Here is a 243,793-nt window from a genome sequence, read left to right as displayed (position 1 = left end):
TTCAATACAAATATTCCTTGCCAGCTACTGTGGTTTTTATATGTTATTATTTTTGGGTAATAATCTAGGTCTTTTAGTGCTGCCAAATAATCTTTCCTTCTGCCATGTGGTGCAGCATGCGGGGACAGCGAAGCATTCCCATAGCAGCCAGCTATGCGTTACAAGTGTGCTCTGAGACACAGGGGGACTCAGCTGCTCAAAGGTCAGAGACATGATGATCCAACGCATTCAGATTTTAATTAAATACCTTTCAAAGCTCCTGCAGCCAAAGGAGAAAAACGCACCAAGTGTCTAGATTATTTGCACACTGTCAATCTTTAATTAAGATACTTGAGATAAAGATTACCCTTACTGGACAAGACAGCAGCATGGGCACCTTGTGAATAAAGAGCTGTGTGAGAGCAAAGGGCACCTGGGCTCTCAAAAGTACAATTCAGCACTAGAGGTTTCACTTCAACCTCAGGACAGCTGGAGGAGAGCAATGCTTTGGGCTGCTTCTGTTCCTGGGCTATTAGTTGCATTGTTATTACTTGCTGGATTGAGCTGTGAATCAAACCACTATGAAAAAAAGAGGCAGAAAAGAAACATTTATGATGAACAGTAAGTACCATTGCTATTATCAATTGCAAATGGATTTATTCATATGGTGGGGTTTAAGTGCCAGTAATGGGAACAGAATGACTTTACTGCATACATTTTCTACCTACTTTCTGGCAGATATGTGTAACTAAATGATCTTTTTTTTTTTTTTTTTTTTTTTTTTTCCCGTAATACAACAGGCCTCGTTTGTCCTCAGAACAGGGTAATCTAGTGTTCCACGCTGGCTCCAGCAAAAATATCGAATTTAGAACTGGACCACTGGGGAAAATAAAGCTTAATGAAGAAGATCTTGCAGAACTTTTTAGTCAGGTGATATAGTTACTTCTCCTTAATGTGTCTTCATTTCCAGTTTTGTACATTAGTACATTTCTTCAGAATTTTTCTTAGCAAATGTTTGATGTGTTTTGTATGATTGTTATTTTACATTTTTTTCTCTTAGCACTCTAATATGAATGCGAGCTATTGAGGACCTGTAAAGTAATCAATTTGTTACATAAAGTAATTAAAAGATTAAATTGTGCATGGAACAGACCTCTCTGTATTTAAAGAGACTTTATAATAGTAATGTTAAGCAAGAATAAAACTTTCCTAAGCTTTTAAAAAATCAAAGCTTGTTTTACATTTACCCTTTTTAAAAAAAATTAGGTGAGAGAAAGTAACGCAGAGATTCAAGAACTTAAGAAAGCCAGTGGTGTCTCTCAGAACGTGTCGCACCAGGTTTCTCTGCTGGCTTCCAAGGTGAGCTGCACCCTCGTGTATTCCACCAGCATTCTGTATTTTCCATTCCCCAGATTAACAGAGATACCTGATGCATTTCAGTATTTCTCGGCTTCGATTCAGGGAGCTGGGGCAGAGTCCATATTTAACATCAGCTCAGAGTCTGTTTAACATCAGAGATACTGAACCGGTATCTCTGGAGACAATGGAAATAGTCCTGTAATTCCCATAATTTCCAACGACCAGGATTCTTTTTCTGTTCACTGTCTCCATGGACTATGTCCTCTAACATTTATGGAAGTGAAATCTCACTAAGTTGAGGCTATGGACCAAATATGTTCTTATACATGTTACCTAGATATTCCACTGCATGGGTGAAATGGGATGTAGAGATTTACAGAGGAAAGAAAATACTGGCAAGGAACTTTTCCCAGATACTAAAGACTTTTCTCCAACAGAAGATGGAAATCCTTTAAGTGACTTCATTTAGGTGTCTTTTGTTAGAGTGCAGACATCATTTCATTATAGGAAAATATTTTATAGCCTGAGACCTCCAAGGGAAATTGTCCTAACATGTGTCTATGGTATTCCCTGATTCACCTTCTGCTTGCTATTTGTGGATCTAACCAACTGAGATATGTTGAAACCTTTCCTGGGCTTTCGGTGTATGCACTTCAGTCCTCAGTCCTTCAGATGGCTCATGAGCACCTGAGCAGTCCTGTTGGAATATTCATGTTCTTAAACACCCTAATGCATCTTCACAAGACTGTTTTTCTTTCTGTAGGCAAAACTGGACATATTCTTTTCATAAGCAGTGATTTTCTGAACTGCCTAAAGGACTTAAATCCCAGTGAATGGGACCTGATTTGAACCTGACTGTCACCTGGTTTCACACACAAGCTATACTCCAAAGAAAGCACTTTGTTAGCTTACTGGCATCCAGCATGCCAGCCCTGAGACCAACATGTACCTCTGCAGTGGCTCTCATGACAAGGACAACTTAATTTGCATTTCTCTTGCAGATCACAGATCTTGACAACAAACTTCAAAGCTTAGAGCAGGTGAGTAAATGGGAAAGAAAATGAAGATCAAAAAAGAAACATCTGACCCCAAGTAAGTAAGATAAGGTTACAATGATTAAATAGCTAAATGATTTCTTTCCTCTCACACACTGCTCAGGAAAACCTTTTCTGGTAACAGGAGGTTTAAAAAAAGCCAAGGTTTGTAAAGGAGGTGAAATACCCTCTTACAAAACATAAACTGTGTAGGAGCCTGCATTCCTTAAAGGAAAAACAATTGTAGACTGAAGAATAACAACTAGATACCAAGGAAAAATAAACTCTTCCTTCACTTATCTGTCAAGCCAAAGACTGAAGAATTTAAACGGGAGTTTGTGTTGTGCTGGAAATAGCTTATTTTCAACCATCAGCTGCTTCTCCATGAGCGTGTGACAAGCCACAGCTACTCCTGCCAGTAAAAGCAGTTGTCCGATGAGTCACCCATGAAATCAGGAAGATAAGATAACCAACTCTCCATCTAGACTCACTAACAGCCTGCCATTGAAGAACAGTTTCTATTAATATTTACATCTTACAGAGCTTCGCTCATCCTAGTGCTTGCAGCCAGTCATCCTGTGTAAGATCAATCATACTAAGTCATATTTTTGTACAGATGTGAATGAAAGAGCTCAAAAGTTTTGCAAATTAACCTTACTGAAAAAGATGAGAGGGAAAGAATGAAAAAAAAAAAACCTACAACTTTGTCTTGAAAATAAATGCTGATGAAAAACTAAATAAAAGGAAGCTAATTGCCTGCTCTCTTGCTGGGTTTCAGTCTCTCCAGAGGAAAGCCTGCAGCAGCAACCCCTGTGAGAACTCAGGGACCTGCGTGAACTCATTGGATGGTTTCTTTTGCCTCTGTCCCAGCAACTGGCAGGTGAGTCTATAGACTCCCTGAATGTGTGATGTGTGTTGTAACTGCAAGGATGTACCTGGCTAGTGCAATTGTGACAAAGCACACCATTTTAAAATTGTTCCGAATGGAGTAAGATATACTGAACAGCAAAACAACCACAACAGAGTCATCACTTAGTTTAAGTGCAACACATTTGCTTCTCAACAACACTGACATACACCAAGAAAATTGAAGCCCCAACCAGTGGGTCAGACCCTGCACTGCTATATGTGGGTGATGCCCCATGGAGTCAGTGATGCTTGGCAGTTTCCACAGCAGAGAATTAGTCTTTGCTTTTTGTTGAGCAGCGTGAACTGAACTGCATACCTTGCTGTTGAGCTTATGCAAGGGTATAGAGAGAATGAAGGAAGGGAATGGTGTTTATTGAAGTCCAAAGTAAAACAAATGGGGGTGTAAGTAACCAATCTCATTCTGGGTTTTTGAAATCCAAAGACCTTCTTGGCAAAGGCTTTAATGGTGTTGTTACATACATTTAAAGATGGAAAATTCCACCTTTTTCACAAAAACTCTCAGCCTGAAAATTGTCCCAGTGAGACTTGTGTCAAAATTGATGTAGTTTCAGTCCTAACAAAACAGCATCTCCTGATAAGAACAGTTCGAAAGAAAATTTTCGGAGCCTTTTGCTAGGGAGTTGGAAAGTAGTGGGACTGACAGTACTAAGCTGTCCATATGCTTTCTGCAGACATCTGAAATATTTTTCCCTCATCTGACTGATAGCCAGGGTCACAGAAACACAGCTGAACAATAGAGTGTTGTTATAATGTTTCATAAGAGAAGCTGTGTTGATAGCAGCCCGTGGTTTGTGTATGTTTGGAAACTATATTAAACATTGGCTCCATGGTTTGCTTCATTTCTCTGTTATTTGGAAAATAAACTGGTTTTCCATTTCATCTTAGGGCCTCCTCTGTTCAGTGGATGTTAATGAATGCCAGATTTATGCTGGAACGGCACTGGGCTGCCAGAATGGAGCCACTTGTGTGAACACACCCGGCAGCTACAGGTAACTTTTCAAAACTATACACAAAAATGCTGTATAAAACACTGCTATGTCTGTGCCATCTGCAGCACAAGTTCTAGTAACAAGTCTATGTAGTATCTATGCACTATATATCACCTCCTTTCAGTCTGAGAGGCCACAAAATCATTAGTACACTGTATAGATGAGCCCTCCGCAGGCACAGATGCCCTCCAAAGCCATCGCTTGCTTCAGCACAGGAGCAGAGCTTTTCCCCAGCAAACTCTTTGAGATGTTGGAAACTTCCTAAGCATGTGGACACCAGTGTTCAGTGGCACCCCCAGCATGCTGCATAACTCTTGGAAATGCCTTCACCTACTCCAGAAATACCAGCAGCACTGAGACTGGAGCAGCACAAGCAACACACAGTGCTGTCAGATAGAAAGGGAGGAGAAATGCTGCCTGCAGCAGACTGGCCAGAAGGGTGCTTGGGCACCACAGACACGAGATTCTTGGGGCTCACCCTTCTCCAGCTGTGCCCAGTCAGAGGGCAGTCCTTGTTCAGCTCCTTAAGAAACATGCTCCCGTTTACAAGGCAAGCCAGCCTGAACATCCTGAGTCTTATTTTCCATAGTGGCAAATAATCTGGTAAATAAATAACTTTCAGATATAATACAAAGCTCTCCCTGTGCAGTGGGAACAAGCAGGCTGGATAGCATGCCACAGCTTTCTTCAAAGCATCTTGTCTCCTGCTTCAGCATGAAAGCCTTAGCCCCCACAAATATTTGCTTGGTGTAACACTGCCTTACAGTGCTTTGTCAGTTCTTGGAGGAACTTCACAAAAGGGAAATTCTCATGCAGTGCTCCTCACACTTCAGCAGGAACACAGAACCTGTTGAGATGTTACTGTGTGTGTAAGGCTGCCTGACAGCTTTTCTTTGATTTTAAAGATCTTTATAGCTTGCTTGCAGCTGTCCTCAATGCAAGACATTCATCAAGGAAACACCATACAAAGCAGCCTGCCTTTACTTATTGTTTCTTACTGTGCTCTGCTATGTGGCATACAGGTGTGTGACTAAATTAAGGTTTGAGGGAACAAACCCTCTGCCTTTTTCTCAGCTACTTTCATTGTGTTTCTATGGTCATGATTCCTGAAGTTTGTTCCCCAGTGTAATTTTTACAAATTACACAATTACTTCAAAGAAACTAGAACCTCTTTGTAAGTCACAAACATTGTGATACTACTGCTTTTGCATTATGCCCTCAGGATTATAGTTCAGTCCTTTCCCCAACTCCATTATACTGTCTTCGCAGACTCCTTTCACATAATGTCCTACTTATTTCTGAGCACTCCCTGGATGCTAAATCCATCCCTAAACAGGGTGACATGGCTCTTTTCAGCAGCTGTAAGAACGTTGCTGCTGGTTTTTCTGGGGCCCAGCACCCCTTGTCACCCCAGTCCTGCTCTGGTGCAGTTACATACACCAGTGGGGACTGTGGGTAAAGAAAGTGGTGATATTTAACTTCCTATAGGCCTCAGGGATAACACCAGGTGAAGAGCAGTGCTCTATCAGGTACTGTCAAGTGGAAGGTAATGCCTTCTTCACTCCTTGTTCAGTTTCTTTACTTGCAAGCTTCAAGCTCTAATTCAGGAAAGCACAGAGGTATGAGGAAAAAGCAGGTAATCTAGAAATGCTTTCCTGATTCAGCACCTCAAAAGGACATGGCATCATTTGGACAAAAGGTCATGGGAATCCCCATGTCTATCAGACATTTGCATCGCAATCAGCATAATGGGGGCCTCACCAGGACAGTGCAGGTAGCAATGGGAGAGGACCAGGGCAGTGCCACGCCGCACTGCTTTGCAGTTTGGCCAAAGCTCCTTGCAGCGTGGCCGACTTCTCAAAGCTGAGCAATTTCAACTGGGTAATGGATTAATCTTTTCCAGACTAGGCAGGAGACAGTGTCATTTTCTTTCTCCTTTGGAGCCTCTCCGATTGCCTTGCTGTGTCCTTTGGAGCTGAATGTGAGGCTCTGCATGTACTTTGAACGTTTGGGGGTGTTCTGCTTCCCTGTCCTGCCGACTTTCTGCTTGCCCAGCTTGAGCGACTGCACTTGCAAGACGATGTCGGTGTATTTGCTGTCTCTTACATTAATAAACATGCAGTTTTACAGTACTGCGACTGCAGTTTTGAAGCCTGAGTTCACCTGGGTCACTTGTCCTGGGTGCAGAGTTTAGTTATCTGCAATTGGCTTATCAAACACTTTTTCAGCTGATCACGTCGCCATGGCAAGGATAGCATGGCTTACTAGTAAATTGCTCCAAGGTCCAGATCAGCTGCACCGGAATATCTGATTCAAACTGTGTAGGTAAATGCTTGTACGGAGGTGTTTTTATATGGTATATATTTATTTATTTATTTTTATTAGCCAGCTTAAAAGCAAGTGAACAGGGCCAAGTGAGTGCTATATGTCTCTGTGGGGATCAGACATCTCAGCACATTACCTGCATCGAAATAAGTGTCTCACCTTCATTTTATTAAAAGTTAGCTAATTAATGGGAGTCTTTCTGCAGTTTTAATCCCATTCAGTTAGTTGTATTTCAGACTCAGTTTTTGTCCGTGTGGAAATAAAGGGCCAGAGGAAAGAGAACCATCACCTGATAGCCTAGAAGCTCCTGATTTCAGTTCCACTGTGTTTGTGCAATGCTGTGACTAAGGTGTGCGCTGCGGGATGCATCCCTTCAGCCTGCAGCTTTGTTCCTCCTACCTCAGCAAACACTTGTGCTCCCACTGTCACTCCACAGGGTATGAGGCTGCCCCACTCCCTGTGATGGGCTGGGTGTGGGATAGGAGGGAATGGCCTCGGCTGGGCCACCTCCCAGGTGAGTGCTCAGCAGCAGGGAAGCTGCTGTAGGGTGAAGAGCTAACACCACCATCTCCTGCAGTGGTGGAGGTTTAAAAAACAAACAAACAAAACCAATAACAACAACAACAACAAGAAACTGCAGTGCCAGCTGTAGCTTATACATCTCTGCTTTGGGAGGGAGTGCAGGGACTGATGTCTGGACTGCTCTGGGGAGGTGAGTGGGGCTGCTCCTTGTGTACAGACATAGACAGGAGATAAGCACCAAGCCTCTTGACGGCAAAGCATTTTTGTGTATTGCTAGAGGTAGAGCTTTAGGTACCCAGCAACATATGAAGGTGAAAAGCAAAGCTAAGGTGCTCTCTGGCTGAAATGGGGATTTCCAGGCACATATTCTGCTGAAGTCTCACTTTAAATGTTTCCTTTTTCTTGGATTTGTGATTGTAAGAAAAATCTGTGGATACTCCTGTGGGCCTGGACAGTCACGGATATAAGCAAATCCCACATGGCTCTTCAGTCTCTGCTAGACAGGAGCCTTGCCTCTGGCTGCAGGATTATTAATGGGATTGTCAGTACTGCTAAATACACAGGGGCTTCATGAGGAACACCGTATAAATAAACACTGCAGAATATTATCTTACTACAGTAACACATGATCTTTAAGTGCTATATAGAAATAACATATTGATTTTTCTGTCTGCTTTCACCATTAGCTGCTCCTGTACTCCAGAAACCTATGGGTCTCACTGTGCCTCGAAGTTTGATGACTGCCAGGGAGGATCTGAGACGCTCTGTGAGCATGGCATCTGCGTAGATGCAGAAAGGGATCAGCCCAACAAAGTAAGGAACAATGTATAAGTCTCATTATGCAAGGCAGCATGAACATGCAATAGATTATGCTGAGTACCACAAAACTGTGTAGCACTGAAAAGACATCAAGAAATGCCACTGCACAAAGAAATGCCATATAACCTCTCTAATGTCTCAAGGACAGCAGCAAGAACTGGAAATGCTTTGTGTCTTGTTAAAGAAACTTGTGAAAGTATTAGATCTACAATTACATCCATTGGGAGCTTGGGAATAGTCTTTCAACAGTCAAAGTCTCATTTGAAATATCATATTCTTACCATTCATTACTTGGGGAGTTCAGGACTCAGTTGCTGGAATATTTTATTACTTAAACGATTCGGAAGGACAAATATCGTTTTTGTTTTCCCTGGGAAAAGCAATACCTATGGAACACTGACTGCTGGCCTGGTGGCTGCTGCCTGTGTTTGGTGCTCTGTACCATCCGTTTGACTCCATCACTGACTCCAGGCCTCAGCTGTCCAAGTGCCTGTACTGGGTGGATGCTAGCATGTACTCGAATGGCCTTCTGCAACAAACCAGATAATTGTTTTTGGGACAAAATCCGGGTACAGGGTGTTCACTCCAAAGGCATGGATGGAAGATGCCAACTTTGGCTCTTTCCACTCAGAGCAACCCTCCAAAACTACCCTGGCAGGCTTCTGTTCCTCAGTGTTCCTATACACCCATGCACCATTCCAGCCACACCACATCTTCTTTGTGCTAAAATGATTTTTACTCAATTTGTAGAAATTTCCACAACTCATCACTTGTTTTCTACCTATTTTTGTGGAGAAATCTTTTTCAAGAGGATTCAGTGTTGGCTTAACAGCATCTGCTCCTGTGTCAGTCAACAATACTGTTCCCATTAGCTTTAATTGTACCAAAGCTAGATAAATATTGAGTCTGGCCATTAGTAAAGTTTAGAAGAGAGAAAATTGTTGTTAATGAAAATGTATATTTGCAACTTAATGTCATCTCTTCATGTTACATAGGTTACTGAACAGTTTGCATACAGCCAAGCTGACTTCCGGTTGCTTACACTGATCTCTCTTGTATAGTTTAGAAGACATTTTATAAGATGAACTCTTGCCCTTTTCTTGGCTCTTCTTCTAACTGTCTTAAATGTGTAATGTGGTGTTTGCTGTGGCAGCCCAAGTACCGCTGTATCTGTGACATTGGCTGGATGTCCCCTCCTGGCAGCCCTGCCTGCAGCGCTGATATAGATGAATGCAGCCTCCCCAGTCCCCCATGTTCACAGAACCCGCCTGTGCAGTGCCACAACACACTCGGCTCCTACTCGTGTGGCCCCTGCCCCACAGGTACCGTGTCCTTGCTTGCTTTTATGTTGGGAGGGGGTGGCAGCAGGTAGTACTGTCAGTGTGTCATAAACAGACTGGGGATCCATATGGGAATGACTCCATGAAATGCTGCAGTCTGTATCCTACAGAATAAATGCCTACAGGTTATGGCTTATCTACATAACACATAGATAATTTTACATAGTGGAGTCTAATGCATGATTTATCCCATCCTAAACAGGTCAGATCTAAATAGGTCAGATGAATAGCATTCTTGAAGTACCTATTTCTTTCCAGTGATTTTACTGGGAGCCCAGAACAACTAGATTGGGATGGGTAAGACAAATCCTTCCCAGTGTGTGTAGGGTTAGCTTCATGTCAGTATGCCCATTGTCCCAAGGTAATATAAAAATCTAATTGTTCCTTCAAGCCATAAAACCTATGAGCCATCTTCCTGAGTAGGGTATGTTGTATGTATAGGAAGTGTGCATGAGGAGCATTTGAAGATTTAAGCAGAGTTATAATAAAACCTTGCTGCAAATTTTGCACGTTCACTAGATCAGAATTGTCTCCTCTTTGGATTAAACTGTGTTTGATTGTGACATATCCACAATACAGTTAAAATAAAGCATTCTTATACAAACACCTTCACCTTGTTGTGTTTGTAACTGGTTTGCAGACCAGTATTAATTATCATCAGTTATCAGGAGGACAGGTCTTCTCTTGTGTTATTGAGAGGAAATTCAAAAGGCATATTTTTCTGCTTTAGGCGAAGCTCTGGTCAAAGCAGAAGATGAAAAAGTCAAGTGTTTTATATTTTAATGTCTCTCCTGTGCTTCTTTTTAGGCTGGCAGGGAAATGGCCACAGCTGCCAAGACATTAATGAATGTGAAAGTAATAATGGAGGCTGCTCAATAGCACCAATGGTTCCATGTATCAACACAATGGGATCTTTCCACTGTGGACTCTGTCCACCAGGTAAAATAATGGAATTTTTTGTTGATAGAACTATAGAAAGGCTTAAAAGATGAAGATTTAATACATTTGAGCCTGCTTTATGATATACTTAAGAAGCTGTAGACTGGTTTTATATAAAGATTATCACATACACAAATATATTTTTGTATTTTGTACAGTGCTATACTATAATATAGGATGTAGAGCTCACAAATATTTAAACTGCTTCAGCCATTAAAGAACATTTTGCAAAGTAGGTGTCTGTTGGTGCATCATCCGAAATGTGTTTCTCTTGTACTAGGTAGCCCCTTTTGGTGTTAAAGCTTTGATTTTATAAGGTACTTCCTTTAAAAAAAAAATCAATGGGAGACAGGGATTGCATAATTATGATAGTAATCTTATTGTCTCTTTTAATTAAACGAATATCCTGTGTGCCATAAATCAGATGTATTGTCTGTCTTTAAAAAAAGGCTAGATAATTGTTTGTCACACTCCAACTGCTTTCTATAATGGCAGTGTTTCCATTGCAATACAGGTCAAACAGTGGAAGCGGTGACTTCTGTTCATATAATTTGTGTTCTATGGTTTCAATTGCTTTACGAGATGCATGCAATCAATATGGGAAATACTAGCATGAAAAAGGGTTTCTAACTGACCTTCCGACTGCCATCTGAATGGCAGTAGGCTGCAGTTACCGAAGGCTCTCCATTACTGGGGGCTGAAGGGCTATCGGCATGATAGAAATGTGGCCTCGGGCGAATTTTGGTGTGGTGCAGTGGACCTCAGTTCTGGCTGTGCATTTGTTCCTCAGCATTTTGGTCCTGCAGAGACTCCCAAGAGGAGGCAGATGTTGCATTTGGAACCCAAGGGTAGCTCTGATATGCAGTGGGAAGCCCTGAGGTGGTTGGGGCTGGCTGTGTGCAGAAGTGTAGGCAGGGCAGCACATGGTGGCTGAGAGACCTGAGCTCCTATGGACTCACTCTGACCTCACCCATGTTTGGGTAACACTAATATAATTATTTTCTTAAATCACGTGAGGATTTAGTTAAGATCAGAATCCATCCTTGCAACATAGGAACATAATAAATATGCCAGTTTTTACTCCAGAAAACTAATTTAACTTTCTCTCTTTAGCTGCAAAGGCTGTGATTTTACACCATAAATTAGTGTTTTTTTTTTTTTTTTTTTTTTTTTTTTTGTTGTTGTTGTTATTTTGTTTTGTTTTGTTTTTTACCAGATGATTGTTTTTCTGCTGATGCTAAGGGAACATAGTTTGTTACAGATGTTACAGACTAACTAAGAGTTATCTCTGTACAGGTTATGAAGGAGACGGACGAACATGTACCCAGGTTGATATCTGCTCAATAAATAATGGAGGTTGCCATCCAATGGCAACTTGTACCTCTGTTTCAGGTATGATGCTTTTGTAAGGACTGTAAGGACAGTGTGAATCTCAAGAAAATAGTCTATTTGAACACACTGTAGCAAAATATTTATATTGCAACCCCTTCTCCATAGTCAGTTTTGCCTTACCCAGGGGAGTTCACAGGCAGGTTGGCTAAAGTCAACAGACCTTTCCACAGACATTGACAGAAACAGATTGAGGCTCCACACAAAAGAGCAGATTTCATCATAAAAATGTGGAGATCTTCACTGTTTCCCTTCAATGTGGTTTCCAGTTTCATCTACTTTGACTATTCTTCTCCTTCCTATAAGTATTCTTTCACCACTTCCACCACTTCCCAGGAAGCTTACCTTAGGCTCTCAGGTACAAAAAACAGGGATCTTTTCATGATCAGACCAGGCAAAGACCAGGGAAAGTACCAAAAGATCAAATAAGTTGGCATATATAAAGGCTCAGCTTCAAAATGTCAAGGAACTGTCTTGTCATGTTTGGTACTGTCATTTTAACAAGGACTGAACTGGTCTCTTTGTCTTTGCCTGATCTCCCAAGGACTAATGCCATTTTGTTCCTGCCCATCTGGGTACACTGGAAGTGGATATGGTCCAAACGGATGCTCTCCCCTCAATGATACCTGTCAGATGCAAAACCCTTGTACAAATGGTCAGTGCGTGGTAAGTGCTTGACTCCTCACAGTCTCCCTGCTGTGCTCAGGGAAGTTAGTGCTGTGGATCTGAGGATTTTGGTATTTCTGTTCTGGAAGATACTTATTATGATGATTTTGGAGAAATGTTCACAAATGGTAAATTTGTTGTTCAAATGGAGTCTGATCTTGTTTGTCCATGTTGTTCTACAGATATCCTTCTTTTGATGATTCTGGGAGTCAGGGGGAAATGGGCCATATGATGTTTTCGCCTTTCCCTTTCATGATTTTCTTTTCTAAAGGAGATGATCCCCTCTTCCCCACTCCACCTCTTACCCTCTTCTGTGCATTCCTCACTCACTTCTGTGGGTACCTGTTGTCTTTTCTCTCAGCTGTTTAAAGGACCTTTTGTGCCCAGATCTCACCTACTTCTTCTTTTTTTAGAAACTATTTTAGTCAGTCTATTAAAAGAAATTATGTACTCCCTCAAATTTTTCCTAACATATAACTATAAGCAATCATGGTTGCAAACTATTACTTAAAGATAATGATGACACAGTCAGATAGTTCAGTAATGGGATTTTGATGCATCTAATAAAATAGGGCACATCAGAGCTATATTTGGCCAGTGTAATGACAGATAAAATTTAATGTTAATTAAATACCAGGCAATGCAGATCAGAAAGCACCTTTTTATTTTCTAAAATATTATTGTAGCCTTTAATACACAGAAAAATCCTCTTCCATAATACTGAAAATCTGTTCAGGACACAGAGGATGTGATCAGAGAATGTACAAGGAAATAAAGAATATAGCACATTGATTATGGGACATCAAAGCTGGCAGTTAGCATGTGCCATGGAATACCAAAATCTGCTTTAACTGTAAGAAGTATATCTAGAAAACAACAAATACAAGAAAAGAGGGCATAAGAAACTAAAACAATTACAGATACGGAAAGACTTGATTACAAGGAGTAGTAAAGGTCAAGACAAAAGAAATGCGAAAAAAGACAGGAATAATACGAAGAAGTAAGGGAAACAGTTCCTACTTAACATCCCTCAGGGTGAAAAATAAAGTAACATCTACATAACTACAGTGCAGACTTCTAAGAGAACAGTCTTGAGAGGAATGATTTATAAACCATTGTTATCTTGGCTTGCTATTTTTAATTTTTAGATAATATCATTAACTTGTGTCTAGGATGATCATTTCGAAACCAAGCAAACAGTTTCCTGAATGATTAAATGAATACAGATTTTGGCTTTCTAAAAAGTACCTTGAAAGAACTCTGCAAAGAAACAACTTGATAGAAACAGCAAACAGCTAGATAATCTGATTAGGCTTTTGGTTTATGTTGGTATTCACCACTTACCATCAAGGCCATTAAACTCCAAATGATTTATTACTTTGTTCTTATATCTCCACATAAAGTAAGTGTAAATGTCAGTGTTTCTACCAACTGCATTGATTCTTCTATGCGATCCATGATCATTAAGTTTATTGCATTTGTTTATACCTGTAGGCAACAATCTTTGGATATTTCTGCGTGTGCAATGCAGGCTGGACAGGCCCTAATTGTACAGAAAACATTGATGAATGCTCTAGCAACCCATGCCAGAATGGGGGAAACTGCACTGATGGGATCAACAGCTACACCTGTGAGTGCACCAGTGCTTGGACAGGACCACAGTGCCAGACTGCCCAGCAAGGTATGTCCAGGACATCCTCCTCTGAAGAAAAAAGCTAGTGTTGGTGGACTACAGGTTCTGGTCCCTTGGAGTTAGAGTTTTCCACAAATTTTTCTTTATAGCTGCTTTGTTTAGCAATAGGAGAGTAACACTGGAGTTGCAGGCCTACTGGCCGTGACCAGACTCCAGTTATCCTAAAATCAGATTGCTCTTCCTGAGAAGTGGTCTGGTAAGCTGGGTTAGAAAGAGGGTTTGATATAAGGGAAACAGATTTACAAGAGAATGTAGTAATATTTTTCTTCTGTGCATACAATTTCATTTGTTGCAAAACTGAGAGGTCCAGATATTTTTAGTTAACATGAAAAGCCAGAAAAGGTTTTCAAAACAGAAATGTAATGAAAGAAATATTATCCATGAAACTAGGAATGTGGAGTTTTACAGTGTTCCTACTTGTAGGATGTCTTCTGAATATGTATTCTTCTTTTTCGTTTGGAGGAGGGGAATTATTATGCCATTAATTTTGATTAAACAAAGTCAGGATAGCATTCCAGTGAGTGTCTCTGTGGCATCCATCTATCAGATGGCTCCTATGTATTGCAATAGACTGATGTGAAAAAAGCAGATTAACTTTTTATAGGATACAGAATGTGAACTTTCACTGAGCCACCACGAAATCTGATCTATATTAAAGCTACTTAAAGCTCTTTCTGCTTTCCTTATATGTCTAACCAGTAATTTTTTATTATTAGGAATATATATGTGGAAAAAATATTTAACTATTCAAAATGTGAAGAATAGAAAACCATTTTATATCCAGTGACAAATTATAATGTATCAATCTTTCTTACTTCTTAGTCAAAGGAAAAATAATACATTCTATGATATGATAATTATGAATCTTGTTGAGAAATTGTGAAATGTTTTAGATGGACACTTCAAAGAAAATTATATTCTTTTTACTGTTCCCTCATAAAAAATACTTCATTTCAGTTTGCTGATAATTGAGTATTTCTTTGCTGCCAGTTGAATGTTAATCTACAGCTGCTTCTTGTATACCACAGCTGTATGTGCATTGTACTTTGGGTTCTTTATGGACATATTTCTCTGTAGCTGTTTGGGATTCCCAGTTCACAGCTCCCATTCACTTAATGGCTTAATGAGAGAACAGACCATGGTATATTATAAGAGGTGATATCAGAACCAGAAATCTGACCTGAAAGGATATATAGGACAACGAAACATCTGAAGGATACATTCTGTGATGCATGACTACTGAGAAAGACAATTTTATACCATGTGAGCTTCAAAATGTCATTTCAGTGTCAGTGGAAACTCTGAAGATTTTAATCCAGAGTTAGTCTTCTGGAAACCAACTGGTTTACTGATAGTTTTCCGAGACAGAATAAACAACTTTTGGCAGACTTCACATTTTCCTGCTGAAAGATCTTTATTCTTTTTCCAGGAACTACTTTTCACTCAGGGAATAATTTTTCTCATTTTTTATGATATCATTCCACTTTAGAGGAAATTCTGAAGTCTTTCATAGAAGCATCTTTCATTCTTGTTTTAAATGTTCAGGAAACCAAAGCTAAAAGTTTGGTTTTGTTTAAGTTTTTACCGTGACAGCACAAATTAATCCATTTACTTTTCTGTTTCTGCAGCTTGTGGAGGATATCTTTCAGGCTCCAGGGGGACTTTCAGTTACCCAAACAACCCAAACAGCCAGCGGTACGATACTGGGGTCAGCTGCGCTTGGGTTATTCACACTGATCCCAATAAGGTAAAAAAAGAGTTCAGAATAAAGAAACCTTCATTCTGCCGGACCCCTCAGTTCATCAGAGCAAATGTGACCATCTTCATGTCACACGTTCCAATATCGTCTAACCTACATTAAGGGATCTATATTTTGGATATATTTTTGACTTTGCATGAGAATGAAATAAGTTGTTTTATATACTAATGGCTGGAAGTGTTTTATAAAGCATTATATGTATGTGACATATTCTCAGCTTTAAGCCTTAGAGCCACTACTGCTGTCTTCAGCAGAACTGCATTAAAGCACGTTGGCAGGGAATCTGAACTTACATAAAGCTGTGTGTGTCACTATTTATCTAGAGTAGGTTCATAATACACTGATTTTATATATGCAAAAGAAAGATCACTTTTAAAAAGAAAGATCTTTTTTTTTTTTTTTTAAACTCCCATGACAATATTTTCAATCATAGAAAGGATGAGAAATGTTAACTATCTGATGAGAAAGCTTCCATGGGAAACTTGGAATAAAGTATTATATGCTAAAGTTCAAGCCTTTCTAACTATATCATGTAGCAGACACAGGCAAATGATATCAATTATTAGTTTATGAGAATAATGCTGTTTCCAGATAACTTCCCTGTCCAAATTCTTTCTGATTTTCTCTCCTTTCTTTTGATCCTTAAGATTCCATAATATTTTCTTCTATCCTGGAATTTTTCAGGAAATCACATAATGACTCCAAAGCAAATAGATTCTCACAGCTGCATGAACAAATAAATCTTTGCTATGCAGAGTTACAGCATAAACTATTTTAGCAGATGCAAAAAAAAAAAAAAAAGAGATAATTTGTTTTGTTGCTTCCTGTTAGATTCTGCGTATTACTTTCCCGGTCTTCCAACTGAAGGCAAGTAATGACTGTAACTCTGACTTCCTTCAAATCCATGATGGGGCTTCAGCATCAATGCACATGCTGGGAAAATACTGTGGTTCCACACCTCCCACAGAGCTTTTCAGTTCCCACAACTCCCTTTATTTTTGGTTGTACTCAAATCACGCCATTACAGATGGAGGTTTTACTGTTCAGTGGGAATCTCGAGATCCTGGTAAGTTTGATGAAATGTCAGGTAATTTAATGTGTTCACAGCTTTGGAGCAAAATGAATTATTTACTTACTTTAATCAGAAAACATTAAGAGCAATAGGACATTTTACTAGGGAATGAGGCTGAAATTTAGACACGTGTCATTTTAAGCTATTTAAACTACAACTTTAGGCCTCTACATGAATAATCTACTGCTAGTTTTTAAGGCTTCTTTTTGCCCCCTGTGAGGAATCCCCTGTAGAACACATAATCCTGGAGATGACATTCTTCTGATTAATTCTCTTTTCTCGCAGAAGTTTCTAGTACATTGAGCAGGCAGGTTACCCTTTTATTTCCACTGACAATTTACAGGAGGATAAAGAGGTTGAATAATGCTTTCCAAACATTCTAGGATGAAACTGTTTGAAATTTAATTTCAAATTATCTGTGATGTTTTTGGTATGATTTGCAGACTGTTACTGCTTGAATTCTTGGTAACACCACTTGTGTGATTCTGTGATTCGAGTCCTGGAAGTGCATTTCTAGAGATAAAGCCTAAATATATCTTGTGCAGCATCAAGCTCACTTCACTGTTCTGTACAGAACCATCTAGGAACAAAACTGTGCACTGGGTTGTGTCCTGAAAAAATCAGAGAAAAAAAAAAAAAAAGTATAGAAAATTCTGGTGGAAACTATTTCTTTATTTTAAGAAACATTTATTAAAATGTTCTTTTATTTTTTTTTCTTTTAATTGACATTGTTAGATATCATAGCATAGTGTATTCTATTTTTGAAACAAATGCTTTTGACCATTCTCCTAAAGATACTTCCATTAAAACTGTAAGAGAATCTTTCTTTTACAAAGCAGATGAGGAAATGATTTGGTTTTTTATAATTGAGTTGTAAAATTAATTATAAAATGTAAAGAAAAAAGTAACCTGTTGGTTTATTTGTTTGTTGTTTTTTGTTTGTTTCTGAATGTATTCTGAATTCCAAAGTGCTACCTGATATTGAAATTTTTGACAATTCAGCTTTTGACCTGATGTGCAGTGTTAATGACTGTGTTGTTCCATGTTTCTTTCCTGTTAGAATGCGGTGGCGAGCTGACAGGTACTTATGGCTCAATAACCTCTCCAGGATACCCTGGTAACTATCCTGTAAACAGAGACTGTTTCTGGACCATTTCAACCAGTCCTGGCCTCCTCATCACTTTTGCCTTTGGCACACTAAGCCTAGAACACCATGAAAACTGCAGTTATGACCATTTAGAGGTAAAGTTTAATTGTGGATTATGACATCATTTTATGGCAATGTTGTTGCAAAACAAGATATTTCAAAACTTTTTGTATGTACAGAAGTAGACTGTTTGAATATAAATCCTGGGTAGAAATGTTCATTTGTACTTAACTCCAGCCATTGATGCACTCAGATTCAAAAAGAGGATGAAATCCCACTCCACTGAAATCAGTGGAAGTCCTACAACTAGAGAGGATGGGATGCAAGGCCAAGCATCTGGTGGGAAGCTTTAACTTTCTTTCAAAGCTTGGTCTCCAAACTGCTAGCAGAATGTCAAGCCACAGAGGTTCAGCCTAAGTAAAACTATTACGGGAAGGTACCTAAGATTAATAGATTCCTATTATAGTGCAGTCCATGACTTGATGGGTGAGCATAGGACTTTCTCTCAAGTGAAAAGCAGTGGTTACAGAATTCACCAATGCCCACTCACGAGAATAAACAGATGGTTTGGAGTAGCATATATTCCATAACTGGGCCATGCAGGGGGTGATTTCAGGAAAACACTTCAGCATTAGATCTCCTGATCCTTTCTTTCCCTTTCACAACCCCCTTGATGACTCCTAGAAGAACCCTCACAGCTATGCTGGTTGGTCTATTTATTACTTTCTGCGTGTCTGGAGGAAACTTCGTATGAGCTTCCACCATCCACACTATCTCCTGGGCCCCTTTATGTAACTTTAAGAGTGTTTGTACTGTCCAGAGCTGGCACATATCTGATAATCCTAAACAGTGATTTATCGTTCTGTCTAGATTCGAGATGGTCTTCTTCCACAAGACCCTGTTGTCGGTAAATACTGTAGCACTGGATCTCCACCCCCACTCCAAACCACTGGTCCATATGCCTGGATTCACTTTCACTCTGATGACTCAGTTACTGATAAAGGTTTCCACATTGTCTATACAACATCGCCTGGTAAGTAAATTTCAGCACTGAAGTTTAGCCTGTGACATTCCCAAGACATAGCCAACAGGACACGAATGGACGTAATTAACATTTGCTATTTAATAATACAGAAAATCTCTTAGATTTGTAGTCATTGCTTAGAGTCACCCTAAACTGGAAGAGTTCTTATAGTTGTGAGTATTTCAACTAACATTTTGTTTTCTTAATATAGCAGATCCAAGTTGTGGAGGAAACTACACTGATAGTGAAGGGGTTATCACGTCCCCTTTCTGGCCTAACCCTTTTATTAACAACCAACAATGTATCTACATTATCAGACAACCAGAAGATGAAAAAATATACCTCAACTTCACCCATATGGAGCTGGAGAGTCACAGCGATTGCTCATTGAATTATATTGAGGTGACTTTTCTTAAGCAGTTAATATGAAATGTTAATTACATGTGTGTACAAAGAAAGGCAGCATAATTTATGTCTCAGGTGCCACTACAGAGACGGGTGTTAATCAAAGGATTAAGTACACCGATTTATTAGGGTCCAAAAGTCACAGGGGCTAAAAGAATGAAGATAAGAGAACAAGAAAATCTTCCTGCATAATACTAATGCTAATTCTTAATCAGCTGTACATGATTAATATGGAGTTTGGACCATAGGTAAATACATGCCAAATACAAGAGAAATAGAAATAATGCCACAGTTTCTATGAGGCATTTTCCAGTGCCTCATGGTGTTATGCTGAAAATTTGGTTTCGGCGCAGAAACAAAGCATGCAATTTAAATATTGACAGAGCCCATCCCACCACCCCAGCCAGGAGAAGGGCAATGAGGAGCAGCCCTGAGTGATGGGCACCCCACTGGGGGAAAGGAGCAAGCCAAGGTTGGGCTGGGATGTGCGCTCATGGTTGGGTCTGGCTTGGTGACGCCCATGGCTGGGAGCTGGAGCCTGGATCTGCTGCAGCCGTGATGGGGCAGGGGCTGACAGCACTGGGAGCTGAAATGGGGCTCTGGGCCCTAGGCAGAGTGGGGGAGTCCCCAGGAAAGGCTGGTCAGGTCCTGGTGGGGCCTTTGGGGCCTGACGAGCTCTGGTGGGATTTTAATTACCAGTTTGTGCCCTGTGTCCTGCCACCCAGTCCCTGTGTTCCTCTGTGTCACATCCCAGCTTGCCATATCTCAAGGCATCATAAATACCTCATCCTACACGGAATGGCTGCTCGTTAGTGCCATCTGTACAAAACTGCAGTTGTACCTCAGGGAGATTAACAAACATAAAACCAATGCGACACCAACCCTCATGGCTAAACCAGGCGCAGGGAAGCTGGTGGCTGGTGGAGAGGCTCTGGAGGGAGCCGCCCTGGCCCCAGGCCTGGCAGAGCTAAGGCTGAGTTTACAGATGGCTACAACAGGAGCTGCATGGCGCTGCGTGGCTGCACGGTTACATGGCTTTGTGCTTAAGCTCTTTCTGACCAAGAGCAGCATAGGCCCCTGTGAGCTCCCTTTAGTTAATCTGTTTTTAAAAGATTTGTTATTGTGCTAACATCATTCCCGTCCCTCCTCCTCTAACCCAGAGACTTTGGTTGGAATGAAGTGTAATTAATTTCTGAAATGAGAGGGGAAGTGTGTTTAATGAAAACAGACAGCTTTTGTTTGTTTGGCCTGGTACTCCTCTTGCCTAATTGCTGGCAGAACAGCGGCTAAATTCACAGCAGTCAGAGAAACAAAACCATTTCTGTTAAATGCAATCAGTTTGTATTAATTCAGCAAGGCATTTACCTTCTTGTTTGCTGATCTGTCACAAGCAGTTCAGTTTTCCTGTATTTCTGTCTATCTCAACACCTCTTCCCCTTCCCTCTCCCTTAGTCTGCTCAGCCCAGAGCAGAGAAACACAGCCAGCATTTTCTGACGCAGGAAATGTGGTTATGAGTAAAGTACCGTGCTCCTTTCTCAATGCCTGATTTTCCACATATACTTTTCTAAAATATTGTCTCATTGGGCTTTATGATGAAGTTCAAGAAGGGAGATAGATTTTGGATGTTTAAGTTACTTTAAAAATCACTTTCTGACAATTGTTTTGTCACATTGAAGAATTGCAGATTATTCCTATCCCTGGTGATATCAGGAAATCTGCAGTTTCCACTGAGCCAGACAGAGATCACAAACACTTGCTCAGGGAAGGATGTTTATTCTTCTGCTAAGGAAGGAGCAGCCTGGAACTAGGGGTCTGCAATAAGAAACTAGACACAATAAAACTTCTTATTTAAGAAAGGCTGTGACATAATGCTGCAGAGGTAAGGTGTTAGGCAAGCCAGCTCCTTCTCCTTGCCATCCTTCTAGCTGGCAATATGAGACATTATTCACATAGTTTAGAGAACCTGTTACTTTTATCACAACTCACTGGACTTTATAAATCAAAAATGTAAGCAGAAACAGGTCAAGAAAAAATGTGAACTCATGCAAACTGTAGTTCTGGAAACTTTCACTTCTGTATAAAGATCCTGTAAACATTCCAGCACAAATTCTGATCTTTGTTACTCCCCTGTAAATCCAGAATAACTGTCACCTGGAACTTATGTCCCAGGCGAATGTAAAATATCTGTTAGAGTCACAAAGCTGTCTAACCAGGGGAGATGGCCAAAGCTGAGCAAGCTCTGGATGCAACTATTCTTTCTTATGCACAGTCTATGGATTCAGGTCCTGAAGTTTGGAAATACAAATATATCTTTTCCTGCAGGTCCCCTTAATTATCATGATTTGTAATCAGCTTCTGGGATAGTATACCAGGTACATTTTTCCTTTGATTGGAAAATTGATTAAGGTTAGTGCAGTAGCAGTGTAAACGGTAGAACCTAGAAATGATTCCCTGATACAGTTTCACTGTCGTTTTCATGCATTGGACCCTTCGGACAAAAAATAGAAAGGCATCAGTATACCTTTTTACTGCTTATGGGACTCAGAGTTGCACCTTTTGTTCTTGAGCTGCCTGGCTGTGTTGATGTACAGGTGTGATGTGATGTGATTTTTCTGCAGAAGTGCTGTTGAAAAGTCATTATAAACTTCATGGCCAGAGCAAAGAAATCACAAATCCTCTTCTTTTTCCACAGCATGGTTTTAGTGCTGGCAAAATTTTCATAGTTGTCACTGGTGAGCACCTGGTCTGCCCCTTTAGTACTAAAGATGTCACTTTTGGAAACACACACCCAAACTGTGCTAAAACTGTGATTCACAGAGAAAATTTGTTTCATCCTAGTGTCCTGTGACAGTAGTGTGTGTGTATGTTTTCTGTGCCAATCATCCAATCCTTCATTTGAGTTCCCATAAGTCACTTGTGCCAATTACTGTGGTGGCCTTTTACCCCTCTTATATATCAGTACAATAGTTTCTCCTTTTGTTATTTAGCAGTTCTTGTGAGATTATAATGTTATCCAGATATCAAATCCCAAGACTTTTATGATCTGACATAATTCTTTTTTTCTTGTTGATGATTAGGTTCGAGATGGTGACAGTGAGATGTCTTCTTTAATTACCAAATTCTGTCATAGTACACTTACGTCTCCAATCACTTCTACCAGCAACAGTCTCTGGATCAAGTTCAAGTCTGATGCTTCTGTGCAACGAGCTAGCTTCAGGGCCATTTATCAAGTTGGTAAGAAGAACTGGTGACTTGCACAGTGAACTGATCTGTAATTTGGTCACTTTCAGTCATTCCTGTGCTATATTATCCATATAATGGGTACAAGACAAACTTCAAAAGAAAGGGGAAAGAGTCAATTTATTTATTTATCACTACTTTTAGAAATGCACAGATGATGTCTGTCCTAGGTCCATGGTAAGCACTGTACCATATTTGGAAATGTATCCCCTATTTTTTCTATTAACCGTAAGTCACTTAGCACTAACATTCCAAAGATGAGATAGCTACAATTCTGCCTAAATCTTTATATTTTTTGTGATGTCTTTTAGTTCTTAATCACAAATACATCTGTCTAAGTGTGTGAAAGAAATAAGTCAAATCCGTAAGTTTTCATGGTCAGAGTTAAATTGGTCTCTTGCATATACACATTTATGCTATAGTTACAGCCATACTTTCTTTTAAACACATTCTTAATCCTACCTGGATGACCCACAGTAGACTCTGTGAGAACACAGGCTTTAAGGGGTGGTTTTCTTGTAATGTCATAGTGATATTTGATAGACATGATTATACATTCCTTGAAACCATTCATCACAACTACTGATTCCTGGTGTCTGTTGGCAGCCTGTGGAGGTTTCCTGTCTGGAGCAGGCACTATCCATTCACCGTATTATCCCAGGGTATCATCTCACCCAAAGACCTGTGAGTGGATTATCTCCCAGCCAGCTGGCAAAGTGGTGATTCTTAACTTTATCGACTTTGACATTCGAAATACAAGCACTTGTGACTCAGACTACGTTGAGGTAAAGAATAATACACACGTACTATGAATAACCTTAAGAAATTCTTATCTGTGTGTTCCTTCTCACACTCATCTCCACCAAAGCAGAACTACTTGATTTACTAAGGATGTCTTTTAAAGTATTCTTACGAATTCATTTATGCTTACAACTTTAATACCATATAACTTTGTATGGGATATATTGAATATACTGTTCTTCAGGTCAGAGATGGCAACAACACAGACTCTCCTCTTTTGGAGAAATACTGTGGTACAGCTGTACCATCCAGAGTGCAATCCACACGGAACAATCTCTATATTAAATTCAGAGCTTCCTCTCTTACCAACCTTGGCTTCAGAGCTGAGTACTGGCCATTAGATATAGGTAAGTTTTTTGTTTTGTTTTGTGTATAGAATGTTGGTATAGTCCAGATTTTCCTGTAAGGCTGAAAACAAGGGGCCATCAAGCTTTGCAAAGTTTTAATGGGAGATAAATTCTGAATATTTCACTGTGTAACATTCATGAGGCAAAAAAAGACCATGACATTTCAGAAAGAAAAGTAACCAATTTTTTAGGTGCCTCAATGTTGAATTAATGTGTAATTTAACTTGATGTTCTAAATCTTTACAGTATGTGGAGAGTCTCTCACTGGACAAGAAGGAACCATTACAAGTCCTGGCCATCCAGATGTCTACCCACATGGTATTAACTGTACCTGGACTATCAACATTCAACCTGGCTACCTTATCCGTCTGACGTTCACTTCATTTAATTTGGCATTTGATTATTATTGCAGAAATGATTATCTTGAAATATATGACAACAGCACTATGCAAAAATTGGGAAGGTGAATATGTCCATTAGCATACAGAACTTTATTACTGTAGAATGTACACTGCTCTGTAGATCTCTCTATCCAATTTACTGCCTTAAATTTTGAGTATACATTAACTGCTCTGCTTTGCTGAAACATTAACAGCAATCCCCCTCCCTCCTGTAGTAAAGGCAGCTTCCTTTCTTTGACTGGGGAATGAGAAACACATTTAATAAATGCTATACTGAGAGAAACTGACTTAGGTCAAGAGGTCAGCTTTTTTAAGGAGAGGATTCAATTGATCCCTTTGTCCAGGTCCATTAACATTTTTGATTCATTGGAAATGAGTTCAAAAGCTTTAATATATCTGTGTCCATGAAAAGACACTTGCAGAAATGAAATAAAGATAACTTAAAAGATTGTACATTTGGATGTCAGCAAAAACTATACCACTAAATGGAAGTCATTGTTTTATAGGATTTTGTTTTCATTTTCTTCTGTTATATTGTTATTAATTGCTATAATATGTTAATATTATATTACGGAAGAAAAGGCTGGCAAATCCTTCCCGTCCCCCTCCCCTGCCCCCTTCAACAGTTGGAATATATACAGGATTTTCTTGCCAATCTAGAACTCAAGAACATCTGAACAACATGAGCAAGGTACTGAGCAGCATCTATGGACTGTAAAGTAGTTGGCTGACATGGCAGTATTTTGAAAAATAAGGAGCAAATGACTGTCATAATAGAATGGAGAGTGTTTTGCAGCCTTACTCTTCTGATATCTACTCTGACTCCTACAAAAGAGTAGAATATGTTGTAGGCACAGCATGGACTAATTTCAGTAAGATTTGACAACTTGACAAGCAGTTTTTCCTCTCACTTTGTCACATAACTTAGCTTTCTATCGTTGTCTGTGTATCGTACAATTTAGCCCCATGATACAGGGTATATAGCTGGGATCTCTATCATTCAATGGAGGCATTTGTGTACATGCAACTCTTCAAACTTTTTGTGAAAGATGAATCCTCTTCCAGTAATACAGGTGCTTCATAAAACACTGCCTCTCAATTTGGTTCTTCTTTTTGCTGCAGGTACTGTGGAAGATCAATTCCACCATCACTCACCAGTGGTGGCAACATGATGACGTTGTTCTTTGTGACCGATCACAGTATTTCATCTGAAGGCTTCTCAGCTCATTATATCTCCCTGGATGCATCAAAAGGTAATATGTCAGTATGTTCATTATGCAAATTAAATGTTTTCAGTTATCACTGTAAATAAAGCCTGTAAAAAACATAAACATTATTTTCTGTTTTAACAGAAGACTGCCTGGTGCCTCTTCTACCCCTTCTTATTTATAGCTACTTGACTTACAAGCTTTTCCTCTCTGGGAAATATGGCCAAAGCAGAAAGGAATTTCTATAAGCAACACTGCAGTTTTCCTTAAAAAGACAGTAAATGATGACATGGCAGAATTGCATGAATTATTTAGGAAAAGTATTTCTTGAATTTGCTTTCTCCGTTCTGAGCTGAATATATGTGATATAGGAAGCTTAGCAATCATGGACAACTCACTTGAATGGGAGACTGCCTGAACATCTCAGGTGCCATAAAAATTAGTTTAGTCCCTATTTAGGTACAGTGTTGATGTTGGGTAGGGAAAAGTCACACAGTATGAAATTTGGTACAGCAGCAAAATAACCTGAGTAAAAAATAACTTTTTTTTTTTTTCATTAAGACAGAGTACAACTTTTCAGTCTCCAACAGGCTCCTGTTAAGCCTTAAATCTATTCTTTAAGTATCTGCTTTTATGGGGCAAAGATGTACATATGTGGGGAAAAGACTATCAAAGAGAATGGCTGTGCATTCTCTTAGTTCTCTAAAGCAGAGAAAAAACTGAGAAATTACTCAGAAGTATGACTGATTTGAAGGTTTTACATGTTGGGCACATCTGTGTTTTCAAACTGTGCTGAAACCACCAAACCTGTTCCAGTGTTTGCATGTCTCTCCAGCACTGAGAGCTTTTTTAGTAGTGACTGAGCTGCACTTGAACAAGCAGCCTATTGGTGAAAACTGTTAAGTACCAGTTTTGTAAACATGTATCTGCTATTGATCTCCTCACTATGAAACACAGATCTGGAGCAGAAGGGGATGTGTGCAGGTAAAGAGAAAGATTCTGCCTAGCAGAAACGTACCTCAAAAGAGGTAGAGTGGGACAATGCACAAAAGTAAGAATGGGAATATATTTATAGCTGGATTACTCATGTGCCCATCACTAACCAGGTTCTGTCTGGTTCGTGCATGTGTGCAGGCTATAAAGGATTTATTAGTTGAATAACACAAATTCATAGTACTCATCTTTATGGTAATAAACTACCAAAGACAGATCATTTTTTGCTCTTAGTTATGTTAATTATTTTATTTTACCTCCTTCCCGAGTTTCTCCAACCTATTTAAAAACAAAATTTTCCAGTTTCTGCCTTGTAAAAAATAACTGCTTTCTTGGTGACAGCTTGGGCAATTTGGCTATTATTTCACCTCTCAAGCATGCGTGTAGGCGAGACCAGTACAGATTTTGCCACTGTGTTTTCATTCATTACAGATTACTTATAAATCCAAATAATCCATTTTTTCAGCTGCCCTCATTTATACTTGAGTTATCTGGCATGGAAACCAGAAGGTCAGTAAAAACAATAAAGATAAAATAAGAAATATTTCAAGGAGGAACCTTTTGTTTATTGGAAAATAGTAGGCCAAAACCAAGTTGAGCTTTGAAAAATCTTTCCAAAAGAGACTCTAGCTTGAAAACTCTGACTCCTTACTAATGAAAAATCGTGAAATTATCTACCTAGTAAAGAAGGTATTTTTGTTGTCCTGTTTTTGCAGCTGCTAACCATGGCTTCTGTAAATGTGATTCTGTTGCTTGTTACTGTGATTTTTTTTCCTTTTTTCTTTTACCTTACCTCAAGTTAATATTTCACAGGTAGTTTCAATTCCTTCCTAATAGTTCCATAGTAAGTTGTCTCACAGTTTATCAAGATCAAAATATTTTCCACTCAGCATACATCTATAATTATGTCTCTGTTAATATCCTGTTTCTCTGGTTTTGTTAGTTATCTTGGTGCTGATAAACCCCGTTTCTCTTTTCACCTTCTCTACTCTGCTTCTTTTCTTCCATGTACCCTCCTTTACCACCACGATGACACCTGGAATTTCTAGTTTTCATCCAAAGCACTGCTATATGCATCATGTGAGGTTCAAACTGTACCAGTATTGTCCATAGAACGGTTTTAAACTATGCCTTAGAAATGAAAAGCTGTTTTCTCTTCAATACTATTAACAACTAGAAACTGTATTAAAACTTTATATAAGAACTATAAAATGTCTTAATTCAGTATTTTAGCAACAGATACGATTTTTGTGTGAATCTTTCCGCATAATTTTCTTGCCCCATAATAAATTCTTTCTTTCCCCTTATTTAATTAAATATCTCGACTACTTTTCAGCTAAACAGAGCCTTTGATGAGAAGTAGTGCAAAAGGGCTAATTCTCAATTTATTCTCACTCAGACCCAGAACTATGTTCTCTAGAATAATTTTTTTTTTTTTGATAAATACTGAAACTGAGACTAATAACCCTATAGAGAAGTTGAAACTACAACTGCTTTTCTTTACAGAGATTTCTCTTTTTGTCTCAGCACAAGAATAGTAATACTGTAAAGTCATAAATACTGGACTGCTAACATTCTTTTTCGATTAAGAATAAAGGTTTTTGAAGCTGCAAATTTTGAAGGCAAATACATGTATGTAGGCTTTACTGTGAGTAGTAACTCCCCACTGCCCTGAAATTGTATCAAGTTCAGTTTTCCCACTGTGAGATTTTTAGGCCTGCTATTCATCTTACATATATTCAGTTACACTGAAGTGGTGAATTGTTGAACATAATCATATCTGAGAGATTTACCAAAGCTATGGATTTTTTTTTCTTTTTTATTTCTTTTCTTTACATCTGCTGTCTATTTTCTCCTAAGAAAAATATGGTTCTAATAATGTTCCTTGTGCAGTAAGAATCCTTCATATTTTTTGAGCTATGTTTTCTTAGCCAACTACAGTGTAACCAATATCAGAACTGGTCAAAGCTGTTCTGTTTCATATTAGATGTTTCAATAGGCCTTTGCCTGGAGTTATTTTGCAGAGAATGAGCTATTGAGAAGATGGACAGCATTATCACATGCATCCAAAAAAAAAAAAAAAAAGAGAGAGAGAGAGAGAGAAAGAGCAAAAAAAGAGGATATATATGAGTGAAAAAAATGGCTTTTTTTGTAAAACAAAACTAAGTTTCTTCTCCATATATCTTAGTATGCTGTATCTGTGGTATATTAATTAGTTGAAGAGTAGCCTGAGAATAATTGTAAAGCTGTATTTCCTTGTCAACAAAATTGAATACCATGACATACATCCATGGCCATGGTCCATAAAGTACAGACAACAGTTTTAGCAGTCTGCCAGCTAGTAGCTGTGAATAGCTCATATGGCAGGAATACAAATGGACATCTTCCAGTCAAATATGCCCACATGATACTCTGTTGTTTAAAATGTATATTTCCCACTTAAACTGTCTATACCTCAGTCTGTCTTTTGAGGGGGAAGTCACATGGAAACCAAGGTAAATTAAGATCTATCTCCTAGAGTCCAGGACTCAAATACCATATAGATAAGTGTTACAATAGCTGTATACGTATTATGATAGATTTGGGGTTTTCTTTTGCATGCCTTGGCTGACCAAGCCACAGAGTGAAAATTATTGAAAAATGTGAAATTATTGAAAAATCTTTGAAAGGACTCAGTCTTTAGTGGAAGTGTTACTCAGGTCTTGAAATAATGAGACCAAAATTTTTCAATGAAAATGAGACTAGATTCAGTGTATGTATTTCATTGTCCTTGACTTCTTCACTGATCAATGGGTACTTACTTGGTTTGCTTTGCGGTGTTTTGTTTGTTTGTTTTGTTTTCCATTTAAGAGACTTTATTTAAAACATTTTTCTGAGAAAAGACAGCCTTAACAGGTCTGTAAGCAGATTGCCCTCCTGATACATTTCTTATTCCTATTTACTATTCTTTTTATCATTTTTATTATTATTTCTCTGGCTTTGGTGAAAGATAAGAGTTTTCCTTCTTATCAGTCTGAATTGTAAATGATACAATTAATCAAGAGAAATAACTTGGCTTTAAATAGCTTAATTGTGTGACATATGATAGCTGACAATGAGTTACTGCAGGAACTAGAGTTTGAGAAGAAAGAAAAGTATTTGAACCCATTGACTTAAAAGTGTACCCGAAGGTGATAGATTTGTGTGTCTTTATTGATAGCTGAGTACAGTTTGAGATCTCAGTTCACATTATGCTGACCAAACCCAGTAATTATCAGGAGGTCGCTTGGCTTTTCTCTCCGGTTGAATGAGCAAGGGCACAAATGGAAAGCAAAGTCTGACAAATATGTTGTGCACATAGACAGGGCATGGTCGAATGAGGCTGAGCTAAGACAGAAAAACTAGCTGGACTCCTGCACACCTCTTAGGCATCTGCTTAGCTCACGCTGAGGAAGAAGACTCAATCAGCTGGCAACTGGCAGCTTTTTAGGCAACTGGTTATGTTTGGTCAGGTTATTAGTGTGCCTATATAGGCCTATATGTGTGTGTATGACTGTGCAGTATGTGTGTTTGTGCATAGATAAGGAGAGAGCTGGAGGTTCTTTTTGAACAACTGTACCTAGTGTTTTTGAGAAGTTTGGGGCTGAAACACTACAAAGAACCTTTTGTATCTTCTTGGTAAAAATTAAGCCTGTTAGATCTGCCAGCAGCAGTTACAGAAGGCCCTGAGGTGCTTTTTCATTGCCTGTGGAGAGGGATATATTTCATGTGATAGTTTCTTCCTTTTTTTTTTCCCTAAAGATGCATTACGTTACATAAGGGTCTAATTGTTACGAATCTGAGTTTTCCTTTAGCAGAGTGAGATGGAAAGAAAAGTGCCATTTTACTTATGACACTATATTTTTTTTTCGATTAATTAGAATTGTGGCAACTGATGAATATCTCTTTATAGGAAAGACATGGTTATAATTTTCTGCACTGTGCATGACTGCATGAGTGAGTGGTACAAAAGCTGGCATTTAAGGCTTTTTTTTTTTTTCTCCTTTCCAGAAGAGCAAACATTCAGTACCAAAATCAGAAAGCAGACTGAATAGCTTTTGAAACTTCACATGCTGGCAAAGCAAGACATGCAATTGTCCACGACAATTGCTTTCTTCTGATTTGCATTTGCTGCAATAACTGTCTTCAAACAGTTATGAATTTGTATTTTTTCCAGGCATAGTGTAAGCACATTATGGAGTTAGACTGTTTCCTGAACTTTGGCAGAGGATTCAAAGTTCTTTTTACCTGCTAACTTTGCTAACAGTTTTCACTGGGGTAACTAGGACTGCACAAGCACAGCCCCAACTGCTGTGTTAGTGAGGTGGTTGCAAAACAGGAGTGCCAGCTCTCTTACTGACACGAAGAATGCAACAAATTAATCCATTTAACAGAAGAGTGTTGGCTGACACAAAATGTGGGTTTGTTTATGCTTTTCCTAATCTTCATAGCAGTGTATGTGCAGTTTACGCTTGGATTTACTTCACTGTAGCCAGAGGTCTGACATTTCTAAGGCAGTCACTGTTCCATCATTCAGTCATTGAATCATAAAGGTTGGAAAAGACCTCCAAGATCAACCACCCCCCTACCACCACTATCACCCACTAAACCCTGTCCCTAAGCACCACGTCCAACCTTTCCTTAAGCACCCCCAGGGATGGTGATGCCACCACCTCCCTGCACAACCCGTTCCAATGCCTGACTGCTCTTTTTGAGAAGAAACTTTTTCTAATTTCCAACCTAAACCTCCCTTGGTGCAACTTGAGGCCATCTATATTTATCCCTCTTAGATCATAGTGAAGATTGTTATATAAAGTGTGGAGCAGAACACAGCATCCAGTTTAAACTTAGCACACTTTGGATATGAATTTTTATATGGATTACGCCCAGGAAAGCAAACTTTGGTGAGGGAGGGAACCTTGACAATTCTGTGGAAACTATTCTTAAAAGGGCTGATAAAAATAATTTGGCTTCCTTGTTGATAATTTTACCCTAAGGGCCCTTATCTAGTACATCAGTTTTAATATTCTGCAGGCTGAAAGACAGTATTCATGATCTCAGCCTCTGAGTGAATACGGAGTAGCAGTATTGCAACCCCTCTATGCATTAAGTGCTCATAAGTCAGGCACCTACCCTTCCAAAATCAGAAGGTAAAAATTATTTAGAAATAAGAAACCTAATAAATAACACACCTTTTCAATGTATTTTTTGATTATGTTCTGTCTAACGAGTCTTTAAGAAAACTCTGGGTCACATTTTAAAGTCAGATTTCTAACCCTGCAGGCAGGGTCCCCAAACTGTATGACTTAAGGATCAGGGGTTTGATGCTTCATATGAAGAAACACCATGTCAGAAAACTTCATTTCTTATATTTGCAACCTGTAGGATCTGAAAGAGGGGAATAGAGGACCAGAACAAGACTCCGGGGTTATCAAATTAAGCCTATAATTTTAGCCCCTGCCCTTTTTCTGCCAAGAGTTACATCGTGCGATCCCATTTTAAAATTAATCAAACTATCATTAAAAAAAAAAAAAAAGAAGAAAGAAAGAAAAAGAAGATGACTTTTTTCCTCTTTTTGCTTCTGTTATGTTGGTTGAATGGTTGCTTTAGAAATTGACTTCCTGGAAGAAACTATCTCCTGATTTCTGCGTATCTGTATTCACGGACAGTTTCTAACTTTGGAGCTTGTACTGTCATTAAGAGAGTATTACGTTTTTCTTGTTCTTCATGCTTCTCAACATTTTTCTCTGTCTTTTTCTCCTAAGCTAAACTATGTAAAATCTTCTAATCTTGCTTGCCTTCTAATCTAATTCCACAGCATCTCCATAATTTCCCTCTTACCTGTTCTTATTTGATTTCTAGAACACTGATGAGCAGGGTTATCCACATTTATCCATGTGACATGTCAACACTGCCTTGTGTAGTGGCATTGAAGCAAGTGGCTGGAAACATCTCACATGGATCACATTTCTTCTTGCCCTTTTTGAAGCCAGATCACAAAGGCTTAATGAGATTGTGATCAATTAGTACATGACAATTGTTCTTTCCAGAATAAGTCTCCTGTACCATTTTATAGAAGACACTTCTATTTCTAGCCTTTACGTCTGTGTTTTCAAGGAACTTTTAAATTAATTTATTTATTTTTTAAAATTATTGCTCGGGTCCTGGCTCAGTATTAGTACACTCTATTTTCCTCTTTCCAGCTCATAATACCATGATGCTTCTCCAGCAGTCACAGGAGAATTGATGTAACTGATTTTAGTATAAGGTTTTAAGTAGAACAGCTTTGTCCTCACAATCCAAAGATTATGCTATTTTCAGGTGATTGCCCTTTATGGCCCTGAAAATGGGAAAAGAACTTAAAATACAAAATCCCCATCTCCCAGGTCTAATTGTGGGGAATGCCTAAGAACAACACAGTGTCTCCTTGTAGCTAGAGACTGCATTCAGTTTCCACCACCACTGCTCTCCAGAAACTTGGGAATCCTACTTCTGGTTTTGATCAAGGCATCCTTCGCAGTTTTGTCTTTTCTGCTTACCTGGATTTTAGGTCAAAGCCAGCTTGACAGCTGGAACTACTCTCATGTTGCCTGTTTGTAAGAGGCATGGCGTTCTGGTAAAAGCAGAAAAAAAAATCAACTCAAATATAAGAATTTCCATGGAAAATCTGGATTCTGTTTTCAGTTTATAGTGATGACGTTCAGCAGTAAGATATGTCCAGGATGTGTTATAATGCACAGGAGCACAGGATGTTTGCTCCTCTGTCTGTTGGAAATAGAAATTTCCTGTTAATTTAACACAGATATTAAAATTCAGACTTGTTTCTGTTCTTTTTTAAGTGTGCTCACACAACTACAGTACTGAAACTGGTGTGCTAACATCTCCAAACTATCCAAATAACTACCCTGTCCGGACAGAGTGCATATACACCATCACAGTGGGAATAAACAGACAGATTGTGCTTCGCTTCACCAACTTCACCTTGGAAGGGAATATACGCTGTACAGAGGATTATGTAGAAATCAGGCAAGCCTAATTATTTCTGTTTTCCTTATTACTTATAACCACCAAATTTATCCAAATCCACTCACGTATGTTTGGAAGCTATAGTTTTAACTGTATATCTGTGCTGTAAGGGTGAGAAAAGGAATAATCCATTATCAGAAAACCTTAATTGCTACCTTCCCAAAGTAGTGTGTGTGGACTCTGGGACTCTGTTGCCCTGCACTGTATTTTGGTTGTTCCTCAGAGTGGAAACAAAGAGTTTTATTGCTTGTTTCATGAAATATTGTTTTATGATTATAGTCTTTAAAGCGCAATTTTCTGTGATGCAGCACTAGGCACATGCATAATCTGTGATATTTAGCTATCCTGGTATCACTGTTAATCTTAGGATATTGACATGGCGATTTCTAGTAAATTTTAGAGGACAGAGAAAAGTACAAGGGGGAGAAGGTAATACTTGTAGGAAAGATAGCTGCATGCTTACAACACAGCTTGCACCAAGTAGTACGATGTGTTGCTGTATGGGATTTGTACTTTGAATTGTCAGCGCTCCTATTTTTCTCCTCCTGAGCTAGCTCTCTGGATGAACTGTATCTGCAGAACTGCAGTGTGGTTTTTGACTCTGAGTGTGCCATGAGTTTTCATGACCTCAAGGAGCACCATGATAGAACTAAATCTGAACATTATACTACATATTGGTTGGAATGAGATTCTAAATTCCTGATGGTTGTTTTCAGCTGTACATACAAACTGGAGAAAGTTATGAAAAACTGAAAGACTTTTTCAATATTTTCTAAGTGAAGTGTTTCATTTTGAAACAACAATCAGAGATTAAGTTTAGTCTAACTTTATTTTAACAGTTGCAGCCTTAATTTGGGATTGACCTGAATTACAGCAGTTTTCTTTTTCAGTTTTTCACCTCAAAAATTGAAAAGATTCATTTATTGGATAGATCTAACTCTGATGTGACTGTAAAGATCCCAGCAGTATTAACTAGGTTTTCATATAGTGCCAGAACATCACCAAGTGTAACTCAGCACATTGCTGCTGTTGTAACTGGATTTCCACGAGATGACTCCTCAAACCTGATACCCTTAAATAGGGGTAGCTAGATTAGTTTGGTTGAGATGCCACTCTGGGTTCTTGTCCTGAGGTATCCTAGCATAAACTACATTCAGTCAACTAAGAAAATGTTCATCTGACCACAGCTGCAGGGACTGAGATGCAAGTGAGAAGAGTTTCTGGCACAGTTCTTCAGCTGCTAGTAACCTGAGATAGCAGCAAGCACTTTAATTTGGGAGGGTGACAAGAAAAAAGACCTTTGAGAGTTACAAGATCTAAGCAGAAGTTTCTCTCAAAAGCAAGGATAAACCTGTGAAAATACAATTGAAAGTACTGCTGTTTACTTAAGAAACATCATATCAAGATGACACATATCTAAGAGTAAATGTACTTATTGTTGTTCTATTGACCTGTGAGGATATTTGCAGTATGATTGCTTGATATGAAATTATATCATTTTTATGCTAAGATTATAATGCAATTGATAAGCGTGTTGTTACCATCTTTTTTTTTTTTTTTTTTTTTTTTTTATTCCCATGAGATACATGCAGCACAACAGAACATTGGATGTGCATCCTGATTAAAGTATTATAAAGTGTTACTGAAAATATTACGTAATTGAAAGACTATGGATGGAAATAATTGGCTGTAGAAACAATTGTGAATGCATCTTGCAAAATATGCATCATATGAGTTCTGAGAAATGGATTCCTGTTTGTGTGGTGGCAAATAAACATGTTTTAAAAAATAAATTAGCTCAACTGTGTTTGTGCCAGGCAAGACAATGAGAAGTGAGAATGTTGTTTTTCCTTCAAATTAGACGTTTACTTTTGGTTACACCATTGACTGCCACCTTGTAGAATACAGAGAAAGTCCTGCTTCTGCAGCATTGTATACACTCAAGATACTTGAGTCTGTCAGTGTATTGACAGCTGAGTTTAGACACTGGACATACCCAGCAAGCAGGTGCTTGTGGTAGGACCACAAGCAGCAAGACATCTCCAGTATTTAGTAGCTGTCTTTCTGTGGAAGATTAAAAACCAGGTTTAGTCTTTCCCAGGCCTGAAAGAATTCCAAGATTTTTTGCCGTCTTAACGTTTCTCACACTTTCCTTCTTTGACCCAAGGTTTTTATTCTCTGTCATTCTAGAGATGGAGGCTATGAAACTTCTCCTGTTCTTGGAAAATACTGTGGTACAGACCTGCCTCCTGTTATAATCTCTCATGGTAACAAGCTGTGGATAAAGTTTGTAAGTGACATATTTGGCACAAGACAGGGATTTTCAGCAGAGTGGGATGGCACATCAGCAGGTAAAATGAGTATGCCAAGTATAAAACTGTTTTGCACGTCTCATTGATCTTTCATTTGTATTTTATTTCTAACATTTTCCCCACATCTTTTCTGCTTCCCATGTCATAAAATCTCTCTGCTAATTATACAGTGGCATATATATACTGAGGTTTTTTATATCAAGAACTTAACTTTCTTGATCTATGGACTTTGTTTTTCTCCATGAGAAGGATATACTATTCCCTAGATTTAATGTAGCATCAGCTTTCACTGGTGTTTAGAAAAGTAGTGGTGAGCAAGAATTTAATGAAGATGTTTTTATTTGGAAAGTAACTATCAAACAGGAGCAGTCTATAAATTAGAAGGTTAATACTTCTAGGTGCTACTGGCTCCCTTCCACTTACTGTTGTCTTAATGCAGATTTTTGGTTTATCACTCACGACATTCAAGGCATATGAAAGAATTTAATATCGTGTATCTCACACATAACCTCTAACTCTCCACTGTTTTTGATGTTAAATGTTGGTTTGGTTTCTTTGTCATTATCAGGTTGTGGTGGGACTTTAACAACAGCTTCTGGCATCTTCATGTCTCCCAACTACCCTATGCCATATTATCGCAATTCAGAGTGCTACTGGTTGCTCAGAGGAAACCGAGGAACCCCGTTTGAAATCCAGTTTGAACAGTTCCATCTAGAGAATCACTCAAAGTGCAACTTTGATTACCTTGCGGTATGTACCCCATGACCCTTTGCTCCACAGCAGGCAGCTAAGTACAATGAATGCAGAGGCAAAGAAAAACACATGGCTTTGGTCTTCAAATGTTGATATGTGAACAGACCCAGAACAGGAAAGCTCCATGCTACCTTCATACCTGGTGCTCAGGGACATGGTTTAATGTGTGATGTTGGTAGTAGGGAGATGGTTGGACCAGCTGTATCTTGAAGGTCTTTTCCAACCTTAATGATTCTATGATTCTGTGGTTCGGAGCAGCAAGAAGACAGGCAGTGGTGTCTGTGTATTGCACAAAGGTAAGAAAAGCATTTATGTCTAGATGGGCCACTTAAACAAAAATAGGTCTACATCTATTAAATTCACTGTGTTTTGGGCCAAGGACTAAGTATGGTCTCCTAGCAAATTACAAGGAAAATGGCACAATAGTGTAAATAACCCTACTATTAATCCCAAATTCCATATTCAAATTGTTGGTAAATTATATGAATATATTTATTAGAATTGAAGTGGAGCACAGTTTTCCCCTATGAGTGAGTAAGCCCCTCCAAACCCACCAGTATTTGATTATTGGCTTCCTGTTTTTCCACTGATCTGCTTGTTTCTGAAATGCCTGCGAGGCTTCATTTGAGCAAAAAATAGTATTTAACCTCTTGTGTACCCAGAAACAATCCCCTAAACAGACATTTGGCAGGGGAAATTACTTAGATTTGTAATGCTACCAGCTTTAGTAAATTCAATAGTCAGCATTGTGCTATCAAAGTTGAAACAGTTCTAGTTCCTCAAATTCTGTAGCAACCAGCAGAATCACCGAAATTATATTTTATGGAGGAACCAACACACTTTTCTGCCTGCTTCTAAATTCCCTACCCTTCTCTCTCTCTCTCTCTTTTTTTTTTCCATTAAGATATTTGATGGCAACAGCAGCAATGCTAAACAGCTAGGTAAATTTTGTGGGACTCAGACACCACAACTCATCCGTTCAAGTGGAGACAGTGTGTACATAAAACTAAGGACAGATAGCAGTCTGCAAGGTGGAGGTTTTTTAGCTAAATACAAACAAGGTAAGTAAGCAAAACAAGATAAGAACATGTTTCTGTAGTTCAGCTTGGTCCTGAAACTGTCTCGCAGTCCATGATCTTATTTATTCCTGAACACAGAACAAAGCATGGAGCATATCACTGACCTAGATTCTTTAGTCTGCTCCAGTCACAAGACACAGAGAACTAAAAATTAACTACCCCTCTACCCACCACAGAGATAATCTCTTCCCTAGAAGAAAGTTGGTGAGGTGGCCCTGCTGGCCCTGCTGCTATTACTTGTATCAGTGGTACTTTCCACTCCAGAGTTACTCAGAATACCAAGTGTTGGAAGTTCCTAACAGGGTAAATTGGAGTATTCTTTCTCATCTGTTTACGCAGCCTCCTGACCTTTTAATAGAGAAGGCAGATAGAATATAGGCTTCTATGCCCTTATAGCTGCTGTGAGGCAGGATTGCTAAGGGTAAAGGTGTTACCTTCAGCCCTCGTGGATTATTTCAGGTGCTTGGCATCATTTAGCCTACCTGGAACACTTCAAAGAGTTTCATTTTTTATATTTTGTGGTAAGGGTCACAATTTTCTTGCACACATTTTTACGTACAGTTGTTCTACCCCAAAATATTGGAATATTAACATTTGGCAAAACAAACAAACAAAATACAAGAATATACATGAAGAATTAAAGTTTTCTGTTCCCAGTCATAACCTTGGATATTGTCCCAGTGTTTTCTTTTCTCCTTATACATTCTAGTGTATATAGTTAGATATGCTGTGGAGGATACAGAATTTCACCACACACATGTGAGCTATAGGTATCTTTGGGTACTCTAAATATGACAGACCCAACTGATAGAGATAGCTTCAGGTTTTTAGCCATTAAGTTGCCTTACATTTTGCACTAGTAAATGAATTTGGAACAAAAACCAAAACCCAACAAAGCTATTCGTCACATGGCACACACTATAATTAGAAGGGTGAAGTAGTGGTGGCTCCCTAATTCCTTAAAGATATATATAAAGATACCTATATATATAAAGATAAAGATATAATCTACCTTGAAATTTTCAGACTGCAAAATCAAGACAATACATTGGAATAGGGTTCTTTCTCCCCCTTCCATTAATTAAATGGAAAGCACTCAGAAAACCTTCAGATGTAGAGGTACCAGATAATGTATGAGCTATGCTTTACATTCATGTTTAATTCCTGAAGTTGCACATGCACCAAAGAAAGCTTTCAGTAGCTTATCCAAAAGCTAAAATTATGTAGGAACTAGTGGTGTAAAAGAAGGATGTTTAGACGCCAGATGCATTTATATGAGCATGAAAGAAAGGCAATGATGAATTGGAAAACATTGCAAAGGAAAACATCGTATCAAATTAACAATCAAAGGCACCTTTGTGCCTGATAAGTTTCTAATAAAATCCTGATGGCAGGGGGTAGCAGCTTTTGCCCATTTTGCATTCTTCAGAATCCATTTCATGCTCTTCATCCCGTCCTTTCAAACAGTTATATGCTTCAGTGTAGCTTTGCAGAAAAGCTCCACTCCACTAGACCCTGACCCTGACCCTCAGCTGTATTCTGAGCATTTTGAACTCCTAAAAACACAGACCTTGCTGCTCTGTAAATCATTTGGAAAGAATCCAAAAAATGTGCAGGAGGTAGGTGTATTATTCTTTTTGACAGACAATAGAAGATTTTTGCAAGTGAATCTCAGCTATTTCTGTTGTTCAGACACTGCAGATTTGCTGTGCAAAGCAAGCATCTCGTCCTGCTCCATTCCTCCTGCCCACGTCCTGTCTGTGCATCACACTGCTCTGCTCCTGACACACACTGTACACTGTCTCCAGAGAAGGAATCACCCGTATTGACATCTGTCTTTAGTGAAAGACAGATTCAGGAAAATGAGACTCACTGACATAATGCCATAGTTGTCATTTCATTCTTTGTCTGGTTTAGGTTATTTTTAAATTTCTTTGTCTTTCAAGGAAAGCTCTTGTTATTCCAGGTGAGTGTCCAGTACTTCTGCTAGGCTGTTATTATATGAATCAACATTAAAATCATGGCTGCTTTTGAAAGAATATAGTGCTCACTTCCAGTTCCTGTAGCTGGAAGCACTACAGTTTCCATTTGTTGTTTTAGCCAAGGATTATTTTCTTCTAGTTTACTGAAATAAACCACTTTAATCTACTAGGCAATCTTTGTTGAGCACCCTCCCCCAGAATTGTTTCAAAATGATGGAGCAAATTATTAACTATTATTAGTTAATAAAAAATAAATAGAAGAAAATATGTTTCAGGAATAACCATGTGTTTAAAACTGAAGAAAATAGTCCCTCTCTCCCCCTTCCCCCCCAAAAAAAAAAAAATATAATCTATGCCACAATATAAAAACTGGCTGATAAGTCTGCAAGTGCCAGAAAAGAAGACCATTCTTTTTTTTTTTTTTTTTTTCAATTCTCTTTTTGCCTGTTTTTTTTTTTTTTTTTTCTTTAATCTGTGGATAAAAATATTTTTCACCTCATAATGGTACCCATAATTTCAATTAGTATTTTTGAGATACTGAGTTAAAAAACACTGCACAGATATAATCTATCACCTCTTTTTCAGATTGCCACGAAGTTCTGACTGTTAACCGTAGCCATGGCATATTGGAAAGTTTAAATTATCCAAATAATTACCCCTTAAGTGAGCACTGCAACTGGACCATTCAAGCAACAATGGGGAACACGCTCAACTATAGCTTCACAGCCTTTGATTTAGAAGATGGATCTGACTGTGACTTTGACTACTTGAAGGTATGTACTCGGGTTTTAGAAACAAGAACTACCAGATCTTCTCCAATAATGAAAAACAACGAGGATGCAGAAGACCAGGGGTAAATTTATCTTATCTAAATGTAGCCATTAAAAGCTGTGTGTCCAAATGTATTTTCCCTATTTCCACTGTGGTCAGTAGGGAGTGAAGCACTGCCAGAGACCAATTCATCCTGCCTTAAGACAGATGTCCGCAGCAGGGAGGACGCAGGTGCCTAGATTTGCTACTGAGAGCCTAGATACCAACTTAGATTAGATGCAGTGTTTTTTTTGGCTGCAGCGAGATGACATTGCAGTGTCATGTAAAGAAGTGGAAGAAATTCTGAGATTAGTAATGATTACTAAAACACAGTGGACCCAATTATTCTCTTCTCAGTTTCATCTGAAAAGTAATGGGAAATGTTCAAAAGCTTTAAAATATTTTAATTCTACAATTTTTAATAGAAGGTTGCTGTGTCTCTTGATTACATTAACCTACTTGTCATAGTTAACCTAATTCTTTAAAAGGACTGAAAAAAATTGAAATTATCCACAGAAGAGTTTTTTTAGCTAAATGAAACAATCCAGTCAATCTAAAGACAAATATTTTCTTATTTCGATTCCTCAAAAAATCTATTTCTAGGACGTCTGAAGATGTATTTTCTCTCAGTTTTGTACTTCATGCTGTGTGAAGTAGAATGCAGTCATGATCACTGCTATACTGAAGGTTATAATCTTCTGCTTACAATTTCAATCTTTTGCTGAACCAATCCATCCTTCACATCTCACCCTTGTACAGGATGCCAGAACACAGCCCCTGTGCTCTACTTAGGTTTTGCACAAGAGGAATTGAAATTTAGAGACATATTAGAGAAGGCTACTTACAGCCAACAAGAGAGCTAAGGAACCGTGCCCACATTTATTGGGATGCTTACTTACAGCGGGCTCTTGCAGAAAGTCAAGCAACAGGCCTGGCGTTGGGCTAATGAACTCCCTCTAGACGTTCTCCCTCACTCCCCCTAACTCCTTATTATGCCTTCTTTCAGAGCTCAAAAATTGGTAATAAACTGGCAAAAAGTGGAGTTTTTTTTTCCAAATTTATTCTGTTATTGGCCAGGAGTGGAAAGAAATAATAGACATGCAAAGAAAATAAACAAGGGAGCACTGTATTGAGAGCTAGCAGAAGTTGCTTAAAACCTTGTTCATTTTTTGTGAGGAGTCTGAAAAGGAAATACTGGAGCCAAATGGAGAGGCCAGTGCTAGTCTCCAGATCCCTAAGCCCTTGATCCGTGAAAGGCAGGAGCCCTGCACACAGTAGCCAGCCAGTGAGGAGCAACAAACTTGCCAGAAAACACTCTTCTAGGCGTAGCTCAAGGCTGGAGAAATAGTGCCAGAGGCAAGGACCTGATCCAAAGCACTTAAAGAACAGAAATAAAACACATCAGAGGGAGGGAGCAGATGGGTAGCAGAAAAGTACTCTTTGTTTTAACAATGTTTCATTGCTTCCAAGCAAAGAAAACACAGACTGAAAGAGGTATAAAGAGTAAAATGCAGAGGTATAAAGAGTAAAATGCAAGGGAAAAAGAGAGTCATGAAGTGTGTTAAGGAGGCTTTAATTTGCAATTCATGTCACATTACTTGAAGAAGTCTTTCTCCAAATGCCATTAAGAAATACCACTTGGAAAAGATGTTCTTATTCGGTTGTTGCATGCTGCACAAATATGTGCCATAGTGTAAAAAAAGAGAACAAGGTTGAACCAGCCAGGGAACTGACTAGCATTTGCTCTCACCCTGTGTCTTGCGAAAGGGAGCACATTGGCAAGGCTGTGAAGTGCTCTGTGGTGTAGGGGAAAGGGGGAATCATCTGGAACAAGTCTGTGGTTCACTTTCTAAGTAGTCTGCAGATATTTGGGACTTCTCGGTATGAAATCCATGCGGAATCTGATTCCATGGCAAATTGGAAAAAGGGTTAATGTAAAAAAAAGACAAAGAGTCATAGCTGTTCAGCTGATATAAAATTACTTTTCTGCCACATGCTAGTTTTGAGATTTGTTTATTGCAAAGAGGCCTAAAAGGGGAAAGCTCTGATGCCCTGGCTGACTGTAAGACTGGGAAAACAGAGGTATAATCCTGTTCACTGCAGTCCAAGCGGGTGGTGCACAGACCATGTGCCAGAGCTCTTCACCGTTTTCTTAGAGAAAATTGGCAGCTGCTGCTCACGCTGTTTCCACATTGCTCCACTCACAGGACTGAGTGGCCACTGGTGCTGATCAGGTGCTCTCTTCCCCCAGGTGCTTTCAGGTATCCCTTTTCCCACCTCCTTGGGGCTTGGTGACAGCAGCTCTTCCAGCTGAGCCCCTTGCAGCAGGCAGCAACACCATGCCTGTTTCTTAGCTCTGTGACTGCCCCAACAGGAGCAGCCTGGTGATCCGTGGTAGTTAGCAGAGGGCTGGTTTGGTGGCAATATTTGCTAATACTTGATGGGAGGCTGGGGTTGGGAAGGATGAGGGCTAGCTGTTAGGTTGGATTAGCTGATGATCACAGTTGTGATGGCAGAGGAATTCAGGGAAAGAGATGAGTGATACAGAAAGATGAGACGAAATGCTGCAGAGGTGTTGTGGCAGAGAGCTGAACAGAGTACAATCAAGAAATGGTAGTTGCAAAAGAAAATGATGAACAAAGCTGCTTTTAAGACAGTGGGAGAAATAGATTTAATGCCTATTTTTATGACATCATTAGTGTCTTAAACTAGAACTCTGATTTTTTGGAAAATCTTTCTGATTTCTGTAGGAGAAAATTACGGTGGTTGGTAGGGCGGGGAGAGCTAGAGAGGGAAGGCTGCATTCCTGGTACTGCTGCCCCTGGCCCAGACACTGCGGTTTGGGTCCCACTCTCTATAATGGAAAAGGGCCTGTTCTTCAGCTTTGTGTTTAATTATAGCCTACTCTTCTGACCCAAACCCACATGCAGTATATGCGAAGAGCATTCTGCTTCCTGACTAATTCAATCTGATACACACAGAAGACATTCATTTGCTGTTTGCTCCCTGGCTTAATCCCCATATGAGTCAGAAATTGAATATGAATAATGACAAAACCAAAAGGTCCCTCACACAGGTATTCCTAGTGGTTGGCTGTTACCAAAGATGTTATCATCACTTAGAGCAAATAACGGTTTCAAATCAAAGTTGAGGAACAAGATAGTCAGATGTCCAAAGGGTACAGGCAAGTGCAAGTGCAGTGCACGGCTATCTCAGACTGAAATGCAGTCACAGCTGTGCAATGAGAAATCAGCCGTGTGTTGCATTACCTATTTCCTTTTCTCCTTTGATCATGGGATGCTTGTCGTGAGCCAGAACAGCTGCTGGCTGGCATTACTCATGGTGAGCAGCAGTCGCTCTCGGCAGGGAGCCTTGAGTGACTCTGACTCGGCCTGGCCTGGCCAGGGCCTGCATCTCCACTGCTGCGGGAGATTAAAAGGATTTATACCTGTGCCAGGCAGGAGGGAAGAAGCTTTGCTCCTCTGATTTGGTGGTGATTTTCTGCCCTTGTGCTTAGGTGCCAGAAATCAAGAAGGGACAGTGTTGGAATGAGGCAAACCTGCAGATTTTTCTAGTGGCAGCCTCCAGCATGAATCTGATGTGAGCACTTCAGCAAACGCTCAGTGTGCTGCGTATCAGCCTGTCAGACAATGTTGGCTCATTGCTGGTAATGCTCACAGGATGCCTGGCATTTCGCAGGGAGCTTTACAGTGATATTTCAAGAATAAAAGATGACTTGCTTGTGATAAATACTTTTACAGAAGTGGCAATGATAAGATACAAGGCATACCCAAAGAGCAGACTGGTTCTTTGTGATGCTGGACTAACCGTAATTAGATTGGAAGCTCTTTAAATTATATTTCATGCTGTGGCTTGGCCTAATAACCTAACATTAGTATTTCTAGGGGAGTCATCAGCCTGAAGACAGTGAGATATTGCAGACAATGACATGAAAATGTCATTCCTTCCTCTAAACTCACCAGGTTATTAGCTGAACAAGCATATATTTAACCCCCATCTACAATGATGAATTACCTTCTTATTTAGTATGACAGAACATAATCTCCACAGAAACAAAGCTATTTTGTAAGTATGGAGAATGTAATGTTACTGCCTGAAGATCAGAGTCCTGCAGTAAGACTGAAGTTTACTCCTCTCTTATCTAAGAAAAATATTATTTGAAAACCACTAATCTTCCTGTCCTGCAGTTAAAAACTTCCTCTATATTCTTCTGTTCACAAAGTATAACCTTCCATGGAAGTCCAGTCTGTTTAGCATTTGCTTTTATAAACACAGGGAAGACCTTGCCCAGCTTTTTGCAAGATGCCACCAGCCTGATAAGCAGATAGTAAAATGTCATGTGGCAGGACAAGATTCGGAGCTCTCTAAACCTCATGCCCTTTGACCTGTGCAGCATGTTAGTCTAGTGGCAAGGATGGAATTACCATTAACCCAAAGGTATCACCAATGGTATTACACTGGGTTAATGTAAAAGCACACCTTATCAGGACAGCTGTCTGGCTGATAACCACAGTGGCCTTTCACCGCAGTGGCTGCAAGGCAGGACTTTATTCCTTTTTGGAATAGAGCACTTCCTTCCTTACTTACTGCCAGTGTCTTTCGTCTTTCAATGATTAGACTTAGGTGGTTAAAATACCACTGCGTCCTTTATATATAGATGTTATCAAATGAGTACAGTAATTAATATGACATCTGCTCCCTAGAACTGTTTAATTTCCTTCTGGTAGTAACAGGATATGTCCTTTTTTTTTTTTTTTTTTTTTAAACCACAGCAGCATTCCAGAGATGTGCCATAACATCCTTTTTCTCCATCTGTGAATAATGCATTAGATAATTGTTTCTTGCACTCAGCTGGTCATCCTCTTTTTTTTGTTAGCTTCCCATAGGGGAAAGGAAGCTTACCCCGTTTCTAGTTTTGCTCTCCTCTGTACTTGTAATTAGTAAATATACTTAAACTGTATTAGGAGATTAACATTATGACATTTTATTTATTACTGTGCCTTTTTAAAGTGCTGCAGGAATTCTCCAAGCACAGAGAATGGCTTTGCTTATGGCCATGCATTGATTTACAAAATGTCACTGGTAGTACATCACCTTGGGGAACCAGACGATATATTAAATATACCCATCCAGGTTCTGCACACAGACATCAAATTACAGCCTGCTGGCCAGGCAGCAGCGGTATCCGTTAACGCAAGCTGGCAGCACGCCAGCCCATCCCTGAATTCCTTCAGGGATTTATGAGCCTTCACAAGAAGTTCTTTGGTGTAAGACTGAAGGGATGAAAAGTGACAACTGTCCTCAGGTCTCTGTTGCAGACATCACCATTTGTATACAGGGACATCTCAGCTCTTGCACTGATTTTCAGTGAGAGATCTGGGTAATCAGGAAAAGGAGCAAGTCAGGCCCAAAAGCTGTTCACCCTATACGAGACTGGCTCAGGGCTCAGAAAGATTTTTCTGTTTTCCCATTTGCCTGCATTGCCACAATTGAAGTACACTTTGGCTTTACTTTTCAAAAGGTTACTTAGAAGCAGGCTTTAGAAATGCACAAAGAAAAAAAAAAAACACATCACAACTGCTAAATTTGTCAGTGGTGAAATGGTTGCATGATGCTTGCAGAAACCTCAGATGACAAGAAGCACGAGTGGCACAGGAAGGCAGCAGAAACTCTGCTCTTGGACTTACAAAATGAGTCAGAGCTTCATGGACATTTTGTTGTCTACGCCCTGCCAGCTCAGAGCAATGTGACTTTGCCTGTACCTTCAGGAAAAAAACACTGTACAATGAAGTGACTGTGAAATACTAGCACATGTAGCTGATAGTAGCGTGCGTGCCCCTTGCTGGAGAAATAGCATTTGTAACTCATTTAATAGTGCTGGATTCTTCTCTCCTTTGTTCATCCCATTCTCCAAATTTTTCTGGAAAGCTTGGCCAGTGTGTAGGACCATCTGTGCAATGAAGCCGCTCATCCCAGTCAGTGCAGGCATCACAATATGAAGCTATACGGTGTCAGGAGAAAGCCCTCCTGACCTAGTCAAAGCTTCCCCTCATCAGAGGGAAGCCCACAGAAAAGCCAGAGAAAACCATACCAAACTTTGAGGAAGGGCTTGTCCCTCCTCTTCCTGCTGTTTCTGTGAGCTGGCAGTTTTGTTTTCCTGAAAGCATAATGGACAGGAACATTCCCAATCCCCGCCCCCATCCTTTTTTTTTTTTTTTTCTTTTTTTTTTTCTGTATTTTGCCAAGACCAAGCTGCACCTCTCCTCCATTGCCACAGTTACACGTGATGCAAATTTTCTCAAATGGGGAGATTCCCAGAGAGGATCCCATACCCGTTGGCCTGTGACAATGTCAGCATGATGATGTTGCTTGTGCTGGCAGTTTGATTCACCCAGACTGGTGAAGCACTTGAGGAGCAGCACAGAGCCATGCACACAAGTCAGCAGCCCTGCAAACTGCTCAGACCCGCCTAGGCTTCGTTTTGTGGGCTCTCTTTCTCCATTTCCCCCAGTTGCTGTGTTCCCAGGCACAGCCCTGTCTCTTTGTAAGGTGTTTCTTCCACTGTAGCAGCTTTCTGCTGTTATTCTTATATCATTTGCAGAAATAAGGCTTTCTTAGAAAGTTTGGAATAAGCAGATTTGTCCACAGTCAGAAGTTCTGGTTGTTTTCTTTGAGGAGGTAGTAAACAGGATTGTAAGAGATGACTTCTTTAAAAAATGTCACTGCAGTTCGATGTGGAATTTACCTTTGCTTGAAATTTTCAAAGGGTTTTCCCAGGGAAGTGGTCACGGCTCTGAGCCTGCATTTGGACGATGCTCTCAGACACATGGTCTGATTTTTGGGTGGTCCTTTGGGGATCCAGGAGTTGGACTTGATCTTTGTGTGTCCCTTCTAACTCAGGATATTCTATTAGTATTTCAGGCTTGGGTTATACGACAAAACACAGATTCTGATACAACTCTTGCTATTATAAAACATTTATACATTTCCATATGTTAGATATATCACAAAGAGATTAACTGGTGTATCTATATGTCCAGTGACCCATGATAAACTCTATTGCACTATGGAAGAAAATGGGTAATTAGTGAAGGAAATTGCCCACCGTGGTCAGAGCAAGGAGTTTTATCAAGGGTCATCTAGGGCATAAACATATGCAAATATTAATGGGGCTGGAGTTAGATGATCTTTAAGGTCCCTTCTAAAACAAGCCATTCTATGATTCTAAAACATTACTTATTACTTATAAAACATTATTTATAGAGAGTTTATAGAAGGAGGGCCTTTATCAGGTGGTACCTTCAAACACTTTTCATCTTGCAAACACAAACATAACCTTATGTCAGTCTCCTGTTTGTGCAGAGATAAAAATAACAAGGCTTCACAGTAAATCACTGGAAATCTTAAGCTGCCTTTGTTTCTGTGAAAGCTATGTTGCTGCGGTGTTAAGCTAGAGCAATGTGCCACATCCTGCAGCTTCACTTTGTTTCTTTTCTCTGGCTGACAGACCTGCAGGTTCGTAAGCTTGCACTCTATTTCTTTTCAAAGGAAATGTACTGCTTGGAAATGGATTATTTTCACCTGTGTTAATTCTTGCTTTAACAATTAGTGGTGATCTATTTTTTTGTAGTGCATTCTGGTAGTTGGATGATGATTATATTACCTGTTTTTTGCATTATTTCATTTTCTGGTAACAGATTTGTTGCGATGTCATCACAACTTCCTTCTCAAAAACTTACCCCTTCAGGAAGAGCTGCTACCTGTAATCACTGCCTCTAGTGTTTAGATCAGTCAAAACAATGCCATATTAGGTTTCACACTTTTAAGGGGAAGGAGATGCTTGTCTGTGTCAGAATAGCTCCTCAAGGATGTCTCTAGAGGCTCCAGTGGTGGGTAGGACACTTGTCATGGTGATCTAATCTAAGGTGTAATCTCCTTTCCTGAATTCTGCAGACAGCCCACACCTGTTGTGGTGTTGTCTTCAGACTACAAACAATGACTCAAATTGAGAGAATAATTGATGTAATTATTCATTATCATACAATGAATGAATGCCATCTGATAATAGATTTATTGATGACAGATAATAGAATTATCTGCCCAAAATAGAATTATTGGCAATGAAAATGAGAACTCTGAATGATCCCTTCTAAAAATGAGGGGGATCAGTATTCATAGGATGGCTTATCCCCTCATAGGAAACTGAAAGCTTGCCTTTGATGAGTCCATCATCTCCAGATCAAAACTATGGCTTCTTCCTATCAAATATTTGTAAGCAGCTTTTTTTCCAGAGCAGATTAGGCTAGGAGTTTCCCATTATAATAATTTTTCTGATGAAAAAATATCCCTTTTCACAGAGAAATTTAAAGTTTTGCCCTAAGAAAAATCAGCTTCCTGCTAGGAGAACAGAACAGATGGAGCCCCGCTACCTGTCTGGAAGGCTCCTGCCAGGCTCACTTTGCAAGAGGAAATAGTCTTGACAAGGCGTTCGGCTGCAAAATGTCCCCGCTGCACATTCAAAGTTTCTTTCCTCCAATTCACTTCTTTCCACATAGCAAACTCTGTTTTCCAGTAAGCTTAGTCACCGAGCCTTTACTCCACTTCTGGCAATGGGCTCCTCTGCCACAGGTCATGCGCTTTGCTTTGCTCCTCCGAAGAGCGGCGAACAGCTGTGGCCTGCAGATCATCATTACTGGTGTTAGTGACATGCTTCCAGGCTGACGAGTCCAGAAAGCCAACATCCACTGGCCACTGGTGACCACCGTGTCTCCTCTGGGAGAGCCATCCGAGCCGAGCCCTACCTGCAGCCTCGGCTAGCCTGCTGTCACGGCCCTGCTCCAACCTTCAGCAGATGGTTTTCAGCTGCCACCTTGCTGCAGGGCAGTCCCTCAGCCCGATTCATCCCCTAGAGAGCTAGTACCTCCCCTTCGCACTGCTGCGTCAGCCTACGCGCCTGCTCCTGGGCAACCTGATAAGGGGTTTCCCATAGCAGTTATTGAACCTAAGCGTAATGATTCATCTGAAGGTACTGCATCATGGCCTGGACCTGGTGCCTGGGTGTGGGCTAATGTAATGAAGCACTCTTGAGTGCTGCTGGGCAGCTGGTTTCATTAAGGGGGAAGGGAGGCTTTGCTTTTTTTGCCATGCTAAGGATCTTAAACTGTGCTGCAGTATCTGTCAATATCATTACAAAGCCCTTGGATTTTCTAATGGAGGCTAACAGGCCTGAAGAAATAAATAAATAAATAACAGAAGGGTTCCCTGCATGGAAAGGGAGTAAATGCTCTCCTCCCAGTGGTTAGCTGGGAGGGAGCCCCGTGCCCAGTTCCTACAGCCAGTATGCTGCTGGAGTGGCTAACCTTGCGCAGACCAAGGCAGTGCCATGCCTCGTGTTGCCTGGGGAAGGGCTTTCCCTCGATTTGCAGCAGTTTCGGATGGCACAGCTGACAAAGCAGGCCCTTAAATGAGAAACACTGCCTCGGAGATCAGAAGAGAAATTGTGGCCCATGAGATGGGCGCTCAGCTTCAGTTTCACTTGCCTGTATTTGTGTGAGAGCAAGATGTGGTTTTCGATGTTCAGAATGCTTTGTGAAAACACACAGCTGTTCCCTTCATTTATAAGTGAAAGACAGCTTGAAAAAAAACCCTCTGTAATTCTAGCAGCGGTGGCTCTGCCTCTCTCAATGAGTTACAGCTGGCCAGGCACTCGAATTTCCTGTGAAACTCCAGCCTGAACCGAGCACCACGGGGCAGCGCCGCATGAAGGGATTGCCATGGTGACCATTATTTGTGTCGTGAAAAACCCACTGGCTGTTTTCAGGGCAAATTACACAGAAATGTGACGCTCGCCGTCTTAGATAAAAATAACACTCCCCGATGATTCAAAGTTACGGAAGACTCATGAAGCTTGTTTTTTTTTGTTTTGATTTGAAATGATTTAGTCCATAGCTCTTTAGAAAGTTTTTAATTTGTAATCACCAAAGCTAACGGCTGATCGTTGAATATGTGTCTCTTTGGCTCTCATTCAGAGCTCAGATTCGTGGTCCCCACATTGATTCATTCTTCCCCATTCACATTTTTCTGGTGTAAGATTTCCATGGCTTGAAGCCACACAAATGAGTCGTATATACCACAAAGCCATCGAAGGAAGTAGCACTACTAAAAATCTAATTGGATCTGACTTATTTCATTTTGCTGAGCTTAAGCCATAGAAGAATGCGTAAAGGTCTCAGCCTGGCTTGAGAGAACGTCCTAACTGTAATGCTGGGCATGGAGCAGCTCATCTGTATGTCAGCTGGTGTCATCTGTATGTCAAGCTTTATATTTGGAAAGAATGCAGATGAATGCAACTCGTTAACATCTAATCTTTATGATAATTTTATATCAATTACCAAACACATCTGGTCAAGGCTTTGCAAGAACTACCAGCAATCAGTTGGCAAGTAGAAACTTTCAGGCTTTTCTGATTTCACCACGGCATGATAGTTCTCAAGTTCCAATACATTCCTCATGCTCTGGGCATTTCATGGCATTAGAGGATTGAAAAACAGAAAGATTCAAGGTCACAAGCCATAAAACAGGCCATGAAATATTACCATAGAATTATTCCTGCAATTTACCCCTAACTTCTGGCTGAACTACATTCAATTTATTTTATTTTTTTTTATTGAAAAAACACATTCAAACCTGACTGTCAGCTTGAGGATTTGAAACCACTTGAGTAGACTTCTGGCCCCCAGCTATGTCTTAAATCAACAACACGGTTTCTGAAAGTTTTGCAAGACCAACATCTTGAAGAGAAAAGCTGAGGGCTTAATTATTGATTATCATACGTGAGTGCTGGAAAATGTGCAAAAGAAGTAGCTAGCACGGTTAGTCAATATTTACTGTAATATCACACTTCCATATTATCGGCATTCAATGTAGGTGAATTGTTAGTGGAATCAGAGGTATTTAGAAAAGAGATTTGAGTGGAGAGCAAAGATAAATAAACCTTGGCTGTCTATCTAGAGATCGTAGATTTGATTCTTTGCGTGGGGAGAATTTTATGGTGATGGCTTCGGAACAGAGAAAAGTTTTTGTTGAAATTCTGAAAGGAAACATGCCAAAAACTCACAATGAGAATGCTCAGACATGGTTTCTGTGCCAGTAGTTTGCTGGGTTGTGTTAGGAAGATGTGCTATTCTGTGAGACAGAAGGTTGGACAAACTGCAGCAAAGTGGTAAAAAAGCATGAGGGTTCCTGTTATTCTAAATGTTCAGAATCACAGTAACTAAAGAAGAAATAGTAAAGCAACTCATAATTTGACAACAACTGGCAGTCTGGTATCATATTCAAATGCAATTTATTTATGTTTATTTTTTACCAGGTTTACAAAGATCATACACCTTTCTCCCTGAATAATGACAGTGAGCACTGCAATACTTGGTGAAGAACATAGATGCATATTCAGTGTGATTTACTGGATATGAAAAAAGTGCCATATCCACTGGCTAGGATGAGAAAAAGTCTTTAAACCTGTTTGGAGACAACTGATGTAAAGAGGTGCAAAAGCTCAGGGCACCCACTATGACTCCATGAAAACATGTCTTAAGTGTTTTTATTTAAATGGGAGCATCTGACTAGCTTCAGATTTTAAGATTTAAATGCAGGAATATTTCCTTATCATGTTGTTTGTTCCATTTTTTTTAGAGCATTAGTGTTTCAAGAGTAGGATGGAAGAATTCTCTTTTGTGTTTGGGGAACAGAAAGATTTTCAGGCTGGCTACATCTGCCAACACTCTGACTGTCAAAATACCATCACGTAGAATATGATTTGTAAAGTATTTCTAGGTGCAAAAGTTCAGAAATCATGACTCCACTTCTCCTCCAAAGTAGGACACTAGCATAAGAACATGACAAAATAAACAAACGTGAATTTTGCCTTGTGGTTTTTGAGGATTTGTTTTGCTTTTTGTTTTCAGTTTGCCGTCACTACACTGTGAGGCTCTGGTGATGCTGACTCCTTGGTTTAGTCCACCATAAGTTCAGTCTGTCCTGAAATCACCTGAGTGCAGTCTTACAGAAATAAGCAAATAATCTGGGTTACCACCAAAGGGTTCGGAGGCACTGAGTATGTTAGATGCATAGTAAAATCGGACCTATGACATCCCCTTTTTCTTTCTATTTCAGTTCATTGTTGTGTTTGCCCCTTATATTCTTCCCTACCAACCCCCAATACACACCAAAACAGAAACACCAAGACATTCCTGCTCCACATGATGTGCAGCCAGGTTTTAAGACATATTGCAGTTGCATATGGTCATTGTTTCATCCAAACCTTCCCACATTCCCCATGGCTGATATTGCTGCATCAGGGTGGCTGTGTGTTGGAGCATCAGTGCTTTCTTCAACATCCTATGCAAAACACTAAGAACTGGGGAGCTGCTTTTTACCTACTGGGATATTCTTTGTTTCATTTCAGCTCTATGATGGACCTGATGAACGATCCAACCTGATAGGTACTTTCTGTGGACAGTCTCTTCCGCTGGCAGGGAGCACCACAGGGACCAGTCTCCATGTGGCATTTTATTCTGATGGACTGAATGCTAGAAGTGGGTTCCAGATGCTGTGGCATGTCAATGGTAAGTTGACCAGGTTTTTCAGGCAAAGTATGTTTTCTTCTTTTCTGTATACAAAGTAGAGTCCCAGCTTAGGTTGTCAACATGTCAGCTAAGTAGAAATAACCTATTAGAGCACTGAAAATATTGCATTTACTCATAATTGCTCCAATACATTCTCAGTGAATGTTTCTGTACATACATACCTTTGAAGATTATCTGTAAGCAAAATACCCTTTCATCTACAGGAGTAGGCACAGGATGAGGCGCACCTTCAGAATTTATGTGCTGAAAAGGAGATATACACCATTCAAGGGGGACTTGGACTTTCTAATAGGAAACAAGCTCTCAGTTTGTCTGATTCCTATAGGCTCTTTTTTTTTTTTCCTTCTCTGCAGGCTTCTCTCTAGTTTTCTTTAGTGGTGATTGTTTTCTTGGGCAGTGCGTTCACTTCCAACCTTCCAGCCTCTGCCCCCCTCCTTTCTCTGCATGAAATAACATTGGCCAGGATGTGCTTTGGGTGTTTTTTTTTCTCTTGTATTGCTTGTCACAAAGAGTGTCACAGGCCTCGTTAAATAGGCAAGCATGCATGCCAATTATAAACCAATCTGTTAGCGATTGTACAATGATTGTACACTGCTTAAGACAGGCTACAAACGCAACTTCTTCACTCTGCTTATTTAACAGCAATATTGGACTGCAACAAGATTAAATCATATGCTATTGTACACCCCATCAAAGAGGATTCAACCTTGAAAATAATTAAATAGCCACAGTTGCCCTGTCTGTCTAATCAGTTCACACCATTCAGCTTTGACAGCATTGTAAAGCAGCTGAAATCGGCTGCAGAGGCCCTACTGCGGGTTGCTGAGGTGTATGGCATGCTATACATTGTGTGAATAGGAGCTCCTCTGTGCTACCATGGACTGCTGGAGTTCACGGGCTCCCAAAAGGCTCTCTCCGACTAGACAGTGCTGTTTTGCATTCAGTGGAGGTCAAGGAGCATTTCTGGGCAAAGGAGGGACGTAAGCGGGAGGAGTGAGATGTGTGGCAGAGCCAGCAGGGGAAGTGCCGCAGCACAAAGGTATGTTCTTGTGCTCCGAGGTGATGTCATTCTGGGACCACACAAAAGAAGAAAAAGTGGAGGCTTTTATGCACAGAGCCAGATGACATCAGCTCCATACAGTAGCCATGGTTCTGGGTGAACTTGCTTTTCTAAAGCTCTCAAAACTTTCCAAGATCTGCCTGCGTGGTGAGCACTCTGTGCTTTCCCTCCAGCTCCCCCCACCGCAATCATTTCCCGGACTCTCCAGCCCTCTCCTACCCCCCCTGCACTCCTTTTCTGCACTGACACATTCACTTCTCTGTCAGCCAGCACTGCCCCTCTGTTTGTTTCTGGCATGAAACAAAGCCCAGACTGCTAATGTGGGACCATGTCTGAGCAGCAGAGCAGGATGTGTGGGTTCAGATAGGGCTGGCTTCTAGGGAAGTCATTGCAGGCTCTGCACATCACAGCTGTGACTCCTGACAACCTGTAATATGAGTGCAAGTTCCTCCAGAGCTGCCTGCAGTTGTCTTCTTTCTGTATGTTGCAGGCATTTCCTTTTTTTCTGGATTGGTGACACACAGATATGGGTAGCCCTCTTGCCCTTCGTGGCTATGTTGTCTGAGTGTATACTGCTGCCCTAGACTGGATAAAATTAGATATGTTGCTGTGGTCCAAGTGCTGTGTTCACTTCTGCCTTCTGAAAATCTTTTAATGCACAAGAAAACAAACAAACAAACAAACAAACAAACAAAAATCTTGGTGAAGAAAGTCGCCTACTATTGGGGAATGCAGCAGATGCTGCCTTTGAATTGGGAGTTTCAGACTGAAGTATTCAGCTCCCCTCTTCCCTGAGGGCAAATCTCTATGAGAAACTGAACCTGGGTCTAATAACATCTCACCTGACAAGAAAATAACAGGGCTATATATATTTTCAGAAAGAGATTTTGCTTCTACTCAAGTGACAAATGTGTGCTCTGGAGTTCAAGCTCCTGTGAACTATTTCTCAGGCTGTTCATGTGCTCCTCAGCTGGCAGTTGCGAAGCGTCTATGAGATGTATATCAACAACATTCACATGCTTCGGTAATCAAAGAGAGCAGCACTTCTGCTTGCCACCATGTGCCTGATACAGTTCACTTCAGACACTCTTTCTGGTAGCTTTGCTAGCAGTTATGAGATGATCACAACAAGACAAATGCTTACCTCATTGATAACTGACATGAGGAGCCCCTGCAGACAGACACGACATGAATATGAAGTGTTTAGAGTTGAAACATTTGCATCTGTTCTTCCCACTTACTAAGCTGCTGATTTTCAATTGCTGACGGAAACCCAGTCTTTAGGCTTTCCCAAAGGCATAATGAGTAACTGATCTTGTGGAAATGCTGCTATTTATATTTAGAAGTGTCTTATATCATTTTAACTTGTAAAGAAAGCTGAAGTGCAAACAATTAATTTTAAAAGTGGCTTTGATTCTGAAATAACACTGTTCATCTAAAGGGTTTCCATTGATTAAGCAGGATATAGAATTGATTTAGCCAGAGTCGATAGTGTTTTCTTCTGCAGGCAGGGCCTCAGGAATCTGATTCACTAGAGGAAAGCTTGGATCTGCAAGGTGCTCATTCCAGGCCTGTTGTTTATTAGGAAGCTTAATACAGGCAAATATATTTGGGGACACATATTAGCCCTTTGAGAATGAACAAACTCTTGCTAACAGGCTGGACGTTGCAAAGATGGCTTGCTAGTTGAATGCTGTCCTAAAAAAAATAAAAAAATCAGGAGGCCAAAAGGTCAAAGGTCTCTCAGTGCAAAATTACACCAGTGACAACTGTCACTATCTGAGAAGACATATTTCCTAGACCTGTCACTTACCTTATTAAGCAATGTGTGTGTAGGCACTGGCTGCTTTATATATATATAGATCAGTGTTTCGTTGGGAGCTTGCTCATCAGGCTGCTTCATTGTTAGTAGAGCTTATAAATTTAATTGGCTCTTCTCAGCATAGTCAAAATTTGTGTCTGCTGTTCTATTTTCTGTGGCACGTTAACTCCCCCTTTAAAAAAAGAAGCAGAGCACACTGGTGAGAAATGAATAATGTAGCCCTAAAGTATTGCTTTTTTCCTTTGCCATCATCTTCTTTCTGTTAGATTTCCCTAGGGAACCATAGCTGATGGACAGGGAGTGGAGAAATCCTTCTTAGTGCATGAGAAGAGCAGTTTTATTATACCAAGTCCATATTTTCAGAAGATGAAAGCTGTTAGAAGACATACAATAACTAAAGACTGTTTTTCAGTATATTTGCAGGTAGAATGTGAAATAGTTTGTTAGTTCTTCAGGGAAGCATAACAAAAACATGCTAGATTAAGATGCAGAAGCTATTCACTGCAGATATTTGCCAGACATCCATTAGGATTGCTGGAGAGAATATTGCACTGCGGGTCAATCAGGAAGCTAAGGCCCAGATTTCCTAAGCCTGTATCCTAACTCTGTGGCTGATTTCTTGTGTAGCCTTGGTCAAATCACCATTAGTTCAGTTTTCAAAAATGACTATTCCTTTTTAGTGTCTTTTTGTCACGTTAAGTCTGAGATGCACAGGGTCTGATCTTTTCAAGTCCTGAGCGGTTGCTTTGAATTGGCGGTGTGCCGTGTTGAGTTGGCTTTTTGTCTGGCTATTGAAATATTAAAATAGCCAGACAAAATAGCCAGTCTGGCTATTAAAAAACATGTTCTCTGTGAGACATGATGATGAATTAAATTTTGTTCCTTCAACTAATACATAAGTTCCATTATAAGAATAAAGACCAATTTTTTCATACAATGCTTGTTGTTAAACTGTTCAGTCAATGCCTGAGAGCTAGAAAGTGGCTTTTATTTAAACATTGAACACTGGCAGCTGCTACAGGAACTGTGGACATTCAGTATCTTGGAGGATTCAGCTCCTGTTTACATGCCTAAAAGCACCTTTAAGTCCCTGGGTCCCTGTAGTCTACCTTTATCTAATATCCATCTCACTGATATCAGACTGGAACATATAGAAGAAAATACAAGAACTCAGGAGACTGATAAAACAATAATAATGAAAGCTACAGAAGTAATTAACAAATCAGAAAGGAGAAAACAAAACAACAACAACAAAAAAAAAACACGCTTTTTCAGTTGAATTTTTAATCTCTTGCATAAACCTTCATAATAAAAATTTGCACTTTCTCCTATGGATAATATTCTATGAAATAAATCTACTCAAAAGAGTAAAAGATTTCAGAATCAAATCCAAGTCATGCTTGCCACTGTTAGTATAGTGCAGACTCATTCTGTACTCCATTCTCTGTACAGAGACTCACTCTGTGCAGGCTCATTCTAAGTGCTCCATGCAGCTACAATCAGTTAACGTTTACTGAAATGTTTCAGTATGAGCACAACAAATGGAACAACCCCGAAACCTTTCATTTCCCTAACTCTGACTTTACAGGAACAGTGTCAACTCACTTTAAGCTTTATGGAAGGGACTTTTCTAATGTGTGGCTAAAACACAGCCATGAATAAATCCGAAAACCTTGCAAATAATAGAGGTTTCCACAGATTACTACTTCTGTATTCATCTATAATTATTTATGAGAATAGGGATTCTTCTTTGGTTAATGAACACCATCTGCTAAGCAGACAGGCACTAATATGGTAAGACATCTATAAATCATCCCTTGCACAATCTTCAATGACTACTGATACTTTAGCCAGAGAAAAGCAAAAACACCAAATACATGTTTCCTGAGCTTTCTATTTGTTGACTGATGTCCTAGCAACTAACACCAGGTTAGGTAGTTGTTTTAAACATTTTTCAAGGGAATTCCAAGACCTTTACACTTCTAAAACAATATTTTCCCTCCTTTTTTTTTTTTTTTTCTCAGTTTAACTGCAAGGCAGAAGTTACCAAAAATGACTGCAAAAAAGTCTGCAGAAACTAAGCATATGCCATAATGCATTTCAGCTGCACTTTTCCACAGTGCAGCTGTCCGTATAGCTGTCCATATACAGCAAGACCATGCATTTCTGTGCTGTGAAATTTTTTTTCAAGATATTCCACTTGGATCAGAATAGTTTCAAATTCACTGTTATTTCACTGAGACCTGAAATTATGCAGCAATTTAGAAGTTTTGCCTCCTCATTTCTGTTTATCCCTAAACATCAATATTTTTTTTCCTTTCTTGTCATATAGAGCAAAATTTCCATTTATGTGAATAGAAGCAAAATATAATGTGATGTTTACAGACAATGTAAACACTGGGTGAAGGTTTGTGTTCATTTAATGGTGATTAGCTGAGATGATTACATTATAATTTAAACTTTTCCTATTTCAGCATCTGAGTAAATAGGCAGGCTGTTTTTCTATGAGTTACATTCTAGGTCAAATAAAAACTTATTTCATTGCTTGTTCAAAAAATAGGAAAAGGATAGGGTACATAAAACTGTGTGCTTCAAAACACTGGACCAACATTTCTCCTGCTTTTTCCTCTTAAATGCAAAGTCCATGCATACATACACTTATATTTATGCGTGTAAATATATATGCATATACATATATGTGTATATATTCAGCCTGAACACCATTTAAATGAATGTAATTTCTTTGATATCTTTTCTGATAATTTGAGCTATCAGCCAAGGCAGATTTCAAAGCTTAAGACAAGCATCTCAGTGGAGAAAATTTGTCTTCATCAGTAATGTACAATAATATGAAAAATACTTATAGATTAGTTTTCCTTCATTGCTTGCATCTGTGGTGAAGTCAAAGAAAGGGATAATGCTATGAGAACTTTGTGGCTAATCAAAACAGGGAAGATATGGAATAAATTAGGGATCAAATGCTAAATTCACTTCTAAAAAATTCAATCTCTGAACTATTTTTGTAAGTATCGTGTTAAAATCACGTGTCATCTATATTTAAAAAAAAAAATATGGCATAACAGAAATGATTCTTATCTCATCCATACAAGAGCAGAAACATAATATAGAGGCTTTCTTCCAGCTGGCCAGAGAGTTCAGGTATTACATTTCTGCTCTGATACAGAGGTTTCTGTTCTCATGTGCAGGTCAGTCAAAATAGTTCACATATTTGCAAAGAACAGTGGGTCCTTTTTTCAGGTGTTATTCAATGAATACCTGGACATAAACTCAAGCAATTTCAGTTTGCAAACAACTAATAAAAGATTGGCAAGATAAGTTCTGCACATTCATTGTAAGAAACGAATCACAGAGATCTGAGCTTTACCTCTGCTTTTCCTTTTCTTTAAAGAAAACCTTTCCTGGGAACATTTGTAGTTGGAAGAAAAGAAATGGCACGTTAACAACAGTTTGACGTTCTTATTCATGGGCTTCACATGCCTCATCCAGAGAATATTGATTGGGCTCAGAGAAAATATAAACCACTCGTGGAGAGAGCATGACTAATCTGAACGCTACCTGCAGGGGCTACGGAAAGCTCTGGGCCATAAACTGCAGCACACAAGCTCTCTGAGCTGTTTTGGGTTGAAATTTAAAAAAAAAAAAAAAAAAAAAAAAAAAAGCTTTTGTGGCTATCAGGAAACTCTTAGTAGGAGAAGCTGACTCATAGCTGCTTGTTTGGTTTTAAAATGTTCCCAGCTTTCTTCAGGCTGAGATAAATAGCAACTGGCTTTGTTCTCGCCTGCTGAAACCTCCCTGCCTCCCCATCCGCACCCCCTCAGGAGCCCAGCCGTGCAAGTCTGCTCGTTGGGAAATCTTTCTGTTTCCCAGGCTGGCAAGGCAGCCTTCCCTTCTGCTCTGTCCTCAGCAGCTGTGTCATTGCTGCTGCCGAGGGAAAGAGAGTAACTCACCCTGCAAACTCACTTGTAGGACTCTCCCCACACACATCTTTGTTTCTCCCTTTTTTTTTTTTAAACAACCTGGTTTCCCTTGAGGAATATTAAGCCATTTTCTGAAAGCACCGGGTGAAAAAAAGGGATCGTGATTTACACTGAAGCCGCTTTCCTCTCCTTCTCTCTGCTGAAGGTTCCTGGATAGCAAACTCCCAGGGGCATAGCAGGTACCTGATGGTGCCAGCAGGCTTCAGGGAAGCAATCGTACTACCTTTTTCCTGTTGTTTTTGTCTCTCCAGAGGGATAGAGATTGGTTTCAACTACATTTAGAGGATTCTTTTACTCCTTGACTGAGACTTCTGTAGCTTGACAACAGCCTCATGGCTGCAGGGCAGGCTGCAGCGTGGCAGAGCATCACATGCAGCAAGGTGGGGAAGAAGACAGAAAAGAGCTAAGCTTGTGTGAGTTCACCTGTAGGGTCACCCTAAGCCATGAAAAGGCCTTTCTGGGCTATAGACAACTGTTGTTCAATTGTGGGTATTCTTGGGTTTAAAAGGCAGTTTTCCTGTGAGCACTGGATAATGCGGTGTGACAGAGATCTTGTGTCACACAGCTGGCATGCCTGGAGACATATTCCTCATGTCTGCAGTTAGATGGTCGAGATTAAACCAGCCTCGTATTGCTTTCTTCCTTTTTAGAAACACTGCTCTTTCCTCTCAGAGATTTGCATTTTGAAGTCCTAGAAGGCATCAGAGCCAACTGTGGCAGAGTCAAACTCAAGTTTTTAGTGAGGAGCATGGTGGAGATTATGGCAAATGCTGCCAGGGATTAGCAGCCACTCTTTCACAGCTGCAATTTTACCACAGAAGGTGCTAAGAAAAGTATTTGAAGATCTTGATTTATAGCTTCCTGAAGAAAAAAGGGTGTTAAGGAGAGCAACTAGGAGAGTCAAGATACCTTGCTCAAGTAATAAATTATTCATAGATTTAATAGAGATTAAATCTATGAATCTTGCATTTCTGTGTGGATTAGTGAGCAGATCAGGGGGGTAGTTTATTGGGTTTATGTTATAAAATGTTTCTTCTAAATAAGAGCTCTGATACTATCCATCACTGCTGGCATACCATAATTTTTGCCTCAGGGAATATACAGCTCATGGTTTGTTAGCTGGTTCTATTAAGTATTTGGGGGCTTTTTTGCTGTGTGACAGAACCTTCCCTCTGGAGATGAAGCAAGAGAGATTGATGGAGTGTGGGCTTTACTTACAAAGCTCGAGTGACCCCATAAAAGCTGTGTTAGCAAAAGATTAGCTAGTGCCTAAATGAAGCCCTTGAGGCCCTATGATGTGGAGAGAAACAAAATGCTGCTGCAAGACAGAGCGACACACACATGAAGTCAGAACAAATGCAAAGCTACTTTGCTTTCTGCATGTGATGAATACACAGCCACTCCACTGGCTTCTGCAAAAGTGGTGTTTTGTGATGAATGTAGCTGACCTTAGTTTGTCCTGACACTGGAAAGGACGCTCGTGTCTTCTCACCCTGCTGACACCTGCACCTAGGGACTGGGTCAGTGATAGCATCTTCCCAGGAAACCAAATCAAAGGAGGCAAGTACAGCATTTATATATGCATAAATGCTGTATAAAACTGCAGCTTCACGTGTTCCATCTACTTTGTGCTTTCAAATTGAGGCCTGTATTTGGTCCGTTGTTTGGTCCATATGATCTAGTTTATAATATGCAAGAATTTTATCACCTAAGGGTCTGGCAAGTGGGGTTGGGGCAATAATTTCTTATCTGAAAATACATAACTTTTCAAGAATGGCATGTCTGACAATTGCACAGTTACAATTCAATGAAAAAGAATGTTAAACCCACCAAATGTCAGAAAGGCAGTTCATCCACTGTGACTTGGCAGCTGGTAATCATGTTCAGTGGGCTGAGGGAAATTACATTGTCTTTAATTTTATGATTTCTAAATCAGTGGGAAATGGCATTTTTACAACAATAGCAAGCCCTTCCCATGATAACTTAGTCTGTGTATTCATTGAGGTCAGTAACAGCTAGGGATGGATCTGATTCAGCTTTTTAGAGCCAACGAAACAAAGTTAGAGGCCAAAACAAAAAGTGTCAAATATTTTTTTGCTTTGTGCCTCAGTTTCTTCAGCTGTAGAAGCAGATGCTTAGTCGAGAAGCAAGAAGCATGGCAAAACAGGGTGAAGTGCTTACTGCACAGCCAGGGCCAGCAGGCTCCTGAATTTCTCCTCCCTGCTGGACCTCAGTTCCTCTGACAGAGAAGACCGTCAAGCCCAGTATACACACTTGTGCATGAAATTAATGCTTATGCCTATCCTCATTACAGAGTTGTCATTGAGGTTTTCCAGAGCCCCTCACTGACAAGCTGCTTTGCTCTGTTATCAGGTTGTGGAGGAGAACTCTCTGGCACTTCCGGATCATTTCACAGCCCTGGCTACCCCAACACATATCCAAGCAATAGGGAATGCATCTGGTACATTCACACAACGCCTGGTAGCAGCATTCAACTGACCATTCAGGAATTTGACATTGAATATCACCCAAACTGCAACTATGATGTTTTGGAGGTAAGAGAATTAGATTTAGTCTTCAAAAAATACACAAATTATGTGCTTTTCTGTCTTCTGCAGGAGCAGAAGAAATAGTTTACTGCAATTTCTCATTTCTGCTGTGGTTAGGGCTATGTTTCACAAATGTCACAGAAGCCACACTGCTCTTACTTCTTTTTACTTTTATGCCTTTGGTGTTGGTATACCTTAATAATGATGGTAGCCTCTATATACTTCATAACAAGAGACAAAACTGCTTTGAAAAACTCAGTCTTAAAAAGTCCACCTTTTAAAAAGAACTGGGTAAAAATAAATAATTAAATAAAATAATTAAAGAAGAGACAGTGTTCTAATCATCTTAGGATGGTAGTACAATGGGAAAAGAGACCTCCCTTTCTAAGGGCTTACTGATCTTTAAGAGACCCAGACAACTGGATGGTCATTTTATATGTGACATCTTTGTGTTTCTGTTGGGAAGCAGCTAGGTGACCAATTCCTAGCTAATAGACTTGAATAGATTTCCATTGTAGAAAAAAGGGAAATTATTTTCAGGAAGAAATTGTTTAGATGATGGATTTTCTAGATGGCTCTCACTAGAGACATTGGATATCACTAATGGAACTGTTGGGTCTTTTGCTGTTAATACCTGGGTGAAATTTGAATCTTTCTAATGGGCCCACAAGATTGATCAAGAGATCTTGTATTACTTTGCCTCTTCAACTCTTCTGGTAATGTGATGTGAGACTGGCATACAGCTAGACAGCACCTGTCTATACTCACTGATGCCTATTCTTACCTTTGTAACACAGATTTCTTCAGCCTATGGTCCTTAGTGCACACTCAGCAGCAGCATTGCTGGAAGACTTAACCCACATCCCAGCGCAGGTCTTAAGTACCCAATGGCCAGATTAATGATTACAAACATTTGTAATGAGTAGAAGAATTGTAACACCAGCTTTCTGGCCCTAAAATGGGCTTCCCCAGCTTAGCAATGAAGCTGAAGTCTTGATCAAAGGGACGCTGTATTTTGACTATCCTAGTAACTTTGGGGCTTCTGTGGGATCTGGGTGTAAGGAAGTTGTCCCATGAATTTTTCTTCAGTAGCACTGTCAAGTATAACTGTGTGCCCCATTGTTGACACCAATCCCTGCAGGTAGATGTCCTGTTTTGGCTGTTTTTTGTATTGATAAAGTCTGTTGCATTGCTCTCTTGCCCAGAGAAATCCATTAAATAGTCAGAAAATCTGAGGCTACTATGTTTGACCATTTCTTGACTAGTACAAGGACAATGTCTACTCCTACAGGTGGTCACCCAGGAGCAGTCAGAATCTGTTGAGATTACAGATGGCTGGCAACCCTATGCTTAACTTTTTGACTGGGAGAGATGCTGGCCTAAGGTCTAACAAATGGGTCACCTGACACAATTGCTCAAACAAGGTGTTTAAGAGCATCCTACAGCTTTCTGCTTCATGTCTCTGACCGTAGGTTTGGGGTTTTCTTTCAGATTTAGTTGCTACGCATTACTTTTTTAGAGCCCCCCTCGTTCATCAGCACAGATGCCCACCTTGCTGATTGAATTTTCCTGCACTTCTGCACTCGGAACTGGCATGCCGCTGGGTTATTTGTCTCCTAGCCTTGGCTCATCCAGTTCCCAACACCTGTCTCAGTTCTGCTGACAGATAAACTAACATAAATCAAATTACTGAGGAAGATCGGTTCATGTCTTAGTGCAAGATCAAAAGTTCTGTTTGGCAGTGAATAGTTTATTCTTCCAAACTGCAGGCATTTGGTAGAGCTTTATGTAACTTGCCACATATGTATTTTCTTGCTTTTGTTATAAAATTGCACATTCGCAGCATGATTGATATAGTTTTCACAGAACAAACGATGACTCATTTTAGTGGGAAAAAAAAAAAAGTGATTAACTGTTTTCAAAAGCTGTTCCATCACGTAGTCTTCTTTTCTGTAGTTGTCTACATACATCCAGTCTGAAAAGCACACACATGACAGTTTGGCAAGTGCTAGGAAGAACGAGGTTCCTGGTATGCGTTTGACACACACCGTGTTTCAATGACCACTAGGGTTCCATATTTTTTCACCCTCACACTATCTTCCCAAGAGTATCCTGTCTATCAGTTCTTTGGGTTTTAAAGTCTACATTTTTCATAGTTAGTATCCTGATTTCACTTCTTCCTTATCTCTGAATAATGAGTTCTACTGCTTCCTGTTTTCTTTCAAGCCAAATAACTTTCCAGTTTTAATAGGAAGTCAAAATCAGAGCTAAAGCAGTGCTGCACCCTCCTGCCCCTCCCTGTCCAGTTAATACTCTCTACTCTCTGAAAGAAGAAAACTGCTTTTAGAACATTGCAAAAGATTGTATTCTTTTCTGTTGTTCTTCCAAAACATTATCTTGCAAGAAAAAATGTTCCAGTAATTGCAAGGTTTGGTGACCTAGATGCTCTTAGCTTTTGCTTAGAAACACCCTCTTCCCTTCCACCTGGCAGAGAATTGTAGGAAAATTCCAAGAGATCTTTCCCATCACAGTACCTTTCCTGCTGGCTTTATTCTTATACCATAGTTTTGTGCCTATTTCTCTCTTGCACATTTTTCTGATGTATATTCATTCTTGTAAAGTGTAGCCAGTCTCCCTTTCCTTCCCTTTGACATTGCTTCCTAAACAAGCTGTCCCTTTCATGTCACTATCCCTTTCCTACCATATGTTTCACTAAGACAAGTTACTAAAAAATAAAAGTGTAGGAAATCCTCAATTCTGCATACTCAAGAGCTTGAAAGGTTCCCCTAAGCGTCCTTCTTGCCTCTTTCATGAAACAGTAGCAGTCTGTCTTTCTCTCTTCCCTGCCAGATTCCACTCCTTTCACAAACATTTAGAAGCAATTTTAAAGTTGTTTTTAACTGTTTTCTAGAAATGTTTTATAGAAATAGAAGCCATCATTTTGGATGCAATGAAAGAGTTAAAAATATTTTTAAGAGCTTCTATTGAAAACACATACAGAGAAAAATGACCATATGTTGTTAAATTACCACATATGACCATGTTGTTAAATTATGATATCTTTTTCTTAATATTTACCAGGTTTTTGTAAACTATAAATATATGCTGACACAGCAAGATGTAGCAGTGAGCTGAAAAAGAAAGAACCCACTAGGACCAGGAAGAATGGTCTCAAACTAAAAGAGGATAGATTTAGACTAGACATTAGGAAGAAATTCTTCACTGTAACAGTAGGGAGGCACTGGAACAGGTTGCCCAGAGAGATTTTGGATGCCCCATCCCTGAATGTGTTCAAGGCCCGGCTGGATGGGGCTTTGGGCAACCTGGTCTAGTGGGTGGCATCCCTGCCCATGGCAGGGGGTTGGAGTTAGATGATCCTTAAGGTCCTGTCCAACCCAAGCCATTCTCTGATTCTATGAACCCTGTAAACCTATTGCACTTCCAGATCTTTAACAGGTGCTTTGGTCTTCTCATTTCTCCTCATAAAGAACCAAGTATTAACATAAGTTGATTTTCTGTCAAAGCTGGGCTTTCTCTTTGCTGGCAGTTATATCTGAACAAGGATCAGTTTTACTCCCAGAAAATCTGTGTCATGAGGGTGACCAACCACATAAAAACAGCCTTCTGTTGCTCATAACACTGGAATGCTGACTGTTAACAGTAAATGGAGCTAACGGGGCAGAAGTAAATGATAAGAACAGATTAAAACCATGGGCTTTATGACAATGTCCTGCATTCCTGCTATGCCATCCAACTTTATTTTATCTCTGGATCAGTTGCTGTGATCAAACTAAATGTTTTTATTTTTATTTTCATTTTTATCTGTTTGCAGCTCAGATATCCTGTGACTCTTTGTGAACCACACCCTGGAATTCATTCTTTCCATCAATCCTCTTTTCCCTCTTTTTTTTTTTTTTTTTCCTTTTTTTTTGTCATGTGGTAACTGTTGGTTTTCCTCTTTGTAGCCAAAAGTAACATTTTATTGTTTTTTGTCATGGAAACACTCAAAATTGTTTTTGCTCCAGCCCTTGTGAAACCATCTGATTAATCGAACCAGCATAAGGGAGTAAAGAAATATGCTCCGAAGTGTAAGGAACATGCCTTTGACTAGTGCTCTTTATTTTGAAATTGTGCAGAAAGCTGTTGCGGAACAGCTAACAATGTAAAGGAAACCCACAGAACTCAGATTCCCATCCGTATTTCCCCCCCATCCTAAATTCTCTTCTAACAGCCCAGTTTTATAAGTGTTCAGCTTGGCCCACGCTTGTTTCTGAGGTAATACCAGAAATCAGCAGGGTTTATGTCAGAGCTGGGTTTGGTCTCCTTGCCTCTGGTGTGCAGATGGCTGCAGGGAGCACCAGGGGTGATGGGAGAAGCTGGCCCATGATGCATATTAGATGCATATTAGAAAGTCCTGCTGTTTCCTCTACCACATAGCTTCTCTGGGCAGGTTTAGCTGATTAAGAACATGTGTTTCTGCTAGGTCCCATGCTGTTACTCTGACACAAAGAGATATACCACAAACGCATTTTAAAATTCACATTTTGTACAGACTTCTGACAAATGCAGTTGTCATTGGGCCTCACAAGCAACCTAGCAGTGACATTTTACTGAAGACACTGAGCTTCCAGCAGACAAGCATGCTTCTTTCCAGGACTGTGACTCCTTCCTTACAGTCTTAATCTGAGCTGTGGTTTCAGCTGTTCTGACTTCTGAATGCCTTGAGAGGATCAATAGGACAGAAGAGCCATTATCCATTCAAGCCATGCAGACTCCCTGCAGAAAGCAAAAAATTGCTGGTTTCAGTCAAAATTAAAATATTTAGGCTATTAAGCCTGTGTAATCAGCCACTAAAATAAAATACAGTTTCTGAACATCTAAGAGACCATGAAGAAATTAATTCCTTCTTCTGGGGGTGGAAGCTTGAGCTTCTAAGTGCCACATAACCCTGGTTTCAGTCAATATTTTTTTCCAGTTAAAATTTCTTTGTACTTCTAATGGCAGGCACTGTATGCAGCTAGTGTGCACACAATCAATGAAATTACATAGCAATGCACTACCCTTATCCCTGGAGATGGTGGGACTAGTTCAGCTATTTGTAAGTCTTGTTCAGTTATTTAGATTGGACAGAACACAAACTTCTTCCAAAGTTAAAAAGTTTCTGGCCAGAGCTTATTAAAATACTGAGTTTCCTCTCATCCAGAAGGGATCAGAGGTGAAAGGGACTTATAGAAGGCTGGTTCTTACAGCACTGTTGCTTTCTGAGAGAGATTAATGGATTGCTTTTTTGACCTTTTTCATGTTTGAGAGACTAAGAAAATATTGGTGCAGATTTAGGATGCTACTAAATCCAGCTACTAGTGGGAAAATCTTGATGGAATCTGTTGACCTGTCCTCCTATTCCCTAGTTTTGTTGTTAGAACTTGCCATTCTCTAGTTTATCTTTAGGATTTATTACATAATATATGCTGATACAAGCAGAGTATCTGTTATTGCTCTACCTATTGATAGTTCAGTTGCTGAAGGACAATAGCACACTCTTATTTGTCTCTATTTAACAATTTTCGTATATGAGGTTACTGTCAAGCTGTCTTTTGCAGCTGCTGTCTCATGAGGGACATCCCAATGTAAGGCAGACCACAGTATCAGGTGAATTTCATTAGCATGCGACAAGCCACTAGGCACCAAAATCAAGTCTGTTTTTGAAAACTGTGCTGAGCATGTGTGTTTTCTTCAGCGGTGTGAGGGAAGATTAAGGAACAAGAGCCAGTTCCACCAGTTAGAAACGGGCTCAAACTAAAATCCTACATCCCTTCTGGAAAACAAAAAAAAAGGATTAACAAGGCTCCAGTGCTGCCATCTGATTCACTTGAATTGGTATAAAATTTAATATAAAGTACACAACACTGCCAATGATGTTCAAGAGAGTTGTGATTTTCTGGTTTATAACTGCCTGAGGTACACTTTTCTGAATAAGAAATGCCAACTCTTGAAAGTCAAAACATTTTTTTTTTCTGTGGCAAATATATGATACTTATCCTTGTTTCCGTAGAGTATTATTAGATTGCAGTTTACTTGACCAAAATTCTGTGGCTTAGATTTTGATTTCTCCATTGAAGTCAATAAAATTTCAAAGCTTTTTGTTTCAGTAGAAAGCAATGAAGTTTAGCCTCAATTTAAAAAGTAATAATAAAAACAAACAAAAAACTAAAGGTCTTAACTGTGCCTTTAAACATAAGGGGTGCAAAACATCAGCACAAGTTCCTGAAAAACAAATACAGTTTGTCTGCACAAGCACCAAAATATATATGTATATTTATATTATCCCCACAGAAACAAGGAGCTAACTGTGGAGTGATGGGGGAAAAAGAATGTAGCAAAGCCTCAAAGCAGAAAATTCTTATTTAATGCAAGGCTGTTTTGAAATCATCCAGTATTTTGTACTTGTTTTGATGATCCAGACGTCAGGTAAACTTGCAGAGAAAATAACTTTCACAGCCACTTTACATTTATGAATGGGGAATCACTTTCAATACTTACAAGAGGGTTTTTTAATCCTACCTAAACATTCATCTCATATTCTGCATGTCAGACAGCCTCTCTGAAAATGTTGACATTGTTTCTTCCATTTTTAGGTCTATGGTGGCCCAGACTTCCTCTCTCCTAGACTAGCCCAGCTGTGTATTTCAAGATCAGCACAGAACCCCCTGAGAGTCTCCAGTACCGGCAATTCGGCTGTAGTCCGTTTCAAGACAGATGCATCAGTGACTGGGAGAGGTTTCAATGCCTCCTGGCAAGAAAATCCGGGTGGTGAGTGTACCATGAGAAATTCAGGAAGTTTGAGAATTGGAAATCAGCCACAAAAGCATGTAAATTAGTCAAACAGCATGGGATTAAAAGCTAAAGGTGAATTGAAGTGTTACTGGATTTGGTCACACTAAGAGATATTGGAAAACACCCAGAGAAAATAAATGAGAAAGAAATCATCTAACTAGCTCCAATCTAGGCCTACATAAATTTTTTGTTACAGCATACCTTGTTGGGGATTTCTTCTCTACAAAATTAATCAAGACATTCCTGTAATCAGAAAAGAACTTTTGCATGGCAGCAATTCCCCCTCCCCTCACAAAGAGTCATGTATTAGCTGAATGATTAGCTGAATTAGCTTTGGTTTCAAATTATGAATTGAAAAATATCTGAAAATATGGATTTGCTTGGAGTACTCAGTGAACTCCACAAATATTTGGAGTGATTAGTAAATGCTTGAACTCTATGAGGTTCATCCATCCCCTGTGTGATTATTTGTTCAAAGCCTTACTGGTAATCAGTGAAAGACGAGACATGCTTAAAAGATCCAACCACATGTCTCTACATGGGAGTTCTTATGAAAAGGCTAATTATCAGTAACTAATTGCAGTGAAAAGTGAGGAGAGGCAGATTTTAATTCTTGCATTTTGCTTGATTAAGCATACTGATTCATTCACTTGTCAAGGTTTATACTTTTCCATTCTCAATTTGTGAGAAAGGCACAAGATTTTTTTTATAAAGGGACAGTTTACAATAGTCCTTTGAATTAATCCCCTTCTGAGATCTGGCGGCTTATTTTTTCTAGTTAGGCCCCCTGAAGCTTTCTCATCTCTTTACATCTTGCCTGTTGTACTCCAACCCCCCTCTAGCCTCTAAATACCCTCTCACCAGAACACAGTAACACTGTAGTTTTTATCCTTCTAGCAGGCTGTCTCTGTCTCCAGCCATCCCTATGTATTTTACCCTCCTCCATCCCTTTACAACATATAAAAGTCTGTTTGTTTGTGTTAGTCCTATTGAAAGCCCTGGCACTTCCAACATAGGAGCCATCGTTCCTGGCTGTTCAGATATTCACGAGCACTGGAGCATGTTCTCGTTATATCTGGGCCTGAACTAGAGTCCTCAGAAAGCCCTTGACTGCATGGATAAAGAAGCAGAAACTTCAAGCTAGCAATTATTTTACTGCTCACAGGGAAAATGGAACTCCTAACTGTCTTGATATTTTCAGATTTTTTTATTCTTATTTTTTTTTTACCCCTGTGCTCAGCTAGGCCTTGTCCTTACTCTCTCAGTATGCTAGGTTAGCCATTGTCACCTATGTGGAAAAGGTCTAGGGCATTCATATGAGTGCTATTTTAAATAGCTTTTTTAATATCTCAGACAGAGGAATACCAGCACCAGTGTTTCAAACTTTGGGACATCTACTATCCACCCTGGGGCTAGAAAGGAACATTACTCAAAAGCTTTGTTGTTGCATATTCACCAATAGTGATAAGGTTATTCTTTCCTGGTAATCATTTGCCATTGATTTTCACTGCAAACAGGGCCTTGCTCCCTGTTGGAGCACTCATTTTGCACAAGTTTAATGCAGAAAATATAAAGATGAAGGTGTTCTTCCCTTAGTTTAAAAAATAGAAGTGAATCTCACTAAGGATAAGAGCTGTTGTGATAAAAACTGTTTATGTCTTTTTCAGGCTGTGGTGGTATTTTCCAAGCTACCAGTGGGGAAATCCATTCTCCAAACTATCCTGAGCCTTATAATAACAACACAGACTGTTCTTGGATTATCCAAGTTGACCACAGCCACAGAATCCTATTGAACTTCACAGATTTTGACATTGAAGATCACCATTCGTGTAACTATGACAACGTAGCAGTAAGTAACCATAGAAATTTCAAACATTTCCTTAATGAGTCTGGTGAAATGCTTGCAAAAGAGGAAGCTTACTGTGCAATTGAGTCTGCAGTTAGTTTCAAGCTGTTGCATAGTCATGTTCTGTGTTTATTCACTGACGAGTTAAGGCTCAAATTTAAAGTTTTGTAGTTGCAGCTTCCCTTTGTTTCACCAGTGAGGCAGACTTCACAAAAGCATAGCTGCATTCTTCCAGGTTCCCACTTACAGCTGGAAGAATCTTTTCTTGAAAGCAGTGCATGCCACATCCTAGCACCACATTTTTCTTTTAGGGAGTGTGTTCTAGGTATTACTGAAAGAATAACCCTATATATAGATGGCTGTTACGACACCCTTTCCCATTTTAATTATAGTGCACTTTACCACAGCTTGTTCTAAACCACAGGACAGGCTGCCCACGTATATGGAGCAGATTGACTGTTCTCAGGACAGAGGGAGGGAGGTCTACATCCATACATAAATTGTGTGGTTTTATCTGTGCTTTATATGTCTGGTTTTCTTTATGTTTACCCTGTGTGTGTACAGGTGCTCCTTAGCTCTCTAATTGCTTCATTAGAGACACTGCTCTCTTAAAAGCTGCACATTGTTACTGGATTGTGCGCTTTTGTTGATGTCACGGAAATTCAAGTTGCTACAAAACCAGTGCACAACAACTAAGAACTCTCCAGTTGGCCTTTTGGGAGCAGGGACATGAAATCCTGACCTTAGATGTCAGATTGCCCTTCTCTCAGTACAAAGGCATGCGTGATCGGTAGCAGTCAGATAAAGCACAGTGGCTGTAGCCCAAAATCCAACCAGCTTTCCTCTTCTTGATAAAATGTCATTCAGACAGAACTAAATTTGGCAGGAACTGAGACCCTTTTGAAAACGGCACCAGTTTTAACAGCATTGCCTTGTAAAGCTTATTTGTACTAAATCAGAAAAAAGGGAAATGTGTCCCCCTTTTGCTGAGCAGAACTGGAGATTTCATTTAACCACAAAGCATCGTTGTACAGTAAAAGTTGTTTGTTTTATTTATTTTTTTCCTCCTGGTTCTGAAGCATAGGGAAGTATGGTTATGAGATTTTATTTAATAATTTAAATACATCAGGGTAATTATTGAAAGGGAAAATCTATTGGAAAAATATTTCAGTCTTCTATCATATCACACCAAAGTGGAAAATAATATTGCCTGACAAAAATATGAATATTTTTTAAAATAAATAATAAAAATAAAAAGCAAGACCAAACAAGATAAACACAAAAACATACACACAAAACAAACAAACACACCACCACAAAATAAATAAATAAATAAATAAATAAATTAAGGGCTAAGTTCTGAAAAGACCTGATATGCAATTTTGTTTTATACCTGATATCAAAGAATGTATCTATCTATCTAAATACCCTGTAGAGTACTCAGCTTTGTGAACTCTTTGCAGTTATGGACACAGCTCCTTAACCTTATAGGCTGGATGTGGGCACTGGATTTCTAGTCATTGAAAGGCACAAGTCCTTCAGCTGGCAGAGGAAATGGCTTTGCACAAGGCAGAGCTTGAAGTACAGCAACATGTCCTTCCCTCTACTGTCTTACAAGTACCTGATATTTGCTTCTGCTTTTTGTTTTGCTGGGTGAATGATGGAAGAGGAAATTGCTGATCAGCCCCAGCTGTGCAAACACAACTGAGGCAGCAATGTGAAAGGGGAGGGAGATGCAAGTTTAGTGTAGGCATCGATCACTGCTCACCAAGCAGAGGGTAGTTTGAAAATGGATGTGGAGAACGTTGATTTGAAACTAAGAGATAACAAAGGGCTCTGGGGCATGAGGCAGGGAATAGCTCTTCAGCCCCAGTATAGGTGGGTCAGCAAGGCAAGAAGAGAGTGGGTGGGATTTCTTTCTCTTCTTAGTATGCCAGTGAGCTGAAAATTGCTTGTTTTCAATGCCTGGATGTGATTTGTGTTCATCACATTACAAGGCTTGGTATATGTTTTGCATGATTATAGGAAAACAGAGTTAGGGTACAGAGATTGTCTGAAAGTAGTTAAGTGGATGTATGACTGTGAACGGTTTAGGAATTGCATTCCAGAAGAAGCATAAATGGAAAATATGGGCAGCTAAGGAAGCTGGTGGATTGTTTTTCTCTCTCTAACATAGGAACAATTACTGCGTATGAGTAACACAGTGGTTCCACCCTTTTATGTTTCTGAATTTTTTACTTATTGACATGGATTTTATTTGCTTTGTGAGTTCTCTTGGGTCTTCTCTCCACCCTTCAGTGTACCAATGTCCTTTTCCTTCATCCTTCCCCTCCTAGACCCACTCATTTTGCCTCGTGTTATGACTCAAGATGTCATGCATAGCTGCAGTGTTGTTTGCCTGTTCTTTGAGCTTCTTCCTCTGGTTTCTGCCCTTATTTATTATTTCTTCTTAAATATTTCTACTGTAAATTTTATATTGGGAAATTTTATATGGGAAATTTTATATGGGAAACACATGAAAATGTATTTTTTCCTGTAATGTTTTCTATTGCAAGTTACTATGTGAGCAAAATGGAAGTGGCAGATATTCATGTCTGCTGCTTCTTGGCTTTGTTGCAATTCCAAAAAGCCCAGTGCATTTTTCAATTATGCTCTATGATTTCACATGTGAATATGAGCAGAACAGGTCTAGGTTCAGCCAAAGTAATTTTAAGCCCATAACTGTAACTCGTGGTGTAACTGCCCTGAGCTCCCTCTAGAGTAAATGGACAGAGTGCACAGAGAGTAGTCCAGGCCACCAAAAAGCATGTTCACCATCCACTCCCTGAATGTAGGTGGTTCCTGTTTCTGTGCTTTATCAGTTCTCAGAACAGATGAACAGCTCTTCATCTGTTAAATGTGGGTTTGTAGCTTTGTCTTCCTCTGGTCTCCTACGTGCCTTGATTATATTCTGTAGAAAGCCTAAGGTCTTTGAGAAGATGTTTTGGTGTCACCATGCATAAGGAAGAAATATTTGATTTCTCTCTCTGTACCAGTCTTTCTATCTGGAGAGTGTGTCTTACATCCAAAAAAAAAAATAAAAAAAATAAAATTGTTTCTTTGAAGGAAAATAGAAGAAAAGAAATTATGAACTTATAGAAATTCGTGTATTTTTTGCCCTGATAGTTGAGCAGTATTCTAGCTGATGGTATGCTAGAAGAGCAGGTCAGCAAGAATTTCAGTTATTTGGAGACTCTGTGAAGATACGGCTCAAAAGACATCACTTACAGCACAAGGCACTGAAAAGGGGTGGGAGAAATAGTTGTGTTCAGTGCCTTGATTAAGTAAATGTTATTTTCCTTTCCTGTTGCAGTACAACAACTAACACAGGGGATTGTAGAAAAGTACACTTCTGGGAGCTAGAGAGAAGGTTATGACTTGCTTTATTCCAAATGCTGGCAGAGACGATATTCTAAGAGGGGGCAGCTAGAACCCCCCTGTACAGGGAGGTTCTTATGGCTGAGAAGACAAAAAAAATATTTTTTTGTCATGTGCTTTTGAAAAATGCAGGACACATTTCAGCAAGGCGGCAATGAATCATGCAGTTATGTTCATTGTGTAAAGGGAAGAGAAAAGCAAATTGCAGCTACACACGATATAAAGGAAAACTTGGCTTTTAAGTCAGCGGATGCATCATTTTCCTTTACTCACACAGCCACAGAAATGCGTTTCTCAGATGTTTTCAAAATAACTTTAAGAAGCTGCAGAGAGACACAACTTTCCTGAACTAATGTGTGAATGTTGTCGTTTCTGATCTGGACTCAGGACTAAAATCCTCCCTGCAAAATAGTTTAAGCTAATAAATAGGAAGTGAGCAAAAATGATGCAGCATGGATAAAATATGAGCGTGCAAATACTCCTACTTAACTTGCAGCAGCAACTCTTAGGAGTTGTGGCAGCTTGGCAGATACATCTTGCTTGGATCAGATTTTTAGCAAGTATAAAGGCTAGGAATTCTTTCCTTTTTTTCGAAGGAGGAGACACTACTATTCTTCAAGCAAGCTGCCCAGAAACAGCAAATACACTTGATTTAGAAAATATTCCTCTGACTTCATGCTCTTCTCCTAGTATTACCAAAGAAAGACTTCTTTCTTCCAGAAAGCTCTTGGAATGAAATGTCTGCTTAGTCTCTGACATTACTCATTCTTAATATCCTCCCTAGTGAGAAAGCTTAACTATTAGAATCTCATAACAGTCCATGTGTCAATGTTCAGATCCTCAGCTGTGCAGAGCAGCACAGATCATCAAAACCAACAGTTTGCATGAACTATAATGAGGCCCTCTCTCTGTTCTCTGTCAGAGAGCAATGCTTATTCTCAACCCTAGCATTCAGATAAAATCCTCTCACTAATGTCCAGGGAAGGACAGTACCTTAATTCCTAAGGGTTATTTCCTTAGTCATTGCTTCTTTTTTTTTTTTTTAACCACATTCCATGGCTTGTGGTTTTTAACTCCAGGCAATCTGATTTATATACAAAATATATGTACAGTGGAAGAATAAACATTGCACAGTGCGTATTAAAGAGCTTACTGTGATGAGATGCAAAGCGAGAAGAAAAGGTTGAATGAATGGATATCATGGTTCTCTTTACAAGGTAATCATTTGTATAGGCATTGCAGTACACTTAATACTCCGTCACAAGGTCCCACACAGCTTGCTAGTGTTATATGCCTGAGGGCAAATGTTTAATTCATGAATACTGCATTGGCTAAGTAGGATATGCCAGTGGATTAAACAGGAGTTTTGTCCTTTGTTGCTCAGCTCTGAGGTTTATTTGGGACAGGCCGCCTTTTTCCCAGCTAATGTTTTTGTACTGTTTTTTTTTTTTTCTTTTTTTTTTTTTATCTAATGTGCTCAGGGTCTTTTGAATACTGGAAGCAGAAACATTGCATTGTGTTATACAGTCTAGCTGATTTTTATTTTTTTCTAATTCATCCATGCTACGTTGCACAGGTTTGCTGGGATATGAGGCATTTGAAAGCAAAGGAAGAAATATGGATAAAAAGTAGATTTTCTTCTAACCCAATGCCATTATTTTGCTCTAAGTGGGGTTTCATATAGCTTTTAACATCCTAGCAACTATCTTTCAATAGTCTCACTATCTCATTCTTTTTTTCTATTTTGCTATAGGAAGCTGAGTCACGGGTTATACTAAATGGCGTGCTTGCAATCATGTAGGACATTAATGCTGAAACAGGAATTTAAGCCAACTCTTGCTGCTGCCCAGTGGCCAAAAGCTTTTCCTCTGTGGGGCGTGCAACTGTGCTGATGCCTCCAGTGCTCATCACTGAGGGTGGCCCATGGCTCCAAACACAATGAATCATATCTGCTGGAGTGCTGCAGAAGATTAGTGGGGCACTCTGAGCCATTTTTCCCTCTTGTTGATGGTGGTTGGTTGGTGGTTATTTTGTGTGTGTGTGTTTTGTCTTTGTTTTTGTAATTTTGATGTCACTTCAGATAAAACTCATTGCTTTTAACTTCACTATTCTTCTCTTCCTGATTTTGAAACAAAGAGGAAGGAAACAAAAATATCAGCTGTAAGGGAAAAAAGAGAAGGAAGGCATTTGTGGTAAAATTAAAAGTGAAGTTTTATAAAACCACCTTTGCTGCCTTCCTTACTTTTTTTAACTGTTCTTTACCCTCTACCTAAGTAGCACTTCACGTACATGTGTGTAATTCACTACACTAAAGCCATTATAAAGCATAGATATATGGACTCTTATACTTCATGCTGGGTACAAGTATCTAGAAACAATAACACCAGTGTCTGCTCTTTTTACACGCAGTCATAGCTCCTACTATTGCACTAGCTGCATGTCAGAGCCATTTTGGAGGTCTCTATGGTGGTAAGATTTAGGATTTAACTGAATAAAAACTACACAGGAATTTATTTTAGCCATTAACAGATGAAAATAAATGTATGGGATTATCTGGACTGTTAAAGTAGGGCTGCCTGCATACCATGTACATGCAGAGGAAAATTGTTGCTTGATGCATTTGCTTTATAAAGGTTACAGTAGCTTCAGCCTGAAATACCTGGATTTTCTGGAAACACCCACAAAATTAAGGTGCTATGCACACGTTGTTTGCGCTGCTCATACCAGGGCTGTATCAGTATCAAAGCATATGAAACATAAGATAGAGTATAAAATATTCTCAAAATGCCTATTGAAACTCAGTATTTTATTTAACCTTTTTGTGATAGGTGTTTGATGGTCCTAGCAATGAAGCACCCCTTCTTAGAAAACTCTGCGGGACACAGCATCCTACTCCTATCACGTCCTCCAAGAATCTGATGTACGTCCGGCTGCGCTCTGATTCAACCATCCAGCACAGGGGCTTCAGTGCTCGTTTTACTGAAGGTAATTTCTTAATTTACATAAGCACGCATTTAACCAATCACCAATTAGTTTGCATTAGAGACGGTCTTTCAGCATAGCTGACACCAGAAGAGTTGCTTCTGTACATACATCATACCAGCGTGTATCTTTAACAGCACTGATTTTTTAAAATTATAAACTAAAGAATTTAAAATCTAAGGATCATCTTAGATTCTTTGATTGGGAAAAAAATTTGCTTTTAATAGAAAGCCATCCAGGATATGTCAGCTGCTTCTTATTCCTCTTCCCTTGAGGGCCATCTACCCGTAATGTTTTTCTTGAGAAAAACATGCAACTGGCAGTTTCCCCAGTCCTACTGGCAAAGTCAGATTTTATATGTCTATCCATGCATGTGAATCTGAAAAGGTATAAAGCAATTTTGTGTGGTGCTATTGATGAAGTCCATGGATTCAGACCTGCAAAACCTGCCAAACATCATGTATCCAATTTGTGGAGGACTAAATGATATTTTCCATGGTTTCTTTTTTAATACAAAAAAGACTCTAATGTGACAGAATCTTTCATAACATTACATACTATTTGATGATTGATTATATTTTTTTTCATAATAACTTTGAAAGTGTATTTTCCTCCAGATATAATCATTTAGTTTTTGCAGAGAAAATCCATTTCTCTGATTGTTTCTTATGATTTTGTTTCACTGTATGTTACTACTTTAGCACCTAATTCTCCACTCCGCTGTATAAAGCAGCAGAGTGTTAAACTCGGAACTGGGTTTTTTCTGATGAGTCAGTATGCTCAGAAATCAGACATGGCAGCATTCAGCACTTAGCCAAAGTTACACAGTCAGTCAAGCTCTTACATATGTGCAACATTTCACACAAATGCTGGTTTGTTGACGCACCTCACAAAAGGATAATGCCAATGGAATGGGATGCTTTCCTTGGACACTGGAAATCTCTGGAGAGTTCTTACTATTTTTTTCCTGTCTAGTTTCCAACACAGGGAAATAATCAGATAAATACGTATATGATTGGGCTACCCTGAAAAAAAGTTATTTTGGCCCCAAGGTTGCTCTTCTTGGCTATGAGGTATTTCTTGGCTATTTGTTTTTTCTACAACTTGCTGTCTTGAATTTTATCCTTATTTCAAATTGCTATAGGATGTTATATTTTACGTATCTCTGCCATGCAATCTAAGATATGTGTTTTATATATACAAATAATTATCTATGTGTATATATGTGTATGTGTTTCATTCTAAAGCATGTGGAAGTTTCATAGAGTCAGATGCAGTTGGGGCAGCAATTTCCTCTCCTCTGTATCCTGCCAAATACCCAAACAATCAGAACTGCAGCTGGATTATTCAGGCTCAGGAACCATGTAAGTAAAAACATCTTTTATAGTTAGCTTGGATGACTAATATCCTCATCTTCTTTTCTATAGTAACAATAGAAAATTCCTCCTTTATTTCTCTAGGAAGTTCTGCATCCTGATAGTTGGAGAGAGAGTAGCTCTCATAATCTGTCCTAAACCAGATTTTACTGTAAAAGGTTTAGGGTATTGTGAGGTAAACAGTTGACAACTTTATCATCATAGGTGATTTACTGTGACTCAAGTGTTAAAATTATAAATGGTGTTGAACATTAAGTGAAGTTGGATTCATCCATGAGAAAATCTAGGGCTTATATATAATTAAAGCACTTGTGTTTAGCTGAGATTATTTTGGTCTGGATTTTTCATATTAGTGTTGTGTTACATCAAATCTATGCTGTTAACAAACAAATTAAAAAAAAAAATAAAATAAATAATGAACAAAGGTACGGAGGAATTTCAATTTAAAATGCAAATCAAAAAGAATACAAATAAACTGGTTTCATGCGTATATATATACCTTCAGTTGTGCCCATCAGATTTATGACTGATAGTAAAGCACCAAGCATTTTCCATCAGATACTAGTATTACCTTTAATGCTTACTATTTCCTTTACATTGTGTAAGTTTCCTTAAAAATATGTACAGTTGGGTCATAGTATCCTGGTAACGTGGTTTAAAAGTGAATGTTTATTTTAATAGCAACTACTGAACTTGAGTTGTTCATATGGTATCTAGCCATTGTTATGAATCTGATTGGAACTCTCTATGATTTTAATAAGTTTATTTTATTTAGTTGTAAAATGAAGGTCAGTCTGCCAAAGAAAACACTAAACCAAAAATCAGGAGATAAGAAACTATGCTTTAAAAAAGTATTGCTTATACTAATACACGAAAAGAACATCAGCAAAACTGTTCCCCACCTATATAACATTTATTTTTAAAGTCAATCTTTTCCTGGATACAAGTTGAAAACTTGTACATAATTGTTGACTCCTGATTTACATCAGCACGAAAGATCAGAAAATCCTTCATAAAAAGTAGCCTATCTATGTAGTGACCTCACCCATGGGTCGGTGGGGCCAGTACATCCCACACGTTCCAGGTACACGTGGCATTGTTATGCCAGTTGCAGTGTTACAGGGCAGACACAAAATAGATTTAGCCAATGGCAAACGAGGGCAGAGAGGTCTTGCTCTGCTTTTACTGAAAATGCCAAATCTCCTGCTCTTGCCCCCCGCTGTGTTTTTACTTTTTATTTTGTGTCCCGAGGACCTGCATTGATAGCTGTAATTGATTGACTGGACCAGGACACAAAGAGTGCCCAACACGCAGATTACGCGGTTGAATGCCAGTCCGTGGCACCCTGCTGAATGCAGCGCCTGGGTCCATGTCTGTCATCTCAGCTTATTCTAGCTAATTAATTGTAGCCCAGTGAGAAGCAAAATATTTGTGTCAAATTCAGACTTGCTCAATGTGGGATAAAGCTTAGGTATCACCTAAACCATGAGCCCCTCTTTCTGACCTGCTTGCACTGCACAGGTGCTCTGAGGCCAGGACTAATTATTGTCACAGACTGGCATTGAGAAAAGCCCCTATTCTTCCTGTTGTGACTTCACCTTCATTCCTGTTGGACAATCAAAAGCAATGTGAGAGTCAAAAATACCCTGGGTCAGAAATCCTCTTTTTCAGGATGTAGCCTGCAGTCTGAGGGTGTGGAAAATCCAATTCCAGACAAATGTAGCTGAGGGTAGTTAATGATCCTTTAACCAGTCCAATTGATGTATGTGGAATGTTACAAAACGATGAAAGTCCGTCTCTTTCTAAGCCTGGAGCAGGGCAGCGTCAGTTCACATTTTGTGCAAATCTATTGTATAGATCACAAAGGGACAGAAGGTCACAGACGTGTAGGAATAAGTTTTGTTTCTGAATGTGTGAAAAATTTCCATGCTGTATTTGCAGACATTTTCAATTTATAATGAAGCTGTTCAGATGTTTGCAAATTTAGGTTCATGTCTATATGTATGCTTCTAATATTAATTGTATTAGAAAGTACTGAAATATGAAGAGATTTACCAGGATCTTTGCAGTAAGGATTAATGCACTTCCATGAAATTCACTCCACATGTCAAGTATGAAACTAGTTAAAATGTTATGCTTTATGGGGACTGACTGACTTCAGAAAAGACAGTACATTTGTTTACACGTAGTTATTTCTCCATGAAATGCCAAACACCTTTTAAAGTTTTTCTCTTTGCTGTTGCCAGTCAACCACGTCACACTCTCCTTCACTGATTTTGCTATTGAAAGCGATACACAAAACTGTACAAAGGATTATGTGGAGATTTTGGATGGGAATAACTATGAGGCTCCTCTTCGAGGTACTGTAACATTGTCTTGTTTATTTCATATATAGGATTGCACCCAAAATAAGCAGTTTTTTGTGAGTGTCTTCCTGCCTCAAGAATCTATTTTATTTTTTTTTTTTCCAGTGGCCAGTGTAGTCAGAGGAGACTGTGGGTAAAGGGATAAGTCTTTGTTGAGAACAGCATGGTCCTCTCAGGCTCTGTCTGTACCCCTCTGCTCACTTGCAGTGTGGCATTGACTCCTGCTGCCTTTTCCTTCCTCTTCAGCAGAACAATATGGGGGACCAAGCAACTCAGTTTAAATTGAATTCCAGGTTAACAGTACAAGAGCATAACGGATGGCTAGCCCAACTCAAGGGCTCTACAAACTCTTCAGAAGGCATAGGCTAGGAAGGAGAGGCAGGGGGTAGCCCAGTATGTTAGGGAGGATTGCCACTCTGCAACTGCCTCAAAGGAGGTTGTAGCACGATGGGGCCTGGTCTCTTCACCAGAGCAACAAGCGATAGAACAAGAGGAAATGGCCTCAAATTACACCAGGAGAGGTTTATGTTGAATATTTGGAGAAATTTCTTTAATGAAAGGGTTGTTCTGCATTGGAATAAGAAATAAATGGCTTGTAACAGTGAGCAGAATTCTTTTTTTTTTTGTCACCTACCTTTAGCCTTCACCTGGCAAGAGGACCAGAACACTATCTGCTACCTTTCTTTTTCCTTTCAGATGTCTTTCTGCTAAATCATGACTCATATTCTTTATCTCCATGTTACAGTCCATTAAAGGAGAACTGGTGTGTTATTTCTCAATTGTTGTTTTCATCAGAAACAAACTGAATGAAATGGGAACTACTGGCAGATATATTTGTTGGGATATTTTTATAAATTTAATTAGGCTGTAATTTCTGGATCAAGTGAATGCAAAAGAACTCAATGGCAGGATAGCCAGTGAGTTAGCTAGGGTGCCTGGGGTGCAGGAGGTCTAGGTTTAAATTCTTCCTCAGTTTAAAAAAACAGTCTACCAGAGTTAAGTTCTCTGCTAATAAAAAAGGTATTTAATTTTTATTTAGATTTAACTGACAACTACAATTGTAAGCAAAAAATTTTACTTTTGGTTGCTGTCAGGCATTAACCCCAAATGTTACATTATCAATAGTAATTACATGCAAACACTGCTTTTTTTCCTCTCTGGTTTGTTCTCTTTTAGGCCGTTACTGTGGCACAACCATGCCACATCCTATCACTTCTTTTGGTAATGCCTTGGTAGTCAACTTCATCTCCAACAACAACGTTACCGCCAGGGGCTTCCATGCCACCTATGTTGCGTCAACATCATGTAAGTCCATATGGCAGGTGTTGCTGGCTTATGCCTCTTACTTTTAAGAAAAAGGTCTTGTATCTTTTTGGCTCTCTGACATTCCATCTTTTAAAATCTTCTGTTGCCTTCCCTTTTTTTGGATAAGGTCTCAGTATGGGTATCAACAAGCTAAAGAACAACGAGACAAGGCAAAATGCTTTCTTGATTAGAAAATGCTCTGGCTCCATCAAGGTATTTGTTCGATGTCCTCTTTCTCAAGCCTCTGCTCTCTCTTTCTTGTTGCAGCCTGTGGAGGTACTTTCCACATGGACAGAGGAGCTTTCAACAGCCCTGGCTATCCCGAGTCATATCCGCTCAACACCGAGTGTGTCTGGACAATTCTCAGCTCTCCTGGCAACCGGCTACAGCTGTCCTTCATGTAAATGCATTGCCAGGGGTTATTATTCAACACTTTAACAGAGCTGAAGGAAGGATGCTCTGTGTTTATTAGGAAATGTAATTACCAGATGATAAAACTGAAACATGCTTTTACAGTTGCTTGGAAAGAGAACACAGGAGTGGTTGGTGTCAGCTGGTGTTCTCCCATCTTAGTCATTGTTTATTATATTAAGGCATATACGGTGTGATATAAATAGGTGATTTATTGTTTGAACAAGATGGGATGCTGGAGAAGCTAGTTTTCACTCACAAATAAACAAGAAGAGGAAATTTAGTGTTATTGTACCTTTTCTTTACAAAGGAAACTCCTACTATTTCCTTACTACAAGATTCATCATAGTATTTATTATATAGCTGAGTCATAAAGAGCCCGAGTACTCCACAGATTGTAGCATTAGAATTGATATTAAAGTCTTCAATTTTTTTCCAACCATAAGGACAGTTATAGCAATGGAGGTACAACAGGGACCAGGATAGTATCCTAAGGAACATTTACCTTCAGCAAAGTAACTTTCCTTTGAAGACCTCAGACAGGAAAGTTATGCGTGATCCACAGAACAATATGGAGTCCTTTACCAGAGTAGTTAGATTGTCCTTTGCCCATTATATGGGTTTCTGAGCTTCTCTGTTTCCCAGAATCAAAGGGTGACTGATGCCAAGAAACAGAGCACTGACCCTTAGTAAACCTTATCAGGGATCAGCAGAAATAGAAAAGTCTGAAATTTGCATTTACAGTTAATCAGGACAAAAGGAAAACTTACCCAATAACATGTTGACCGCATAAGGTACAATTTGTTAGACACATGCTGATTCACTAATGCAATGAAAAGGACATTATATTCCTCCTTTACTCAGTGAAGCAGAGAATAAGCACTACAGCCTGGAAACATTTTCTAAAATATAAGCTACAAAATAATGAATAACAGCTTTTCAGAACCAAAACAGAAATCTAGTGTGAAGCAGAAACTATCAGCAGAGCGTATATTTAGATAGATAAAGTGATACTTAGTAGATGTAGACGCTTTTTTTTTTTTTTTTTTTTTTTTAAAGTTACACATAGCTGAAAAGCAAGCTGAAAATACTGGAAAGCATGGAGTCATTGTGTGAAAAAGCAGTATTTATTTAATTTAATTTAATATTAGGTTTTTATAAAGTTTCTTTGGCATAAGGTATTCATTTTCTTCAGCTCAGTCTGAACAGAAATGCCTGTCTTGCAATTTGAGGTTTAGCTTTAAATTAGTCTGAAGTATATCCAGATGAGTGGTTGGAACCATTTCACAGCATCTGTACCCTGAACACATATGGCTGTGTTCAGGACTGGAGGGGAGGAGTTGTTACCAGAAAATCAGAAATATTTTGGAGCATTTGTTATAAGAGGCCTCTCTGGAATCTTTGCTGGATATTCACAGCCAGCTTCTGGAAAGTATATTGGATTGAATCAAAGCACTTCACTTGGAATAATAGATAATGACTTTTAGAATATATTTAGCATTCTGCTCAGTACAATAATCAACAATTTAGAATTTGATGTCTAAGTCCCATTCCTGTTCTAAGGTAAAAATTGTTTTAGAAGAGTTAAGAGTATTTATTTATTTATTTATTTTCAGAACCAGCCATGTGAAATGCAGAGATGGCATAGAAGCAATAATATTTCATAATTCTGGAGACAATGATAAGGGACTTCGGGTTTTTGAGGTGTTAACTACAAATGAATCTAGGACTCTGGAAATTTTTTTTCTCACCAGAGAGTATACTGAAATAATAATCAGATGTAGGGGCTGCAAACTGATTTTAAGGCTAAAAGTATTTTTTGCATCCAATAGGTGTTAACGTCTGACCTGGGCTTATATTAAAAATCAGTTTAATATTTCAGGGGCTTTCCATGTTTCAGAAAGCCCCTGTGTTGGAGAACCAGCAAATATTAAAAACTTGAGAACTCTTGAGTTTAAAAAGTTTGGGAATTCTTTACAAACATTAACTTTACAAACTGAAGCTCTGTCATAAAATAAGGGGCTAGAAAGGAGCAAGCCCTGTATCAGCAACACAAGGTAACGAGCAGGAACTTCTGGGTTCTGGAGGGTTGCTGTTCTCTTAGCTGTTATGTCAGGATATTAGCTGCAGGAAGATTTGTAGCCTGGCAGGGGAAACTCTGAAATATGTTTCAGTTATATGTCTGCTAATGCTCTTCCACTGCTATTGAAACAGAACATTTCAGGTGGAATCTAGTAAGGGCTGCACCAAAGATTACCTGGAAATTCACGAACAGAATGCTACAGGCAGGCTGGCAGGACGATTCTGTGGAAACTCCTTACCTTCAAATTATACATCTACTGTTGGACACATCCTGTGGGTTAAATTTGTCTCAGACAGCTCAGGCACTGATGTTGGCTTCAGGGCCACATTCTCTCACTGTAAGTAAATTCTATTTAATTGAAAACTATTGTTCTTTTGTAACACTTCCAAATGATTCAAAATAGTGAATGTTTGGCCCAGGAAAGACTATTAGAAAATGTTCATTGATGTCAGCAAGGCTGTGAATTTGCTTAAAAATATGTTATAAAATATCTACTAAACTTCTGTGTATGCAAATGTGTCAAGTATTACATAGTCAGATGAATTAGACATGAAATTCTATCTTTTAAAATTATTATAACAATATTTTTTTGAATTGATCATAAAACCTTTTCAGAAACAACAACAAAAAAAATACATGGATCGAGAAAATAAAATATTCTCTATTTCAGTGACTGTTTTCTAACAGTTTATCACCTGGTTTTCAGATTCTCCCTTCAGCAGTACTGTGAACTACTGTAAAGATAGGAGTAAGAGCTATATGCTACAAAATTAACATCAGCCTGAGTTAACAAGTAGCCTGTTGGAGTTTAAAATATCTGACCACATACCTGTGCTACATGAAAGAAAGCAATCATAGTCAATGTTTATGTTGCCTTTTATTAAGCAATTAACAAATTAAGAAACAGGTATTTCTTTTCCAGCTTTTCATTTTGCTTTTTGAGTACAGCAGTGTCCATCTTCTGGATTGTATCTAGATAACATTAAACAAAGAGCAGAATTGGAAGAAAAGGAAATTATGCCAGTTCATAGATTCAAAGCTACAAGGAACCATTGAAAACATCAGTACAACTTACTGCATGAACAGGCTGCTGAAGCCAGACATCCACAGCAATTCTGACTAAGCCAGCTACACTTCTAACCATCTTCCTTTATGACTTTATGACTTTTACTACTCATTTTCAAAAGGAATTACCATTATGTCAGAGCTCAGTAGAATCAAACCTGTTTTTCACCAGAAAACAAAGGCATTAAAAAAATCCCAGCATTTTCTTATTTAATGCTTTTTGGGAAGAAATGAACATGAGGTAGGCAGGGTGAGGAGGGAATTTAGCTATGCCGTGTTCCCATCTTTCCTAGATGTAGAGCCGTATGGCTCAAATGGATAATTTCCTTCAGATAAGGGCACACTGCATCCCTCACAGCAAGAAAATAATTAGGTGTGTGCTCTAGGACTGAGACAGAAATCTATGCCTCACAGCACTGTCTAGCCCTAAGTAAATTAAATAAGAAGGGCTGAAATGAAAGCTTTCTTCCAGAATAGGCCCCAGTGCTTCTTTTAATTTATGTGAAGAAGAGATTAGATATCTCTTTCTTGTTTTTCAGTGTATGGAAATGACATTGTGGGAAACAGAGGACAAATAGCTTCACCACAGTGGCCGAGAAGCTACCCTCACAATTCTAATTACCAGTGGCGGATAAGTGCCAATGCTTCACAAGTTATCCATGGCCGTATCCTGGAGATGGATATTGAAAATCATCACAGATGTCGTTACGACAAGCTAAAGGTGATTTTATTGTAAGAAATTCTTTAATTCCATTTGGCTTTGATAAAAACAATGAACAAAGACACCTACAAGATGAATTTCCAAGGATCTGGTTGGGACTCATTGGTTTTGCCATGCCCTCTTTTCAGTAATTATTAGGTATAGGAAGGGATAAATACTCTGTGGCTCCCTAACAGTTATTTCCATGCTGTAAGTTTGAAATTTATTAAAAATAATTCCATAATGGACATCTCAATACCTATAAAATAAGGTTATTTTAAAAGCCTGCAAGGAACAATCCTTTTCTTGCACCTCTTTCGATCGCTGGATCAATAATTTGCTGTTGGTTGTAGGTAGTTACCTTTCTTCTTGCTTATTGTTTTTCTATAATATAGACAAGCTTTTTGAGGCTGAAAAACACAGTAAGCATGATGCTAGGCAAAATGGAGCAGTAGAGGTAAAAACTTCTTTCTAAACTTAAGCACAGCTACTTAAATAAGGTTTGTTGTTTTGTGTTTTTGTTGTTGTTTGTTTGTTTTTTAAACCAGTTGACAATAATTATCCTTTGGAACAAGAAAGTTAATACTAGTTTAACATATTTAACACTCATTAACATGTCATTGTTAATCCACTGATATCAAAATTTAATATTAGTTCATAAAGGAAATGTAGTTTTTTCCTTCATCTCATGTCATATTTTAATGGTATCTTCTTTCTTTTCATTCAGCCTGGCTTTTTGTCTGTCCATCTAAAAGCAAAAGTAGTTTCTTACATCAGCTAGACATCCAGTGGATGACTCAAGGATCAGATTTTCGATGTTATGATAATATTTATTTATATTTCCCAGCTTACTCTACTTGGCCTTTTTTTTTTTTACTGGGGGGGAAGAGGAGAAGGACAAAAATAGATCTGAAAGGTAGCAAAAGAGAAACATCTTTTAACTACCAAGAACTTGGCTTATTAATACATAAAATAGAAATACATTATTACATACTTTTAAAAGAATTTAAAATATAAGTATTCCTCATGAGGAAAAAAAAAAAAAAGAAAACAATACCTTTTTATCTGTAGATCATATCACTTTTCCCTCAGCAAGGAACAAGATTGTGCCAGTGGACTTTTTTTGAAATGGGATGCCAGTCACTGGACCCAAAGAGCAACCCTCTTGGGAATGAGCTGAGATTGATGGGTTCTGTCCAGATCCTTCTTCCATGAAAGCTTCATAAATAACACTGTATAATGGAAGGGGAGATTTTGTTCTCTTTTTATAAGAGGGGTTTCCCTCTAACTGGGATTTGCTGAAAGATTGTCAAAATCCTTCTTGCTCATTTACAGGGTGTAATTTTCTCCTTGAAAACTTGCTGGCTATGAAGAGAATGAAAATATGCCTCTGTGAAGAACAACACTTTCACTGTTGTTTTCTCGTTGCAGGTTTATGACGGGCCCACCATCTATTCTCGACCTATTGCAACGTACTGTGGTGCAGATCCTGCTTCTTTTGCATCCTCTGGCAGCTCAATGACAATCCAGTTCCAGTCAGATTCATCTGTGACTGGAAAAGGCTTTCTTCTGGAGTGGTATGCAGTAGATGCTTCTGCTGCTACACATAGCATTGCTAGAGGTGAGTTTTCAGTGTGTTATGTGGTTAAAAATGACATATCCAGTGCTATACTGAGCTTTACTTTAAAAACAAAACAAAATACTCCTCACAAGAGGACGCCCTAGCTCGTAACTGTTTAGCCCTAGGTAAACATTTTATATGCTTTCATGAAAAAGTATTCCTCTTGAAAGACTATTCTTAAATCACTGGTCATTATGATTTGAAACCTTACACTAGACTGCGTCATGTATTCATATATAGAATATGCTCAGTATGATCATGTATCTCTTTGAGAAATAGTTCCTGGAAGGAGAGGGAGTGTGTTTATTATACCATCAGTTTTCTTTGAGCAAGTTCAACAAGAGAAAGTTAATACTATCTGGGACATAGTGCAATGCCTTCTTTCTAAATCTAAAAGCAAATTCATAGGGACAGAGGGACTGACCCCTGGGGCTCTGCAGCAGAGCAGCAATATGTAATGGTCTTATGCTCTAGCAGAGCACTGAACTACTATGTATCCCAGCAAGGAGTCCATCTTGCCTTAAATTTACAGCTGAAACAAAAGCATTTCAGTTTGTAGAGGGTCTAAATTGTTTATATATTACTGGTTGTGTATGCATCCTTCCTTTCTGAAGTACAACCAATGTTAAACTGTGGTAGGACTCTTAGGACATTTAGTAGATACTCCTTATGGTAAAATAGTTTACATCACTACTACACCATGTAGCACAGGAATATATACGGTCCTTATAGGTCTATATTTTCAGGCTGTTTAGTCCTAGTCCAAATCAAAGCAATGCTTGAAGAAATGCCTTCCTGTGACTATCATTGTGCCCTCATTCTGCTTAATGACAGGACTGTCAAATTATACAGGGGAAATGTTTAATTTTATGAGACGATGCTTTCAGTTCTTATTTTCTTGCACATTATAGGTGCATGTGGAGGGGTTGTGACAACTGAAGAAACACCTTCATTCCTCTTCTCACCGGGCTGGCCCATGAATTACAGAAATTTTGCTGACTGTGTGTGGCTTATCAGAGCTCCTGGATCCACTGTGGAGTTTAACGTCCTGTCTCTGGACATAGAATCTCACAGCTCATGTGACTATGACAAACTTATTATCCGAGATGGTGAGAAACCAGTCTTGCCCTACCCCTGTAGCATGACACAGAAGGTCCCTGCATTGTGAAGTCTCTTGTCCATAGAGCTTAAGTAATCCAGACAGCAATAGGAACAGCATCTACACCAGTATTCTTCCTCTGTGTTGAGACATTCTGCTAGTTAAAGCAAAGCTAGTAAAGTCTAGCAAAATACTTGTACATCTATAAAAATATTTCTCAGTCTGTGAGTGTTTAAAAATATTGAAAATTACCTGCCTGAAAGTGTGAGAACCACAGTGAACAAAAGGCAAAGTAAAGTGATTTGATTTTCATATTAACATGTCTTCTTTTGATCTCAGGAGACACTAGTCTTTCTCCAGTGCTTGCTACTCTGTGTGGACAAGAACCTCCTGGGCCAGTAAGATCAACTGGAGAGACAATGTTCATCCACTTCGTGTCAGATGGCAGTATCACTGGTGCTGGGTTTAATGCCTCGTATTACAAAAGTAAGATTTGTTTCTCTTCTCCCCTAGATAAATGTCTGCCTTACTGCTAACAACTGGATAAGGAAAGAAAAAGACTTGTAATGACATTTTTAACATCTGTCTACAATCTATGCCATTAATCACACAGATCAGTTATCCAGGTCTCACAGATATGTATTAAAAATCTCTGATTTTGAAAAGGTAAAATTTGCTATTTGTCCAGCAAAGTTATGCAGTAAAGTGTGATTCAAACAGACTAGTTACCTTTCAGAAGTTAGAAAAAGGTTTTGCAAAAGGTTAGAACAGCTCAGCTGTGGAGTGAAAGAGAGAATTCCCAGCTAAGAAAAGGAAGTAAATGACTCAAAGCATAGACACAAAACAGAGAGAGATAGATGTTGAGAGCTGTGTAAATTCCTGCAGAAATAACAGCAATTTGCAAAGGCACGCCTTCCACACGCACTTAGGGCTGGTAACAGATTCCTGAATGGGCTGAGGAACCAAGGAAGGTGTTACAATAACAATGGGCAGCCAGAAAACCTTTGTATTACTGAAATCTATCTTGACAGTAGGTGACAGTGGTTTAGTCCATGAAGCAATGAACTCAGACATCATAAGCATTTGCTCATGCCATGGGAGGTCTTTGGCACAGAGGCCATGCTTACTTTTCTGTTAAGTCTGAGAACTGATTTTAAGCATCAAGATGTTTGGTGTGTGTCATCTTGCAATCTACTAGCTTGTATTTGGTAGGTCATTCATTGTGTGCATTGCTCCATGGCCTTCAGTTTTCCATGTGCTTTTCTCTGTTACATCTTCCCATTAGGAGGGAGGTGTTTTTTTTTCTGAATGAATAGTTGACGCTAATATTTTCCTCTTTGCTTCAACTCCTTTCTCCCAGGTTGTGGAGGCTATTTGCATGCAGACAGAGGTGTGATCACATCACCCCACTACCCTCAAGACTATTCTCCTAATCTGAATTGTTCCTGGCATGTACTGGTAACCTCTGGATTTGTCATTGCTGTCCATTTTGAACACCCTTTCCAGGTTAAGAGTGAGGATGCTTCCTGTAACCATGGAGATTATGTAGAGGTGAGATTATTGGCTAGGTCTCCAAATCACAGAATGGTTGAGGTTGGAAGGAATGTAGTCTAAGCCCCCTACCAAGCAGGATCACCCAGAGCATATTGCACAGGACTACATCCAGGTGGATTTTGAATATCTCCAGAGAAGGAGACTGCACAGCCTCTCCGGGCAACCTGTTACAAGTGTTCTGTCACCCTCACAGTAAAGAGGTACTTTCTCATATCGAGCTGGAACCTCCTGTGCTTCAGTTTGTGCCAGTTGCCTCTTGTCCTGTCACTGGGCACTACTGAAAAAAGCTTGGCCCCATCGTTTTGACCCCCTCCCTTCAGATATTTATACACATTGATAAGATTCCCTCTCAGTCTTCCCATCTCCAAGCTAAATAGGCCCAGCTCATTCAGTGTCTGCTTGTATGACAGATGCTCCAGTCCTCCAATCATCTTAGTAGCCCTAAATCCTCAAAGGTGTTAAAGCTTCTGAATCTTAGTGATTTTAGTGTCTGTGAGGGAGCCCAGGCTCCTGGGAGGTGGAAATACCAAACTGAAATAACACAAATGATATTATTTCTCTCTGTGTCTTATATTGCTGTGCATTAATTAATTAATCACTAGGTTATTGTTTTCCCCTACGGCTGGGAGCGTTGAGATGGAGTCTACTCAAAGCTTGCATGACCTTAGCATTTTTTCTTTTTCTAGCTGAAGAATGGGTTAGATGCTGCTGCCCCACCTTTGGTGTCTGGAAGAGGGAATGGTCGCTTTTGTGGAAGCAGCCCCCTTTCTACCATGTACACCACAGACAATCAGCTATTTGTGCACTTCATTTCTGACAGCAGGAATGAAGGTCAAGGATTCAAACTGAAATATGAAGCTAAGAGCCTAGGTAAGTCTAGAAAATAAACATGAGTTCTGCAACTCAATAGAAATGACTTGCAATTTGTCCTCTTAAAGGAGGTTCTTGTTATAAATCCCAACAGACAGGGAAACCTTATGGCAGGGAAAGCTTTGATGGGAAAGTAGCATCTGAAATAAAGGAGAGCTGTTCATAATTCATGCAGGAAAGGAAAAGAAGCCTGGAAACAAGAACATTATTTTGGACATACACTACCCAGTGCAAGTGCTAAGTAATGGCAGCAATGATTTAGGCTACTATGTCTAGAAAGGTGATAACATTTCTCAGAAGTTTTTCTCTCAGCTGAGAAAATAACATTCCCTGCCTGAGCTAACATTTTTCAAAAAATGTAAACAAAAAGACTCAGGTCCCATGGGTAAATTGGGAATTTGATGTTTACAGTTATTCCACTGTATTCATGCCACATGCCACTTGGGACACCAGGAGGCCTCCTGCTAAACAGTGTAACTAAACAAAACTAAGGTAACCTGTCAATTTACTCACATTTTAAAGCGCCTGTTTTCCTGTTTTCTGCCTACTTTTCCCTGCTGCCACAAAGAATCATTGTTAGTATTTCTGTCTGGTATTCATAAAGGAAATAGGTGAAGCTGTATAATGCTGTTTCTACCACTTCAGTTTAGAAAGCTTGACTAAAATCCTGTGTTTACCAGCATTGCTAGAACATTTATTTATATATATATATACATATTTTTTTTTTGTTTGTGACAGGAAGCTGTCAAAATAGAATAAAGGACCTGAACTAATCTTCACGTTTGCTCTGACTGGCATCTCTCATGCATTCATTATTGTCTCAAACAGGCATTTCAAACATTTCAACTTCTGGAAAGCAGAAGTAGGGAAAGAATCACAGAAGCATTGATGAGTCTGATCTGTTGGCTTTCTAGCTTTAAGAATTGGGATAGGAATAAGGCAGAAAACATATTTCCTGCTTGGCTTTGAAGCAATCCAAGGAAGACCTGATAGCAGTTTAATTCAGGGACCAGAACATGTGGAAGTGAGGAAGGCTAGGTAAATTATTTCCCACAGTAAGTAATAAAAAAAAATGTTTTTGATGTAGCTATATGACACTGGAAGGAAACCGTGTTGGAATATTGTGATGACTCATATTTTTGATGCCTCACCCACTTCCTTAACATGTTTTTTATTGGCGATCTTTTCTTTCCCAGATTGTGGAGGGAATATTTATATCAATGATTTCAACCCCAGTGGATATACAACCTCCCCCAACTATCCGGACAGTTATCCCCCTCATGTTGACTGTGTCTGGACCATAACTGCTCCTAATGGACATGCAGTAGAGCTGCAATTTGAAGATCAGTTTTACATTGAACCTTCACAAAAGTATATATCCACATTATTTTGCCTGTGTTTCTCCAGAGACTTCATTCTGATTTTTCTTTCTGTTGCTTTCTCTAATTCCTCTCAGAGCACACTTCCAGATTTACAGTCAAAAGGGATAAGGAAATTTATAGAATAGATCACTGAAGCTATCAAGTCACTGGTATACATTCCCAGAACTTTGCAGCACATGGTAGAGATAAATGTAACAGACAGAGAGGAAGCATCCATTGTTGAAAGGTGTTTTCTGTAAACATCTGTGCACTCTAGTCCTTTCATATTCATATTTTCATTGTGACTACTGACTAGTTTTAAGTCCAATGGATTACCACGATAAATATTTGCCTCCCTCCTCCATTGCCTGTCTGCTGAGTTGCAATGGATCTGCATGTTTTGCACATTCACCCCAACTCCTCTCCACAAAGCATAAAACAAGACCTAGTTTTCAGTTGATGTAATTTCACTGAAGCCATGTTCAGAAAAAAATGGAACTGGAGAGAGAATCCTAAGGGTGTCCTTCCTCTCTGACATCCATCAATGTCCTGTGCAGGCTGTTACAACATTCTGAAGGCAAAGCTGTTGGTTAAGATGTTTTGAACCTTTCTATGTCCACCTAAGTAGGCCCTTGTATTTGAATTTTTATTCCTTTCTTATATCTGTTTCTCAATTCATCCGTCATCAAACAGATTTAATAGGGAATAGCTGCTGAATCTGAATTCTACCAAAAAACTCATGTTAACGATAGCCACAACTACTTTGCTAGGGCTGTTCATACTCCTCCAAAGGACAAGTTTCTGTCAGATCTAATCTGATCATAGACTGGGCTTTGGACGAATCTCTGTCAATGTTTCTAACAGAATCACAGAATCACAGAATTTCTAGGTTGGAAGAGACCTCAAGATCATCAAGTCCAACCTCTGACCTAACGCTACCACTTTTATTCACTGAAATATTAGAAGGCTATCATTGATCATGAACTCGTTGATTCTGTCCTGGTGACACTGCATGGAAACTGACTGATCTAATTCACTACAGCTTCATGGCTTTGTACCCTCATGGAATTAATTTAAAACAACTACTGCTATACATTGAACAGAAAATTCTCTCCTCTTCTAGTTGTACTTCAAGTTACCTAGAGGTACGTGATGGTGCTGACTCCAATGCTCCTGTTCTTGCCAAGCTTTGTGGAAGATTGACCCCGGGTTCACAGAGATCCTCAGGAGCTGTCATGTACCTGAGGTTCAGGTCTGACGACAGTGTCACACATGTGGGATTCAATGCTAAATACTCGATCGGTAATGCTTGCATTTATCCATTTCTCTCATTTTAGAAAAGACTTTGGTCTCAAATACCAGGTTTTTGAAATGGGGCTTCAAACATGTATAAGAGGTGGACTGACCACCCCTTGCCTCTTTCAATTAGCATTAGTGCTAATGTATCAGAATCATCATATGGGTTAAAAGCAACATGTTCTATATCTAGCAGAGATGGAAATTATGGGAATAGGAAACTGATCATATCTGTAGAAATGGAAACAAAGACTGGGTAATCTCTTGTCAAAGACAGTTATCAGAGGGGCAATAGCAAAAAGGGCAAGGCAAGTAAAGTCATGTAACATGATTTAACTTCTAATATGCAAAATTAGCATCACTTTCATGAGCAGGAACCTGAAGGTGAACGCAAAAATTAGCACAGAGTTAGCAGAAGAATGACTCAGGAACATCTGTATGCAAATATAAATCAATGTATAATAACAATGGTGCTAGACAAACAGGGGCAGCACAAAAATGAAGTGGAAAAGGAACGAGTAGTGAAAATTGTTATGTGTAAGATGGGAGAAGAAATATTTTAAAATTATTTGGTCTCAAGCTGCAAAAACAAAATTAGAAAACACCAGTAAAGATCTAAAATCAAATAAAAAAATAGTATTTTAACAGATTCAGAAAGAGGGTACATTTTAGGTTTTGGTAATAATAATCTCTGCTGGTCTTTGAAGGTTATGTTAGTGTCACTTGCATAGAAAAGTCTAGGACAGTTAATTTCTCAAAGGCAAAAAAGTAGACTGTGCTTTACGCAGGATTTTGCTGATTTGGTTAATTTCAAACCCTAAGGCCAATATAGTGTCCTATGATATTTCTGAACCTGAAAACTGAAGTGACTTGCAAGAAAATGTTGTTAGTATACTAAGCTGCAATTTATAATGTATTTATGTATCCATAAAAAGATTTAAACTATCATTTCAGCTGCATGCCAAAATCACTAATCACTCAAAGCAGACAGTACATACACTATTGTTATTGTCATGAAAAGATTGTATCTACCAGACACACAGAATATACTGTAAAATCCAATATATTCCATGAGGGAATATTTGTCGGGAGCTGTAGTATTGTGCGTTTGTATCTGCAGATACCACAGATAAATGAGTCATCAGAGAGAAAATTAAATATTAAATAGTTGTTTCCTGAATTGTGCAATGGTTCCTTATGAGAAGGCCTCACAAGGAGTGGTATACACTGACCATTAGATATTCTTTTAGTCTTTTTCTGAGGGGTGTTTTTCTGATAAATATTCACATGGGTAGAGATAAAATATAAGCCTTGAAATCTGTGAGTTTATTCAAATTAATGAGAGACAGGACAGAGAGGAAGGGATGCTTGCTATGGAAGGGTGCATATGACAAAATAAATAAGTAAATAATTAAATTGAGGACTGGATGAATTAAAAGGAAAGTGTGGAATATTTTTGGTCAGAAAGCAATTCCCAATATATAACTGCAGTTATAGAATGAGTTGCTTGTGCCTTAGCTTTAAGTCTTGAGTGTTCTTCTACAAACAAATCGTCTTTCTGAAGTCATTCAAGCAACCAAGCAATGTTCTTGCTTTTGCAGCTCCCTGTGGTGGTACAGTGACGGGACAAACTGGCATCATTCAAAGTGTGGGGTATCCTGACCTTCATTATCAAGACAACCTGCTGTGTGAATGGTTTCTGCAAGGGCCCAGGGGCCACTATCTTACCATCACACTGGAAGACCTAGATATTCAAAATTCCTCTCAGTGCGCAAATGACTTTGTGGAGATCCGAGAATATAGTGCTTCTGGTCTGAGAATTGTTCCTGTGTTTGTCATCCCTTCCCTAATAATGCTAAGAAACCTCAGCAAAGGTTCCTGAAAGCATTCCCCATTGTGCAAAAAGTGTCCCTTTCAAATGTACAGAGTTTGCTCCCCTTTGCCTTGCTTGTGGAAAAAAAGGCAAACAAAACCCTTTTATTTTCCAGCAATGGCTTGATTTTGCTAGTTTACTCAAGCCTGTCTGGTTAAACTGGAAAGTGATTAGAATCATAGAATCATTAAGGTTGGAAAAGAGCTCCAAGATCATATGGTCCAACCATCCCCCTATTACCAATAACACCCACTAAACCATGTCCCTAAGCACCATGTCCAACCGTTCCTTAGACACTAGTATTGATCCTTCAATGTAAATGGAAACAGAAATAATATCTTTGATATCAATTTGTCTTTTTGTATTTGATTTTTGCAGGGAATTTGCTGGGCAGGTACTGCGGTAATACTCGCCCTGATGCTATGGATACCTCTGACAGTTTTGCTTATGTCAAGTTTGTTACTGATGGATCAGTAAATGCCCGAGGATTCAGACTGCGCTTTGATTCCAGTGCTGAAGGTTGGATTTGTAATGTTACAGTTTAATTTTGGGAAGGAAACACACCACACACCATAACTGAACTTGTACAGCATACATTGTAGATCACTTATTGTTGGAGCAGTGTATATTTGCTCTTCAAATTTAACTCTAGGTAAGGTATGAACAGAGCTCTCTGATCACTGCTTAGCAAAAACTTTGCGAGACAAGCTATCTCTGTAATGGATGTTGCCTTGAATGGTAAGTTTCAAACAGCAAAGCACACTCTTCTGCACTTTTTCTCCACAGCAGTAACTCCAGGGATCCTTTATGTTATTTCGTTCCTCCAAGGCTAGTGGTATTCTAAGATTTCCCTGAAACAAATAGTTTGGACTTAATGCTTTGGGTTGTTTTCTCATTTTAACAGGAATAATTTCTTTATTCTCAAAACGAATGAGTTTGGAAAAGGAGGGAGGAAAAGGAGTTGATCATGTAAAAACTCCATTTCTGACAGAGAGTTCTCTTCCATAACAAATATGTCACCACAAATCATCTCTAGACTTGCAGAAGCACACTCAGATAATGCAGTTTAGCATACCAGATTGTTTTCCCCAGAGAGTTTGCCTTTCTAAGAAAAAGGTCTTTCCAGGCTTAACATCAGTGATGATGATAGGATAAAAATAATCAAAAAACTGCAGAGACATTAAAGTTGGAAGGGACCCCTGGAGAGTGCAACCATCCTGCTCACGCAGGGCCAGATAGAGGACGTTGCCTAGGACTGTGGACAGTTGAGTTTTGAATGTCTCCAGGGACGGACATTCCAAAATCTCTTTGGACAACCTATTCTAGTGTTACCCAACCCTCACAGTGTCCATTGCCTTTTGTCCTAAACACAACAACTTCACCAGGACTAAGGATAAAGTTCTATTCATGTTTCTCACTTCTCTTATATATATTCTTGGGTGTCCTTGCAATGCTTGGCCTGGCAAAATCTAGCTACTTTAAAAAAATTATTTGCAGTAGTGATCTTGAAAAATCTTCTGCAGTCCCTTTTTAACTCTTTCCAGCTCATTTAAAAGCTCAGCTGAAAGTTTTCTTATCCTTCATCTTTGCTTCTGCAATAAAATAACAGAGGGGGAAACAATCTCCAAAGGATTTCACTCTCAGGACCCTGTTATGCAACCACAGAAGAGAAACTGTATTAGCAAAAATGAAATACAGGTGGATACACAGATTAGATGATTATGTAGGGCTTTGTGAGTGTGAGGAAAGGGACTAACTCTCCCACTGCACTCCATTAAACTATCTCTGTATTTAAGAAGAAACAAAGAATAAATTGGTAAGCTTACACCATTAATATCAGAAGGAAAATGCACTATATACCCAAGATCTTCAACTTTCTTTCATCAGAGTGAAATTTGATATTTATAACAAATACGGAAAAAATACAAAATAACTGTACTGAAAAAGTGTTTCTTTAAGTCCTTGATGGCTTTTTCTCTACCTCTGTTAACCAGCAGTGGAAAAATCCATCCTTCCATTATTACTCACTTTAAGGCCCTGCCCAGTCATCTTGAAGGCAGAAATGTCTCAATCCTGCCACAGAGAGAGGCTTGTATTGCTTGACATCAAAGCCTGTGGGTCACTCAGGCTTCTGAAATCTGGCATAAACCCTTCAGAGAAAGGCGTGTTAATAATTGGATCTGCTATGGCCTATTATCATTCAACTTTTGTGGCTGAATGGTAAAGACTGACAGGAGCTCAGCTGATTAGAAAAACATATGGACAGGACAGGCATATCAAATCAAGCTCTCAGTATCACTTTTTCTTGCATTATTAATGATTTTTGGTTTTTTTGTTTGTTTGTTTTTTGGTGGTGGTGATGGTGGTGGTGGGTTTTTTTCTTCATTTTTTTTCCTTTTAACTCTTTAAGCAATGCCTTACTCTGAGAAGTGTCCTAACATTTGGGTATTTCAGCATGTGGTGGGGATTTTACTGCCCCTGTTGGAACATTTACTTCCCCCAACTATCCCAACCTATACCCGCATAATCGAGTGTGCGAATGGAGGATCACAGTGGAAGAAGGACGACGTGTCACCCTAACCATTAATGATATGAGGACTGAAGAACACTGGAGGTGCTCATCAGATTATATGGCTGTGAGTATTGTGTCTGAAGGCAGAAAATGGTCTTCATAATCACTTTACGGAGTATTAATGGACATAATATAGCTGAAAGGTAATTTATCTATTTTAAAACAAATCCTAATTTCATCCAGGGAAGCAGATAAAAAAGGGAAAGTTAGTTCTGCAGGGTGTCTAGACTCTTCTGTTTGTTTTAAAGTATGGACATTCTGGAATTCATGGGCCAGTCAGAGGGGAGGACTTGAAGGAACAGGCTTCAACTTCATTAATTTAACAGTGTGTAGATGCACCTCTGGCTATTCCAGTCACTTGTGGACATCCAGATATGTCCACTGTGGGATCTGCAAGTTTCTCATAATACAGCCCTAACTTGCTCACATTCCTCTCTGTCAGCCTTTAGCATCCAGGTCTCATGAATGCTTTTGTCCTCCCATATCCATACAACGTGTGTGTGTATATATATATATGTATATATATATATATATATACACCCTCATATATATATATATATATATGAGTATGTAGTATGTGTGTGTGTGTGTATATATATATATATGTATATATATATATATATATATATATATATATATATATATATATAAGGACCTTTTCCAGTTCCAGGTCTCTTTTGACTTTGAAGGTTGTTATTGCTGTTGTTACCTACTGTTTTTAATTAAAAAAGAAATAGCAAAAAAAAAAAAAAAAAAAAAAAAAGAAAGGAAAAAAAGAAGAAAAAAAAAAAGGTTGGGGTGAAGGGGAGCCAAAGTTTGCAACAAATGGCTAATAATGTTTTGGACCTTTTATATCCTGGAAAAAAAGATAGGGAAATTCCAGGAAATTCTACCTATTTATCACCCTCAATCTTCAAAAATATATATTTTAGTTATTTTAGCATAGCTATTTTTGATTTCTATTTAATGCAAAAAGAATTTCAAGTCTGACACACTGAACAGGGCCTGGTCAGATGTATAAATGCCTCAGAAATATGATTTGTCTATGAAAACTGCAGGAATGGGAGGCAGTACTATGAAGTGTGGTGCTCTGAAGACTAAGGCAGAAGTCATAATGAGTCTATCTCCTCCCTAGCTCTTTTCCCCCAGCAAGGCAGAGTTCCTAAATATTATCTGTATCCTGGGTCCTAGCATCATATGTTGTTTATTTTCCCAAGTTAGTAGTGCTGTAATTAGCTTTAGCATGATCAGAAGCTAGCTCATGTACAAATGTGAGGGGGTGAAGTAGCTCTCCATTGTGATTTGCAGGTGATCATGCCCTTGTTTTCCTCTACAGATGCTTTTAGATAGACCACAGGGAGCTGTTTTATTAATCATTTAATGAAGTAATGATCTCTTAAAGAAAGATCTGTCCTGACAGCCTTTTTTTTATTTGTGCCTTGAGCTCTCTAATTTTTTCCAAATCTCAGTAAAAAATATCCTTTGTGCTTTGGTTGCTGAGATTGTAGTAGAAAGATGGAAATTAACTCCTAGGCTAAAGGCTGTGTAAATGAAACTGTGCAAATCACATAATTACATCTGGATCATCAAAAAGTGAAATGTTTGAATTAATAAAAAATGCCCACGAGCACTGAATATTTTGGAGGAAATTTTTTGGTAAGGATGATATTTGTTTTAAAAGGAATACAAAGATGATTGTTTGAAATTGAATTAATATGATTATTCACTTGCACTGTTAAGTGATTGAAGCTCTAATTATTGAGGCAAAATACCGTATTCTTTCCCAATCAAACTGTTTCAATTTTTGGATGAAAAAGAGAGAGAGACTGAGTATATTTGTGTTTTGCCAAAATAAGGAATGTGTTTGTGAAGTTTTACTTCAAACCCCCATCTACTCAAGTCTATGGAAGTTTGTTTCAAGGTTTTGAGTAGATCTGGGAACTAACCTGCTGTGAGAGATGTTAATGAACCTTGTATTAAAAGGGTGAAGCAGTGTTAACATGATACAGTAGATGTTCATAAGAATGTATTTTGTTCTCAGAAGAGTTATTTTAACCCAACAGGTTTACAATGGCCTCAGACAAAACTCTCCCCGGCTGGTGAAGCTGTGTGGTGAGGTAAATCCAGGCACGGAGGTGAAATCCTCTGGAAACACTATGAAAGTCATTTTGGTGACAGATATGTCTCATGCAACCAGAGGATTCAGTGTCTCATACACATCTAGTGAAGATGCAGGTAGTATATATGTTTGAATTAAATTAATTAAATGATTAATCTTTTAGTCATTTCAGAGCTAAAGTATTGGTGCATATCAAAAAAATGACCTAGGCAGCTAACAGATCTCTGATATCTTTTTCTCTCTGTTATGTTGCTGGATAGGAGTATGTCACATCTTTAATTAGGTGAAAAGACTTGAAAAAATAGGAAATCTCTTGGAGTTAGGGACGTCAAATGCAAAGAACAACCGCTGTTATGGATCACAGTCCTTACTTTTACTACTGATTTATTGTTTTGTACTTAATCTTTAGTAAGAGATGGACAGAAGTGGGTTTATTCCATCAGGAGATCCAACAGGCATAGTGCCATAGACAACTTGAATAATTCAAGTGTTTCCTTATTACTCAGGGGGATAAATAATTTACTGTAGCTTGTGAAAGATTGCTGCTAACCTACTTTTGCAAGCTCATCCACCAGGGAGGATATAGTTGACAGAGCCCTACTACTACAGTCTTGAGTCTTTCAAACTTGGTTTGTTCCCTCCACATGCATCCTACTGTAGCATGAGTGTACTACACTTGAGGGTATTTTCCAGAAAAATCTTCTTTCGAGTTTAGAATTAGGTAATGGGTATCTAATTGGAGCTGTGATGGGATTTTTTCAGAAAGTTAAATAATACTTGTTGCATTGATGGTGCTGTTGAAATATTTTGGTACTATGAACAATCTTTATTTCTTCATTTTATATGTGTCTTTAAAGCCTTGCCAATAATTTCCAGGATGCTAGGCAAGAATTCTCTTGAATACAGCAGTAAATTATAAAAAGGAAGAAGGTAGAACAATTTCTGATCTAATCAGTACATGTCCTTGCTGATATGAGCATATCAAAATGAACAAGGACAGAGGTTCCATTTGTACAAGAATCGTTACTATTTTAAAATAAATTATATTGTTTCTGCAGTGTGTGGTGGAACTCTGATGGGACATACAGGTGGGAATTTCTCTACTCCTGGTTATGATGGTGTCAAGAATTACACAAGCAAACTGAACTGTGAATGGACCATTGAAAACCCCTCCCATCACAATTCATCCATATATATCTCTTTTGAGGATTTCCACTTGGAACATCACCAGGACTGCCAGTATGACTATATAGAGTTACGAATAGGTTTGTATGCTCAGCAGCATAACGGATTAAGCTTATCAAGATTCTGGTTGTGCAACTGTGTTTGTTCATATATATTTATTTATAAATATATTTATATTTGTAAACATTATTTGATTATAAATATTTCTATTCATATGTATTTGCAGAGGCTGATTGTTGTAGGATCTGTCCATTTGAAAGGGTGTCCATGTTCTTATGCATGCCTTCCATGTTGCCTCCTTGTCCAGGGGTTGGATTTTACTGACATTGCAATCAGTGCACAGATCTGGTCACTCTTTCAGGGGAGAAAATGCAATAGTGGCACATAAATCTTTGGGGTATTAATTATTCCGTGGGGATTGCAATACATACCTGACTCTCTCTTTACAAGGGACAATATGAATTTCACCTCAAATCCCTTGAAAGAATGTAGTCAGGCAGAAGTCATAACAACAATTTATTTCATTTACAGCCCATTCTCTCCCTGCTCCTAAGATATCTCCAGGGATAGCAGGAGTGAGTTAAAGAATGCTTTAATTATTCATACGTTCTGCATTCCCCACTTTTGTACTGTATAAGGTGTTTTTCCACAAACAAGTTCCTATTTCCTTTGATACTGGATCACTAAATACAGAATGAAGCATTTCAAAGTAAGAGCAATCACAGGACTGATGTACCAGTAATATTTCTGCATGTCCGAGAATCTTTAGCTATCTGCAATAACAAGCAACTGGAAATGTCATATGAAAATTGCTCAGCTAATGCCAAGTGTAGTATGAAAGCTCCAGCTGTCTTCTTCACTAAAAGGATGAATCAGAAAGTCCCAGTGAGAGCAGGTTCTAATTTACCAGGAAATTGCTTCTGAAAGGTGGGGGTTTGAGAGCAAGACTCTGTTACATACTCATATACATTCATTAGAATGTGAGCACTTGGTTGCACCGCATTGGTTTGTCATTTGCAGAGCCATAGCATGCATTGCTGCATAGCCTAACAGTTCCCTCCCAGATATGCACCGGAACTATGAAATAATCAAAAGAAAACTCAGAAGAACTTTTGATAAAATATATCTGATTATTTACTCACCTGTTCCAACTACCCTCACTTTATTGTGAACCATAGGCCTTCAGGCAATATAATCAAAAGAAAGAAGAAAAAAGGCAGTCTTATTTTGCTCTGCGGTTTTGTCTTCTAAATAGTAATGCACATTTTGGCCATACTAATGGGACTGCAGTTTCCTAAGAGCAGCCTCATGTCATAGGCAGAATGCCCTAATACTGCTCTGTATGATGACAAGTAACTTGCAGTAAGCAATGAGATACAGGTGGTGCAGAATATCAGTAAACTCAGATAGGTGCTGTTTGAGACTCCCAACACAGCAGATGTGAATTTGGGGAAAGATCCAACTAAGCAGGAAGCTACCTGGGAAACCTATATGAAGCTGAGATGTGTGAAATTCTTCTGAATTACTGAATTACCTCTACAACACATTTAATTGTACTGTATAGGGGTGGGAGGGAAGGACAGAATTGACTTTATGTATTCACTGAGAAATATTTAAACCAAAAAGAGAAAACAAATATTTAAAATTTCTTAGGGTAAAGCTTTATGTGAAGTTAGGTTATCATCCATATGTAGTTTGCACATGCTACTACAGCTGAACATATTGCCACAGCTGAATATGCACCTGACTGTTGGGTTCAAGAGAGAGTACTTGTCTTTTGCAGAAGACTTTTGATTTTGTCTTTCAGACCATTCCTTTCAGTTTGAAACAAATCCTGTGGCACACTGGGTCTTCTATTTACACTTTCTCTTTATCAATAGTCTACATCTGTGGCCAACTAGCTATTTGTGAAAGCAGTAGTTGGTGGCGACACTTTGACACTGTACAAACTGAATAACCTTGGTCACACAAGTAATGTAGACAGTCACTTCCCAAAAGTGATTGAAGTGCAAAAGAGAAAAAGTACACTTCATCTCTTAATGCTCAAAGTAGTTTTTTCCCCAAACCATATTTTACCATGAATGTCTTCTGCTTGTACAGCTCAGTATCATTTTTAGTGCAAGCTAACAAGATAGGTTTCACTACTTCTGTGTGTAATTTTCTTTAATAGGATTCCCTTATATGTCATCCTTTATTTCCGGGGCTCAAGGCATTTCAAATGGTGGGCTGTGTCATTGTATATGACTGAAGGATGAAGCTATTCAGCCATCTTACTTGGAAGAATCATGTTCAAGCTTAGAAGAGTGCCCAAAATTTCTTCTTCCTGATCTCCTGCCTTCTTTGCAACAACAGCCTGATACTTGGCACGGAGCTAGGAGTTGCTTTTGAACAGAGATACACTTTTAAGACTAGCACACTGCAGATACTAGACAAGCAGATTTAGGAATGGCATTGCCTGCATGTCTTGAAGAATACTATTACACTTACTTTCCTTCTTCTGAGCATTTGTCAGTAATAAACAGAAACTGATACTTCTGCCAACATGATAGAATAAGAGCTTACAGCAACATGAAAAAACATACAGCATCATGGAAGTGCAACTCTGTGTGCTATGCTTTCTTTTTAGGTTTCAATGATTTGAGCAAATGCTGACATGTTTTGTTTTTTTCTTTTTTTGCCATACACATAACAGTGTGTACAGCTCTCTGGGGAAGAGTCCCCCATGATTAATACAGCAGTGACAGCTTGTTCATAAATGGAGCACATCTCTACATAGTAGAAAGCTCAAAATCTGTGTTGACCTTAATGAGGATGCCATGAACACAGGTTCAATAGGCTTCAATGCAATTAGGTCTTTGAGCCATTTCTTCCCATCATTCTGCCCCAAAACTGCTGTAGATCAGTTGCTGTGTTTTCAGGTCTGATGGGTCATATTAAACAAAGATGTGCAGGATGGCAGGGAGAGGAGAGAAGCAGCCCATGGTATTAGAAGGGTATTTAATACAGCATTGGAGAGAACACCCTCAATGAAGAGATCTAGATGCCACCAATGAACTGCAGCACTTTACCCATACACATAACAATCAGATAGTATTGTGTGATATATACTTTTCTCTGTTTTCTAGTTGAAATGAAATGCATGTTTCCCCTATGTATTCTTTTACGTTATTGTAGCTGTTTTAGGATTCGAAAAGTCTATTTGTTTTCTTTCTTTGCTCAGGGGATGCTGATGGAGAGCTAATAGCCAAACTCTGTGGTCAGGCTGCACCATCAGTGCCGCTAGTAATAGCTGCCCCCCGGATTTGGGTACACTTTATAAGCGATGAAAACGCAGAAGATAAAGGATTCTGGGCCCACTACACGTTTGAAGGTAAAGGGCTCGAAAGACTATTGGCCTTGATGTCTGAGGCACTGCTGGGGAATGCTGGCATTCATTTGGTGACACTACAAATTCATACTGTGGGATCAGCTCTCAAAAAGGTCCCCAGAAGTTACACAGTTCCTGCCACTATTTATATCCATCTAAAGCAAACATATGCTAGCAATTAACTTTCAGATTTATTTTCTGTCTCTCTGTTCCCATTCCCTGAACCACATTTGAGTTTTTGCAATGCACTGCAACACTCATAACAGCTGGTTGCTCTTGGGAATAGGGATGTAGCAGGTAACACCAGCCAAGTTTGACTTACTTCAAACCGGCTCCAGACTGCTAGCATGGCTGAGATGCATTCTGCTGCTCGAACCTTTGCACTCATTTTGAAATCCACTTAGAGCCATATCAGTGCAAATTACACCACTTTGCCATTTACAGGCCAGCACAACTGTTCTTCCTGTCACAGCTGAATTTATCCTTGGTACTTATCTAGACACATCAGCAACTTTTTCACTTAATTGTGTTGGTCCAAGAATGGCACCAGTTTGCTTAGGAGTCTGAGATAAATGAATGGAAGATATGGCAGAAGAAGCAGCTGTACATGTTAATTGGCAAAGGTTTTGCAGAGCTACATTAAGAGACAGAAAAAAATATGAACTCTCAAGGTCACTTCATCTGTTTATTCAGTAATTCAATGTCAAAGATTTTAAGACTTGGACTTTCCCTGATAATTTTTTCATTCTTGCCTATATCAGTCCAACTTAAATACATTTTAGTACTGTTTCAAGCTGAATAATACTCCAGCTATTTGCTTGTGGTGTTCAGTTCCTAAAGTGTATTGAATTATATATTTTTTTTCTTCAGCTTGTGGTGGTATACAGTCAGGTGAAAGGGGTGTTATCTCGAGTCCTAACTACCCAGAGCCATACAGCAACCTGAATCACTGCTCCTGGCTGTTGGAAGCCCCTGAAGGTGCAACCATCACTGTGAGTAAAAAATGCCATGATTGTGTGTGCAGCTGTGAGAGAAGCACCCTCTGAGTCTTGAGGAAGAGGTTTGAAACAATCTGGAAAATAAGAAACGTGAAAGAATTAAAAATCTCCCCATCAGCCTTATTTAAGGCAGAGGGAGAAACAAAGAGATAAAGTAACCAACCTAGATTGTGCTTTTTGGAAAATAGAAAGATCCCTATCTAATTTAACCTCAAGCCATAACAATGATTTCTACTTTAAAAGGATGACTTTCTCTGTATAAGAAACTTAAAATAACTCATGTTATTAGATGCACATGGATATTCTCACTATCATAAGAATAACCTGAGGCATGATGTTTTTGCATTTCTGCCAAATAGTTACAAGACACTGGAAAGTTACTTCTGGGTCTTAATGGCAAGTCTAAAAGATAATATGATTGCTTGTACAACTTACATCAATGAGACAGCACCCTTATATCCTAATAACTAAAAATGAGCTGCCTGAGGTGCCACTTCCTTGAGCCACACTGCTGAGAGACCAATCTGAGCATCTTTAAAGCGTGCTGAACTTCACTTACTGAATTATTTGACTGAACCTTTGGAAAACAATTCTAGATAGTGATATTTGAGGTCTAAGCAAAAATAAATAAGTAAATCTGAAAGGCAATTTTGTAAAAACGCATTGCAGATTTTCACTATTTTCCCTGTCATGTTTTCTTTATTTACAACTACAAAGGAATTTCTTTGAAGTGCAAATCCATAGTCCTAATTGTTCTGTTGCATGATATTTTGATAACTGAATAGGTATTTGCTTATTTATAGGGAATACAGGAAGATCTTAGTAGAACACAAAAGTTCTATTTAATCCACAAATTTATTTAAAGCAGAACTAATCTTAAATTTCTGTTTTCAAAAGACAGAGTAGCAGCCCCCTCTGTGAAGGCAGACTAACCTTTTCTGTTATAAGCTATCAGTTTCAGTTGCTGGTAAAGTTCCAAACTTAAACTATTTAAGCTAAATTTGTATTTGGTCTTTGCCTCAGGTAGAGCTTTTTTGGAAAAGAATAGCCATAAAAGTTACTGGAAGACATATTATGTATTTGCTAAACTTTTCCACAAAGATCCCAATCCTGGAACTGGGAAAACAAACAAACAAACAAACAAACAAAAAAAAAACACTAATTGGAATAATTGGAAGAGGGCCGGGCAGTCATTAATGTACATCAGTATTGCAACATCAACAAATCCAGGAGTCTACTGGATTGGCAATCTAAATCTGTGAACTGGAAATCCCACCTGTGGTCATATCACCCCAAGGACAAATATTATCAGTGTGGGAAGGAGATAGGGGCAGTAGCTGCCTCTCCAGCCCAGTCTATTTGTGTGATGCATTCAGGCCCACAGGAACCAACCATGCAAATGTTTCTCTCAGATTTAATAGCAACTAACATTATTTTTAGCAACTGTTAAGTATTCTGATGCAAAATAATATGAGAAAAAAAATCCTTATCTTCCTGCTTTCATAGCTACTTATGCTTCCATAATAAGAAGCTGTGAGAGAGCAGGAGTTCAGTTCAACACTTGTGCATATTCAAGACAGTTCTGAACCACACTCAACTTCAAGCATATGGTTAAATCCCAGTATTGCCAATTTTGAACCTGAGTGTTTCTCTTTCATTTCTGCCTTGGTGCTAAGTAGCTGCTGTTACTTACAGCAGCAAGACTCCATGCAACACTTGCAGGAAAGGAAAGTGAAGTAAGGGTCAGACCTCTGATCATACCCAGAAATCACTGTGCTAGGATGGCTATGGGATCTGACCGGAATTGTTCTAACCCCTCCACCCGTGTGGCTGGTGCTAGGCTCTAAATGTTGCTTTTGTGTGTTTCAGCTTACTTTTACAGCCTTCCATGTTGAAAATCATTCACTTTGTAAGTGGGACTCTGTTACTATTCTGAATGGTGGCTCTCCTGGCTCTCCTGCCATAGGAAAATATTGTGGAAACACGTCCCCTGGGACCATTCGGTCTGGTTCCAACAAGTTAGTTGTTATCTTTAACTCTGACCATTCAATTCAAGGAGGTGGCTTTTATGCCACGTGGACAGCAGAATCTCTAGGTAAGAGAAAAACTGTTCTGTTTTGTCTGGTCTAACACAGCAGTACATCATATCTACCCAGCACTTTTCAACTAGAAAATGAAACAGGATTCTTCCTCTTTATATTCCAGAACAAAGTTTATATTCCAGAACAAAAAGAATACCTGTCAATATCTTCAGCATTCCTGAGAGAAGCCAGTACTATAAGAGTCAAGTATTAAACCAGTGTTGTCTGATCACACATAATGAAATAAAATTTGGAAAGATTTTGTACTTTTTAAGTCTTCTACAGGCAGCTCTTGATGTCTGTAAATTGATACCATGCTCATTATCTTCCCAGCAGTGATATCTATTGTCAGTAACTATGAGAGATTTAATTTCTCAAATAATATTTGTTTCTCAGTTTGATTTGATTTAAACACCTAAAACTAGGAAGAAGTGAGCTGCAAAACAAAGGGCCAGACAGAGTTTCTCAAAGAGCACCCGTGGCTCAGCAACCTTAAGACTTTTCTACTTTAGTGAAGATGTTGGTACCCTTTTGAAGGTGGTATGCATACAGGACTGAATTACATTGAACTACATTTCAAGGTGCTGCCTTCTCTGTTGAAATTATCATCTCTTTGGAAAAAAAAATAATAATTAAGGTAGTTCACCATCTACACACTGTCCTTGAGGAGGTGGCTAACTGCAAGTGTAAATTTGTGGGCTGTTGGCGGGGCCAAATTCATGGCATCACCCCACTTCAGCACAGAGCAGGCAGTGCATCCACCAGCATCACCTCCAGCTGTAATCCTTCTGGCTGGTGGTGAGCAGCTTTCCATCAGTTAATTATCTAGCAGCACACACAGCCAATTAAAATGCCTGAACTGAATATTGGTAACTTCCTGGTGTGAGGGAGTGTCTTAAATGTATTGATAGTTTGTGCTTGCATGAATATAGACTGTCACCTAAGCAAGTTTTGACACTTTTCCACTGGGATTTCATTTAAAAGGAGGGCCACTCTTCAATGATGTAATAGGCACTGGCATACACATACTATGTGCATAGTTGGTATTCTCTCCGAGATTTCCAAGATTTCTTCCTTTCTCTCTCTCTCTCTCTTTTGTTTTTTTTTGTTTGTTTGTTTGTTTGTTTGTTTGTTTTTTTAAACATACTTTGTTTCCTTCTCTTAGCTTTCTTGTCATTTGTCCACTAGGAATCTGGGGGCTTACATTTCACATGTGTGAGCAAAACATATCCTGCTAAACACAATTGCCACTATCTAATACAAAAGAATGAAAAATAAAATATTTTAAAGCTAATACATATTTTTTAATTAAGGGAAAAAAAGTAGATTATAAAGCTTTTTTTCTTTTTTTTTTTTCCTTTATTCATGCTTTTACTATATCATCTCTGAAATAATAATGGGTTGCTTGTACTGTACGCATAGCTCTAGTAAATTATTCTTGGCAGCGTATTTGCAAGCATGTTTCAAATTAACTCAGCTTATTACGTATAAGAACATGAGCTGCCACAGAGACATGACCAGCCATTCCCCTTTATAAATGAATCTGTTAACAATTTTTAAAGGCATGTTTTTTAGCCCTCTCCATAATCCTACTGAGATCCACAGGGCTGCCTGGGCTGGGGAGAAGTCACTATTTTGTTCTGGGTGAACGGATGTAGCTTGAGTAGATTCACATGTGGAACTGCAATATTCACATTTTGTGGAGTGAGAAAATGAAGAATTCAGCAGTATATTTTTTTTTCCCCCAGGGTACTTTTATGAATGGCTGTCAGTCATGGTGTTCATGCTGTGTTGTGCAGGAGGGAACCATCATAGTCTCAGGAGAAGCTCCTCATTAATGCTTACCCTTTATGTGAACAATACCCACATCTCAGGGTATTATATGCCACGTCAGGGGCATATTGATGGACCAGAGCAAAAGGGTATAAAATGGCAAGGAGAAAGAACTTGTGAAGGAAAGAAAGTGAAGTGCAAGGAGAGACCTTTTCTGGGGTGTAGTACTCTCCCTGCTGCAGGGTAGGGAGAAGGGAAATTAATCAAAAGATGGGTATGAATGGGTGCTGGGGCTTCTGCTCTCTCAGTCTCAGAGCCTCAGAAGTAAGTGGCTATTCAAAGCTAAGTTCTCTGAGAGCACCAACATGAAATATTTGAACATTTCTCCCACACATTGCTCATTTTTCCAGGATGTGGTGGAATCCTTCATTCAGATAGCGGTATGATCAAGTCTCCTCATTGGCCTCAAAACTTTCCTGTGAACAGCAGATGCATGTGGACCATCATTACGCATGAAAGCAAACACTTGGAGATGAACTTCCACAATAACTTCCAGATCCCAGATAGTGATGGAAGCTGCCAGAGCAGTTATGTGAAGGTAAAATGATTGTTGGCATGAGATCAGCAGTGCAGTGCTGTAAGAAGTCATCATTCCAGAATTTTGTTTTACAATATTGTCATGGTTAAGATGTCAAGACAAAAAAAAAAAATCAATTAATTTACAGCAGAGTCCTTGTACCAATACAGTCAATTTCCTGTATGCTCTGAGAACAGGCTTGTATATGTTTTTAATTTTTATCAGCACTTGGGGCTCCACCTCCAGCAGGGACCCTTCTCCTTGCATACTGCCCCCAAAAAGACAAATATGAGAAAAGTACATCTGATTCAGAAACAGGAAATAATGAGAAACTTACTGCAGTGAAAAGACCTTTTCAATTATTCTGATGAGTAATAATACAGGAATGTGACACTATACTTCTAAAAAACTTCTAAGCTGTCCAAATTGTTCTAATCCTTATTTATTATTATTATTATTATTTATTATTATTTCAAACAACAAAGATTGCATTTTATCTTTCATAGGTTGTCAAGGGCCACTTGTTTTCAAAGCAATAGAATGGAGTGGACATGCTTTGAATTTTTCACACTGTTACTTTTTTCTCAGGCATTTGGCATGTGTTCACAGTGTTTTTGTGCACATTTTCTCCACAGCAGTACAACTCCCACTTGCAATAAAGGGCAAACATAATTTGACAACATGTAGGAAGACTTGAGCAGCTTTACATCTGATCTACAGCTAGTAACTTACAAACTTCACTTGCACTCATTTTTGAAGGTTGTAGGAAAAAAAAAAGAACAGATTTGACTTTTCATAGCCCGCTCCACTGATTAACTGCTGTAATATATTACAATAAAGTTTTGGTAGTATAAAAGTCTTAATATTACCCAATAAAGGTGCTTTAAATTCAAATTTCTAAACTGTCCTAAATAGCTTGGGCAAAACTATATCAATCGGAGATTTTGTCCTTAGAGACAAACCTGCAATTTTTGGTAATGCTCACCTCCATTTCTGAATGTCCCATTTGAGATGTACGAAGGTGTCTGGATATGCAAAAGTGCTGAACAGGGGTAAGTTTCTCATGATCGCTCCAAGCTGAGCAGCTGAAAAAGAGAAATCCCAAATCAATAGTGACTTTGCAAAATCTTGAACAGGCCATGGACTGTTCGTATTAATCCTGTGAGCATCCGTTGCCTCTCACACCTGGCCAGATGAATGAGGGTATTCATATGCTTACACTTACAGACTAACCCTTGGCTAACCCTTTCTATAGGATCATCTCTTAGAGCAATCAGAATTTTATATGGTTGTTTTAGTTCCAGTCAGACTTATTTCAAACACATTAACCTAAAAATGAAATGTTATTTATTTTTCATATATTTTTGGTATACAAGACAATCAAAAAGCATTAGAACACATTGATGAAAAAAAAAATTATTATTACAATAAATCCCTTTTGCTTTTTTTTCTTAAAGCATAAGTTTCAAATCCTTGGTAATAAACATCCTGATTCAGGAAATGATTTAAGCACTCAAACATCAAACATTTATGCCTGTGCTTCATTTTATGTGCGTGACAAAATTCAGTGCTTAAACTGTGAACCTCAAGTACATGTTTAAATAATTACGTGAAGTGGGTTTCACTTGAACAACTAAAACATGCATGTGCTTCTTGAATGCACAGTTTGATTGAATTGAAACTGGCTACTGATACAGTTGAAATAATATTTTTTAAAAATAATATTTTTTATAAATTTTTTTGAATACTGAATTTCTAACCCTTTCCATCATTTGATACTTGTCATTGAACATTGAATCCAACATAACAAAACCTGGAATCATTTTTGACTAGCAACACTAGATATTAAGGATAAGGATCCAGATCTTCTGGTGTTTCTTTGTTTTTTATTGACTTATGAATAACACAAGGATTGCATAATTCATTGTTTATACTGATATTCATACTCACAGAGAGTGTGGAAATAAGTTTTCAGAGACAAAATGGAGGTAGGATGTGCATAAAATATTTTTCTCTAGTTCCTGGGGATCTAAGTTGGCCCTGCTGTCAGCAAGGGTTGGAGCAAATGGCATCCAGATACTCTTCAGAGATCCCTGGCAGTCCAAATTATTCTATGATTCACTCCTTGGAGAAGTCTTTTTGTCTCCACTGACTGTAAAGTGAACAAAGAGTGAATAGCTCCAATATAGACAACCAAGTTTCAGTGAGAGATGAAAGACCTTAAGTCTATTGGAAGAACAACTAACTGTATATGGAATTTGTGGTAATGGGATCCCACAGACTACATGGGCTTTGAAAGCACTAAACCATTTCCAATCTGGTCTTGTCAGGTGTGGAGAGGAAATGATGAAGAAGAAGAAGCTTTGTTAACCACAGGATGTGGAAGTTCAGCTCCTGCCCCTGTTGTTGCTCCAAGCAATGTGATAACTACAGTTTTTCAGTCTCAGGATGCTCCCGGGCGTGGTTTCTCTGCATCTTTCATAAGCAGTAAGTGGTATAAAATCTTCCATTTTGGATTAGTTTGGTCTGTATGAGCAAGTCAGACCTCAGTCCAACAAGGTGTTGAAGCCCATGCCCAGGTTTCAAACACAAGAATTCCCTTACTGAACACAACAGCAGCACTGTGTGCCCCAGTTTTGGGACTGGAAAATCCTCCATGCTGCTCTAACTTTGTAGTTATTCTTAGCCATCTTTGCCTTTTCAGTGTGCTGAAAAGAAATAAATAGGCTTTAAGTGGTAAGATTTTTTTTTCTATTTAATGGGTGTACTTGGAAGCAAAAGCCATAATCTTCTTTAAAAAGGAAAAAGGATCTGGTCTTCATTTAGAAATGTATCTCTAGTCTTTTCAAAGCACACTATGGCAATTTCTTCAGTGTATGGTGTAGCCCATGATCTTCACATAAACTGCTCTCAGGAGGAGAGATGACTTCTCAACGTCTGTTCAGGCTTTTCCTTTGCTTTGTTGTATTTACATTTCACATAGTTCAAGTGGCATTTCTTGGGTGGGCCTCTCATTACTTTCCCCATGGCTTGTGCTTTGTGAGGGTCATACCCACTGGAAGTGTAGGAGGTAATACCCAATTGCCAATTGCCACTGGCTGTTTAGTTTGTGTTTGTTTCTCTCTCTCTCTCTCTCTCTCTCTCTCTTTTTTTTTTTTGGATGCTGCCAAAGGGAAACATTTTCTTATTTTCTTTTTGCTTGATTCAGAGTAAAACAATGAGAAATTAAATTCTTAATGGAAGACGCTATGGAAATATACAGAGTCCTAAACTGAAATGGCTTTTGTTTTTATAATGTCTGCACTAGCATTGTCAGTAACAACAGCGAAGTGCAACCTCCTAGTGTAGTCAATCAATCACAGGCTTCATAGGCCTGTTTCTAAACTTGCACCAGTATTTTGCTGCATACTGTGCTCTTTTATTTTAAGCCTGTAGCTACAGGTTTAATATAATATTTAAAATAATAATGATAATTCTTAGTAAAATAAAACCATAGGCTTAACGTAAAGAGAAACCCCTGATGACATGTTGTAAATGTTGATTGGATCAGAGTGAGCTCCATGAAAATGAACAGCATGGTGTGCTTGAGTAGTTCTAGGTGGCAAACCTGGCCTGTCTCTGTGTACAGCAAACCAGCCCAGAGATGGCCCTGCTACAGGCTGGATCCTTCTGGCCATCAGCCCTGAAGCAAGAATGCTGCCTCTTGGGCTAACACAGGCAGTTTTAAATGAGGCAACATTGCTGATGTGCCTGCTCACCCACAGCCAGTTAAGCTACATTTGTGTGTACCCAGGGCCTGTGAAATGTGCAGCTTCCAAACCCATAAGAACAACAGTGCTGTGTCCTTCTGGTGAGTTGGCTGAGGGACTACAGTCTGGTCTTATTCACGACCCGCAAAGACACTATGTGAAGCTGAAAGTGCTGTAAGCAGGAAGGCTGTGTGTTTCCCAAAACCACTACTATATGCTTGTGTAAGACCTACTTCTGCCATCATGATCTGTATTGCTCTCCCTGGCTTTTTGACCAGTCTCTGAGTGAGAGATGAGGACCTTGCATACTTTGTTGGGTTTGCCACTGCAAATGGAAATGAGCTGATCACCTGGATTTTAACAATGTCTTATTTATTTCTGTTTGCAGGATGTGGAAGAAATTTCACCAGCCCTGAAGGTCTTATTGTCTCTCCTAACTACCCTGGTCAGTACGACAACAACTTGAACTGCAGTTACATCATAGATCAGGGTCCACAGTCACTCGTGATCCTAGAGTTTGAGACTTTCCACTTGGAAGGTAACTGGTTCTTTATAATTTCAGTATGTGCCATGAATGTAACTTCTTACTTGAAAACATTTAAGTCTTCTGTCATTGAAAATGGTTGGTGGCTTACTTTACTGGTCCATTCTAAAAACTGTTTACTGGCAAACATCTACAGAGAGAGTGTGCATGGGGTCAGTTTTGTGTCAGTGAAAGCCTCCAGAACAACAAAGATAGAGTATCTCACGTGTTGAGGAGCATCTTGCAGTAATGAAGCTGGGAATTTGCCAGATGGTTAGAGTATAGGAGGGACTGTGGCCAATTTGTGTGTTTGTTCCTGCCTTTTTTTTTTTTTTTTTAAACTATTGATTCTTATAATCTTTTTGATCTTAGGCCAGTTTTGCTTTTCAGTGCGTCTGTTTCCCTAACTGATAAAATGGATATAAATACACCTGGATGTTATACAAGAATGCATAAACACCTGAAAGTGAAATTAGGTGAAAGACTACAGTATCTGAAAAATTGTAAAAATTGTTACCCTATACTTTACCATGAAAAAAAATCTCTCTGGAGATTTTCAATGTTGGTACCATTTAGCCAATAAATAATAGATATAATATGTGGCCTTATTGGTGCAGACGGTTAAACTTTCCTGACTTTGACAGGGTCAAATTTTCATGGATGGAGATGTCGTTAAAAAAGAAAAAAAAAGGGAATCATCATGTCCAAACTATTTTTGAGGATCTCTTAATTTGGTTCCTTTGAAGTCACCTTGACAAAGAGATTTTTGAGTCATTTGTTACTGAGCTGGGATGCATAATTTGATTTTTTCTTCAGACCAAATCACAAAGAAAGAGGTTTTCTTTATTTTCATTTTCAGTTTTTGAACTGTTTTGAATTCAAAGGTATTGTAACCCAAACTTAATTTAGGTTTTAGAAAAATATTTCATTATATTATGGTATTATCTGAAGCATTTTGTTCATCTCCCAGTACAAACTGCTACTTTAAGATTTAAAAAAAAAAAAAAAAAAAAATAACAACACAAAAACAACTTGAAATGCAAACCAAAAAATACATAATTTATTCATATAGAAGGCAATATTATTCATCAGACACACTAAAACATTAGGTTGAATCGGATGATGCTTATTTTGACATCTGTGTTATTAAATTACTAATCTGTATTCTGTGTGTACATGCAGTTACTTTATAAATGGACTTAAGCTTTCATTAGTAAAACAGTTAAACCAAGGAGGCAAGTGATACAGACGTGATAATAAACGTAGACCTAAACAATATTAAAGGTATTCTATTTCTTGTAGGGCGGTTTGCCTCTTTATTGCTATTGGCTTCTGTAGACTATGCAAAACAGAAGTTTTTAGTGCCATGAAAGAACAAACTTGGTTATCAGCTAAAGGATAGCTGGTTATAAAAGAGGAAGCATGACACTTTCCAGTAGTTGTTAATCTTTTTCAGGAAGTCTTTAAAGATTGCCCCATAACAAAGAGAAATTACATGGGTTTAAATGGGAAAAAATATTGAAACCACCATCGTGCAAACTACCATGCAGAAGTGAAAATGTATTCTATTCATCAGTCTCACTGAATCTGTTTAGCACATGTGCCTCAGGGTTTTCAGCATGAACTCCCTTAGTTCTTTTGCAAAGGCAGGACAATATTTGACAGCATCTGTTAAAATCATTTCCAGTTATTCTATATGCAAGGAAGCATTGCACCTGCTTACATTGTGGCTGAGTGTGGCCTTTAAAATCTTCACCATACTAGTACAGATGTTCTGGATTGGGTTTTTAAAGTTTAGCTACATTTCCAATTAACGTAATTTACTACCTATTTGACCTCTGAAAAGAAATCCAATTGTTTTTTTCATGGTTGTTAAGTAATGAAATGAAGTATCTAAAATAATGCCTATAAGGCATACATATCTCATTGACTTAACTGGTTGAGATATCATTTCCAGAAAGTTAGAAGGCAGAAAGTAATTGGCTATAGTGCAGTGACACATTGCTACACGATTGAATGACTTTGTGGTTAGTCACAGATTTCTGCTGTAGAGTTGTTATGTTTTCAGTTATGGTGAGATGCCTGTTCTGATTATAAAGAACAACTCCAAATGAGGCTGCTAACCCACAGCACTGATACTATGTAAGTATCTGGGACCAAATTAACATGACATGCATGTACCTCATATGTATTATTCACTAGATATAGCAAGTAACGACTCAGAGCAAGAGCAAACTGGAGGAAACTGTATTTGTTGATTTTGTGATCAAAATTTAATCTAAACTGTCTGCTTCCTGGTAGGTAGGAAATTTATTTTTGTCTAACATTGATGCCCTGAAAATAGACATCTATTTTAGATTCATCACCTAGATTTATCTTCTCACGTACTGAAGTGCAAAAGATAGTGCTTTAAACTCAAGGACAAATGTGTTGTACAGGTGGATTGAATTGCCTTCCGAAGGCCCCTCGTTACCCACTGACTATTCACAGGAAGCCATAAACAGTAGCTCATACATGACAGTTAAGATTTAGTCAGCAAAACATAGGCAAGACTAATCCTGTGAAATGAGTTTGACTTAGTCTCTGTGATTTCATAGCAGCCTGAAAAATGTTCTTTCCTGCACCGAAAAACATGGTTACAGAATATCTCTCTTAATTTCCTACTTTGCGAAGCTGCACAGGTTGCTCTTTGCTTCTGAATCTCCTACGTTGTTGTGTTATTTTACAAAGAACCAAACAGATGGAAGTGAATTTGTTTTTTCAGTCTCATTTCTGTGACAGTGATCAACGTTGTCGTACATCTGTCCTTACTCCTTGGATCAAAGGTCTATGCAAATCTAACATATTAGAATTAGTCATAAAACTTAATCTATATTTAGTCATATCTAGGAAATAATTAATCACATCCTTCTGTTGTTTGTAGTCATTGTTTGGATGAAATTCCCTATAAATGTAGCTCCAAGATAGGTAGTGTATTATTAAATGGCTGTGATATTCTTCTGGTACTAGATCCAACAAAGTCTGAGTTCCAAATGTTGGAAAATTGGGAGAAATGGATATGGGCCTCCTCCAATATCTGCTTTTAGAATTCTGTAGTATTTACACTCTGTCCATACAAAGCAACAGCACTGTGTTGATACCATGTCAACCTGAAAAAATGTTTTAATAACTTTTTTTTTTTAAATGCAAATGTAGTTTTGCAATCTAGATAGGGTCACAGCTTCACTGTAGAGTCATCTGTATCTGCTTTCTCAGGTGTTACTAGGCAATTCTGAAAAACATTTTGCAATAGATTATTTTGAAAGATACATATATAAAATATAATATATATGAAAGATATAGATAAAAGACATGTAATTCCATGCTTTCAAAATAGCATCTTGTGCTATGTAGGTGATTAATATATTATAGGAGTATACATCTATGTTAACGATTCACCTACATCAGTAATTAATATTTGTATTACCATAAATCCCAGATGCTACGGTTGTCAACCAAACCCTCATTATTTTAAGTTTTGTGAACATTAAATAGAAAGAAGGGTTCTGCCCCAACACAAAATGAAACACAATCTATGACTATAGACAGAAAAATGGGAAGTAGGTATTGTTATTAGGGATCAGAAAATTAGGCACCTAAATGCGGTCAAGGTCTTATTGCTGGTATCATATCAAAGAAATTATTTTTTGCAGAATAATGAGGTTGGTCTGAACTTTTTACTAATAAATTCCTGCTAAATGGAAAGGAGAGAACACAATGTCATATTTTAAAATGTAAGGACAACTGAAGCTGTTATCATGTGACCTTTGATTGCAAGAGTCAATGTATCAGTGCTGAGAGGTACCAAGAGATGATAAATAGAGAGGAGATAGACAATAAAAAGGCCTTGATGCAAATAAGTGCAGAAATTTAAAGAGAGAGGGACATATTCACAACATCAGGCCAAGTAATTGGTCTCTGCAGTAGTAGTATTTGGAAGAAATATTGTCAAGGCTAGTGAGCAAATGGTACAGTAGCCATGCTGGAAAATCACTGTTTCTTGTGTGAGAGCCACAGGCATGCAGGAGGGTAGGAAAAAGTGTATCTTTATGATATTAACTAGATGAATAACTTGACAATATTTACATCTAACCTGGATGTGAAGACCAAGAGAGATCCAAATCATACACGTCGATCTAATCAGGCCAGGCAAAATGATAAGGTTGTCCAGAAAGAAGATGCCAGAGGAGTCTAGGAGAGAAAGAAAGCTCTGCTATTGATGGTTCTGTTCAGAGACAAAACCAAAAACACACAAACAAACAAGCAAACAAAAAAATAGTATGTCAGAAAGAGGCCTGGAGGAGGGAAGAAGACCTTTGTGGTTATAAACATAGAACCAGTAGTTTTATCTGCCCTTGTAAATGAGATTATACAGAACTAATGTGGAGATAAAGAGAGGACAACAGGAGAGAAGATGCCTTATTGAATTCTCATGGATGTATTACAAAAGAGAATACAGTAATACCAGAAGGATGAACAAAAACTCTTAGTAGGCAAGGTTTTATGAAGAAGAACAGAGCTGGCTATGCGGAAAATGCCTGTCAGCTCAGAGAGGATGTGGGTCTGACATCTGGCTAAGAAAAGATCTCTGGAGACTCATGAAAACAGTTCCATTGTAATGCAAGGGGCAGAAATTGGACTAGAAATTATCTAAGATAGAATTAGAGGAAATGAACCACAGAGAAGTATTGCTGATGATGTGCTGAGTATGTTCAGAGGCTGAGAGTATGAGATGAGGAGATAGGATAAAGGAATCTGAGGGTGGGAAATTTACAGAATAATGCATTTTAGTATGATAAGAAATTAAGGAAAAGTGTGAGCAAGAGTATAGAGAACAGGATAAAGATCAAACAATCACCAAGCCCACCAAGATTTAGAGGTCATAAGTGATATTGGCCCAAATAAGGATAATTCAAAGCCAGAAATTAAGCCTTTTGCCTGCAATCCTGTGTCAGCCATTTTATTCTTTCCAGTGGACCTTTGCTTTGCTGAGAAATCCATTTCTCATCATGCCTTTCTCCAAAATGTTTTCAGAAAGAGATCTGAGTTGCTTTCTCAAATCTTTCCCATTCTCAAATTCTGCTTGTCTCTATTTCATTTTTTTTTACATTTCTTCATATTTTAAAATTGATTATGTTTTTAATTATATCTCATTATCAAGTGTTCTCATAGTAGGGCAAGATGTGGAGAACATTTTAACTTACTTTGTAATTAATGATGTAATCAACTTTCTGATACAGCTGGTTATTTTTATCTTAGTAACTCTTACCAGAGACAGACTAGCGCCATGTAACACTTTTGACATAATTCTAAAGCACATTAGAATACACGGTCTTCATTGAGAGCAGAAAGGATTTTTGAATTAAAATTCCAGAGACCATCTACAATACATCTTCCTGCTTGCATCACTCTGTCATTACTGTGAAACAGAATGATCATTCCTGTCTTCATGTTCAATAGAAGTCATTCTGTTTTTTACAGTGCTTGGACAATCTGCAGGAATCACTCCTCTGCAGCAGTAGGCACAGTGTTTCCTGATAAGCTTAGATAATTCCTGATTAATCCTTTGCAGTTAAAATAACCGCCCCATTGCTGCTTATAGATCACTAAACATGACAACTTTACTTCAGTAAACACATGACAACCCAGCTTCCATTATGCTTGCAAATGATGAAGCAAAAAGTAAGAAAACTCCCAGGGTGCATTGAATGAAACCAATCCAATGCTTTATAGACAAGGTCTCTTTGCCTTTTTATCCCTCAGTTTTTCTGTATATTTAAAAAAAGGCATTTGCTTTCTTAGAAAAGCAAATTTGCTTTTCTTAGAAAGCATTTGCTTTCTTAGAAAGCAAATGAGATCTTGAGATCCTGGAATTGAAAGTAATATAAAATTTAATTCTTATTCTGTGTGAGGCCTGTGTACTTGCAGCTCAATAAGTCACAAGAAAAATATGTTGCTAACACTTCTGTATTATGTATCCATGCAGTCCCAGCACTCTTGAGCAGAATCTGTCTTTATGATGGAGTAAGCATCTTCAGAGGGACCAGGGTTACCGCACACCCTGTCATCACGCTCTGTGGTAACGAGCTCCCTGACACAGTCAGTGTCTTTGGACCTATGCTGCTCAACTTCTACACTGACTCACACATTACAGGCTTTGGATTCCAGGCAAGATACAGAACAATTGGTAAGTAGCCCGTGCCCTGTGCTTGGTTGGTGGAGCTATTCAGGCTGGATGGTGGTTCAGTGTAGAAAACATTGTGCCTTATGAAAAGGAATATGAACCATTTTGGCAGTTTTCTCTCTCTCTCTCTCTCTCTCTCTCTCTCTTTTTTTTTTTTTTTTTTAGTAACATTTAAGGAGAGTTAATGTGAAGTTCATTTAAAATATTCTGTAGCATACAGGAGGCTGGCTTGATTCTCAGTTCTACTAATACTACATTATACAATGTGTCAACCAGAAAAGGATCTCTAAATTGAGCCATCTATATGCCCCAACTTGATGATCCTGTTACAGTGCCAGTTATTAATGTAAACAACAATTGCAATCTAGATATATTTATCTTTTTGAAGAATTTTTTTCAACAAATCTTTTTGTCTTTCACATGAGATCTCTGTTTTTTTATACAAATGTGTATTAGGAAAAAAAAATCCATCTTAGTATGTACATCTGCACAAATATAAATATCACAAGAGATTAAATTTATTTTGAAAACAATTAGTAATATTTTCTAAGTTTAATTTGAAGAGACACTACTTTGATTTTTGAAAGTCATTTCATTTTCTAACTGCAGAGAAAAGGATGAGCTCTTAACTGCGGTATTTCCCTTAATATGTTCCTCATGTTTAAAGCCACAACAAAAAACATAAGGTTAAATACTTTATACAAAATGAGGGGCCTGATACAGCTAAGAGAGAGAGAATGGCAGTGAAAGATGACAATGTGCTGTTATTCATGGAAAAAGACCTTCACAGCACACTAAAGTCAGTTGCTGCTATCTGACTTGTGACTTCTGACATTTGAGAAATATGACTGCCGCCTTATTAGCTTGTTGCTGTATACAAAGCAGATTCTGGCAATTAACATTCCTCTTCCCTCTGGTTGTATTGTTTGCTGGGGAAAAAAAATGGAAAAGGCTTCCCCCTCCTAGTGCAGAATAATGCTGATTCTTTATCCTCCCGGCTCCTGTCCTTTATCTGCCAATGCTGCAGGCTGCCAGCCGGAGCGCGGCCGAGGAACCAGGGGCTCTGCTGCCAGCAGCACCCTGTATGGGACCGCCTTTGTTAAGATGGTGGCCTGGGCAATGGCATGTCCTTTAAAACATGAAAAGCTGTGTGTGTGTGTGGCTTTGAGCTATTTATCAACAGGATGCAGGGAAGCCTTTTTTTATTATTTTTTTTTTCCAAGTTAAGATTATAAAATAAAGGCTGAAGCTAACAATGGAAATTAGAGTTGGTTTTATATTGGTTTTTGTTCCCTCAAGCACTGAGGCTGGAAACAAACATTATCCCACATCCTGGCCTCATCAGCATCCATGGTGTGAAACCCTGAGAAGCCAAGCGGTGCCCTCAGTCTGCATCTGCAGGGTTTGACTTGCTCCTCAGGCAGACAGCAGGCATGCAGCTGGCAAGCCCCAGCACAAGGCGAGGTGGGGAACAGTCCCCAGGTTTAGTGACACCCGGGGACTCCTCTCTGCCTTTCTGCACAGAACAGATGGTACGGTGACACCCCAGCCCTGTAGGGAGGTGGAAGGATAATGAGACTGCCTACAATTATTCCAGAAAAGGCAGGGGTAAAGCATCATGTGCAATTGTGGCTGCTTCTTTGTCACTGCCAGCGCTTCAGAGGCTTCCGTGGGGCCAGGATTTGAATGAGGGAATTTCATTGCCTCTGTATCAGCCACATTCCTCTTCAGAAGCTAGAATGGGTGCAGAGCTCCTCCACACATACCTGGCTTACCCTGATGCATGGGGCACTGACCCAACCCGCTGCTCCCTGGTTCTACTGCAGCACGCTTGGAATCGGGCTCAGTCCTCAGCTGCTCAAACATAGTCATTGATATTTAGTATGGACTAACAGTTTCCTTGATACTGACTCTAGTCTTCTGCTGGAGAGCCTGACTTGATCGATATCTCTGCATTTCACATTTCTAGGCATGACAGCAAAGACCGCCCCTAATTTCTCAAAGGCTTTTCCTTGCTTATGGCTAAAAAAGGACTAACAGAAGCTCCTTTAAGAACTGTGAAATTTAGGACCAAGCTGGTATTCAGACATTGATCGCTTTTTCCTGTTTCCCCTACAGCTTGCGGTGGCACTTTCAATGGCTCTGTTGGCGTTCTCAGCAGCCCGGCCCATTCAGTCCTAGACTATCACAACAACATGAACTGCTCATACTACATCACAGTTGGAAACAGCAAAGCAGTGGCCCTCAAGTATGTAACCAAAGTTTAGCTTGGCATCGAGGGGACAGGGTGGTCTCTGATTTCAATTAAAACCAGTAATTATTGACAATTTTCTCTCTGTCTTTCATTTTCCAAGGAGAAAGCTGAACTAAAATGAGAAATGGCCACTGAAGCCACCACCTTTATCAGGATCCCTTACATCTTTCTCTGTAATTTGTTATGTGCAAAAGCATCATCATAACTGTAGCTTCTTGCTTTGGTTAGCAAGAGGATTAAGAAAGTGTAGAAATACAGCTCATGTACTTAGTTATATTCTGCCAGCCTTTAGCAGTTACAAGCTTGTGGTGAATTTATATATGAAAAAAGCTAATTCTATTAGAAGGCTGATACTCACATCCCAGTAATAATACCCAGCCAGAAAAAGTATACTTTTGAGCGTGTGCTGTCCTGCCTAAAATAGAGATGGGCTGCCACAAAATGTTGCTACTGAGTAATTATGATAGGTGCATTCTGCTGTCAGATATATGCTGACTGTGAATTCAGAGACAATTAAGCGGTAGACCCAGCTGGCCTGCACCCTGAGCCTTCATTTTACATGCCTCTCACATGCTCAAGGAAATTGCAGGGTAAGCAATTTGCAGAAGTGACAGAGGGTATATTTGCACGGGGGAGATCTGCTTCTTCACAAAACGCTGAGGTGTGCTGACAGCTTGCCTTGAAGAGGCCCAGTGGGTGAGGGTGATTATTTCTTTGAGGCTGGTTGGCTGCAGCGTTTTGCCATGCTGTTAATAGTTCTGCTTGCTTGTTTTCCAAAGAGCAATGTCTTGTGGTACCTGTTTTTGCATGGCTTTGACCATTGCTATTACTTGTGCTTTCCTTAAGCCCTAAAAACACATAGCACAGGAGTAGAAATGAAAGTGTGATATCTAATGCTCCAACGTACTTTACAGATTCAACAGCTTCCAGCTTGAAATATCTCCCTCCTGCTACAAAGATTACGTGGCTGTATATGATGGCTCAGACACCCATGCTCCTCTTCTCGGGAAATTCTGTGGGTCAGAACTGCCTCCGAATATTAAGAGCTCCAGTAACAAATTGTTCCTGGTGTTTAACACGGACTTCTCTGGATCAGGCAGGGGATGGAAAGCATCGTTCAGGGAGACCTTAGGTAAGAATATTATCAGACTCATAACCCCAACAGTCTGCTGGTAAGTAATTTCCTTTGGTTGCTTTCAGCAGCTTTCAGCTGCTATGGTCTCACTCTCGCTAAAAGTGCTGGAAGCAGAAAAATGTTTCTGAGTAAAAGGCAAACACTGTGGGATCCCCTGCATTCCAGACTTGGTTCTGAACTGATTCATTTTACTTTTTGTTAGCTTTTTCCTGCCTTTTTGGAGGCACAAACATTTCTTGGGTGACTGAAGGCACCCAAAGTTATCTCTTTTGGTGAAAATCTGGCAATACTTGAGAACACTCATTCTTCAATGTTGAAAGGTTGGTTGTGTGCTATAAATGCCTCCTTTCCATCTATAAATGCCTCCTTTCCATCTATCCTTCATTTCCATTTCCTTGAAGCTCATCTCACAACTGTTTAATAATTAAACAGTTAAGATTAGTTAAGATTGGGGTTCCCCCCAGGCACCACTGTGCTGATCGCTGCTGATTTGGGAGATTGGTCAGGTTAGCTGGCCCCCAAGTAAATGGGATCATAGTGAGAAGGCACGGATGTTAAATGTTTTGAATGGACACAAGAGTGAGAGGCAAAGTTTGATTATTTCTCTATAAAAGGTTTAAGCCTACTGGTCTATTCTTAAGATCAAATTTTAAAAGGATTTTTTTACCTTCTTATAACAGCTGAATTGTTTAAGGATGATAAGCAACAAATTATTATTACATGTAAATTGATTTCATGTCATCACTTCTAGTTTCTTGTGTAATTAACTCAATGTTTTTGTGAAAAAGCATCTTTTAGAAAGAGGTAATTGTCTGGTTTAAAAAGCTGGCACTCAGACAGTTCAGAATGAAAGGCCTTTGTAGCAGGACAAACATAGTCTTCTGCTGAGTCATTGAATCCCCTCCCAACTCCTAGCTAGCGACTTTCTCATTTGATACAGTCTGAGAAAGTATTTACAGATAAGGAAAATAACTGGTTCTACAGTCTTTGCCAAAAAAAATATTCCCACAGAACTTCATGGTCGTTACTATTATTAACTCTTCTTTTGCTTGACTCAAAGAAGTTGCTACAATAATCTTTCAGACCACTCTTGTGGACTCTTATTTCAAGTTACATAGTGTTGCCTCATAGTGTTGCTGTCTATAAACCGTTAGGTATCAGTTGTCTCCACAGCCTGGCTTTGTGCTTCCAGGGTGACATCATAAGGAACTCTCCAAGCTCTTGCTCTTCCTGTTGGCACATTGTCAATTTTTTTAGCCACTGACTGCTGATTTATTTGCATTACTTGCCAGAGATTCTGCTTAAGCACAAAACAGAACACAAGCCAAGCTGTCCGAATCAATACCATTCATGATTATTTCCCTGAGTGAGGAAAAGACTTTTATTTGTAACCTCTGACACCTACCAGCCTAATTTTTGCAGGCTCTCAAGGAAAGGGAGGTTGTGATGTTGCAGGACTTACTCAGGAGCAATGGAGCTGCAAACTGGAAAAAAATAGCCATGTGGAGATGTGGGTTGTGTGACGAATAGTCCTTGGTGATGAGGTACTTAATGTTAGGTCTCTTCTCCTCTGTGGGAAGCAAGCCACAGGGACTAAACCACACAGCCTGTAGGAAAGATCCTGGCAGTCCCATGCTAATATGGGGTGGCCAAAAAGAAGAAAAGTATATTATAATAGGAAAAAATGAGTCACATTCCTATAAAAATGTGCAGTTTGATTTGTCTGAGAAACAGAGCCAGGAAAATTTGTGACACATCTTTGTACTATGAGGTCTGAGATTCTGCTTCAAATGAAAGCAAATAAAACCATGAAGATCGAAGAGCCTGTTGTTCTAAATGCTGCTTTAGAGGAGCTCCCTCATCTCTGTCAAAAGATAAAACCCGTGTGGTTTTGTCAGAGTACAAATGCAATCAGATGACAATTAATAATGATAAATCTCTTGGATAAGGAAGATGGTATCTGCAGAGAGAAAACAAGCCTCATTCTCTCTTGGATGACAATGAGCACATTATTCTGCAGTTACCCTAGGGAAGCACAACAGGATAACGTAATTATTGCACTCTGCTTAATGTTGTGAGTGACCCTGATTATGTATTGGAAAGATGCAAGCAGAAACAGTAAACCCATTTGTAGCAAACCGAACTATTTCCTTTCTTCGCAAACTCTTTCCAGTTTCTTTTGTGATCAGGCTTCTTTCAAGGATACTGCCAAAATCCAGGGCTAAGCGGTGTTCATCTCTTGCAGATTTTACTACTGGGGAGTCAATCTGATAGCCACTGCAGTGGGAGGAAAGACAGAAGATGAAACAGGAAACTCAAAGAATCCTAGCAAGACCTACAACCAGGCATTCAAAGAGTTAAACCCTGACATTTGTGTAGAAAAAAAATCCCAGCTTTAATTAAAGCAGTATGTTTGCACCACTGCTCCTTCACCCACTAGAATATTGAAGGCCCCCCACTAGTCAGAAAAGGGAAACTAACAGAAAGTATGAAATCGTATTAATTTGGCTGTGTGGCAATATATCGCCTTTTCTCTCATACCAATATACTTTCACCATGCCACTCCATATGCTGTGCAATGTATTGCTGAATGCACATTGCACAACCAGCACTCTTTGCCATAAGTGACTCTGTGACATGGGGCATTTGATGCTGGGGGCTATATGGCCGTCAGTGCAATTTTAGGGGTCTGTAGTCATAGAATCATAGTTTTCACCTTCCCTGCTGCTAAGTTCGGATGCTTACCAGCCTCACTTTTTGAATCACTGGACGTGCTCTCCAGCTGAACTGGTGAACTGGGCTGACTGGAGGATCCCAGCCTGCTGCCAGTGTTAGATTTGTGAAAGGAAAGGCTCCTTCTCTTACCACTGACCTTTTTTCTGCCTTTGTTTACAGTCTGTAAAAGGAGAATTATACCTCCTTTCTACCGTGAGCGTGTGCTCCTCCAGGCAATCAATATAAGGATAAAAAGAGATAAATCAATACCAGCTCAAGGCATTTGGTTACATGAGATGTCTCTGTGAAGGAAGAAGAGCTAAGATCTCTCCCCGAAGGACAAGGTCTGCGTGTACGGAGCTTGTGACTTGGCCAAAGATCTCCTGATTATTCTGATTATTTCTCCAGCTCTGAGGGGAGACCTGATCTTTTCAGCTAACCTTGGCTGGCAGGGTCAGAGCCTGCACATACCTCTGCCACATGTGCTGTGGCAGCGGTGACTTTGTGCTTTGGTGATAAATAGAGCTTCTGCCAAGTCCCATCTAGCAGGAGGGTGACCCTCTCACCCCAACTGGTGATCCCTACAAGGCTTATGATACCAAGGCTGAGAAGACATATAAGGATTTTTTTTTTATTATTTTTAAAGAGTCAGCAACCCCCTTTCGGGAGATGTGTCTGTGACCTTATTAACAGCACATCATTTCAGCTTGGCAGCTCTCTGTGCTTGTGTAGGTAGCCCCATTGTCTCAGTAATGAGAAATATGTCACATTCTAAGCCATAAGAGAATGGTCTAAGGGGTTTCTGAAAGGCAGCTCTGCTCACTGAGGCTGTCTGAGGAAGCCACAGGAACTTTCAAGAAGCAAATTGTTAGACATGGTTAGATAAATGGGCTGGGTCAGAAAGCTCTTCCTGAGCTTTCTTCACACAGGCAAAAGGAAAATGGAGCTGGGACTGGTGGGGAAGGTAGGATGGAGGTCAGGAATATTGCCTGCTTTTCTCTGCAGCCCTAAATCCTGCTTGACTTCAAGCTCGAACCAGCTCCTCCCCCTCCCTTTTTTATGCTCTCTCTTGGGAGCATGCAGGAAAAGTTCATGTTTAAATTTTGTGAAAAAAAAAATTGTATATTGCATCAATATCAATGTCACCACTTGTTTGCATTACCTTGGGGCTTACGAGCTCGTGGGCCATGATTCTGCTGCACTAGGCATTGCATGGGCAGAATAAAGCAACAATTTGCTGTCAGAAAGAGCTTATGATTTAAACACAAGACAAGTTAAAACAGATGGATATAGACAGGCAAGAAGAATAGGGTGACAACAATGAGAGAACTAGTGTTGTAGGCTCTAGGGCAAAAGAAATGCCTCCAAAACCCTTGGCAACCATTAGGCTGTTAAAAAGCAAAAGAGTCCTTAAATACCCCATCCTCTGAAAGGGAGACTGGGAGCCTGCTCTTAGTCTCATTGTCCTCAGTTTGCCTATTTTTTCCCTCAAGGATCCCTCAGTCCTTCTTATTCAAATGAGTATTTCTAAATATTAATCATTTTACACAGAAAAAAACAAATATCACAAGCCTGTAGAGTGTAGAAGAAAAATGGTTGGAATAATAAATTCTCATTTCATATACTAGAAAAATGCATTAATAGGAAACTTATATGAATTACCTAGAATGCATATTATGGAATTAAGGTGATAATCTATATGCTTTTCTTCCTGACAAAGTGCTCTGCAACTTACCTGATAAATTACCCGGAGATTTCTGTCTTCCTTTATTCTATTAGCTGTGTATTAAATTACTTGTTTCCTGTTCGGAATACAATACACTAAGTGTCTGTCACTAATGGGCTCACTGCTATGCTTACCCCTAGTGAAATTAAAGTGTACTTTAAAAAAAAAGGATCCAGGAGATTTTTCACAGCATTTTTATGCTATTTTATTCTATCAACAAAAACAACAAAATCTTAATATAGGTCTAAGTCCAATTCTGCCTTGCAAACTGAAATTTTGGCTTACTCTTTGTTCAGTTTCTAGATGCAGATTTCCAGCAATGTTCAGTCATTTTATTTGTGTTGTTCAGAATCACTGAAAAACAGTTGTGAATGGGTAATGAAAGGTGTAAAATATTGGTTTGGTCATTTGCTGCATAGGTGGGGGTTAGGTGTTCTTTTGTGAGTCATCTCTAAACTTACAGCACTAGCAGTAATTCATGGCACTGCTCTAGGTAAATAATGTTGGCACCTGCTGTTGGTGGCACCAGTGACCTGCAGCAACAACAGCAGTTATTGCCTGTCAGGTGGGAAAGCACGGCACGGCCGACTCTCAGGTTTATTAGGAATTCTTCTCCCTCCTACAAAAAAAAAAAAAAAAATCTTAGAAGAATGTGTCCTTGACTGTGGCATGCGAATGCTGTTGCTGAATTCAGCGTGTTTTCTCATGCCTTTGGAAAAGCAGCAGTGCCTGGCGGAGCTTTCACAGCCCATTAGGACTGGTTTCCAGAGGTGCATCTCAAGATATCCAATCTGGCCTCTGAGCCTGGTGCTGTGGCAGGGCTAGCTGAGAAGCAAATCGCTTGCAATTCACAAATATTCTCACAAAGCTTTCTTTTGGCTTTTGATTCACACAACATTTTACTAAATATACGACACAGATATTTCACAGTTCAGATTCATTACATTGTCATGGCTTAACTATGATTAGCTTAGTATATTAAAATAATGACTCAGTTGTGGTTAATAATATCTTCTCTTGATCTTATTATAGTCTATAAAAATATCAACATCCTTAACAAGCTCAGAATAGCTGTTTATAAGACAGTCACAATTCCTGGACTGTTTCTAAATGTATTTTGTGGCTCAAATCTATGTTAAAAATATGCATCAGTATGCATCAGCTTGATATCAGACTAAATTTAGAAAGTATTTGCTGTCTCTTCAGTATCTCTGAAAAAAAAATACATCTGTTCAGCTAAGGACTGTCTACATACGCCTCTCAGAAATGTCAGGTATTTAATGTCTGTGACATTTCTTCTCCCAAAGCAAACAGAAGTGGTTCACATACTCAATGACTTCTTCAGCTGGAAGTCTGTGCTCCGGTGCATATAAACAAAGGGTGAGGAGACATTTCTGATTCGCATTGCAGGAGAGATCTGCAAAATGCCTGGGCAACTGTGATGCCAACAAGTATGTTAATGCGGTATTAGAATGTATCAGACGGAGGCCAGACCACCTGTCTGCCTCTAGTCTCCTCTGTAAGCATTGAGGAGATGGATGGGATAGTGCATATATTACAGTTTTGCAGAACTAGAGTGAGTTTGGCCAGAGCACATCTGGACTTATGTTTGGGATCAGCTAAAAAGTCTAAAAACACTTAAGAATATGAACTTTGTCTGACTGCATTTGTAAAATCCTGCTGAAGCAGGAGCTGTGGGCTTTCCAGTCCTAGTGTCACAGCTGGTACTACTGCCATGCCATCACATCAATGTAAAAACCCTTCTGTTTAGAGGCCAGGCTGAGGGCTGAGAACAGTCCCCTGTGTTCAGGTCTCCTCCCGGCTGCTGCAGGCACTGTGGTCAGGGCTGGCCCCGCTATCAGGGCCATTAGGCCCTACAGCGCTGCTGGCCCGCTGCCTACATGAAGTCACGGTGCCTGTGTAGGGGCTGCCAAACACACCAACTGACCTCAAAATCTCAGCTCGTGAAGGTTTACCAACCCTAAGGTTTAGCAGCCATGAGACAAAGAATGACAGACGATTCCTCCCTCCATCCCAAAGTAGTTCCTACTATTTGAAGGCCGAATACAAGCAAGCCATGAGTTAATTACTGCAGCCATGGTCCAGCCCCTGCCCTGAACTGGAAATAAAACCTGTCGGGAATGAAGCATTAGTCTTGGCAGAGTTAATCCTTGCTTATTTCTGATTTTTAATTCAGATCAGACAGAAGCCTAGAATTCCCAGGGATCCTTCTAGGTGAGATCAGATGTGATTCAGAAATCTGGGAGAGGGATTGAAGCAGATGAAGAGGGTACTTCAAACTTTGCTGTCTTCTGATGGTGCACAGCTGTGGGGCTCTTTTAGTACAAGGAGAAGGACAGCAAAATTAGTTTGATTGGTTTTGAAATGCCATTGGTTTAGCTGTTTCCAATAGACTTAAAACTGCTCGGCAGGTTCCATTTCATTGCATCTGTACCTGTACAAACGAACCTTACCCCTGACTGTGCTTCAAAGGCAGGCAGCTTCAAAGATCTATCTTCATCTTGGTTCTGTGTCTAGAGGATGTAGCTCTTAGAGAAACATGTGCTTGCTCTCTGCTGTAATTATTTTTATTTGCCATAGGGAACCTTCAGTCCTTTCTTTTCTGAATGGTCCCTCAGCCTTTTAGTTTCATTAATGCTTCCCACCAAAAGCAATTAATGATGACAGTGTGTGCCCTAGTTCTGATAATTTGTGTTCTCTGGCAAGCTGTGTATGAGGAGGACAGGATTACAATCTGATTTATGATGACCTTACCATTTTTATTTTAAATAAGAAACCAGTGACTGAAACAACACGGTCATCCATCTGCACCCTTCCCCCCCTAGTTGTTCTATAAAGTACATTTCTCATTTTTATCATGTTTAACTTTTAATATCTAAGAGGCTATTCTACCAATTAACAGACTTCTCAGTCTCAGATTTTGCCTAAATTTTAGTTGTGATTTTTCTGTCTGCGTTAGCCAACAATGACATCATTCCATCGACGATCACAACAAGCTGGAGAGCTATTAGTTGGCCTTCTTACTCAAAAGCTGTGACAATTTTTAAAAAGATGAGGTGCTTCTTTTTTTTAAAAAAATAAATAAATAAAAAGTAGTGTAGTAGGGTTTCTTTTTTTACAGTGAGTTTTCTCCTGCTAAGTAACTGGCTCTTTTTTTACTTGTGGGCGTTCCCCTGATCTGTGCACATTCACTGTTCTGTGACTTGTAGTAGCTGCAATCAGATGTAAAGTTGATCAGTAATGAAAAACACGGTAACAGATTCTTCAACAGGGGCTGCTCTTTTTTTTTTTTTTTTTGGCTTGATGCAGGGCTACGTGATACCTGGTCAGCTTCCAGTCCAGACGTTATTCATAATGTACTGTCCTCTAACTGTTTGACTCAGTCCTGGCTGAGCAGGCTAAGCATTGTGAAAGCTAATGATGAAACCTTATTTTTATTAACTATAAATCATACTTTTAGTTATTTATCTCCCCTTTGATGCTTTTACTGGATATACTCACTAGAATTAATTTTCTTATAATGAGGCTTCGGTGTGTTTCTCTCTCTGTCAGGTCCTGTTTATGTGTTTTACACACATGGTTTACCCACATCTGTATTTGTTTGTCGTTTGAGCTGTCTTTATAGCTGCACAGATAGCTGTGAAGTGCACCATTGCAAAGGTCCAGACATCTGATACCCCAAAAAAAGGACAATCCAGCAGCTGTGACAGTTTTCCTGTTGCGTTGCGCTGTGGCAATTCTCTGATTGCTTTTGCAACGTTCTGGCTGGCGTGTTTGCAACTCTAACCATGAAAAGGGTGAAGGGCAGCTTTGTAAGACGGTCTGACCCATATATCACTGAAGATTCAATATTGCGATGCTGGAGGGACAGACTATGATCTATGTCTAATGATTATATGCTTAATGGCGTGCTTAGTGGATGGTGTCCAAAACGCTGAGCAGGAAGTGGCTCCAACAAGACTGCTTCAGGAAGACTGAATAAATCATCCAGAAGGGTGAACCCAGAGAAAAACATAATGAAATTGCATTCTTAGGGCCCAGGCACCCTCCTGTCTGACATTTTGCTCCTTCCTAAGGATATCTGTAAGAACATGATTTATTGGTCACATTTCCCCCACTGTTGCTCTCAGCTCTTGCAGCAGCATCGGAGTTAACACTAACACTTTTCCATTTCTGCAACTTCACTGCTAGAACAGCCCACGAAACTGGACTGCAGTCTATTATTATTATTCCTGACTTTTTCACTTTGTAGCAAGTTTCTTCTGTTCATTTTTAGTTATAGCAAAAGCTTAAATCTCATGCTATTAAGATTTTGGTTTTAAGCAAACTCCTTTTTAGGGTGGAGTCTTTCCGGATTTGGTTAGTAGAACAAGATGACATTTATCCTTAGTCACTCTGTTTTAACCATTGCAATTTTGCAAGATAGGGCTGTCTCCAACCCGTGGTTACTGATGCAATCTTGACACTTGGATGCTGATTTTAGGCCAGGGGAATCTTTTGTAATATTGTAGCTTAAGTAGTGTGTAGTTTTATATGACTGGAAATATATCAGTGGGTCGAGGTTAAGTTACACGTCAGCCAGACAGGCATTTTTACACACAGGGCTGAAATTCCCCAGCTGTGTTCGTGTTGCTGTATCTTCTTCTGATAATCTGATTCTTCCAAAAGGATACACCACGGGAGAGACCGGGCTGCTTGCAGTCACCACTTCACCCCATGCAGTTTACAAACGCTCTTTCCCAGGCTCACAAGGAAGAGCATGAGCCGTACTTTATTGGGATTCCTGAGATAAATAAGTGGCCAGGAAAGTGGCCATAGAGACTCGGGAAGGAAGCATAAACTAAACAAACTGCTCAGGGTTGCTAACCCAGTTCTCCCTCCGGAAACGACAAATGAAAAAGTTGTTAAAATCCCTTCAAATAGTCCATATTTTTGTTTGTTTGTAGTTTGATGCAATAAGAGGGTTCTGATCTTCTAGTAACTGGTTTTATCTGGAAGTCATTCCTTTCAGTGTGACTAAAAACATTATAGGGTTCAAATTTTCACAGCGAGGTGCTCTGGCTGGGACTGAGCTCTGTATGTGCTATCCACATTTTCAGAGGGGTTGTAAGTCCCTGCAAAGTAAAACACTTCCAGAAATGAGTCACTTTTAGCTAGATTCCTGACTATGAGTCAGGGCCCCAGTATTAGACCGCCAAATTCAATCCCGACAGAATGAGGCTGGATCGCAAAAACAAGGAACTAAATTTTTAGACAGATTTTCCAAGTCAAGTCAGTGCCCCCTACTGTCCAAGGGCTCTTACTAATGGGTAGGAATTACATTAAAACGTCTTCTAACCACTATTCTTCTATTTAATTTCTGTCCTCTGTCTTCTTACAGTCCCTTTAAAAAAAAATCCGTAGCTACATTTTCAAAGTGGATACTGCTTTTATATTCAGGAAGAGATGAGCCCTTCTTAGCTCACTCTAACCTATCTAATTGGGATTCATATCTACCTAATGCTGTCTATGTTGAAAGCCTTTTATAATTAAAATAGCCGCTGTGAGACAGGGCTATAAAATTCTGTAGCACAGACAAAGCCACTATGGTGACACTCAATTTCTGAAGATTAATTAAAGTGCCAGGAATTGCTTTTAAAAACCTTCTGCTTCTTCAACAGGACCTCAGAATGGCTGCGGTGGCTACTTGACATATTCAGCTTACAGCTTTGGCTCTCCAGTCTCCAATGTGAGCAGAAGATACGAGAAAAATTTGGACTGTGTGTGGATCATAACTGCACCTGCAAACAAGCTGATCAACCTCACCTTCACCTCATTTGTGCTTGAAGCACAGTCCGCTCAGACTTGCCGATATGATTATGTCAAAGTAAGATAGCTGTGTGTTTTAACAAGAAAATGTCAGTGAGATACAATCCACTATCTTCTCCATGAGGCTAAAACTTAATTAATATAAAATTGCCTTATGAAGAAATTCAATTGCTTAATGTAATTACAGGTTTTTGGTAGGTTAGATTACAATGCCAGATGACATCCTGCTTTTTTTGGAAACCAATGAGAATTTTAATATTATTATGGGTACAAACTTCTGTTCTTAGACTACCTATATAAATGAGTATTTATTTCACAGAATAGAAACAGAACAAAATTAAGGGCTTTGAAAGTAATCATGAACATTTATTATGATACCAAATTGCTTGAAAACCTTTAATTTCTAAAATTTTGAGTAAGCCTTGATGCTAAACGCCCACCTGTGAAAGCTACTTTCCTGGAGATGAGTATATAAAACACTGGATAGATGGTAGAATGCTGCTAAACAAGATCCTCCAAAGTGTGTTATAGATCCTGTGGAGCATTAGAAATGTTCAATAACATGAGGAATGAATTCTACATTTTGGTGAATAAAAACAGCCTTTCTCATTGAAAAGTGCTTTGAGATTCCATCTAAGAAAGAACACAGAACCCCAAATTAAAATAGAATAAAATTTTGATGGATTTGCTAAGACAGGACCAGAATGTTCCATAATGAGATTTGCACTGTCCAACAGAATGAGTTAATATGGCAGTGAATAATTGTAGTCATCAAGAACATCCTGTTAAAGCACAGGAGTACCTAATGTGCTTTCAAGTAAGAGAAGCTGCAATGTCAAGAGAGGTCAGAAAATTTTATTTCTATTTATTTGTGGGTTTTGTGCCTGAACTATTAGTATGTTATATGCTTTTCTTATTTCAGCTTTATGATGGAGTTAATGAAAATGCCAATTTAGCTGGCACATTCTGTGGATCTGCAGTGCCAGCTCCTTTTCTTTCCACCAGTAATTCCTTGACTGTGAAATTTGTCACAGACAGTTCTGTGGAAAGGGAGGGTTTCAATGCTACCTACGTCACAGTGGATCGTAAGTATACACATATATTTATACATACATATATTGTTGTGACTCTTTTGCAGAAATATGTATTTAAATAATAAATCATTAACATTTGCTCCAGATACAGGACTCAGGGAAGGGCAAAGACAGTCCAATAGTATAGTGCTACAGAGTACCTATAAGCAAGCTGAAAGCAGCACTGCTGGACACCTGTACAATTCTCTTTGGTCTTGGCTGGTTGTGGGGTGCCTGCCACTGTGGAGAGCAAAACAGGAACGCTCTATCATGGACGGTTAATAAATACACTGATATTACAATGAAAAAGCATTTATTTTAATTTTATGACATACATTGACACAGTATTAGAATGTGTTCTACTTACTTTTTTTTCTTCTAGAGAGTCATAGGTATATACAATACATACAAATTATATACATACGTTGTATATATACAAAAGGATATTGTCCAGTGTAGTTTTGTTTAATAAATAAGCATTCTTCCCCAGTTGGGAAGGTTTCCAGTCTATGACGCATTTATTACTATTTTAAACAGGACTGTGTGGAGGAACATATAATGCGACTTCTACCTCTCTGTCTGCAATGTCTCCTCACTTCCCTGGTGAATATCCACCATTTACCCTCTGTACGTGGGTCATTGATGCCCCTCCACAGAAGCAAGTCAGAGTGGTGGTAGAGGCCTTCCACCTCCATTCCAGCCAGGACTGCTCTCAGAACTACCTAGAGCTCCAGGACTCACCAACGGTATGAAATTTACGGTTGATACCATGCCCTATTCACATTCAGCTCCCCTCTCTTTAGAAACAGGGGAAGAACTCCCCTCCTTAGATTAGTAATAGGTTAGTTGATAATTCTGTGTGAAGAGTATGAGCAAAGCATTAAGCACTATGCCCCACTTGATGTGTGTCAGCTGATACAGTGACTTCATGGAAGTCATGAAGTGACTTACACACATTGAGTATAAGTATTGAGCATTTTTTAAGTATTGACCATGAGTATAACCATTGAGTAAGTATTACGCAATTTTTCACAGTTGCACCTAGTAGTAAAGCTGCCAAACTTAACACCCAGAAAGTATTGCCCAACAACAAGCTTTCATAAACTAATTAAACTTTTTCCCATCCAAGAACCATAATAAAATGACTATTCATGCCAAGAGTGTTTGTAGAAAGCACTAGGAAAAAAAATAACATGCACACAAAAACCACAACTGCTTATGTTCCTTGTATTTCATTATTCTAAACCTTCTTTCATTGTTTCTTACTTTTTCATGAAAATACCTATTACATTTGATTTGCTTCACACCATAATCAAACATAAAATGTTGAGACATTACTAAGTGATTTCCATGGTAGTTTTAAAATGTGACTGCTATCTGGTATAGAAAGTGCTAAAAGATGTGTTCATTTAAAGTTTTGTAAGTAGAAAACCAAGTTGTACCCCTATGTAGAAGTAATTTGTGACGTGTATTGAATTCCAGCATAGCCAAGGATCAGCCCATAGATTCTGCGGCACTGACACCTTCCCAGTCCCTGAATTTTATTCTCATGATCGCACTGCCATTGTGACTTTCAAGTCAGATGAGTATAGGATTAATAATGGAGTCAGATTTACCTATCAAGCTACAGGTAAGCTTGAAGAATTGTTGAAAATATCTACCTACCGTTCTCTTTGTTGATTCCATACAGTGAAAAGCAATACAAAGATCTGCAAGGCTTACATGTATTTGTCTTTCTTTCTCCAGGTTGCAGCAGAGAGTATAACCAGCCATTTGGTTACCTGAAGAGCCCTGGGTGGCCTGGTCGTCACCCCAATAATATGGATTGTTCTATTGTTCTGAGAGCTCCCCAGAACCACACCATTTCTCTCTTTTTCCATGCTTTCAGTTTGGAGGACAGCATCCAGTGTTCACATGACTTCCTAGAGGTATTAAGCCAGTATATCTATTTTGTGGGCCTAAATTGAATTCTGCTGAAGTCAAAGGACGTTAACAGTCTTGGTTCAAGTATCATCTGAACTGACATTAGGAACTACTATATTGCTACAGTTTTATGGTGAAAAATACTGAGGTACTATAGTAAGAGGTTAAACAATACATGCTATGTATTGTTTATACATGCAATAAATACTTTTGCTGTTATCCAACTCATCTTTACCTAGCTCATGTTGATGTTACCCAGTTAAAGAGCAAACTGTGATAGTTTTCATCTAATATTAACACCTGTGCATGAATGGAAAGCCTTAAGTCTGAGTGTTTTCATTCCAGCAGCAGATTCCATCTCCTTGTTATTTTTCTTTTAAAAAAAAAAAGGAGAGATGTGTAATACAAATGTATGCTACTTGTAAAAGTACCTTGTGTCAATAAAAAGCATATTATCCTGCACAATACTTACTCTGTCCTTTCATGCTTGTTGAAGTTTTCACTAGTCAGATTACAAAAATCAGATGTCTGTGGCAGAATCCCCGTTTAGTTCTCCTTCAATACCCTCTTTACTGTTTCAAGAAATGGATCTGAACTCCACCATAATTGGAGTTCAAAAAAAGCATCAGCTTAATTCTGAGCTACATAATATGAACTGTGTCTTTATGTGACCACGGAAAAGAATAGTCTGCAGCGTAAAGTATTAATCTTTTCATCTGAAATATTAACATTTCAGATGAAAATTAAAACATGGACTTGAATTTCAAAAGCACATCTTAGCTACTAGCCAAGTAATTTTTATTATTCAGGAGATATACCACACCATAAAATTTAGCTACCTGTTGCTGATGATACTTGTTCTGTGCAATTGCTTACAAAGCTCAGACAGGCTGGCTAATAGTCTCTTTTCCCTTCTATGTAAGGATGTAGAGTAGGAAAAATAAAAGTATTTAAATGACAATTATACAAGTCTATACATACTTTGTGCTGTGCCTGCATCACTGTATAATTGTAGTTGTGTATAATTAGTACAAGGATTTAACGCTGACAATGCTTTTTTGTCCCTTGAAGGTCAGAAATGGCAGCAATGTGCAATCACCACTGCTTGGCAGGTTCTGTGGAAACCTTGTGCCCAGTCCCATCTTCCCCAAAAATCATGTTGTCTACCTTCGTTTCAAGAGTGATATTTCAGTGGCAAGTGATGGATATGAAATCACTTGGACCTCATCATCAAGTGGTAAGGCTGTAATAACAATGTAATTCCATTAAGCAGTTGTACACAGCAGGAAAACACAGAAAGATGGAATCCAGCCAGCTCAGGTGGGACCTTGACTTATTAACATCTAAGGCTTTTTCAAGCACCCATTGCCAACCCTATTCTCTAATTAGCAACCTCAGAGGATGTGTTCTACTTAAGCTGGAGGTCTACATCTTTCACCAAGAGGACAGAAAATACAAGGAACCTCTATCTTGGCACCACAGAGTAGTGGTGGTAGCAGTGACTCTGTCTACTTTATTGGTAGTTCATTTGTGATAGGCTGTAGGATCTAGGCACTGCTAAGCCTGAAGAGGACTGACGCTTGCCTCAGGAAAATAACGTATCTATAAAGCTGTGTAGTGACTGGGTGATAGACCTAGTCATAAATGGCATATGAAATGGGAATGAATAGCTGGATGACATAGCTTGCCCTTGACACTAACTTACCGGAGTGAGCTTAAGACCAGCAGCAAAGCACTGCAGAGTAACCCTACAGTATGCCTGATGCCCATGCTGTATTCTTCTCAGGCTGCTGACGCTACAGCCTCAGTTTTGTCTCGTTGCAATAATGCTCTTATCCAAATGCATTGTTCCAGTCCACAGTGTCTCTCTGTATTTCAGTGCTGCTGCTAACACTGTACTACATTGTGTAGTATCTTGTAAAACTAAGTCTTCTAAGCTAATTAACTGTGTCCATTTCCAGGATGTGGAGGAACATTATACGGCAGCTCTGGTACGTTTGCTAGTCCCAGCTACCCTGCGACTTACCAGAACAACACTGACTGTGAGTGGGCCATTACTGCGCCCAAGGGACGGATTGTCACAGTGAACTTTGATTTCATCAGCATCGATGACCCAGGGGATTGCAGTAACAACTATCTGATCCTTTACAATGGCCCAGATGCCAGCTATCCCCCCGCTGGGCCGTACTGTGGGATGGTATGTATTCCCTACTGTCTGTGACCCTGTAACTGGTTAAAATGAATCTTTACCGTGTCATAATTAAGATGGTTTCCCTGATTTTGGCATGAGTTCCATACAGACTAGTGGAAGTGAAAGTGTAAGGCTTCTGTGGCATCTTAGCTTTTCAATACAGACCTTACAGTGACATCTAGTGGGTGGTATCATCAAGCGCTTTTTTTCTCTGAATTTAGTTGCTGTGTTTGTGATTTAAATATTTTTAACACCCTATGGAAGAAATGCAACAGCAGTATCTAGCACAGACCTGAGGTCCCTTCTGAGCAGATTTGTACCTCAGCTTTAACATTATAATTGTATTTTTCTCAGAATCGTGCTGTCAGATAAAGATATTTTTTTCTTTTTTCTTTTTGTCTTTAATTTTAGGATACAAACATTGCTCCATTCACTGCTACATCTCATCAAGTCTATATAAAATTTCATGCCGAATATGTGACTTTACCATCAGGATTCCAGCTGAGTTGGAGGAGCTAAGACGTCACATGAGAAATACTTTACCGTTCCTTGGTATACTGAGGACACTTTAGATCATAAAATATGTTTGAAATCCAGTTATGATAATTGCAACTGAAGTAAGGCCTTTTAAAGATTGCTGTAAGTACAGCTGTTATGAATTTTAAACTTCTGTCCCAAAAATGTAATCTTTCGTTGTACTGTGAATAAATTATCTACCTAACTGTGAAAATGAGTTTTTGCCAGTTTTGAATCATATTTTTTTATTCTTGTATACTATTTCAAACGCTCTTGTAAACGTGTAAAAAGTTTTACAGTTAAGGTTAAAAAGTTAATTAGCCAGGATAAAACTTAAACACAAAATAGTCAACGTGAAATTGTTAAGAGGAGCTAAGATACAAGGTTGTCTTTAATTAGTTCTGCAGGGTAATGTGTTTTTGTCCCAAGCATCTTTATAAATCACAGAATTGTATAATCATTTAGGTTGGAAAGACCTTCAAGATCATCAAGTCCAACTGTGCTAGCTAAATGTCAGCTAGTTTTATTTGAACTAGAATAAAATACAGCCCCTGTCCTACAGCCATTTACACAGATAATTTCGTTGAAGAATCTTCTCTTATACTACTCACTGGGTGGAAGAACCTGGCTGAATAAAGTACTCAGGCATTCACTAAAGCTTAGCACAGCAAAGATGTGTTGTGTTACTAAACCATAACCACATCGAGAAGTGATGTCAGAGCCTGTTCAATATGCACGCATCTCTGTGATTATATTTACAGAGTTAGATCTTTAAGCTTCCAAATCTCTTTTACAACTGAATTTATAAAAACTTGTGAGACTTTGAGCAACCATGTCGCCTTCCTAGACAACTTGTGGGCCACATCCTAGACATTTATAAAACATATGACTTCAGAATAGGGCAAATATAAAAATACCGATTGACTTTTTACTAACATTATTGTGCCACTGCCCCAGCCTAACACACATCATATGTAACAAATGTTGTTGTTGGGGCGTACGGAGGACACTGGTTCACACAGTGAAATGAATCTCTTAAAATGATTGTTGCAATAAATGATGATAAGTGACATTGTAAGTGCTAATGGCAGTTCTAACAAAATCTCAGAATTCTTTGAAGATTTCCCAGTGAATGACAAAAAAAAAAAAAAGAAAAAAAAAAGGCATAATTCCACAAACAAACAGGATTTCGTAATCGGAGAGAAGCTATTCTGGTTAAAATACAATCCAGAAAACACAAAACAGACAAGGGCAAAAAGGTAGATGACACAATATAAAATTCAAGACATTTAAAATTCAGGAATTATCTGATTATGTCGTAGAGAGACCTGGCCAAGCAGACTAGATGTATGACAGCATTTTAGAATCTTCCAAGTACTAAGAAAAATCTGGCTTAGGTACAGACAATATGCCTGCTAACATGCTAAAGTACAACTTGGAAAAAGGAGAAATATCTGTATTTCTATCAAACTAGGAGACAGATATGTCCTCCTGACCTGCAGGCAGAACAGGAAATTAATATGGGAAGACATAAAAGAGCATGTAGTGGAATTAAACATTTTCACATTAGCAGCCAAAGAACTTTTGCTCAAGACTCCAAGCCAAACTGATTTCATGTTAGTAATCAAGGGACAATCCAAAATTTGACCCTAAATTTATTAAAAACAAAAAAACAAACCAAAACAAAACCAAACAAATTAAAAAAAAAAAAAAAGCATAAAAGGGATTGCAGGCAGTAAAGAAAATACTTTCATCTAAGCTGCCTGGAGATAAAGCTACAAAACAAGCTCTGAATACAGGAACTTGTAAGACAATGCAGATACAGTCAAGCACTGCTTCAGCTGTTTGCCTGCTGAGATCAGAAAGGAGTTTACTTCTCCTAGTGGATGGCAGCATCATGGGACTCCATATGCGTCCATTGTGGTTTTGACCTTCCCGTGAATCACCGTGGGGTTCATGCAGTTCGTGCAGGGCTGAGTTCCCTCAGAGTCTGGTTGCTGTCTCTTGCTGCTAGGTGGATGGTCACAGAAGCATCAGATTTTAGGCACAAATAGGCCTGCCAAGAACACTGATTTTATATTATTTAATTATTTCAGCAGCCTGCTGCTCAGCTCACCTGGAAGCCATAGCTGAACTGGGAGGGCATCTCTCACCCCAACATCTCCTGCTGCCGCCGGGCAGTGCTTTGCAGTGCATTCCCTTCCCTTATGGACAATCAGTTCTTAGGCTAAACCTTGGTCTTGCCAAGAGCATGGCAGAGCATAAACTGAACAACACGATAGAAACCTGTACATGGTTGTGATGAATGAAGTTCATTAGTGGCTTATTGCAACTGATAGCAGTCACACATCCCACAGTTTATTTGACACAAAACTTGCTTCCCCGAGGAGACCGCTGTCCCACAGGTCGGCCTGCCACGGCTGGCCTACCTGTTGACTCTGCACAATATTGAGATTTGATCTGCGTGAGGCCAGCTCTGGCAATGCAACCTTTGGCCTGAAGCTCCTCAGGGGCACTGCAGTTAAACTGACGAGTGTGTTGAAACCTGTTGTTCAAAAAGTTTGGTTTTGTGAAAAATCATGTTTTGTTTTAAAGCTGGTGAAATGCTTTCTGACAGTTTCTTGATGCAGATAAATACTTGGCCTTGGTATGACTTTCAGTCATAATGCCAAACAAATTTTATGGAATCATTGAACTTCTGCCGAAAAAAGGAATGAAGAACACGATGAAGGAGAGGACAAGAAAATTGTAAGATTATTATTATTTTTTTTAATCTGATAATAATTAGTGCTTGGTGCATCTTTAAACATTACAACTACTCTAGATCTCTGCATAATTTTATTTACACGTGAGTAAAATGCACGAGGTTCTTTAGAGAAAATGAAAGTCCAGCAGAGAATTCACGTCCACAAAGACTGTTGAATGAAGCTTCTGGTACAAAGTTCAATTGATCTGGCCCAACTGACTCTCGCCAAAAATAGTCAAAGTCTAAAATTAGAGTAAATTATCAAACCCATTCTTTCAAAAAAAAACAGGAACAAAGTAACCCACTACTGTCCTCTAACATCTTATATGAGGAACCACGAGAGAAATACCATTGCAGAACTATTAAAGTGAAGGTCCTTAAAGGAGAGAGCTCTTGCTAAGCCATGTTTCTGTCTTGCAAGGTAAGAAGTAATTTAAAATGCTTTAAAACGAATGCATGGCAAAAGCAAACAAATGAACTTTTTTTTTTTTTTTTTTTTTTTTTTTTTTTTTTAAAATCTTCTCCCCTAAATCTGTTATTTGTAGTGTATAGTTCAGAAGACAAAATCTGTGTTTTATTTAATAAGATTTATGGCTTTGTTTCACAATACTGCCAGGAATGTCTTTGCTTTTATGTCTTTGCACGTTGCTGTCTATTTTATAGATCAAGCAATGGCTGTGAATACCACGTCTGCCTTTTAATACCTGCATGGTTACAAACCTCTCCGCTGTAAATGACACAGCACAGATAATGAACGAGCGTTTTCAATTTCCAGAGCGTGCATTTTTTTAACTGACGTGTAAATCTTCTGGATGTTACCATATCTATTTATTCTTCCATAAAGACATTCTTTAGGAGGCAGTAATATATGAATGGCAAAAAGACTATGATTTGAAGAATGAGCACTAAAATGTCCATAACAGTATTTTTGAATTGCCCTTCTCATGTGGTGGGGCTATTCTTTATACACAGTAAATGAGAAGTAATAACAGAATGAGATTGTTAGGGCTACAGTTACTTGAATTAAAGGAGAGAGAAGATGTACAGCTACAATGCTAGAAAATATGGTGCTGGTCAATTTAAAACATTCACCAATTGTAGTTACATTTACAAAGTATTTTGGCTAAAAAACAGTTTTCAGTTGGCTCATAAAGTAAAGGAGGAGGTGTCTCCGTTTACCACAGTAACTCAAGATAAGCATCCTGGGCACCAGAATTGAGATATTTCTTGTAATTATTTTTCTGTCAGCTGCCAAACTAAAACCACAGAATTATTTGGCAGTTCTGATTAAAAGGAAACGTAGTAAGAATTAATAGCATTGACTACTGTACAAAATAACAATAGCAACAATAAGGATTGCTAACAAATAAATGCTTAAAATTAAAATATCCGATAATAAAAATAGAGGCCAAATTCTAGAAGTCTGATTTTATAAGGCAAAATTCAGCAAATAAATAGTGTGCCAGTTATCACACCTAATTATTCTAATTTTGGTGGATAATTTTCTACCAGCAGTGCCTAGCAATATACAACTGTTTTTGCCGATGCACATTGATGTTGTTTTGACTACACGCTACCCTTGCATTAAAAGTGACTGCTACAACAGGTGGTTTTTATTTGGAGGGGAAAAAAAAAAAAAAAAGAGTATTTATTTATCTATTTATTTATGTTTTACTGGATAGCACAGTGAGACACAAATAAGGTCACACTGGAGAAGCCTGAACTGTGAGCCCAACATTTGGGAAGGTCTCCAGCTGGCCAGCCTGTAGCTAGGGATACTTGGGTTTGGGGGGCTTAAAGGAAGAATTGGATATGCTCAGGTGCCGGGGAAAAGAGAGGAGATGGAGGGTTACTGTAGGGGCACAGGTCCTCTTCAGGAAATTAGCCTTCATCATTACTACTCCTAATGGGAGAACCTGAAAATTAAGCTTTCAAGATCAGGGAATGGCCAGACACTTGGCCAGCATGTCATGCATACTTACTTTCCACTTCTTCTCATCCAATTGGTATGTAGTGCTTCATGAGCAGCTGAAAATCTTTAAAATGAAGGCTGGAAAGCATCACCTCTTTGTCAAATCCAGTGCAGCCCTCACTGGGGTATGCATGCATTAGCGTGTTTGCTCATTTGGGAGGTTTGCTGAAGCAGTCACCAAAGCAGACCCAACGATGAGAGTGAAAACATGAACTGTTTGCAAAGAAGACGGTAATGAAATTACTGGGACAAAGAAAAAGAAAGCAGTCCTGACAAAAGCCAGTAAGGGAAATACGTTTATTAAAGAGGGAGTAATTAAATACTCCTACAATAGGGATTGAACGTGGACATTCAGGGCATGTGGCATGTGGTTGTTTTATCACTGCATATGTGGGGCAGCAGAAGCCAGGTGAGCTGGTGAGCCGTAAAGACACAGCCTGCAAGCACCTTGTCACAGGGGCTTGCTCTGTTCATTGGGGTAGGGAAACTGGGATGTTATTTTACAGACGATGAATCTGGATAAGCCTTTGCTACTAAATGAAGCCTGACTGTCCTTTATGAAGGAAGAACAATAAATATGCTGGAAGCTAACTCTCTGAGGCAACTGACTGGCAGCTATCAGGCGCTTGGTTACATGCGGAAGTGGTGCAGGTTCTCGTCCTGCAGATGAAGAGGAACATTGCTGGCTTGTACATCACAGTGACTGATGTGCTGCCGAGTGATCTAGATAAAGGGAAGTTCCTCCAGCTGTGTTTTGTCGGGCAGACCTGAGAGCAGCCCGTAACTTCAGGGAAGGGCTGGAGGCAGTGCGAGCCACTTAGAGGCTACTGCAAATTAAATCATTTCTAAAAAAGGAAACACTGACGCTACCCCCACAGCAATGCCAGGCCAGCGTTTGCTGGTTACGGCACCTGCCCTTTTACACCCTGGTTTCAGTGAACATCACTTTCAATAACTCTTCCAGTGGATGTTATTTGTAATAACCCCGCCGCTCTGTGCAGGACGCCCCCGGCCACGGGCTGCCGGCGCCAAGATGGCTCCGCCCTGAGGCGCGCCCCGCGGCTCCTTCCCCTCCGCGAAATGGCGGCGGTCGGGGCGCCCCCGTTAACATCCCTGAGGCGCTGCCCAGGTGCTGAAGCTGAGCAAGGGCCCCTCGCAAGCCTTCCTCACACCCTCCTCCTCTTCCTCTTCTTCTTCTTCCTCCTCCTCACCCCCCTCCCCTTCCGGCCGGGCGGGGCCGGGCTCGGCAGCAGGGCTGGGACAGGGACCGGGAGCAGGACGGGGACCAGGAGCGGGGGGAGCCGGGCAGCGCCGTGAGTGGCCGCGGGGGCTGGGCAGGGAGGGTCGGGGGGCGGCCGGGCTGCGTGTGGGGGGCACCCAGCCGGAGCCTGACGGTGTTCGCGTCCCGCCCAGGCCATGTCCAAGTCGCTGAAGAAGATGGTGGAGGAGAGCCGGGAGAAGAACCAGCCCGAGGTGGACATGTGCGACCGCGGCGTCTCCAACATGCTGGACGTGCCCGGGCTCTGTACGTACAGCGGCGCCGCTGCCTTATTTGTACCTTGCGGCCGGGCCCCGGCACCCGCTTAGTTAATGCCAAAGGCGCTTCCGAGCGTGTTGGGCAGGCACGGCCAGGCCAGCAGGATGGTCCCTGCTGCTCTCAGTTGCTAATGCGGCATCTGAGCCTTGTTTGGCAGCGAGTTTATTGCATGAAGTGTGGGCTCGGGGTGCCCTAACTTAAATCCGTCAAATGTTGCGTGCGCCTGGCTTGGTTTGTTTTAGCATGGGGGGCTGGGGACTTGTCCACCCTGAGATCAAACTGAGGGGAGGGGAAATGATGGCTGCTTTCTGTCCAGGTAGTCCAGACCTTGCTTTTTCAGTGACTCTGCGCTCTGACTGATTTGTAAGGTTTTATATTTGGTGTGCTTTTCTTATTTCTGTCGAGATGTTTGCCTGGAGAAGGAATAACTTCCTCTGAGTGCGCCTTTAAAGAAGTAGTGAGTAGGCATTGCGACTTATGGCTTGTAGGTGATGGTTTGAGGTGTGGAAGCGGCTTGTTTCCTGGCCCTGCCACCTGGCTCCTAAGGGGTGAACTTCCCTGGTAGAGCAGTGTCTGGGCTCCTCTGGCGCTCTGAACTGCTAGGGAAGTTCAATGGGTCTGGTCCAGCACCTCTCCTATTACGGGTGCTGAATCTCTTTCTAGCACAGAGTTACAGCTTGCTGCTTCAGAAACTGATTTTTCCACGACATACAAATAAGAATAGTGATTCGTACCCAGTGAATGGCCTTTCCTAGCATCTTGTCTTTAATGAAAGCCCCTCGTAGATGTTTAGAGATGACTCTAACATTAGGTTAGCATCAGAGAGAGCATTTCAGTGGTGTTTCCTCTCTTTTTAGCAATTTGAGGTTTAAGGACTTACTAGGCTGGAGGATATTCCTGAGTTATGTTCAATAGCTGCTGGTAGGGATTTTGTGTCATGAAATTACTTCGCTGTAGTTGGTCCTACCCCACCACCCCAAGTGGACACTGATTTTCTTCAAGTAAGCTGCTCTCTGTAGTCTTGGTTGCTTTTCAAGAAAAGTGCCAAGCCTTGTCCCACTGCACATTTGAGTGCTCAGCGAACTTGTGTTTAAACTTCCTTAATTCACATAAAGCAGATGCAGTCACACAGCGACTGGGAAGTAGCACTGCTCTGTGTGCAAATCCTATTCCTTCAGGTACGGATCTATTCTTGTCATGTGTGTATAAAAAACAAAAATCTTTAGGGAGTATAGAAAATTGATGTCATGATGGGGAGGGAGAAGAAGAAGGGAAGAGGACAACATGCAATGGCTTGGGTAGGACTCCTCTGGCTTTTCTGGCTCTTCTTCCTAGGCTAGTGACTGACTTGCTCCAATACAGAGCAGCCACTTTTTTTTTTTTTTGGCCTTAACTCCCACCCTTTAGGAAGAAAGTTGCAGGACAGACAAAATCAAGCATTTGCCTCTGTCAAATGTCGGTGTGTTGTATTTTTTTTTCCCAATTCAAGAGGAAATACTTCTCCCGTGTGGATGGAGATTGACACTCAATGTCTTAAACTAGCTTAGACCTCTGCATCTCTTCCTGTTTTCATCTTTAGTAAAGGGAACGTTGAGTTGTCAGCTCATTTATACGTTATCATTCAGATTCACAAAGTTACGTTCAGTGGTCCCTGAACAGCTGCTCACTCGGGGGTTCATTAATGCCATTACAGGTCATGACATCTGTTTTTGGAGTATTCTTCAAATCCAGGCATATCAGTGTTTTCTCCTAGTTGTAATTCTCCTAGTTGCAAAAAGTAGCCTGGAGAAGAGGAGGCTCAGGGGCGACCTTATCGCTCTCTACAGATACCTTAAAGGAGGCTGTAGAGAGGTGGGGGTTGGCCTGTTCTCCCACGTGCCTGGTGACAGGACGAGAGGGAACGGGCTAAAGTTGCGCCAGGGGAGTTTTAGGTTAGATGTTAGGAAGAGCTTCTTTACTGAAAGGGTTGTGAGGCATTGGAACAGGCTGCCCAGGGAGGTGGTGGAGTCACCATCCCTGGAAGTCTTCAAAAGACGTTTAGATGTAGAGCTTAGGGATATGGTTTAGTGGGGACTGTTAGTGTCAGGTTAGAGGTTGGACTCGATGATCTTGAGGTCTCTTCCAACCTAGAAATTCTGTGATTCTGTAATTGAAGTACAAGTTGGTTGGAATCGTGCTACAGGCCTTCAGAGCGAGCATCTGGACTTTCCAGACTTTCAGAAATGTAAGCGAGATATCTCTTTTCAAAGATGCAGCAGAGTAGTTCTGTAGGAAAGAGAGTTCACCTGAGATGTAAAGTGTCCCTTGACCTAGGTGTTCTGTAATTTTCATTCATCATCCTAATGCAGGTGAAACAGTTTTAAACTTTAAAGGCTTTTTATTATTCTGGTATGCAATAAAACAAGTGTTGTGGCCATTAACACATTTATACTATGTTTGTGCATCCATGAATAGTTTTAACACATCTTGCCTTGTGAAAATGTTCGTTTTCTTTTTTTAATTCTCTGTTACGGAGTGAGTAGATTGTATTTGTTTATGAAACATCCAGATATTGACAGGTAGAGACAAAGGGGGTTAGCAGATGTCCTGTAAGGTGAATAATCTGATTAAGCAGGCAGGATATGACACATCTTTTGCCTGGCTATGGCACTTATTGTTGGGACTTCAAGCAGTCATCTTGAATTAGGGAATTGTTCTCATTGCAAGGAGCAGTCTCTAATCTCTGATTTATTTATTTTTAAGTGGTGGATGTGGGGAAGCTTTGAATTATTTTGCTCAAATAACTCGGGACATCTGCTGCTCTGTAGCCTGGCTGCTAGGGAAGGAATATTGGATGAAATCCTATTTACTCTGTAAGTGTTAATTTGTTCTCATTATTCCATCTGTAAGCTATTCATATTTCACAAAAAGTATGCTTGTACATGATGGAATTAATATGGCTGGAATTTTTTACCAAAAAGTTCGTGTTGATAGAATTGTTCACTCCTAAAATAACCAAGGCCCAGGAGATGGAGTGGCAGGCTGCTTGCAGGTTGTTCAGTACAAAGCTGTAGTGCTCCTTCTGTGTTAACTTCCTCCAGTGCGAGAGGCAGCGTCTTATCTTCATCCAGCAAGGTCTCTGGAGTCTTCCTGTTGTGTTTTTTTTTTTTTTTTTTCCTTTAAAAAAAAAAAAAAAAAAAGAAGTCAAGACTTGTCATCTAAATATTTCATGGAAAGGCAGCTTGCAGTGCATGGAAGCAGCATATGAAAAAGCTGGATGCTAGGACAACAAGATCAGAGCTCAGATGTTCTTTTCCCACCCATTCCATTTTGAAGCAATGGTGGGAATGGGACCATGACAGGAATTTGTAACTACCATGTGTGTAAATTGCCCTGGCAAATGTTAATATCCTCACCCTTGAACTTCTGTGGGGATGTGTGATGTGTTTTTGAAATCAAATTAATTCATCCCCTGTTATGTCAGCACGGCCTCTGAGGGGTGCCTCCTTCAAAGACCTGGTTCTTAGCGTTTGCAGTGGTGTCGTACAGAAGCTACAGAAAAAGTGCAAAGGTTCTCTTGGAATTACCTGTTCTTGCAGCTTGGTTTGACTTTCCAGTCTGTAAGTGCCATTCAGTCTGCCTGTTGCAGATTTCTGCCAAGCAGCAGAGGAGCAGAGCTCCCACCTGCTCGGAGTTGCTGTCCTTTGTGCTCATGATGAGGTGCTGGCTTTCTAGTGTGGAGCTGAGGTGGTGATAATTGTCCTATTCAGCTACTGCAGTTTAACTCTTCTCAGCTTTAAAAAAAAAAAAAAAAAAAAAGAAAAATTAATCTTAAAGTGGGAGCAACTTTGCACAGTATCAAAAAAGAAATAAATAAAAGGATTCCTTTTGAAAAAGCAGATTAAACCGAATCTTCGCTTTCCAAAGCTTTTGTCATGAGCAGGGCAAAGGAGCAAATGTTTCAGCATCACAAATCTTCAGAGCAAAGCTGGAAAGCTATCTGGTGGTGCTGGGGCCAGCAGTGTAAGCCCTGCTCTTTCAGTGCTCACACTTCAGCCTTCAGAGCAGTGTTTATGATGTCCGTACTGTTCAGGCAGGTAGGTGCAGTGTTGGTGAGTTGATGAAGTTAAGTCTGAGGATACAGATGAGCTGGGGCACACTGTTACCCCACATCTGGCTCTGATCTAGGTCAGGTCGGTGTGGAGCTGGAGGTGTTCAGCTGAAGCACTCTGCATCTCAGGAGGCTGGCAGAGGGCTTGCCCCAGTAATGACTATGTCCTTACTGTTCAGGGCCCGTGAGACTTTGGCTTTCAGTAGTTGTCACAGCTATTACAATTCCCAAACCAAAAGAAAGAAGTGCTGCAGAAGCAGTACTTAAACATTTGCTCACAAGCTCGTAACCGCCTCCAGCATTTCAATTATTTTTTTTGTAAATTGACCTGTCAGCTGTAGGTCTACAGTCAGTAGTTTAAGGAGCTGCTTAGATGCTGATGCTGAAGTGCCCTTCATGTTTTAAAGCTGAGTGTTCTTTGAGGCTACTGTACTTGGCTGCCCTATAGTGCTGGTTCTTATACGGTGTTCTTACAGACTTCCTATGGGCTGCTTTCTGTCCTACTGTGTGACCTCTTTGAGGCACTACTTAGAGAGTGCTTGTATTTAAAGAGATACTGAGGGTGGATGCACTGTTTTCCTTTCTGCTCCCTGCCTTTCCTTCCTCCACAACCTGCAATTGCACAGGGAAGTGTGGCAATGCATTTTTTTTTTCCAATGATCTTTCAGTTCTGTTTCTGCCTTTGAGTGACTGCATTAGTTCTGCTATGGGCTTACATTTGCCTGTGTTAGTGAGGCTTAATGCTTCTGGGAATTGCTGAGAGGTGCAGCACTACAGCTCTCCTTAGGGAGAACTTCCAGGCTGCTCAGGAGGGGCAGCCCTGTAGTTGCTAGAGCTTTTTGGAGAGACTGTGCTGGAAGTAAGGAATAAGGTGTGGGGGAGGACAAAAATGAGTTTTTCTCATTCAAAGCACATCAGACTTTTTGCAGGGAGAGGGAAGACGTTTAACAATGTCTTCAAGGTGTGGGTTTCTCCTCTGTCTGTTTAGCATGTTGTTCTGGCCAGGTAAAGTTGATTGTGGGCTGTAGAGCCTCTAGGGGAAAAAGCAGCAGGGGTGCGGGAATGGCAGTAGGCAAGAACAAACACAGGTGAGGGTGCATAGTGGGGAATACCAGACTGTAGCTGACCCAACCCCATACTTACTGCTCAGTAAGTAGGAGTACGAGGGGCTGGGATCAATCAGATCATTCAGGCCATTTCAGTAAATATCTGGAGCTTGTCTTGATATTCGTAATAGTGCCTATGATCCGGGGTTACTAGAGTAGGAGAATAACATGTTTTTTAGCTGGAATGGGCCATTGCTGTTCATAAACTAACTTTTTTCTCTCTTCATTTACAGTTACCTTGTCTCATATCACACAGCTGGTTCTCAGTCACAACAAGCTTACCAGTAAGTATACTCTGCTTTTCTGACTTTGCTGCAGGCTGTTAAGCAGCATTTAAAAGCTGCCACTACTGGTTTGTTTTTATAGAGCACAGCAGCACTGCTAAGAGGGTGAGATTCTTGGTGAGGCGTTTTACCTAAATAAAAAAAGATTGAGGATGTGAATTAGCAGATGCATTCAACGTGCCTTTCTAACATCAATACAGGTCAGCCGTGTACCAGAAGATCGGTGATTTTCAGTTGTGTTACCAGCTAAGTCAAAAAATCCATTTGCTGCCACAATTTTCAAGTTTTACCAACTTTTTTGAACTGCAGTTCCTATTTGAGTAGAAGGATAATTAAGAAGCAAGTGAAAGCAAACTACAGCTCAACTGCATTGTGTCTATAACCAAATGCACGTGAGGAAGGCCAACTGAATGTGAGCTTCAGGCATGAAAGTCAAGTGTTCTGCTGTTGGCAACAAAAAAAAAAATCTTTTGAGTGTAAACTGTCTCTTGGCTGTACTGCACACACCTTCAGTTACTACCTTCTGGGTACTTCAGTTATCACTTCCCATAGTAAAGACGTCTCAGCTGAGGTGTTGGTGAATATCGTATCATGAGAGAGAGGTGATGTGAGACTGAACTTAATGGAGCGGGATATCAGCCAGCCTCTTGTGAGGCAAAATTAAATTATTTCTTTGTAGGAGCAAGCTTCAGGCTTACCTGTTTGTGTGTTGTGCAAACATTCCGACTTCTTGGGTGTTAAATACAAGAGTGAGGTTCATATAGACCCTGCTACTGTGTATCTTGTAAAGAGAAGAGAAGTTCTCTTTTTTTGATGTTCTGTTTGTCCGTGTCTGTTCTCTGCACATATCAGTGGATGTCAATCTCAACCACTCCTCTGCTTTTTGGAACTAATCTATTTATGAGTGCATGAAATGGGGAAGGGAGTGGAACTGCCAAAGAGCGTTTGTTGGGGAGAAGACCGGGCAGTTCTGTAGCACGCACCAGCCTATGCTCTGCGTAAGTTTTACAGGTTGAGAGTGGGGTGTAAAAAGGTAAAACAAACCCATCAAGTTCTAATCCATTTGCTGCATGAACTGTAAGATTGTGTGTGTTACTTAAAACATGTGTTAATATGAAAATCTAGCTTAAGGTTTTGAGCATTTTCATAAGCATGAAGAAAGTAAAAATATTCTTAGGTTCTACCACATGAACACTAATTCTTTGGTTGCAGCGAATTGGTCATTAATGCATAGCTTAAAGGGTTTGAAGTAGTAGTACGAAATAGGTAAAATTATGGGCAGTGTATGAGTAGCTGTGAGAAATACGAAGTAGTTACTCCAGGCCCTATTCCTGACTGTATAGTGTCCTCTAGACTGGTATCTCGCCAGTTTTTGTCCCTATTTAAAAAATAAAACAATAAAACCCTCTTACATTTTTGAAGAACTTTTGATTTGCACTGGTCAAATTTATAAATAATTGATGACTGATGAGTGAGTTCACAGACGAAGTACGGGGAGGAAAACTGTAAGCATCGTTACTAAACACACAGATCGACCTGTAGTTTAGAATCACAGAATCACAGAATTTCTAGGTTGAAAGAGACCTCAAGATCATCGAGTCCAACCTCTAACCTAACACTAACAGTCCCCACTAAACCATATCCCTAAGCTCTACATCTAAACGTCTTTTGAAGACTTCCAGGGATGGTGACTCCACCACTTCCGTGGGCAGCCCGTTCCAGTGTCTAACAACCCTTTCAGTAAAGAAGTTCTTCCTAACATCTAACCTAAAACTCTCCTGGCGCAACTTTAGCCCGTTCCCCCTCGTCCTGTCACCAGGCACATGGGAGAACAGGCCAACCCCCACCTCACTACAGCCTCCTTTAAGGTATCTGTAGAGAGCGATAAGGTCGCCCCTGAGCCTCCTCTTCTCCAGGCTGAACAAGCCCAGCTCCCTCAGCTGCTCCTCGTAGGACTTGTTCTCCAGGCCCCTCACCAGCTTCGTCGCCCTTCTTTGGACCCGCTCAAGCACCTCGATGTCCTTCTTGTAGCAAGGGGCCCAAAACTGAACACAGTACTCGAGGTGCGGCCTCACCAGAGCCGAGTACAGGGGGACGATCACCTCCCTAGCCCTGCTGGTCACAGTGTTTCTGATACAAGCCAGGATGCTGTTGGCCTTCTTGGCCACCTGAGCACACTGCTGGCTCATATTCAGCCGACTGCCCACCATCGCTCCCAGGTCCTTCTCTGCCTGGCATCTCTCCAACCACTCCTCTCCCAGCCTGTAGCTCTAAAGGTTACAAATAGCTGGAAGTGAGCAACTGTTTCGGGGAAATGTTATGATAAACTTCAGGTTATTGCTGTGTGCTGTCTGGTATCAGCCACTGATGGAGCTGGGATACTGGCTGCCCAGCCTGGCGGCGTTTGTGTTCCTGCAGGGTCACAGCAAGGAGATGCCTGTCTCTGAACTTGAGCTGCCTAAAAGTTAAGCAGGTAATCGTATCCTGCCACTGAAGCCTTCTCTGCAGCTTTTGGAGGGTTGTGAGCACCTTGAGACAGCAGTTCGTTCTGCTCATCTCTGTCTAAAACCTGCGTGATGAGGTCAGATAACGTTGGGCTAAGTGAATTGTACCTAGAGCTGCCAGGCAGAAACTCTCTGCTGCTCATTGTCTGCTCTGATATCTTCTGAATGACCGTGTGTATGGCACAGGGGTGAAATGGGTTGTGAACATTACTGTCCGCAAGTTGAACCAACGTAAGACTTTTTTTTTTAATTGTACAACTTTTGAAGCTAATATGCTTTTAAGAGACTTGATTGTTTCTTCCCTGTGGCACCTTACAAATCTGAAGTGTAGCTGGACTGGCTGGGTATGTCGCAGATAGCTGTTGTGCTCTGAGGAAGAGAGGGCAGGCTGGATCTCCCGCAGAGAGACTCAGATCAGGGTAAACGTGCCTGTCTGAGAATTAAGCCAGGAGAGGGTTGACATACTTAAGCATAAGTGCCAAAATTATAAGGTAAGTAAGCAATCTATATCCTAGTTAGAAGTCTTAGCTGAAGACCTGACTTAGGGGAGGAAGAAGATAAGAGGAGTAAGAGGAGTATGTCAAAAAAGGATACTTTCAGGTTTTCTTTATTCAAGAAAACTTGAGACTAGGCCACTTTTCTTTTTAGAAATAGTTTTGGTTTTCAAAATATCGATTTAAGGGCTGCACTACTCTAAATCTGTATTCTATTGAATTTTAAATTGCTTGAGTTTTAAATTGCTCCTTTCATCTAAAGTAGCCCTTAGATCAGCAGGCTGCAAGGATACCTGGTCTCTCAGCCAAGGGATTCTGTCAACCTATCTGTGTTTGGATTTCTTTTATGGGAAGGTAAAACCACTGCTTCTCCTGAGAAGTAACTCGTCAAGTCTGAAGCTTCCTATTCTTTCAAACTGATGTAAACACTTAAATAGACAGCACACATTTTAAAAAGGCTAAATTTCAAGTTTATAGTCTCGTTTTTGACACTGTTGACCTAATCTTTTAAGCTATGTAATTAATTGTCTTAGCAGATTGCTCTTAAAATGGCTAGGAAGCTGGTGGCAGTGACACTTGACATGCTGCACTAAGGTCATATTAGCATCTTCTACTAGTTTTCTGCCATTTAAATGAGTGTTCTGCTTGCTGTTTTTTCTGCTGTTTAGAGTAAATATGTCTATCTGGAAGAAAGAATATATGTAAAAACTGGACATGCATATTTTAATGTAACCATATTTCATATTTTTGCCAGCAAACTATTAGAAGTAAGTGAAGTTTTGTTAACAAGTTTGAAGATAACACCAGTAGATCCATCATACTGCTTAGAATTTTTTTGTGGCATGCTTTTTCAGTAATATTTTTAGTACTCCATTCATGCTGCTGGTGCTTGTGCATTTACCTCTCTGTAAATCGTTCTCTGTTAGAAGTACTCAAATCCACACTGATTTTTCTGGAGGATATTAGACTGGATGTTTTCCAGCTGCCCGGTGCTGTGCTAATGCAGGAGTCTTGAACTGGCTGCCTCTGCTCCAGGTAACTTACGAAAGAGTTGCAATTATGCTTTTGCTGCTTGATGAGAACCCTTTTCTTGCAGAACAGCCTCAAAATGGGAAGCAAAACTCTAGGGGAAGCTGAATAACTGTTCCTGCAGCTCTGTTGAACCAGTTGCTGTGTGAGTGACAAACCTGGGATGATTCCATTTTGGGGTCTCTTGTGACAAACCAGTTGAAAGCAGAGGGAGAAAGCAAGTACTTGTCTTTTTTTTTTTTTCCTTAACTTAGACATATGGGCCAGTGTGCCCATATGTTACAGTGGGAGTTTTTTGTTCCATCATTTAAAGCCAAACCATCTATCCACTGTACAGCTGAGAAGCAGCATTGAGGAGTCATGCTTGTGCTGTCTGCCTGTATGGGTTTTCTGGTCTGACCCTGGCATCTCTTGAACCTGTTGGCTGACACCAAAGTAAAATGGCATAAAAGTCCTGACAAATATTCCCCAAATCTGTGTAAATCAGTGGGTGAATGATGGAGTCCTTCAGTGTGGCACGTTAATTTGGGTTAGGTGCGACTAAGTTGTCTTTGTTCCCTAACGTTTGTTGGGAGCTGGGGACGTAGAGGTGTCACTATCCCTGCACAGGGGGATAGCTACCAGAGCACGGGTGGTGGCAGGGATTGAGACAGGCGTGTTGGAGGGGGAAGAAGGGGGCTGGAGCCACAGGATAGGCTTCTGTGGAACCATGCCTGAGCAGGCTGGCCAGGCACAAACACTGTTCTCACATCTGTGTACTAACTTGTTAGGGTACCCAAACAAAACAAACTTTGTGCTACATCGCTCAAAGTGAAAGCTTGTGGTTTCACAGCAGTTCTGGGGGGCCATTGTTAGGAATTAAATAAGGAGGTGTCCAGGGGAGCGCTGGTTGGGGAGAGGGCACATGCTGCCAAGGCTGGGCATCTTTTCTCCTCTGTGACTCCACCTGAGTCATTTCATGCAGAACGTTTTGGAGCTATGCAAGGGAAAGTATAACACGTGAGTATGACATTATTTTTATGCAGCTGGGAATAAAGTGTGTGTATCGCTTTGTGATTTGGGCTTAATTTTTTTAAAGATTGCTTGTACTAGAACACAGAACGGCCACCTCCAGGAAATGGTGCCTCTGCAGGCGAGAGTGAAAGGCAGCAGGACAGACCAGGACTTTGCTTTTTGGTCCCTTTGTGCCAGTACGTTGGTGAGCGAATGATAAATGTGGTAAAATTAGCAATAAAGGAACTTCTTTATTCAAAGGAAACACCTAAGATGGCATGTGTACTATGGCTTCAGTCTCATCTGACTGTTTTTCTTGCAGAACAGCATTTGTGATCTGTTTTGCCATTAAGTATGAAATGGTAATGAAACTGATGGACTCAGATAGCTAGACTAACTCCATGTACTCTTCAGCTACTTAGAGTGTATACAAAATTTCACATCCTAGCATAGTCACATTTATATCCCTACTGGTATGGTGATGAAAGTAAACAATTAAAACCCTTGTACTGCATCACGAATAGGAAGTGTGCTTGAGGAGCTTTCAGACGCTCGGGTTAACCACAGTCTGACCCAGGAGAGCACAGAGGGAGACCCGTGCTGGGAAAGCATGTAGGGTGTTAAAGGTTACTTGAGCACTGACGACAGATGCGAGTGCTGGTCATCACTGAGTGCACAACTGTTATGCTGCCATCTTGACATGTTTTATTTTCATTTATTTTAGGGATACACTGCAAGTTTTTGATGACTTGTAACTGCTGTAACAATTACCTGACATAGCTACCTGATGTATTAATTGGCTCTGTAGTCAGTTGGATGGTTTATTCAGAGATTCTAGCTTCTGTATTAACTGTTACGCTTGGAGCTTGTGACTCTGTGGTTTGACCATTAGAGGTCACTGTTTGAGTATCTTTAGCTCTTTCTTTCATGGAAAGAATTCTTCCTGTTAGCAATTCAGTCTGACTTGTAGGTAGTCGTGAACAGTAGCTTAGGTTTGCTCTTCTCCTCGTTCTCCTTAACCTCAGATGATCCCGTGCTTCCCAGCTTTACCGTATTCTTCTGCCGTATTGAAATGACCTCAAGAGGTGTCTGTTACTCGTAGCTTGCTCCTGAATATTTTTTCTATCCTTCTGCTCTCATTCCCTGATCCTGTGCCCAGTATTATTACATGACTAAATGATGAGAGATTAGGAGCAACTGTTTTGCTTGAGAAATCTCCCATGTACTACCTGAGGTCACATTCTCTGTCCCCCTATCCCTTTTCTCTGAGTTGCTGCCTTTTACCATCCTTTCTTCTTTCCTCACCTCTGCTTCTTCCTTGATACTCAAGTGCAATTCTTAACTCATTCTTAGTCCCTTCCTTTTTGTGAGGTGGTCCATTAGCTTTTTGCTGCTGGTTCCTGTTTCCATACCTGAATTTTGTTCTTCAATCAACTTTCAGATCCGTCTGGAACAGATTTTCTTATCAATCCTGTTCCTTAGACAGCCCGATAGTTGCCTTTTATCATTCTTGTGCATTTTGCCTTCCAGCAGACTGGTTGTCCTGTGGTTCAAAACTTCTCTCCTTTTATTTATGCTGCTCACACCACTTACTGCTTCTTTGCAGGTGTCTCCCACCGGCGTTGCCTGGTGCTTTATGTTTTGCCTTACATTAAGTGACTTCCATCCCTCCCAGACCTCAGGAGGGAAGCGGATGTTCATGTACTCCTTATTTGTTGCTTCATTTGTTCTCCTCTGCTTTGGTTCTGCCTCTGCTTCCTTCTGGCACATTATTCATGTCGTTGTAGTGGAGTGATACACCTCAAAAGGGTGCAAGCAAGCTGCTGGTGGAGTGAAACTATGACTGGGTCCAAAACATAAGACTTCTGCTTGAGATAACAGCCTCTCAGCCATGTTTCAGATGGTGCTTTAAATTAACTGCAAGCCTTTCATTTCAGTTCGTATATCATTTCTGTTCCTGATGCAGAGATCTCTGAAGGGAAATCTATGAAAGCATGCACAGGGGGAGATGAGAAGGAGGGAAAAGGAGATCCCTTTGCGTATGCCTGACTAAATTCATGACATCTGAGTTCTGCTCAAATGTTTAGATGAAATACCTTGTTAGCTTTTTGCTTTTCTCCCTGAAGGGGGGGAAGATTGAAAGAATCCTTGGTTCTGAGAAAGTACAGATGGTAGAGCAATTCAGCTTTAAATAACATAAGCTTTGTTTTTTAAGAAGCTTTGGGAGAATGAAGCAGAAGAATTTGTGAAGGATTATTGCTCTGTAATGGTATAAAGAATGCATAATGAAATTTCCTCGATTCAAAGCAAATAGTTATATTTTGTGATGCATAGAAACAGTCAGCTTTGCATCACAAGTCAACGTGCAAACTGTATACAGCACCAGACACAAATAAGTCGTCTCTGACAGTTCTTCAGAAGTTGCAATGTTCTTTTATTATTGAAACATAACTGTTCCAATATTATTTCTTGTAAGTCTCAACACTTTCTGATGTTTCAGTACAAATTTCTGTGTGTCTTAACTTCTCCCACAATGGTTTAAAATATCTGTAATGTTTTTTTTTTTTTTTTTTGTGGAAGCCCACGTAAACTGTTTCTCCACGTGTTTGTACAGGTTGTAATCTAAAATTGTTAGAAATCCCCTTGTCAAAATAAGCTGTTTTGAAACTGGCATCTTAAAAGGTAGGGTGTTTTGCTCACATGAACTGACTTCATCAAAGAGCTTAATTTTGTACTATCTTAAAGAGCTTGCTGTCAAACAAACTGGAATTTTTTATTGTTGCTGATATTAAAGGAAGAAGGTAAGAAGAGGTAGCATAGATTGAGGGGAAAATGGAAATAGTTCTGTATACTTGTTCTTGGTCTGTATTCTGTGTGTTCTGCTTCTGCCAGTAATCAGGGGTGTTGCTTTGAAGTGTATAATGATACAGCATTTCTCCTCACACTGCTGTCTGGCCTCTTACTCTGTTCCAGTGGTGTCCTTTGGCAAAAAATGCTGCAGAGAAAAATAATTCTTACAGTGAAATAGTTTCTTGTTCTTTATCTGAGGAAGAGTAATTTGTGGTAACATGGTTTATTCTGTCTGTTAGGAATATCTGCTGTAGCTGGAAATGAAAAAAGGGATCAGCTAATGTAGAGACCTAGAGAAAGGAGTGGCTTTTAGTACTGTTTTGTGGGTGTAGGGAGCCCACACCAGGAAGGAGTTTAATTCATTTCCAGCTCTAAGGGCTGCAATAAGAAAATCGTGTGTAAATACATATGCTGACCTTGCTTTTAAACACTGAGCGTGTTTACTGCTGCCTCTCCCTTTGTGTGTGTTTAGAGGACGGGCTGGTCTCTGATAAAAGTGTCAGCAAGGCAGTCTATGTGATGCTGAATGGAGAAAAACTCAGGTGATTCAAGGAGCAGTGAAAAACAGACCTGAAAAAGCTCTTAAAAGCATTTTGGTGATAAAAATGGTGTAAAAAATACTAACTGTCCAATAAAGAAAAGTGAAAATGATGGGCTACTTGCTAGGCGCTCTTACAGTGAGAGCAGAGCTTTATAAACAAGCACTGCTAAGCATGGAGGTGTATGGATATTCCTGAGTGAGAAGCTGAAGAGACTTTGACCTCGAAGTTGCAACCTTTTAGTGTCTATTCAAGACCTGATATTCAGAGCATCTCTGGTAAGTCTCTCAACTGTGGAAAACATCTTAAATATAAGATGGATGTAAAGAGAATGGTGAGGGAGGGCAAGTTCAAAAGTGTTCAACTTGATGGGCTGTACTCTTCAATTTTTTGCATGTTTTTTTTTTTCTCCTGACATCAAAGTAAGAGAGCTTTTTGGCTGAATTGTGGGCTCCTCATAAAACAATTACTTAAGGCTGAAAAGGCTGTGGTCCACTACAGTACTTGCATGTCAAGCTAATTCAGAAAGCTTGGCTAACACTTCAGGATGTGGAGAAGTGAGGGGCATGCTTATATCCAGTTTTATACACATGCACACTCAGCCTGTACATAATACTATAAAATCAGCTATCAAAAATCAGATTTTTGTGAACTATTTTGATGTGGTTTCAGTTCTTTACTCTTACGTGGTTAATTTTCTATTTAGTAATCCCTTCCTAACCTCAGCCCCTGTAGGATTTCTCTCCAAATTCTTAAGTGCATCCCAAGCATTCATCTCAAAGAACAGAGTTTGTCCTTTGTTTGTACCAGATGTCACTTCATTTGCAGTCTCTTCTCTGCCTTTGTTGTGCTCACAGCACTTCTCCTTAGTCTCTGGCTTCTAAATTAAATCTGTTTATTGATAAATTGCTTTGTTAGCACAGTATCACATCAGTAAGCTATGGTATAATTTAAACATGTTAATAAGAGCATTTTCATAACTGCAGTGCTTCCTTGGTTAACTGCAAAAAAGAAATCTGCTGCTTTCTGGAAAGAGCTAAAGCTTAAGGAGACAGATTTGTTCAGTGTTTTTAGTGTGCGGAAGGTTAGTATCCATATTTAGAAGAATGTTGAGGAAGGGCAAAAGGGGAAAACTTGAACTACATAATGTGTAAATTAAGTACTGAATGCTTCGCTTGGGATAAGGATTCTCCGGTTAGCTGCCAAGTATGATATCAGCATGCCTATGAATATTTAAAAGGAAAACTGTTGTGTTCTCCTTCTGCTAATTCCTCTTTCATTTTGGTGACTCTGATTGCTTCTCCCTCAGTATAACAGAACCCTTGTCAAATTAATCTAAACATGACTCCCGCTCAAGGAGTACAGTTATATTGGATGCACAGAATGCATTATATATTTAGTATTCTAAATTCTTCCTCCCCCGTGAAATGTGAGTAACATTTCATGTCTCTGTGACCTTTACTCTAAGGGATCCATGCTCATGAAGAGTTCCTGTTGACGCTGACTGGAGAAGCAACAGTCTGCAGCCCTGGGCTTATGATGCTGTAACCCACAGTGTTTCGCTCTAGGTGTAAAAAGTAAATTCTTGTGTTTGGCAAGAAAACCCTGCCTGGGATCTGCTCTGGCCTGATGGCACACTCAAATTCTGTATCGAATTCTCCTTACTTTGCATTACTCTTGACCTGTTTATAGATGGGACAGTTTAATGAGAGACTGGTGTAGTCTTCTGAATCTGTTTTCTGACAAGTAGTAAGTACTATTTTAATAGCTCTTCTGGATAAATATTCCCTTAGAACCTTTAGAGGTTCGGAATACCAGTGAACGTCATGTTCCTGGGTACTGCTTAATTAGTTCGTTAACTAAAGAAACATTCTGGGGAAAAAAAAACGGATTCTGCAGCTTGAAGTTTCTGAAGATGAGAGTGCCAAAGAAAATAATCTGAAGTAATTAAAATCCTTATTTCACTTCGTGTCTGATTCAAAACCCATTGAATTCAATGAGCATTTCCTGTTAACTTTGAATCATATTTATTGAGATTACTGGCACACACTTTTATGAATAGGCAGGTGTTACGGACACTGTTCTCCAAGCAGTAGTGAGAAAATGTTTGTTCTGAACATTCAGTGTTAATATATAAATGAGTTGAAATGTTTGTCTCAGTGTACATACCACGTGCTCCCCTGATGGAGGCCTGTATTTGCACCAGATCCCTCTCACAGAGGCCTGTGTTTTCCCTCGTCCAGTTGGGTGCTGGATTGGGTTTTGTTACTTTTTTATCTCAGCTTCTTTGTCTAAATGGAAAAGGAAGAATGTTCTCATTTACAAGTTAAAACTAAAATAGAGATCTTCATCTGGATCTTCTATTAAGAAACCCTTCAGAAATGTATGATGTAATGCCAGTACCTACTAAATACAAAAACCAGGCTACACTGCACCTCATAGATGAAAACCAAAGAGGGGCTTAAGCTCGCAAACACCTGAGTTGGTTTACTTTTAAAGCTGTGAGGATTTTTACTGTTTTCCAGTGCTTCACAGAAGCTTGAAGTGAAATAATCCTGGAGCTCACTTGCAGAAATAGACTTACATTAAGCCTGCTCACTTTCAGCTGTGAAGGGCACTGCCACCACAGAAACTTATCAAAACCTAGATCAATGACTGAAGAGTGACAGAGGAACTGGGGGGAAAATTGCACCTGCTTTTCTCCTTTTTTATTCTGTTCTTTCTCCTTTGGCAGGGGTTGGGAATACAAGAAGAGCTGGATCAAAATGTCAGTACTAAGTAATGGCACAAAACCCATTTGATTCCCTGCTGTACTGGAAAGGGTTACATCCAAGACGTGTGCATCTCCAAACTGCTTTAACTGATTTAAATGTTCCTAGCATGGTAGCTAAAAGGTCCATCTAAACCAGTGTCTGTTCTCCAACAGAGGGCAACATCAGACTTCTAGCAGAGAGGAAGAATGCTAGATGTCTGGTGAGGGCTCCTGGCTCACTGTGTGGGCAGGGAACTGAGGTCCAGATCCAGGATGCTCGATGTGGAGCTAGTAAGTGCTGAATAGTAGGGTTTAACCCTTCATAAATGTGTTTCAGAAATCATATCAGAGCTGTAAAACGGCTGCTGCTTATGTAGGAATAATATTTGACAACTTGCCTTGAGTGAAAATCTGCTCTGAAGAGAGTCTCTTTTTCATTCCTAAAGAATTGCCACTGACTTCAGGGTGAAACAGAGCCTGTTTGTTCTTAAACTCTTTGAAGTATAACAAGTTGCCAATTCTTATTTGCAGGAGCATGAAGAAAGTCATCTTATTGCTTTGTGCGCAGCCTGTAGACTTTCCCTCTCAACCAAGCTCTTGAAATCAAGGTGAAGTCTATAGCTGTCACAGTGAATCACTGTATGCAATTCCTAGTATCGAGCGAGGGGAAGGAAGCTGCTTCTGGTCTTGTGAAGTGAGGCTTCATATGAATGGGGCTTCATGATGTGACTGAAGCCTCACAGGAGAATGCAAAGGCATGGGGCTGCCAAGTTTTACTAGCATTTGCTGAGGAGGAGTTTAGTTGTTAATGACACTGGGCAGCAGATGCTCTTGGAAGAGTTGTTAAGACACTGTGGATCTTACTGTAAATATGTGGGTGAAGGGAACCGGGATGCTGACAGTTCATTCTCACAGCTCATCATGAGAAGGTGACTCGAGTGGAATTCGGTATTGCCAGAACATGAATTTCTTGGTATTTGGCAGTCTGCTCTATATCTGGGAAGATTTTTGCAACTCAACTGTGGGAAGATGGTGGGGATGCATTTAGTCATGTAAAGTTCAGACCAAAGAACGCTGTATGCCTCGTCAACCTTTCCTGAGCATTGCTGGGCTGCTGCACCTGTGCAGTTTAGCTACAAGAGCAGTACAGGAATTAATTTCAGGCTTCTGCTCTTAGAGTCCATAAAGCATTCCCCATGTTACAAAGCAATCTGAATTGTTGAATCAGAAAATAAGCCATTACAGGGAGAAGTCTTCTCTCCCTTTCCTCCAGCCTTGTCTTGTGCTACTCTCTCTCATTTCCTTCTCATGAGATACCTCAAGCCCCTTCACCCAAACAAACAAACAAAACCAGTTGTGGGTGGGGGCTTTGTTTTGATTTAGCAGGTTGACACAAAGCATTTCATCTAAATCCTTTGCTAAATATTCAGTCTTTCCCATAATCTGCTTACCTGTGCAGCTTTTAGTATGGCTTGTAGAAAAATAATAATGGCAAGTATAATGGAGTAGCATCCTAAGAGTGATTCACAACATGAAATTCAGTGTGTGGGAATTACACAGATAGATCAGAAACCTAGCAGGCAGCGTGCAAGGGTACAGCTTCTGTTGTTCACTAGGGACACTTACTCACACCCATACCCTGACTAAAGAAAACTAAATTAAAAATCTCTGATGAACTAGCCACTGGAAGTTAAGTTTTCCCCTGTGCTTGCAAGTGGGATGAGTGGATAGGATTTGAGACTGCAGCTGTGTAATAACCCATTTAAACTGGTTCTGTCTGATGCTGTAACCTTCAACGCAAGCACAGCCTTAGTCAACAAGTCTCTGGAAACCATTTTCTTCCTACTTTAATGTTTGGATACCATATTTTCCCAGATAGTTTTATGTCTTTTTTTGTCTTCTTTTTTGTTAAATCAAGACTTCTAAAGACTGTTCACCTTCTTCCTTGAACGGATTCCTCCCCTACACAATCTCTTAGCTTGTCAGAAATGAGATACAAGTGTAATTTATTCTTAATGGGAAAACAAGTTATTTTGGACAGGTTTTTGAAGGGGCAGATCCACTAGAGCATTGTCTTCAGTTGAAGGCAGCTCCATAACTCTGTCAGGCCACGTGGAGGGCACGTGGTTCTGTCCTGTTGCAGTCTGTTCAGGGATGCAGCATGGTCCTGCTGCTGCTCTGTGGTACAGAAGATCCTTGGGTAGCTAAATGCATTGTGAACGGGACTGACTAAATGGAAGGAGACTATTAACCAGCACTGATTCAACTGAAACACATCTCAGGTATAGTTGGCTGGCTTCACGTGAGAGCAGCGCTAAGAAATTGTCTCCGTAGTCTGACAGTTTTTGTAGTCTGGTCTCACAGCAAGATCAGAAAAGTTTTATGGGGTTCCTGTCTTTGTAATAATGTTGTTCTAAACATAAGATGTATTTTCTCTTAGTTGGCTTGGAGAACTTTCAGCATCTTGGATAATGGCTTTTTAATTCCTTGGTCATTTTGTGATGCTTTTCAGCCTGGACAGTTGAAATACAGAAGCGATACATAGCCTGCTGATCTGAATTTAGGTTTGGTAAGTCTGGGCTCCTGGATGTGATGAGGCTGTTGTGTTCCAACAACCTTGCTCTGTGTTACGCCTAGCACAGCTTGTGTTATATTGAACTGATTTTTCTAGGAGACTGAAATCTCATACCATCAAAAAGGTCAAAAATTTCAGACCATTTTTTTTTTTTATTAATTGTATCATCAGTACAACTAAAGGAGAATTGTTTGGTCTCTGAATTGTTTACGCTTTGTGACTGAACTAAAAAGTGTATTTGCTGATACTTCTGTTTCCTAGTCTTGCATAAACATAGCATCTCTTTGAAAAGAGCAGAAACATGGCTTGCCAGTCCATTGCATCTCATCAAAGTCAAATTACAAAGTCTAATTTCTGAAAGGAAAACATTTTAATAGTGGTAATTACTGTTCTGGTGAAATATTGAGGCTGGAAACAGCTGAATTATGTCAATTAAAATCCTCAGTTAACTTCTGTTGGGGAATAATTTACTGCAATGGTAGTAGTACGTTACCCTTGCCTTTCTGAAGGCACACAATTCTTGCCATCATTGAGTTACAGACACACATGGACTGGTTGGAATATACCACAAAGAGAGGGCTTTTAAATACTAAGATTTGCCTTAATGACTTTCTTTAAAAAAAAAAAAAAAAGTACGTTAAAAATCTCCTGCAATGAATATGGCCCTCAACAGTAATATTTATATAGTGTAATTAGAGTGTTAGGGATCCCATTATTGTGAACAATGTAATTATGCTTGTAATCTAGTAAATATGACACACTGTAATGTTCTGCTTTGTAAACATTATTGAGTGCGTTTTAAGACTGAGATCACCTCATGCCAACAAATAAAAGGAAATCATAGCTTCATAAAAAACTTCTAATTATTTAGATGTGCACTTTGTGGGTTCCTGGTGTGGTTGAGGTTAAGACTGAACCAAGGGCACCTGAATATCGAACACAGGTGCCCACTTCAGTGCAAGCTATTTCCCAGCCTCCTTTTGTGTAAACTTCAGCTGCGTGTTTAAGTTTTTACTAAATTTAAGGGGGAGAGGGTGTGAATATGAACAGCTTTTTAACCTCACCTGCACAGGCACATCCATATTGTGCTTCTGCCTAATTTTTTGTATTTCTAGATAAGCGTATTGATTTGTGGCGAATCTAATGTAACCATGTATGTGTATTGAACAGTTATTCACTCATGAGAAGTAATCAAAAATGGGCTTGGTTGAACAGTTCATCTTTGAAGGCTGAAGTTAAATTTCTGTAACCATTGTTGAATATTAACAGATGGGAACTTGGATGCTAGATTATTTAAGCAGTAAGCAGAATGAGCCATCGCTCAGAATGAGGCTTCGTTTAAAGACTGAAATGCTTGGACCATCTATTTTTTGACTCAGATAAAGGAATGTTCCAAGTCTCTGGGGCTCTACTCTTTTGAGACCTGTGTGTGCTATACAGATGCCAAGGAAGGCTAGTTTCTTTTTGCTAGTCTATGAGAACATTTGTTGCATTTGTTTCTCTCATCTCTGGCCTTATTGTAAGATATTTTGACTATCAAAACTAGTAGTAATTTTCTGAAGAGTACAAAGTGATTGCTGTCAGCAGTGAGAACTGATTCCAGATAGGAGGCTTCTTTAATACAGATCTTGCTTTTGTTGCAATAGCTGTAGGATGCTGTTTCTACTGTCAGCAGCTATACAAACAGAACAAAAGACAGGTGCTAGCAGAGCATTTGTAGTCCATGTAGCTTGTTCTAACTGCAATATCGTACTGTGAAAACTTTTTTCACAGCTGTGCCAGCAAACATCGCAGACCTGAGAAATATAGAAGTGCTCAACTTTTTCAACAACCAGATTGAGGAGCTGCCTACACAGATTAGCAGCCTTCAGAAGCTCAAACACCTGAATCTTGGGTGCGTATCTTAATGCTAAAATTTTCTGTAATGGAGGTGCTGTCAAAAACTGTCACAACTGAACCTAGAATTTCTTATTTTTTTGTATTAAAGTTTTTTTTTTTTTCCAAAGTGTTTGTGATGATAACTCAGCAATTACAGCACCAGAGTGTTTAGTGAGTGTGCTGGATGATCAGATACTTAAGAGTGATCAAGTAGTCATTCTGATATACTGATAACCTTCTAAGGGCAACAGCAACTCACATTCATCTAATATTGAATTTTACTTTCTTAACAGCTGTCACTTAATTCTGTGGATGCTGTGTAAGAGTTCTATGCTCTGTTTAAAAAAAATAATAAAATTCAGCATTCTTTGTATTTTTTTATATGTTAATTTGGGACTTTAGTTCCAAAGTCCCAACTTTTTAATTAAATAAACTTCATTTTTTTAATTAAACCTGTAAAAGAAGCACCAAATCTTTATTAAATACGATATGTATTTAATTAAGAGGTAGTACTTATTGAACTTCAGTCCGAGGCATTCCTGTCAAGTGTTCAGATACCACGTTCAAGTAGAATTGGTGATACTTTAGTTACAACTACAGTAACAGACGGTTTCCTTGAATTTTGAAGAAAATAAACCTGAACTACAGAACTTTTCTGAACTAATTGGACGCAAAATATAGCTACTTAGGAAAGCATTGATGGGGGGAAGCTTTAATTTTATAGCCTTTTCAGGGAAAGAATGTTCATATTATAAATTTGACACGTTTATAATACATTAACTCAAGATTTTGGGTTTTTACTATTGGAAATACCAAATGACTTTGACTAGGCAGTAAGTATCCTGCTTTAGATACTTTTATAAAGTGCTGATAATTGAATTGCATCCTGAACTGTTGGAATGTAAATAAACATGTTCGAGTTGATCTGTCTTCTATGGTCTTTATTTGGTCACTTTAGATCTCTAGCATGCTCAAATTCAAATAGTGGTCTTCACTTTTTTCCCCATTTATGTAGTGTGTGAGTCCATGTGGGGTTAAGACCAGGAGACACCTTGGAACACTGTGCTACTTATCAGCTGGCTTAGGTCTGGAACCATGGCATCTGCAGTCATGGGATCTCCTGAGTTGGAAGGGATCCACAGGGATCTTGTAGATTAAATGCTATTCCTTCTTAATCCCCTCCTGACCCACAATCTTCCAGGCATAATTTACATCCCCAGGTAGAGCTCTGCAAAATGGGTTCTGCTTCAGAAGTGCCTGTAGGCAATTTAAGGGCAAAATATTATGGTGGGTGTGTGAGGAACCCCTTCTCATCTGCAGTGCACGTGTACATGCAATGCATCAAAACATCTTTCTAGAAGAGAGGGGAAGTTTGAATAAGAGAGTACATCTGGGAGGATTTTGGTGCAGAAAGGTCGAGAGGTGGGGTAGGAAGTTTCTGGTGAGCGTAAGTACTGTACACCTGAGGTATTCCTCCTGTTTGGTACTGCAGTGAAGAAACTTGTGATATTGGGGAACTAGTAGAGGTGGTCAGGATGCTCTGAAGTATAAAAGGATGACTTGTATTTTAGCTAGGACGTGGGTCCCCTACCAAGGTCCAGCTTGCACAGTGACACACTGAGTTTAAGTTGAGCCTAGCACAGTGACACCTCTTTCCCTTTTGCTTTGTGTTTCAGGTGTCACTGGTCAGGATAACAGGCTGCATGTCTTGTGAGTGCATAAGTATCAGGCATATTTGTAGGGAAGACAAAATGTCTAGCATACAGCTACACAGTTGCCTAATATAAGGGGTGAACAACTGGCTGACAGGTTGGGTTCAAAGGGTTGTATCAGGCTGGCAGCCAGTCACTAGTGGGATTCTCCAGGCCTCCATTTTAGGGCCAGTTCTCTTTAATGTTTTCATGAATGGCTTGGATGCAGGACTTGAAGGTATACTAAGTAAGTCTGGAGATGACACAATTTAGTGAGTGGAGCTGTTGACTCCCTTGAGGGTGGAGAGGCCTCGCAGAGAGCTCTTGACAAATTAAAGGACTGGGCAGTTAAAAACAATAAGAAGTTAACAAGAGCAAGTGACAGATTCTGCACCTGGGAAAGTGCATCCCTGGCTGTAAGTACAGACTGGGGGACAAGAGGCTGGAGAGCAGCCCTGCAGAAAGGGATCTGGGGGTTCTGGTTGAGGCAAGCTGAACATGACCAGCGGTGTGCCCTGGCAGCCACGAGGGCCAGCTGTATGCTGGGGTGCATCATGGCTGGTCAGTGTAGGGAGGGGATTGTCCTGCTCTGCTCTGTGCTGGTGTAAGTCCTCAATGAATGTGCAATTTTGGACACAACATATGGAAGACATAAAACTATTAGTGTCCAAAGGAGGTCTATGAAGATGGTAAAGGGTCTGGAGGGGAAGATGTATGAGGAGTGGCTGAGGTCCCTTGGTTTGCTCAGCCCAGAGCAGAGCAGGCTGAGGGGAGGCCTCATGGTGGCCTGCAGCTCCCTCACGAGGGGAGTGGAGGGGCAGACGCTGAGCTCTGCTCTCTGGGGACAGCAACAGGACCTGAGGGAATGGCATGGAGCTGGGACAGGGGAGGGTCAGGCTGGGGGTTAGGGAAAGGTTCTGCACCCAGAGGGTGGTCGGGCACTGGGACAGGCTCCCCAGGGCAGTGGTCACAGTACCGAGCCTGCCAGAGTTCAAGACGCATTTGGGCAGCACTCTCAGATATGTGGTTTGGTTTTTGAGTGGTCCTGTGTGGAGCCAGGGCTTGGATTCCATGATCCTTGTGGGTCCCTTCCAACTCAGGATATTCTGTGATTTGATAGTTCATAGAAAGGTCTGCACCGGAAAAGGCTTGCTCAGTATTTCGTAGCATCAAGCACTTTTAAAAGAAAAAAAAGTGAAGCTTGGTGTAGATTACATTTTTGGAAATGAAACTCTTGTTGCATGAGTTATTCCTACCAGATGACATGCATACTGATGTCATGTTCTGTTGTTTTTTGTTGTTTGTTTGTTTTGTTTTGTTTTTGTTTGCTTTCCTTTTCACCTATAGCATGAACAGATTAAACACCTTGCCAAGGGGATTTGGCTCTTTACCAGCTCTGGAGGTTCTTGACTTGACTTACAACAACTTAAATGAAAATTCTCTACCTGGAAACTTCTTCTATCTGAGTAAGAAACTTTTTCAAAAACTCTACAAATGTTCATGATATGGTGCTTTGCTTTCTGCAGTTTAAATTTATTTGATGGAGCTCAAACTCCAACAGCAATTTCCTGATATTTATGGTTTTCTTCTTTGAATGTGTCTTGAATATTTCTACTTAGCTCAGCAATATTTATCACTTACATCCAGTCAGCTGACACCATTGGACATGAGAAGACTTGGTTAGCAATGGTATGTCAGTTTTCTTCTGAGTAATATTTCCTTGGGCCCCATCCCCAGTTAAAATTTTGTGGATGTTTACAAGCTTCAGGGAATAATAAACTATTTTGCAAAGCAGTTGTATTTTAACTCTGAAAACAATTGTGTTCGTGATGGTTAATTAATGAAACAGTTTTAACAGCTTGTGGATGCTATAGTGACCAGTATGTTAAGAACAAACAAAAAACCACTAAGGTTAAAATTGGCACAGAATGGTAGAGCTCAGCTGACCTTTGAAGGTGTTAGGAAACATGGCCACGTGGTTAAAATTAAGATATTGTAATGCATATGTGCAAAAGGGCTGCATTATGGTTGCCTAAGCAACTTGAATTCTGGCACTTTCTGGCTTCCAGCAATTATGCCACCTTACTGGTCTTTTCCATGTGCTGTGCTGAAGTGACTTCAGGCTCAGTGCATAACCAGCAAAAATCATAAGCAAGGGGAGAGGAAGGAATGCTGCAGTCTGAGAAAGATTTTGTGATTGTAACCTGACAGAGGGAAATATTCAGTAAGTTTTATGAAAAATGGTCACATATAATGAAATAAAAAGAGGAGGAGTAAACTGCAGAAGAGAAATAGGGTCTCCTCTCTGTTGGGGAGGAGAGGTTTTGCTGACCTGACAACCTTTCTTCCTGCTGCACCCAACAGTTCTTTGCGGATCTCCATTTTCATTTTTTTTTTCCCCTGTCATGCCATGTTTATTCAGTAATAGCCACCTTACATAGTTGTGCTAGGTCATTTTTTTAACCTTGTGAATTTCATAGACTTAAGTATGGAAATTACAAACTCTACAATTCGAGCCTGTTGTATTACTCTTTTTTAAGGTCTCTTTCCCAGCCTTATGCTGTGCTTTCTGTAGAGCTTAATATAGACATGTATTTGTCCAAAAAACTCAGGTGATTTTTTTATGTTTGTTTAGGATGCAAATTGGTGTAATAAATGAGAATCAAGGGGGCTAGTAAAGAGTAATGACTCTGTTCTGACAGCTGAGTATTGAGACTGTATGCCAAAACCTGCCAGAGTCTACCATTGTAGAAATTGTTAATTGTGTCAGTCCTTTTGAATATAGATGTTTTCCTGAACTCACCAACAATACAATAAGCCAGTAAATCTAAGTTTGACCTGCTTGTTATTATTGTGAGCCCTGGGTATGTCAAAGGCTTTTCACCAAGTCAGGGTTATTAATCAAACCTGACTCCCTTTTATTGATTAGACCTCAAATGGTTGGGTTATGTGCCACCCTGTTTATATATTGCTATTTAATTTGCAGCCACCCTGCGTGCACTCTATCTAAGTGACAACGATTTTGAAATCCTGCCGCCAGATATTGGGAAGCTCACAAAGTTGCAGATAGTAAGTAATTTATCTAAATTCTTGGAAAATCAATTCACTTTTGCAATGCTTGTAGGAATAGAATCTAGTCAATTTGAGAAGTAGTGGGGTATGTTTGCAGGAATAGACCACTACACCTGGAACTGTTTCTTGTTTATCAGCAGACACTTGTAAATAAATTGGAAGAATTGAGTGTTTAGAAGAAGGGTGGGGGTGAGAGAGTAGAGTTCTGTTCTAGGCTTCTTTAGGGTAACCAAAAATTGTTCTGACTACTTTATGTTCGTTCTTAGCTGAGTCTTAGAGACAATGACCTGATATCACTGCCTAAAGAAATCGGGGAGCTCACGCAGCTTAAAGAACTTCATATCCAGGGAAATCGTCTTACTGTGCTGCCACCAGAACTAGGTAAGATGATCATTTATTTATTTATTTAATATTTATTTAAATAATAGCCATGCATTGTCTTTCCTCTGAAATGAAATCACTTCTAAGAAATGATTATGCTTGTTATCATTGCTGCTAAGTACTTGTTTTCCCCCAAGAAACTCTCACTATTTCACTCCTACTGGATGTGCAGGAGGGGCCAGAATATGTTGTGTGTTCCGTTTTTTAGACTTTTACATGTTAATGTATTCCTTGTGTATTAGTACACCTGGCTGCCAATCTATGTATAGCATCCTGATTTATATAATATATAATAAATATATATGTATCTCTCTTAACCTGTTCTTGTCTCTGACTGGATTTTGGAACACTATTTGGATCAGCAAAAATGTTAAGCAGAAATGACAGCAGTGTTAAGTGGCTTCTTTGTGACTGTTCTCGTAAAAAGGGAAGTTTGGTCAACTCAAGTAAAATATCATAAGTAAAAGATTAGAAGAATTCTTCTTTTTCTTTTTTTTTTTTCCTTTTCAGTAGCCTATCTTTTTTAGTGATTTTTTTTTGAGCTTTTTAAAGCAGTGGAACTGGTGTACAGTAAATGGCCATTATCACAAAGTCCTGTAAATGCTTCTTTTATATATAGTAGGTTCTTTCAACTTAGAAGGTAGAGTTTTTCTTTGAAACTTAAGTATCGATTTTGATGAATTTGCACTGAGATACTCCATTTTATGTGAGAGACATTAACTTCCATAAATGCTATGTCCATTTGCCCAAGCTAAAATTTGGTTTACGATCTTTTATGACAATCTTTAAGAATATTTTTGTTTGACATAATGTGGTAGTGTTAATTACCTGTTGCTGAAACACCCATTGCACAGGAATTATTCCTTGTTTTTTGTTATTTTGGGCTGTTACATAGGGATGCTTCCTTGTTTCTATATATATCTTCCAAATAATACTCCTAAAACCAAAAAATATATTGACTGAATTTAGCATGATAAAGTAAAATTATTTGTTGTCACAGGAACTTGTTTCAACCCATTAAAGCGGCAACTGTGTGCATAAATGTGGCAGTCTGCAATATATGCTTTTTGTTTCATATAACAAAGGAAAAATGACTGCTTTTCCTCTGAGGTGTGGCAAGAGATGTGTTTATTTTGACTCTTATTTGTTTACTCAACGTGATTTTTTTTTTGCTTTTATCAATGCAGCAGACAATATGAGTTTTTTAATTATTATTTTATTTTTACCACCAGTAGATGAAAGTTGCTGATTTCTTTAATTTCAGATGCTTATTCCATGACACTGAGGTATATGTCCTTGAGCTTTTTTAGTCACATTTATAAAGTCTCTTTCAACTGCAGTCATATTTGAGAAGTGTGTGGTATCTGTAAATGTACTTTTCTGTAGATTCCTAAATTACAGGCTTGTTTGTTTTTTGTTTTTTGTTTTTTTTTTTAACCAAAAAGTGGAAGTAAAATGCTGGACTGAGTCTAACCACCTTCTGTGGCTAATTAAATGTTCTAAATGTGCTGCTGCCTTACAAATATAACAGCAAATCCACTTTAAATGGTTTTTACTGTCATTGTCCAAACCAAATGGAAACGCTTGAAACAAAATTTATGAAATTTGCTTTGCACTGACCTCCAAAATTCCAGATAGACAAGGGAAGAGTTTTTCCTTTTTAGTTAACATTTGTTTGCACTATAGCACACTAGTGTAATCTGGTAGGAAAAGGGCTTGCAATTTTGAACTGCCTGATCAAAATGCAGACAAGATGCATCGACACAGCTACAGTGCTTGTCAGCTCTGTTCTTTATTATTCAACTTCTGTTCTATGAACTATACTTCTCTGCTCACGTCTTAATTTCCCAAATGCGTCTCATGGTCTTACCAGGATCCTCACTCCTGATCAGTTGGCCTGATTTTGTTGCAGTCTATGTCAAATATTTAAAATAGCTCAAATTTGGGGGTGTATTTCCAAAGACTACTGAAGTCTGGATTTGTAACTTCTGTAGCTTGGAAGCATATTTTCTGTGCGAAGAAACATTCTGCCTGCTTGTTAGACATCTAGGGAAACATTCAGGGAAGGGAGTTCAGTAAATGGGGCACCAGACTGGGCTTCGAGACCAAGTGGGAGCAGGCCACAGGCAGGCATGAATCTACTGCATGATTAGACAAAGTCACTTCATCTCTGCAGCCCTGTTTTCCTTTTGCAAATGAGGACAATTTAGGGACTCACACCTTTGCAGACAGTTTTAAAATCTGCCCATGAGAGGTGGTTTTACACCTAATGAGTGGACTGCTAATTCCATGGGTGCCATTTGTGGAAAAAAGTATTTTAGCTACTGCTTGAGTTCTCCCTCCTAAATTTTTAAAATTGAATTATAATGTAAGAATTATCCAAATACTTTGTGCTGTGCATGTTGAATAAATAGCTTTTCAATGAGCAGGTCTGATTTGCATTAATTGGAGGCACTGCTGGTCCATTTAAAGTAAACAATCTTTCCTCTCTCATTATCGCTTTCTTAATTAAAGGTGCTGAAGGCTTGTGACTGGCTTATGAGTAGTAGTAGCTTGGGCAGTGGTGGGCAACAGTGAGTCATTAGATGGTCATTTACCAGGGAGATGGGCACAGCATCAACACCCGAATAAAACAGGATATTTGAGTGAGAAGGGTGGGAGTGCAGTAAACCGAATGTAAAAGGTAGGGGAAATAAGTGCAAAAAGAAAAAAAAAAGCATGAAGAGTAGGGTATGAGAAGAGGATCACAATTGGGATCACAATTTTGGAACTGAGAGAGAGAGAACCCCATGCAGCCTGTGTTAATTTCACCTGACATGACAGAGTTGGCGTGAATCAGTCAGAGGGTGGTGCAGATCAGCCTTTTATCCTCGTCTGCATTTAGCAGAGTACCTGCCATTAATTTAGGCAAAAATTTCTTGCCCAGGAGGAAGTGAGGAGACTGGAACAGTGTATTGGTTCTCGTGGTGAGGATGCTTGTCTGTAAATACAGTATGTGTGGATGATGAATGCAGGAAATGGCCGGGAGTAGGTGGGTAGAATTCACAGCTTGTTTTTATCGTTTGTCTCTCAAAACCCCGTTCATGAGGAATGGTGGTGGGCAGTCATATATAAACTTTAAAGAGGCACTGGCATTTTTTTCCCTAGCATTTAAAAGGTTATGTGCTGCATTGTGAGACAAATAAATCATGATTCACTGCAACAACAGAGTTGCAGTCAGTTATATAAATTGCCAAGGAAGCACTAAATCTGTCACTTTGTGTATTCTGACCATTTAACAATTGGAATTGTGTTTGGGAAGAAAGCTGAGTAGAAGCAAGAACCGCGTAAAGTGGCAGATGCAATTAGTAAGATCAATGATGGTGTTTTAAGTTCATTGTATGGTCATCTGGGTGGACCTATATGTGCTGCGGGAAAGGTTTTCCTAGCAGAGTCAGCAGTGTGAGAGTGGTACACGCTGCACAATTATTCACAAAGTTGTAGCCAAATGCAACTTACTGCCCAGAGCATGGCACTAACACATCTATAGGTTTGTGCTTTTGATGTGGAAGCAAATGGCTTGATTTCTAAAACCCAGATTCTAACGTGGGCCCTGTTCATTACCCTGCCATCACCACGTGTGTGCACATACATACAGGGTTCTCTCTTCTTTTGACAAGGAAGAAGCAGAGTGATTTCTAAGGATACATGTTTAATTATCGTATTTTTCCAAAACTGAATGTTGGAAGCAGTGGCTTTTAAGTATACTATTCAATATGGTTCTAGTTTATCAAATAAACTTCAGGTGAAGAGAGGCAGTGATAAAAACAGTGAAGTTAGATGCGTGCTTGAAAAGTAGAAAACTCAAGCTCTGTAAAACAAACAAACTTATTGGGGTAAGTAGCCATGTTCCCTTTTAGGGAGGGTAGAACACTTCTGGAAGTTAAATCTGAGTGTCAGGAAGATTAAGTAATTCTTTCATCATTTCTTAATTATGAACAGCTAATTATATTCTGTGAATAAAAGATTGGCTTTAAATAGAAAGTTCAAGGAATCCTGGCAAAAAGTCTCAATATTTTCATTGCAGAAGGACATTTCAGAGATTAGGCTTTTGAAATGACTCTCGAATTTGTGAATGGACATTACATTATGTGAAGTAGTTGCTGCAGTTATTTGCTGAAGTTAATATTAATTGAAATAGCAGTTGACTTAGGTAATTATAACAGGCATGTGCAAACATAAGAATCACATGTTTCACAAAAGATAGTTCTTTTCTAAATATGCCAAACTTTTCTCCTTTCAGTATGAACTACTGCTGCACTCTGCTTGTGTCACAGCACGGTGCTCTTCACGTCTGCAAATGCAGGTGCTGCGATGCTTGTTGGAAGTCAGAATGTCTTGAGGCTTTCTGGACAGCAGCTCTGAGCACTGGAACAGCTAATTGATACCTTCCCAAGTTAAAAAATAAGTACCTGCTTCTACTTTTGGGACTAAGGCTAAGGTGTTGTAAGAGAATAAGGAGCTTTTTTAAACCTAGCGGTAGCTAAATAAAAGGACTTGTTGTCAAGGACTGTTGATAGGACAGTTACTAGTGAAGGAATAACAGAAAAATGTACTTAGCGAAATAGGACACAGATTATTTATGTAAGAAAATTATTTCACAAAGTCTGTGAATGTTGTAGTTGTTTCTCATTCCAAGCTTAGTTTAAGGTTAAAAACAAACAAACTTTTCACTTAGTTAGAAACTTGACTGGGTCTATGGTGAGCTTTGTGAGAGTGAAGGTGCACGGGAAGAGATGAGAACCCTGTAAAGTTCCATTATACCCAGAACAATGTTTTCTGTGACCCATTGTTTAGATTTAAAGCACTGGCATTCACTTCTTTACCCTGCTGTAATTCTTGATGAACTTTCCAAAATTCAAATTTGACCTTGTGTTAGTTTTTAAAATACTCAGATCCTACTATCACTTTTCAGATGACTGCATCTAGGCTACAGCGTGTAGCCTCTGAAGCTTGTACTGTGATTGTAAGTACCATCAGCATAATAACGATGTTTCTATAAGCAAATAATTATGTCTGCTCTGTCAGGGCTGTAATTAGAGCCTATTAGAACAATTTTCTTTGTTGTTAAATATTGTTCATTTTATGCGTTTCATACTACTTAAAATTGGTTTCACTCTTCTGATACTCTGCAGGCTTTTTTTGAATGGAAATTTCAAAGGTAAAAGGCACAAGCAATCCAGTGAAATATTTTTGAGCTCATATTTTTAAATTAACTAGATTTTGGTCTGATAGGAACCCTTCAAAGCGAGAATGCTTTGAGTTCTTGTGTAATTGAGAATCCCCTGGGAATTTCTGAGGTTGGTAAAATGCGCGATGTATTTCAGAATAAATTGGGATGCTGATCCCCTAAGCCTGTAACACTTCCTGTCCCATTAACATGCCTTTGATGTTAAACATCTTTGACACCACGTTAATTCTCTTTGTTCCAAAAGCCAGTGTCGCACAGCAGCGTGTTCTGTAACGGGGACTGCTGGCTTGCTCCTGGAGGTCCCAGTAAGCACCGAGCAACAAGGAAAGGGCATTTCCAGCACCTTGCAGAGATAGAGAACAGTGGTTGCCTAGTAAGTGGTCTCTTTCAGTTACATTAGGGGTGTTGGAGAAATGAATCTCCTCTAGTCTGAAGTCACTCGGAACGGTTTTAGACAGAATATAGGAAGCGTTCGGAAATAATTTCCCGGGTTTCTGTCAGAGTGCTGTTTCTTCTCCAGCTCCCCTTAGCTACCCACACAGTGGCATCAGCCTGGTTGCCTTGGTACCTGCCTGAAGGCAGCGTGTGGTGGAGTTTGGCTGTTGAGACGGCGTGATTTGTCATGTGAAAGTACAAGTCATGAGCCCGGGGTGTGTGACTGGGAGTGCCTTGTGCACCCTACTGAGCAAGTTCTTGTTGGGTTCTCGTTCTCCTCTGTGAATGCTGATGTTGTTTACTTGTGCTACTCGTCATCCTGCTAATGTCAGATTTTGTTGTGTGCAGTGATGGTAGAAATTGCTCGGGCTTGGTCCAAGAGAGTCAGCCAATCTTCTTGTGAGTTGGATAGGAATCTGTGAATATGCCAGGTCTGTATTCCTCCTTTGCTTAATACCTGGGATGTTGTTGAAGGGAAGAGTTGGGTATTTCGTGCATCCTGATGTTTTTCTCAAGCTTCATCTTCAGGCCTGACACATTCTTGAGTGAAAGTCTTCTTGTGTCAGCCTCTCCATTGAGCTTTGCTGTAATGATTCTGGCTGACCTTTGCTGTTTTGTTGGAATTTCATGTAAATATCTCAGAAGAGGGTTTTAGACAAAGTGAATTCAGTGCTATGAAAGGTTGAGGCAGGACAGGACTGGAGAGTACAATCTTCTTCCCCTAGAATTGTAATAGCAGCGGCTGAAGCAGTACCGCTATGCCTTGCTTTACCTCACCTTGACTTCAAGGGTAAAGAATTCAAGATCTAGTTGGTTTGCTTTCACTTTATTTATTTCTGACGTGGTCTTTTTGCTGAGACTTCAAGCAAATGGAATAGCTGTTCTGGGATCACACAGAATAATCTGAGTCTTTATTTAATCTGTCAAAGGGAGGAGTGAGAAGAGACTTCGGTGCAAACCTTGGCTATCTCCATGAGATGAAAGCACGGGTGATTTTCCTGTCTTGTAGGAGGGCAGAACAAGCAGCACTGCTGAAGAACTGTGGCAGCCCAGTTGAGAGCAGAAATGAAGAATGCCTTTTAACAAAGTGATGAACCGTCTGAACAAAACACCAGTGGCAGAATCTCCATCTCCTGATGTTTTTCAGACCACATGTTTTTCTGTTCCAACTGTCTTTGTTAAACACTTCAATTACTGAACTGACACGGGGATAACTGGGCAAAGCTCTGCTGTTAGATGTATTCAAGAGAACACTCAAGTCAGGGTCTAATCTCTGAACTCATTATTGGAAATTTTCACTTAAGTCTCAGAAATCGGTAGAATAACGTGCGTGGTTACTATATATCTGGGCTTCTGCTTTCTGTCTCTGAAAGTAATTGTGGAACTGATGATGGGCTTGGGCTTCAGTGTCTGCCTTTCAGATTGCTCATTCAGACTTCTCTTCCCTGGGGCTTCCCGTCTCACACTCGCAGGCGAGGCTTCAGCACTCCCATCTGAGCGGTCAGACAAGCAGCCAGAGGAAGGCTTCCAGCCTGCTCCTGTCGGAAGGATGCTGGGGAGTATCTATAAGGCTTGTTAGCATCTACCTGATCTGACTTCTTGTTATCTGGGACTCGAACCTGCTTCTCTGTTAAGTAAAACGTCAACAACTTCGGTGCAAGCACAACCAAGACAAACGCAATTTCGGAGTTGTCTGAAGTGCTGATTGCTCCACACCATGCGCTTAGAGCTTCTCCCATAAAAGAGTTCATTGGTGACAGGGCAAAAGTGTTGTTGGGTTGATCTTTTGGGGGCGCTTCAGTCTAGGTTTAGATCTACTCGTTTTGTTTTCTTTTGGTACCTAGAAGCTCATTAATAAGCAAATGTATGTTTTCAACATATGTTATGGAGCTGTGGATCTGTTTGTCGTACTGACTATTTCTATGATTGCTTTAGCTGATGCCAAAGAAGATTGAGTCACGCTTTGCTTGTGTACGAGTCTTTCCTCTGTTCTGCGTTACCCTACTGCTCCTTTATAACCACCGTTTAAATCTCTCTTCTTCTAATCCCTCAAAAGCAATAGAGGTCTTCAAGGCAGAGATGATCTTCCTTTTCACAGGAGTGACCTAAGTTACCAATCCACAACTAACATGCACTTCAGACTTGTGTAAAAATCATTTGCTTTTGATAGAACTATGCCATAGAAATCAGTATATATTTGCATGTTTTTATGTAGAATTTAAGACCGTATTCACAATTAATTGCTTTGGTATCACTTTTATGATAAAATAGTCATGACATTTCTTCCACCCCCATGCTTAAACCAATCTCTCTCTCTATGGAGGCAAAGCACATGCCACAAAAGTAATAAAAATTATAAGCCCTGTAGTGTAAAGTGAATCTAAAACAAGCTAGCATAGACATATTTTTACATACAACCTAAGTTTAAATTTAGTGTAGTGGATTGATCCCTTGCTTAGCCTTTAATAAAACAGGATTCAGGGGTATTTATATCTAAGCAAAGAAATAAAATTAGTTTCATTCCTCCTGTCCTTATGTATGACACTGAACGAGTAAGACCTCTGTGTTGTAAAGGGAAAGAACATTTAAATCGCAGTATTAAGAGGAATCACTACAATGAAGGTGTTACTGCCTGAGGACTCTCCTGGAGGTCGGTGCTGGAGGCTGGAAGGTGAGGCAGAACATCACCGGGAAGCAGAAGTGAAGTGTAGCAGGATGCAGGCCCCAAATTGTTTCAGCTGGAATTCCACTGATTTTAATGAAGCTCCACCAGGGATGAATTTAAGCCATTACAAAGAGGCGTAGATCTGGCATTTTACAGCTCGGATCATGTTTCTTACGCTGAATGCCAGCGTTCTCTTCTCAAATGTCAGACTTGTTTAATTACTTTATTTCACCTTTTAATTTTTGAAAGTATTTAAAGTGTTGCTGAGGGGCGTTGGAGCGGAAAGGACAAGTCAGCTTTGTGTTCGTACTGTTTCATTGTGTTTGTATTGAAATAATGCCTACATATACTAATCAGACTTTATTGTACCTTACGCATACATACCTGCTATATAATATTTACCTGATGTGATACAGCACAGAAGACTGAGGGATTTATAGCCAGATATGAGAGGTGCCTGCAGGCTGGATCTCACGACAGGAAGAGCTGGGGAAGTCTGGAGACACCCCTGGGCTGGGTCAGAGGTAGCGTTACGGCAGGGTCTGACACTTTTCCACAAACAAGACTGCAGGAGGCAGCATTTTATCTGCTTTTATGAGCTCTTTTCTGACTTTTGCAGGCAGTTGAGCAAAATATGAGTGTTTACACAAACAGCTTTTATTTCAACAGCGCTGAAAGAAAATGACAAGAAATGTTATCTAGCACACTTGAGATCAAGTGCAGGATAGGTTTATTGAGGGGTGCAGGGGAACTGTAGCTGCCTCTGCCCTGGGATGTCACTCAGGATGGGGCATGCTTATTTTAACTTATTTTGAGAAGAACATTAGAAGCTCTCAAAAATAATATGAAAACCATTTCTGGGATGTAGGGAGGGAAGGGGCTGTGCTGACTGGTCTTGAGGACGGCCTTCTCTCTTACCAGAGGTATGGGACTGTAATGGATTTCATGGGAGTTGGTCTCATTCATGTTGGCCAAATACCAAGAACTATAAGTCCATTATAAAGAATTACAACCTGCATGTTATGTCAAATTTTATTAATGATGAACAGTTTTTTGTTTGTTTTTGTTGTGTTTTACTTTAGAGGCTGATGTGCATGTTAAAACAAACCAGTGTAGACCAATGCAGTCTCCAACCCTAAAATACACTGTGACTGAACCTTCAGTACTGGCTTTTTACTACAGGCAATTTTGTCTTTTGCTTACTAAAAATATCAGAGGGGTTTGATGTGATCTGTGTAGCAGAACAGGATGCAAAGTTCTTGAAGGCCTGGGGACAGTGCACTGCAGCTGCTACACACTCTGTGTAAGGGCACATCTGCCACATCTCTTTCCCTGGCCCTTGGATCTGGTGCTGCAGGGATAGGATGAGGGCATTTCTTAGCAGAGTGCTGCTGTTAAAAATACTTCAAGGCAAGGAGACTGTTCGGAGGGGACACAGCTGTGAGGTGCCTGGCTACAGAGCACGACTCCGCCCTTCACAGGTGGGTTGGCTGGAAACACAGAGGGGCACCAGGACGTGCCCCTGGGCAAGGTATTGGGATGAACCACATGTTCTCAGCCCATTTCATGATTTAGTTCTAAGGCTTCTTTGTTCCCCATTTGCTTGCCGTGTGGCAGGAGTGACAGGTTACGTTCTTCCCCTCGTGCTGGTAAGGTGGGACAAGCTCTCTGTACCATGCTTAGTTTTCTGCCCTTCATTTTCTGCCTACAGCTTGTTTCCCAGGTGGAAATGTAGGCATTGAATGGGGGCGAGTTTAAAGTGCTTGGTGCCCCGTCCTTCCTCCTTTCTTTGGGACAGCCCTCCTTGACTCCTGCTGCCAAAGAGCACCTCTTCTCTGGCTATTGCTTGCCATGAAGACAGAAGGGTTCTTTCTTTGCATGGTACAAAGCATTATTAAATTCTTTGAATAACCCCCCTGGGGATGAGGTAGCACTTGTGACCCCTGATGCCACCCGCACTACCTTGGAGAAGCTCTTCCAGAGCAGCTGCTGCTTTGCCAAGGTGCTTCCTGAGCCAGGAGGAGCTGGATCTAGCTGTGGATTCCAGACTTGTGGGTGCCCCGTTTTTTTGCCATAAGTAGATTAATTTTAGATTAATTTAATTTTTAATATATGAAAGTATGACATCTCTACCTGCTCCAACAATATTTGGGACAAAGAGAAGGCAGAATAAAGTGAACTGGCTGGAGCTCTGCAGTTCGTTTTGCTTGAGCAGTCCTCTTTTTGCTGTAAGATTGCTCTGGCTCTAGTAGAATAGTATTTATTTCGATTAATTGCATTAAAATGGGCATGTGGCATTTAGGATTGGAAGTGGGCGCACTCCACTGTGGGGATGGGAAACATACGGCAGCACTCCTTGGGCTGCACACTTCTGAACCAAGTTGGGAATTCAGCTAAGAAGCTTGTGGAGATTCTGGGAATGTGAAGCTTATTCTTGTAGACAACATTGAACCTGACCCATGATGGGGCCAAGTTTGTCTCCCCAGGTGTGACTATTTTTATGAGCTGTGTACAGACGCATCGCTTCACCTTGACGCCGTACTTAGTGGGCTGTAATTATACGCGAGGTAGTTCTGGAGAGAAATGCATGTGTGTGTTTTTTTTTTGCAGGTAATAAAATGGAAAATCCAATTTGCTGTTGCAAAGTAAGCCTCTGAGTAATACATGATCTTCATAGCAGCATCGCTCAGGGGGTTACTGCTAATCGCAGCGCGGGCCGGCTTCCCTGGTGGCCTGTGCCTTCCACTGAGCACTGAATGGTGTGAGCTGTGTCCTGAGCCAGCCAGCACAGATTTAGACACCCTGCTTTCTAGCTTATTAGGTCCTCGTTGTCACAGTACTTAATCCTCCTTCCTGATCCTTGTTAGAACACCAGGGCTGGCGTGTCCCATAATAAAGGAGCCGGGCGCGAGGCTCCTAACTGGAGGCACTGGAGCGTAAGGCAGTCAGGGCGATGGCTGCCTGACTGACAGAGGGGTGAGATGCCTCCTGCATGTCGTTATTTAACGAGAACAGCCCTCAGACAGCTGACAGATGAGCCCGGTAAGGTAATGGTAACTTGTTGATGGGCCGATATGAGATGCATGACATCTTTTCACACAGTATAATGGTCTGTCTTTACTCTAATTGCATTAACCCTTCTTACGGAGAGAATAACGTTAAGGATCAGCTGGAATGGAGAACATGGGGAAATGCAAACAGTTTTCAGAAGTGCCTGTAGGAAATGTGTGCTCGTGCTACTTACATAGGTGCCTTTCATTTTGAAAAATGAGCACATCAGGTTGATTTTAGCATTCCCTGACAGCTTGGCTTGGTCAAGCTTCAAAACCTGGTATTTCTATGTTTTGTTTCCCATGGTTATCTATATGAAAATATTTTATATTTGTATTTGTGCCTTTGGATTTCTGGGGGGATTGCTGAGGCTCCCTTAATCACAAAATTCACATAAAAAAATTGAAATGGCGGCAGAGATTTCCTGTTTTAATTTAAGGAGCACAAATGATTTCAATGCCTAAAATTATTTCAATGCCTAGGCCTTTCTGGAATTTAGCCTCTTGTATCCATAGTCATGAAGAGTTACAGTATAGTGCTGTTGTGGTTTTTGGGTGGCAATTTTTTGGAAAACAGTCAAAAAAACCAACTCCTTAAAAGTCTATTAAGTCTTCCTGTCAATGAAATAGGTAAAACTGGCATGTTGCAAGCCTGGCTTTGTTTGTGTTTGTCAGTATAAAGAAGTGTCATCAGGGACCTGCAGCAGGATCCTGGCACAAACAGCTCGCTGGGCACTGGGAAGGGAAGGAGCCTGGTGGGCATCGCTTGTTGGCATTGTGCTCGGAGCAGAGGCTGAGAAATGCTGTGCAACGTTAAGCTTCAGTGCAGCTAAATCCTCCCGTCCTGTCAGTCTCCGTGCATGACTCTTGGCCGTGGTAGACAAGGATAATTTGCTGAGTTGCCCTGTAGAGCTGAAAGTTATGTGTAATGGCACAGCTAGGTGAAACCTTTAAGGTTGCAGGAGAGCTGGGACATTCAGAGGGAGGCATCGGGAAGCCCCATGTTCTTATTCAGTTGTTCTGGCAGTGCTGACTGAACTTACTCCCATACGGGACATCCCAAACCCTATCTGCTAGTAAGTCCCGCTTAAAACTAATTCAGTGAATAAAAATTATAAACAGTGGCCTGAGTTCAAGCCTGCTGTGCAATATGCAATATGAAATGAATAGGGTGCAGCAGCATCCATCATGGTTGGAACTATCATTTCTTCTTTCTCCTCTCTGTTAAACCTGAAATATTTGCTTTGTACTCTCTGAAATAAATGAAAGGTGTTTTTTTTTTTATTCACAGCCAGGTATTTCTTTATTTTTTTTAAATTTCATATTTTTTTCATATGCCATTTTTTAAATCCCTTTCAGGTAATTTGGATTTGACTGGTCAAAAGCAAGTCTTCAAAGCAGAGAACAATCCTTGGGTGACACCAATAGCCGACCAGTTCCAGCTGGGAGTGTCTCATGTGTTTGAATACATTCGTTCAGAAACATACAAATAGTAAGTATTACATGACACTGTTATGTGCTGTAGGTGTGTGTTTAGCAAAGTGTTATCAGTTACACCCTTCTTCCATAATCCATGCACTATCTTGGGATTCAGGGCAAACAGACAAACCTGTAAATTTTTATTAAGTAGTTTTGCTAACGAGAAGGTAAGTTAATGTGATTCAGATACGTTAGAAAGGCATAAAGATTGTTCTGTATTGTCCTGCATTTGTGGTTCATTTCTAAGAGCGACGTAGAAGAGCAAGAATTGAAAGCCTTTGAAAAGTACTAATTTGAAGTATGTGCAGTAAGGTTTTATACACTGAAGTAAGTGTTTGTTGATGGTTTTGACTGTAAGTTTCTTATGTGTTGAAATAACTGTCTAGAATACAAACCTGTTTTGGTCTGGGCTGGTTTGCGTAAGTCCATAACTCTGGCAATTCAAATAAAGGTACTACTGCTTCCTTCAAGTGCTGGACTTGTTCATTTTAAATCAAAATTCTGAGTACAAATGCTAAGTATTTGTTTGGGAAATAATGTCTTTAATCATTCACTGAATTGAAATATTTCCTCACTCTTTAACTATCCATGTTACCAGTCCTAGTAAAACTTCACATGGCAAGTTATTTTTGTGTCTGAAAACTACCTTGATGCTGCCTTCCTGGATCATTAGGTAGTACAACAGATGGTACCCCTAGATCAGAAACTTAGTTTTTCATTTCCCCTTTACTTAAATTTATATGTTAGTAATTTAGAAGCATTTCTGACCATTTTTTGTACAATATCTGTCAATTAAAAAGAGAGCATTTGTAGATAAAGGTTTTGGGATTCCAATTAAGTAACTGAGATATGAATTTCTGTGTGAAACTGTAAATGATCCAGCAGTGAGTGTTGTATGCTGTTTTTCATTTACAGAATTCAAGTGAAAAGGGTCATAGATCAGTGTGGTAACAAAAACTGTGTGCCTCAGAAGTATCCTGATCTTTGTCCAGTCATACACAGTTCTCAAGATGCATTTATTCAAAGATATAAGTAGGCTGTAATACCTCTCTTCCAGCAGTCTTCTCTTCTGCAGACATGGTGGAGGGAAGCAGCTGTCTCCCTAGACCTGTCTCCACAGTCCACTGTGCAGCTGCATCTAGGTTTCTTGATAACATGTTTTGTAATTTCTTATGGCCAGTTTTATGTTCCTGCTTAAGCAGTGTAGATTAGGGTGCCTCGTGCAGGTCTCATATGGACAGCACAGGGATCATGAGGACAGGAAAGTTTTGAGGACTAAAATTTTAAGAATTTGACCCCGCTAAGATTTTTTGGGGGAGCTCTTTGTATCTGTCTGTAATAAAAAACAGTAATGAATAATGGTTTTGTAGCAGTAGAGTAATAAACCGCTCCGTCAACTTTCCTTGTGCACCCAAAATTAAGATAAAAGATTCTGTAATTCATCACTTGCCTCAGCTGTTGCTCTTTGTTTTAGGCAAACCACATAATGTTTGCTGCCTTGTTCTTTGCCAAGGTGTAATGGTGTCTTGTTGCCTAATGGGTTGATTTTGATTTTGACCACAGTAAATATTTGAAGCCTTTCTAGTTGACAGTGCAAGCAAACTCAGACTTCAGCCATTAACAGGGGGAAAATGGAATCAAAAGAATCATTGCATGGGTCATTCAGAATTCAGCTTTGATCTTAGCAGCTTATTTAGTTAAAATGTCATATTGTAAAATATCAGTGATGAAAAAATGTGTGCAGGTGATAGAGAAGATGTTTTATTATCGTTTCCAGCATACATTTAAATCATAAATTAAAAATATCAATGTAATTTTGTTAGAAGGCCAGTAGCAACTTGTTTTGGTTCTTCATTGTGCTTGTTTCATGTATTCTGTAAAGAGTTTGTCGATTTTCTAGTGAAAAAAACACCTTTTTATCTCCAGTTTCCTTTAAATATGCGATTTGAGAATTACTTGCCTGCCACCTGCTACAGACATTTTTCAATTTGTGGAAAACCAATTTTAGAACTTAAAACTTGCAAGGAATGGCATAATCTGGTTAACAGGTCTTGTAGTGTTATTGTGCACAAAGCAAATAAGTTGTGAACGTACAAGAAATGAAAACTCCTTTTTGTGCTGAAAATTTGATATTTTCCCTTTAACAACTATACATATTCAGCTTCATTTTTTCTTCCAGAGATTGTCCAGGTATTATATCTTTTTTTTTTTTTTTTTTCTCATTAAGCCAATCACTAAACTGAAATGTGAATGTAGTAATTTTATCTGTAGATATCTACTTTTATGCACATTTGAACAATTAGATTTCTTTGGATCCTTCAGCTCCCCCCCCAAAAGAAATTTAACATTAAAATTAACTTATATTTGATAGACCCAGGCAGTTTAACTTTTAATCTGAGACAAAGCAGTGTAGTTAACTGGGTGATTGGATAAACTTCTGAGGTTGGGTAACCTCACTTTTGCAATACTGAGAAAAGAGAACGGTTCATACATATTAGTAGCTTACAATCAGTATTGTCATCTCAGATCAGGAAGTTTACTTTGAGGTACAGGCAGATGTGGACTTTCATAAACTAGGGACCATGCATCTATATTGTAGATGGATTTTGAGCTCCAGAGATGGTAATTCTCTCCCTATGCCCATTGCTTTTGCTAGCTGATTAGAAATATTGATTTTACTTTGTTTACAAGTATAACATTGTCTATACTGGCTAAGACAGAGAGGGTACGCTCACACAATCATGAATGCCAAGTTTCAGGGCCTTAGCGAGTTTCATTTCACTAAGTGGGTTATGTTAATATATTTTATTTTGTGTTTTCAATGGCTATATCATCATATTTACTCAATTGCTGTTATCTCAGCCAGAAAGTAGTAACTCACTAAGTATTGGCAATTTGCTCATTTGCAGTCACGTTACTAAACCTTGAGGTTTCTTCTGATAGCTGGCACAAGCCATAACAGTGCTGCAATCACCATCAGAGTTTTCCAGTCAGATTCTGAGGCTGCATTTGTGAAGCAGCTACCAAATAGATCAAAACACTCTTCTTTCTCTGGTGAAATACCCTGGCCATTTCAAGCATGGTCAGTGAAAAATATCACCCCATTTTTAGCCTCATTTGAGGATATTCCTGCCCTAGTGATTAATTGGTAAGTAGAGATGACACCTTCGAGGGATGAGCATGTCTAAAGAAGCTGTCATTGTCTCACTTACCTTTATGTTTTCATACTCCTGTTTTACATGGTAGTTCAATGCCAAGGACCACATTGGAGTAGTACTTGACTTCAGAAGGGTGTCAGTCAGCCACTCATCATCTGCTCCTACTTAGTAGGCTCTTTCCTTTCCTTTAATTTCCTTGCCTTTCATGAGAAATGATGCCAGGTGATTTTTCAGCCCCCATTTTTCAAGGAAGACTTGTGCTGACAAGAAGCTGGGCCATATATTGTGTCAGAAAATCTGTGTGGCGGGGCTCTTAATTCTCAACAGGGAGCTCAGCAGCGTATGGCACTTTGCTGCCTTTTGTTGGCTAGAATACGCCCACTGTACATATCATCCTGTGACAGCATCGTTTGGAAACGGGTCAGTTTGCCAAGAATGTAATGATTCTTACTCTCTGACTGCCACACTGGCTTTTGGAAAGTTCAGGTTGTAAGCTGAATTTTGGCCTTGATTCTCTACATACTCAGGAGATGCCATTAAACTCCCCATGTGGCATCAGGGTGGGATTGAAAAGCAGCTGAAAGACTTATTCAGACAGTAAAGGGTAATGGCAACCTCATCTCCTCAAAGAGCTTAACTAAATGTTTTATTTTTTATTCATGTGTGTGTTCAACTTTCAAAGTGCCCTTTTTGTTACAAGCATATTCTCAGAGGATCTTCTCTGTGTAGGGTACCAACAAAGAGATGATGGATTGTATGATTTAGTGGCTATAATGCACTTAGACAAGTGCAGACAGACATAAATGTTCGAAAGAAACCAATGAATTAAACTTCTATGAAGAACTGAAATCCTGTGATGTCCGTCAGGATTGGTGTCAGATAATTAGTGATTTGATTAAGGTGAGGTGAAGCTCAGATGTGCAGTTGGTACCTGAGGGTGGGTTTGGTTGCTGGTGTTCACAGATTCAGAGTTAATCCAGAAAGCTGCCCTTTGGGCGTGTTTCTGGCATTAATCAGTCGTGTGCTCTTGATCAATCTTCGTGTGAAAGTTGCTCTTTGCCTGTTTGTTCTTGTAACAGAAAGGGTACTGATTCTGCTTTTGTCACAGCACTCCATAGCAGTCATCATCACCCGATGGCATAATCTCAGCTGCAACAAAACAATTTGCTAAATGCTGATTACTTAGAATGACATTCAGACTTACAGCACTTCTAAGCTGCTGTTGAACCTGACACTCACCTTTTAACGCTTTCTTTAATGATTCTCCTCGTTTGACCTCCTTATTTCAGCGAGGCAGAGTTATGGTAGGACAGTGACCATTAGTTAAGTTTCTAGAAAGCTGCTTTCCCCAGGAGGCAGTCAGCCTGGAGCCGAGAATCTCAACAAGATGTTTTGCAAAAGGAAATAGGCTGTGGTTTTCACATTTCCATCAGAAAAGGTGGTAGAAGAGCAAGCCATTTTCAAGACTGACACACTCTTACCAGCGGAAATAGTTTGATGAATGCTATGCCAAGCATGTATCGCTTGGCAACACTGAAGCATAGGTTTTCCTCTGCTAAGCATTGCAAGTGAAAACCTCGTTTTATTGTCAGTGACAGTCTGGGAGAATCCACCCTTGATTCAGTCCTGTCCCTAGAGACAATCTCCTCTCCATCTTCCTTCTTTAGGATGAACTATCCTGCTGGAACCCCACCGCTGTGCGGCAAATCCCCGCTGCTTCCAGGGCAGCTGGCACAGGTCAGGAAAAAAGGGATTCTTTTTATGGGTTATAGTAATGAGGAGTATTTTTGCATTTATTTTTAACAACTAGAGGAGACTGGGCAAGATACTCAAAGGAATTCAGTAGAATACATATAGTATTCAGAAATAACTCTTGGACTCTTTGGTAGTTTGTGGAATAGACATTTTCTTCCAGTACTTTGCATTGTCATTGTTCCTACAGAGATGGCTCTTGTGCGTGCTCCTAACATGAACCTTTAGTAAGTACTTCTTTTTCCCCTTCTAGCTTTTACATTGTCGTTATCCTGTGCCCTGTGCAAAAATTAAGACGGTTTCATATATCTAGTAGTCCACTGCTGGAGCTCATTTCTATATTTCAGTGGCTTTTTAGCCTGGCATCTTTATCATTTGGTCACTGCCATGGATGTACCATCTGTGCCAGTGGTGGCTGTGATCTCCTGTGCTTTAGGGTTATTTCAAAGACTAGGTAATGATGGTGGTAACAAGATGACCTCGGCGATTTACCAGAGGTGCAATTCTCTGAGATGCCCCATCTCCTGCACAGATGAGGTCGTGGAACGTGAAACTTCATTCCAAGGAAGGCAGGAAGCAAGATTTGGTACAGCTAAGAAATAAACAAGAGTTTATAATCCTAGTTTAGGCATTTCAGTCACGTATCAGTAAAAATTTGCAATTAACCAGGAAAAATCTTTTATCAGCTTGATGTGGAGAAGTATAAAAACATAATTTACATTTGGTTTTGTTTTATCTAAGGCATGGTACTGTATATTTTATATGAAAATACTGATTTGTATTCCACCAAATGTTGTATTTATTGGCTGTATTTTAAAAATTGATAAATATATTAGTACATTATTTCCAACAGAGACAATAGATGACTCAGAGTCCTGACATCTTTGGACAACATTTACATGCAAATCTGTAACTCTTCCCCAACGCAAACTGGAACCCATGTTGAAAGATAAACAAGAGGAACAGTATCTGTATACATTTGTGTTTATATATTGCTAAGATGGATATGTAATAAAAATGAAGCTATCGCTGATGTATCTGACAGATACGGATACTACACATATAAATACTGGCCTAACTATTGATATTACCATTCCCTTAGATGTGAACTTTCATATAAAGCTTAGAATATTATGCAGGAATCCATTTACCATGTCAGCGATGATAACCCAGGGCTTAAGTCACTGGTGCTGGGTTAGAAGCAGAATTGGAATGAAGAACTGAGGAAAGCACAAAAGCTGAGGATTTGATGAAGCCAAAGGTGGGGAAAGAATCACAGTGGGATACAGGGCTCGGTAGGGAAACAAGACAAAGTTGTGTATAATCATGCAGCAAGGCAAGATCAGTCGCTGAGTTACACATCTCTGGTAATTACAGTAAAATCCAAACTGAGGAACACCTAGGGATGTCTCAAAGAAAGTGGTAAGAAACAGAATTAAGGGCCTAGCCTAGAGGACAGATTGCAGTTTAAGCAAACAAGCAAAGATTAAGATGTGCTACTGCAGGCAAATGGCATTCTGAGCAGGAAAAAAGCACAGGTGGGACTGAATGAAATAATGTGTGGTGGGAAAAAGAGCTGACCCAGACTGGGATCTACCTTGTTAGGCTCTTAGTCGTGGGAGAGACTGGTTATGGCTCTCTGAAATGAAAGGTGTCCTTTTCTGAACTATGATATTCAAATTATTAATAATGGTGAAGGAAAGAGTCACGTTCTGTTATGTTTCCGTGTTCAGTACAAACAGGATGGTGTTTGTGTGTCTTTTAGGAAATATTTTTCAGTCCATTAGGTAGAAGCCTGACCAGTGTTTTGTTGAGAAATGGTTTTGAACCTCCAGGGCTGGGGACGTGCACTCAAGAGGTTAAGGAGAGTTGACTGAAAGAGCCTGGACTCCCCAAAGTTCATTTTTAATTAAATTGTGATGTCGGGAAAATGCCAAAAAGCGGCAGCGGTGCTAGCATCATTCCAACAACAAGGAAGGCAAATAAACCGAATGCACTTACTGTGAACTAGTTTCGTCTGACTTCAGGTCTGCGTTAGTGAAGAGAAGACATGGGATTCCAAGATGTAAAAGGAGATGACTGCAATATGAGTGTAATTAATACAACTAAGGCATTAATGTGATTTTAAAAACTGTCCTAAAGAGAGATTGTAAATTTGGTTAGCTGAGGCAAATCTTTAACTGCAGGAGAGTTTTGTGGAGGATTGAGCTTGTAAGGCTTGAACGTTATCATCAGAAAATGAGCACTGTATAATTTCAATAAAGCAAACACTAAAAAGAATTAACAACGGTCTGGTAGGTCTTGGGAGGTAGTTATTAAGCAGGGCGCTGCTGGTGAGCTCCACAGAGATCTGACCTGAAACCCTTTGATGTTTTCCTCAGTTATTTAGAAGCAAATACACAGCCATTACTGACTGAAATCGTGGATGCCCCAGAAGCTGGTGTGAAGGCAGTGAAAATACGGCTGGCCTGGATTGCTTAATAAACCATGCCCGTGCACGGCGTGTTTTAAAGCAGCTCAGAGCAGGGCTGCACACCCGCCAGCAAGGCGTGCGGGATATACCTCGCCTTGTGGTTATGGTTATGGGAGGAGATAAAAAGGAGCGAACGCTGCTTTCCAGAAAGCAAGTGGCTCTGAAAAATGTCTGAGACATAAGATAACTGAAGTGCGCTGTCAGCTTCAATGCCACATCCAAAAGGCCTAGGAGAAGCCTCGGTGGAATAAATACAGGAATGGGAACTCGCTTCTTTACGCTTCGACTGAGATCAGGTCTGGTGTCAGTAGTTTTAAAGGGGTGTTAAAATGAGGTGCAGACACACCTCGAGTGGTTTGAGAGCAGAAGTCAGAATGAGAAGAGAAAGCCAGGTGCAGCATGGTGAAAAGGTGCTAATAAGCACCTAATAAGGGCAAACTGCCACGGAAAGTAGCGGGTTTATTTTTCTCTCATTGTCCTCCGATTGTGGCAGGATGCCTTTTGAGATACACCTTTTGTGTTTTGAATCGCGTGTTGGTGCATGTTACTGTGTGAACCACCATGGCTTTTGAGATGTTTTGCCTAGTACATAGAGATGCCAATCAATTGCCCGATTTTAGACTTTACCATAATCTTAAAGCTTCATATCCAGCGTCAGATGTGCTCTGCAGTAGCTGATGTGTGTGGGGGGAGTCCAGCTCCTCATCCCCAGGGCTTTTCTCAACCTGCCTTGTCGCCTGGCTGGGTTGTCTTGTTGCCAAGCCAAGGCAGCACGTCCAAAATGCGTGCAGTTAAGAAACTGGACCGATGTTTTCTGAAGGTGCCTTACCTGATCTTTTTCTGCAAGGATGTTGGTGAGAACATAATTTGGCCTTTAAGGTAGGTAACGAAAAGGATGGAAGGTTTTAAAGAAAATCCTCAAGACCTCAGCAGGGAGAAGAACAAATAGGAAGTAGCAGAAAACACGATGCTAATTGAGAACTAATGTGGAAAACACGTTGGTGGCATAAAGGATTTCTGGTAACCTGGAGCTAACAGTAAGTGGCAGTAAGCTGCTTAACCCTTTGCAATCTTCGCAGCTCAGTTGACTCGCTTTCTTGTTTTCTTCTTCAGTTTGGTTCTTTACAACCAAACAAGAAGAGTTACTGCACACAGTTGCTGGTTTTATTTGAAAGATAAATTTAAAAGTGGCGCTTTTATAATCAAGCAGAACTGTCTGCAATTTCTATTCTCTATGCAGTCATATCTGGTTTATTGCATGCTGGCTTTTATTGAGCTCCAGTTTCTTATTTCAGCCTCACATTATTTGAGTTTTTTTGTGTGATCTTTAGCAATTTTTTTTTTTACTCGTCTGTTGAAGGCTATTGGTTAGATAGAGAAGTGTCCCTAGTTTTATGATTGCCTTTATCAACTGTTTATCCAACAGAAGGCTTAAGTGAAAATGATTTTGACTTAACTTAGTGGTGCTCCTCTGATAAAACTTCCTAAAAGCCGTGTTTTTATTTTAGCAGGTATTACTGCCATCCAGTTTATGTGCACTTCTGCAGCCTTTTATACCTGAGGCACAGGTTTGAAAGCGGCTATGATGAGATTTAACTTGAAATTCTTGTTATTAAAATGAACAGTTTCTTGAAAAGCGTAGCCTGAAAATTGGACGATTCTACCATATATGACACAGGATTTCTCAGTCCAGCTCAATATTATGCTTGGTTGGGGAATTTGGCAAAAAAAATTGTTGTGTGAAGTATGCAGAGGCATAAACAGTAAATAGAATTGCTTAAGATACTGACTATTCCAATTGCTCCAGATTCATCAAAGCAGTAATAATAAATGCAAGAATATTAGCCTTCACGGTTTTGCCAGATGTTTTAAGAAGCTGATTCCAATGCTCAGTGTAAAGATCAGCGTTTGTTACGCTGAATGAGGAACAGATTCCCTGAATCCTCTTTATCATCCACAGAGTTCACTTACGAATTTATAACCAGATTGGTTTTTCAATTCTACTATCATGTATCTTGTAACAAACAACTACATTAAACAACGTGCTTGGGAGTTTTTCAGGGAAGGCAAGTGGGGCCAGCAGAGCCCAGAACTCTTTGAGGACATCAGTTCGGGTGCATTGCAAGAACCTGCTATGTGCAAGGGCTTCAAGAAGTACTGCAGGGAGCTACTGCAGGTTTGGAAGAATGTGATTTAGGCATGGCTGTGCATGCCGGTTTTTGGTCCCAAAATACCAGTGAGTTTTAATTACCATAGCTGAAATTGATTATAGACAGTTTCTGGTCACTTTTCAGCTGGTTATAATTTCCAAGTTAAGTTCTGAATGTTGATTATTGCATTTGATATTCTGTCTGCTGTTCATTTCCTGGCTGTCCCAACATGAGATTTACTCCAATGTTGACTTTAAAAAAAGGCAAGGTATGCAAGGATTGACAGGGATGATCCTGAATGTAAATTATATCAAGCAAATTGATGCAAGGTAAAATTACCAAATCAACCTTTTTTATTCTATATTTTATGGAATATCTAATGTATGTTTGGCAGTAACTTACTCTTGCACATGAATTTCTGACAGTTTTGATTCTTTTGGCTTATTAATCAATGGAGTCAGCACCAGAGCAATTTTTATGAGACTCACTAGTCATCAAAAATTTATGACCAGATAAATCAAAGAAACAACTAGCATCTTAATAGGGTGAACAAAGTGCTATGTAAAAGATCATTCAAGACTGCATGTTTTTGACATTTGTGTTCATTTACTGTTCAGGTCAAAGGGATTATTTATACTTTCATTAAAATAATCATCACAGTGACAAAATTGCTTCCCTTTGTACTAGACCTTTCTTCCTTTAAATTTTCATGTCTAGATATGTATATTTCATGTTTGCTCCATTCTGATGAAGTATGAGACTTTGTCATAAACTAATATAGAACTGTAATTAAACTCTAAAGCTTCTAGAGGTAGTTGCAATTGATAGTCTGCTCGTCAGCAGTAAGATGGGATGGAAGATGGTTGAGAGCATCGTCGGCTTGTCCTGTGTATGTTTTGCTCTCAGATCCAGTCGTATAGGGAGTTAGATTTGTTGGGCTGCTGGACAGTGAGGGGTCTGAGCCACCAGGATGTGGTGGAACCAGCTGGAGACACCACAGGGTGTAGGTGGCTGCTCTCCCCTTCCCCATGCCACCTCTGTGGCTCCCTGGTGTGAACATGTTGGTGGAAAAATCTGCCTGTAAGCTGGTGGTCTGGCCTTCAGAGGACAAATATTCTGGAGAACGGTGAAAACAGAAAATGGAACTGTTCAATGGGGGCCTGACTTTCAAGATGTTTTGACTAAATTAAAAAAAAATAACCAAAGGGAGATTGAATTTATTCTGTGTTAATAACCAGAAAGAATATTTGTGTAGGGCTACTGAGCAATTCAAAACTATGAGTAATGCACAAAAGAAATCTCATTGTTCCCTCTTCCACGCGATGTGTGCTTTTACAGGAGATTTAACTTCAGATTTGTCTTTTTCTGTGTTTGTAGTCCAAAGTATGACTAAAAATAGGGCTGCCTATGGAACGAATGGCTTGCAGAGACACTTTTGTCTTGTAACTCTTGAAGTTTATCTCACATCCTGATTCCAATTCAAGTGACTTATGGCTGGAAAGGATTGCTGTGGGTTGCTTGCTTCGCAGTTTATGTAAATAGTAAGAGAGTATTGTCTACAAATTTCTCCACCAAGCCATTTTGGATTTTATTTTATTAGCAATATAGACATCTTTATTTGCTGTGAGGCTTAAATTATTTTGTTTCAGTTCCCAAAGTAAAAGTACAAATTGATTTCTCAAGTCAGGTGAAATTCTTGGAAATTCAGTCTGGCATTTCTGCCACATCACAGTTCAGATTTTGATTAATTTGTTTATTCTTTGATTCTGAGACCATTCTGTAGACACATGCCAAAGTTAGATTTTGATTTCTGCTGGGAAAGTTGGCTCATCCTGCTTTCCTCTTAAATACAGTCCTGTTCATATGATGACATACCCCAGCTTAGGTTGTTCTAGAGATTCAGCAGTACCAAAACCTGGCTGATAAGTGTCTCGGTTCCAAGTGATTCTTATCTTTGGAGGTGGTAAACAAGTGCCTTGCAGTAATCTGCACATTGCATTTTGTTTATAGAGGAGAGTTTGCAGGTAAAGGGTTCGTATGGACCAAGTTGAAACCCACAGCTGCATCTTATTAGACTGGTTGAATAATAACCTGAGCACTCAAAAATATCTGACATTTAAGTTTTCAAAGATAAACATCTTCCTTTCACATGCCAGTGTATAGGCTCTCGTTGGATTATGGCAGTACTGATTCTTGCTCCTTATTCTGGCAATGTCAGTTTGTAAGTATGGCATTATAAGATTATTATTTTTTTACTTATGGACAAATAAATGCCTCGAATTGTGTGGTGTCATGAATGATAATTAAAGCTTAATATTTCCTCTACTTGGCAACTCTTGTATCCACTAATCTAGATAATTATTCATAAAGTTTGTTTCATTGTTTAATTATGTTTAATGTTTAGTTTTAATCCTCTGAAACTGTTTACCAGAGCCAGGTTTATCTATATTCACAAAGTAAGTAGTGTGAGTTGCTTTCATTATTTCTTCACTGAAAACATTTCCAGATTGATATGCAAGAAAATGAGACTTTCATAACGACAGTGGAGGTTAGTCATTTCTCTTTCCCTGTAAAGGATTAATTGGGGATACTAGATAATACTAGGACATATTTCACAAGAAATCTTCCGTTCTACAAACACATTTCACAGTCTGTGAAGTTTGGAATCAGAAAGGCCACTTTCACTCAAGTGTCAGTGCATTGGAGGTGTGTTTGGATAGGGTGAACACTGGTGCCTATACATATCAGAGAGGTAAGGAGTCTTGAGTCAGATAAGCCATAACACCCCCTATGATTCTTTTAGAAAGAGAATTGGACGTGTAACAACTTGTGGGTTTATATATTGGTGTCGTATGTGTCTGTGCACACATAGCTATTCATAAATATTCTCCCACGTTCCTGTATATATTTAGTTTAGTGAGGAAATAATATATGTATTGTTCAGTAGATGCATCCATTAACTCAGTTCCATTTTAGCCTCTTCTAGGAAGAAAGATTTAGAAAACAACAGGCATTGCATTGTAGGCATGTAGAATTCTGTTGGTATGGAAAAAAAAAAGGTGTTAAAGTAAATCTGTAAAAAATAATATCCATAGTTAAAATAGTGAGATGATCAGAATGAATCATGGAAAGAACTGATGAAAAATGCAGATATTGCAGAATCCAAATGATTATATTCATGGGGATAGTAATTAATTATTTAATTCTAGATATACACATTATAGGCTAAAAATGTATTGCAGGTTTACAACTGACTAGCTATTTTATGTGGCAGAATGTAGTCTTTGCATATTTATTAAAATTATTCATAACTGGTTCCTGCCTAGATGAACTGCTTCATTCTTATGTCCTGCTTCGATACATTATCCTAACCATTTTATCATGGCATTGTAATGGAAATTTGTCTAAATTTTAGAATGATCCATGGGGAGTTTTCCAAAACCCCTATCAGCATCTCTTAAAAACATGTATTTATGGTTTCCATTTAAGCATACGTTCAAAGGGTTTAGTAGCAATGTGTATTTTCTATGTGTAATTGTTCCATTTAAAAAGAAAAGAAAATAAAGAGTTTAGAGGAAAAAGACATATACTTCTTAAAAAAGAATATGCATTTAATTAAAGTTTTTGTGGTTATCATTTTTACAACTTACAACTATAAATTGCTTCTTTTAAAGATTTCATAGGATGGCAAAACATATTATTTCTGCAATTCCATAAGCGTGCACATAAATATCCTAGCAAAGTTATAAAATCAATGATTTAAATAGTGGGGGTGTGGCACCTCACAGCTGTTTCTCCTGGATTTTTCAGGGTAATAAGACTTCTACTGAAAAAAAGTTGCAGAAGGGGAAGGCTTTCCATCAGCACGATGTGTGGTCATTGTAATTATAAGATAGTCGGTTATCTGATGGCTATTCTGTAAATCTCCTGGCTAGTTTGTGTACGTAGGTAATGCATCTTTATTTACAGTAGAATTCAAAAAAAAAAAAGTCTGCCTGTACCAATATCCAGGAGAAAAAACAAAACAAAACAAACAACAAAAAAAAACACATCTTGTATATTTTTTTTACCATACATACATTTTTTTTAAAGTAATTTGGAGGCGCAGCAGAAGAAAAAGATTTGTTTTCTGAAGGAAAAACTTAACTTTGGACATTTCCACATTAGGAAAGAACAGTTACATGTTGGTTGGGGCTCATGTAAAATCGAAGGAGCCCGATACTGGAGCAGGAATGTTTTGCTTTATGGTGAATATCATTGAAATGGGCAGTGGTGCCATTTGCATGGCAATGCAGCATTATGTCCAAAAGTTGTCAAAAGCTTTTAGAGGCTAATGAAATTCTATGCAAACCGTTGGATGGACACTTTCCACTTGATTAAATACATCTTGGTGGGGAGTAAAAGAACAATTCCTTTATACATCATTATTTCATATCTTACTAGAGTCCATGCAGATTCCCATTTATAACAGAACAAAAAACAGTTTAAGAGAAAAACACATGCTAGTTACAAAACTAACCCTGACAAATCTGTAGAAATGCTCCTTGTGACTGCTGCTCCGTGGTCACAATTTGCCTGTAAAATCCTCGGATGCAGCGAGTGCTGTGCACAAGGCAGTGCTAGCTGTGCATATCCTGCTCCCAAAGATGTGCAGTATCTGTTTTGTGAAGGATTTTGCAAAGAGTAAAAACTGTTTGGACTCCAGCTGGTGCAGGAAATCCTATTGCAAGATTAAGACCTTCTACGTAGGCCTTATGCTGCAAATAAAATGTTAAAAACAAGAGACAAGAAAAGGTAGAAGTAAGGACGTGCAACTGTGTGAGTTTTGCCTTAACTGTCTGGGGAGGTTTCTAGCTGGATCTGCTGGCCAAGTGTAAGTATCCCTAAGGAGAAAACTAAGGAATTATTTTTAGTCAGCCTGTCTATCTCCCCTCTCTCTGAGCTTTACCCTTCCATAAACTGAGTAAAATATCTTACCATAGCGGTATTTGTCCATTTAATTCCTCCACTTAAATGTTTGGGGCCATTGTGCCAGCTCTTGGGAAATGTCTTCCTTGGATTTTCAACATAAAGGGAGTGTTAAAAAGTATTTATTTCTCTGCAGAAAGTGTGATACGGTGGTTCAGGACAGTAGGAGAGTGGTGAAAGCATGTGCTACTGAACTTCATGTTATCTAGGGGAAAAAAAAAAAAACAACTCTCACAAATCACCCATGTGCTTCTTGCCAGCCTAGGAGTACTGTATCGTCATGGTCTGTAGGTCCATGTGTATTCTCCGAAAGGGCATGATAGTAGAAATAAATTCACCAACGGTGTTTATTAGGAGTTATGCAAGAGCAAATGGACTGGAGAATTGCCTGAAGTCACTGGATTGCAAAACCTTAGAGCCTGGTAACAGCTAATGTCAAACTGCGTGCTGATTTGGGAGTGGATCATCCAGCAAGTTAACTGAGCAGGAGGCAGAGCAGTGCCTCAAACCCTGTGTCAAATCGAATTTGCACTACAAAAAGCAAAGGGGTTTTCTCTTCATGCAGTCCAGCGACCCTCACTCATCTGTGCAAGATAAAAGATGCTCTATGGACTTTCTGGGAGTTCTGCATTAGGAAGGAGGTTTTCTTTGGGAATCCAGCACAAGGAGAGGTAGGTTGGTGGGAGCTACTGAGAAGCTAATATGGGTTTGGTTGAGAGCGAGCCCAGCCCGTGGCACTCATTGCTTTGTGAAGTCTGTAGCAGTGACACTTCCCAGTGCCTGTGGGGTTGTGCAGGCTCGAGGCTGACTGTCAGTACGCTTGTTTGGGGGATGAGAGATGGATCATTTGGAAAGTTTAACCTTTCTTTTCTCCTTTGGAGAGTGCACAGCCCTTTTCCCTCCCAGAACAACATGCCATCAATTTTACCAGGAAAGCCTGAAAAACACTCTCAGCCTGTGCTTTTTTATTTATTTTTTAAACTACCATAATAAGCAATTTGGGCCAATAACTAGCTTTGGTCAGTCCTTCTGTAAAAGGCAGCCAATGAGCTCCTGTAATCAATTTTATTATAACCTTTGCTGTCCTGTTAACCTGCTCCATCGAGGGGAAAGTGCTTAATGCTATTGCCATTATGATCTCAGGAACTTTGAGTCAGTAAGGAATAACACTAGCTCAAACTTTAGGCCTTGTTCCTGAAGTCTAATTTAATGTAATTGTTATTTATGGCATTACAGAGTGGTAAACAGCTTCTTGTGCCTGCTGGGGCTTTTGTTGCTGTTGGTTTGCTGGGTGCTTGGTTTTTGTCTGTGTTTTTTTTCCGCCACCTAATGATGCCAACAAAAGTGACCTGGCGGTTTTCCTTTAATTAAAAAGAGCCTATGTGAATTAGTGTGTGAAAATCACGGGGTACAGCACTAATTGGAGTTTAGGCAACCACTTCCCTAACCTCTCACAGTGAAACTTTCAAACAAAACGTTTCAGTTTTCTTTTAGTAGCCTGGAAGGTTTTCATAGCTAGATATAATAACGATTCTTGACCTTTTAGGACAAGTATGGCTCTTTTTTTTCCTGAATAAAACCTTTACAGCATCATTCATTTGTGGCTGGTCTTACCTGTGGTTTTGACTGCTTCAGCTCCCGGTTCCTGCAACAAATATCCCAAGGACACAAGAAGAGACTTTGTGTTAAACCCATGACCCATTGAGCCCAGCAGCCTCCCTGCAAGAGCTGGTAGGAAACAGCATCCAGGGAGAAGACGCCAGACTCCCAGCACCCAACACCACTCATCTTTTCGGATGAGGCACCATAAGGCAGAAATGAATAGCGGTGGGAGCTGAGAGCCACGGTTTCTTATGAAAGTTAACCATTTTATAGCAGGTTGTTCACTGCATCTTACCCCTGGATGTGCTAAACCACAGCTTGAGGGGTACGGGTGTGGGGAGGTGGTTTGTAAGTAGGCAGGGAGTGTAGGGGAAAAGGGTTTGTACAGGAAAGGGAGTGATGAATTATAAAGAGCAAGCTTAGGATCTTGTGGTGTGCTGGTGGCTGTGCAGTGTAGGGAAGGGGGGATGGTGTGGCCTTGTTGAGCTGCAGCGGGGCTGTATGGGGACGGGGTGATGTCTGCAGTGTTACAGTCAGGCAAACCCGAACACCAGGAGTGCACTACAAGGATTTGCTCAAGTGTGATGAACACTTGCTTCACGGAAAAAAAATAATCCGGATCAAGAGTAAAGTAATTGATAACACTGACAGTTTTCTAATCTCTCTAGGCTATGATTATGTACGTTCGGGAAGCTCACAAGTCAGATGTTTGGCTGGGATGCACAGAGGTAGCAAGGAATTCTGACAGCGTTAATGGCTTTTAAGTGCAAAATTCTAGGTGTCCTAATTGAACCAGAAGTCCTTAAGGTTGCCATTTTGGAGGAGAGCACTCCTGCGTAGATTTTGAACACCGATTATCAATCTACACTGCAGTAGACTAGATCAAAATCAATATTTCTGCCTGGAATTCACACAGCCTCTTTGAGAGACGAGATTAATATGGTTACTGTTCAACTCCATGTTCTCAATCAGCTAAGTATGTGCACTTGTCATTCATATTTTGTTTTTAGCTTGTTATTCTGACAGCAGAGTCTCTGAGGAATGAAAGGAGAGCCAGTTTGAAGAGTAAGTGATGTAACATTTACATATTTTCACACTGTTAGGGAAGCTGGCAGTTAGGCTTTGAACATTATTTATTCATTTGATGCTGCTATTTGTTGCAGACCCCTGAAATACGTTACTGGCAGTAACTAAACCATCCATCTCGCCTTAGGATTTCTACTGATTGCTAATTTTGTTGACTAGGTGGTGCAAGAAGTTTAAAATACGTTAAAGCTAAAAAGACAGGATTCTGTTAGTTTTTTTTTTTTTTTTTAACTAATACCATGTTTTCATAGTGAGTTGCTAGAGAGGTTTGTGGTTTTAGTATTTTTTTTAATGTTGGCACATGTACTGAAAAAAACATCATGTTGTAGGCCTTGCAAATCATGCAGATCACTTCAGTTTGTGCCGGTGTGTTCTGAAATCATGCAAATGAGCTTGCTATCATGGCTCTTCACCCGGTGGGTGGTAATACAACCATCACATGCAAAGGGGTTGAACCAACCAACTCTAAAAGCAATTACTGGCAACGCTGATTTTTCTATTAATTGGCTGAACCCTTTGGAACATGAAATTTCTAAGGACAGCATCTGAAATGCTTTATTGCTTTTATTGCTGTTATGATTATTAGAGGTTGGATGCTACCAAAACATCCTGGATGGCACTCAAATACAAGACACTTCCTGATCTGAAGAACGGATGAGTCTGAAAGACAACACAATGTCAAAAGGAATAAACATTGCCCAAGTGTTTTATAATTTCATGATTATTTTTGGATAAACCCATCAAAAATGTTGAATTATGAGGGGGTAGTTGCTTTCCATAGAGTGTCAGGAGGGAAATTTCCCATATGTGGCTCAGTGGAAGAACATCAGGAGTTCACTATGCGGGAAGTGGGTAAATAGGACTATGAAGCTAACATCATTGATAAGGCAGATGAAATGGCGTTGGCAGGAAAGGAAGGGTGCTCCTTGTGTGTCAGGTTGGACTTGGGCAACTGAAGAGACTAACACAAACTTGAGCACAATGCTGTGAAGAAGGGCTGCTGCTTTCACTAGCTTCTGGGATGGACCAGTGATGTATTCAGAGCGAAATAATGCCTTCTGCTGGCTGGGTAGTGGGGAATGGGTAGATCTTCAGATTGGTGTGGAGTAGACATCATCAGGATTCAAAACCTATTTGCTCCAAAATTAATCTGTTTTCTTGTCGAAGAATTTATTATTTTCAGGGCTTTGCCATAAAACTTAATTTGCCCAAGACTTTATTCACATTAACCAACCTATGCTTATTTCATTAAAGCTTTCAGTCCCTTAGAGCTCTGTCTCCCTCTCTGTCATTACCATGCTTATTACACTGGCACCCCATCAGAGGTGTAATATGATTTAGTTAATAGCTATATATTCCCTTATAGATGTCTACACCCATAGGGCATTAGTTTTAGCACTTGACTAGATGAGAGAATGTGTATCTGCATTTGGAAAAGGCCTCTTCAGGATGAGCAGGAATGCTTGAGAACCTTTTAGGTCTTCAGCCTATTCCTAGATCTGAAACTGAGTAAAGAAAATGTAAAGGAAAATAGTGGCTATTTTTCCTAGAGCAGCTAGTGTTGCTGTAAGAAAGATCAGACCTTGCAGTAGGAGACCTCCGAAGCTTTCAGAGTTTTCCTTTAAGTCTTCTTCAGCCCCACCTCACACTGCTGCTGGTCAGATCCTCTTTCCTCCTCTGCTGCTTGTTTGTCAGAAGTTCTCCCTACTGCACAAGAGGTTAAAGCACATCTCCTGCTGCTCGGTCCTGAGGTTGTGGTGTGAGCAGTAGCTAGCTGGGACTAAAGGAAAAAGAGAATGAGCAATTATGTGGTATGAGTAACAGGGACGAGCTACATCAGTATTTATATAGGATGCTGTTTTTTCTTCTCCAAATTCTACTTAGTGTACTACTTGTCAACTGGCTGTTTAGTCACAGTTTGGATCAGGAAGTATTCCACTGACAAATGTTAAAGTTGTGTATGTCACAAGAGCAGACAAGTACTTCTTTTTGTAGACACGACAGCATGGTAGTGATTGAGGGAGAGTTGAAGAGAAGGTAAGAGTGCAGGAGGCTCAGTTACAATTAAAAAAAAAATCCACCATTGATGATTTTGATAAATAAAATAATTTGAGTACAATATTTTTTGGTGTTATTCTCATTAAAGACCAGATTTTTTCCCTTCCTCTTCTTCACAGAGTTGCAATATGCTTGAAAACAGATCAACATTTTTTCTCCAAGATAATGTCCATCTTTCCTCATAAGTGAACTTTTCTAGCCTTTGGTTTTGCCTGTTCTCCTCTGGACTTTCACTGACTGGTTCACAGTTTCCTTGCAGCTGGACACTGCCTGGCAACAGGCCTGACAGAACTGAGTGCAGTAGGTGCGCTCCTTCTCCCATGTCAATACAACATCTCCTCAGCGATGTGGTGGCAGTCACTCGCCCTTAGTTTCTGTCCCTCTGAAGTTCCATTATTTTATTTCCCAAAATGTTTTTGTTTTTGTTTTTAAATGTAACAGAACCTCCTGCACTCTTACCTTCTCTTCAGTATTTCCCTGCTGTCACTCAGTAAATCGCCTTTCCTTGAGCCAGCACTGTTAGCAGGGAGTGCAACACCTACAGCTCCTTCAGGCAGAGGATGCTGCCCACCCAGACATCTGCTGCAGGTCCTCTGTGAGGTGAGCTCAGGCACGTTCAGGCTGCCTCACCCCTCGTGCCTGCACAGAGTTCAGACAATGCATGGTCTTTAAGGTCCTTTCCAACCCAAACCATTCTCTGAGTCATAAACCTGATGATTTGGGATGCGCAAAGCGAAAACAAGTGTGTTACACTACTTAGTAGAATTATATAAGGAACTATCTAAGTGTTTTGTTGCCACATTGCCTCTATTTACACCTCTTAGATTTTGGTTTATGAGCAGCAAAAGCAAACTGTCACTATTTGCTGTAAATTGAAGCTTTTAATAACTATGTCTGTTCTACAACATTTGTCAGCTTTGAATATTCTGTCAGGAGAAAATAAAAATAGCAGGAAATCTCAGCAACAGTGACACTGAAAATTTATCTGCTTATGCTCTAAAAGGTGTAAAATACAGGCTTCTGGAATAAACATTTGTAGTTTTCCTTGCACAAAAGTAAATTTGCATTTACTGTGGCTAACAGTAAACTGCATGTGCGTCCCTGCCAAAATAAATGATAAATTACTTTTAGCTAATGTAGTTATCTAAACAAAGTACAACTAAACACCTGAAATGGTAAAAGATGGCCAAATAGGTATTGTTCGGCAGACTTCAGCATGGAGTGCGCTGTTGGACGTGAAGATGAAATAGTAGAAATGCTTTGAAGAGTGGTTCTGCTCAGGGAATGTTTTAGCATCTTGTAAAACTGGCTATCAACTCACTTTTTTGTTTTTTGTTTTTTTTTTTTAAAGTATTGTTTTACTTAACCTGGAAATGTTAAATGTTAAAAAATAATAATTAAAGGGTTTAGGTATGCTATCTATGGTATCTATAGGAGTAATGTGCATGTTTTGTTGCTCTTTTTGTCACTCTCACTGAGGGAGATGCTCTTTCGATACTTGTCTGGAGTTTTTTTTTGATTTCATGTTTGTTTTATTGCTCAATGGCATTTTTCTTTCATAAAGTTAAAAAAAAAAAAAAAAGAAAAGGCTATCAACTTTTCTTTTGTGATTTTATTTGTTAGTGAAACATCTTCCAAGTAATGGTACAAACTCAGAAAGGTGCTTTATTTAGCAGTGAGTCTCTTGTTAGAGAACAGGAATATTTTTCAGTATCACTGGCAGGAATTCTGCTTAGCTGTAACTGAGGTATTCTGCTTGCAGTGGGACTGGCTCAGTTCTAGGATTTGAAGTTTAGATAATCAACATAGACCAAAATCAACATGCTCTTAAGATCAAATATGCACCAGCCTAAAACACTGTTTCCCACCTGATACAATTTCCCTTTCAAACTCACTTTTCTCTCATTTTCTTTGTAAAATTTCTAACAAGTTCTGATTTTATTCTTGTATTCAAGGAAAACACCTATTTCCTCTAGTCTTTCTGTTCAGTAGAGGGATGGCAAACGTTTTAATTGTGGTCCTTTTTCTTGTGGCAGACAGAAAGCGAGTAGGTATCGTTCTCCTTAGAGATAAAATCAGCACATTCGCAATCCTCCTTTGAAACTTTGAGGCCCATTTTGCCAAAGGATGAAACAGATTAGAAAGAGAAAAACGCTTTCCATGTTAGGAGAGGGTTCACAAAAATTTTATCTGGTCAGAAAAAAGTGTTACAAGATTGAATTCCTGTCCTCTGCAGATGTAATTCTTGTGTGTCAGAGCCTTCAGTCTGCTGTCAGTGTCTTTCAAGAGTAATACAGGTATGTAAAGGGAGGGGGGAGACTTATGTAGAGAGTGATAAAATTATTCCTCTGGGAAATACTTTTTGTTTGTTTATTTCAAAGTAAAGGTTTTTGTCTGTCCCTGAGTGAAGGGGCAGCATGACCTAGAACAACCCAGCAGGGAGCCTGTGACACAGGAGGATTTTTTTTAGTTTAGAAAAATAAGGGGAAAAAAGAATTTATAATTATTTCTTTATTCTATTGGATTTCATTGGTTAGAAATATCTTTCTAGGTCAGCAGTCATGTTCACAATAACTTTTTTGCCATGGAATTTGTTGTGCCAACTGAAGCCCATTTAAAAAAAAACAACACTAATATTCTGTAAATTTCAAATTATTTATTAGGTTAAGATAATCTATATGGATGTATCTAAATGTGATTTGTGTATTATGAGTCTGTAAAGCTGTAACAAAATCTCTTCCGACTGTAATCATCTGGAAAACAGCCAGTGAAAAATGAGTACACTGGGTGACCCAAAACCCATCAGTTTTGGATCAGTTTTACAGCAAGAACAGTCACAGATTCAGAGCTTACAGGTTTTGAGTGGCCTTACTTAGGAAGTATTTCAGCATTTCTTGTAATTCTTGGATTGTGAGGAATAATCTGGGGCAGATTTAAAACCAAAAAAAAAAGGAAGTATGTTTGTTCATTCATTTTTTACACATCATTCAGCTGTGTGAACCGATTGTGTGAAGCTGTTCCAGAGAGAGATAAACTGGTGGAAGATAGGTCCATGAAGGACTGGACTGCTAAATGAAATACCTTAAATGTGACCTGAGTTCAGGAATTGTCTAAAACTGATTGCTGGAAGAAGAGTTCCAGCAATCACAGGCACTGCCTACACCGGTACCTCCTGGGCATCATTTTTCCCTTGGGAAGGAGCTGTGCTGCCATTTCCTACAGGTGCCTTGCATGTGGCCAGAGTGCTCGTGTTGTGGGTAAAGGCACAGTGTGCAGGCTCTGGAGCTGGATCCACTTTAGATACTGCAGGCAGAGACAGAAAAACAGAGCCCTGTTTTTCTTGGAGATGTGGCATCTTCTGGTACCCCTGAAGTTCCTGCTGCTGTGGGATGTGTACATGCAGTCTGACATGCCACTTGTATAAGGCTGCTGACCCGTGCTCTACATAAAGAGCTCTGTAACCACTGCATTGCCTGAGAGGTAGGATTAATTCAGGGCCAGTTCAACTTTGGGGGCTGGAAGCTATTTTTAAGACCTCAGCTGACTCCAGTTTGCTTCCAGAGCAGGGGTGAGATGTGCCATCATGTGGACCTGCAGCATGCCAGCTGCTCCGTGAGACCTGCAGAAACACACCCTCACGTCCTGAGGGCTTTTAGCCCCAGCAAAAGCCATCTTCCACTTCCTACTTAGCTGGTGAACACATGAAGGCAGTTCACAAGGGAGCAGCTTATGGTTTGTACATTCACAGCCTACTTTACCTCTGGTGGTGTTCACTGAATCCCATTCTTCCTGCACCTTGGATAATGTAGGGGACCATCATCCGTCTCATTTTTGCATATGTGCAGTGTGCTTAGGTCTTTTTAGGCAAGTTTGGAAAACACCTAGAACTTCAGAAATATTTTTCCTGCATCCATAAAACCTCTCTCCTCCACTTTGACAGAGTTATAGAAGCTTCAAAGCAACCGTATAAAGGTATGAAATAGTTTTCTTTTAACAACACATAGTGGCCCCAGTTATTTATGTTTCCCAGACTTGTATCTCCAACACAGTATTTTTAAAAGTCAGATAAAGTGCTTTTATCTACTGGTTATATTTTTTGATGCTATAGGAGATATGTTTAGTTTTTATGTTTGAAACTGCCAGGCTATTTTAGAACCTGCTGAAAAACATTGTCTGAGCAGAGGAGTAATCATAAAGCAAGGCTTTGGGAAATCACAGGTTTTCAGGCAGAGTTTCTAGTAAATATATTAGACCTGTAGTTAGATTTAAAGACAGTGTTTTTAAGGAGGACATGTTATTGCAGAAATGTCATTTGTCATTAAGGCTTTCCTCCAAACGAAGCACGCTTAGTTCAGTGCATTGTGAGAGTTTCTCATCATCTAAGTACCAGTGCACGTAAATGTCGCTCGGATCAGGGCTTAATATAGAAAAAATGCTTTGCTGATGTTTGTGTGCTTGTGCTCCCTGAAAGCATCACTTGTGCTTGATAAAAGAACCCTAGCTGATTGTTCTAATACTTTTGAGAAACCTTTTTTCCCCTCTCTTCTGTCCCTGTGTCACACACTTTAAACTTTGAGCAAATCTTTCTTTCTTCCAGTCCAATTGTATTGCGGCTGCTGCCGATTTAAAATTTCCCTGTATGAATTGGTTCAGTAACTCCAGTGAATCAGCTCAGTGACAAATGCCTTTCAAAGTCGTCCCTCAGACCTGCTGAATAATGTTCTTCTGTGACAGGTAATTCTGGTGCCTTTAAGACAGGAACTCTCAATATAATTACATTTTTTATTCACACTTGGCTGAGGGTGATCTTTTTTACTCTCTTCACAGTGCACATGTAAAATAATACATTGTGTGTATAATTTAATGAATGGGATCAGTTATCCTTTTCACTTCACTACTCTGCCCCAACCCTTAAAAGAAAGGGAGTAAAGAAAGAACCCCCCCACTTTTTAGCAACAATCTTGATTAATGCATTGCTTCAGAATTCTAGCATCAGGAAATAGAACAAACATTTGGGGTAACTGGATTTTTCTGGAAGATCTGCTTTTAAAAGATGACACGTTAAAGTGTTTTTATATTTTTGCCTGAGTTAAGTGATACAGCGAATGCTTTTGATATAATATTTGTGTTTCATCTGAAGGCTGTAAATATTTTTTTTAGATCTACCTTAGATATGTGTATGTCTAGCAGAAATTCTCACTCTAACTGAAGCGTATCCATCATTCTTTAGGGTATCCATCACTGCACATCCTGATTCAATAAGATATGATATCTTATTATCCTTTCAGTGAGTCACTGTATTTATGGGTTGAGCTGACATTGTCCGCATGCATCTTCTTTGATGCAGAACGTTGGGTATTGTGGGACTTACTCCCCGTACTCCACATACCTTGGGATGTAGTCATGTGGTGCTGGGCCATACAAGAGACCGTTCTTATCTGTGAGTGGTATCAACAGATAACAAATGAGTTTTTGTCAGTGCAGTTTATATATTCAGTTCTGTTAAAATAAGGAAGGCTTCAGTTTAGTTTATAGCACTGAAAGGTCTAATCCAAATTGCTAGTTAGGGGTTTTCACGTGATTTCTTTTTCTCCTGCAGCCATCATAAAAGGCTCGGATTTATTTATTTACCCTTGCTTGATTATTCAGTGCTAACTCTCAGTAAATATTCACAAAATATTTATGAATATGGAACTCCTTTTGAGAGTTAAAAAGCATAAGGCATATTTGGATTGAAACTACTCAAGAAGTCTAAATTGGGATGGGGTGTGTGGCAGTTGAGGTTTTAATGTAGAGAAAGAAGATATTGAAAAGATCACGCTTCCCATAGCTTTGCATGTAGTTTGGGCATGTCCATTTAACCAACAATGAATTATTAGCTGAAAGTTGTTTTCAGGTTGCAGTTGTAGTAACTGTAATACAGTACACTTAGTTTGTTACAAGCCTCTTAAAAAGTAATAAAAGACCAGAACCAGATGTGCACTTCTAGTGATGAAAAATACAGTACACGTTTCACGAGGCTAGAGGTCAGTAAAGACAGCTTTTCTCAAACTTTGAGGATTGTAATTTTAGAAAATAATTGTGGAGATAGGCTTGCAAATAAAACAGGAGGAAATGGGAAGAGCTGTGCTTCTGTGGCAGTAGTAGTAGCTGGTAGTGCAATAAGGGAGGAAAACTAAATACAAGACCATAAAAGTCCACAGACGTTTAAAAGATGAACATGAGAGCAATATTTTAGCTTATTGCAAGTAGTTGTAGGTGGGATATGGACAGTTTTAGCCTGAGTGCTAGGGAAGACCTGATAGCCAGATGTGAGTGAATCAACTCTTTACACCATACTTTCCTCTGAAGTACTTAAAACACATTGTTAGCAATCTTTAATAAGGGGGAAAAGCTTTCATCGCTCAGAGCACAGGCTGGATTCTGTCCCTTGCTGTTACGGTGCTTGAAGCACTTGGGGCCATCCAATTACAGCGATCTGGTAACCTCTTTGGAGGAGAAAACTGAAACCCGTGTCCTGAGAGATGAATGAGACGGACCTGAGGGCAGACAGCTTGCAGAATAGGCTTTTGATTAAAAAATTACCTCATTCTTAAGTACTGATTGGGGAATTGCAGAGAAACAGATGAGCTCCTGATGCTGAGAAATTCTTGCATTTCCTGCTGGAGACGAGTTTTCGTGCAGGCTGGAAGCGGCCAAAATAGCTGGCTTTTAGAAACTCCTCTTTGCAGAAAAGTGAGGTAATTTCACTACATTTTTGAGGGGCAGCGGCTGGTTTCCCCAACAGGTGCTGCTGATGGTTATTACATGCTGGTAGCAGCCAAGCAAAAGAGAAAAGTAATTCTCAAGGAAGACAAAATGCTTATTTCCACGGGGCAGAGGCGTGATCCGGATAATTTAGGAGCTGCATTTTTTAACTTCTGAAGTCCCCTCACGTCATCCCGCAGACTTGTGAAATTAGAGGTGAGAACTTCAGAAGCGATGAAAAGCAGCAGAGAAATTCCCCGAGACAATTCCAGAAGAGCATCGTTGGAGCCCAGAGGGGGGGAGACGTGCCTCAGCTGAGCTCCTGGCTTGTTTTGGGGAGGGAGGAAGGCAGAGGAGAGGTATTTTAAAGCTGGGCCATAGGCAGATGTAGCATGGTGGGGGACTCCACGTTCTTCAGTGCTCAAAGGCTGCTGAAATCGAATAGGCATGTTGGTGCTCCAGCACATAGCTTCGTACCACCCAGATCTGATCTCAAAGGGATCTCTGTGGAGAGGAATCACCTGGCCCAGCGTGGCCTCCTGTAGCCCACTTTTGTCCCACTTGCAGATGGTGAGGGAGTTCCTCTGTTCTGGGGATGCCTGGCTGCTAAAAATAATTTCTATTAGCAGCACAGTGTTAGTGGTACATCCAATGCTTCGGGTCAGCCCTGTGCTCTGGGGTCAGAGCTCATTTTATCGTTGTGTCTTGTGAGCCACAGTTACTAATTCTTCCTGAATAGAAATTGGGAAACCCAAGTTCTCCGTTCGTTCTTTGTGCTGTTACTCAGGCAGGCCTCCCCGCGCTTTCCTTTCTGTAAAGCTGCCATAGGTTTTAAACTTGGCAAAACAAATTTCTTCTGTTCTGGTGGGATTTATTCAGATCCCATCACGTTAAAAAAAATCAGTCATTCCAAGAGAAGGCCGAGAGCAGCCGTGGGGCAGAGTTGTTACCTACATACTATTTCACTTGCAGATCCCCAGCGGTGATCCTGGCCTTTTGACTGCTGCTGTTTGCTGTGCTGTTTTGTATGTCTTGGCTGTTACGTCGGTCTTCTGTTTCTGAAATACAGAATATCTGTCCGGCTTGACAGGTGTCACTGTGTTATCATCCTGGCTTTGTAGTGCTGGGTGAAATTTCGTGCGCACGTGGTGGTTCTTTCACCTGTCTTAATTCCAAGTGGCTGTGAGGTTATGGTGTTCATTGTCAAGATTTTGACAGGGGTTTTCAGATCTGTCTCTCCCCAAACTCTTTGGTACTCATAGGTGTTTGAGCCGTCCTAAGAGGCAGTTTAAGTTGGTACCTTGTGGAGTTAGAGTATTCTTGCCTGTCAACGAAGTTATCATTGTCAGAAGAGGAAAAAAATGTTCCCTCAGAGGGAAGTAAAAAGAATATAGAAAACATTATTAATACTCATAGCTGTAAAATATCCATGGCTTTTTTTTTTTTTTTACTGGTTCTTTTTTTGTGGTAGGAAGGAGGGAGCTTTGGGATTTTGTTTCATTTTGTCTGGTTTTGTTCATGTCTGTACGTCCGAACCTTGTATCCTGCTAATTAAATTTAAACCTCATTGCAGGCATTTCGGTGGCTTTTAATCTAATCTGCTGGCATCTATGCGTACTACATGTGTCACCAATGTGACTTGATTTTGCGGGTAATATTTCTGAATCATCTGTGGACTTGCTTGTTTATCTCCGTAGCCACTCCATCCATCAAATTCTTGAGGATAGTCTTGACAGTTGATGTTGAAGGCTAGATCTTTTACCATGAAACATTGTTGTTGTTGTTGCTTTAAAAAAAACAAAAGTACAAATATAAAAACATATATGCTGTAAATTCACTGCCTTTTAACCTCTTTAAGTTGTTGTCCACTAGTCTACGAGATGAAGAGGTCACACTCCACCATGTTTTTTGAGTTTACACCCAGCAAGGATGAGCCTATGCAGCTAAGTAGAGCACATTTGAACATCGGTTGTGTCTCTGCTTTGGAGAAAAGTCTGATCCTCAGCATGCCAGGACGTTTTCGAGCCAGCTTTAATGAGTAAGAATAACAGTAAGGATACAACAACATAAGGTTCAGCAGTCTTGTGCGGCTGAAGCTCGTAGCTCTGCTTCTTCACTGCTTGTTGTTGTCTGCGCTGCCTTGGCTGGGAATCGCATCTTGCCTTTCGGTGCAGACCTGCGGGTAGAGGACTACTCTGCCCTGCCCTGCTCTGACATTGACCGCAGCAGAATTATTCCTTGTCTGTGGGTGAGCTGAGGAGAAGGAGAATCGAGCCTGTAATCCTGAAAAGAAGAATTGCTTAGATTTGAGCTCATGAATAAGTACTGAGTTCTAATTTCCCCACTATTTCTGGTGTTCAGATGGAGCCGGCAATATATTGAGGCTCAAGTAATAGCTCTGAAGTAGGACTGAAAATGCAGCCTTTGCAATTACTCCGTTATGACTTTGCTGGGGGCATTTACACAGCTAATGGGACCCCCATGAGGAGGTCCTTCTCCTCCTCAGGGGGTTCTTCTCATGTTGGCTGCTGATGCCATGCAGTACTCCGGCTTTTGCTTTCTTTTAAAACAGATCAAAAAGATAAATCGTCATTATGAGATTGTGTGCACTGCAAGGCAGTATGTGTTCCTGTTGAGTTATTGTGAAGCTGCCTTATTTTAAAACTAAACCCATGTGTTTTAGGTGAAACTTGCAGTTGTGCCCTAAGCCTTATTTTTAGGTAGTAATTCCATAGTAGCAGCCTCCTGACATTTCTTGGAGAAGCAGGGGTTCAGCTTCCTGAGGTGGAGCAATGTTAGTGCCATTCTGCAAGGTGTGATGTCTCTTCTCTAGGAGAAGACATATGAAGGAGTCAGCATCACGTCAGCTGTGTTTGGGACTCACACATGCACTGGCGATGTCTTCTGTTTGACATTTGGGAGAAGGTATTTTCAAATTAGCAATTCTGAGCTGTGAAAATGAAGATCCTTGAGAAAAATGGCTTCCAAATTGTGGTACGCTTTCCACTGTCTAAAGAATAATACTTTCAAAATAGAAATGATTTTGTATTTCGTATGACCTGTGCCTGTGAGTAAGGTGATTGGGAATAATTATCTTCTGAACTCCCTTTGCACTAATGGCATTGTCATTCACAGCTAGAGCAGGAGGATTGAGACTTCATGGCTTAAATACAAAAGAAAAAGGCCACATACGTGGTGACTGAAATTTAGTTTCAGCAGGTTTGATTATAACAGTGAAGTGTTGAGGAAAAAAGAAAGGAGAGATCAAAACCCTTCTCTTCCCTCCTTCATACAACCCGCGTTTTGTCTCAGATGAAGAAGTTGCTCTCTGGGCTCTGCAAGAAATGACTTGTTACCCAGTACTAATAGCTTAGTTGTCATTTCTTGGGTGTTTTGTTTCTGTGTTTTGTTTTTTTCTTTTTTCTTTTTTTTTTTTAATCAGGTCTTTGTGGTCAAGCTGCATGTAGCTACATTTGCGTTTAGGGCCGAGTAAGAAATCAGCAGGTTTTTATGTTGTTAACGAGGTGTTTGATGTGTGCTTTCCATTTGCAGTTTATCAAAGTATATTCAGGACCATACCTTAGCTGCTCCCCGCTGCCTCCTGTTTGCCCGTGGCAAAGACCCAGGTGTGGCGAGCCCAGTGCTGGGAAAGGACTAGCAACAAACCTGGCTGGTTCAGTGAAACCCCTCCGTGATTATAGGTAACACAAAGGAAAGCTGTGCTGCAGAGTGATGCGAGAAGGGCCAGGGATGCCTCCTTTCAGCGCGCTGAATCAAAGGGTTTGGCAGGCAGGCTCGTGTCTCTCACTGCAGCAATTCCTGGCAGAGCTGTCTGCTTCGGACGCCGGTTTGCAGAGCTGTGCTCCCTCCTGACCAGCGTTCCAGTAAGTGGGTCCTGAGGAAAGTCGTGCATTGATCTGACAGGAAAGTTGAAAGATCATTACTGCTGAGCAAGCCGAGGCATTGTTAACTTGTCACATTAACACAGCAGTGTCTGCAACAAGCTGGGCTCATGCATCCTGGTAGGAAGGGAAGAATACTTCCACTTCTAGCTTTGAGACACAGAGTCCAGTGAACCTGTCCTTGTGCTTTTTGTCTTCTGGAGTGTACGAGTTGCTGCATTATATTTACCTGCACACCATTTGAACTTTTAAGCTGTGGTTACCGCATCGCTTGTTGGAGTGCGGTTCTAAGCACAGTTCTTAACAGATGGTTTTAGTTGCACTTAGGAAAATAACTGCATTTTCATCTTTAGGGATAATCGGTCAGGTTCCCTGCTGCAAGCTCGTGCCCAGCCGAAAAGGAGACCGAATTATTCCTTCACACCCAGGACAGCTGAACAGAGGGGTGGGCACTCCTGTAGGGGCCAGCACAAGTACTGCAAAAGGAGCAGAGCGCTGGAGGCTTGTCCCTTGCAGGGCAGTGCACAGCTGTCCTTCAGGCAGACCTGTGGGTGATCTCACACGAGGGCATTAAGCTCATGGGTCTATTCACAATGTGATTTAGCCAGTAAAAGACCCAGCTGCTTCTTTTTGTGCTAAGCTGCTCATGGGGTAGAAAAGAATGTTTCGGGGTTTTGGTTTTTCTTTCAGTTCAGCTTTTATGTAAAACGAGCAAATGAAACAGCAGGTATGAAGAGTTGAAATGGGAAGCCTAACACCAAATCTTTCAACCTTCATCCCTGCCAAAATCTATCTAGAAGGAAATGGGATGACTTGTCTGATGTTAGACTTGACCTGAGGATTTCCCGTATGATAGGTGATAGGTAGGTGATACGGTGAAATGTGTCTTACGCGAATGTCTCAAAAGAGCTAACCATTAAAGTGTGTTCGTAGCTGAAAAAAAGGTAACAAAGTTGGTGGTAAAGTCTTCAGAGAATATTTCAGCATGTTATTTTTGCTTGGTGTACATGTGGCATGTGTTGTTTTTTTTGAAGCATGCTTCTTTGTGTGTTTCACAAGGACAGCAGCGGGAAGATGGGCAGCAGCAGGGGTTTGAGTGGATCCTGCAGGGACAGGAGTGGTGGAAATGGATGCACAGTGCTAGATGAAAGCCTTTTTATTTGCAAGCTGACTGGCAGCTAGTATTAAGCACTTGATCTCCTGTCCCTTAAATTAGCCCGTGGAACGATGCCATTGGCAGACTGCCCGGGTAAAATGGCATCGTGCTACCTAGGGAAACTTCTCTAGGACAAATGGTTATTATTCGCCTTAGCCCCCATTTTCAGTTCCAGAGTTATCAATGAGGCTTGGAGGACTTTAACCCCAAAACCCCAAGGAGAAAATCTCACCCCATTGAATGCGAGGGATTGGAGATTTATGTTTGACTTGAGTCGAAGCTGGGAGTTCATCCGTGTGCTTCCACTTGTAACTGGATAGGAATAGCAGCGCTTTTCACTTCCCCTGCTCCAACACATGCCAGATAGTCTTAACTATCTTGTTTGGCCAGTCATTCGTGTTCAATTTTATACATAACCCCCCTGTCTGGTCGTGATATTTCTGGATTTTTAGGTTTAGCCCATTGTGCAGTATAACTGAGGCACTGAAAGCACTGAATGCCTGTTACTGAGCCAAGAAGACTTCGCAGAGGTCACTTTTGCTGCCACCACAGTAAAAAAAAAAAATAAAATTGTGAAACCTGGGGATTTCATTCAACACAGAAAATAATTAAAGCTTCAAGACAATCAGCAGGATTCAAATTCCTTAGCAATTTCAGGAGCAGCCAGAGGATATAAGTTTGGATGCATTAACTCATTGTGTCCTAGTGAAGCCTATCGTCTTGCCTAACCTAATGGTGTAAAAGTTAGCAGCATTTTGTCTGATCGAGTCCCACCAGGTGCAGGAAAAAAAGAAAAAAAAGAAGAAAAACTAAACCAGGATTGAGCTCTTGAAAACAAGTAACAATTTGTAGCTCTGCAGATGCTCAATGTAAGATCAGTTGCTATTATGACAGTACAGGGGATTGGTATTAAACGCTGCCAGAAATATATTGGATCGTATTTATATATATATAATAAAAAAGTAGAGCTTGTGAGTTAGCTGTTTTTTACATATTGTCGCAAAGAAATGTGAACTGCTTGCTCCCAGGTCTGAAGCTGGACATCTGCATGAGTTGCGGTGCTACTGTAAATATTTCTCAACATGGGCAGGTAGATGCCATCGGAAAAAACAGAACAAATTCTTAAGTTGCCAATATTGTCACAAAGTCTCCCGGCAGAATGAAGTTGTTTGACAAAGTGTTTCCCTGGTGATTTGGCTGCAGATGAAAATGTCTTCAGCAATAAAATTCCGTGCTTGGGTCTCAGCTCTCTGTGCTCATCAATCAGCAAATGACATACCAAGGCTCTTTTTTTTTTGCTGGATTAGTTAATATGGCGGGGGAAATATGTCAGACATTGATATTCCTTTGGATTTCTATACATAGGGATTTTTCCACTCTTTAATACACATCATTTAAATAATAAAAATAAAAATAAAATATGTATTTTGTTGTCTGTAGCTTCCTCCTGTAAGCAGTAGTGCTGCAATAGGACTAACGGGAAGCAATTTCTTATGCACACAGATTTTCATGCCTGGAGATATTGCCTGCTCTCAGAAAGTCACTGTCAGTCACGGGGAAGGGAGAGCCAGGAAAAGGCTGGGGGAGAGAAGTGTGTTTGGCAGCGTTTCTACCCTTCCTGCACTGGTGGGTGCACATCCTTTGTGGTTTAGGATATTAATATTTTGCCAACAAATGGCATTTTGCAGAATTGTGACTGTGTCTGCATTGTAAACACAGCTCTGTTGCGGATAATTATGTCCCGTATCTGCCGACACTTTCATAAAGTGTCATTAATGGCTTGAGAAAGTTCAGGTAGGTGGCTGAAAAGAAATAAATCACCCTATGGTTTAATCACCTCTGATATAACAGCAGCAAGTATCTTCTGGGAAGCTGCTTCCTCAGTTACTAAATGACTGGCAGTGATAAAGCTGCTTTCCTTAAAGGAAGCTCGATTAAGGAGATTGTTTCACAGGGTTTTATGCTACATCTGTTGTTGCCACTACCAAATTTTACAAAGGTATTTAAAATATGACAGATGTCAGTAATAACTGCTAATTCATGCCTACTTTTTAGGGGAAAAATGGGATTTATTGCAATTCCCATAAAGATGTATATGAAATACTTGCTGTGAAATCCTTTAAAATCCTTTTTAAAAATGCTTTTTGAATGATGATATGAGATCCCGGGAAATATCTTAACATACCTTATAGCAGATCCCCTCTGTGTAGTGTTTGTCCATCTGCTGAGGAAAATACTAAGGAAAGAGTCGTTCATTTTTCTACTAAATGTCTCAAAACAGTCACTCCTATTAAGATCCAACCACTTGTGAGGCAGAAAGAGAGCACAGATGAAAAGATGCGTATCCTGTGTGTACGTCTATATATATATGTATATAAAAGTGAGAAAATAGTGAGAAACGAGGGAAGGAAGGAAGGAAGAAAGCATAAAAGTGGTACGGAAGGAAGACCGGTAAGAAAGCAAAGGCTGACGAGCAAGAGAAATAAGAAGAGCCAAGCTTCTCGACAGGGAAGATAAATGAGGAGAATCAGCTGATTAGGCAAAGAGAAGAGATAGGAAGGAAGTGCAGCAATAGCAGAAAAGCAGAGAATTTAGTAAAAGCAGGTATCAGGGACACCAAATAATCAAAGACTATGATATAAAAAGATAGTGGGTGCCTGTTCCTTCTATCACCAATCAATGTTTGGGAGAGAAGGGTGATGGACAAAAGACACAAGCAAAACCAAATTGTATTTTCTTGTTTGGTCTCCTTAGGACTCTGGGTTTCCTCTATGTGGTTTTGCATTCATCTATTGCACAAGACAGAAGAGGAACCCTTTTTGAGTAGTGTTGCCCCCTCACACAGTTTTGTTCGCTAGAAGACGGTGGATCAAGGAGCATGGCCTGCCCTTTACTTGGGACAATTTCCTTAGAGCAGCATTTCACGTTGTTAACGCTTTACAGGGTAATGGGTAGGTTGTTAACTAATGGCTGTTTTCAGCCTCTAACTCATCGGCTGTAACAATAAGAATACATTCTCTTCCAAAGGGTGTTTTTTTTAAAGGAAAAATGATTTTTTTTTCTGAATTCAGGAGGTGGGAGTTAGGCAGCACTTAATGTATTGAATGCAGTGAGAGAAAATGTGAGCATAAGGTACAGAGACATGTAGGTTGGGTTTGGATGAACACATTTGTGTGTGGAAAATTATATACTGCCTCAACCAAAATGACTTTTTCCTTCTGAAAGAAAATGTTGTTTTCTCCAGTGTATTGAGAGATGCTACAGATTTCCCATTGTAGCATGTGGAGTCTTTATCCATGTACACGTAAGCAGCAGTGTTGTTAAGCTAATGCTTGAAAAAATTACTGAAGACGCCTTTAAAAAAATGATGTTTCTGCCTACAAACATATATGTTTATTATATATTACATGTTACATGTTTTTATTTCATGTGCTGATTATTTTGTCTTGAAGTTGTGAGCCCGTGGACTCAGGTACGTTGTTCTGCCAGAACAAACTGTGTGCTCACAGCCCTTGTCCCCTCCTTATCAAAAATAACTTCCAAATCAAAAATCATTCAGCAAGGCTGTGAGAATAGTCTAAAGTTGCCATTTCCTGAGATGAAATAATAATTTTAGAATAGAATTTTTTTAAAAAGTGAGAAGAGAGTCAAGTGAAATGAGATCGTGTTGTCTTTCCCATGGCAGGATTAATGTAAATACTGGATGGATGCAATGTGAGGAATAATAAGCCGCAGTCATGGCCCAGTTAAATAAAATAGCAAGTAAGGGAGACATTTCTTAGAAAATATTTAGCTCAAAGTAAAGCCTTGATAGTTTGTCCTTGCCCCATTGTCTTTTACGTGACAGTCTACAGCTGATTGTCAACATCTCTGTTTGACAGGGACTTCTGCAAGGGAAAGCTGCTCTCAAGGACCGTGATTGTCCAGAGAAGGTCCTCGGTCTGTGTCCAGTCTATCTAGAAATACTTAAAAAACATGCTCTGCTTCTGATTTTGGCTTTTTTATGTAGCCTTGTGTGGGACTGCACTGGGGCAGCTGTGGATTTGTGATGTGAGGAACCGTGTCAGCGTTGGTGGCATCGGTGGGGAGTGGAACTCGGCTCCTAGGAGCATTGCCCAGGGAAAAGAGGCAATTCTTGAAATGGCTGAGATTAATAAGTGCAGAACAAGCCCTGAGTTGGATGGTGCTGTTCACAGGATGATGGTCGTTGCCATAGTGACCAAGAAAGTGGGGAACGGAGGAATTTTGCAGAGAATATCAGCTCAGGCTTTGGTAATGCTAAGTTAGCATTTGCTGGCTGGGCGGGAGTGATGCCGTACGAGTGCCTGAGGGCACCGGGGTCGCCCGGTGCCTGCCAGCGAGGGGCTGAGCTCACTGCTCGGGCAGATGGAGACGTGGTGCCCTCCATCCGAAAATAGACCCGCCTCGTGCTCACATATGCAGGTTATTCCCAAGTTATCTGTTGGCACCTTTCCTGTCTGGGTAATTGCTTCTGTTTCCTCGCCCGTTCTGGAAGCGCTGGGTTTGGCTCTGACAGCTGCTGCTGTGGGGAGGATTTCCAGGTCCTCTGCCTTGAAAGGACCAACCTCGTGTCCCCGAGGCTGTCGGTGCCCTCCCACGCTGGCTGCCTACTTCTGTTGGCAAATTGGGAGAAGTGTGAAGAGTAACCATCGTCTGACTTCTTCTCTCTGCCTCAGCGCTAGTTTGGGCTCCCTGTATTTTCTCTTGATATGGGGAAAACGCGGCACTGGCATCAAACTAAATCAATATCCGCTTTGCACTAAGAAGCTAATTTTTGCTTAAATAAGAATTACTGCCTTTTACTAAATACGTGGAGCCCATCAAGCGGGTGCAGTACTAAAATGTCAGGTGAATGAATCACGGGCAGGAAGGAGAGTCAGGACAGAGCTTGTCTCTAACGTGGAGTCTGAATCTGGACAAGTATAAGAACTGCTCAAGACCAAGATATATGACTGCTCTGATACAAAGTAAATAGCATCTTTAAAATTAATATCCTTGGTATGAGCCATGTTAATACTTCCCTTTTGCAACATTTATTTTTTCATTAATGGAGCTAATGTGGCCACAAGATGGATGCGAAGAAGTGACAAGCACCATCTATGCTTAAACAGGGAAGGGTCTGCTGAAGTCTGTGCTTATGCTGCGCTTTCTTGGTCTTGAAGTTGTGGTACTGGAAAGCAGACTTAAGGAGAACTTGCCAGGCATCCAGGGATTTGTTCTTCATGTCAGTCAAGGGCCCCTCATTTTCTGTTTTTGTTCTGAATTCACATGGTCTGAACTCTCATCTGTTCTTCCACTCGCTTCATGCTCCCTTTCTTCACCACAGTAAGAGTTGTCCATGTGGTTTGTACAAAATACCAGTGTAATCCCCTTTTTCCAATGCCAAGGTCAGCAGCTTGTCCATGCATGAAGCTTCGCATGCCTCTTCACCCCCTTTTGTCCTCAGAGCTCCTCCTTCCCCTCATCCATCCTCTCCCTAACCCATCCCTGAGGCAGCTTGTCCCAGGTGCTGGCATTTCTGAGCTCTACTGGGGGAAAGAGGGGGATTGTTAACGCTGGTAAGGAGGATGGCATCCATCCGCTGCCGTTTTGATCTATAGACCATTACCCACAGGCCTGGATGGCTGAAACAGCCACACCTGCTAACTAAATGCGAGAGGTCACAAACCCACAGCCTCGGTGTACATGCACCTTTCCCCTTTTCATTTTCTCGTTTTCACCAAAATCAATACGACATTGCTCATTGCCCTGAACATTCCCCGAAATGTGGGAATTCATCAAATAATCCAGCCTTCTGTAGTTATCTTGTTAGAGACAAACACAGCCAGAAATGCCGCTTGGCCAACAATCATAACATCCAGGGATGAAAGCCACCCTTCTGTACTCCTAGGCCATTGGTCTCGCAGTAGGTTTTTTTTTTCCAGTCTATGCTGAAGCTTTTCTTACAAAGCTGTTCTACAGATCGATCTAATACCTCTTTGGCAAGAAATCCAGGCTGAACGTTATTTTTTAGGTCTCTCCCATTGTGCTGGTTCCTCACTGTTTGTTGTGTCAGCTTTGCACGTGCTCGTAGGGCTTGGGTGATGGTGGAGTTCACTGTACACCGTAGGTGCCTGGTCCTTTCTCTGACTACACCTTCGGATTCACACCATGTTGACTTGCTGATCTGAAGGGGAAGTACTCCAAAAATAAAAGTTTTCTTTTTGTAAGTACGTACTGGAAAGTCGTCTGAGCAAACTGTACTGTAACCACCAGCCCAAGCGAAGTCAGTGTACCCGTGGTGATGGTTGTTGGGTTTTTGTTAAGTTTATCTTGAAATTGTGGGAGAAGAGGGGTGTTTTTTGTTTGTTTTTCTTTTTTATATGAAGGGATGTATTTCTTTTTGTTAGGCACAAAACTAATATAACAGTAATAAAATGGAAATTTTCTTAACTAGAAAAATACGGATGGTTCTGGGTTTCGTTTCTTTTGATTTTCAGTGAAAAGTATCTCAAACAGACTTTAGTTGGGAGGTTGCCATAGATAGGAGAAAACACTTGAGTACAGTAATGTTTAACTTCTGAATTAAGTATCTTTCATTAAATAAAAAAAACTATTGTGATATATATTTCAGTTTGGTGTTCAATCTTGATCCAGTTTACTTGCTGTGATAAAAACTGCAGTCCACTGAAACCCCAAAGAGATTCATAGAGAGCAGTTGTTTGCCATGGAGCCATTTCTCAAAGATAAATTATGTAGCAGTAAAGACAAGTTCATAAACTTTATTGTATTGCTTTAGTAGCGGTGCTTTAGGTACTACCAGGAAGGCAAATTTGACACTTAGGCCTTCCCCAAGGTTTATTAAACTGTCGTAGAAACTGCCAGTGTTACATTTTTTTTCCTTTTAGGATCTTTTTCTAAGCTCAGGAGTGGGAGGGGAGAGGAAGATGATCTTTTTTTTTCTTGATCTTTGCTTAGTCTTTCTGACTTCCCAGTTACACTAGCAAGTAAAGAGAATCATACTATCAGGGAAAAATGATACTCTTTATACTTGATTGACTCAAACCCATGTTGCTTTTTATAGCCTTGCCATTTTTCTTCAATAGCATGCATCTTTGTCATAGTTTTAAAATTAGCTAGAAATAGTACAGTTACAGTTCTTCTTAAAATTATGTGCCGCTATGAGTAATATGTACTATCCACGTTTTCCATATGTTGAGACAATGTTCTGGTTTTATGTGTGTAGTAAAAAAAAAAAGTGATAAACAGTCAGTCGAGTAGAACTGTGGCTTAATAACTGAATACTGAAAAAAAAATAGGATCAAATTCCTTTATATGTATTCATATATATATGTATATTTAAGAGAATTGTAAGACAAAATGTTCTGTGGGCCCTTACGTGGGAACCCTGAACTGGTAGGTCTTTCTGGCCTTTGCAGACCGTATTCGTGTGCAATGTTAGCACCAAAGGGTTTCTGGATGCTTGCTTTTAATTGATATATTTTTCTGAAGAATTTCAGACGATCTTTAAGCAGCTGTCGTTTTCACTGGGTTTCATTTTAGGAAAAATGTAGGAATGTTGAACCGTTGTTATTCTAGATGATGCTGTAGTCTCTTTGGAGACACAGTTCAAACTGCGAGGTACAAGGCTGAAAGACTTAAAGATAAGGGGAAGAGTTTGTCTTCGCTGCCCATGCAGGTATATCATTTACAGCATAATAGCTGTTCTACTGTCAGATCCAAGGCATGGAGATTTTTAGCCACAATATCTCTGTTCGAGTTCAGTCCCTGGGACCTGCCTGGCCGCATCCTGGTAAATACAGCTTTGTCTTTGTCACTCTGAACATGTTCCGGAGAGGGAGCAAACAAAGCTGCTTTTCTTGTGACAAAAATCTTTTTGACAGTAAAGTATAGCCAGGCAGAGAGCTAATACCTATCCACTGACTTACATTTTAACCCTCACGGCCTTTAACAAAGATCTAACATGTGGGCATCAAGAACTCAAGAGTGATTTCAAGAATGCAGGCACAGATGTTATGAAAGGGACCAGATGTCCACCCTGAGTTGGAGCAGCCACGTGAATCGTGAACCTCATGAATCCCCTTTCTTGACAGTCCTGTTTTCCAGTGCATGGACTAATCGAGTGGGTAACTGCCTGGAAACACCATTAGAGACCGACTTCTGCATGGGTTGGTTGTTCAGCCGAGGAATGTGCTCTCAAAGCACCCACAGGTCAGCGCAGAGCACCGAGCAGTGAGCTGACGGCAGCTGGGGTGCTTCAGTGAAAACACAGCAGTATCTCCAAAGTGGTTGTTAGACCATAAATTACAAGAGATGGGACTGAAGGAAGCGAGCCATCTTTTGTGTATGCCCTCACTTTGGCACCAAGCATCTCTTTGACTTTCAGAGACTCGAGTGTTCGGTCTGCATGAGCCTCTTGGTACAGATGCTGCTCATTTTGTTTGTCAGTGAATAGGTGAAAGCATCCAAAAGCACCAGTGCCAAATTCTCCAGTGCCCGGGTATTATCTGCACAGAGCTGCTGTGTCTAGGCAAAGCTGGTATTTATAAGGGCTCTGGGGTGGTGAAGAAATTAGGCAGCCTGTGTAAGGGAGAAGATGTTTTAGGCCATAAAGGGGGATTGATTTGTGGTTATTATTGCTGCCTTTGATCTGCCAACAGGGATCTGAAACTAATCCACCAGAGCAGCACAACCCTGATATATAGTGCCAGATGGAGATGCCAGAATAGGTTACTCCCGCTGTCTTTGATGCTGCCTTATCATGAAATGATAAAACAGGTAGACAAAGCAAGTAAAGGTTAGGAGAGTGTGCACTGAAGGAAGGCAGCTGGCTGTGCAAAGTGGCTGCCAGTTGTTAGAGCCACTGCAGGATCAATTAGCCACTCCCAGCGTTATCCTAACCCGATGAAAGACTGGCAGAGCTGACCGCACAGAGCTGCTGCTTGGTGTACAGCATTTAACATCCACAGAAGTGAAAAACAGTGCTTTGTGTAAGGACTTTATTCACCGTGAGTTCATGCTTCACCTATGAAGTGTATCAAAAATAAATCTTACTTTATAACTTTGTGCGGTAAGCAGTGACTGTGGCACAGCTGCTGAGATGTTGGTGGGGTCTTAGCACTTCTGATTTCATTTTGTTTAGGCATTCAAGCAATTTGGGGCTTAGTAACACTATTAGTTCTCCATAGATCTCACGGTGATGTCAGTCAGCATGCCCATTGCATAAGAAGAGTTTTATATAGATGTTGGATCGATTGGCAGGGAGTTGTCGATAAATGTATCTCCCAGACACTGTGCAATTGACAGGCTAATGAAGTGCTTTCGCAGCGACAGAGAGCTGTTGACAAATCTTTTTCTGCTTTGCTTTCCCCATTTCTGCCCTGGCATTTCTCATAAATCTGCTCCATGCCACAAGCTGAGGAGAAACCAGGATGGTTTCGCAAGGGGGGACCCATTTGCTACCCTGTGTGCTTAGAGTGGGATTTTGCAAGCATATTATTAGCCTGAGTGGTGGGGAAGCAAAAAGAAAGGACAGTAGTCAGTCAAAGGATCACGTTTGCCCTCTCTGCAATGTGTTTTCCAGCATGTTTCCAAGAAGATGCAGAGCAGGTTTGTTGCTTCCCATTGCTGCCCTCTTTCTGCCTTTCATTTTTTGCTGTGCCATGTACATTGATTCACTGCAAACAGTTCCAGCGCTGTGCTCCTTTTCCCCTAGCCCAGAAGCAGATGGAACCTCTGGCTTATTTTGCACCACTCGTTAAGGCTCCTGTGGGTGCCTTTTGCAAATGTCTGATGACCAAGCAAAGTCGTTCCTGGCCTTTTAAGTAAAAGTTCCATATTTGTTCCTGTAACTCACTGCCATACGTAAGCACCTACAATTTAGGAGGAGTGCTGCCTACCTACAGCAAGAAGATGTTCAGCAAAACCCATGCATAAGCCTACCTTCCTTGTAAGAGAGGCTATTTTGGTTAATGTGTGCAGCAAGGAACTCGGAGTGACTCACTGGCACTAGCTGTTACAAACAGTTGATGAGAAGACATCATTTTCACTCCAGTGCTCATAACCAGCCTAGATGTTCTTCGTATGTTGCTGTGTAGTCTGGGGCTTGTGAGCTGTACTGCAAGCACAATTTGCCTATTTGCTTGCATCGAAAAGCTTCATAATAATGGCTGTGAGTAGATGATTTAAATAATGAAGAACATGTGGTTTGACTGGCATCATAAAGCAGTGTTTGGTTTTGCACAGTTTCAAAGATACGCCTCAGTTGCTAACACTAATTACAACGCAGATTATGCCAAAACCTCTGTTGTGATTCCTAGCCGTGAATAACCTGAAGATCTGTGCGTTTCTCAAGCTCAGTGGAGGGCTAAAATACAAAATGTGATTTTCAGATGAGAGTATTTCACAGGAAAGCCTGTGCTGTACAGTGTGCACTAGTAGACTTTCAGTTTTTGTATACAGCCTGCGTGGCAGAAAGGGCCAAACCTTGCACCCACTGAAATCAGAAGCAGAAGGTGGTGTTTTTCTTGAAATCAAAATCAGGCTGGCTGCATGTTGCCGTTTCATTTTAGTGGGCATCAAGGAAGAAAGGAGGCCTTCAGAAGGCTCCGAGTTCTTCATGCTGTGGGCCTTAAAACAGCCTGAAGGCAGCTCAAGAAGCCATGCAGGCTTTGTGATGCCAGGACTTACTCTTTCATGTCCATTGCTGTCGTTTTCAAAGAAGGATTTTTTAAAAAGGTGCTACTGGTGCTTTCCAGAGTGGTGGGCACCTTCTGGCTTTGCCAGAAGCCAGCGTGAAAATCTGCAGGAGCAGGGAGGATTCACACAGCCGGTGAGACTTCGTGTCTCACCCAGCTCACCCAGCACTGCGGTATACAAATCAAAGGAAAATATTGCCATCAGGAAAAAATGAGTATATTGCAATTTGTTTCTAGTAGTCAGAAGGAAGCCCAGCCCTTCCCTCAAGGTGTTAATGGCATGAAAACATATTCTGCGATTCTCCTGTTGTTTCAGAACCACCTCCAACTGCAGATAAGTTTGTTTCACAGAACAGAGCTTGAAGAAGGAGGACAAGCTAAAAAAGAAATGGTAAATATTCAAACAAATGTTCATGTCGTGTTGCCTCAGGAGCTGGTTCAGTTTGCTGATGGCTCAGTTTTAGTATGGTCTGAGTAATGAAGAGCTGACTAGTGAGCCTAGTTTGGTGTAATTCCCTGAGTACTCTTGAAGCATAACAAACCCAGAAAGACTGTAATGAAAAATAATAGAGAGGCAGCTGGGGGCTTCACTTATGATCTCTGCTCATTACACTAAGCGACATTTTCATTGCAGTGTTACCATAAAGATTATTGGCTGCCACATAGCACCGGTCCCACCTGAAAAGATTCTGGAATAGCTTTGTCTGCACAGTAATAGCCGTGGAAAAACACCAAAGATTTGCTCGGAACCCAAAAATTGTTTGCCAAGTACTAATGGTGTGATGCTCTGTTCAAAATTAGTTGGAAAATGGGGTGAACACTCTCTATCCTCTTATTACGTGGTATCTGTGTGACCACCTTTGATCTTCTGCAGGAGATGTACAACTGGGAAACCAATGTGTTCATAATTTTTGCATGAATAGTGAAAATGATTTTGAAACTGTCTTTGAATTTCCTTGCTCCTCCACACGTCTGTGGACCTGTCTGAGCATCTGGAAGATGGATGTCGTTGGCGTGTTTGTGCCAGCGTTGGCCAGGGGTAGCTGAAAAGGGTGGTATTTGGCAACTGGGAAGAGATTTCATGAGGAAGAGGGCAAAATTCGGTTTACATTGGCCTGTTATGCATGTTCAAAAATTCAATCCAGGAAGGCTCCCCTGGAGCAGCCTTTCTGGAAGATGCATCCAACGTGAGATGAGCAAAGCCAACTCAGGTGTGTGAGCGAAACTGGGTTGTCTGTGATGTGCAGCACTTCACATGTGGGAATAAAATGGTCCTTTGTACTTCCATGCTTTACTCTTTTCCTTTGCGATGGTCTCAAAAAGAAGTGTTTCCTCATCTCTTCACCTTTTTTCGAGTGGTGCTTTTGAGCAGCTCAACCCAGGGTGCTGAAGGAGCTAGGGGATTCATGCACCAGTGGCAGTGAGCAGCTGCCCCTTATCCTTCTTCCCTGCTAGCAGCAAGGCAATGCACAAATTTGGAACATGTATATGTACAAATAGTGTAAAGATGTGGCCAGCCATGAACACACAGGCACCCACACAAACCTAGAGCGGACAAGCAACAGCCTCACATATGGATTAATGCTCAGGGAAAACCCTCCTTCAGGGATCGTTCTGGTATCAGGCCCCAGACTCAGTGAGTCCACCATCCAGACGCCTGAAGTTTGCTGATGGGCCTCACATGTGCACTCCCAGAGAAAATGCTTGCACAGAAGATAGTTAGAAACAGTTTAGGTAGGACAAAGTGGAGGTGATTTGACGCTGGGCTTAGCCGAAGAAGCGTGCTGACCAGCCTCCTGCTTACGTGTCATTAGCTTCCTTTATTCGCCACCTGGACCCTGATGCATTTTCCTGCACTTGCCCTCTGCCATCTATCTTGATTCCTCCCTCCCACTCTCTTGGCCCTTCCCTTAAACATCTCACAAGTCCTGTATAATCCTTAAATACCTTTGCTCAATCCCCAAACTCCCTCCTATGCCACCTTTGCACGATCTTTCTAGAGCTTGCATGGTGCTCTGGAAAGAGTTTCTTGCATGGACCCACCTGAGTGGGTTGTGCAGCAGGACCAGGGCTTAGTCCTTCACCTTTCAGGGTCTCAGGAGTAGTGGGTCAGGGGGACTAGATTGCCCAAGGTCATTACCATGCAGTCTTTGAGTCTATTTTGAGTTGTCTCACCCTGGGAGAGGTGCCTGAGCCAGCCCAGCGGAGCAGGACACCAATGCAAGCCCTGCCTATGGAGAAATGTGGTCCTGTCTTCTCCCTGCTACTGCCAGAGAAATCAGCCGTCCTCAGCGTGCAGCTGAGCAGGCTCAGGTTAACTCAGACACTTCAGTATTTGCTTAAAAAAAGAATGAAAAGACTGTGTATCAGTATTTCCCCAGAGTCCCTGTTCTCTCCGTGTTATTGGTACAATTTGTCTGGTTACTGGGGAAAAACTGTGTACCTGCCAGACACAGAGTAACTTAGAGAAAGTTCCTTGGTTTGCACTTCGCTATTTTTACCCTGTTTTCCTTTTTTTTAATGTTAATTAGATGCACAGCAAAATGCATGTAGTAAATCAATAATAAAGATTATATAAGGAGATATAACTGAGCAGCAAGTCCCTTGGTGTAGCAGTCAAAAAGGAAAATGAGCACTGCTTTCCGTAAGCCCAGAGGATGCCATGTGGACAACAGCATTAAAATAACGGAGTGAAGAAGGCCGCCTTGAGGATGGCTCAAGGAAGCTGACTGTGCTGCAAGCCTCTGTGTTTTCTGCCCCCCGTTCTCTGCCTCTCTGGGGTTAATTTGAAGCAGGCAGGTGGCCACAAATACAGACCCAGCAACACAGTTTGGTGAAAAGGAGCCAACTTGGTTTATCTACTACATGCTCAAGGTGTTACAGATACGTAAACACAAGGGTAATGATGATACACATGACTTCAGTAAACACAACACACTTATTTCTAACATGACTGGTCTTTTTCCTTCTTGCTGATGTGTTTTTCTCTGTAGCCACCTGTCTTGGCTTTTGCCAAAGAAGCTGATCCTGCTCACGCAGATTCTGCAGCTCTTGGTTCCTTTTAATTCATTAGATAAAGGGTGTCCTTTGTTCTACTGGGTGCCTTGGTCCTCAGGGTTTGCAGCTGATGGCTTTTGCTGGCACTAAATTGTTTCTTTCTGGTTGTGGGTAAGTGGGAAAGGGCCACTTGATCTGTGAAAAGAAAACATGGGGGAAAAGTTTCCATTGAGGCCAGTGGGAATTCTCAGCCATGGGGTTGGGCTCTGACCTGTGCAGTTTCTCCATGCCTGGGGTGGATCCAGGGAGTGGTCTGCTCACTGATCCATCTGAAAGGGGGTGTGAGAAGGTAGATCAGCCCTCACGGGTGCGTGTGAATCCCTGGTGAGAAATTCTGTGTAACTGAGTGTGATAGGACCTTATCCACATGCAGAAACAAATTAGTTTTCCCTTCATAGAACCTTAGAGTGGTTTGTATTGGAAGGGAACTGAAAGACTGCCCAGTTCCAGCCCCCTGCCGTGGGCAGGGACACCTCCCACCAGACCAGGTTGCCCAAAGCCCCATCCAGCCTGGCCTTGAACACCTCCAGGGATGGGGCATCCACAGCTTCTCTGGGCAGCCTGTGCCAGGGCCTCACCACCCTCTGAGTGAAGAATTTCTTCCTAATGCCTGATCTAAACCTAACCTTTTTTAGGTTAAAACCATTCTACCACCTTCTATCGCTACACTCCTGGACAAAGAGCCCCTCCCCAGCTTCCCTGTAGTCCCCCTTTATGTACTGGAAGGCCACTATAAGATCTCATAGGAGAGGTGCTCCAGCCCCCTGGTCACCCTTGTGGTCCACCTCTGGACTCACTCCAACAGCTCCATGTCCTTGTGCTGTGGCCCCAGAGCTGAACGCAGGGCTCCAGGTGGGGTCTCAGGAGAGCAGAGCAGAGGGGCAGAATCCACTCCCTCGCCCTGCTGGCCATGCTGCTTCTGATGCAGCCCAGGATACAGCTGGCTTTGTGGGCTTCAAGTGCATGTTGCCAGATCATGGTGAGCTTCTCATCCACCAACACCTCCAGGTCCTTCTCCTCAGGGCTGCTCTCAGCCTGTTCTCCACCCAGCCTGTATTTGTGCTTGGGATTGCCCTGGCCCAGGTGCAGGACCTTGCACTTGGCCTTGTTGAACCTCATGAGGCTCTCACAGGCCCACCTCTGAGGCCTGTCCAGATCCCCCTGTATGGCATCCCTTCCCTCCGGCGTGTCCCTCCTTGGTTTCTTCAGGCTGCCATTTCATTCTTCTGGGCTAGGTGTATTTTTGTTCACTTGTTTTGTTTTATCAACTTAATAGAGTCTGTAAATGAAATCTTTGTGTTTATCTTGTTTTTTAAAGGTACAAATATGGGTACATCCTCTTCTTCGCGTGTGTGGCCTGGGTCCATGGAGAACCCTTTTGTATGCCTCTCTGGCTTTGTGTGAAGGCTGAGATACTCATTGCTCAGCTCACTGGGTGTTCAGTAGGTCCAGTTTTCAGAAGACAGATGCCCATGATCCGTGTGCTTTTGAAAAAAAATCTCTCTGCCAAAAGCCACAGTTCCTGTAAGGTCTTTCAAGCTGGATGTGCAAAGTCATTATCCAATTTTGCAAATCTTGGCCTGTACATTTTCCTTTAAAACAGATATTTTTTGCAAGATTTCTATGAGCTTCCAGCTGTGCTCCTGTAACAAGCCTCTCATTTAAGGTACTCATTTCAAAAGGCTGCTGGCCTCAGAGAATATAAGGAGATGGCTTTCTTTTATTACTGTATATTAATTAAAGAAATGCCTGGCACATACTTGGAATTCCTTTTTTGGGGAAAAAAAAAAGTTCTCCTTAACATTCAGGAGTTCGAGGAAGTCAGGATTAAATTAACCATTTTAAGAGCTGATGTCTGGCAGAATTAAGATCATCTGCAACTGCCAGCCCTATGGGAGAGCAGATGTTTATAAATCATAATTACTTCAGCTCAAGTCTCCCCACACGTATTTCTCACCTGATTTGTCTCCTTATATGACTGGCTGGAGCACGTTCCCTCCACAGCTGCAGTTCAGGCTGCTGAGTGCTTGTGGTGGGACTGGAGGTGCTGTGGTGAGGAGCACCACAGGGAGCTCCTCAGCTCAGGGCAGAGGTCCATCAGGGTCCGTCTCTGACAGTAACCCCCAGGGAAGGAGCATCAGAAACTTGCCAAGTAGAGACTCATTCTCTTCTTCAGGCACAGCAAGCAGAAAGGGGAGAGATTGGGGTTGAGGGATCTGTCAGAAGGTTGCCCTGTGGGATGAATGGTCAAGTGGAAGGACAGTGGGGCTGGCCGGTGAGAGACACGGGATGGATGGACACCTTCTACACAGGTCAGTGTAGAGACAGTGAGCCCCGGGACAATTTTGGCTGAGTACTTTCTTGCTTATTGCGATTTGGAGTGTTTTTAGGCAGGAATTCGCAATAAGTCAATGTTGGACTGTGTGACTCAGCCGAGTCTCTAAAGCAACGCAGCTAACAGCTTGTGAGTGTGTGCAAAGTGGGAAAAGAGAGGGAGTGGTTTCTCTGGGCGGACTTCATCTAGCATTTTAAAATACCTAAATGTGAGCGTCTGCGTGTCAGCTGGCTTCCCACTGTCCACCGTAGACAGTGGAGATCTGTAACAGCATGTAGCAGCTGAGCATCGCGCCGCAGACCCTTGTGTTTGGTCAGCTGGAGAGCTCTCAGCCCTGCTGGCTGTATTAGCAAGGTCTCCACTGAGTACAACATGGGCTTGGGCAGCTGGCTCTCCACTCATCCTAAATCCTCTCCTTTTCTGAACCATGTTCCAAAAAATGAAACTAGCTACAAACTAGAACTTCCCCTGCCTGAAGAGTTTGGGTGCTGGACAGGACAGAATAGCCTGTGCTGGGGTGGCCAGGTACCTGCAGAGTGTCTCTGTGCGAAGGTAGCAGAGGAGGACCCGAGAGAGCCCTGGGATTCCCAGTGCTCTGCCTGCTGATGCACAAAGTCTCCTTGAAAGGCAACATGCAGGGGCACAGGGGAAGGTGGTGCCAGCTCCACCTCTGCAGGAACTTTGGGTTGTAATGATTATTGGGGCAGGTGGAGGGAGCAGGGCAGTATCACAGAGGAGTGTCATAGGGCTGTGGGGTGTCAAGGTTCGAGGAAGTTTAAAATGTTAGGGGTACCTGAGTGAGAGTGGGGAGTGTAGGAAGACAAAGCATTCCAGAGATGGGAATACTGGCCCAGTTTTACAGTGTTTTAAGAACGGCAGGCTGAATAGCCCAGGCACTCACCCAGCAGCAGGCAAGGGAAGCACCGTGCCGGTGCCCGTTCAACAGCACTGCCTGAATTTCTGAGTGTGAAGAAGAAGAAGCCGGTACACAAGCAGATGACAGGCAAAATCTGATTTTTTATGAAGAAGTTTGCAGAAAGCTTCAGATGATGAACATCTCTGACACTATTGCCATCTGCTCTCAGAGCACTCGCAAACAAGGGGCAAAAAATTAGCTGAATAAAATGAGTCACTCGTGTCTGTGCTTCCTTATTAAGAATCCTAAAGCTGCAGCTTGCCATCCGAGTGTGCAAGGAAACCAGATATTTGTATCACTTACCCATGTAATGTTTCTCTTAATATAAATCATTTGCCTTACATCACAGAATAAAAATAAGTTATTGGTAAGCTACCAAAATAATACAATACTTGCAAAGTAAGTTTCACACAGACACAAACCTGTTTTCTCTCATGGGCACGTCACTGGCAAATTAAACGCCTGTATCTGTCTCCATCCTGGGAGAACACGTGGCTGGAGAAGGGAACGTGTCAGCAGCTCCCACAGGAGAAAAGGCCAGGCTCAGTCACACAGCGGACGTACCAGAGGAGCAATAAGCCGTGCAAAAACTGCCTGGGCAAAGGCATCTTGCAGTAAGTGCTTGAGAGTTAAAACTAATGCAGGCTAAGCAGCATGTGTCAGCCTGACAATACTTCTTTCAGACTTTGGTCTCTCGTGGTATCATTGCTGGTTTATCCTTTCCCCTCTCTTGGTTCAGCACATGAGCTTGGGTTCTGTTCTGTGGAGCTCACTGGAAATGCCCATGGCAGAAAAAATGCGTGATTTTGAAAAATTGAGCAGCACTGGGATCTCTCATGTATGTTTCTCAGATATCTGAAAACAATATCTTTCCAGGATCATATCTGTCTATGCCTGTCCTTTTTATTCTGCATACTCACCCCTTATGTCTATTACAGACAGAGAAAGTGATGTATTTTTGTGGCTAGTTCTTGAAATCCTATTTCAAAATGCTTAAACTCAAGAAAGCCAATGTGTGCATCCAACGCATTACACCAGTTCACTAGTTCACATGAGTTCACTCTTCTCATCTGTGGGAGAACGTAGCCTTCAGCTAGTGAGTGTCACGTTGTGCAAGAGAGAAAAATCGGAGAAAATTGTGCTGAGGGGGATTTTTGAAAATGACTCTTTTTCAACTTTGTGAATTTTAAATTCAGAGATTTCAGTAGCAAGATTTTTTGTATGCTTTCAAGCTGCAAGGCTTCGTGCCTGGGCTTATACTGTAAATTGCAACATTTAGCAATTTGTAGTTTAATTTAGAAGGATCACCTACTTTCCTAAGTGTTTAAGTAATGTGGCAGTCTGTGGTTATTGATTCTCTCTGAATTTATTACAAGAAAGCTGTATTCACTCTCTCCCCTTGGGAATGCCCCTCCTGAACTGCATGCTTGCTAGTGACAGCTTAGACCCCTGATACATAACCAAAGACCTTGCCTAATATCCTTGCAACTGCTCAGGGAATTTTTATTAAGTAAAAGCATCATTAAAGTCGACAGAATGATGAAGTTTAATGAGCATCTTTCTCACTTGATATTGTTAGTTTTGCTGCAGCAGCCATAGTGCTCTCATTTGTTACTTCCAGTGGGGCAGATAGAAAATGCAGGGAGAATTCATTTGTGTTTATATTTGCATACAAAGAAACATTTATGTTCATGAGAGATGTTCGCTTTGAAAAATGTATACAAGGAAAGAAAGCAACTGGAAATATCTCTTTGAGGGTTTTCTGCATTTTCTGTCTTGCATTTCATCTCGCCTTTCACATAATGAGAAGGCTGCATGCAATGCTGTAGCTGCTAAGTCTGCAAAGGGTCAGCGGTTTGTGAGCTGTGATTATGATAACTAGCTCCTGACTTGCTGCAGACTGCAAGTATCTCAAGTATTTATTTGCAGTCTGGATTTTACTCCTCAGCCCAGACTTTGGGCTGAGAGGTGTGCGTAGTGTTCTGCCTGGAGCTATACCACGAACCAGTCATGTTCCAAATATCAGGCATGAAGGCACCTGCCGTATATTATCAGCACTTACCTCACAAATCTGCCTTAAAACAGTAAGAACAATTAATCTTAGTATTGCTGTCCCTGTTTATCGAGGCTATCTGCCCTTGCCGAGGGTCTTGCCATGCAAGCAGCTATGTCGAGGTTCCACCATGCAGTAAATTGCCACCCACCAGCTGAGCAGCGAGGCTGTCTGCGGGCATGTTTTAAGCTGACCCACGGTGCTGAGGACAGCGTGCGAGTGCCTCAGCCCAACGTGTTTGACTTCACGGTGATGGCAGAGCAGGAGCATGCACCCAGCCACTACAGCTTGGCTGACAGACGGTGACTTACAAGCTGTGCTTTCCACGGCTGCATCCTTCCAGCAGGTATCGAAGTCATTAAGGACTGTTTGTGTGAGCTCCACGTCTGTTATAGCCAAAGGGTTTTAGGTTCTTGTGCAATTTGGGTAGTTGCTTCTCCATGTGGATCAGTTCAATTAGGGCTGGTTGGTTTTGTTGTTGTTTTTCTGTTGTATTTTTGTTTTCCTCGGGAGCTATAAAAGTAGTGTCTGTCATTGTACCAGAAGTTCATTGAAAATCCGGAATTCTCTTTTCCCTCGTGTAACAGAAGGCAAATTCTGTCCCAGAGGCATTATCACAGTCATTATTGTATTTAAATGTTGTTGTGACACCATATGTCTCCTTGTATTTGATGTGTGCAAACACAAGAGAGAGAGTCCCTGTCTGTGAAGGCTTATATAATCTAAATACGTCTGATCCTTGCTCTTTGCATAGCAGACTACTATGATAGATTGTAATGCATTTATCTTCAGCCGAGACAGCAATGTGCAGCTGAAACTTACTTGAAATTTTGCCAGAGAAACCTAAGTAGATTTGTTTGATTGGTTTATTTCAAACCCAATAATTACTCTTCTGATTAAGTTTTGGTGCCCATGCCCACAAAGTGGTTGGACATGAAAATAAGGCAAAAGAATATAAAAGTGCTGCAGGTTCCTGCAGCTCACACAGATCTACTACTACAAACATAGTATTTGCACGGTGATAGGGAGGGAAGTGCCAAAGCACCAGCAGCACTGAATATTGTAAAGGAGCAAATATCAAAGAAAAACTGCTATCAGAACTACTTACAGGTATATTGGGATTTTTACCACTTAACACATGAAGTGGCTGCTGGACCTCATTCCCCAGTCAAAAGATATTGCCCAAGTAGACTTGCCAGCACTCCACAGTTGATTCAAAAGTGCCAATATTAAGTTCTACCACTTCAAAAGATGCATGTAGTCAGTAGAAGTCCCACCACACCCTCCTTTTTCAGAAGTAGTTCACTAAATCAGAGCTCTGCCAGTCCACAAGCTTTAAAATTTGCACTGAGAAAGCAGAAAATGAGAGACAGAGTGAATGCCAAAAGCATTGACTTGAGTGGGAAATTCATATGACGTTTCCAAAGCAAAAAAGTGGAGCCTTAACCAAAAAAGGGGCATATAACACAGTGAAAAACACACTGAAGCCATTCTAGTCCTCTCTGGGTTGGCACAAACAGGAAGCTGTGGGCAGCAGTATGCTGAAGACATTGCAATGTTTTTGTGTGTGCACGCTCAAATAAAATGGATGAGTGGATTCTCTGTTAATTCAGTGCTTAAAGTCCCAAGTGGGGACTTTTATTTATAGGAAAAAACTCACATTCCACTCCAGTGTAATAAGGTTTAGTGGGTAACGTTGGTGGTAGGGAGATGCTTGGACCAGATGATCTTAGAGGTCTTTTCCAACCTTAATGATTCTGTGATTATTTTTCCAGAGCGCAAAAAAAACAACTTGAATGTTAATTAATTATTTGATTAACTCTTGGTGTTCACACAGTAGAAGCATCTATTTCCACTTTTCTATTGCTGGCTTCTCAGAGTTAGGAAATTATTGCTGACAGTGGCTCAAATGCTGTGCCACTTATCATTGAGAAAAAGATGCTTCTTGTCCCCTGACTCTTTCTACCTTGGATCGGTTTTTGATGAGACAGCCTCCTTGAATGACAGCGAAAATATTTCCGTGCTTTCCAACAATGATAGTATTTCCTCATACCAAAACATCCCCTTCCATATCTTCCCTCTCTCATCTCACTTAATGCCTTCCAAAATGGGACAGGTATTTAGGATGGACGTTTGATTAGTACATGTGCTGTGCTGGGATAAAATATAGCCTCTGCTGTTGGGGCTGTATATCTTATGAAAATAGGTGTATTGGAGCGAACAGTCAGCATGCAGTTATCACAGGCATTCAGGGCTCTCTCTGCATCTGTCAGGAAATTTCTCGTTGACAGTAGGTGATGGCACACATAACATTTTGGTAAGGTGAAACTGTGGCTTAGTTTACAGCTGCATTTTCTTTGCATGGGGCTGTTCTGGGTAGAGTACACCTTGACAGCAACCCGTTTAGCAGCATGATGTAGGCTGCTGAGGTGAAAACAAGTGCTACTTCTCCTCCGTGCTCTAGGAGAAGCTCTAATCCCATTCTGCAATCCAGCAAACCCAGGGCTGAAGTATCCTCCAGGTACTGTGAAATACTAAAGCCGAGGGCAGGTGGTAGGTTTAACCTCCCAGCTTCAGTATGCCTTAGCTGAAATCTCTCTGCACCTGCCATAAATAGCCCCTCCAGAGCCGTGCTGCTGTATACACGGTGACTCCAGGTACCTCTGTTTGGATCCTTGTTCAATGTCTCTTGCGTACAGTTGACCAAGACCTATGCCAGGTCATGTCTGAGAAGCAAGGCCAATCCCCTGCCGCTGAGATGAGTTTCAGCCTGCAATGCTGAAGAGGTGACTTTGTGTAAAGAGTCACTTTATCTCCGAGACGCCCACTCGGGCCGGTAGCCATGGCAGAGCTGTGTATCAGGTCATGCTCTCTGGACAAGCAGGAACAAACATGAGAAACTAACTCAGTCCTGACGTGACTAAGCAAAAGCAGTGAAAGGATCTGTAGCTGGTCCTTGTTTGCCACAAGGGCTGGACAGATGTGCGAGCTCTACACATGGACGTCAGTGACAGTGTGCGATGAACCAGGGCAGCTCGCTTCCTGAGGGGAGCTAGGGCCTCCGGGGTGCCGCAGACACCCGGAAAGGCAGGGCCCAGCTTCTGTGGCGACAGCACTGACTGACTGCGCTCCTGCACATCCAAAGGCAGTTCTGGGAAGAGTTGCTTGGCCCAAAGCCCTTAGGCCTGTTGTGTTTCTTGAGAAATGTCACCAGAAGGTGGAGGGGCAGTGACACAGGGAGGGGCAGTGACACAGGGAGGGGCAGTGACACAGCGCTGTTACCTTTTCAGTAGCAGAATTCCTGTCAGGTTTTAGACATCCATCTTCAACCCTACTGGCAATACTGTGGGATCAGAGCGGACGCCCACCAGCATGAAGCTGAAGCATTAGCAGGGGGACACCTTTCAGAGGGGGTTCAGTATTTGTGTCAACATCGCTGGTGTTTATACAGCTGAATGAGCAGAAACAAAGCTCAGCTCTGTTCCCTTTAGATACACTGACACCCCTGCAAAGTACATCTTCAAAAAGCACTCTATGTCAATATGGGAAGTTAAGTTTGAGCTGTGTTTATTTTTGGTACATTTTTAATTTAGTTTAATCAGGATTACTCATAAATTATCTATTAATTACTATGTGATATTTAGCAAGATCCTCTCAGCCATGTAGTCTGTTTAGTGTTGCTGTGAATGCTAGCTGTCTTAATTGTAGGATACTTTGTCAACATTTAATCAGTGGTACTTACTAATGTGGCAGTGATGTGTTGGTAGCTGTCCCAGTACTATCAATCATCTGTGAGCAGCAAAGAAGGCTGTGACACCATTGCTCTCTGTCACATTATCAAGCCCTTGGGTTTTCTAGTTAGGGATGATGCTCACTTTGCTCTAAGTGGGCACTCTATCTCTCCAGCTCAACCCAATTTTTGTCATTGTCGACTCAAATACGCATCCTCACAGCCCTCTGAGCCTTGATTCCCTAACTGCAGAGTAAAGGTCGCTAGTTTCTGAAGGCAAAACTGATTGCTCCTTCACTGCTCCAAAGGCCTGCTCTTCACGGTGTTACTCCAAGTCACAAAAAATCAGTAATGTGGACTGCAACATGACTTTTAATAGAAAAATGAGTGTGTTGAGACAAAATAAATGTAATGACCTTCCTTTTTTTTTTTATATCTAGTAACCAGCTGTGTTGTTTAATATGCTGCAGATTAAAAGCCTATATTTAATGGTTATATCACAAATATTCTTTGTCTTATTTCCTTACAGTCTTTATGGCAGACACATGCAGGCAAACCCTGAACCTCCAAAGAAGAACAATGACAAGTCGAAGAAGATCAGTCGTAAGCCTCTGGCAGCCAAGAACAAATAAGTCCCCAGCTTGTGCCTTTGTTTTTATATCTTTTATATCTCTTTTGCATGTGCCTATAGTATTCCAACACATTTCCTATAACTTATATCTTAAGGAAGCAGAGACTAGAGTTAAAGGCCATTTACTATGTGTGCTGCTTTAGAAGATTCTGCTTAAGGAATACAAAATTACACACTCTCCTAATTATGGTCACATTTATGTAGCCATTTAATATATCACTGTCAAACACATTTTAGCTTTTCTATTTATATGTACATTAATGTCCTCTGTTCACATGTATCACACCCTATTAATACCAGGTTTTTTGCACTTACACAATAATAAATTTCATATATTATTACATATGATTTTAATAAAAGCCTCTATTTGTCTTGTGTTTTTATTTCTGTGGTAGGACTTCTGAATAGTGATATTCTTGAGGAACGTAAGTGTCCAGTTTCCTGCAATGTGTTAATTTCTTTTGTAGGAATGTGATAGCATTTTGTCTGATACAAGTTGGTTAAAATGTAAAGCATTCTGCTCAATAGTGAAAAATTTTAATCAGTTTCTGTTTCTCTTTTGCATTGCTGTGTCCTGCTTTTTTGCCTTGAAGGTTATTTTGAAATCAGGGAGTAGGGGAGGGGAGAGAGGAAAGAAAAAATATATATATATCTGTGCAAAGAGCTGCCAATTGCCAGCCTCAATTTGGGGAAAGAGAGCTTTCTCATTTGAAGAAAATGGTATTTCTGCCAATTTTTAAAGTGATTTTTTTTTAAGCAGAAAACCCAAATAATGTATTTAATCTCTGCCATGAAAATGCTTGTATTGAAGAGGTGTTCCAAATGGCTGTTGAAAATGCCACAGGTGCTATATTTATCTGTACAAAGCCCGCACCACAACCAAGCTCAGAAGCCGCAGGTTGTGAAGTGATTAAACAACAAATTGTTTAACATCTGAAGTAGCTTCAAGTCTTATCAGTGTGAGGAAAAAACAATAATACAGGCAGTGATTTCCAAACAGTTTTAGTCTTGCAAGAGCAAAAGCTAACCAGGAAACTCAAGGAGCAAGAACAGGTATTTATAACAAGATAGGCCGAGTCAGGACCTTCCTGCTCCTGATTTCCACTTTCATGGATTTCATACCCGAGCAACACAACCTATTGCTGAGTTTCTGGTGCTGTCCAGTCAGCAAGCCAGAAAATATGCCCAGACTACAGTTGTATTAAATAAAAGATGAAAAGGTATTAAATATCTCGTGATAGAAATGACACATTCTATAAAAGCCATCTTGTATCTAAAGACTCTCATCACCAGCAGCCTCTTGATCGTGTTTAGGATTACCCCAGCGTCTAAGTAATAAATGGTTGACTTAGTTTGGGAATAAATGTATTGACATATATTTTGCAACAGATTTTTTGAATTGGCAAGCAGGGATAGGAAGTTGGCTTCAAGCTTTAGACACATTTTGAGTGGTCTTTGGTACTTCAGAATAATGAGGCAGTCTTGATAGGCAGATGGAAAGCAGTGAAAATGATAGACTTGTCAGGAACAGTCAATTTTATCTATTGCAAGCTCTGCAGAGGATTTTCCAAACCTCATAAGTGATCTGTCTGGGGGAACGGCTCCAAGTGAAACAGGCCCGCTGAGGTGCTGGGCTGAGGGCACATTACCAATCCGCAACCAGAACCGGCCAGCTGCTAGAACGCACACAATTCAATCTAGACGTTGGCATTAAAACATGAGGGTCTCTAATGACAATCACACTCGCGCTACAAAAAGCCTTGAAGAAATGTCAGTGAAATGTCAGAAGATCCCAAAACTCCTATTGCAAATTCCTTTTGGAACAAAATAAATAGCAAAGGCACGCCTATTGGGAAGGGATGGAGTGGCTCTATACCCTTCCTCCAGCATCCTTTCCTTACACTGTGCCCTTGGGGGTGGCAGTGGCCACAGGGCTGGCCTGGCAGCTGTCTGCAGCCATGGCTGGATCCCTGCTTTCAGGCTGGAAGAAGTTGTACGTGTGCTCACTTCATGGCCCTGAGCACACCACCATGCTTGGGCGGAGGACCATGGCCAAGGGCAGGGCTTGGTGCAGGTGCAGCTGAGCCCCGAGTGACAGCAGGACCACCTCACCCAGGGCTGGTGCTGTGCTGGCATCCATCCCCCTGCGTCTGCCTGGGTGCTGCCTTCTGGCTCCTTTGGTTGGAATGGGAATGGGGCTGAAATTAGCCATGGCCATGGCCAGGCTGCCTCCAGCACCTCCTCGGGGGTTAAAGGGAGGAGCTGCTAAGTGGCTACAAGGGCTTCAAAGCATGGAGTCGGGGCTCTGACGTGAAAATAAAAGCCTTGGGAAGGCCTGGCAGTGTTCTTTGTGGGAAGCTGTAACGCGGCTTTAAATAAGCTGCTGATTTTGAAGGATTAGTCAGACGTCCATTAGCTGCTGTTGCAAATTTTGAAAATGTGGAAAGGATCGTGCAAAGTCTCCTCTGCGGTATTTCTGAAGTATCGATTGGAGCGTTCCTGGGTTTTCACAAGAAAAAAAAAAAATAGCAAAACACCCAACCTTCCCACTTCTTCCCCCATGAAGGATGAAGAAATGCAGTTTTGACAAGCAAAAGCAGGAATGAAGGGTCTGGGGAAGAGTAAGTGAAAGGCATAGAGATGAGAAGGATAAAAGAAATCCTAAAGGGAGACGTATTATAGTGAAGATGGTGGCAGATGGGGAAAAGAGAAGTTTCTTGAAAAGAAAGATGAAAAAATAAGATAATGATCTGAGCAGACGACGTAAGACTAAAATGTATAAAGCTTTACAAACAGAAAACAAAATGGGGGGGGGAAATAGTGCTGCTCTTCAGAGGTTCAGGGCAGAATAAAAGAAGTGGGAAAGAAAAGAAACTCCTCTGGGATGTGCCATGCCAGTGTTTCG

At 40.2% G+C, this 243,793-nt stretch overlaps 2 protein-coding genes and 2 long non-coding RNA genes across 7 annotated transcripts; 3 read left to right on the top strand and 1 right to left on the bottom strand.

Annotated features, from left to right (window-relative positions):
* The first annotated feature begins 441 nt into the window (after positions 1-441).
* CUBN (cubilin) lies at positions 442-141,261 on the top strand. 2 transcript variants are annotated; one of them, XM_005015103.6, is made up of 67 exons: positions 442-600; positions 780-909; positions 1,246-1,338; positions 2,340-2,378; positions 3,151-3,252; positions 4,188-4,291; positions 7,825-7,951; positions 9,111-9,279; positions 10,105-10,236; positions 11,533-11,628; positions 12,170-12,291; positions 13,786-13,972; positions 15,613-15,731; positions 16,575-16,809; positions 17,876-18,057; positions 18,833-18,995; positions 19,198-19,388; positions 22,470-22,626; positions 23,239-23,417; positions 23,618-23,780; positions 24,027-24,243; positions 25,304-25,434; positions 33,240-33,426; positions 35,617-35,777; positions 36,307-36,488; positions 37,396-37,552; positions 40,138-40,325; positions 52,847-53,006; positions 62,281-62,462; positions 69,092-69,266; positions 70,958-71,139; positions 77,382-77,538; positions 78,783-78,899; positions 81,158-81,271; positions 82,454-82,582; positions 82,850-82,982; positions 85,208-85,413; positions 86,681-86,862; positions 88,273-88,462; positions 89,374-89,571; positions 89,901-90,047; positions 90,922-91,112; positions 91,802-91,985; positions 93,182-93,356; positions 94,470-94,648; positions 96,244-96,453; positions 96,894-97,034; positions 98,970-99,151; positions 101,151-101,322; positions 102,265-102,471; positions 105,612-105,761; positions 106,629-106,750; positions 108,626-108,851; positions 111,021-111,208; positions 113,518-113,674; positions 115,325-115,474; positions 121,485-121,685; positions 123,801-123,930; positions 124,851-125,068; positions 135,194-135,399; positions 136,264-136,426; positions 136,952-137,160; positions 137,897-138,044; positions 138,161-138,342; positions 139,409-139,574; positions 140,299-140,534; positions 140,940-141,261. In XM_005015103.6, exons 1-67 carry the CDS (start codon positions 482-484, stop codon positions 141,045-141,047), a joined length of 10,905 nt encoding a protein of 3,634 aa, XP_005015160.4. In that variant the 5' UTR covers positions 442-481; the 3' UTR covers positions 141,048-141,261. The 2 variants fall into 2 exon arrangements, with proteins under 2 accessions (XP_005015160.4, XP_071889775.1); XM_072033674.1 differs by lacking the exons at positions 124,851-125,068; positions 135,194-135,399; positions 136,264-136,426; ... (4 more) ...; positions 140,299-140,534; positions 140,940-141,261 and adding an exon at positions 124,037-124,488.
* Positions 45,115-50,074, bottom strand: LOC119716110 (uncharacterized). The gene is made up of 2 exons (XR_005263819.2): positions 49,185-50,074; positions 45,115-49,059 (listed from the first exon to the last, which is right to left on the bottom strand). It is a non-coding gene; the product is annotated as an uncharacterized lncRNA (long non-coding RNA).
* A 2,811-nt stretch (positions 141,262-144,072) lies between the features above and the next one.
* On the top strand, positions 144,073-241,247 carry RSU1 (Ras suppressor protein 1). Of its 3 annotated transcripts, none has more exons than XM_027450694.3 (9): positions 144,073-144,211; positions 147,176-147,287; positions 152,729-152,779; positions 168,289-168,409; positions 171,432-171,550; positions 173,071-173,153; positions 173,423-173,537; positions 186,277-186,409; positions 240,787-241,247. In XM_027450694.3, exons 1-9 carry the CDS (start codon positions 144,194-144,196, stop codon positions 240,887-240,889), a joined length of 855 nt encoding a protein of 284 aa, XP_027306495.2. In that variant the 5' UTR covers positions 144,073-144,193; the 3' UTR covers positions 240,890-241,247. The 3 variants fall into 3 exon arrangements, with proteins under 3 accessions (XP_027306495.2, XP_027306494.2, XP_038031435.1); XM_027450693.3 differs by lacking the exon at positions 144,073-144,211 and adding an exon at positions 146,749-146,891; XM_038175507.2 differs by lacking the exon at positions 144,073-144,211 and adding an exon at positions 146,920-147,075.
* On the top strand, positions 175,614-185,369 carry LOC140001612 (uncharacterized). Its single transcript, XR_011807021.1, has 2 exons — positions 175,614-178,542; positions 179,012-185,369. It is a non-coding gene; the product is annotated as an uncharacterized lncRNA (long non-coding RNA).
* Positions 241,248-243,793: the final 2,546 nt, after the last annotated feature.

This window comes from Anas platyrhynchos, chromosome 2, assembly GCF_047663525.1.
Source record: "Anas platyrhynchos isolate ZD024472 breed Pekin duck chromosome 2, IASCAAS_PekinDuck_T2T, whole genome shotgun sequence".
Classification (NCBI taxonomy): Eukaryota; Metazoa; Chordata; class Aves; order Anseriformes; family Anatidae; genus Anas; species Anas platyrhynchos.
The sequence above is the reverse complement of the archived record's forward strand: the minus strand, read 5'-3'. Positions and strand labels throughout refer to the sequence as shown.

What these genes read in the sequence shown, in the direction of transcription:
- CUBN (XM_005015103.6), top strand. Translation starts at nt 482, where the DNA reads ATGCTTTGGGCTGCTTCTGTTCCTGGGCTATTAGTTGCATTGTTATTA. An exon ending in CTGAAGGTGCAACCATCACT is followed by an intron (nt 106,751 to 108,625) that starts GTGAGTAAAAAA and finishes TGTGTGTTTCAG; the next exon opens with CTTACTTTTACAGCCTTCCA. An exon ending in CTGGGCCGTACTGTGGGATG is followed by an intron (nt 140,535 to 140,939) that starts GTATGTATTCCC and finishes CTTTAATTTTAG; the next exon opens with GATACAAACATTGCTCCATT.
- RSU1 (XM_027450694.3), top strand. An exon ending in GCTGGACGTGCCCGGGCTCT is followed by an intron (nt 147,288 to 152,728) that starts GTACGTACAGCG and finishes CTTCATTTACAG; the next exon opens with TTACCTTGTCTCATATCACA. An exon ending in TGGAAACTTCTTCTATCTGA is followed by an intron (nt 171,551 to 173,070) that starts GTAAGAAACTTT and finishes TTTAATTTGCAG; the next exon opens with CCACCCTGCGTGCACTCTAT.